Consider the following 225,981-nt stretch of genomic DNA (forward strand, 5'->3'; position numbering starts at 1 on the left):
GGTGAGATTCAAACCTATGACCTTTAAGTCCAAAGGCAGTAGCTGTAACCACTATACTACCAACAGTCCCTAAAGCTTGTATTCTGTCGAGAAATCCACTTTAGTGATTTAGTCAGGGCTATGTATCACTGGAGAAATACATCCCCTAAATGAACAAATGTTCATGTTTTATTTTTTATTTCCTATACTATCAGTGATTGACGTGACTGTGCAGTCCATGTGTTGTAGGCACCCAGCTGTCGAGCACAGCAGCCTAGCCGACGCAGCAGCAGGGCCTACGCCTGTGTAATCAGCTGCTGCGTTGTACTCGCCAGTCACCGCAATGTACATATACTGTTCGTGCCTCGCGGGAGAGTGCGGCATCGCCTCCATATAATGAGACTTTTCACAAACGTCCTGGATACTGGCTTTCTTCTGGGAGGCTGAGTAGTGGAGTTCAGGTAGACTTGTTCAGGTGCTGGAATGAAGGCCATGCCTCCGGGATTTATTTGAGGTGGTATACTGAGGACATCTTTTCTGTGTGCTGCATTATAAATATTTTGATTACTCAGTAATCCTTCATCTTACGAACACAAATGGAACCAGAAGTTCGTTTATTTTTTAGTGTGCTCAACCCTTCACCTATTCTTATTCATTTATTCATTATTTTAACTGTATTTTACAGAATTTTTCTTTTTTCACGATTATTTCAGGAAAACAGTTTTTCAAAAAAATGATTTCTTTTCATTGATTTTTATTTTCATTACATTTCAATAGGTTTTCTTTGTCGTTACAGTTTATCACAGTCATCCTTTGTGAAAATGTCCCAGAAAGATGTTTTGAAAAGCTTCCTCGGCCTTCTGGGTCTGAAACTTTTTGAAGTTTACATTTGCAACAGAGGCACAGGTAGTGATCTATTTTTCCACTTTATCCTGTTGAAATAATACCAGTGTAGAATAATAATACAGGGTATTCTATTTTTTAGGCTGCATTTTTATTACTTTTGGGGGGTGCGGTGGGTTGGACCACAATCCTGCTCTCCGGTGGGTCTGGGGTTCGAGTCCTGCTTGGGGTGCCTTGCGATGGACTGGCGTCCCGTCCTGGGTGTGTCCCCTCCCCCTCCGGCCTTATGCCCTGTGTTCCCGGGTAGGCTCCGGTTCCCCCGTGACCCTGTATGGGACAAGCGGTTCTGAAAATGTGTGTGTGTGTGTGTATTATTGCTTTTACTTTCATTTCTAAATCTATTGTCTTCTGCTTTTCCCTTTTCAGCATCGTCAAAACAATTACTTTTTGACTTGCTAGCCACTGTAAATAAAAAAGTAACTTGAACGGAATCAGAAATTAAGTTTTGTGAACAAAAAATAGTGGCTGCTGGACACCCAAACGCTGACCGAGACCTAAACAATGAGAAATACGGTGCCTTAGCAGCGTGACCAGCCACTGTTATCATACATCAGATGGATTTGTCTTAGTTAGATGTTTTGACCAAAAAACTCAAAAATAATACAATAAGGTTAATGGGATGGCCATTGTTAGTCCAGAACTACCTGTATTTAAGCTATATGAATGTGTAACAGTGTTTTTGCCATTTACAGTTCAGCATTTCCCTGGATTTTGAAGACTTATCCGCCACGGTCGCCGTTATGGTATCATAGAGTCTGCTTCACGCAGCCTAAACCGATGCACGCATCCTGAATGCCACTGGAGTGGGTGTTACTGATGCTATGTGATTATGATGCATCAGCAGTCCGCGTTCCTGCCCCCACCCCCACGCAGCAGGGCAGACTCCCACAGGATGTGGCCTATTCAGCTCTGACTCCTTAATGCCATGCTACACTGGAATTACATATCCACGCCGGCTTACTACAGCTCGGCGGCAAAGGCACCGCTGGTTTCTGTCCGGGTGCGTTTAATCCTCTGAGTTCCATCTCAGTCAGAGGCCCTGTGGGGTATGAGACTGATTACCTTGCAGCTGACTCCTGACCCCACTTAATTGCTGTTACTCCCGTTAAGAGCGAGCGGCTCTTTGAGCCGTAATGGCTGATTCCTGCTGTGTGCGGATGGATCGCCGCATCCCACAGGGCCGCTGTGCTGTGCTGCTGATTGTGGGTTGCCATCAGTCTCGGACCTGCAACACGGGAGGTATGCCAGTTTCAGTTCTGCATGTTGGAGGGAGAATCCCATGGGTTGCCTCTTGAGAAACTGCCACTATGTTCTGTCATTTGGTGTGATGGCAGTGATTTTAGTAATGGGGACAGCAGGTGTAGGGGCTAAGAGCTGCCCCCTTCCACTTAAAGGGCTTAGGTTCGAATCCCACCGCGTGCCGTAGTACCCTTCATGAGGGTACTTACCCTGAATTGCTCCAGAAAAAAATTGTCCTGCTCCTATGAATGAGCAAATAATTGTAAGTAGCTTAACACTGGAAATTGCTTTTGGACTGAATTGTCAGCAAAAAAGTATATAAACCGCACTGTGAAGGGCTTTAAAAAACCTTTAATTCATCTTTAGGGAAAAAAAATTGGAAGCACATTTAATGGTTGCTTCACTCATGGGGGGGCAGAGTGGTGTGGCAGGTTTGTACAGTGCCTGTGGTGTGGCAAGTCTGGGGTTTGAGCCCTGCTTAGGGCGCCTTGCGACAGACGGGCGTCCTGCTCTGGGTATGTGCCCTTGGCCTTGCGCCCTGTGTTGCTGGGTAAGGCTCGGGACAAGTGGTTGTTGATGTTAGTTTGCTCACCGGTTAAAATCTAACATGTACAAAAACTTTACTATACTTCTACAGAGTGGCACAGCAAGTAGCACTGCTGTCTCACAGCACCTGGGTTGTGTGAGAGGATGTGGGTTTGATCCCCACTCAGTCTGTGTGGAGTTGACATGTTCATCCTGTGCCTGCATGGGTTTCCTCTGGCTGCTCCAGTTTCCTCCCAAAGACATGCTGTTCAGGTTCACCCACTGATGTGTGGATGAGGGACCCAGTGTAAGTAGTGTATCTAGCAGTGTAAGTCACCTTGGTGAACAAGGTGTGTGGGCTGATAACACTACATAGAGTTCATTGGAAGTCGCCTTGGAAAAAAGCATCTGCTAAATAAATAAATGTACTATGTCAGTTACAGCATCCAGAAAAAGACTGGATGTAGCATATAAATGCAACATGACCAGCAGTGTGTTCAGCACCTGGTCCAAACTGTGCCCATTGAGTTGATGTCACAGGATACAATCACACTTTAAATAACTTGCTCTTGGCGACATACCAGGGGGGTACAACGGAAAAGCTTCTGCATACTAAACAACAACACCCCCGACATTCAGTCAATGCACAGCAGCAGTGTCTTTTTAGGACTTCTTCCTTGCCTTTCTGTAGTCAATTTACACCCAGCTGTTTTAATCCAGTTGGATATACATATTTATGGCCATCTGGCCGACGAGAAAACAAAAGGATATGGAATCCTTGAAAAAAAATTCATTGGTTTCCAACCTGAGTGGTCTGGATGAATCCTCATTTTCACATTTTCTGAGATTTTTTTTTTTTTTTTTGCTGAATTTCAGCACACTACCCTGCAGACTATGAAGAGTTCTGATTTGTTCAGAGGTCCATCCCTTGCCTCTGTAAATGGCTTTCACTTTCACTAAATGTGAAGTCCTGTCAAAAAAGTGATGTTGAAACAGAATTGGCGTAGCCTCAGCCTGCCCCAGGAGCATGGCTGGAAATACAGTCCTCTTTGCACGTGTGTTAGCAACAGCTTCTTAAAAGCAAAGCACTGATCGTCTGGTTTACTGCATTAGTCTGGTCTCAATAGACCTCAATGGAAGTCGAATACTATAGCTGCTTGGTATTCCATCTAAGAGATGGATGCAGAGCCACCAGCAGCAAGAGATTATCCCAACATTAACTAGCACTCTTATTTAAATTTACAGTCAACCACTTTCTTAGAAGGCAAGTCGTTCCTGTCGTTCCCTTTGCAATGTGAATTCTCATAAACCTAAAATGGAATTACCATTAGTTTGAAAGGTAAAAATGTGTACATTCCTTAGACCCAGTTATTCTAAAATATCAAATGCCATAAAAATTGAGGGAATAACTTTAATAGGTCACATTCATTATCAGAACTTAACCAGGCCATTTTCCTTCATTAATTACTCTACTGTATGGTAATGTTGTATGGCTGTCTTCCTTCACCTCTTGCATTGGAAAAATGTAGCATATACTTAACAAGCCATATATAGCCTACGTACGTTACTTGATGTCTGTGCATTGATTCAACCTTTAATGCAAACAAAAAGAAAAAGAGAAAAGAAATCAATGAAAACAAAGCAAATGAAGTGACCCTCACTGAGCAAGTTGACATTGTTTGGATCAGTCCAAATACTGTAATGATTATTGAGATTGTAACAGGGGAAAGTAACCTACAAGATCTAACGGACGTTCCAACTCAACCCAGGGCTCCTCAGTAAAACTATAAGTGCAAAGTAGACCACATGGTGGCGGTGTTCTTATGCCACAAAATCCTAACTTGGTATTAAAAATGCAAAAAAAATTTCTCGTAAGCCAAACGAGTATTACATGAAACTCATAAAGCTGAACTCTTGTAACCCAAATGAGGGTAACTCAGGGTATCTATGACTCTCCTTAAAGTTTCTGCCAATTAAAGGGTTGGATATTCCACTGGAGCAGTTCTGGTGGGGTAGTATGTCCAGTGGTAGAGTACTAAAGCAGTGCCCACTTGGGGTTGGAATTAGCAGCCTTCTGATTTCCACCTCAAACCATGAAGTGCTATTCTACATTCTGCTCCAATGGGGGTGCTGTTTTTTCCACTGGTGTAAGAGTTTCAGGAGGTGAAATGAGGCCTGTTTCTGTCCTCTGGACGTGGGCCTCATTAGGATAGGCTCTTCAATGTGATGAAACAAAATGCAAAACGACTTTAATGAACCAGACGACACAGAGCGCTCCCCCTTTGCTGTCGGCAGCAGTACACGACGAGAGCTTGAGCTGTAATGAGAAATCAAAAGGTAACCAGCGGCGGCGATAAATCTGCCGGCAGATGCTTCGGGGTAACGGCCTTCCAAGATTGCAAAGGGGGGAACGTCTCGCTCTCTCTATTCTTCTAATAATTGCCTCAACTCTGCGAAACGCGTCCATCAGGCTCCCATGAGAACGTGAAGGATGGGCAACCCGCACGTGCCGTAATGAGCTTTTTGATTAAGAACAAAAAGTGAGCTGGAGGGAGAGCACATGTGTCGCACTGGAGCCATGTCTCTCACCTGCCCCATGCCTCACTGTGAAGAAGGATGACTCTTGCAGCCCCCTTGACCGTGGAACCTGAGGAGTTTTGCATTATTGCCTCCTTATCCATGGGCTGGGCTGAGCTGGGCAGATGTTCTACTGTCAAAAGGCAAACGGACCCCATGGAGACAGGTAAGGAGAATGATAAAGCTAGTGCCCATGTGTCTCCTGGGGTCTAGGGCAAAGAGTTTTGGGGCTTTACATTAACAAAGTTCCACAGTTTTATTCTATCTAGTGTGTTTAAATGCATATTTAACTGAAATCGGTGAAAGAGCAATCTGTGTCATTTGTTTCCAAATAGAAGTTATTTTAAATTGACTACAAGTGCATCATGACTGTTGGTTGTGTCTGGTAAATTGTTGGCTGGTTAGTTGTTTTATAGAAATGGTTTTCTCCCACGTTCTAAATGCACGCATTTCACATAAACTGGTGATGCTAAGTTGCCCATGGTGTGTGTGCATGGCTACCCTGCTATGGACTGGTGTGCCATGCAGCCTTGTGCCCAATGATGCTGGGATGGTTTCTCACCAGGAAAAGTGGTGTAAGTGTGTGTTACATGTTTTATCGTTTCATATGGTTTCTTCCCAGAAAAAATTTCTAAAAACATTACTTTATATGAGCTAGTGCAGCATAGTGGTTAGAGCTGCTGCCTTTGGTGCGAGAGGTTCAGACCTCACCTCTAGCTGTAGTACCCTTGAGCAAGGTATACTATTTGCCAGCTATGTAAATAACTGGAGGTAATTTAACATTGTAAGTCGCTTTAGAGAAAAGTGTCAGCTAAATACATAAATGCAAAAATTCACTTTTTTGTTTATCATGTGTGCAAAGCTTTTCTGAATCACGCACAATTGTAGTAAGAGACCTAGGCCTGTACATCAGCTCACTCGGTGGCAAAAACCTTCTTTTCTCCATCTCTGCACCCATAGACCACTCATGTTTATATAGCAGTGTTTTTAGAAACTTTTATTCCAAAGTGTACAACAGGAATAGTTTTAATAAACCAATTAATTTTATTTCTTTTTTTTTAAATGTTTTAACCTACGGGGGTGCGGTGGCGCAGTGGGTTGAACCACAGTCCTGCTCTCCGGTGGATCTGGGGTTCGAGTCCCGCTTGGGGTGCCTTGCGACGGACTGGCGTCCCGTCCTGGGTGTGTCCCCTCCCCCTCCGGCCTTACGCCCTGTGTTGCCGGGTTAGGCTCCGGTTACCCGTGACCCCGTATGGGACAAGCGGTTCAGAAAATGTGTGTGTGTTTTAACCTTTTTTTCTACTAGAGAAATAACATAAGTAATAATAAATAAATGCATATTTTTTAAGGGGGTGCGGTGGCGCAGTGGGTTGGACCGCAGTCCTGCTGTCCGGTGGGTCTGGGGTTCGAGTCCTGCTTGGGGTGCCTTGCGACGGACTGGCGTCCCGTCCTGGGTGTGTCCCCTCCCCCTCCGGCCTTACGCCCTGTGTTGCTGGGTAGGCTCCGGTTCCCCCGTGACCCCGTATGGGACAAGCGGCTCTGAGAATGTGTGTGTGTGTGTGTGTGTGTGTGTGTGTGTGTGTGTGTGTGTGTGTGTGTGTGTGTGTGTGTGTGCATATTTTTTAATGTTTCTTTTGTATGTAGAATTTCTTTTTTTACTTGGTCTACAGGGTAGCTGCGAGCTATCAAATGAACTTTTATTTTTCGCACCGCGGGCCGTGCATGGAACTCCTGCAAACATGAAGGGTCTTGTGTAATTATTCTATCGGATCTATAAAGGGAAGGGTTAGGTAGAGCGCTGTTGGAGACTATGGTGGGCAGAGAGAGTAAAAGCAGAGTAAAAGCAGCTTAATTTCCAGCCTTGGTGCTTCTCCTTTTCCTCAACCCGAAATCCCAGTCACGGTTGGTTCACAGGCCAATTTCTCCAAAGTGCTGCACACTAATACCCACCATCCCTTGGGCACAGGGAGGCGAATGCATTGCTCTCTGCCTCGCCTCATTACCAGCTGAGGACAGCTGCCGTTACTCGTAGCTGCCGTGTTTGGCTGTCTCAACACAACACTCCCAAAGTTGCCAGCCGGGGGTGTGGGGGTCAAGAAGTACATTTGCGTTTATTTATTCTTTGGACACTCTTCGTCAATCAGCTCACCATGTTAAGATGCTTGCAATGATTCACTCAGTTATACAGCTGGGTCATTTTTTACTGTATCAGTTCAGGGTAAGTACTTTGATCAAGGGTACTACAACAGCTTAGATTCAAACCTGGGTCCTTCCAGTTAAGGGTGTCAGCTCTAACCACAACATTATATACTTTGCCAGCCCTCCGTTCACATAGTTCACGAGTGTGGTAGTGAAAATCAAGAGAATGCACTGCCAACTGAACGGTTGGATTAAGATGTGGCAATGGGTTCAACATGCATGTCATATCCACTATTGGACAGATGCTGAATTGAGATTTGAGAGCTTGACTCCACGTTCAGCATCCAGTTAGCCTGGGAGCTCACCTGCACAGCCAGCTCCTGTCCTCATCTCCTACACCCGCTCCAGAGGGGTGAGGGCTGCTCTCAACCCTCATCTACCACACTCACCAGCTGGCGATCGCAAAGCCTTACATCATCACTCACCCGTTTTCTCTTTCACTGTAGCACGTGCCCCTCTTTCTCGCTCTCTCGTTCTCTCCCAGTGGCACAAAGTAAGTGGACCATCTCACTGGTGCAGGATTTCAAAGAAACGGGCATTAGCCTCAGGAACATGTGGTCAGAAAGCTTTTTTTGTGTGACAGTGCCAGATGTGCACAGTTGTTGAACGGCACACATCTAATTCCAGCGTTGCTGTCGGCTGGAAAATGGACCTCGGCCCCGGCTGTGACACTAAGGCACTGTTTGCTTCTCACTGCAACCTGCAGGGGGCAGTATGAACAATCCGTCCGCAGTTGGAAATGGAGTCACTGCCTGTTAGATATGCAGTACGTGTGTATAGACATAACGCACACACATCCAAACAGTATACAGACTCACATGAACATATGGAAATAATACTGAGACTAAACAGCTTAGGTAAACAGAGTTCATAGATGGATAGAAACAGGATTGATAATTAATATTACTGTTAATAATAATGATAATAACAATAATAACATGGGGGTATATCAGATAGATAGATAGATAGATAGATAGATAGATAGAGAGCGAGTGAAACATGGTTTCATTCTTTTTCTTAGTAAAGAGCCTCTGAAGAGTGATTTTCCAGCGAGGGGTTCACTGGAGAGGAGATGATACCCATCTGCGGAAAGAAGGCCGCCCCTTGTGTCATTAACCACTCCACTGCACTAACATCTTTAATTAACGCCAGTCTGGTGCTGATTACATGTTTTCAGGATGTTGCCCTGTCTCTGAGTCAGATTTGCTCACACTTGACTGCTTCTTCATGCTCGCACCCAGGGAACCAGTACAAGGGGGATAGGCAGCGCCCTTTAACTATGTGATCAAATCCCCAGCTGAAGCAATATTTTTAATTCCTCTTCCGCTCTACAAACCGTTACCTCAACAGCCGTGATCAGCTGCTGTTTGACTGCGACCTTCACTCAGATCTTGAATTCCGAAGGCAGCTCGGAGCCAGCAATGCCACCGTCTCCCTGCACCAGCTTGGACAGGAGTTCCAGCTGCCAGAATTCACCAAGAGTACTGGTTGTAAATTATCGAGAAGATTGGTGGTCTTCGTAGCTCGGGTTGTTGATTGAGGTATTCAGCAGTTCGCCGAGCTTGGCATTTAGATTGCAAACGTTTCATCACCAGTCGAGGTGACATCATCAGTGCACAAATTGGCAAACTTGTGATGTCACCTCAACTGGTGATGAAACGTTTGCAATCTAAATGCCAAGCTCGGCGAACTGCTGAATACCTCAGTATTGGTTGTATTCTTGTTCTGGTGAAATAGCTGGTTTTAAGCAGAGCTTAAAGTCATTTTCCTTGGCATACACCACACAGCCTTGTCCCTGTTCTCAGACACACCATAAGACTCTGCAATCTTACAACATCTTTCCAGCATCAACTTGCTGTGATGCAATGGAATTTTGCTTCTCATCCACAGTTCTGCACGATGGTGACTCAGAGGAAAGGAGCTGTGGAGAAGGCTATCACACAGATGCAGGGTAGCAGGGCAGGTGCAGTCTAGGGGTGACGCACTCTTGCATAGAACAGTATTGACCTGTACGAGGGGAATGATTGTGAAGTGAGACTTAATTTATAGTCTGTCATCACTACAGCCAGTGGATGAGAAGTACATTCAATAACACACACACTGTCTGAGACCACTTGTCCCAAGTGGGGTCATGGCAAACCAGAGCCTAACCTGGCAACACAGGGCACAAGGCTAGAGGGGGAGGGGACACACCCAGGGCAGGACATCAGTGCATCACAGGCCACCCCAAGCAGGACTCAATCCTTAGACCCACCAGAGAGCAGGACTTGGCCAAGCCTGCTGTGCCACCACACCTCCCATGCACAATAACACACACTTTCCGAACCGCTTGTCCCGTGTGGGGGTCGCAGGGAGCCGGAGCCTAGCCCGGCAACTCAGGGCATAAGGCCAGAGGGGGAGGGGGGACACCCAGGACAGGGCACCAGTCCATCGCAAGGCACCCCAAGCAGGACTCAAACCCCAGACCCACCGGAGAGCAGGACCCAGTTCAACCCACTGTGCCACCACACCCCCTTCGTGCACAATAGCACTGGTTTTAATTATTTGACTGTTTGTTGAATGAATCATGTGATTTAAACTCCATTAAACTAGATGTTTTGATTTGTATTTTCCAAGGAATGCTTTCAATGATTAAACATTGAGTAAACACTTTTATATTTTCTATTTACCTTGTAAAATGCAAAAAAAATTATGATTTCATCATTTCAGTTAATGAGAATGAATTCCTACCCAATCATTCATATCCATTTAAATTATTTAAATTGTAACAATTTATCAATCATTTCTTTAAGTTAGAAGAGCTGGTAGTGTAATGGGTAGTGCTGTTGCCTTTAGACCTAGAGGTCACAGTTTTGAATCCTACCTCTGGCTGTAGTACCACTGAGCAAGGCACTTGCTCTTAATTGTTCCAGTACCATTACCCAAACAGCTAGATAGACTAGCTTTATAAGTCCTTTTGGAGAAAACTGTCAGCTAAATAAATGTAAATTCAGAATAGCTCAGTCTGTGTGGAGTCTGCACGTTCTTCACGTGTTCATGTTCATTTCCTCCAAGTGCTCCAACTTCCAAGATCTTAAACTGCCCATAGTGTGTAATTGTGTGTGTGATTGCCATGTGATGGGCTGGTGTCCCATCCAGGGTGTTCACTCACCCTACACCCTGTGCTTCCAAGATAGGTTCCAGACCTATGCAGTGGACAAGCATTTATTGAAAAGGTGAAATGAAAAACTCTAATTTATGAATTTCATATAAAGTTAACAAATTATTAAAAATGGAAAAAATGCCATTATATTCCCATTACAAAATCTATTTAATGCAATTGGAAATTATAGTTATTCATAAGTCATTAAATTTAACATAGTTTTAATCATGCAATAAAGTCAATGAATATTTCTGTGAAGGTTAATTAACTGTAAGGACAATGTGAACTACACGTGTAACTAAAGGAAGATGTTTCCCTTCAGGGTTAAAGTAAGCCAAGTGTGCCCTTCCCGATATCACTCCATCTGATACTGGCCAAATATATTCATACGTACAAGGAATGTAATGTTGTGGATGGACGTGCAGTCACATTTAACACAAAAGAACACAAAAGAATTGCATTGTGCAACAGCAAAGTAACAAAATTTAAAGTAATAAATTTTGAAGACAATCCAGTAAAGACTATACAAATAGCACAATTACTCACGGGGGTGTAAATGAGCATATCTAAAATGTATGAGAATGTAAGTAGTAGTAGCAGCAGCAGGAATAAATAATAATGAATCGGTATAAAAAGGGAAACATGAATTCTTTACTTTCAGATATATACTATATTAGTAGTGCAAAGTTTTAATGAGTACTGAACTAATTAGTACTGATCTAATTATTATACTTTCTGGTAATTATTGTTATGATATTTTCTGGTCCCTGTAATGTTTGACCGTTTAGTTAACAAAAAAAATCAACGTACATATCGGGGCCTTGGGTCCTCTACTGAATAATTCTGGTTAGAAGCATTCTCATGTTCTAAGGACCCACCAGGTGGCTCCATGTTTGACAGTCATCAGGGAGAAGGTCATACCATGCCCCCCATAATTTCACCCCTCTGCTGGATGGTTGTCAGCTCAAACTGGGCCTTAGCCACTCTTGCAGGCTTCTGTGTCACAGAATAAAGTAGCTGAAGGCACCTAAGGCTCTCTCTTCGGCCAGCACCATGAGACGGGTGTCAATAATACAACATACGTAACATCACACTGCAATGTGACCAGAAACACTGAGGACTCAGCCATGGGTACAGCCCATCGTGTCCTTTCCATTCACATTCATACATCCACCACATCCACATCCTGAGAGCCGTGATGGCTATCATCTCCTCCAGCTCTTCAACCCATGGCTCATGACCTCATGGCTTATGCAGCTCCAGAAGGAAAGTAAATCAAGCTAAATGTCTTCTACTCATGCACTGTGTAGAATTTACATAGCCTCCGTCACATTATCAGGGAAAAACAGGAAACCTAGGGTGACCTCTCTCCTATATCTCAGATACGGACATCAGTCTTGTCTTCATTATTGTTACCATTTGGTTGCTCCTATTTCATATAGCAACAACACAATAATGATAATGAAGAAAGAAATGGAGTGAGTGCATGAAAAATCACACTCAGTGGACAAACTACTGTCAACACTATGGATACAACTGGAGGACAGGATATTCTGGAGGTTCTCTATCAATGAGGTTGCCAAAAGTCGAAATCAACTTGACTGTTAACATACCAATTTGTTGTTCAGCTGAGACATATACCTAAAGGAACGCTATGTTTTTGCCCTTTACTCTTGCTGCAGATTTTCACATTGTAAAGTACCTTGCTCAATGTTCCTTTTCACAACTGTGCTCCCTGATGCCTCATATAATGACAAAATAAAACTGACTCCATTTGCCAAATGAAAATGTAGCGGCATACATTTTCTACTGAAAAACACGTTTAAGAATTCTATCGGTGCAGTGCCATGTAACCTTTTAAATTTTTGTTTTTATGCTTTACACTTGCATTTCATTAAAATGGAATTCTTCCACCTTCTATGTTCCCTCTGGTTCCAGGTGGGTGCCAGGTTTGGCCATGTGCCATGACTCCTGACATAACATCATCAGGGACATGGCTCATTTGTGTCCATTAGCGAATCTGGCGACCCGATGGCTCGTAATAACTTAATTGGTTTAATGGCAAAAACGGCAGTTTATAGGATTAATTAAAGGATTGGGTTTCACACTGAATTAGCCGAAAGGGGAACCAGGAGAGCAGCCAGAGCTTAGATAAATAAACTTATTGGCAACAGCATAGGGGCCAGAAGTGCAGAGTGGCAGTCGAGGAAGAGAGCGCATCTGGGGGAAGTGTGTGTCTCCTTGGCTGGACCTTCCCACCCCGAGAGCATCTGGCACGGCAGAAACATGCAGCACGACACAAACGTGCAACACAGCAAATATGCAAATGTTCGGGTGCAAATATGACAGTTCTCAATGACACTGGCTGATATGAATAAATACTTAGACACTTCACAATTTCTGAATCAGCTGTATAGCCCAAATGAAGAAAAATCTGGATATATATTTGACAGATATTGTTTAAAAAGGCAGGCATCACAAGAAATACTATTTGTTACTCTCTTTTAAATAAGACTTGTGATAAGTCTACAGGCAAGTATATATAAAAGGCGTGTCAGAACACCTCGCCTTTAACACGACTATGGATTGATCCCAAATCTATATTTTCCAGTGATTAAGTCCTGTGGTGAGCAAAGCCAGCTGAGTTGTTCAATTTCACAGTACATCAAAAAAGTTAAGATGCTTCATTTATTGCTAAGGGTTCCACTTACTTTAAGTAGCATGTTTACACCTTATGATAACACTTCCTAAGCACAGGGAGACCACAAAAAACATTCTGAGGGATGCTGCAAAGTATGCTAAGGGATAATGTGACAATATTATTTGACAGTATAGCGAAATAAACTTAGTTATGGGTGAATTATTAGATATATTAAAGATAAGTGACCTAGAAGGCACACAGAGGGGTATGTTAAGAGATAAAATCCAGGATCTGATTCAGTGTAGCCAGTTTCCAAAAGACACATAATTGGAGCATACACCCATACAGCATCCATCTATAATCTTTACAGAGAGGGCTTTCATATTTTTCAGATAAGCCCATTGTAAAGAGATTATTGTTACTTGTTCCTTATCAGAGACTGCTTTTGAAATAATATTATGTTGCTTCTCTAAGAAGCTTCATTAACTGAGGTCAAGAAAGAGACCAGCATTTCCCTGAGCATCTACTAACCTCCACATTCATCCATCCCCATAATCCGAAAAAACAAAGAAAGAGAGAGGCACCAACGGACGCAGAACCTTCATCATTCAAAGATGTTCTCATAAACATTTAACTCCTTGCATGTTTGTTTGCTTTTTTCTCTCGTATATGGGAATCTGTAGCAAATGGAGGCGCTCAGCAGGCCTCCAAAAATGCCATCAGATGTGAGCTCTGGAACTGCACAGCTGAAGGTACGAGGGAGGCGCTTGTTTGCTGTACGAACATTAACTCCACATCTCCTCTTTCCATATCACAGGGGAATGGGGGGTGGAGAGGCACCTCAAACCTTATTTCCAAAGCAGTGAGGCAGTAACCAAATTAGTCAAGACTATCCACCCCTGGAAGACGAGGGGCTCGGCTTTGTCATCAAGGAACGCTGCGCTGTACTTCTACAATGATTGACCGTGCAATCTTGTTAAACAGCCAAAGAGGCTTTCCACTTAAGACGGACACCTCCGTGCAATTTGTGCAATGCAAATTCTACATCAGTAATGCAAAAAAAAAGGTGCCTCCTAAAGCCAGTCATTTCGAACTGGCTTTTAAGCTGTTTATCATGGCTTGAGATAATTCTTTTTTTTTTTACCATGCATATTCCAAGGAAAGAGGAAGTGCTCGTAATTGTTGACACATTCCTGTGCCTCTGCAGGTTAAATGTCAGCATAGTTGAGTTTTATGGCATATTGTTTGCCGTGATAAGCAAGGCATATTAACCTTGTCTTCATGTCACCTGTCTGCAGCATAGCAAGAAAACAATATCAATACAATTTGAAGCAAGATCTATCACGACATTTGTCACAGATTACTTTGTCATGGGCCTCAGTTTAAGGTAATTCAACAATGCAGTGAGATTTGCCAAAATGTGTTTGTATGCTGCCTTAAATGATTAAACTTCGTTTTTTTATAGCAAGTGCTGATGAATTACCTTTTATGTTCATATTTTCCGTTTTCCATCTAGCACCAGGGAAAGGGTATATGCATTATGACAGGTGTTCTTCTCACACCTTGCATTTGAGCTTTGAATACAGGTCTCATGGAGTTGTTTGACATTGCAGTAATAATTCAAATTGGATACTTCACATTTCATTATCATTATTCTTCATTCTCCTCTGTGTCAGCATTAAGATGCCATTGCAAATGCATGTCAGAAACTACATACTTCTTTGAGTATGAGGCATTTCAATACCTGTATCATTGTTTACCCGACAATACAAAACAATCCAGAAAAAATTCTATTAATGTTTGAGTACAGTTTTAAAGATTTCAGCTCATATATTATTTATCAGACCTTCTCACACAACTGAAGACAACGTAGGGACATAGGGAGCCAAGCAACATCTGTAAACATATGCTCATGTCATGTGAACATTTGCATTCATTTTTTTTTCATTAGCTGTTATTTAGCTTCTTCCTTTGTCAAGATTACTTACAGACCTGGGAGAGCCAAATGTTTTCTGAAGAATTTCTGCAGACAACATAATATGAGATTAATTCAGCTTCCACCTCATTAAGACCTTCTGTCTTGTCCTGAGTGAGCATGGGGACATGGGGTCAAAATGGACCATTTTGAAAACCTCAGCTGTGGATCCAGCTTTTAAAGGTTTTAGTCTAAAGGGTAGTTGGTGCCTCCCACAGTGGCTACAATAGAACCTGGGGATGGACACCTGTGGTGAGAAAAGTTATTGTAGGCAGTGCTTTAGGTGGATCTTCTGTTTTGGCTGAGACGGTCAAAAGCTTGGGTATGAGAGTCTATGGAGAAAACCTGTTAGGTGGCCTCATAGCTCTTCTGGCCAACCATCTGGTTACTTTGAAGAGTAAGGCACCCAAGCTGTGTAAAGAAAGGGTGCAAAAATGTTAACTTCTCCTGAGGTGACTGATTATCAGTGAAAGGAACACTTTAAAGAACTTCTAAACCCATTGGACATGCCCTTCTATCAGGAGGCAGTGTTTGATACAGGGATAGAAGTGAAAGACGCAAGGTTTCTATGCAAAATTACTGGGCTCACTGTTCATGTCACCATGAGGAGTTTGGCAATCTGGGGTACCCTTGAAATAGAGTTTCTGCTTCTACAGATCAAGAGCAGTCAGTTCAGTTGGTTTTGGCATCTTGTAAGAATGTCTCCTGATCATTTCTCACTGATGTTATACCAGCCATGTCCCAGTGAGAATAGATGCCTGGGAAGCCCCAGGACACATTGGAGAGATTAAATTAGATGGCCTGGGTTGAGATTGCATCTCTCAGATGGCCTGGGAATGTGTGAGATTCCCCCAGGAGAAGCTGGAGACTGTAATAAAAAGGCAAAAGGTTTGGGCCTGCCTTCTCAACCTGATACCACCTTGATCCTCAAGTGGAAGGAGATCTTATTGTGTTGAATCTGTATAATTTGCTACTTGCAGGGATTTACAGAACCGATTGTGGAAGTTATTATTGAGACAACTCAGAGTAAGTACCTTTATCTAAGGTAGTGCAGTGGAAACAGGGATTTAAATGTACATCTTGTAATTTCAAGATGACAGCTCTAACCACTTCAATACTCACTGAAGCAACTTGCTAGTTAGTATATGCCACTGTATGTGGCACCCAATCCTATCCTAACCCCATCCTGCCTTTTTTGTGTGTCTTTGCTAACTGAGCAGACCAACCAATGTCAACAACCGCTTGTCCCGAGCAGGCTTGCGGCAAGCCAGAGCCTTGCCCACCAACACAGGGCACGGGCTAAAGGAGGAGGGGACACACCCAGAACAAAACACCAGTCTGTCATAAGACATACCGGGCAGGATTTGAACCCCAGACATACCACACAGCAGGCACCAGCCAAACCTGCCACAGCACAACAAAGTAGACCTCTGAGTAGTTTTTTTAGGTGAGGAAAAGGCCAAAGGATGAAACAAAACCACTGGTGCACTGTGTTCTTGGGCGACAGTTGCTTGGCAACCCAAAATGTAGCAGGTAATGAGTGAGGCCACAGTGGTGGTATGCAATGAATAATGTTTCTGCATTCCATCATCTACCCGCAAGGGGAGAAAGGGATTGAAGTGAGGCATTTCCCCAAGGTTTTCTTGTTGAGAGGAGGCTCAGTGTTGTCTTGCACATTTCAGCTTACTGCCCCCCAAGAGCCACCCCATCTACACCACCCTTCCCCTATAAATTGAGCTTTTTATTGGTGGTTGCATCAAGTTGAACTTTCATCCTCTCACCTCAACAACACATGTCCCCTGGTGTCCATGTGATCTTATGGTTTATGGATACTGTCATTTTGCCTCTGCTTTCCCATTTGGTCAATACCCTTGTTTCTCCTCTTTTTGGAAGTTGTAGTTCACTTCATTGTTGTTGCCCTCAGCACAGTGTTTTCACTCCACATTTCAGACTGAGAGCATGTTCTCTGTGGTACCGCCATTTTAAACGTAACCCTGCTCCTGCATGGACCACAGAGGTAGCTGCTGGAATTCTATTCTCATTCTTGTGTGAACTCTGACTCCACATGAACATGAGATTTGATAGCCCTTTGAGGCTGGATACCATGAACGGCTGTTGTAGTACCAAAAGAAATGTGTGGGTTATTTAGGCTTCCTGAAGAACATAGTTTCAGTGGTAGCACAGACAGAGAGATGGCCTGATTATGAGATGTTTGTATTCATTAGAGTTGCTCTGGCTCCATATTGGTGGACTTCTCAAGTTTTACCTCCACCAGTACGGTGTCACTGTTTTTCTTTTCCTCAACACCTGGCTAACTTTGGCCCCCTATGTGGGTGTTCTGCTGTTCAGGGACAAATGTTAGTCATCAGAGGTGCCAAGGCTGGCCAGCACAAACAAACTACACCAGTGATCCCACACTTTATGCCAGCACTGCGCTTATTTTGTTCACTCACGGCTCAGAGTTCAGAGCTGCAGGTTTCCCCCAGAGAAAAATCCATTTTCACATCAAATCAAGGACATGTGAAGGGATTTTGAAGACGTTAAGCTTATGATTTGACATGGATTTTTACATTTAGAGAAGATTAGTGGGTTAATGCAATAATCAATATACAACAAAAATGCTGTCCTGATACACCTCACAGGTGACAGCCTACAAGTTTTTTTTCTCTACACTCTTCAGATCTGTATGTGTATTTGCATATATTTGCATTGAAACAAATGCAGGAGGAGATGGGAAGGCATGATATTTCTCTTGCAGCTTTTTGTGTTCTGGTTGTAGTCACACAAACGATGAAACAACGTGCCATCAATAAAAGTTTGTTAGAATTTATCCTACCAAGAGCAGAACAAAATTTAAAATGGTATGTTAATCACTGTGAACGTGCTATGAAGTGTGCATCTTTGTAATGTTATGAATGCATGTATGTATCTGCATGTGTCTGTGTGTATGCTGTAGGAGAGTGAATCCATAGTTGTGAGTTCAATACGTGTGTGAATGGATGCATATCAGAACTTACAGTATGCAGTGTGAGTTTGTGAATGCATGTGGATGTACGTCTGCATGCTCTGCCGTGCACGTCCATAAGGATAATAACCACTGGAAAAAGTAATTGTGTTTGTTTCCACTTCGTAAAGCCTGTTTTAAGGGCTCTTTCAGACTTAAAGATTGTAGAAGTGCAAAAAAGTTTATTTTATTTATGAACTTTCATGGGGTAAAGTTGGGAATTGTGGCAAAAAAACTGCATGAAATTCTAATAATAATCAGAATTGAAATGTATCCACTTGTGACTTTGTGTGTGTCCACAGCCAGATTTTAGTGTTCATAGAGCTCTAGGCACTTTCGCTCTAAAATGTGCAAAAGAGGGGTAAACACCAGCTGAATTACACCAATTGACGTACCCTTACTTCAAACTGTTGTAATGCTAAACTGTGCCAGTGATGGAGAAGCCAAAGAAGGAAACTTTCTTAGGAAATAACCAGAAATTCCAGAAATATGTTTTTGAAATGTCATTTTGAAGTTCAAGTTGCATTAAACTTCAGTAATTTTTCCTCACTTTTTCTGCTCTTTAAATTTTTTCCCTCCTTTATGCACCTCAAAATATTTTGTAGTCCCTAGGCACTGTGCATACAATGCCTAATGGGAAATCCAGCACTGCACGCACCTGTGTGTCAGGTCAACTGAAGGCGCCCAGACTGAAGAAAGGGATCACATCAGAATGAGAGAAACATGGTCCCTGGGGGTCCATGAATCAGCCCTCAACACATGAACTGTGGTCATACCTGGACTTAAGTAGTCCCAGCTGTGTGCTGTTGGCAGACCACAAGACTTACACACCACACAGCAAGAGCCGTTTCATTTCATTTCACTCCAACTCACATATCTCAGTCCCTGCAATTATGTCTATCTAGCGCTTCCTTCAGATCTCTCTGTGCCAATGCAAATGCAGACAGAAACCGCTTGTTACCATTACAGCACATTTTCACCATTGTAAGGGAGACAGGTCTTTTCCGAAAGCCTTCTCCACAAGTGACCCCTTCACAAATGTTTCTGCCTTGTGTTTGGCACCGCTCTCTCCTGTGTTGCTTGTGTCTTTCTGGTTTTTCCAGGTTCTTCCATGCCTGATTTCCTTATTTAGCCTTTTGTATTTGCGTGGCTTCGGGATGTTTTCCAACAAGTGACTCCATCTGTTAGCGGAAATAAGTGTACGACAGCAACGCTGGCTAGAGATGGCACTGTGGCAGGAAATCGTACTCACTGGAGGCGCCCGGCTTGATTCTACGCAGCAATTAATAGGCCGATTATACTCCATTTTCTCAGTTTCCTGGTAATGGCTACAAATGATGGCTAACGTTGTGTCGTGTGCCCTCCTATTCGAGCATCCAGCCGAGCATGGTCTTAGTCTCCATAGCAATTGCTCATCCAGGTCACTGTGGAAGCGTTCAAATGGGCATCTCCTGCAGGCGTGAGCAGGGTGGGGGGATGCTTGCCGCATGCTCGACGGGGAGTCAGCAGCAGCCCCATGTTCTCAATCAGCAGCATTGTAATTTACACTGGAGAATCCATTTCCTAATTACACAGCTACAAACAATAACAACAACAGGCACTGCAAGAGCCACCCAGAAACAACAGGGTGAATAGATGGAAATGGTAAATATATGTTTTCTACCTACTTTCCGAACAAAAAATTTTGTTTTGTTGCTCCCAGTATAGAATGATTCAGCATAAGGAATCCCATAACTTCTGTGCTCTGAACAGCTTCAGGTTCGGTGTCCCCCAGTTTTCACGGAATTCCCAGACACTTCATAGAACCAGAATGAGCTTCATCATGTGGGATGCCTTGCTGTACACTGACATCAGAGTGCTGATCATTGCAGCCAGTTGACCACAGACCCCTCCATGCTATAGTCTGGACATGATGACCTGATGGACATCACCTAGACAGGTAGCTTGAGGGGACTCATACTAGATGCTGGTTTACTGAAGACATCTGCTGGCAGTGTCACTCGTGCATCACCATCTGCAGAAAAAAATTACTGCTAATTTCTTACTTGAAAATCATAAATAAATCTGATACCACTACTTGGCCTCAGACCACTCTATTCCTCACAAGTATCGCATTTGGTTTGTGAGAAGAAGACAAAAAGAATGTTGTGAGATCATGTTAGTTGAGTATTTCACATAATCTGTATTAGCTAAGGAACACCTACAATGATTAAATGTCAAGTATGTATGTTTATTCTAAGCCTTGTAGAACACAAAATATTATTCACACACACACACACACACACACACACACACACACACACACACACATTTTCAGAACCGCTTGTCCCTTACGGGGTCACGGAGCCTACCCGGCAACACAGGGCGTAAGGCCGGAGGGGGAAGGGGACACACCCAGGACGGGACGCCAGTCCGCCGCAAGGCACCCCAAACGGGACTTGAACCCCAGACCCACCGGAGAGCAGGACTGCGGTCCAACCCACTGCGCCACTGCACCCCCTCGACAAAATATTATTCTTTTCAGTTAATTAGTGATTACAATGAATATTTTAACTCCTCTATCATTCCTGGGCTTGAAAAGATAAATCATTTAAATTAACCACATTTTAAAATTTTACAGCAGTTTATTATGTTACCACAGTAACATAAACCATTTTACAACAATGTCTATGTTCACTTATACCATAGTAACATTGGCCATTCAGACATACTGTTTAAATAGGCAATGTAATAATAGTACCGCTCACAGTCTCATTTTTATAAAAAATAAAGAATAATTCAGATTCAGGAAACATATCTTTTTGAGTACAAGTAAATAATAAAAGTTTCATGACTAAAAGTAGATTTAGTGGAGGAGTTAGACAATATTGCTAGCACCACATCAGTAAAGTCATGTTCGTTTTACTTTTTGGGATATAGCCCGAAACAAAACAAGAACGAGACAGGGTAATTCAAACAATTACCAAGTAAAAGTGTGAAGCTATTTGAAAGCATATTCCGAGAGGGATTTGCTGCTTGAAATTCTAATTTGTACATTAAACACCGCAAAAAGGAGAAACACATGCAACGTGCAGATCTTTTCTCATGCATCGCAGGTTTCTTGATTTAAGCCCTTGCTGCTCTCCCTCGAGCAGTGAGCCAGTCCTGCTGACGGTGTGTATGAGATTGTGAGAAGGCAGCAGTATATTCTCAAGGGCGTCTGAGGACATCAGTCACAGGCAGAGGGGTCGCGGCTTGTTTGCGATTTCTGACATGAAGTGTTATTTACCATGTTCTTCATTTATGCTGTACGCTTTGGTTCTGGTGAGGGAACCCTTGCGCAAGACATGATGTCAGCTTTCTGTGCTACTGTGACAAATTTACTGATTTGTGGGATAACAGGAGATTGACTCAGGATTTCTGGATCGCCTTTATTCTAGAACTCAAGCTGGGTGAGGAAGAATGGAATCAGAAGTGATCCGTCTCTGTCTCTTACTCCAGGGCAAATTCTTTCTCATTTTCAAGCAGAGACTTAAAGGGGGGAATTATGACAACTGGGTGTTTGTTAATAGTAACTAGGTGTATGTGTTAGAATGGAATGGTTACCAGCATGGTAACCAGGCCTACTGTAGGTCTTGGTATGGATATGTGTTATGCTCCATATATGACAATAATTATGTGTTATGCTCCATTGTGTATGTGTGTGTGTGTTGTGTCTTCCCATGTGCCACAGCTGCCGTGTTAGCATTGAATTACTGAGAATTGCTCTTTTACAGCACTGGTGGCAAAACTTAAAGAAAAGAGTCTGCACTCAATGTATAAATACACTGTAACAAGTCAGTCATTCAGGTCTTCAATCAACGCTCATTGTTTTTACTTTCTAAATGTCTGAACTGTTTATGTTTGTTGAATGTCTGAATCATATAAAGTGGACTCAGATTGAGAGTACGGCTGCATAGCTTTGAGGGAAAGGCTTTATGCGGTTTTACCACCCGCATGGACTGAAGGCCTCAGCATTTAAAAAAAAACTAAAAATGCCATTTATTTCAACTACAATGGTCTGTAACAGGATGTTTGCATCTGAAATTGAGCTAACAATTTTAATGAACTAAGGTGTCTTGGGGCATTTCATTGGAATGTGCACCATTTTCTTGGAGCAACCATGTGCTCAAGGCTGGAAAGTACAAATACCTGGGTGTCAGACCTTGTGGTGGGGGCTGGCAGCAGATTGTTTAGTTAGCTACCAAGGAGGAATCTCTTTCAGGCACAACAAGCAAGCCCTTGAGCAGTTTGGCCCAAAGCAGTCTGGAGAAGACATGTATGGGTGGTGTGGAAATGGACACACCCCAAAAGACTGCAGGCCTGTATGGAGGGCTGTGCTTAATACATAACTTATCTTTTCTCCAGAGCTACCTACAATTACTTACCCATTTATACAGCTGGGTGTTTTTACTTGAGCAAGTCAGAGTAAGTATGTTGCTCAAGGGTAGTACAGAAGAAGGTGGAATTCAAACCAGGGTCCATTCTATCTGCTATCCCCAATTATGAGAAAATATAATTTCCACTAAACCTAGTACATGCTGAAAACATTTGTATATTTAACAGTTATACTTATAGTTTATGGTGGGGTCTAAACTGACAGTTTAGGGACACTGATGGGACAGAGAACATGGTGCTGTAAGCAACAGCATGCTTTTCAGTTCCCCTGCCCTTACTCACAGCTGCAGGAGAAAAAACCAAGAGGCACCACCAAAATGGGCATAGATGTGCATGGAGATGTGAATGTAGTTTCCTTAGCTGATTCCACCCTCTGCTGCAGCTAACCACCAACTCCATATCCACCTTATGTAATGTTAATTAGGCTGTTCCAACTGTCCATATTAATATCAATGTGACTTGTCATTCAGTGGGTGAAGTTATCAACATTTAGCAAAATTAAGGTAATTTTTCCTTTCATGATTCACTATAATTCATGTTAAAAGTATGTAGGAGGTGAATGAAATATATTGCCTAGATCATATGTATATTTTATTCCCTTTATGGGTAATATGTAATCCTTCCTTTACATATGTTAAATCAAAACTTATTGCAGAGTCATAATATCTTTCAGGAATGTATTTTTTTATTCGAAGAAAAGAGAGTGGAATCTTTTCGCTAGCATTCCCGAGGCAAGTTGTACATTTTAATACTATTTTTTCAGATAACGATAGCCCAAAACGTCGTCCTAGAGGACACATTTAGTAGTGCTTCAGAGCTGCTCCACTTTGAAAAATGCATGATTAAAAATGAAAAAAAAAATTTGAATGAATCTCATTTAAATTTAAATCCGCTACAGTAAGAAGTTTGGCCTTGAGAGAGCGAAGCTGGGCAGGCAGTGGACTCCTCACCTCGTTGAGTTGTGGGCTGGGGTAGAGGCATGAAATGGACAAGGGGCTCTTGGCATGAAATTTTCCAAAAAGTCATCATATATTACTCAGAAAATTCCAAAGACAATTAACACACTTCTTCACCCTCTCAAACACTCGTTTATGTCCCATGGCCACAAGAGACAACTTCCAAATGCGCCGTTTGAAATGAAAACCATGTGGCCGTCCAAAGGTCAGAGTAAATGTTCTTGTAGTGTTAATTTAATTACACAGCTTTATTTTTACAGCGTTACCATTACGTGAGGTTTGCGTAAAGACAAAGACTAACAATTTTATAATTTCCTATAATCATGTATTCACTGTAAAACATGTAATTATATTTTCCAGACTGCAACTTAAATCATAGCTGACACATGGATTTACATTTAGCTGATGCTTTTCCCAAAAGCGATTTACAACATCCAGGCTATAATTATTGACCTGTTTATCCAGCCAGGTAATTTTACTGGAGCAATTTAAGTAAGTACCTTGCTCAAGGATACTGCAATTAGAAGTGGGGATCAAACCTGCAGCATCTGGGGCTAAAGGTAGTTGCACTCACCACTAGGTTACCAGGTGTCCCAGCTGTCAGTGAAAGGTGGACCTATGCTAGGATGGATGGGTAACCTGTTCAGGGCATGCTGACTTGTATCCTGGACTATTGAGACTGCATGCAAATTGCAGTGATTATATCTGTAGAAGCACTTATTAAAACTGAATGGATGGGTGGATGGATGGATGGATGGAGACCATACAGTAAGGACCGAGGAAATTATATTTATAAAAGTTAGTTCAATACATATACTTAATCCTCAACTTACAACATATTTGACCTCTTACAACCTTAAGTTGGAACAACTGTCCCATTAACCTCATTATAATATTTTTGAGTCCAAACATTTGATCATAACATTTTTGTAGAAGATGGCATATAATGACAATCGTTCCATCTGCTGTATGATAACATTGACTGCCAACATTGCCTTATCTGTTATTGTTTGGGTCTTAGTCTGTGTTTGGGTATCCAGCAATAACTGTGTATTTTTTACAAAACTTCTAATTTTTGATTTCATTCAGGTTGGTTTTCCTTTAAAATGGCTACGAAAGTGAGTGTTCTGGTGGTGCTGAAAAGAAAGAAGCAAAAGACAATAGATTCAGAAATGAAAATGGAAATATTAGCACAGCATGAAAAAATAATACTGCGCTTTATGTTATTATTATTATTATTCTATATCAGAATTGTTTTAGCATGAACAATGTGTGAAATTACTGAAAAACTATAACAAAAGCCTTTTATACACACACATAGTCTAAAACTGCAGGGCACAAGGCTGGAGGGGGTGGGGACACATCCAGGACAGGACGCCAGTCTGCCACAAGGCACCCAAGCGAGACTCGAACCCCAGACCTACCAGCAAGCAGGATGCGCCCTCCCTAAGGAGCATATATGCATGTTAATTGTTTATATTATTACAGTTCATATAACACAGTAAGAAAGGGATTTCCAACTACAACACAGCCAACACAATGAGATTGCCAGAACGGAACCCAGTAATAGAGGACTACCTGTATAAGAACACAATAAGGCGCACATTGATGTTCACATTACAATCACGTAACAATGTCCCAGCCTGTTTTTTTCTGTACTCTTCAAGAAGCCCTCATCCATTGTGTCTTCTAATTGCCATCTCAGGTGGGAAGGGGCGATGGTGAGCCAGCGACAGCACTGCACCTTGATCCATACATTTCCCCACTGACACCATCAATCCCACATTAACATTTCATATCTGCATGGGCCACCTCCGGTGCCCGCTTCCCAAAGGCCAGCTGGGATTAAAGTATCAAGACCAGCTTGTAGCGCCTTTCGACAGACGGCAGAGCAGCCTAAATCCCTGTCTGGGAATGATGCGGGGGTACCTTGCCATGCTAAGCTCCCATCAGTCTCACTTTCAAGCCCTCCTGTTGCCCAGAGGTCAGAGAAGACAGCATGTAATGGCACACGTAATTACTGGTGTCCTTGGCTAGAATCCCCCTTAATGAAACATAGTGAAGAAGTGTCTGAAGGAATGAGTGGGCTACACTAGCAAGCCTTGCCGTGCATTTGCTGTACACTGGAGTGAGAGTTTTCAGTGCCATTCTGTGTCTACCTTCAGAGGGTAGAAAGTAGACAGGCAGTGTCAAAAACACAAACTGCAGCACAAAACTGCCATCTGAAGATAAAGAAGAAAATTGTATGTGACGTTCCACATTTTCAACATGTAACTAAGTATAAAATGAGCTACAGCTTTCCTCTTCTTCCACAATATTCTGTTTAATGATTGCTTGGGTGGACCAGCATGGAGGTGCAGTGGGCAGCACTGCTGTCTCGCATCACCTGGGCTGTTGGAGCACTAATCCTGGTTTCTAATCCTGCCTAATCTGTGTGAAGGTTCTACGTTCTCCTTGTGTTTATGTGGGTTTCCTCCCACAGTCCTAAAGTTTGTTTTAGGTGACCTGGTGACTGCAAATCGCCCTTAGTATGTGTATATTTGTGTGCTTGCTCCGTGATGCGCTGGCATCTCCTTAGGAGTACTGTACCCTGACTAGAATAGCACCTTCTGGAATGCTTCTGGGATAGGCTCTGGACCAACATCACCCTGACTTGAGCAGTTTGTGATGATCACTTGGGCTTACACATGTTGTTGTAGAAGACGGCATGCAGCTAACATATAATAGAGTATACTTCAGAAATATAAACTGTAACTATGCCCTCAACACACTACAGACAGAGGTAATGAGAGTTTATCAACAGAGTCAAAAATAATGCTTCCTTAGCTGCATATAAAGTTGCCCAAACATGAATCCTGTCTAGCAGGAACTGCCAGAGGTGGCCATGTCCACACAGCATGCATCAGAAGATCTGCTTCTTTGTCGAAACCCAACACGTGCCCAAATGTTGACCACCGCTGGGATCCACCGCTTCACCCAAAAGCCCAACGTGACGAATGATTTAGCTGCCCAGTTCGTACAATTTCTGGGTTTTGTGACATTCGTATTTGTAAATAAAGCTCGGCTTTCAGCGAGATCTCTGCAGTTTAAATGGCCGACACTGATGCTGTAAAACATGGCAGCATACGCAGTCTGAGGGTAATTGCATCCCATTTGCTCAAGGTGTCAGCAGCCTGCCCTTATCTTAAAGAAGCAAATGGTGTAATTATGTTTCTAAAAATGACTACAGCACCACACGCATAGGTGGGCGCAAAGCCGTAGAGATTGTCTGGTTTTTAAGTTCCCGTCTCTGGATTCACCTCTATCTGCCTATTTAGCTCAAAATAGACTTTCCCCACGCTGCCATCCATTTCTGTTCACTTTACCGACCGCCGCAGTAATTACCAGACTGGAATTGATGACTATCAGTGGCAGAAAAGGATACCGATGCTGAAGCACGAGAAATTCAGTTCAGAGGTTTTCCAGATGTCCTTCAAGGGGGAAGCACTCCAGAAACAGCGTCCCTCCCATTGTGCGCATATACGACAGCATTTCGGACTTTGTCTTTCCTACGTGGCTTTTCCAGTCAGCACACTTTGGATTTTTCCTGGGCTTCTACCCTCATTCCTTCAACTCAAGCGCATAGGAGCCTGGGTCCATACGCTTGAGTGGACTCTACCCACAAGAACACTGTTACGCAAGTTCACTTAGCAAAGTACCCTTCACTGAGCACCAAATCATGTGTCTTTGTCATGTTTCTGCTGAAGGAATAAAACACTGGGATCTGAACTCGAGTTATAACAGTTATTATCTCCTTTGACATTCAGAGGTCTGACTGGACTACATTTTTATTAAATAAAAGAAAATAGTAATTTCATTGTTTAGTCAGGGCTTTTAACTAAACTGCTACTGAGTTTTGTTCACTTACAGATCTGAATATCTACTAGAGAAATTCAGAGCAGTTTTCTAGCTCAATGACACTACAGTAGGGTGCCAGTGTGACTTGAAGCAGCAACCTTTAAGTTGTATGTTGTTAATTTCCAGCATAAATGGCACCACCTAAGGTAATGAAGGATTTAAGTGGCTTGTTGCTTGGGACACTGCAGTGCAACAGGTGGCAACTTGGTAAACAACCAAGATCAAGACAAACGGAAGGTGCAAGAAATGAATGGGTGTGACTCATATAAAGTGACAGTTGGGAGATTTTCTTTGCTTGGGGTTGACTTCCCTTATGTGGAATTAAAGAGCATAACACGGAAGGTGGCCTAATGCATTACCATTACTATAAATGGAACATCACACATACACACCATTATCTGCCCCGTTCACCGTACTACCATTAACAAACACCTAGTTGCCGTGACGCCTCTATTTAAGCCCTTGTGTGCCAATGAGAAAGGACTAACCCTTTTGCGAGAGACACAGAAGGATCAGTTTTCATTCCTTTCTCACTGACATCTTCCTCAACATAAAAGTTCCAGAATGAAGACTTTTGAATCCACATAACCAGAACCAGTGGCCCTTTATTCCCCAAACCAGTAGATGTGTCACACTTTGCTAAAGTCCCAGACTACTGGTTCTTCTGAAATGCTTTCATGGCCATCGCATATCTGTGGTTCAGTCTTCACCTTGCATCTGCATACCAGTTGTGTGCTTCTCTGGTTACAAAGCCCTTCTTGCCTGACCTTGATCTGTGTTTTACGCTGGTTTGACTCTGCCTCTTGGTCCAGACCCGGTGCTTCATCACATGTTCTCCCATGTCTGATCTAACAAGAGCCAAGTCGTGGAAACTACTCTATCCAGAGGCTCAGGCAAAGGGAAAGTTTGGTTGTTGCAGACATAGCAATAGGCACCTAGAGGTCAGTGCACATCTTCTTGAAAACTAATTGCGTAAATGTGGCTTCAAATTAAACTCCCACACTAATTGTAGAAATCTGTGTGTTGGGTGCATGAGGGAAGAGCCAAGAATTTGGACAGTAATGGTATCCATTCCTATGGGCCGATCCACTTCTCACATGGCAGCAGGAGAATTCCAAGCACGTGGTTTTTATGTGGCACAAAACCATTAATCTGTGGCCCAGCCGGTGCCGCTGCCATGCAATAAATACCACCTGAGTGGAGATGCGTTCCGCCCCATTTCACACGCAATTTTGTGTCACAAATCGGCAGTTGCATTTCTTCTAAACAAGAGCGTTCCAGAGTGGGTGAGACTTACAGAGAGCCATGTCACCAGGGACCAGCCAGATGCTTTAAGCATGCTTCTGGGACCCTGCTCCTGTAGAGATGCTTGTGCTTGCTGGGCACTCTTCAGTACCCACACGGTGCCTCCCAGGCTAACAGATCAGCTGACATCAGGGTGAGGTCCAATGGGGTGGAGGAAGCAGGGTGGCACCTACAGAGAGCCTCCAGCTTTTCTGCTGGGGTGCTTCTAAGGCCTGGCATTAGTTTTACTGATATAAAAAGTGACTCCAGAAGTGCATATTTCTGGTCTCTGGATATGACTGTGCCACCCCCTTCCAGTTTCAAGGTCTCCACAGAACATGCTTCTCATGTCAGCCCTTCATTAAATAGTTTAGGGGCCTCCTGCAATTTCATTCAGAGGTCTGGAATGTACCGCCAAGGTCTCAATAAGATGATACTCTTGAATGCTTTGCTGTGAGAAAGAGGTCTCTGTTATTTTTTTAACAGTCAAACAAAACACGATGTTCACGTCCTTCTGTCAGTTGTGCATTTACAAAGGACAGGTTCTTATGTTTGTTGTATTTGCAATTACAAGATCCTTCGGAGAAACTGCTAAAGTTTTCTTGGGGCTGTTTAAACTTTTCCATGTTTTGGATTTCCTGCATATTCCCTCAAACTGAAAAAACCCCTCTGGGTCAGAATGCAGAGTAGCACATAGTACCTTACCCTGGCGGTCTTCCCTGTACAGTAATGTTTCTGCGTTCACAAATGCCCATTTCACTGGGCATGATCACATGCAGACGCACAAAATTGCCTGGACGCCTTTGTGCTCATTTGGACACTCCAAAGCCGAGAGACAATAATAAGAAGGTTGTCTCTCCAATTGTTGCAGACGTGCAGCTAATTAAAAGGAAATGCATTTGTCGTGGCCCCAGGGCAGATGGCTAGACAAAATGGCCTGAACAATTTTTTTTTTTTTTTTTTTTGCCACAGGTTTCAATTTTGATAAATGTTATATATGTGTGTATTATGTGTTATATATTTTTATAATAATATATAATATATAACGTATAATATAGAATAATTAAATTAAAAAACATATTTTTTTTTATTTAATAGAAATGTTAAAAAGACAGGTCTGTTTGTGCGAGCATTGGCTCTGTGGGCTCGTTGTGCCATATTGTGCCATGAGGGAGGGGGCTGCTCACGCACGCGAGGGATTCTGGATTTTGTCCTTCGTGCGGCAAAGCGGGAGTGTAAATTACTCTCCACTGTGAGCGCAAAGTACTTAATTGTTTTTGTTGTTGTTATTCACCGGATACTGACAGCTTGATCGTGGCACTGATGTGTTCAATGCCCTGCCATCTGCGGGCCACCCGCACTCCACAGTGTCGTTTTTCAACCTGTTTTTTTACCCTCCCTCTCCTTTTTTTTTCCTGACGATATTGTCGACAGACTTGTTATAAAAGTTGTGATGAGCAAAAGATGTGAGGTGCATATGCAGCCTGAACCCCGACTGTGTGGTGCCTCCAAGAAAGGGCACAGATATAACAAATAGCCCCAAAAAATGTGTCACCTGCTAGGCACAGTAAAGCTGTTTGCACTTGTCCACCCTTCCCCTGCACTCCTCCATTCCCAAACATGTGGGCATATCTTGTTCTTAGCAAAGTTCTCCACTCCAAGGGGTTCTGCTCCATCACGTTACCGCGCTCAGCCTTTCTCACACGGCTCCCGTTCGCCTGAGAGGCGCAAACGTTTCTCACAACAACAAAAGGACAAACACTTCCAAAGTGAATCCTGAATGAATGGGCATGTACAACAATCTGAGGATTTCGCTTTGTGTTTAGTCAGACAAAAGTCCCCACCTCAGCCGGAAATAACAAATAGAACGGAATAAAGAGGATGAATCAAATAATAGACTATATATGAGAATAAACGGAGTTTATATTAGCCTAGCGAGAGAAGGAAACACCTGACAGCTCCGTCAGAAACTGAGACCAGGAGCATTAATATGGTTCCAGCAGGTCAGTGTGGTTGACCCTCTGTTTCCTGGCTATTGTCAGCTCACTTCTCAGACTGGGCTCCAGGCAGAGTTTGCTATTATTTTGTCTAGGGCTTCGTCCCCACTCTCCCTCTGACAGCCCCCTCACCCGCTTTCCTTCCTCTCCTTCCGTCTGCCTTTTTGAAGCCGCGGGTTGCTGGTGTTGAGTGGCAGCGCTGATGTTCCTTATTGGGTGTCACCGAGGGGCGGGTCACACAGCCTCCGTGGGTGGGCCATTAAACAGGCCGACCACCTGTACCGTGGTGGCAGGTGGGGGTGGGGGCGGGAGGATGGGGGGCAGAGACTGACATTGAAAGCACCCGTCGCTCTATAATGAGTCGCCATTCAGCTGCCAGACGCTGACCCCCCCCCCCCCCATCCGGCCCCAGATGAAGCTGGGTGTCTGCAGCCCCCTGCCACTCTACGGCACCAGTGTCTTTGTGCTGCATCGCATGTGATGCCCACCACCCACTAGATCGCCAGCTTGCCCACCACCCTTACGTCGGACACTCTTAGAGGTGTGAGTACATCATGGATGAGCAAAGGAAACACCGATTATTTTCTCTCTCTTATTTTTCAGTTCCCTCAAAATACACATATGACCCCTGTGGTGTTTGTTTTTAGGGCAGCAGGTGGCGTACTGGCTAGAGCTGCTCCCTTAGGGGCTGCTGCCCTGATTCCCACCTCCTGTCTTTTGACTCGAATTGCTCCAGTAAAAATTACCAAGCTTTATAAATGGGTAAATCACTGTAAGTAGCTTAACACTGGAAGCTGCTTCGGGGGGAAGCGACAGCTAAACGAATAAACAGCCTCGTTCCACATGTATAACAGGGTCATGCTGTTGAGATGAAACTGTGATACCTGTTAGACGTTTTAAGATTGTACCCTTCTTGATCAATGGACCTGTTCTCTTCTTTCACGGTTTGCAATCATTGTGGAGACTCACATGGTCATGGGAGGGGGAAATAGGGTCGATGGACATGGAATGTGGACTGAGCTGAGAGGTAACCACGATCCCACGTGATGTTTTCAAGCGCGTGAAGAAAGAACACTGCCTTTGAACCGATCCAACCCGCTATGAAACTCATCACTTAGATCACCGTGAACATGAGCAGTCGGATCGCGAGGCGGCAAGTGCTCCGCATTAGTGGTCGACGGCCTTAATCTCTTCCTGTGTTTGGCTTGCATGCCAGACTGATAGCCCACAAGATCAGCTTTACGCTCGGCTTGCGTTCGCTCTGTCTGCTTCTAGCCCAGATACCCGCAACACACACTCGAGAATGTCTGAGATAAAAAATTCAGCCCCCCAGGTGGCAGGTTCCACATCCATGCAATTAAAGCGCCCTCGTGTTGACCTGAGCACCGTGCTGAACGCGTGGAAACTTCGCAAGGAATTCCTCCCCGCTGAGCGTTGATGCCTTCTGAGAGGCAGCTTCCCTCCCACCACAGGCTGGGAGCCGTCAGCCCTCTGCAACGGATGAGGCCACAAAGACGCACCGCGGTCCTCCAGAACGGAGAAGTGTCGGCGACATGACCAACGATCCAGCGGCTTTGTTTACCAAATAGGCAAGTGCTCGACGATGCGGATGACTTGTGCTGGCGCGCACAGTGGGCGATTTAAGCAGGAGTGTCCCTGGCACCTTCCCAGATCTTTAATGGAAGCATGTGATGGGAGAGCGAGCTGCTGAGTGATCGATTAGCATTCCTCGCTGAATCTTTGCATAACAATGCAGGCTGCAAATGGCCACGGGCACGACAGGGTGGATGAGGATGATATGGGGCAGCATGAGAGATACCCTGAGATGTCTCATCCAAGCCAATCCCCTAACTGGCAGTATCAAGGGCACAGTGGTCATTCATCTCTCCCAGAATCCTTTGCAACACTGCATGACTCAGTTGATCATGTGGGTGAATCCCAGACACAAAGACAATTTTGCATGCCAGTGATCTCCCCTATGCAGTTTACACCGAATTTGGTCATTAGTTTGATGGCCCAGTGCTGAACACAGTGTCAGTGGATGTATTCAGTATCTGTATTTATTTAGTTACATCTGGTATTCATACCTTTTGACTGAAATACCTCTGAAATGCCATCTCTTTTTATAGCAATTCTGCTTCCTGGAATTTCCTATTAATTAGCCTGTTATTCAGCCACAGATGATAATGGTCCTCCTCAGCAAAACTGTTTCATTGTGGTTTTTTACATTGGTTCAACATACTGAGCTGCGGCAGCAGTATGGCGCAGTGGTTACTACTTGAGCTGCACAGCTCCAGGGCTGTGGATGCAGATGTGGGTTCAAATTACAGTGTCTAGTTTGCATCTTCTACCTGTGCTGGCCTGGGTTTCCTCTGGGTGCTCTGGTTTCCTCCTACAGTCCAAAGAAATGTGTTTCAGGAGCAGAAGTGACTCTGGATTGCCCTGTGTGTGTGTGTGTGTGTGTGTGTGGCCAGTGGATAGATGTCCCATGCATGGTGTACCCTGCCTCATACCCTAGACTTCTGGTATAGAGTTTAGACCACCCCAACCCTCCACTGGACAAGCAGTTATTAATAATAGATGGAAGGACTGACCTCTCAGCAGTCTATTCCACATCCACACAATGGCTCCTATACACTGTATCCAGTATAAGTTAGACAGCTACTTTCAGACACATACACACACATCTCCGGTGAAGGACATCACAAGACAATATTCTTGTATGATCCCTGTTATTGGTTTAGCTCCAGTACTTGAAGATACCCCTGAGGGAAACCATTCTTTTAATTATGCATATCCAATGTTTATAAAATTGTACAGCCCCATAAAATTCCCTTATTTCTCCTATTTTGTAATTAATATATAAAATATGATCATTGCTAAATAGGTTTAGCTTCAAGCAGCGGACAAAGACATATGCTCTCTGCTTTCATTGCCACAGTGGTGATCTATGGTGCAGTCGTTTCCCACAATTACTTAGAAGAGCTTCTGGGGCTGACCTATTTGTCACAATGAACAACGTGCTGCAAAGTGAAACAGCGCTGCAGTTTGTAATCACACTAAGAGGATCGATTTCATTCACAATGATCTCTGAACTCAAAACACAAGGTCCAGTGGGTCTGGCAACGGTTGTGTGTCTGTGCTAAAGCAGCATCGTCGACTACTAGACAATGATGATCTGCACAGAGCCATCCCAAAGGTGAGGGCACTACCACCTTATGCCCAGCCCAGTGCAGACTGGCCATCAATATACTTTTGACAGATGGGAATTCAGGCTTCTCATTAACTGCAAAGTTTAACCCAAGTCATCAGATTGACCACTTCAGCTCAACATATCAACCAAGCTATGGTGATCATCTGTGAGGAGAACACTGCCACTTTATCACTGCAATCCAACCGAAATTTCCAGGTAAAACCATAATAGGGTCCTTTGCTGCAAGGTTAATTAGGCAGTCCACAGCTGATAAGAATTAAATATCATAATTTCATTATTAATTTGCTGTCTTATCTAAACGCCTTTATCTAAAAGGATTTACCGTTTTTGGACAGTTTATAGAGATAAGTATTTTTAGTGGAGCAAATCAGCGGGGCTTCGCTGAGTGGAGCTTGAACCAGTCATGTTGAAGATCCAAATCCGTGTTCTAAACTGCTCTGCTATGTGCTTCATTAAAACAGCAGGTCCCCTTAGGGGGTGTCGGCCAGTGCTGGAGCTATACCAATAATTGGTATGTTACAAAAAATTGTCTTGTGATGTCCTTCCCCAGAGATGCAGAATTTAGCTGTAAAACAAGACCAGTGTTAAGTGTGCAGTGGATATGTGGGACTGGAGTCACTTTGTGGATGTAGAACAGACAGCTCCCTTCTATTTCAGATCTATAATGGAGAGAAATGCTGGAAACTTCGGGTCTGTGGGGATATGGCACTTGTATAATCGTTCCGATGAAGCATGAGGGTGATCTAAGGATGGAAAGAGGTATATCTAGATATAGGATAACTCCTTGGGTCATAGTTGAGTTGCATTCTAAGCAGAAAAGTTGTATCCCTGTCCTAAATGGGTAAAATGTATAGACTCCTCTGACTCAAATGCCCCTTTCCCTCAGCTGTCCTGCACTCACAGACACAGAGGATGGTTTAATGTAGGTGCCTTCCTGCTAGTAGCGGTGCCTTTGGACGTGGTCCTACTTACAAACTAGATGGTTGTGTGTCCTTCTTATGAGTACTTTTTCCACTGACAGCCGCTGGTTCTTTTGCCACTCTGAATTATTTATGGCTCGGCGAGCAAGCAGCTAGACTGGGTTCATATCAGCATCGACTTCCTGCGAGTGACCAAAATTAAGGACCGAAAACCAGGAACTTTTCTAGGTCCGATCAAATACATCACATAATGTCACGTAATGATTTGAGAAATCATCCATCCGGAGCACGTTAAAATAAAGTGAACTTTACATCAGTGTGGGATACAGATTAGTCCCATGAGCAGGAGATCTGTAGATTAACTCTTACATGCGTGGAGCTAAATCACAGAAAGATGCAATTCTGTCAGTAGTGTTATTAAAGCCATACCAATGTTAAACTTCAAAGTTTGAAAATCAGAAGCAGGAATTTAGTTCTTTCTTTCATGGTCTAACCCTAATATTAATTCACTGAATGAAGATAATAATGTCTTGGAGATCAGTTCAGTGGTGCCAAGGGATTAAGAAAGGATGATGAACTCACTAGAATTAACACGCTGAATTACCAGCTGGTAATACAATCCAGTCAAGACCACTTCCAGATGAAACCAAAAGTCCATAGCATGAAGGTTAATTATGGAGTCCACCCTTGGTACGATTATATAGGAAACAGACTACAGTTCGACTCTGTGGGGGTTTACCTAAAGGATGCCCAGTCACAGTTACTTCGTAGCTTTGACGGTTACAACTTACTAATTCCATGTCTTTATTTCAAGAAGAAAAAAGTTTACCCTGACATTACATTTTTAAGAAGTCTGAGTGATTAAATTATATACTAACTTCATTACAAGATGATCACACTAGTGTAAGCAGGCAACATTTTTCATGAGTTTCAATCCTTTTTCAGAGGATTCTCCACATGACAGATATAATTATCATTTGACAGACATCTTGTGACATATTTAGGTATTTACTTACACGCATGTTCTCTTTTTTAAGAGGTGTGAAATTACATTTTAATAATTATTAATAATCATCACCATCATTAACGTAAACACAAGATAAACCTATTAGGCATGACTGTACAAAAACTAAAAGACAAGATACAACATAAAATCAATTATTGGTTAAAATAATTTATTTTAATCTATTTTTAAAAACTATTAAAAATTATAGGATTAAACTCCTAAGATCACGTGACAGCTACACATTTGTGAAAGGTCACTGAGTGACAGAAGAATGCCAAGGCTAAACAACCTCAGCGTGTCAGGAGAAGCTGGGGTCTGTACGGGGGGCCAGAAGGTCAGGAAACTGGGAGCAGATCTGAAGCTCCTTACACTCACACCGGGGACTCATGAAGATGCGGAGAGACAAAGAGACCTGAGGCAGAGACAGACTGATACGTTATGGACCTGTACTCAGGTAAGAGTCTTCAACTTGACCATTACCATTAAATGAAAGCCAAGTTTAGTTTGCAAAATCCTGGCGTTTGGTCAATGTTTTAAAAGTGGCTATATAAGCATACACACACAAAATTAAAGAGGCATTCAGAAACACTTTGAATGTCATTTCCTTTTATCAAAGCGTATTTAAAATTTATACGTCTCACACGTGGGTGCGACGTTAGTAAGACATGAAAAATGTATGAAAAAAATATTGTGCAGTTTTTATAGTTATTACTGAGGAATTGCACGTTTTTCACTTAAAGGCCACGTCTCCGTGCGGATTTTATAGACGTCGTAGATAATTTTATAAATCATAGCCAGATCTGCACATCTTTACACATACCAGCGCACAAATCGAAAAGGGAAACTCAAGGAAGCGGCGCCGCAAGGTCAAGGATTCTTCTGGTGAGCGGACGAGACTGCAGTTCCAGAATCGTACCCATAGGTGTCAGTGTTTTAACAGTTTTAATAGAAGCCCCTCAATTGCGGGCTCTCTAGAGCGCGGGTTCCAAGTTTCGCTACTGAATTCGCTAAATAAGCCTATTTCATACTGACAACAATTTGAAATAAATTCACGCATCCTGGAATGAGCGGAAAGGATAATGTAATATCCTTCTCTTAATTTTGCCTGACACCATACAGAAATATGTTATATTTGCATGATATGATTTCTTGAGAAAAAAAAAATTGTTATTAATATTAATAAGTTTAATGAAACTGTCACAAATCCTCAGTGAGAACAGGCAGAGTTTCTTCTAATTTAATTTATTGCATATAATAACCTCCCCTTTAAATGAAGCAGCTGCACTATGTCGCGTATTAACTAAAGGAAAAAATGAAAAGCGGCAAATAACTGGAGGTGAAATTAATCATGTTTGCGACGCGCGGTTATTTTTTTCTCAAACACAGAAGACTTATGTTCATAATATACTATTGTATGTTCCGCTTCGAGTAATTGTTTTTCAAACACTGATTTCAAAGTTATGTAGCTCTTTTATGCGGTAGGCTGGTTTTATTTTACCGTACCAATTTATTATTATTATTATTTATTATTTTATTCTTGTTGTATATAACTATTTCTGTTACTCTCTGTGTTCTTTTTTTACCCGATTTCATGCAGACATGATAGAATGCATTGTTAAATTTGTCTGCTGTGTACATAATTTCCCAGTATTCCTCATGCGAAATAATAATGGGAATATTGCATCTTCACATAAAATATGCTGTGTCCTATATGCCTATAGATATATAGCTTTTAAATACTTAAAATATAGTTTAGAAGCATTTTGCGCACCGTTAAGTCTTTATTATACACTTCCTAATTATACTCTACAACTAAGGGCTCTGAAGGGGCGGAGCGCACTGCGCTCGCACCGAAACGGTTAACCCTCGCGCCATGCAAATGAGCCCGCGTGCCCGGAGAGTACAGGGGGCGGGGGGTGGTGGTTGTGGTGGTTGGGGGGGGGGGTGCCGGGTTTAAACACCGTGGTCCGAGAGTAGTACAGTACGCGGACGGGACTGAGCGAGCGCCGTGTGCCACTGTAGAGGCTTTCAAGGGGAGGGCATGAACGCGCGCACACGTCTGCGGCGGACGCGCAGAGAGCGGACCATGGACAGTCACGGGAGGGACTCCGTGGGACACAACTGAAGGAATGCTCTCGTGAATGGACAGTGCCGGAGAAGTCCTCGCGTGTCGCGCGGGCTGAATCGCTGAGGGAGGGGGCGTGTGTGCGCATCCGCACCCGGCGGACGCGAGGCATCTCGCATCGGCTCGTGATCTCCACGAGGCGGCTTTTTCGACGGACCCCTTCGCGCGGATCGTGGAGGAGTACCTTTGCCGCGCGGCGTGCAGAGCAACCGACAGCGTCGCAGAGCCGAGCAGAGCCCAGCAGAGCCGAGCCGAGTCGAGCAGAGCCTCCTCGCGCTGGATCCAGTGTCGCCGAGCATCGCCGCGCTCCATGTGGATGTATTCTGTCAAAAACCGAGGTTCGAGAAGAAGGAGGACGGCGCCGGTGTGATCGCGTTCGAGTGATCAGAAAAGAGGCACAAAATAATAATACATCAGAACAGCCCCCTTGGTGCCAGAGAAGGTGAGTGGAATATAATAATTAGCATGGATCGCGCGATAAATGCAGCACGAGACACAATATCCTGCAAATGTTGTTGGTTTTTTTTTTTTTTTAATAAATCCCGTTGATTCAGATGAGCCGCAAACGCCACGCGCGCACACGTTCGCAATTGTAACAGTGCGCGCGAACAGCTGCTCTAAGTCAGTGCAGCTGACAGCAGGGCTGGTGTTTCCTCGTCAATTAGAACGGCGCGCACGCACGCGCGTGATGCGCCCGACGACTCTGAGCGCGAGCCCCCCTTGGCCACTGGACCTGGAGACAGTTGGGAACAGTGTGACGCGACGTGCTACAGTCCCGCGTGCCCTGCGCTGCTCGCTCTCACACTTTTCCCCCCCGATTCCAAATTTAAACAGGTGTGTGAGAGCGAGCGAGCGAGAGAGAGAGAGAGAGCCTCCGGTGTGTGTCTTTTGCCCTTCCTTCCTGGCCACGCTCTTTAGAGCTATTCAGCGCGCCTTTTCCCTGCTGACACGCGGGGGACGCGTCCACCTCAAATTATGTATCGGATCGGCTTCGTTAGTGATGCCACGGCACGCGTGCCGCCGCGATTCACGCATGATTTTTTTCATGGTGCGTGTGCGCTATTTGCGCACTATTGACCCAGCGCCTGGCCGATCTTCGCAGTCGCGCAACTTTTGGAGAGTCTCTGCTGAATCGGCTTTTTATATAATATTAAATATTATATAAATAATAATATATATATTATTTGTCGTCTTTCAGCCTGATTTCTGTCAACATTTCATTTCGGGTACCTGCCCACTGGTGGGGAATATAAGTTCTCCCCACACCCGAGAGTCTGGGTGCTGAAGAAAGTGGCAGCCGTTCAGGACACTTAAGATCCGATTTTTCTGTACATGTAAATGGTGGGTGGAGGATATAACCCCCCCAGTGCTGAAGCAATCCTAAAGTCTCACTCACTATGTGTGTGTGACCGAGCATTAATGATAATAATTATCACTGAGTACTTATGCTAAAATTTTTGGTCCCCCAACACCTGACAAATCCATATTCAGCTGAGTTTTTTTTCAGTCATGTCAGATTGGCACATGTGAACTATGCGCACACATAAATTATAATATAACTTCAGGGTCCTCGCCTGCCAGGTGATTACATTCAACAGCTGACACCTTTGGAGAATTATTGTGCACCTTCCACCCCCAATAACCGGCCCCTCACTGGTATCATCATTCTGTGCAGCGGACCACTGAAAATATCCCATCCAGCTCCTCGCATCTTGCTAGCAGGAATGCAAGATGTTCTTGTCAAGTGTATAAAATTCAGGGAACAGTTCCCTTCTCCTGCTCAAGGCACCGAACTACAGACACCCTCACAAATTTTTATTCCCTCTCACACTGAGCTCCATCAGTCACTCAGCCCTGCGCTGAAGTGAGCTCTGCGGAAAACAACACACAGCTGCTGTTTGAAGAAATAAATTGCCTAGATATGAACATTAAAATAATTTTCATCAGCTCTCAGTCGAGTGCTTATTAACTGCAGCTGACCCTGCAATCAAACCATTTTTCCTTTTTTTTTTGTGAGAACTTTTTTTTTTTTTTTTTGCTATAGAGTCAGAAGCTTGTGACCCTCTGACACCGTTATCCGTTATTTAAATAGTGTGCCACAAAGCCATCCAGCAGTTTGAGGCTTCGCAGCTTCCCGGATAGTGGAAATTACTGGGTAAGCAAGAACAAAAAGCACGTTTTGATTTAACTATCTCTCGGGAACAGATACTGATGGTCACTTTGTAATTAAAGAAAGTATTTATGCACAAGCTGCACTTTTTAGATAATCCTTGTTAATATAGATAGGTAATAAAGATAATGTCATTTAAAGCAATTTCTTGACCAAAGGCTGCCGCTCTGCCTGAACCAGGGAGATTTGAGAGATGTGCTAAAATGCACCGCGTGCCTACAAGGTGCTCTGCTTCTTGTGCTATTTTTTTTTTTTTTTGCCCAGGATGTGTGTTATGGGTTCGTTTAGACGCACCAATGGAGACAGTCAGGTACCCTTATCAAAAATGCACCATGTGCTCTTAAATTTGAGGAGACATGTATGCGCAGTCCTGGGATGTGGGTGTGATCCCATTCTCTCTTTAAAAGCAGGGGGAAGCAGTGGTTAAAGCTGTCTCCTTGCAGCGAATGGACCCAAGTTCAAATTCCCCCTTCTGCTGTAGTACCCTTGATGAAGGCACTTACCATGAATTGCTCGGGTTAAAAAAAAAAGTGCCAGCCTGTAAAATTGGGTAAATCATTGCAAGCGGCATAACATTGTTAGTCCCTTTGGGGAAAGGCATCGGATAAATGAATACATGTAAATGGAAGCCTTCTCGCTTATTTCTACACATCTGAGCTGTTTTGAGAAAGACGCGGCTCCTCGTCTGAGTGCCCTATGGTATGGAGAGCGGGGTTGCCCTCGGCGCCGCAGCTTCTGCGCGCCGTGAAACTTGCACTCTTTGTGGAAAGCAAAAAGCGGGCACTAAGGGTGTCATCTTCACAGGCCGCTTGATCAATAGGGGCGAGTTCCCAAAGCCACCTCTCGACTCATCATCGGTGGAGCATCAAAGCCTGCTGATAGTGTCAGTAGGAGCACGTTTCATTTGGGGGGCTCAGCAGCGCTGGGCAATGGGGTTGGGGGGCGGGGGGGGATGTTCATCCTGCTCTTTGTTTTCCTCTCGCATTAATGCGAAACAAATGAGCCTTGGCTTCCCCTGGCGCTCGCAGCACGCACCCTTATCGTGCCAGACAGTCAGAGCTGCTTTCATTCGCATGGTCACCGTGGCGCTGGAGGAAGCCTTTATCTCACCCAGCCCTGATCTCAAACTATCGATTTGCTCGTATCACTTGGGCTTGTCGGCCGGTGCCTTGCGAGCAAACGGGCAGTATTGCATGTTTAACAGCAGTTTGTTGGCTTTTCTCGGTTTTCACCCGAGTGCTGTTTGTTGTCGAGAGTGCATTAAGTGGGAGTCTTAATGAAATAACAGTCATTTTGCGGTGCAGCGTCTGGTTTCCACGGGTGGACGAGCCAAGCTGCATATGGGTTCTTCTAAAGTGCTCTAATGCCCAGCTCGCAGAAGGGATTCACGTAAATCTAGTGGAGATGTTGCCTTTACATTTTTAAAAGGCAGTTTTTTGACAGTGACTAAAGTGACTTTTAAAGTGACAGTGACCTTTTGTTTTATTAATTGTTTTTATTTTCCGATTGATTCCTAAAGCGACCTTCCTGGTCGCCTCACGTACCACAACGCTGTTTTGGTCATCCTGGTTTTGGAGCCGTGGCCCAGAAGACAACCGCAGCAACAAAAGCGTTCATAAGGCAGCCCCAGGATCCAAAGTGGGTCCCAGCCATGGGGACGTAACAGCTCGAGCGTGCCCCCTACCGTCAAACCACTTGGCCTTCATGATTTAGGTCACGGCACCCCGACAACTAAGGGCGATATGAATGGACCGCGCAACAAAAAGTACACCCCTCCTGCCAAAGGCGAGGGTTAGTAGAGCTCTGCGGCGGGAGGTGGAGAAGGCGGTGGGGTACCGGGCGCACACCGGCAATGCTTTGTAACCGGCGTCTGCCTGGCACACAGTGCTCCGAGGCTGCCTTCCTTCGGCAGCGCCCACCCCCCTCGCAGCCGAGCGGGCCTACTCAACTTGAGAGGTTCTGACAAGTCACCGTGCACGCGGACAGAATCCTTGACCTATTTTCCAGCGAACGAGCAGTACGAACACATTCAGAGGCTCGGCGGCGAGTGAGCGACACCACTGGGCCCCCCCCCCCCCACATCACCACTAGCGCCACCCTTTTGCCCCTGCAGGCCAGTGTCCATGGTGCGTTGACTGACTCGTCCCTTGTGGATATAGGTCTTCCCTCCCTTCCTGCTCAAGTGCGCAGCCCCAGTGTGTTTGTTTTAACGCAGTCGCTCCCTCCTCCTCCCTCCCTCCCTGGCCTCGCCACGCTGTTTATTGTAACCCCCTCGACTGCGCAGCTGTCACTACAGCGATCGGCCTTGTCCGGGCACGTGTCGATCCGCAGAGCATGTTGTGTGATCGTAGGTGTGCGTGTACATGACCTCACTGTGCCATCGCGTTTCAGGGTTACGCCACTACCTCTCGGAAGTGGAAATGTATAGTAATCCCCCCGTTTTCTGTCCGAATTGTTCCTCCATCTGGGGACCCTTGACGCCCGTCTCTCTGAGCTGCAGGTGAGCATCGTCAAGCTCCCACCATCATTCCATGTTTGGACCCTCTAATGCACCGTTGCCCTGTGGCTTTTGTCGTCCCGTCCTTTTACGGTATGTCCTGAAACAGGCAGCTGGTTAGAGTTACATTGCTTATGCGCACATGCAAATTGACCAGATTCTACCCTGAACGGAGGACAGTGGGCACTGTAATGCAATAGCGCCCTATGTTAAACACAATCACCCTGGCGTTGTTTTGGGGTGGCGGCTTTGCTCATCTCCACGGCAGCATCTGCTGCTATACCCCATTTTAGTACCTTCTGTTACCTCAAGGTTCTGGTCAGCGGAGACTTATATATCTGCTGAGGTTCTGTCTTTTTTATTATACGTCCGGAAACAGGCAGTTGCTTTCATTTACGTTGCATATGTGCATATGCATATGAACCTCATTGAACCCTTAGTAGATGCTGGTGGATGTTTTCATGTTTACAATCCACCATATAGCAAAAATGTGTATAAAAAACAAACAATGGGTTAAAGAAGTTGCCAGTGTTACTGATTTAGAACTACCACCAGTTTAAAGAAATCTAAAGAGGTATTTTCCTGTGGCTGCAGGGTGGCAGTCAGCCGTGTCCCTATGGTGTTCATCGTCCTGAGTGGCTGTGCATGTCGTCACTCAAACTTACAGTAACTGACCCCATCGCCGATGCTGAACTGACTGCTGGACTGACGGGTACAGGTCGATGTGGTGTTGAGCCAGGGCTTCGCTTCTGTGAGAGCCATGCGGAAGCACAGAGGGTGAAAATCAATGCTCTGGCTCTAAATTACATTTTCCAATATATCCCGAGACACCGTAATGCGCCAACGGCCGGGACCGCTGGCACGCGCTGATCAGTCGGCCGCAGCCTGGCTGCTTTTCTCCCTGTTCCCCCCGATGGTTTTCTGTCCTGGGCAGTTTTGTCGTGCCGTATGAAAGAATCCCTTTTCCCGCTGCGCCTGTCCGAGTGCTGGCACTGGGCGGGCTGGATGGGACCGCTGCTGAAGGAAGTGTTCAGCAAGGCTCCAGTCAGTCTCCGCAGAGAGAACAGGCGGTGCTGCTGGGGGAGCTGAGGGGGCCCATTAATGCATTCTCTTTGCCAGGAGAGCGCTTCCAGACCTCACGCTTCCCTCCCAGGCCCCTGCAGTACCAACCTTGCAACCCTTTTCCCCCTGCCGTCCCTTTCCCTAGGTGCCAGGCAGCTCGCTGGAATACGGCCACTTTTGAATTCGGTAAACCGGTGCCTCATTTCCACCACGGAGGTGCAAACGTCACAGAATCCAGGAGGCGCCCCGATGCTTGATGATCTTTATTAAGACGTTAATGGAACTGCACTCACGACGCATCTCCGTCTATCCGTCTCCCTCGTCGTGGCCATTCTTTGGCTCCCTGAACCCGCCGTCGGTCGCCACCCCCACCCTCGTGCCTGGCCACCCACTCTCTTCATCGGACGCTTCCCATCACAAGCCGAGTTACACTCTGCCGCCTTGAACGGAATTGCTCCATCTCAGTGATAAGAATAATAATTACAGGAGCTAAGCTGCTGGAATAACAAATTGTGGCGGTCACTTGTAAACCGTGCCGCGGCACTGAGTTGGCTAGGCTTCGCTGAGAGAGAGAGGTGCCGGCCGGGCGGAGCGTCACTAATCCACCCCCACCCCCCTTGCAGACAAGGATCTAAATGTGAGTTTGAATAACTGCTCCAAGAGTCAGTATCCCCGTACTTCCCTTTGTGTCCACGAGAAACAGTTGGGCGACTGAACCCCTCGGTTACACGGCGAGCTCTGACGGCATCTGTGCCTTTCACGGCACAGCAAATCGGACACCGCAGCCGAAAAGAGAGGAGGCGACAGAAAACAGTTAGTGTTTACATTAAAATGGCCCGACTCTCCGCTTTCTTAGAAAATCTCTTCATGCTGCCCCCTGTATCTCTTTCCTTTCAGCTTTTGTAACACTCCTTTGAATTAAAGTCAGTTAACCCTGGGAGCATCAATAATCAATTAGCCTGTGTCATGGGAGGATGTGTGTTATTGTTCAGCGTGGAGGCTCACAATAACTGAGCAACAAAGGACAGCAGGAGGGAGGGGGTATAAGCCCCCCCCCCCGCCCCCCAAAAGGCACAGGGGCAGCTGTTTGTGGCAGACAAACTTGCACGTGAAGCGGAGGCATAAGTGTCTGTTTGTGTGTGTGTGTGCCAGTGTGCGTAGGGTTGGTAGAAGGGTTAGCGGGGTGAGCATCAGCACCCTGCCCCGTGCTGAGGAGTCCTGTGCCAGTCCTGAGCCGCAGTGCCCCCTGGTGACGTGAGACGCCAGGCCTGCTGCTGTCGCCATGGTTACCACAAGGGTATAGGACTGCAAGTGCGTGTGAGCCCATGGGAGACTTAGAGCCGAACCAGTGGCCATTATCAATCCAACCGCAATCAGAGTTAGAGGGAACTTTTCCTATTCAAATTTTCTGGTTTCTTCTTAGTCTTCTCTGATATATCTATTTTTTTTTTTTTTTGGTTACAATCTGTGTCTAGTTTTAAAGGAGGTTAAAGAATAAATTAACACTGGGGAAACTGCTTAGTATTATACAGTTGTGCACAGATTCAAAGGCTGGAGTTTTATTGCATATAGCTTTTCTTGGTGAGCTGGTGTTATTGCTGTTAAAAATGTAGACGTGTGTTTGCAACACATTGTTATTCCGGAGCCTGGCTTTGCTTGCAGATGAGTTCTAAGGGTAAAAAGCACCTTGGCATGTCCCCACCTGAATCAGGAGCTCAGCTTTGTTACAGTTCTCAAGCAAGCCATGCCTTACCTGCATTTACACCCCCACGTACCTTGTGTCACACCCAGCAGGCAGCAACGTCGGTGTAAACCCCCGCTTTGGCCCAGAAGAGACACAAGCCTGAGACACGGAGTCATTCCTGGACAAAATAGCAACTATACCACAAACTGGAAAAAATTCAAATAAGCAGCCACAAACGAGATAAACACTTCTCACGGAACAGACCAAAACAAATTTTGCCAGAGGTGTGATGAAAGTCCTCAAAATGGAAGGCGTAGTACAGATACACAGTTGTTATCTGAGCATGCTGGCAGGGGACAGAGCGGTGTATGAGTGTCGGTGGAGAGGGTATTATTGCCACTTTACTGCGGTGGGGAAATGAGTTTCTTGATGAGTTCGTTTAGAAAGCGTTGTGTTATTACCAGGACCGCCGATGGTGTCGGGCTCCCTGGTACAAGTCATGACCATGTTTCTAACAACCAAGTTGGAGACAAGTCCAGACTGAATTTTCTTTGACCTGGGATGCAGAATACCCTCCATCTCAACAAGTTGGAATGCCCCCCCCCCGTACTGCTGCTGGTACATTTGTCTGCTAATACATGTTTGTAATACACAGCCAATAAATTAGAAAGTTGGAGCGCCCCCAGGAATTCATCTTAGGATGATGGCATATTCATTGCGAGATGGTGTAATAATGTTACCCCAGTGAGGCTCCCTTGTGGAGTCCTTTGTCATAAGCCTGATAACTCCTCATAATTTACATTACATTTTTTTTTCATTTAGCCAATGTTTTTCTCCAAAGCAACTTAGTGTTACATACTTCCCAATGATTTACCTGTTAATATAGCTGGATAATTTTTATTTCAGCAATACAGGGTAAGTACCTTAGGCTCAAGTGTACCACAATAGAAAATTGGATTCAAACCTTGGTCTGAGTCCAAAGAAACAAGCTTTAGCCACTGTGCTACCCGCTGCCCCTTATAATCAGTAATATAAGATAATCATCATTTCAACACTGAGCTGTATCTTTAAGGACCCTGTTTTATTTATCAGTTCCAGAGATTGTGTAGCCATTGTATTTGTGTACAGTAAATGTTGTTTTTCTGGGCTGTGTCAGCATGCTCACATACTACCACAATGTACTGCAAAAAGAACCATTGTGATGCATGACTAGGCAAACAATAGTTGTTTATAAGAGCACTGGATGAATGTGTACTTTCTCGATCGGTAAATAGCGATTGAGTGGTTTTGAGGGGGCAAAGTTTCAGTTCTTAGTTGCAGGTAGCCATGGAAAGCCTCAAAGAAATGTATGAATTTTATTATTCGTTGCTGAAGACGAAAAAATTTCCTTTTGGTTTCTGGTAGAAAAATGATCCATGGCAGCAGCATCTCCCCTCATCCTCCCATGTTTGCGGCAAAGCAGGCACAATTAAGAGATGCAAGCGCACGCATCACACCGCAGAAATAGAGAATCAAATGGTGACATTGCATATAATTTACAGACGAACAGCAATGTAGGTCAGCGGCGCTTCTGTTCTTTGGCATTTAAGTGGAACGGCGAGCAAAGTGGAGACGGGATCTGAGACAATTATGAGGAGTGCAGTGGCATAGAAGCTTGCAGCCCTGTACCGAAGATCACTGCGCTGTCCAGAAAGACGTTGATTAAACATGACTGGTCCGACGCCGTCACCTCGGATGGAGAGGGGGGATTAGGGGGAAGGAGGGGGCAAGAATGTTGGTAGTCAAATGCCTAAGAATGGGGACCTCATCATCTCTTAATCTGTGCAGCTGTAAGGCATACGTTGAAAAAGATTCTGGTCACACGGGTTCTTGCATTTTGGTTGCCTTCCTTTCGGCCTCTGCGGTGCACCGCTCAAAGTTAGCTGTGCAGCTCATTGTTCCAGTCAGTATGCAGGAAATGATCTGTTCTGGTTTCATATCGCTGTTTGTTTTGGAAGGCGTGAGTGGGGCAAAACAGCTGAGTCGAGTGACACCAGAGCTTTCAAGCAGCATTTCCATTACTGGCCTCTTGGAAGCCATTTAAACGGGTGTTTGTTGTTTCTGCAGTGGGGGGAAGCAGCACCCCCACAAGTGGATTCAGGGCATTTTTTCAGTGGATGCCCCCAAAGTATTTGGCCTGAATAGAGGCAGTGTGTAGATCGGCGTGGCCGCGCTGGCTGCTGAGCTGCGAATGAATGGCTTCACGTTTTGCTGGCCCTTGACATCTACTCCACAAGAATAACCCTTTTCCATAAACAAAACCACCCACCCAGGAGAATAGCATGTTTGGTTCTACCTGTTTGGGGGTGCAGGGTAAAAGCATGGTTCTACATGTTTGTCAGTATAGGTGCGGTATGTTACCAAACACACACGTTGATTGAAACTGCTTGTCCTAAGTGGGGTCGCGGCAAACCGGAGCCTAACCCGGCAACACGGGGCACAAAGCTGGAGGGGGAGGGGACACACCCAGGACAAGGTGCTAGTCCGTCACAAGGCACTCCAACCGGGACTTGAACCCCAGACCCACCAGAGAGCAGGACCCAGTCAAACCTACTGCGCCCCCCTATGTTACAAAACCCTTTTTGGAAAACTTTGTCTCAGCAAGGAATATGTGGAGTACGTGAAGGAAACTCCACCTTCAGCAGAGACAGTGAAGCATACATTCGCTCTTGTTTGTTTTCCCTGTTGTACACATGTGAGCCAAGCATTTGGAAGATGACAGTCAGCAGCTTGCAGTGCTCAGAGTACCCCTCCTTGCTCCTCCCTCGTTCCCACAGCTTTTTCTCCTGTTTGTTTGAAAGGGTGGAGGACCGAGAGAGACAGGGCCTGGGAGGAGACATCCTGGAGAGACATGTTCTATGTATCATCAACACCTGTTGGTGGTCCAAGCCACGTGCCTTTCAGTGCAAGTTCCGCTCTTTTCTGTAGGTACATGACACCTTGTCAAGAAGAATACCTTGTGCAGTCTAGCTGTTACAGTCACCGTATTTAATGAAATATAATACGTTAAACACTGCACATGAAACGAATTACTTCAGCAACAAGTAGCATTTGAAATGGTAAAACATTTTACACCCTTTACTCTGGATGCACATGCTATGACATACCACTGCCAAATAAGAACCTGTTTTACCGTGTGGCCTTTAATTTCTGTTTGACCTCTTCAGGTCATGCAGTGATAATGGCTATTGGCTACTGGTCAAGAAGCATCACGGAAACCACAGATCTCCATAAAGTCCAAGAATCCACAAATTAGGTCATGTAGGCAGGTTTATGACACAGCAGTGAGATCCGTGGTCATGAGCAACACATGGATGCTTGTTCCATAGGTTTCATGTTACCCCTCAGCAGCAGCCCTTACACGTGCATTTTGCAAAATCCCCAGATCATGAGGAACCATGGAGGCTCACTCCTTCTCAATGCTATGCATATTTACACATATGCATTTAGCAGACACTTTTCTCCAAAGTGGTGTACAGTGATTATTAACTAGTGTTTCACTGACACTTTCAACCACAGCGCCCTAGTGCTGGATATATGGCATTAATCTCACTACAATCATTCACTCATTTTTACAGCAGAGCAATGCAGTACACATGTGTACACAGAGGAAGGAGGAGGCTAAGGAAATGACACACACCACTGGCAATTTAGGGCTAATAATTAACCTGAGACACATGGTTTTGGACTGTGGGGAAAAAATCCACAGCAATACAAGCAGAACATGTAAACTCCATGCGGACTGAGCGGCGATCAAACGTATGTACAGTCATACAGTCCCAACTTTGTGAGGCACCCGTGCTACCCGCTGTGCCACCTTCCCTGCATTCCTCATTTAAAAAGAGGGATAATTTGGTAAAAAAGAGAAGCGTCGTAGATCTCGCTCATGCGCAGCAAGGAGGGAAGTGGATAGAATGATCTGTGAAGGTCACGTGTGTGTATATCCACTGGTATGATGTACCAAGCCAGGAACCAGCAGAGGGAGGAGGAAAAGGCTCCTGGAACATCTGCCCTGTCAGTGTCTTCAGTGGACTAAGACTTGTGGCAGGCCTTAGTGTCAGAGGTGTAGATCAAATGACCCTCACTCAGTGCTCACAAGGTGATAAAAGAGCATGCCAGGGGGCTAAAGGGGCACAGGAAAAGGCAAACTGAGGCTTGCCATTGTTCTTTGTGACATTCACTCAACTAGGAAGGGAGGAAGCATTGGAGAGCGTAGATTTCACATCCGCTATTGTGGGAAGTTCAGCGGACAGGGAACCCAAGGCCCGCTTGCCGTTCTCACGCTGTAGAGCGAAGGAGTCCCGGCTTCACACAGCAGCGTCTGGCACCTTGCCTGCAGCAGCGCTGGAAAGGAAGGTGGCACCTGCAGGGACTTCGGGGGACCCTACATGCCCTGAAATAACAGCTGAGCACGTTCATACTGCTAGGATAGTATCTGCAGATCTGAACAAGACAAACTGTAGAGCTTAAAATTTGTCTTTTAACGTAGGCTTTTGCTTGGTTGCAATGTGCTTTGCTCAGTTTGTTTGTCCTCGTGCTTTATTCTATGCAACTATGTTTCCCATTCACATAAAACTGAAAACGCAGCCTGTGTGTCTCTTCTAGACACATGAACATGGAGCATTTTATTTTTTTGACTCTCCCTTGGCTACTCACGATCATGACTGAGATCCCCCTGTATTATTGTTTAGTCTCAGTGTCAGTCTTGTTGTGTTCATGTCATCGGGTTACTGCGAAGAGTCACCAAGTCGACAGCTGGCCAACAAACACACTTTCATTCCCCAATCATTCCCTAGACGGAACAGACCACAGTACGGCGTTGTGGTTGAATCTCTTTCCTGAATGGTGATCCCTCTTGCCTGGGCCATCACATTTGGGTAACTCCTCCCCTTCAGCCTCACTCAACACCCCTCGTTGTTCTTCCAGATCTCACTGTCACTCTGGGTGCTTGATGGATCCCCAGGCCGCCGTAGTGAGAGTCAGTTGGAACAGTTGCTAATTTCAGTCACCTTGCACGCACACAGTTGTGTTTTATCAGACACAATGGCAGAAAAAAACATAAGACAAAAAAAAACGCTTCTCACCATTCAAATCAATCCCCCTCTGTGGATAGGGAGGCTTTTTGTGGGGCCAAAGCAAGACCTTGAATTAAGTGATTGCTCAGGAATGAGGCTACTCCCATTTACTACTGGCCTAGACCCCTGGCCCTGAGGCCATGTCCCCGTGGAAACAGTAAAGTCGCTAAAAGTCGACCCTATCCTTAGCCACTTCTGCACTAGACCCTCATATCAAGAGGAATCCTCAGTAGTGGCCACAAGGACACAAGTACATTTACATTTATTCATTTAGCAAACACTTTTCTAGAAAGCACCATCCAGTGAATGCTATGTAGTTTTTAACTGACATCTTTTTCGCTAGGCTGACTAACAATGTTTGATATATGTACTAGAATGAACTAATTAGAGTGAAGCACTCATCTGTATCAGAGCAACACACACTATGGGATGTAGATTCACCTATTCACTTGAAACAGATGTCCTTGGACTGCGGGAGGAAACTCATGCAAAAACAGGGAGAACATGCAAACTCCACACAGGCTGAGTGGGGACTGAACCCACATCCTCTAACACCATCCACAGCATTACTCGCTGCACCACCTTGCCAGCTCAGTAGAATGGTTCTTGTGCCCAGTGTAAGCTTAATCAGATCTAAAGTGACACTGGTGGTCTGGATTTCTAGGGTTGGTAGACATCTCCATACCCATCCCCACTCTTGCTTATTGCTGTCTTGTAAGTGGGAGTTGCAGTGTACCAACCTGCAGTGGCTTGACATGCCCTGCTTTGTGTATGCCTGTTCAAATTACACAGTGTCCCCAAGGCAGAGAGGGTCTCTCTGAGGCTCCACAGGTATAATGAAGAAGGGGGTGTAAGCTGAAGGTGGGGGCACATGGGATTTATGACAGGGATTTGCTGCCATAATCCTCAATGACAAGTTTCATTTGTTGTTTATTTAAAGCAATCCTCATCCTTACTGTCAGTGACACCAATCCGTTCCTTGCTTTACGAAGGGTGGCTGCGAAAAGGCACGGAAGACCGGTGCTGTCGGCCTGAACGAAGGCAGCTCTTCCAGGATGTCGGCTCACAGGAAGTCCTGTCCTTTAACCTGCTCCTGGCAGACATTCTTTCTTTGGCTGATTCACTCAAACAGGCATCCTGCTTCCCTGGTCCCCAGGCACCCATACGTCACAGCCAGGCACAGGCACAGGTGCAGCACCTCCGCACAGGTGGCCCGCTGCTGGCACAGCGTTCCCACTATTAGCTGTGGCACAGTAGGTCAGTGACACCGCATTGTCCTAGACAGCAGTTGTTCACACATTGAGAGACTAAAAGCTCTGACAGTGGAGTATTTCACTCAGCTGTGAGTAAATGGGATGCAGCACACATTCCAGTTCTGTGTTTGTCTACTGACTAGGTTGCTCATTAGAGCTGCTATCAGAACTACTGATGGTCTTCTAAGCGCTCAAGAAGTGTCTCAAATCTCATCTCTTTCACATCCATTTCCCTCCCTAACTCCTGACGCATTTGGAAGTTTGTCCTTCAGCATCGGCTCTGTTTCATTTACCTATTTTCCCATTTGTATGTTAACAGCTACTGGAGTAGGTGCACTATGAGAATGGCTGTATTGAGTGAATAAGCTTTGCTTTAACAGTGTTACGTTCGTATCTAAGCTCTCTGTTTTTTGGCGACGTGAACTTTTGTTCTTTCTGAGCTGTGCATCATTTTGGGCGCATCTGCCAAATGGATAAATGGACATTAAAATGTTCAAATTTCAACGAGTAACAACAGCCATAAAATTATCAACCCCTCAGAACAGCTGAATCCCTTCCAGAATTCAAGAAGGCTCCCAAAACTCATTTCTTTAAGATCTATTTCCCTCCCAAGCTCCTGAAACCTTTACACGTTAGTCCTTCACCGCCTGCTACATTTTCCACCAATTTTTTTATTTGTATTAAACATATATGTAGTGGAATATGTGCACTGTGAAAAGGGCTGTATCGAGCTAATAAGCTGTGCTTCAGTAACCATGTGTACTTATCGAAGCCCTGTCTGTTGTGAAATTTACTTTTATTCACTCTGAACTCTACATTGCGTTGAAGGAAAGCATCTGCCAGATGGATAAATATCAACGTCTAGTGGGTCAGTCAGGGTAGTGATCAGCTGAATATGGCCACTCTGGGCCTTCCAGACCCTGGAGATTCATTACAGAAGTTGAAGAGCTGTCATATGCAGTCTCGTGATAGTCGCACCAGGCCTACTGAAAAAATAGCAGATACCCAAACACAACAAAAGATGTACGTCAGCAAAGATGAATACGGTTTATTTAGCGGCCGTGCTAAATAAAGACGGCAGGCGTTTCCTCGCTGCTCTTCATTCAGTCAGCAGCAGCACCCTCCGACATGCTTGTTTTTTCACCCTTACCCTTCTGACCCACTTATGTCGCAGCCGCATAGTAAACAAATCTGCTAATTGACTTGATTTATTTATTCGGAAACCGGGTTCCTCTGGCGTCGTCGTGCGCCTTTCAGAGCCCATGGCTTAACATTAAAGCGCACACGTCGCATTTATTCCTCGCACCCAAAGCTTGCCGTCCCCACTCGAGTTAATAAGCTCTCGTCCCCGCGCCGCCTGGCTTGTGGATGCCTTGCGTCACTCGGCTTTACGGCCACCGTAAAGGATGCAGATTCGATTTCAGCTGAGCGGCTGTAAATCTTCAGTGACTAATACAGCTTAACCCTCCGTCCCCCCACCCGCGCGCTATTGTTACCTCTCATCTTGCCAGATATTGGGCTAAGTAACAAGCCACACACTTGATTCTGCTGTGCTTTATGACGTCTGATGAAATTACGGGGCTGCGCTGTCGACTCTGTATGAGAGAAAGTGGAAGGGCTCTCGAGCAGCCGCACGGCACTGGAGCCGCTCCCCCGGCTGTAATGGGTTGCAGTCTAGTTAAAAGCGCCTTTAAATGGCTTTATAATGCAGCTGTGAGTGCTGGTCTGAGGAAGCAGAGGTTCTAACAGTGAAGACAAAGTGCAGTTTAATGCAGTTCCTGTGCGATCCCATTGCAAGGTGCCTTCGGGACGATAGGCCCAGATGTCTGGCGAAAGATCTCCGACTCCTTCCTCGGACTTTTCTTGCTGGTATGCGTTTTTCCAGAACCTTTTTCCCTCGGCTTGTTTCTGTCAAAAACCCTGAAATTCAGATTCAACGCTTGGCCATGATCTTCTGACCTTACGGTTAAGGTTAGAATCCGAAAATTTCAATTCATTGACCCAAGGTCACGTGGATCTGAAGTTGGATTCCAGTAGGGCTGGAATCTGTAAGTATGACTGTTTGGAGAAGGTGCTCACAGTCATCCTGCTGAAGAATATCTCAACACAGACAATTAAAAGGAATTATTTTTCATTCCAACTTTGTTTATATGTTACACTCGCACTGCTTGGGGTGCTCTGCGGCGGACTGGCGTCCCGTCCTGGGTGTGTCCCCCTCCCCCTCTGGCCTTGCGCCCTTTGTTGGCTGGTTAGGCTCCTGCTCGCCGCAACCCCACTTAAGACAAGCGGCTTCAGTCAATGTGTGTGTGTGTGTGTGTGTGTGTGTGTGTGTGTGTGTGTGTGTGTGTTTGTGGTTTTCATGCTGTTGCAACACGAAGATGCCATTTCTCAGAATTAACCCCAACCTGTTTTAAATTGGTTTGTTTACATTCTTACGTTGGGACAAAAGTTAAAACACTTAATACTTCATAGAACTGTGCCACATGCTGTAACGTTTTCCTCATATTTTGTCTCATTACAACATGGCCCTTCTTTTAAAAAGGGTCTAAAGCACAGGTTTTCAACTTTTTTTCAAACCGCTTTAAGAGTCTGATGAAAGCAAACACCCTTCTTAGAGAACATTACATAAATAAAGACAGAGAAAATGTACAGAATTCATTTTGCTGAATTTTGATTGCCTTCATTTTGTCACAGATAGTAGTGCTACAGTAATGTTTATTCTTACCTATATTTACCGGGAAGTATTCTACTAGCAGCCCCTGGTAGCATAGTGGTTAGAGCTGCTGCCTTTAGACTTGACTAAGAGTGTAGGTTCAAATCTTACCTGTGGCTGTAGTACCCTGGGCCCTACTCCATGGCTCCAGTAAAAATTACCCAGCTGTGTAAATGGGTAAATAATTGTAAGCAGATTAATATTGTATGTTGCTTTGGAGAAAAGCACTAGGTAAATGAATAAATGTAATTTAGTTGGGGTTGCCTTCAAACAAGCCTGTTCTTCATAGCCACTCTCTAGTTCATCTATGGACTCCACATTAAGATACCCTGTCTGGGTGTATTAGGGTTGCTAGGAGGATAGGGAAGTGTGTTTAAAGGCACCAGAAAAGGCTACTTGAGCTCAGATAATAGTAACAAGCACCAGATATCCTCAGTCAATAGTGACCCCAAGCATGATTATCATATGTTACCACTGACCCCTCTTGCGGTCTCGCTGGTGATATCAGCTAAATTGTGACCACACGCATTCCTGGAGTCCCCAGAAGGGTCGGGTATGTTCCTCTGTGTATTGCTTGCAATGTGTGTACTTAAGCATGATGAACTTAATAAGGAAGGACAGGCATCACAGCATGAGTCGGAGGTAAATAATAGAGGCAAATAATAAAGAGGATCAAAACAGGCCCTGTTCTTGGAGTTAATTATAAACCGCCGTTATAGTGAAGCAACTGGCAGCAGCAGACACTCGTAATGGAACAGACATGTGAGAGAATCAGCCTAACGTGTCTCGACTGCAAGAGAGCTGTTCCTGGCTTTGCTCACGGTCCGCGTGGAGAGTGATGTAACCGGTGGCCTGGCGGTGACCTGCGAAGCAGCTGACTAAGAACCAAGTCAGACCTGGGGGCATTTTTATGTTTCTATGCATTGCAGGATGGTCTGTCTTGCTGACTGTCCTGCCCCCCCCCCCACCCCCTGACCCCACATCCATGGCACAGCCAGCTGTAATTCTGCAGCGAAGGGGCAGCCCGTGTGAAAGTGCCCCATGTGAAAGTAAAGGTGTTTACAGGAGCTCCAATCCTAAGACCTAGACATCCCTGCCGAGAGCAATTCATGCCTGCGGAATGCACCTGTCGGAGCAGATGATTAAACCTGTGGGAACGCTGCGTAGACTGCAAGAGACATGACTGCATGGCCTAGACACAAATATCTACACCGAAGCAGGAATGGAACAGGCCTGGTCTTAGTCCATAAGCTTTTTAATCCTGTTATTCACAGTAGGTTACACTTGGAAGGGTTGAATAATAGCAGGTTTCAATGCTATCACTAAATAAGCAAATTGCATTTGGAAACTTAGTCTGGCTGTGATTGAAATAAAACTGTGGCCGAGATGGAAACAGCCAATACTGGTGAAATGCATCAGCAGACCCCCAGAGGAGGGTCTTGTTATCAGTGTTGTCTCGAGTGTCAGTCTGAAGGTCAAGGAGCCCTAATGGCCACCATCGACTCTCGGCCACAGAGCAGCCGATTAGCTGGCAGGATTAATTGGATTCTCACCTTAATTGATTTCCACATGATGAGCAACCCATGGCTGGTGTTACGGGAGAGCAGAAGTGAGGAAGAGGGCGGTCAACACTGGTAACGGCCTCATCTCTGGGCTTGGATGGGGGAAGAGTGAGGGACACGGACAGTATGGAAAGCAAGGGGTGTGTGAGAGCTGCAATCTTCGGACTCGGGTTTGAATCCCACCTCCTCTTCTAGTAACCTTCATTAAGGTACTTACACTGAGTTGATACAGTAAAAACTACCCATGTGTTCAAATGGGTAAATCACTCTAAACAGCTTAACATTGTCATTTGCTTTAAAGAAAGACATCACCATAGTGATTAAGTGTAAATCTAATGTGTGGTGGGTACTGCTGGAGACATAGCAGTAGGGTCCGACTCAAGAGACGCGATCAACGACGGTGTCAGGAATCCATCCCATAGTCGCTCCATGCAATCCTGGGTGCGGTATTTCTGTGAGAAGAGCACCGGGCCGCTTCTGCTGTATCTCTCTGAAACCTGTATTGCAAAAACACAGGGGATTACGATTCCATTTGTGCTTTAATTTCCCCGAAACACTTAGTTATGTAACAGTGCAGGATTTAAGGGCTGATGTTATTTTGAGCTGCTCAGAAACGTAACGTGTGGCAGCGCTGGGCTCATTGTGAGGTGAAAGTAAAGCAAACGTGTTTAGTTAAAGTGAAACCAAATACAAGTGAAAAGCTGTTGTTCACTCCCCTCATATTTCCCTCAGTGTGTCACAGTCCCCTTCTGTCTGCACACCCCCCCCTTCTCAGTTCTTCTTCTCGGACCGTCTTGACAAACGTGATTATGCATCATGTCCGGTTGCCTGTTCAGGGCCTGCTTTGCTACCCTGCTGAGGGGCTGTTGCACAGTTGGAGCAGTGAAAGGGGGCTTCTTTCATCACTCGCTCCATCTTCCCACAGTCCCATCAGATACTCAGCAGCAGGTGGTGTCGTGGTTAGAGCTGCCGTCTTGCGCTCAAAGGACCCAGCTTTGAATCCCACCTCTAGCTGCAGTACCTTTGATCAATGTGTTTACCCTGAATTGACGACAGTAAAAATTATCCAGCTGCATAAATGAGTAAGTCGGTGTCAATTAATTTTGGAGAAAAGCAAACTGAATACATCGTCATCATCTGAAACCGCTTGTCCCATACGGGGTCGCGGGGAACCGGAGCCTGACCCGGTAGCACAGGGCGTAGGGCTCGGGGTGGGGGGACACACACCCAGGTTGGGACGCCAGTCCATCGCAAGGCTCCCCAAGCGGGACTCAAACCCCAGACCCACCAGAAGGCAGGACCTGGTCCAACCTACTGCACCACTGCACCCCCCGCCCGCAAACAGAATATGAGTAAATAATAATAATGTTGCACAGTAGACCCTGGCCCTTAAGCTGAGCCACCTTCACAGGTGGTTTTCACTGAGCTCCAATATCAAGCAAACATCTGAGGAGCCAGTCAGGGAGACCTATGGTTTCTGTTTGGTCTGATAAGTGAGCACCCAAAAGATCTTCCCTGGAACTGATGATCACGCTCTCCGCTTGATCTGCACCTGGGGGTTTTGCTCAGCTTTGGCTCGACTGCTGGCCCTCCCTGCACCTCACGTATGACTCTGTTTGTACCAGCCAACTGTCATGTTTGCACCCACACAAAGTCTTGGGACAGCAGGCAGCACAGTGGTTAGAGTAGCTGCCTTACACTGGAAGGACCAGGGTCTGAACCCTACCTCCTGCTGTAGCACCTCAAGATACTTACCCCAAATTGCTCCAGTAAAAATTACTCAGCTGTATAAATGGCTAAATAGTTCTAGATAACTTAACACTAAGTTACTATGGAGAAGAGCATCAGCTAAATGAATAAATGTAAATGTCAGGGAGGGAATGAGTTGGGAGGGGGCTGCTCAGTCTCCCCGTATGTACCACTATCACAGTCTCTGCAGAGTGCGGGAACCGCGGTCCCTCATACCAGCTCAAGGTGGACTCCTGCGATAGAAGTAAACAGAGGTTTGCTTTACTGCCTTGCCGTTGTCTGCATCTTTTTCTTTTATTTAAGTCCAAAATTGGCTATATCTTCACATGCTCATAAAACTAATTGGTACCAGTCGGACTGCTATTAATGGGATTTCATTTACGACAATAAATGCAGTATAAAATAGATATTTTTCTTTTGGTCCATTTTTTCACAGCTCTAATGTATAATCTTTATCGTAAGAACAGTGTCTGGAAGTGAACGCAAGTCGCCAGTTAAACTCACTTGATTTCATTTATTTTTCCTGACAACAAAATGAATAATTTACTATACTTGCAGCCCTTGCTTTATTCAGCAGACTGGATTTGGTTTAAGGTGCAAATTTGGCACGAGGGGAAATTTGTTTTTTAAATGAGAAAGATATGCTAATCAGTTTTCCTTTTTCACAGACACCTGGACCTCTGTCCTCTGAAACTCCCAAGACAATGCCCTGGTTCCCAATGCTTAAAAAAAACTAACTATAATGCTATAGAAAACCAAAGAAATATTCAGTTTGTTTTCAAAGATTACTTGCGGAAGATTGGTTGTTGTTTATTTTAAAGGAAAATAATGCTCAGAGGATGCGTCCCAGCTGGATTGAATACGATTACGTTTAACTGAAGAAATGGGATGTAATGGTTTGTGGATCTCGCAGTCTAATTTATTTTGCCCAACTCTTGTTTTCTTTAGGAAATGCTTCTGCATTCCTCCCGCAACCCTGGCTGCTGCTCTCGCTCTTAAGTGGCACAAAATCACGCGGCATTCACCATAAGCAGTCGTTAAGCATTTTCATCTTTCATCATTTCAGCCTGTGTCGCGTGCTGTTTCTGAGAGCGCCGTGCAATATTAATCTTGCCATTTTACAGAGGAAACGATTATGCTGGAGGCAGACGTCACTGAGTAAAGAGGTCCTGAGCGATAAAGGATGTCAACCGTCACTCAGCTGCTAATTCGGCACAGTTAGCACGGCCCTCAGACGGTATACATGTGTTTATTTCCCCTTCGTCAGCACAGGTTCCCCTGTATTCTGCCATTACGCATGACTCATGTTTATGGAAATAACTATAATTCATGTCTGTCAAGCACCTGAATGACCATTCCACTGACAGCCAAGTCACAGGTAGGACAAAGAATACCAGCAGGACAGCTGGGGAGTAAAAGTAAAGGACCAGGAAAGGAGATGTGAAGGAGGCAAAGAGTATGTATTGTGGATAATACCAGATCAGAATGTTAATCCTTTTCTCATCTTCCCCCTAGATGAAACTGGACTGAAAATAAGCATAGCAAAGTCTTCTGTGTTTAATCAATACTGATTCACATGGAACCGGGCTGTGAAATAGGACGCTTGTCTCAAGCCGTTGGTGTCTCGTGTCTTCGGTGAATGGATGATGATCAGATGTGCGGAGCTGGACTTTGTTGTGAGATTTCAGTGACAATTCTCATGGCTGCTGACCGTTGTGTTGACTCAGGCTCTACTTTCATGGTGTACAAAAATGTTGTAGGGCTAGTTGCTCGTTCTGCCATGCGTACGCATGTTTACTTCCTTGTGAGACACTGAAATTGTGGGTCAATGAGGTCGATCTGCAGTCTAAATGGCTCCACTGGTTTTGCCACCTGATGTACGTTTTGCTGGGGTCATCCTGCCTTTTTATTATGAGACTATTAAATTTATAACCTGGGCTCAGCTATGATTCATAAGTAAAGAGCATTTTCTTTACGGGGTGGGGTTTATGTTTGCAAAAGATATAGAGGAGCACTCTGATTGGCTGGGATTAGTGAATGATGGTAGAAAGGGGATGGACTGAACCCTTAGCATCTGTGTCGCAGCAAAGGATCCAGAACTGCCAGAACGCTCAAAAACGGTTGCATAAGAAATCCTCTGGGGGAAAAAAAAGCATGTGTAAGAAATGTATGACTGAAAATTGTAGGCCTGTGTAATCCCCTGTGATTCAAGTGAGGATTTGTTTATCGTGTTAAATTCACATTTTTTTGACGTTGCTTTAAGCGTAGCTGGCGTCATCCCTGAAATTAAATAAATGAAGCCACCGCACTGTGATATTTCCAAAAATTAACAAAGCACTTCAAATTTCTACAGAGAGACAAATAGCTACAGGCATGGTTTGTCCAAGATATGGGCTTCGTTTCCAAGGACTCGCAATATCCTTCTTCTCACTTTGGACGAAATGAAATTTTTGCGGTTTCTTTTTTCTCTGCACAGTGATGCAAGAATATTTTACTTCGGGGGTGGGGGGAAAGAGTGCCAGTGAGGTGGTTGTCCTCTTCAACTTTCAACATGTCATTTAACGGTGACCAAGTAGAAATGTTGTGTCTTAAACAAACCGCACAGAGGGGCAGCTCGGAGGAGGGCGGCACTGCCGTGGCAGACAGCACTCATGCGGAGACAAAAGGCATTATAAATATCACTAGGCCGCACAGAAAGCCTTTCATTATCTTCTCGCAGGATGTCACTTAAGGAATAAAGACTAATTGACTATCACCCTTCAGCTAATCATTTTATTTTCCTTTGGTTGCTTCATACTAAATCATCCACTATTTTAAAATGTGGCTCCTATCAAAGACGGGGAAAGACCACTGCCGCTCTGGTAGCAATATCCTCTGTTGCTCTGTAATCCTTCGTTTGACATACTTGTTGCTGTAGTAATTTTGTGTCATTATTGTTTTGTTTGTGAGCAGATGCTTTCATTCAAAGCAACTTACAACTTTATAGCTGGGTACTTTGCAGAGGCAGTTCGCATTGTGAATGCTGCTACTTGAGCAGGTCCCCTGCTGGGATTTGAACCGGCAGCCTCGCAGCTTAAAAGTGTGTTAACCTGCCTACTGCCCATTTTCCCTATATCCTCCAAGCTTGGCACCTTGATAACCTCAGCAGATCCTCATTGTATTTAACCATTAGTATTTCACGCTTTGGATTAATCTTCCCAGAAATAACGGATCAATTTGAGGCATGAAATTCCGATGTGTTGAACTTTTTTCTTTATCTCTTACCACAACAATTAATGGGATTTAACGGCCTAACTGGATTGTGGTTTGTATTCTTTATCTCCTGGAATACAATCTCTGTAAATATGAATTTTGAGGCGATCAGACTAAAGGAGCTTATGGAAAGAATGTGAGGATCTGTGGAAAACCTGCCGTCACGCCTTGCCGGAGCTGGGGTTCCAGGGCCGTGCCTTCAAGAGAGCACGTTTCAGAGTTGCCGAACCTTGGAGTACGCCAAGGGGCTGTCCGCTTGTAGGCGTTTATATGGCTTTTGGAGTCCTCTGGGAGCTCCTATTGTTCCAGCACCGGGGCTCCTACTATGCTGTGGCTTCTTTCCCAGCCTGGCAACGCGGCCATCCTGTGTCTGGGATTAACCCCCACTGCCCGACTGCCCGACTGCCCAACCACCCGCTCTCGGCACAGCGGTTGTCCAGCAGCCCGTGGTCACGGCAGGCACCCAGACTGCAGGGGCCCCTTTTGAGACCGGCTTGGCCTCTTCTGTTTTGTCCATGTGTTCCTGACACACTAAGGACAAGCCCTGTGCTCTAGCGTTCATTTGAGGGGGGGGGGACCTTAAAAAAGATGTTTTTGTACTGTGGTCACAGCTGTGGTTCAGACTGGAACAGGACTTGTTTTTTTGCCCCTCACAACGAAGAGTGCTCTCCACCGACGAGCACTGAGTATCCAAGATGGATTTAAAAAGTGGAAGTTATGATTAAACTGAATGCGAACACTGAATTTGGGAGATAGTAAGCCTATGCGCCTCGGTGGGTTTGCTCACCTTCATATCTGCATGGCTTTTGTGGGTCTTGGCCTGACCGCTCCCCTGGTCAACATAGTGTTGCCATGGCATTCTTGGAACATTCATGCAGCTCTCTACTTTTCTGTGCCACCAGACAGCGAATGAGAGGCAGATGGTACTGGGACAGGCACTGGAAGGGACCCAGGGTGCACCATCCCCAGCAGGGCTCTAGCTGCTTACAAAACACAAAGCTTATCCCCTGACCTGCATTCTCTAAGTACCAGGCCGTCTCTGGATAGGGTGAAAGTAGAAGCGTGAGGGTGCCTTGCTGCTGAACTGATGCGGTTCAATGTTTATTCATTCGAGCTATTTATTCATTTAGCTAATATTTTTCTCCAACTTGACACGCAATGTTAATACACTTGCATTGAATGATACAGCTAGGAAATGTTTACCAGAACAATCCAGAGCGAGTACCTCGCTCAAGGGTACTACAGCAGGATGTGGGAATAAAACCTGGGTCAGTCAAGTGCAAGGTAGCAGCTTTAACCTCTTGCCGTCCCTTGGAAATTATTTCAATCCCCTCTGTCTCAGATGTACTGAGGTAGTTCTTTCAGCATCACTGTGCCTACAAGTTAAGTCAAAGAGAGGCTTTATTGTCATTTCAACCATATACAGCTAGTACAGTACACCGTGAAACTGAAACAATTACTTATAAAGAAATTTAAAAGTAAAAGTAGGAGCAGTTATGCGCCTAATCAAAGAAACGTTTCTAAGGACAGCTGTTTTAAGAAGCATGTCTACTGAAAACAAATGCATCATTCCCTCTCTCAATTTTAGGTAAAGCAGAGCTGAAGGTACAGGGTGGAGAGCATGTACTGAAGGAGAAACCTGCACTTGTGCAAAAAAATACTATCCGTACCATGCTATTCTGAAAAGTTTGGCTGCCCAGTTCGGATATACTGCCACTGGGTACCAATGGCTTGCAATCAGACAATGCTTTCACTTGCGGGTCTGATGCCTCATGATTATTTCTGACTCCAGGCTGAAAAGACCTTTTTCAAGCAAGGAATCAGTCCTAATCTCCCATTCATGTAACGCGGCAATGGGACAATGAAGAAGGACAGGGGTGTCAGGCTTTCCAAGGGGCGAAAAGGGCTGTACCGCTAACCTTTGAAGACTCATTTATTCACTGCGTCCTGTCACAGCTTTAGCGCAGCTGCCTCCTACTCCGCAGAAAGAGAGAAATATGTATACAGAGAGATGACTACGACTCCCCGGAAGGGGTGGGGTGGGGGGGGGCTGGAAGAGGGTGTTAAAAAGGCCCTAAGGGGCTGGAGGATTAGAGCAAAAGAAAGCTGGCTCAGCAGGAGCCCAGGGCCTCCTGGGTGCTCCTCCTTGTGTTGCGAGCAGTAGAAAACACAGTTTGAGGTAAGGGCTGGAGAGTGGGGCTAGGTCAAGTACTCATTTTACAGCCACATTAACATCCCAAGCTCCAGTCTTCTCCTCTGCCCAATGCAAGAGCTGGTCCTTCTTCTTTTACTGCCTTAGCCAATCAATATCCCTTAACACGGAACTCTCAGAGTTGTCAAAGCAGCTCCTGGTCAGCTGATTTTGCCTCCACTACAGTGAGATAAACTTGAGTAAAAGCTGAGACAATAAGAGCTCTTTTCCGGCAAAGTGCACTATGGCGGTCTTGAAGTGTTTCACTGTACTTCAGAAACCTGTGATATCAAGGGACCTTCTCCAGATTTACCGTGACCCTTTGCCCAGAAAGATTAACTGCAGATCACAAGCAGCTTTACTAACTTGTTTTCCCCACAGCTCGGAACATGCAAATACACACCTGAAATGAGGTATGCCTATTTTAGCTGCGTCCAGGCCCCTTGACTTACCCTGCTATTGCTAGGCTCACTTCCACCCCAGTCTGATAATTACCCTTGCTGGATCCAGGTGTCTAATGACACGAGACATTTTTGGGGCACCTTTGTCATTGTCTTCACTTCATGACCCAAGCACGGAAAGGGGAATGAAAATTCAAATTTTCATGCAAAATCTTGATAACATCAGAGCACAAAGGAAGAACCACAAGTGGAAAGAATAAAAACAAAAGGTCCACATCCCTAATGGTGTCCTCACTCGTATAGAATTGATTGCTCCATTGCCAGTATCTTATTCCTGTAGGATCTGACCCTAAGAAGGAGAGAGAAATTGAAATGTGAGCATACTGAGACCCCCTTGAATGGGTCTTAAAAGAGCGCAGCTGCGGAGTGGCATGGGGATATGTGCCCCAATTTGTTCTCACTTGGTACCGGTAATAAGATCCAGGCCTTCCCAGCAGCAGCGCAGAAAATTAACTCCCGGGGATAAACTCTTGATACGGCCCCACTCTTGATTTATAGCAGGGGGGAAGAGAGATCTATGCGGCCTGGGCAAAGTGGAGTTACATAAATGGCATACTCTCCTTGATGTATGTTTTCATAGATAGATGGAGAAAGAGGTGGTGGAAGGGAGGACAGTTGAGGCTGATGGCTGCAGAAATGAAATGGGGCAGAGGACAGTGGTGCTTGTGTCGCTCCAGCAGACATAGGGCAAGGAGATCATCAAACAATCGCATACAGATACGCAGTCCTACGCGCACAAATTATTATTTCCGTGCACTTTTGCACTTCACTCATAAATCTTTTTTATGTAATATCACTGTAACCTTGGGCTGCACTTTTTGTCTTTCAGCAGTCTGAGCTCATCACTTGTTTCATCATGTACCTCTTTTTGTGTTGCTGAACATTTTCTTATGAAAATAGCTGTTTGTCAGTCTCCTCTTTAAATGCCTTTGCCTCCTCTTTTACAGTCTTTTGTCTCATGTCAGCTCCCAGCTTCTGTGGTGCAATGATTAATAAAGGACTGGTTTCAATGGCATCTTAAGGCATCTGGAGTGTGGTTCTTAGAAATCACTGTTGTCTCATTGGTAGGCAATAAAAAAACAAATGTGACTCAGGTCACACTCATTTCCTTCCTCGGTTCTTCACCATCCTGCATTGTTTCTCCTGGTCCACTGATGTCTTTGTAACTTGTTCATATACACACACTTAACACTTCCTCCCTTTGTCTTTGCTGCGATCCATCTCCATACGCTTATCTGAAGCCGAAGAGGAGGCGGAACTTGGTCAGAAGACCAAGCATCAGTCACGTGAATGGAGCCATTTTCTCTCGCCACTTCAAGCTGAGTTTTCCATGATGATTTCTGAGTCACTGCCGCTGACGCACTTTATGTTCTTGTCTCTCTTTCTCTTTTAGAAACATGTGAAGGACTTGGCAGGGGTACTAACTGCAAAAGAAACCTTTGAGAAAAGAGAGGGAGGTGTCCTCTTCCAAGTGCTTTACCCAACGCTTTTGTTTTATCCGTTGCTTCTGGCTGGACACATTGAAACATGGAGGGCAAGTCAGAGTCACGCAGAACTTTTGTAGTTAAGAGGTGGTGGTGGCTGTTGTTCCTGGCTTTCCTCTCTCCAAAAGTGGGCGGTGGCCAGCCCTTTATCAGCTTTCACCCTGAACGCCGGGAATGGGCCTTCAACCATCTCACCGTTCACCAGAAAACTGGGGCGCTCTACATTGGTGCTGTGAACCGGGTCTACAAGCTCTCAGGGAACCTGACACTGCTGGTATCCCATGACACAGGCCCCGAGGATGACAACAAGGCCTGCTACCCACCGCTGATCGTGCAGCCCTGCTCGGAGCCCCTTGTGTCCACGAACAATGTGAACAAGCTGCTGCTCATCGACTACTCGCAGAATCGGCTCCTGGCTTGTGGCAGCCTATACCAGGGTGTATGCAAGCTGCTGCGGCTGGATGACCTCTTCATCCTGGTGGAGCCCTCACACAAGAAGGAGCACTACCTCTCCAGTGTGAACGAGACAGGCACCATGTTTGGAGTGATTGTTCCCTCGCAGGGACAAGACGGCACGCTCTTCATCGGCACAGCAGTGGGTGGCAAGCAGGACTACTTCCCGACCATTTCGAGCCGCAAGCTACCCCGTGACCCCGAATCCTCGGCCATGTTGGACTACGAGCTCCACACTGACTTTGTCTCCTCGCTGGTGAAGATCCCATCGGACACACTGGCACTAGTCTCCCACTTCGACATCTACTATGTGTATGGCTTCGCCAGCGGGGCTTTTGTCTACTTCCTGACTGTCCAGCCGGAGACACCGGAGAACAACATGCCATCTGGCGGCTCACCTGGCGACCTCTTCTATACATCCCGCATCGTTCGCCTTTGTAAAGATGACCACAAGTTCCACTCTTACGTGTCCCTGCCAGTGGGCTGTGTGCGCAATGGGGTTGAGTATCGTCTCCTGCAGGCAGCCTACCTCGCTAAGCCCGGTCGGATACTCGCCGCTTCGCTCAACGTCAGCGCCCAGGATGACGTGCTCTTTGCCATCTTTGCCAAGGGTCAGAAGCAATACCACCGACCACCTGATGACTCGGTGCTGTGTGCTTTCACCATTAGGGACATCAATGCCCGCATCAAGGAGCGACTTCAGTCCTGCTACCAGGGCGAAGGCAACCTGGAGCTCAACTGGCTGCTGGGCAAGGATGTGCAGTGCACCAAGGCGGTAAGGGTCCCCGTCTATTCTGAGTTACAGGCAAGGAACTGCGGTACATACACAAACGGCACACACCATAGCAAGTCTTATCACATAACCGAGAATTGTTTTAGTGCAAATAGCGCTGGTGCTTCAAAAGCAATTAATGCTCATCAGTGTTCTCCGCAGGCACAGAATAAACACACATAATAAAAACCCTTTTTCTCCACAGACTCAGAACTGGCAAAATCAACCAATGTACAATTTAAATATGTATACTTAAAGCATTTTAAAGAGCCCCAACAGGCAAATTTCTACTCCTCTGTAGAATCTGTCACAGACTGACACACTATGTGTCGTGCTAACAGAGTGGGATGCCATGAATTCACCTTATACAGCACAGTATGACTTTGCAAGCTAACAAGGCCTTCACATATTAAGGAAAGTCAGAAGTGCGAGCATGCCAATATGAGTTTCAAGACTCAAACTGAGTTTTTCTTTGCACTCTGAGCTTGTTTTGGCATTAATTGTTTGTATATTTGAGTTGCTCAAGTGGCATGTTTTTGGTAGAATCGTGATTAAGTCGACTAGTGTAGATGATAAGGGAATTAGGTAGTATTATCTTTAGGTACAAAGACAAACCTCACCCAAAAAAGTGCGCTATTCAGAGGAACTATTTTGGACCTATTTGAACTAATAAGCCCGAGAATCAAGATAAAGGCTGTAAACTGTTTCACAGAATGTATTTCTTTGCTATCAATTCTTTCACACACTACACATAATTATGGCTAATTGGTTTGCAGTTCTAATGGGAAGCATAAAAAATCTGAGTGAATGAAAAGATATTCGCAAATTAGAGGAGGGATTTATTTTTCTTGGCAGCCGTCAAAGTGATAATATCCTTCTCCAACGCAATCCAAATAAACACAGTTCCCCCCTCGAGAGAGAGAGAGAGAGAGAGAGCAGTTATGTACCAGTGTTTCTGTGGAAAGGTGCCTTTTCACTACAAGACCACGTATCTGTAGCATCTCGTCAGTCATTCCCGTCTTGCGTTATTTTACCTGTGACTCGCCAGCCTGCGTTCTCTATTGTTCTTCAGTTACTCATCTGAATTTAAAGTGATTTGCAAGCACCAATCGCTGTGTGCCTGTCTATATGTGTGCCTGTGCGTTTCCTGCGTGCACCCGTGTCGTTTTGTCTCGTTCGCATCCGAAGCACGAGCGCGAGGCTGTGGGCGGAGCCCTCAATTCTAATGACGTACCCTTGGAGATCAGAGGCGCAGCTCTGCCTTTGTGCTAATCCCCACAGGGTGCTCCATTGACCCCCTTCATTAACGCCAGTAAATCAACCATTAGCAGCGTGTCAGAGGTGATCCTCGCTCGGTGAGAGACGTTGCGAGAACCCGCCGTCGTTCGCTCTCATTACTGCGCGGTCCCTCGGTGGGAAAGGCAGTGATCATGGGGTACGCTTTCTTAGAAGGGACCCAGAGAGGCCCTTAACCCTGTCAAGAGTCATTCACACTGGAGTTAGAGCACCAGAAACACTCTGCAGGACCCGGTGGACACATTCCAGTTTACAATATCTCATAATCTGGAAACATGGTTATAGTGTCTAGTTTTTCTTGCTTTTGTTCCTATAAAAAAGTAGGAGAATAAGCCTACAGATGTGCAGGAACGTATATGTGAACATACTTTTGAATTGTGCCGCTGTCTGTCAGGGTCAGTGTATTGCTTGTCGATCCTCGTGGGTTAATGAACATATCATATTCAATAATCGCAGATAGCAGCTCAGGGTCTGAACTCCTGCTAAAATCAATGAAACACAAAAACGGCAACGCTTTCTGTTGACGAAACACTTTTATCGCACAAAAAAAACCATTTTCTTTTTACGCATCCCCTTATGAAATGATTCCCTTGAGTGCGCGTGCGACGTTCGGCGGCTAAACTTATCAATTACTGAAAAATCAAAAGCTTCAGCTCCGGTAAACTTGAAAACGCAGGACTTCAAACTGGAGAGAGAGCGTTACGCACTGAGCACCACGCAGACGAGCGTTAGCAAGTGACGAGGTTTGTTTACTTTTTTTTTACTTTTTCCCCCTGACAGATTTTGGCTATTTTTGGCCACACCAGCTGTTTAGTGAATTTCCTCCCTCCGACACCGTGCTTCGGAGTCGAGCTTGAATGGCGGGGAGGCGCGGGACACCGAGTCTCCTTTCGTAGGCCTCGGTTTAATTACTGCCTTTGGTTGGAATCCAGCATTCTGTACAAACATTCCGCTCTTAACTCCACCGCGCTCTGCGACACGGCAGAACAGAAGCAACAAGGTTTACGGTGCTCCCTAAGCCCGGCTGCCGTTTGAAGGCAAACGCAGAGGGCCAATGATACCCCTTACCCTGGGTTTTTGTCCTGTATCATGACTTTCATCGTTTTCAGAAACCGTGGCCCGTGTTCTTTGTTCGCGGTTGGTATCCACCTTATGGGCCCGTGCGTGTTAAACCGGATGGTCCTCTACTGATTCGCCGCTGGATGTCCCTGTGGAAAAACCTGAGCTTCTGTCCGTGTGAATTTCTCCACGCGGTTTGCCTTGCGGCAGGTGTCGGGGTCAGACGTAAACATGTTTCTCGCTGATCTGTGATGTGCGAGCATAAAATGAGGTGTTCGTAATTTCTGTAGCGCAGAGTAGGGATGAAGGGTCTCCCTTGCTTTGAAATCAAAATTACGTTAAGAAATGGAGATATTTCTCATTGCAGGGAATTGCAGCTGCAATGCCAAATAAAAACATTAGGATCTCTTTAAAAAGTTAAATTTATTGTTACTTCTAGCAGGATATTAAAGTCATTTTATTAGTCTGACAAAAACTAAACTGGCTTCTCACTGTCTAGTGTTTGCAACAAACGAATTATGCTTTTTAATAAATTTATTACTACTATTATTATTGCTGCCACCGGGGCAGAGAGGTGGCATAATGAGTAGCACTGCTGTCTCACAAGGACATGGGTTCGATCCCCTCTCACTTTGTGTGGAGTTTGCATGTTGTCTGCATGGCTTTCCTCTAGGTGCTCTGGTTTCCTCCCACAGTCCAAAGATGTGTTGTACAGGTTCCCCATAGTGTGTGAGTGACACAGAGTGTATGTGTTCCACTGATGCATGGATGAGTGACCCAGTGTAAGTAGTGTATCTAGCAGTGTAAGTCACCTCGGTGAATAAGGTGTGTGTGGGCTCATAACACTACGTAGAGTTCATTGGAAGTCGCTTTGGAGAAAAGCATCTGCCAAAGAGAAAAATGTAAACTGAGCAGGGATCAAACTCATGTACCACTGTGCCACTTAGTTCATTAAGAAAAAGACAAAACTGCATTTTTCAGTAATGCTAGACACTTGTTGCCAGAATTGTCAGCAAACACAGACCGTTTTTGCTTTAGTTTGAAGTATGTCATTTGTTGATTTGCTCTTAAATGAATTTATTCCCTCCAAACTGAACACATTGAAGAATTTACACTTTTTGACTTTGAAACCTTCATTTATGTTCTTCGCTCTGCACTACACATTTCTGTCTGGTTTTATTTCCAAGGAAGAGATGCTGTTTATTTGCACAGGCATTGCTTGAACACAGCTCTTTGCACATTTCATAGCAGATTCTCCCTACATCAGCTTCCTAACTGCAACTTGATCCAATTTTCAATATTTCCCAAATCCTTGTGCGCATCCCCCAATTTGATTAAAGGCTTTGGCAGCACCGAAAGAACAGTGTTTTCACAGGACATACCAGCCTGAGTGGGATTTCGGTGGCTTGTCTTTGTGTCCCATTCTGGCTGGCCTGCTCTACAGAAAGATTTAATCTTGAATAATCTTACTATAAACACTGAGCAGAATGATCCAAGCTTTGGTTTTATTGATGGAGCTGCTCCGCTATCCGTATGCTATTCACATCGGAGGCGCAGAGCAGGTTGCGCACTAGTAAGGCTCTCTCCCAGACTCAGGGGATCACGGCATGGATGGACCCGATTAAACCCACTGTGGGGTTCTGCCATCTTAATCCGGTGAGCACAGAAGTTGAAACCTCCTCAAAACGTCCTTCGTCATCTGTATATTTCAGCCCCCAGAATAGCTTTAAATGTAATACATCACTTGCCCCCTCCTCGTAAAGAATAATAAAGAAGCCGGTCCCTGTTATATTTCCCATGCTATTCTGGGAGAGGAAAACAAAAGGAAATGCCACAAGAGGAAGTTCATACGTCCTGAAACATTAATGCCCCTCAACTTTATTGTTGTTTTTTTTTTTTTTTTTTCTCATGAAAAGCACAAGCGAGTTCTCTTTCCAGATCAATGAATCAGGGGTTATGGCTCGTAGTTTGATTGTGGCAATGATCTTGGCGTTTGAGCGTCAGCCCTTCGGTAGGTTGGCCAGGAGTTTTTGGGGCGGGGGGAGGCTGTCTCTACACCCTTACAACACTTGACACTTTGAGGCCATAGCCAGTCACTGACAGAGAGCAACTCCGATCTAAATGACTGGATCAGTCTCCTCATTCCCGAGCCCTTCTGAGCCTTGTTGCTCCATTTAGGCTCCATAGAAAGACAAATGACCATTAACTCCATTTGCTGGTGAAAATCTTGATTCGTGCCTCCGTGTTATCGCATCCGTTATATGGAGGAAGAGAAACGTTGGGCGTTCGTGGAAGCAGTTTGTCAGGATGTTTCTCACAGTGGTGCAACATGTTTGCCGGTGCCCCTCATTTTAATACTGTCCAAAATAAAACTGGGAATATGAAAAATCCCCTTGTAAGCGCCGAAAATAAAATTTGTTTGCGAAACACTCAACTTTTTTTTTTTTTTTTTACGGTGTCAACAGAAGGGATTTCACTTACAGAAAAAATTTCTTTTTTGGATGAAGGTGTTCATTTTTTATTAGAGCAAATTTTTCCGTCTTTTTTTTTTTTTCGTTCATTTACTATTTATTTTAATTATCAGTACTTTTCACAGAATGGACTAACATTTACTTTTTATTTGCAGTGAAAGCAGTAATGCCAAATGTTTTATGGAGACCTCTTCAGCATCTGCATAAGCAGTCAGACAGTAGGAATATATCACACATTTTAACACATTGCTTCGTCTGCTGAAATTGTTAAGCTTGTTTAGTCTGCTGCTGCTGGCAACCTGCTTTTACACCCCACTCTGTCAGAAAAATTGTGTTTGGCTAAAGATTATCCACATTTATGAAACAACAAGACTGTTATGATATCTGTTTAACTGTCATTTCCAAACACTCAGCCCCAGTAGATCATCTGCCATATGGACACATATATTACACACACATACACACCTTCGCAACCGAGAGTGCTAGTTGTAAACCTTGGTGGTTGGGACGCAGGTGAAGAAGATCACTGTGATTTCCCTTAGCGAGCCATGCCTCCCCCATCTCTCCACTTTCCATAGACTCTGGGGTTTGGGGTTTTGGGATATCTAGGATGGAGCAACTTCTCTCTGCAAACTACCCCACTGACTCGTTTCCCTGTTCTCTCTCCACAGCCCGTGCCCATCGATGATTCGTTTTGCGGCCTGGACATCAACCAGCCCTTGGGTGGCTCACAGCTAGTGACAGGCCACACTCTGTACACCGAGACCCGGGACCGCATGACCTCGGTGACCTCGTACATCTACAACAGCTATTGCGTCGCCTTTGTGGGCACTAAGAGCGGCCGCCTCAAAAAGGTGAGCTTGAGAAAAGTTTCCCTATGACAGTTCCTCTAATACCAGCAATGTAGTGAAGATGCCAGAACACACACATGTTGGATAGCTTGCATATCAATGTGTTCCAGAGGCTGGGGTTCACCAGTCACCATGAAAATGGGGCTTTTGAAGGGTCCCAAATGTGACATGGCTGTTTTCTTGGTATGATGTATGGTGGAACACAACATGTGTGTGGTGGGTTGACAGGGCTATGTGTTGATGGGTCGCATGGTGGTGTAGTGGGTAGCGCTAGTGACTCACAGCACCCGGGATGTATATGTAGACATGGGTTTGAGTCTGGCTCAGTCTGTGTGAAATTTTCGTGGTCACCGTGTCTTCGTGTGGATTTCAACAAGGTGCTCTGGTTTCCTTCCACAGTCTAAAGACAGGTGTTTCAGTTGAACCGGTGACTACAAATTGTCCGTAACGTGTGTGAGTTAGTGTGTTTGTGTTACTTGCTCTGCTGTACAGATGTGTGAATGACTGTAGAGAGTTCAGTGCAGTGTATCTAATGCTGTGAGTCACCTTTGATAAAGGTGTTAGATAAATACTAGTTAATAATCACTGTTAGTCGCTTTGCAGAAAGGCCTCTGCTAGACGAGTGCTTGTGGTCTGCTTGCTTCGGTCAAGCTGTTCTCAGCAGTGTGCGGCCGAGTGTATGTTCTGAAGCTCGCTGCTATAACAGCGGATAACCTTCTCAGCCCTATTAATTTCAGTGGCTTTTCAACAAGATTTACTATGACCAGAGAGAGCGTGAGCACCCAAAGCGTTCACGTTACCATCCATTCCTCCTGCTAGGGGTGATTCGTTTAAAGGTTAATGAGACTGACCACCCTATGGGTCCGCAGCTCACTGCACATCCACACGATTTGTTTGTGTGCTCATCCGTCCGGCTGATCGATGAATGAACGCAGGCGCCTCCTGCCCGTACCGCTCTCCATATCGTAGAACAGGCGCCACGTTTGATCGGTGGGCTCTGATGTGAGCCGGGGGCCGTGCCACCCTACCCCCACGCTCCGCCGTGGCCAAGGCAGCTGGGGCCGGCTGTTTCCCGCTCAGTACGGAGCCTTCGTTACCACGCCACACAGTTTGACTGCTGGTTCACAGGGGGCCCTGAGTGACGGCAGCTGTGCTGTGAGGACTTTCCTCTGGGTTTCCCTTTTGCCTCCCCTGGGAGAGGGGCGTAGAGGAAGAGGGGAAGGGAGGCGTTTGGTACTTCTATGGCGGCTGTTCTTATGACACTCAATTCATTAATAGTCCTTCCACAGCATGCAGACTTGGGGGCACATTTATTTATTTATTTCACAACACATGCGTATGGGGGCTTAAAGTGCTCCTAACTGTGTAATCCTCTTATTTGAATTACTTAAATTATTTATAACCTTTTTCTACATGGTTAAATTGAATGAGACAGACCCTCCCCCGCCCCGCCCCACCCCATCCCCCCCGACACACACACCCACCCACAGTAGCATTCTCCTGTGTTGAGGGATTCGAGGGACTCCCTGTCCCGCTGAGCCGGAAAAGCACATGGGACGGGAGGCCCATAGCCGGCGCTGATCCCGCAGTGGGAGGAGGAAGGACACAAGTGCAGAATGGGGGCTGGTGGGGCGGGGGGGTACAGTATAGCCAGGAAGGGGGCCGTGTGCCGACAGGCGTGGCGGTGTGGCCCCCCGAGCTCTCCGCCTGGGGACAAACCTCGACCAGCCAGGCGATGACTCCACGAGTCGCCGTGCCGACGGACCTGCCAAGCGCTCCCGAGCTTGGCCTGATCCTCGGCTCCCACTGTAGTGGGATGATAAGCCACTGCCAGCCCTCGGGCCCAGGAGGGGAGGGGGCAGAAGAGAAAAAAGCCCATGATATTTATTTTATTTTGGTGACTGAACGACAGAGCTGCATGACAGAGCTACTCTGCGGGGTTTGATGTGCTTTAGATGACACTACAGCAGAGGATGAACGACTTAGCCATGCTGCGTACATGCGGCCAGCCTACCCACCCCAACCAATGAGAGAGAAGGGCAGGCGGGGAGGAAGCAGCAGAGTCTACTGAAATGTGAATTTAGTGTAGTTCGAGTCGCCAGGCCGCCCGGCGCTGCTGCCTGTAATTGGATTGGCTCCATTCCCAAAGACCCCCCCATCCTGACCCCCCCCCCACTTTCTCACACGCTGCCTCTCTGTCCCCACAGAGCTGTTTCTGCTGCTATTTTACGGCTCTGGTAGAGCATGGAAAGGGAGGCTTATGTTTGCAGGTTCTGCTGCTCCCGACAGTTTTCCGGCACGTGACCGAGTCGCTGAAAAGAGACTGATGTGAGCGACAAGAGCCACGGCTGGGTAGAAGTGTCCTGAGTGGGGCGGGGAGGTGGGGGGTGAGCTGAACAGCTGTTTATAGCTGTAGATGTCAGGGAGTCGTCGTGAACGGCACTCACGCACTCATCCATCTCTAGAGAACACCATCCACGCTGTTTGGGGAATCAGGCAAAGGGGAACACTGACCTTCAGGTGCACCTCATAGAAACAAGGCTGCATTTCGCACATCTTTAGTAGTTTTTTCCCGTCAGCTTAAAATTTTTCAAGTTCAGAAAAGTCAATAAAAGCATATTTTTCATTTATCCATTCCACGAATACCTGTGCCACCACACTGCCCTTTCTAATGCATTTTATGAAATCTTACCCTGGGCAGCAGGTGGCATAGTGTTTAGAGTCAATGCCTTGCAGTCAGAGGACCCAGATTCGAATCCCCATTTCTGAAGTATTGCCCTTTATCAAGGCACTTTCCTTTAGTAGTACAAACTACCCAGCTCTCAATGGGTAAATCACTGTAAGTAGTTTAACGTACAAACCCTCCTTAGTAAGTTGCTTCCGAAAAATGCATCAGTTAAAATAAGAAATAATAGTTGTGTTTTTGTGAACCTCAATTTTGTCACTGCTTGGCAGTACTATGTTGTAACCGGTTAAGGGCCTGCACCATTGACTGTTCATGTTTGAACATTAGATCAGTGACTAATGCCACATTTGTATTGACTGATTTTTAGCTGGGAGATAAATCTGAATGTGGGATGAGAATTTGCAAGTAGGCCACACAAACTGTACACAGGGCACGGTGTGGATCCAGGCAGGATGCTGTTGCCGGAGAACTGGCTGTGTCCAAATGCTCATCGGGTATCCGGTGCGAAATGTAATCATCCAGCACTGCAAGCCAAACTTGTGGCGTGGTTAGGTGGAGGAGGGGAACAAATGAAGCAGGAACCATCCTGGGGAATCGCTTTGATTCTGTGGTGGTGGGGAAGCCACATATAAAATGAGATGTAAAAAGTCGCTGCTCTGCAAGGAACAGAGCGGCGCTTTATGTCATTTATTCATGTGGCAGACACTTTTCTCCAAACCCACATGCAACTCTGAGAAAACAGAAGTGAAAAGTGAATTTGGCCAATGCCACAGTTCATGCTCACGTACATTACACTAACTGCAGTATATGGAATTGATAAGTTGTGTTTTTGTTTCTTATTTCATTAACGGCTAAGTAGTCAAGGTTTATGATAGATCGGGACCTGAAACAAATGTGCTTTAAGACGCTTCTCGAATTTTGAGAGGGATTCAGCAGTCTTGAGTGACAGAAGGAGCTCTTTCCAGCGTATTGCAGCCAGAAGTGAGAACCTTTAGGCTTTTGATTTTCGGACCTCTTGTGCAAGGGACCACCAAACAGTCAGGCAGAGGAGTGTAGAAGTCTGACTGGGACATAGTGAGTGATTAGATCCTGTAGATATTGGGGAACAGATCTCTTGCTGGTCTTGTAGACTCTAAGAAGAGTCGTCAACTTGACACGAGCAGCAACAGGAGGCCAATGGTGAGAGCTCTGGAGTTGAGATACATGGGAATGTTTAGGAAGGTCAATATCTCAGCAGCAGCATTCTGTAAGTTCTCTAAGGGGCATTTCTGGAATTGAGGGTTGGGATGGTGTTGAGCAAAAGTGTTTTCAGAGACTAACTAGTTATGACATGGGTCAAAGGTCAAGACAAGACACACTTGCTTATAAGTTGCCACAGCTGACCAGCACCCCCTTTTCACTCTTTCCAGGGCATGTACTGGGGACAGCTGGTAGCGGAGTGGTTAGACCTGCTGCCTTTTTATCTGAAGGTCGCAGGTTTGATCCCCATCTCCGGCTGTAGTACCCTTAAGCAAGGTACTTACCGTAAAATTCCTCCAGTAACATTACACAGCTGTGCAAATGGGCAAACGATTGTGAGCTTGTAATAACTGTAACCGTAACATTGTAAGTTGGGTTGGAGAAAAGCATGAGCAAAACAAATAAATTTAGTTTGAGTGCCTTTTGTTCTAGCACCTGACAGAAGTGTGTTTCATGTCTCCAGACAAAATTGGACTTGCCTGTAAGATTAGCAGAAAAAAAGAACCGTAAATCAAGCTGTTTACAACCCTTGGTTAATTGATTCCTTTCATTGTGCTCTCATAAATAATCATAATTTCGTCCAAAGAGTTACTTGGCACCGAGACTGAGGGCACTTGAGAGACAGGTTCAGGTGCACCCCTTTGATTTTTGAGCAACAGCATATGGTTAATTTGACAACTGTGGCCCAGCGAGCTGGTTAATGTTGTAGTCAGGTCCCGCTCATTTGGCTGCTGACATTGTTGCCCTGACAGGAGGCCCAAGCTGATCCCACAACATGAGTACCCAGCCAGGTCAGGGTTGCATGAGGGAATAGAGAGGATGAGGAGGACAGCTGCTCCTCGTCTCCATCTCCATCTCTGCATTTTCTCCTCCAAGCCTCCATCCCCCATCTGTGGCCAGATCTACCCCAGGCTGCTATTTTTGTAGGGATTACCCCAGGAAAAGCAGCACTGTGACCCCTGTGCACCATTTCAGGGGGGCGCACACTCCCCCACTCTTAACCTCAATGATCAGGTGCTCTTATCGGATGGCCTATGCTCCTCTGAAACCTCGACCACTATTTGCTACTGGGGACCCCTGGAGGGCCTTGTAATAGGGGCAATGAAGGTCCTCATGAGGATAACATGAGGGATAAGGAAAAACTCAGCGTCTCACTCCCCACAAAACACTCCCACTTCCACTACCACAGCCGGGCCTGCCGGAAGCCACAGTCCAACCAACTCGCGAGATGGTGCTCCTAGCAACAGCTGAGGCTCATGGCAACAAGAGAAAAGAGTGGTCCTGTTCCCCGTGGGGAATACCCAGCTCCAAACAGAGCCGAGTCTGTCCCACAACCTGTCCTGCAGCCACAGAGGCGGGGGCAGCCAAAAGGTGCCCAGACAAACACACACACACACATGCATACACACAGTAACCCCTCCACTTGATATCTACAAATGATGATTATTAAGAGATTTTTAAAAAAAAAAAAATGTATTGGAATGCCAGGAAGTCCTTCAATACTGGACATTATTCTGCAAGAAAAATTAGTAGTAGTACAAAAGAATGCTGATAACAAAAAGGCATAGTAGCTGGTCCATGATTTGTTAACCAGAAACAATTTGTGTGAAAATTAGTTTTACGTGGAGAACAAGGTACTCGAGTCACACAGAGACACACACACACGGTGCACAACCGTTTTCTTACAGCAGACGGGACGTGTCTTTTCCGACCTGTTAATAAAGCCAGACCAAAGGCAGGTATAGTGTTAGTTATGCTGTTTGATGCGCATTTCTCCAATGCAACATACTTAGTGTTTTACCCATTTTTACTGCTGGGTAATTTTTACTGTAACAGTTCTCGGGGTACTACAGCGGGATGTAAGATTCGAAGCTGGATCCTGAGAGTGCAGGAGAGACTTCTGTCCCAGTGTGGAGACGCTGTGCACTTCCAGTAGCAGACTTGCCCTGGCGGAGCATGTCTGTCAGTAGACTCCGAATCTTACACTGCCAACGGTGCATGTTTTTGGCCAGATGGCCATCCAGTCGTTCGCCAGCTCAGAATGGTGGCTCTGATTATTGGTGTTTTGTCAAGTGCAGAAATGGCCCCTCTGTGGTATGCCAAAATTTAAAAAAGAAAAGGATTACAGTGATCCCTTCTAGTGTGGCCAATATTAAACTGCTTTATTGTTACATCTTTGCCCTGAAGAATTTCTGCAAAAAATTATTTGCATTGTTTTACTTACTTACTCACACAGTGAATATTGCTCGCTCGCAGTTTCCCATCCTGTAATTAATTTTAACATTAGTTCTCAACTCAACACACACGCGCTGTCTGGAACCGCTCGTCCCAGATGGGGTTGTGGCGAGCCAGAGTCTGACCCGGCAACACAAGGCGCAAGGCTGGAGGGGAGGGGGACACTCAGGACGGGACGCCAGTCCGTCACAAGGCACCCCAAGCAGGACTCGAACCCCAGATCTGCCAGAGAGCAGGACCTGGTCCAACCCACTGCGCCACCACACGCCCCTGCCGGGAAACTCCGATCACGTTTTTTTTTTTTTTTTTTTTTTTTTTTTCCCCTGAAATATAATTCTATTTTCTCTTCTTCCAATGTTATCCAGGATCCTGTGTTTTCGATGGAAGAAGCAAAATAATTTTGTTAATCTATTTCAGTACAAGGACAGATCTGAAATTACTATGTGTGTGAAAAGCAATGGCGGCTCTGAAAAAGAGCTATGAATCTAAAATGACTGCTGCCAGTATTGCAGTGCCAGCCACTCTCCCAGTGAGATTGCGAGCAATCTTCCTAATCATGTTACACTTGGCAATTCAGCCTCAATTTGCCTGCTGGCAATAACTGTGAGCGACATTTTGCTCGGTGAATGTTTCAGCAGAACAAACTTCGTCCTTGTACCCCGTTTTTTTTCCCGCTGCTTGCCGTCTATCGGCGGAGGTGTGTGGGGAGAGGAGACGGGGATGGGGCGCGATTGAAGAGGAGCCAAGCCACGCTCATGGGGACGTTTCTTCAGTCGCTGTCCGCTTCTGACCGTCAGTTTTAATCCACAACTGCTCTCTAGGTTTGCCCAACACACAGGTCAAGGTCTGATCGTCTGGTACCCTCGAATCTCCTTCAGTGGCGCGGTGTGGCTGCGAGTGCAAGGGGGCCCCAAAGTGGAGAGGGACTGGTGTTGTGTGTGCTTGCTGATAAGCTCCTCCGTCTGATCCGGCCCCCTCTGGAAACGGCTCATCGTCCCTTTCCGCAGGACACCCTCTGCTTGACCTTCTCGGAGGACGGCTTCCGCTTGACCCACCGGCACTCGCTATTTGACCCCTTTTATTGGACAAGGAGGTGGCAGGCTTCAAAGCACCCAATTCCTCCCTCCCCAACTGGGGCTTTTGGGAGCTTTGAGTAGAATCCGCCAGCGCCTGAGACCTTGGCCGTCCACCCTGCCGTTGTTCCATCACAAGCCTTCTTCCCTCCCCCACCCACCATCACTCCTCCAAGGGCCTGGTGGAGGCCAGCTGTCTACTTGCTGTTGTTCCACACAGCCTTCTCTGTCCTCCCCCAGCGCAGTGGACACACAGCCATGATCTTATTGGGGATGCAAACAGCCCCCTCTGTCTTCCTCCCTCTGCTGTTCACTGGCTTTGGTCCCCTGTTCTGTATTCACACTTAGAAGCACAGATGTAAATGCATTTGTTAAAAAAAAAAGAAAACAGTTTCAGTGCTTCTCATATCTTATGCAAGCGCTTTGACCCGTTTAGCATGCACCCCCCACACACAAATGTGTGTACGCACAACCCCCCACACACCCACAAACGTGTTTATATTTATATCCGATATCACGGTTAACCATCTTGTTCTTTTCCCAAAGCGAGCCCTCGGAGCAGCACGCCTTGGACATGTATCCGTGTCTGTGCGTGAGAATATCATGTTACACCTTGGGCACATGTTATAATTAGACTCAACTTTATAAGGTAAATTAATTAACCTACTGCTGATGAGTGCAAATTTCCCCACTAATTGAGCTAGATGTGAAGGTAGCGGCACGAACCCGCAATGCGAAATGTGTCACGAAGGTGTAAGTGTCGGGACTTCCCGGGCTTCGCTATGATGCGTGTGGGGATGGATGGTGATGTGGGAATGGCCCTCCTTCTGGCACTCGATCCTGCGGCTCTTGCTTCCGTTGATGGCAGCGTTACTGGAATTGATGGGGTGGGGATAGGGGGAGACCACTTCAAACAGGATTTGCGGTCCAGATCCTCGTCTTCCCTCTAATGCATCTGAAGGCCAAACGTTGAGCGAGTGAGGAAAACCAGTCGCCGTCGTCATATTGCGAACAGACGGCCGCTTCTTCGGTACGGTTCGATGCGGTTGGTTCAAAAGCGAAAGGGCCGAGGAGCCCTGTGGCTGTGGCGAGTCTGTGACACTCAAAGAGAGGTTTGTTCTACAGGAAGCAGCTCTGCTTCACGCCACTAGGATAGGGGTAATGGGGCGGTACCCACACTTTGCTCCTTTCTCTTAATATTCTATCAGCCGAATGTCACACAAATGCAGCATGAGCACCAGGCGCCGGTCGGGACGTCTAGCTTCCACGTATCGGTGTTCCAAAGTTCCGCCTCTCTCCCGCTCCCCTCCTCTAGCAATATGCCCATACATGTGCCATGGGGGGGAGCCGCTGGAATTCATCAAAATTCTTATCAGGAGCTGCTTTGCTCCCGCTGATCGGTGTCTCTGTTGTCGTGCTGCGAAGCACCCGTCATCCTTTGCTTTTTTTTCATCGCCCAGACTCCCGAGTCCCCGCAGCTCAAAGCAGCCTGACAAAAGAGACAGGCGAATAGCGAAGAATAAACACACAGAGACTTGTGTCCTTTGGTCCCACACTGGAAATAGAGGCAGTTCCAGTTTGCATTAGACTTTTCTGCATAGCGATCTGTGTGTACCGCAGTTTGCTCCGAGTTACGCACAGGGCCTTTTGCTCCTTGACTTTGCTGAAAAGCAGAAGGAGAGATGAAAAAAGCCTGTGGATCCGGTTTCACAGACTGGTGTCGTGGCTCAGAGTGGGCAGTGGGCCCAGTGCCAGGTTATATCGATTTGCTCTGCAGAGCCCTCGATCGGGTCGGATAACTGTGACTACCCAATTCATTATGGCATGGCTTCGGGATGGGGGTGGGGGGATTAGATAAGAAAAGGAAGCAGCAGAAAGGAAAACATCTGGATTTGTCAGAAAAGTGTTTCCGACTTAGAGGAGATGTTACTGTACACATTCATACGCCCCGTGGGTACTTTTCCAACTTGTCAGCTCACATCCGTTTTTGTGATGTGTTTATTCATTTATGTACTCATTTGTATTTTTGTTTGTACACATTCTGCGACAGAGGAAGCCCCGACTGCGGAGGCACACTGCTCAGGAGCCCGTATAACCCGGTGTGCCCCTTCAGATTTTCCTGGGTAAAACTTAAAACGCCATCGTGCGTTTATTTCCGTAAAGAGTCTCCCGACTCTCGGAGTCTTGTTGTTTCCCTCCTGTTTTCCTTTTCAAGCTGCGGAGCCAAAGCAATGAGGATGCCTAGATGAAGTGTCCGCCAGGCCGTAAGCACACAAACGCAGAGTCAGAAGTATTTCTTTTTGAAGGCAGTCAAACAAAAGAGTAATATTGTTGTGTGTTGGCAAGAGCGGATAGTGGTGCGCAGCTTTCAAAGCTCTTTTCATTCCGGCGCTTCAAATAGATGGCAGCTCAACTTCCTTGGCCATTAAAAGTACCACCATACTTATATGTATGCACTATATTTAAAGTGTTTTACACCCATTGCATGCATATTCCATCTGTCTCTCTCTCTCTCGTTCATTTGGTGAACGTGTCAAACTTGTGGTCCACGGCGTGACGAGCGGCACAGAGAAGAAACTCTGACAGCGAGCCACATCCCCATCAAAGACTGCACCCTCTCAGTTAGCAGGAGTTCTCCATTTCCAGACTCACGCATAGACCTATCCTCACTAACACGTCCGCTTACAAAAAAGCCAGTGTTATCGGAGACGTGTCGGGACTTCTGAGTGCATTCGGTCGACTTTGTGCCTCTTCTGGCTCCGTTAGCTCTGTTAGTCAACCCTGAGCTCTGCTTGTGCAGTGAACTTACACTCAGCATCTCTCACGGCTGGCCAGCCCGCATCTCCTGGAAGATTTGCTCACGAGAGAACTGACTTTAAACAGAGAACATTGGCAATTTAAGTGAAGATTGGTCGCTGATTTTTAGATTAATGCTGAGCTTGGCAGTTTTGCTCTAAATGTTGTTACCTATCAAGGGAGTATATATGATCCTCAACTGCTATTACCGTATCTGTAGGAACACCAGACCAAGCAAGCTTGGTCGCGTGATATCAGGTATCCTTTCCACAACTGTCCTTACTAATAATGCAAGTAAGCACTAGTACTAAAGCACCGTGACAGCGATACATTTACATTTACATTTCACATGCTTTTCTACAAAGTGACTACTACTTACCCATTTATAGAGGTGGATATTTTTTTAGGAACAATTTTCCTTGATTAAGAGTCCTGTAGCAAGAGGCGGGATTCAAACATAGGTCTGAAGGAAGAGGCTCTAACTACTTCACTACCAGCAACTCCAAGAGTACAAGGTAAGCACCAAAGACCAACTGGACAAAAAAGGGTACATTTTTTCTACACCAACCATTTAATTCACCCTGATGCCTTTAAATGTCTTGTAATAATGTTTCTAGTCAGAGCGTCTGGGAAAAGCCATTACTTAACTCACAGCTCCGCTGCTTCCTGGTTCCCTTGTCCACCTCGGCAAGAGAAATGTGATGACGGGCAGCAGACATGCCTGTTTTCCCTGTCTCTCTAGCGCAGCTGTCTGCTGGATGAGCACACATCAGCTTTTAATGGGAAGTGACAGCCTGTCCTGACTTCCCCTGCCCTACCTTTCTTCCAGCCGCCTTTGTTTTACCGGCGGACACTGCAGTAAACAGTGTTACGGAGCCCCGGAGCCTGACTCTCTGCCCGCTGCCGGCAACCCCTAGCCGCTGTGCACAAAACCACCATGTGCATTTCCCCAAAGGGGTGGTGGAGAGCAACCAAATGCCCCGACCCTACCCTTACGCAGCCTCATGATCGGTCTCTGCTCCAAGTCGTGATCCTGAGAGCTGCGGTAGCGTTGAGGCCGGGCCATCACCATTACAGTGTCGCTGGGGTCAGGGCGGAAGGAGGTCAGGTCATGAACCCTTGAGACAGCAGCAGCAGCGGCTCTAGGGTGTATTATCACTGGGTGATGAATATACATCATCAAGGCACAGTTTCCAGTTTAGGAACCGCCTCAAGAAAAACCATGTTGTTATTTAAAGCACCACAGCAATTTGGACACAATTATTAAGCAAGTTGCACAGATGGCGCACGGTAGCGGAATGTCACCCTTCTATTATTACGACTGCGTTTGGGAAGTTGGAAATGATTATTTAACCGTGTAAGCCCTTCATGATTTAAGAGGAGGTTGTGGGGAAAGCTGTCTCGGTGTGTCCGTCACGCTCCGGAACACTTCCCGCAATCGAGTACCTTGCGCTGTGGCTGTCAGCCCGGATTAGGTCAGTGACCCGAGAGGTTTTCTCGGGGAAACGGCGGGTTGTTCCTTGATACCGTGGCTGCAGCAACATGGCCGATACGACTGCTGAAAGGGAGGGAGCCTTAGCTGAGCGTGCAGTGACAGCCAAAGTGAGTGCAGAAGCCGTATAATGGCTGTAATACATTTTTTAGGTTTGGTTGTAGGGCCCGCTGCTGGCTCAGCAGAGCCTCGGGGGATGTGCTGTCCCTCTTGTCACCTGTCTACTCGTCTCCTAATGGAGGCAAACAAGCTGGCTCACCTGAGGACAGGTAGCTAGTGCTGCCAGGCGCTTCATCCCCTCCAGCTCCTTGGGCGCTTTTGGGTGTCTGTGCCTGAAAACTGACAGACATGCGCCAGGCATCCCTCCACGGCCCTCCTGGTCCTGACTCTTATTACCACTGAGATAGAGTCACAACGACAGGGTGTGTGTGTGTGTGTGTGTGTGTGTGTGTGTGTGTGTGTGTGTGTGTGTGAGAGGATGGTTTGTATCTGTTTCTGTGACAGACACATCTCAGATCAACTTGTCTTTTTGACAGTCTCTGTGCCCCTTGCATCCCCAAGCGTTGCTATGGGTCTCCACAGTGCTGGTCTACCTTAATTCCTCTCCAGAAATAACCAGCAGGTATGGTGGGTAGTGCTTGGGGCACAGGGATAAGGTGTGGTTGTCCCTGTTCCTGCTGCCACTTCTTGGAAATGGGGTTGTGTAATCACCCGGGGTCAACACTGCCGCTTGAGTGGGTGAGCTATGCCACGCGCCGGTTCCCTGTACAACTGTGGATTTACCCTCATCTGGGGAATCCTGGGCCAGATGCCACTGGGAGGGCAGAACCTCACATGACAGAGCAGACAGGCTGCAAATTGGTTTTATAATGGGAAACGTACAGGAGGGAACAGGTGTGTGTGTGTGTGTGTGTGTGTGTGTGTGTGTGTGTGTGTGTGTGTGTGTGTGTGCGTAATGGTGAGTCCTATGGAGTTTGTGACTATTCAGTGCTCTCCCTTGAAATATGCTGAACCTCTGCAATCATCCTGAACTCTACGTATAGACTGACCTTGTACAAACAGCGCAGCCTATGTTGATGTGTTAAAAAAATGCTTCTTGCAAAGGAGATGGAGTCGAGATGAAAGAGCTGAACGGCGCTGAAACCGATCCAATACAGCAGCCCAGGCTACGCCGTTGAGCTGCAGTGCTATGTTGAGCTGCGTGTAGATGTGATGTGGAGGGTGGGGAGCTGGGATTCACCCCGCTGAAACGGGATGCACTCGTACTCTAGTACAGGAACGTGGCTGCGGTTAAACAGACAAGGCGAGCAAAGTGCAGGTGATGAGATTAATGGCAGTCGGTCGTCTCGGCTTTCGCTGTCGGAGGAGGCACGTGTCCCGCGACGTGCGCACCGCCTGCTCCCTTTGCTCCTTCCTCTCTGACTGGAAAGAGGAAACTGGAATTATCAATAGGCTCCCCAGCAAAATCTCTTTTTTTTGAAATCCGAGGCAATCTGAAGTTTGTTTGGCTGCCTTTGGCATTGTTTTGAAGAAAGTTACCGTTTCTCAGGAATATCCCACTATTTCTTCTTGGTAAATGAAACCAAGTCAGAGGTTTTTGCCGCTGGGGCTGCATACAGCGGAGGTCATTAGACAGTCGCAGGCAAGGGCACCCCAGCTCTGTCCGCTGGTGACAGAAAAATAATAATTTAGACCTCAGGGGTTTGCAACAGAGTAATGTGTGTTGTGATTTAGCTGCTGCACGGTTGTGCCAGATGCTGATTTTCATGTCGTGTGACAGAAAGGAAATTGTTTCTGCTCCCTGACTGTAATGGAAAGACAGCGTACTCCTTCACAGAACATGGGAATGATTTGGGGGGAAAAAAAATGAGGAAGGAAAGAACATGGTGTTACCAGGGATCTTCCTCTCGGTGCTACTTCGCTGCCAGAGGAAGCCATCGTCCCGAAGGCAGCCTGCCGGATGCCCCCATCCGCGTTCCTGCTTCGTTGTCGAGTTTTCCAAGATGATTTTGCCATTTTGAATAGCATCGAGGGCAGGATTTGGGTTTGCTCCTCTACCAGAAGCGAAGACAGCATCACTTTGTGGCCTTGCTTGCAGGGACCAGCCTTTCTCATTCAGCCAGACCAGACGTGCGACCGAGACGAGGCTGGGCAGTCTCAGACAGTCGAATAAAAACCACTTCCACTGTGGAAAACAAAAGACCCAACAAAAATAAAAACAGCCTTAGTGCAGAGACAAAAACAGACAGCTGTGGTATTCTCTAACAGGTCCATTAATTTTTTCATGCGCTCTCTCTCTATCGTGTGCGGCCTGTTCCTCATTACATTTTGATGTCTCCACAAGGGCTCTTTCCCCTGAGCCAAATATGCAAAGCACCGACTTTCCTCTGTGTGTGTGGTTTGGTTTATTGTTGGGAGCCTGTTTCTAATTATGTCCATCTCCTCAACTTTCCCCCTCTGGGGTCCTTCAGAAAAGGCTTGCAGCGAAAGCCAAAACTCAACCAATCCGCAGATTGGAAGCCCTCGTTCTCCCCCTTCGATTGTTTCAAGGGGTTGCCAATGCTGCCCGGATTCCCGATCCCAGGGGCCGACAGGAATGTTGCTGAGAAAAGTCTTATTTGAAAAGCTGCCCCGCGGGGCCCCGAACACCCCCATTAACCTGTCACACTTCTGTGTCTGAAAAAGGGAACCGTGCCAATCGGAGAGAACCAAACCGCCATGCGAGGGCGAGCGACTGCAAACTTTTCCCTCCGCCTTGCGGGGGGTGCTGAGCAAACCGGCTCCGCCGCCGGGCGGCCTCACGTGACGTCTTCGGAGTGCCGAGCTGGCCCTGGAGCGGCAGCTGACCTTCCGCAGAACTTGCCCAGTGAGGTTCCTGCATGTGTTGACTTGGCTGTGGTTTTCGCGGCTTGGAATGTCGAGTGAGCGTTGCACGTCCTCAAGAGCCGCCCCTGCTGGGCTCCTGTATGAGTCACCGTTTATGTGTTGCGGATCGTGTGCTGTGCGCAGTAAGGCGGTCTTTACGGACCAGCTAATAGTGCAGTAATGCCGTATCCATTCAGAACACATTGCCTTTTTTAGGCTTATAGAGTATTTACCTTGCTTTGACATGGCCCACAGCGCAAGGCTACTGTTGTACCGAGTGTAGGTTTATGTAATGTGAAATGATCTGTTGCTGTTGATTGTAAAAATAAACGCATAACCGCTCTGCATTTGTCGGCGGAACCATAAATCCCCTTATGGGCCGTGAAGCACCAGCCCTGAGGATTGGCAGTGCTATTCCGTCCCCACCCGCCGCACGCCCTGTGGGGTCCCACCGCTTTCATGGTACTTTCAGGGAGCCGAGAGGGAGACGACACACTCCGTCACCCGCTTCGTTATCAGCCCTCGCCAAAAAGTGAGGACCCGTCCGAAAAAAAGCGGAGGGGGTGCTGGGGGGTGCGAGTCGAAAGATTTGTCGCTTTAATTTCAGACTCGGTGCTTTCCGCAGCGCCGACCTCTTTGTTGTGCTGTGCCTGAGGCAGCGCTCTCCGCACACGCGCGCACACACACACACACACACACACACACACACACACACACACACACACACACACACTAGTGCCCGCGACCCATTGAGGCCTGTTACACTCCAGCAGGGCGGCACACACAAGACCTCCCCCCTACCCCGAGCCCCCAGCCCTGGCTCTCTTTTTCTCTACCTCTCCCTTTCATATTCTCTCCCTCTCTTTGTCTCCTCTCCTCTTTGTCTCCTGGTCTCTCCTCTTTGTTTTTCCACCCTTCAGCTTTAAAAAATATTAGCATACCGCTGTCATAAAGAGGCTCACTTCACAATTAATGGGTTTTTAATGGTCCCAGCCTCTGTGCGCATTGTGCACCTTGGCTTTTTAACTTAATCCGAGGGGGCAGCCATATGGGCAGCAGGCCGCCCTGCATCCGAAGGGACAGGGACCATGCAGTGCAGGGCTTGGCTCAAGAAACTTTTATTTGTTAGGAGACCCAAAGGCCTGGCTACCCAAGGCGCGTGGTGTCTTCCCCAAGAGCATTGATTCTCTGTGGAGACTGAGCTTAAGGAGAACAGCCTAAGGGGAGTCTGGTGGTATTCTGTCTTCCACGGGCACCTTTGTTTGTTTCGTAAAGCACGCTGTTACCATATACAGCTCAGCGCACAACGGTCCACTTCCACAAAGGAGGTGAAACTGACGCTTAACGGGCCGCTCATGTGTCCGCCAAATGTTGGCGAGCCTGTTGCACGGCATTTTCTGCGGTACACAAAGTGGCACATCAGTATCATATTTGTCATTAGCCGTTGTATTCAAAATTTATATGAGGCTGAAATGTCACAGAACTGCTTGCGTGCACTAAATTGCAAATGCCAGCGCAGGTCACTTGCGGCATGTTAGCTTGCGGTAATTACAGCCGAAAGTTTCAATGGAAAGTGAAAACCCCGAAGAGCTCGGGTGGTTCGACAAGCGCAACAGCAGGCTGAAAACAGCTGGCAGAGGGTTAACAAATGGATCCTCAGCAATCAGCACCCTTGTGGAAAATAGCCAAAAAACCTCTTTACTCATTATTGCACTTGTCAGTGTAGAAAGATTAAGTGCAACTAAAGAGCTGTTAATTTTATCTGTTTTTCTTTTTTTGTGGCTTCATCCTGGTAAAGCACTGTACCACTGGAGGCTGCTGCCAAAGGTGGACTCTGCGTGTTCTGCCCCCGAGGTGAGCTGGGGCAGAAAGTGCTGAGGTGCAGGGATCTGATGTTTAGTGTTCGGCTGACAGTTGCCCACAGCGAACCCAACCCCTACGCTGGCTCTGTTCTCGTACCCCAGCTTGTAAGTACGTGTGACATTTGGAGACGGCTGAGATACGGCTAAGTTTGGGCTTTTAGTGAAAAGAATGGGGGGGAAAAAAAAATACATATATTTTGATTTCATTACAGCCTGAGGGAGCTGTGGGGAGAGATTTAGGTATTTTGTTCTCAGCAAAGAATCCTGCTTCAGGGAAAGAGAATGTTATTTCATTAATTTGCTTATTTATTTTTTAACATTTTGTTCACATTGCACAGAGGGACCCGAGTTAAGCAACGGGACAACACGGAGAAACCGTTCAGTCATGTTGGCTGTGTTCCTGTGGCGCTTTTCATTCAAGGAAGCAGATTTGACTCAGACGATCTTCGACCTCTGTGCAGACTGTACCTGTACACCATGGAAATCGTATGCATCACAGAAGCAGGGACGGCATTCGTAGGGACTAACAAGCCGAAAGAATCCAAGGACTAATCCGAAACGGATACCCTACAAAGCGCCGTAAAGAAAACGAGCCGTTGGAGCGCATTTCTGTTTGGATAGATGTGTTTGCTCAGAAGGTGTGATCTCACCGTACCTTTACACCTACGGCTTCTCTGGCCATCCGGTCCATTGGAACCGTTCCTCTAAAAGTTTGTTCAGAGTCTTTGTTTGGCCTTGTGGTGGTGATGATAAGGAACGGAAGGGGGGTCTCAGAATAGTGCTCAAGCCTTGGTTCGTACTGGACCACGTCGCCTTACAACCTAATTAGGCGTTATAGGGAGTTGTCTGAAGACACACACAGACTTTATTCTCACTTATTGCCAATTATGACTCTGCTGTTGACAGGAAAGGGATGGAGAGGTCACAAGACTTTTTTTTCATCCCTGTTCCATTCATGGCTCATTTCTCTATTGTTTTTTCCTGCAGTGAGTAATTTTGCGGCGGCAAAGCCTACTCCCCTGTCTGGCCTCATTTTGGACCTCTGGCTGTATTTTGGTTCTGTTCTTTCTGTTCAACCCTCTGCTCTTTTTCCAATGTGCTGTTGTGCTGGAATGCATCCTGTTTACACTGTTAATGTACTCTCGAAGTACCCTCTGACTGAAATAATAGCGTGCTCTTCAAATCATGACTCAGGGCAAACTGTGAGGATCATCTGCGTCTGCCTTTTAAGCAGGTATCAGATAGCATCACAGGTTCCCACAAGAATGGGGGGAAAACAACCGTACCCTTTCTCGCAGCAATCTGCGGAAAGGGTTACGCTCTTTGCTGTTACACTGACTAGCACGTGTAGCTACGTGTCGAGGCTTGAATGCTTCAGATATCCAAAGAAGTTATTAAAATATTTCACCCCGTGACCCAGCCATTCCCTCCCACTGAAATGAGTCATTTTCGATGAAGACCATCGTGTTTTTATCGTCCGGGATCCGGTGTCCAGGAAGGAACTCTTGCTCCCACTTTGGTTCACGGTGTACATAAGTTCCAGAGGGAGTCGATGTGCCAACTGCCTCACGATTGGCTGTTTCGTGATTAGCAAGTACCCGATTGGCTGGTTCCTCTTTGGCCGGTCCCCGATTGGTCGCTACTCGCGCTCCGGCCTGCTAAGAGAAAGAAGGGTGGAATTGTAGTGGTGCCAGTACTAGGACTTGAGCCAATACCGTTCACACAAGTCATGGAGGAAAAGCCTCATTGAGGCAGGGGGCTCGTCTGAGTGCGTCCGAAGGGTCTCTGCGTGGGAACGCTGGGAAGAGGGGGGCTGCCGTCAGCTGTCGCGAAAACGTTGGATTCGACGGCATCGCTCTGCCGCTGTGATGGATGTGTTGATTTAGGATTTAACTGAATAGAAGGCCTGCGGGTTTTGCTCACCTTTTTCTCCATGAATGTATGCATTTCATCCCAAGATCTTTAGCTCCGCATTCCTGGCAACAACAGACTGCTTTTTAAGGCGACCTTGTTAGTTTAGCCTCAGGACATTTTTTTTTTTTTTGATTTTTGGCGTCTCTCTCCTTTCTGTAATGATAGCCTTTGATTTCCAGTTTGTGTGTTGTGCACAATTTTGCGGTCTCCTCTGTGATGCTAGCATCGTGCCTGCTCCAGATCAAGCTCCGTGGGTTCATTTTGTCCCCTGTGGTTTATTAGCATTGCTGGGGTGAGGTGAGGTGAGAGACAGTTGCACGGGGGTGGGGGATGCATGATGGCGTGTTTAGATTGGCACTGCAAAGACTACATCGCTCTGCTTCATTCATCCTCTTCACAGCCTCATTCTGCTCTTGCGCAAATGTATTTAACATGTGCTGAAGCGGATTAAGATCTGGCCACACCGGGCACCTCCGGCGCACGTTGTCACAGATCTGTCAAGTCTTCTGTCAGACTGGGGGACGTGGAGTCGTACCCCGCTGTGAGAGCTCACTGCGGGCTAGGGCGTGTTTTTGTTTCTTTTTTTAAATTCTAACACTGGTAGAGATCTTTCCCTCGGGCCATTCTAGGAACCACTCCCAGTTCTCCCACTTTTTATCTTGATTCATGGGACAGTGCTTTCGGAAATGGACTGTTGACCAGTAGGTTGTGAGCTGAAATCCCAGACGGAGCGCTGTTATTGCGCTGTTGCTGTTTTTCATTGCCGTTACCTGCACGATTCGACGCCTCTCAGACACCGTTACATGGCAATTGGCTTTATTGAGGCAAATGGGATACTAATGGCAAAGGGGTGTGCGGCAAGTAGTGCTGTTGCCTCACAGCAGCTGGGTGGTGTGAGAGGACGTGGGTTCAATTCCCGTTCGGTCTGTGTGGAGTTTCCGTGACCATGTGGATTTTCGCTGCATTCTCTGGTTTCCTCCAGCAGTCCAAAGACATGCCTTTCAGGGGGATTTGAGACTCTAAATTGCGTGTTCCTGTGTGTTGTTCTGTTATATAAATGAATGATTGACTGTAGGTAGTATATTTTACCGTATCTAGCACTGCAAGTGACCTTGAGTGACAATGTGTAAAAATAAATACTACGTAGTGCTCATTGTAAGTCACTTTGGACAAAAGCATCTCCTCAACAAATGAAGGTAACTGAACGGAATGGCCACCAAATAGGTGAGCACCTGCCGTAAGACTCAACAAAATGACCCCCTGACTTCCGTGAGTCACAGCAGGTGCAAGTTCAAAACACCGTCAAGGTCCAGTGTGCTACGGCAACATCGGTTTCTGCAATGTTTAGGGGCCGTCGCAAGAACGTTGTGTGTCAGCTGGGATTACTTCTGCTCCCCATGTGGAAATGGATTAATGAGGCCAGGGATCAGACCAGACTATGGCTGACGGCTCCTCAATTAAAACCAGAACAATAACAAGGCGGGGCGACGGCTGTGATTGTTTAACGAGTGTTCGGACAAAGCATGGCGCTAATCGGGCGGCACTGATGGGACTAAAGTGGGGGGTATTTGACCAGAAGGGGGAAGCTGCCATCCCTCCAATGTGGGCTGTGGGTGTGTGTACGGGTATAGGAGAAATCGAGTTCTGACCTAAAAACTTCATCTCAGCAGGAGCTGTCTTCCTTCTGTCAAGGGATAAGAAATATGAGAAGGTAGCAGGTTGGCATAGGAGCATTGCTTTGTTGTCATAAAGAATGGCGTTGCACGCAGGTGTGGATGGGTGGCGTCACGGTGCATTAGCGGGCAGGTGATTGATTTGTCCCGGTGATGATCGATTGGGGAGCTCCCATTCCCTCCTGGGCCCTCACCGAGACGGCGCAGCAATCGAGTGTGATAATTCACCACGGTAACGGCGGGCCAGCTGGACCGCACACGTTCTCCGCACCCCACCCCCATGCCCCCAGCCGAGGCGTGCGCTCCGGGTGGGTTGTCAGCTGGGCCTGTTCCCCACAGCCACCCCCCTCCTCCCACTCCAGCCGGTTAGTTCCGCCCCAGCGCTGCCTGCTTCCTTGCCCCTTCACTGGAGATTAGTGTTATTGAATTATGGAACGGGAACCGCCCTCCTTCTCCCCAAACGCTCTGCTAGTACTCCCCCAAAGCCGTGCGACCGTGAGCAGTCATTGAGACTGCGATGGGTGATGGAGGGCGGACAGAAAGAGGGAACCGGTGCCCCTTTATTTCTTATGGTTTTGCAGTGGGGGGTCTTTTGAAAGTGTGTGTGTGTGTGTGTGTGTGTGTGTGTGTGTGTGTGGCACTTTAGCTGCTGTGTCACCGTGTGTTCCCAAATAGCATTTGCATGTAACGATGGAGAGGCCGGGTTCAGGAAGGAGGGAGGCTGTAATGCTTTTCCTCCGGTCCAGCAGATATGTCCCACACACAGAAGGGACATTGGTTGTTTTGGATGTACAAGGAGATCACAGTTGGGCTCAGGGAGCAGAAATACCCAGGGAAACCGAGGGAGACAACCAGTCTTGACCCAGGATAGCTGCAGCAGTCATTGGTCAACCTGTAACACACTGGGTCACAGCAGCTCACACGGCCAATGGGAAGAGTGTGGACAGGGGGTGATAATGTGACCAGAAAGCAAACTCATTTTTCGACAGTGCCACGAGTCTGGACCACTGATCCACCTGGCTGGCACTACCCAGCAGGGATCAGACCTGGAGGAACCCCCAGATGCACTGGTCCAATTAAAATCTCAGAGCCAGACTCCTGTCTCTATCTGATCCTTGGTAATAATCCCACATGGGGCACTGAGTTCCAGAGACATAAATAATGTAGGCAGAAGGGCAGAGGCCATCCTAACACCAGGAAAGGCAGGTCAATCCCATCTCCATCACTCCCAAGGATGACAATCCTGAAGAAGCACAGCTTTGATAGGACCAGAAATATTGGTCTTAAACTCTTTTAGACTTCTGTCAGCCAGATGTTCACTGTTTTAAGAGAACTGGTTTACCATCAGAACTAAACCTTCATTCAATATGCAGATTTATTTGGGATTAATAAAGATTATCTATCTATCTATCTATCTATCTATCTATCCTCACAGTTCTCAGTATGAGGTTATACGCAGGAAATGGCCTTGTCCTGCCACTGGCTTGGGGAAAGCATATTGTGCGGTGACTATCAATGCTGAGCCCATGTGTCTACACCCAAACGCTAAGCCGACAGAACCAAGATGCCCTTTGCCAACATTGCAGCTCGGGTGACGCTTCCTTCTGCTGGGAGGGCCATTCTTCACTCTAGTAGGCATTGTGATCTTTGGGCCAAGATAGTCGGGGGGGCTTGGATTCCTCACACCACGAGACTTAACTGAGCAACACAGCCTGCCTCTCTTGAAGACTAAGAAGGTCAGAGAATCAAATAAGGTTTTTGTTAGACACATGAATCCCCATATATATTGTCACACATCTTTTTTGTCCAATGTTATGTACGTGCACTCCAATCAGTCCTTATGCCCCATCACAGTGGGGATGCATATGTGCTCCACGCAACTGATCCCCATGGTCAAAGAAAGAAGTTTAACAGAAATTATGCAAAAAAATCAGTGATGAGTTGTATGAAAGGATTTGAATATAGATCAGCACTGAGAGACGGCTGGTCTGTATTAAGGGGTCACGGTGAATTAAGGGGTCACACACTCTCTGCTGGTTCTTTCCTTATCTTTACAATACTTTGCTCTTAGCAGCGAGAGAGTCGCATCTCAAAGTTTCCCCACAACACCCTGACCCCACCATGACACTCTTCCCCCATGCCTCTCGTAAGGCGCCTGCACCCTGTCCATCTCTGTAGCCAGCTGTGCTTAGATTACATGTTCTCGTACACTTCCCTTTAAGTAATTGTACTGCTTGTATAGTGCAGTATTTACTGTATGTGTTTTATGTTTTTCTATTTGTGTTATTTTACGATTGCTAACCTATTAGATATTGCCCTTTGTGTTGATTGTCTCTGAAAAGTCATCTACTATGTCAGACTCCTTGTCTGTGGAAATGTACTTTGCCAACAAAGGCTTGTCACCGAGGTTTCACGGGATACACATGGTACACAGGGTAGGCTGTCTCTGTGCTTTCCATCATACCTCTCCAATGTTCTCCACCCATACTCTACCAGAAAGGAGTAGCCGTGGGATCCCACCAGAACCCCCTTGCGACTTCTGCACTCCACAGGAAATTATGTGGCCATATGTTTTGCCGTAAATTTTACCTGCATTTTAGACACAGTTTTCTGACAACTTACTTGTGTAACAGTATTAGCTGAGGTTTGAGCCCTGCTTGGGGTGACTTGAGACGGACTGGCATCCCGTCCTGGATGTGTCCCCCTCCCCATTCAGCCCTGCACCCCGTGTTGCTGGGTTAGGCTCTGGCTTGCCACAACCCCGCCCGGGGACAAGTGGTTGTTGACACTGGATGGATGGAAGTTCTTGTGCAATTTTACCTTTGTTCATTTACCTGACAGTTTTCACCAAAGCAACCCTTAATGTTAAATCACCTACATTACCCAGATAGTTTTTACTGTATCACTTCAGGGTAATAACCTTGACAAAGGGTAGTACAGCAAGAGGTGGGATTCAAACTTGCAACCAATGAGTGCAAAGGAGGCAATGTAACCACTACACTACCTGCTGCCCTCTTTTTGTTAGCATAAAAAGTAAAATTATTATCCTTAGTAATATTATTACTGTAACAGTAAAAGTCAAACTGTTTTTGATTAAGGTAAAATGTTGTTTTGCTTTCTAATGGCAGAATGTATTTGGCAAGAAATTCATACATTTTCCCTGTAAGGGAAATGTTTATGAGGGGAAGTGCTCTAGAGGTAAGGGCCCAGTGTTATGTTTAAGAAATTAATGGTTTGGAACTGTTAGCGAACACCCTTCCACCGCCATCCCCTTCCCCCAGACACAGAGACTTATCTGGGGTCTGTGAACAAAAGGAGAGTGATCAAAATCGGTGGTCGAATCCCACTTCCACCACCTTCCATGGCTGCTCCGGGCTGGAAACCTCTGCTTCTGTGTGTGCGTTGGGGGGGGGGGGGGGGCAAGATACGAGAAACCAGAATTCTTTTTGGGGAAAACAGTGTGCACTTGGCGCAAGTTCAGGCGACTCCATGGAGTCTGTGGTCAACCAGTGTAAAAACACGGCTGGACTGGTGGGGGCTGGAAATAGATGTGCCCCCGTAAGCATAGTGCACTGGTTTCACTCTCAGCTGTGCAAACAGTGCGACCTACCTGTGTGGCACACGTAGGGCAAGTCTGGGGTCGGACCCTCATCCCTGCCTTACTTCCAGAATTCTCTGCAGGCTGCTGCTGAGGTTCGTTTTCGTTTTTAGTCATTGTTTCTGTTTCCCTCAGGAAGTCCCCAGATGTAAAACGGGAGAACGAAAGAGCACCAATACTTACGGCAGGGCATAATTTCACAGGGACCGATGCGGCTGGGGCCGAGAGAGCCCAGAAACCACATGGTTTCGCTGCGCCAGAATGAGACATGAGCTCATAGAGGAAGTACAGGGAGAGGACACAGCTCACAATGCAGGTGATGAACCCGAGACAAACCGAAGCTGGAATATAACCGTCTCCACTGCTGAACGTGTCCAGTAGTCATGTAAGTGGTCACGTGGAGGACCTCTTTCAAAAGATACCTTTCCTTCTGTACAGGCTTGGAGGAAGCAAGTGAGCAGACAACACTAGGGGTCATCCCCCCCACACACACATACACATACACACCCGAAGGGCACTGACAGATGAGGTTAGTGGTGCAGCGCTTCCTACCCATCCTATGATCTGCCGACCATGCACCAATCGGGCAGCCCAGCAGGGCTCCCTGGCCCCGCCCCTGGAGTGTACATGCGCCGCCCCTGAGCGCTGACCGGCACTAATGTCCTAATGGCGCTGCCCTACATATCTGGTGCGATGGTGTCTGTTGGCGAAAGCCCAGTACGCTCATATCCCGCGATCCAAAGGGAGGTGCGGGGAGGGGTAAGCAGAGAAGGGGGCTCAAAGAAGAAAGACGACAGCCTGCCAGAGGACTCGGAATCGGCATCAATCCCCTTCTGTTCTCTCTGTGTCCCTGTGTCGCCGTCTTTGTTAATGAACCCCACAGACCCCTGCCGATGCTCCCCTTCTGCTTCCTCTATCCCCCCCTTGATCAGCCCTCCCCTCTCCCTCCGGGGCCCCGTGACACAGCTTTTCCCCCGTCACGCCGCGGTCTATTTGGGACGGCCAGGGCGCTAATGAGGGGCCGCAAAGCACAAGCGACAGGGCGACGGATCGTCATGTGGGGAGCACCGTCTGTGCATATGCGTATCATCTGTCCGTGCACCCAGGAGTAACAGCACTGATGGACGGCATGGGGGGCACATTTTTACCCCTCCTGCTGCGTACTCCCGATGAACGTACTCGCCATGAATTGACACAGTAAGAATACCCTGCTGTACACACACACTGTCTGAACCACTTGTCCCATACGGGGTCACGGGGAGTCGGAGCCCAACCCGGCAACACAGGGAGCAAGGCTGGAGGGGGAGGGGACACACCTAGGACGGGACGCCAGTCCGTCGCAAGGCACCCCAAGCGGGACTCGAACCCCAGTACCCTGCTGTATAAATGGGTAAACTGGTGTAAAGTCTATTGCTTACCATCGTAAGGGCAAAGGTGTTAGAGAAATGAATATGTTTAAATGTAAGTGGGAATCTGAATATGACAACATGGAGTAGCCCTTAGCCACTCCACCACACCTCAACCATTATGGCCATTTTTACATTTTTTATTTTTGGTGATAAAAACGAGCAGTTCATCTGTAAGGAATGCTGAGAGAGTCTGTATGAATGCTCTATGGATGCCCACAGGCTTGGCAGTGGCACATCATAAAGGTCTGCTAGGTGTGTGATTTTGGGTAAGGAGCTGATGAACCCTGGCAGTGGATGTCCAGGTCTGGCAGCCCGCCTCATGTCCGCTCACTCTCACAGTCCAAGCATTTCCTTCTTACCCCAGCTCTCCAGCTCGCTCTCTCTCTTTCACTCACACACATGCGTGCACACTTGCTCTCTCTTGTTCTTAATCTAGTCTTGTTTTAAATATGTACTGAATGAAATACATGGCGAAGCCCCATCCTGGTGCAGGAGCTGTGTCCAAGCGCCCTTAAGAACTCAGTTACACTCTTGTTTCAAGGAACCAGAACTGAGGTTCTACATCACTCCCCCGCCGTCCCGGTGGAGTCGAGCCAGAAGAGAGAGCAGAAGGGAAAGTGATGCACACCACACTGCCGTCACCGTCCCATGATACTGCATCCCCAGACCAGCGTGTGATTATGGAAAGCTTGTTTATTTATTCATAACTGGCCCCTTCACCGCCACCCTGCACGCACCCCCAGTCCCCCTCCCCCCCCCCCCACATGCTGCACCTCAATAAATGTATAACGGCTAGCCAGCATTAGCCTTTGATGGAAGTGCATATTGAGCTACAGTGAGACGGCGGAGACGTGGAAGCAGTTAATTGAATTTATTGTCCTGTTGCCCCCCCAACACCCGCGCCTGTCACAGGCTGTTTGTCGAGCGTTCGAAACGCGCCATCTCTCCCCTCCTTTTCAAAAGGCCTCATTCTTCGTGGGGCCATGATATGTTAATTTTGTGCTTTTCCAACCTTTTTTTGTTTTTGTGTGCACATTTGACTGTTCATTTCCCAGTATAATAATCCTGTGATAATCTACGTGTATATTCTCCTCCAGCTGAATTCAGCTGGGTATATGAGTGTGTGTGTGCGCGTGTGTGTGCGAGTTCCCCCTATATTCTTAAGGGAAATGGAGCAGGCGAACCCGCAGCTGATAATATACACAGCTGACATTTAAAGTGGCGTGCGCTCGTGTCATTGTATTAGCATGCTTTATAGAGCAGTAATACTTGTTTCAGGAGAGAAAGAAGCATTAAATCGGGTAATAAGATTGATGTCATGCCTGAGCTGCCTTTCTCTGGAAAGCTCTCATCTGTGATTGGGGAGTAGCCCAGGTCGCCGACGCACTCTGGGGGGACAGGAGACCGCCATCTGGAAGAGCATGCAGGCACATGCATGCTCACACAGGCACGGACCGCACTCACACATGCACGCGCACACATGTGCCCCTATGTAAGTACAGGCACACACTCAGTACACACAGTTAGGGTCAGACACTGGTGTTCATAGTGGTTGGAATCAATCACAAGCATGAATGAAAGCAGTAATGGTCTCAGATGGGAACAGAGCTCACACTGTATGACTGTGTGATATACGCACACACACACACACACACACACCACATGCACGCACGTGCAATTATTCTCTCCACCTGACATCCGAGGCGCTGCAGATGCTTTTTGCGTGCGTCAGCATTTTGAGGCTCCTGACGTGAGGCTCCTGTACACGCACAGTGAATTATGTGCCTGCTCTGGAGGCGCAGAGGGAGGACAAAGCACAGCCGCTGTCACAGGTCCCAGGGGTGTGCGCCTCGGCGGCCCGCTGCGCTGGAAGGCTGACCGGCCGTCCTTGAAAAGCCTCCATGCGAGGAAGAAATGCTGCACGCCAGCGCATCGCGGTGTTTAAATATTGACAGCGAGTGACGAAGTGGTTAGAATTGCCACCTCGTACCTGAAAGACCTGGGTTTGAATCCACCCTTCTGCTGCTTTACGCTTGATCAAGGCACTCACCCTGAATTGATATGGTGGAATTCCCTGCTGTAAAAATTGGTAAATCACTGCAAGTCACTAACAGAAAGTGCTCAGCCATGTGCAGGTCCTTTCTGTCCGGCTTGTAGGACACCGACAGATGAGCAGCGAGTGGGTTTCGGCTCACTTTAGGTCGAGAAGCGCACAGCTCGCCCACATGTCCCCACGCGCCCCCATTGATCCTGCCCGTTCCCTCAAAAGGAAGCCGTAAAAGAGTCCTGGTCCAGAGAACTCCTGCATGCTGTAGGGAGCAGCGATGCCCAGGAAGTGTAATGTATTGCTTGCTAGCATGTGGCCAGGGTATCCCAGCATTCTTAGTGCTTTTGATTAAAGGGCTAAGCAGGAGACAGGAGCCAGACTGAGTTTGGGTTTGAAGCTCAGAAGCCAGGGCAGTAGCAGGAGTCTTGAAGCACTGTCATTATCTCATCCCCCGGTGAAGAGGCAATGTCATCCTGACTGGTTAAAGCATTTATTCCCAGTTGTGTTTGTGTGTATCACCCTGTGCACTAGGCCACTCTGCCATCACTGGGGGTCTCTTAGTGGGCCCAGCTGGCCAGTGCCCCTTGAATAGCACAGTGCCAGTGCTGTGTTCCAACACAGCCTTTGATGTCGCAACGTGTGTCTGTACTTGGGGGGAGGGACATGTGTGTGTTCAGTCAGGGTCGGCCTGTGTCATGTCTAACCAGCACCAAGTCTAGCCCCTTTCCAAGGATCATGGCTTAATTAATTAAAGGGTCATTTGCATAACAAGTGACATTAGATCACCTCCCGAAAATGCTGAGATCGTGCTGCTGAAAATGTTTCTATCCAGTGTTTACAGAAGCAGGGAGTTTGATGGGAGGAGGAAAGCAAAGAGCACAACTGCTGTGTGTACAAGCGGGGAATTTGAGGCAGCCAGTTAATGACACACTCGTGTGGTAGCTTTGTCATATCTACTCAAGTGCCATTGTCTTAGAAGTTATTCTGGTTTCGCTCTAACTCTGTAATTTCATTTGAGAGCTGTTTTTTGTCCCCTTTCTGATTCATTAAACCATGCCAAGTTTTGCGCAGTTTGTTTTTAGCATGTTGGGGTTTGTTTGTTGTTTACTGTATTGTTGCATGAAGCCCTTCCAGCGGCGTGACGTTCGAGTCGTCGTGCTCCGATGTCCCTGACCGTTGTAAAAGTACTTCCTCTGGTCATGAGAAAAGTAGCACAGCTCAACTACTGTACATCTAGATGACCCTTCAGCAGTCTCAACTTCTCAAGCTTCGGCAGCTTCATGTCTTACTGTAGTGACTCAGAGTCCCATTGGTGAGGTGTGTTGGCAAGTTTGGATGGGACGCTTCACCTCTACTCACTTCCGTTATGTTACCATTTCAGCTGAAAACTGAAAACCCCCTGAAAGGGCACTAGGAGCCAGGTCGAGTCCCTACGTTCCTAGACCTCGTGACCAGGGCAGTCCCCTGTGGGTGTCAGTGGGAGTCTTCAGGGACCTGGGAACCCCTTTCTAGGCTCTGTGGGAAGTCCCCCCCTCCTAGAATACAGCTGCTCCTGCTCAATTTCCCACATGAGCCTCCACTGACAGGCCTCATCCAACCCAGGGCTATCAGATGACCTGGAAAGCATCTTGGTTGAGCTCCTCGTCTCAACCCAAGGTTTTAAAAAAGGTTTCTTTTTGATTTGTGGATGCACTTAAACTCAGCCGACAAAGCTAACCATCCATCAGACCCAGCCTGGTGGCAACAAAAGCCTTTTCTTAAATGGAACTCCTTCATCGACTGAGACCCTGTGCTGGTGCAGTTCCAGCAACATCAGCAGTGATGGGAGTAGACGGGTCCGGTGCTGTTGTGGTCCTGTACATCAGGTTACAGTCCAACAGGTCCCCTAACGACGACGACGACAATGATGATGATGATGATGATGATGATGGTGGTGATGATGACAGTGACGATGATGACAACGATGAGGATGACAATTTCTAAAAGGCTCAGCCCAGTGAACAATGAAACACCAGCACAGCCGCTAACAAGATTACACCATTGAACAAAATCAAAAGCCATGTAATTGTATGGAAGTGAGCAGGCACTTTAGCTCAGATGAAAATCTCATTAGGAAGACGGTCGCGGTTAGGCAGTAGACATTAGAGCTGGCCTCCGATTACACCCTGAGTGGTTAAGGGGAGAACAGGGTTTCCACCATAACATCTTGGCCTAGGGTGCACAGGGGTGTGGTGGCGCAGCAGGCTTGCCCTCTCCCTACTCTGTGGTGGGTCTGGGCTTTGAATCTTGCTTGGGGTGCCTTGTGATAGACTGGCGTTCCACCCCGGGGGTGTCCTCTCCCCCTCCAGCCCTATGGCCTGCGTTGCCTTGTTAGGCTCCGGCTCGGTGCAACCCCCGCTCAGGACAAACGGCTACAGTCAGTGTGTGTGTGCATCTTGGCCTTGATTTCCTTTTCTGCATAGATATATTTTGGTTCACTCCTAGATTAATCCAAACACAATTACAACACCACAGCAATTTTTTGACCATGGATCAAGCACAAGTCCACAGAAAACCGAATCATAACACAAGTCCTTAAATTCTCCATGTTACAGTGGTTTAACACTAATAGTTATATAATAAATGGAAGTATATGTATATACAACAGAAGTGAGTTGAGGCAAAGCACCCAGTCCAAACTTACTGACATTAAATATAAGTGTGTGTGTGTGTGTGTGTGTGTGTGTGTGTGTGCGCGCGCATCTATTATAAGCATGGTACTCACCTTCCACTATTTATATGACTTAATCAAGAAAGTGCACTATTGGATGCATTACACAGAGCAATGTCAATGTTACATGGGCAAGTGTGGGACAAGAAGCTCAAAACCAGGCAGTATGGTGTGTCCACAGATTTTTTTACATTTAATTTTATGAACAGCAATGAGTCACAGCAACATAAAGACAAAAACACTGTGAAACTGGAAATATACCTACATAAATAAAACAAGGGCAAAAGGTTATATTTCATAGGTATAATCATGTAGCGCTACCTAATAGAGTCCAGAGAGGTGTATACATTCCAGAATTCCTCTGAATTGTCAGGCAAATCAAATGTTAATTTTTCTAGTGGAAGAAAGCTGGACGTTTTGGTCATTCACTTATTTACAGGAGGAACTTCAGGTGTAGACTATAAAATTAAAACACATTCCTTTGCCAGATATGAAAGAGTAATCAGCCAACATTCCATAACGTCATCAAAAAAATGCTGTGATTCTTCTTCTTTCCTACTTGTTGTTGTTCCTGATCTTCTTCTGTCTATTGACTTTACTCTTGGAGTAAAGCGACACACACTGTAGTCAGCCAGTACATTCCCAGTATGTAAAACCCACTCAGCCATCGCTCATTCCTACTCCCATCCACATCCTTCTTCAGCATTGGTCTCTCTCACTCTTTAAATTTACATCACTGCCTTTGGGGTATGTACCAAAACAATTCCGGCTAGAGCACAGCCCCCCCCGACAGTACTTTCTTTCTAGATACTCTTTTCTTCATTTCATTTCCACTGCAAGCACTCGCCTCTTTGGGGAAAATGTTGCCCTCGGTAGCGAAGACGTTTGAAGTTCTTCTGATAAGGTGGTTGTAATTATTAGCCCGTCGATGCTCACCCGGGCACTAGTTCTGAAGGTTTCTTCACTCGCCATCGATCGCGTTTTATTTTGAACTTATTCATCCATTTGATCCTGCAGACATCATTCAATGTTTCAGATTTAGTTTTTCCATATAAACATTTATTTGTTATTTCTGATCTAGTTGCTTTTCGCTCATCTTTCATTTGGTTGATTATTCGGCATAAAAAGGGCGATTGGTTTTTTTTTTATTTTTAAAATCGCAGCCTGGTTGTTGAGAGTTAAACTCCAGTAAACTGATATTGTTGTTTTAATGCTGATTGTGGACAAAAAAGGACTGCTACAGTTTTCTCTGTGATTACTTGGTCATTTTGTGAGGTGGTGAACCCCACTGGCGAATAATCCACAACAGGGAATACACATCGGAGAACATCAGGAGAGGTGGCGGTCAAACCGTCACACCGTCATTATTGTTTTACAGTTGAAATTTCTTACTATTCGAGACTAATTTTTTCCAATTTCAGCACATTAACTTTGAACAGCAGTGTGTAAATTTTTTTTTTTTTTTTGCAAACAGCAAATGTCTTCAAGTCATTACACTGATACCAGTGATCATTTCAGTGAAACTCAATGAACTCATTCCCAGGTCTATGATGGTCCTGGAGTAAGTTAAGTAAGGTCTAAAGTCAGTTTTTCAAAACTAGTAATTTTCCTGTAAGAAGTGAAAGAGAATGGCCTCCCGCCCTTCCCCCAGCATCTCCGTTTCCCACCGTGTTCATTTTCTCCTAGCTCACTTGGTCACTGTCCACCACGCTGGCCCCCTTTCAGCCTTTTATGCTAAATATAGGCGACTCATTGCGGTGCTCCGCTGAACGTTACTGTTTGGTGCAATTACGGTTATTTCTGGTCTAATTTCACCCAGTAGTCCCGATCCAAACTCTGGTTTCTATTAAAGAAGAGTTTGGAAAAGTAGCTGACTCCACAGTGCTTGGCTTTCCAGGGGAATTCTGTCCATTTCTGTGGGAACTTTGGATTCAGATGAGGTAGGGGGCTCAAAGCAACGGGAGAGTGTGTCCTACTATTGGTGTTAGGGTTCCAATGGGCAGTTGTGAGATTCAGCTGTCTGCCCTAGAGATCCCCTGGCAGCGATTGGTATTCTGATGACTGTTGGCCACTCGGTGGCCTGCTGGGTTCTTTCACTTCACAGGAGACATCTCTCCATCACAGGCAGCTGTTTCCCAGAGCGCTGTATGGCACTGTATGGCACTGCGACAGGCCCAGTTCATGGGAGGTGGTGCACAAAGCAAGCCAGGAAGAGGATGTAACATCTTCAACATCCTCCAGAGGAGAGAAGAGTAGCAACAAGACGATGCAAATCGAAACCCCAACAGACGCAAAGGCACTCTTCCGCGGTTCCTTACTGACCGTTATCTTTTAAGGGGATAATTTAAGGGGCGGGGGGTGTTACAACAGTCCTGGCACAGCTGGAGTCTCAGCGGGGGGGCTTCTCCGCTAGGAGCCACAGAGGTCGCCTCCTGTGTCTGTGAGCCTTTTCCTTTGTGGCGGCAGGGGGTGCGCGGAGCTGTTTGTGTGCATGCTGGTGGGGGGGTCTACAAACCATTGGAGAGATGGAACGGTTTGCAAGTGTCGGTAAACAGTTAAAAGTAACGGCCGCAGCGCTGTCGCCGGGAATTGGAAGTGACAAGTCGAAAATAGAACACAGTGGCCTCCAGGTAGCGGCTTTAATTAGAGATGCAGCATTTTTAATTGAATGTGCATGATAGCTTCACGTGGCACGCAAAGCTCGGCCGCGCTCAATTCCAAGCATTCGGACGGACATTGACTGGCCGGACATTGATTGACATTGACATTCATGGGAGGCGGTACTTATCGGTTATTGGGTTGTCGGGGTGTAACTAATTACTGCACTGTACATCTCTTGGAGCAGCTTATTTTTGTGTTTACAGGAATTAATCTTTTTATAATGGCTGGCGTTCAATTACCTACTGATAGCATTGCCTGCTGATTATTGATGGGGTGCTGTACCTTCGCTGCAGCACAGTGCTTTGCAATCAGGACACACCATACCATAAGTGCGGCGAGCAGTGGGCTCGTGTTTGCAAGGCGGAGAGAGCACAACCAATCTGCCCTTGTTGATTCCCATTGAGCTTCGCAGACGTTTGCCATGAGTACTGTGCTGCAGAGAGGTAGCGCGAGGGGCAGTAGGGGGCGACGTGGCGCATGGCATAGGACGAGGCCCTGTAGACGCCTGCTGGCTATGCTGGTGTACCACAGAAGGTAAAAGAGAGGTGCGGGTGAAAAAACAGTTCTCCATGCTGCTGACACTGGAGTTCTTCAGGCTGACGGGAGTGATGGATTAGGTGTGTTACTGAAGAGGAGTGTGTCTCCTGAGGTGGGGGGGGGGCTCAGATACCAGACCCCCTCAAATGAAAACGCAACACGTCAAGGAGGAGGTTCAGGCTGCTTCGCTCAGAGAAACCAGGGCCTCCTGTTTGACCATCCTTTTACCGTTGTGCCGAGGAGAACATCGATCTGCAGCACAGCTGGGGGATAGAATGGTTCAGAGGGGCCGGCAGGCACGTGGGCAGGCTGCCGCTTAGTGGGAGCTGACAGTGGGTTCAAATCCCACAGTTCTGGCCAATTATGCCTGCAAATACCAAGAATTCAACACAGCGATGCTCTGTCAGACACTTTCAGTATACAGAAAAACATCACAACACACACCACAACACCAAAATGGTAGGTAACTATAAAAGAACAATTTTTTAAGGAAGTGCAAAAATGTACAAAAAAACGTGAACAGCAGAGAACAACTTCTTGTTGGGGTGTGTGTGTGAGAATATCTTAAGTAATACAGGCATAGAGATGGAAATATTGGCAGGATTAAACATAAATTGGCAAAGCGGCATTAAATTAGTTCATGGCTGGATGCTGACAGCAATATTTTAATGTCCGTTCAAGAGTAATATGGACTTTGATGTGAGGTTGATAAGGGACGCTGCATGAAGGGGAATAAAAAGAAAAAAAAAAAATTAAAAATTGTTTGGGTCCTTATGGCCGAGCAGTGTTTCCCAGAAGAAAGTGTGTAGAAGATGTCATCGGGGTGGGACAAGTCAACAATGATCTTGCCATCCTCTTTCTGGGAGTGGAATAAATACAGATTAATTAGATAATCGAATGCACTTTTTTGATGAGGTTATCGTTTGTCCTGCTGTGTACCTGTCAGTGCTGTACACAGGGACCACCTCTCGTAGATGTTCACTAGATATGATCCCCCTGTGGAGAAGAGCTGGTTCGGCACAGCGACCATATCATTTAGTTCTTCTGGGGATGCATGTGATCTCAATCCCCCCGAGCAACTCCACATAAGCCCTAAGATGACCTTCATCTCCCAGATGATCTCTTCTTTCTCACCTTTGCCTTTCTGAGTTCACCACCCCCTCCAATACACACCCACCCTAGGTTCATTTTTAACGTTTAGTTATTAACTTTTTTCAACTGCTTTAAACTGCAAAGGCCCCAGGATATTTTTCCAGATGTCAGAAGGACAGAGGACATATCTTTGCCCACTGGAGTAGATGCATTATACAGTATCTGTATTACTCCCGTTTTCAGAAAGAGCCTCATGGTGTGCTGCTTGGCCGGTATGATTTCATGCAAAACTACAGAAGAAAGGCCCTTCGGTGCCGCACTGTCCAGCCCCATCGTCACTTATTAATAGTTAACCAAAAATGTGCATAAATGGAATAACAACAGCAAGTCCACTGTTGTTATTACTACTACTAGGAGTTGTGTGAAGTGGCCCAGTAGAGCAAGTTGGCCTGGGGTTCCTCTGTCTTTCCAGGCAGCATTCTTTGACTAGTCTGCCATTCACAGATTCACTGTGCTTTTCTTCCAGCCAGGTTTAGATCTTCTACCTCATGCCCGTGCCATGATCCAGTCCCTAGCAGGATCTCCCAAGGACATGAACACTGCTCTTAATCTTTGGTGTAGTCAAACTTCAAACATCGTTTTTTTTATTTGCTTGTTTGAGGGGTCTTCACAAATGCATGCATCAAAGTGCCCCCACCAGGGGTTTGTGGGACTCCAAAAAAGCCTGATAATCTTGAACTCACCATGGAGGCTCAGGGTAACAGTGAAAGTGTTTTTTCTTTTTTTTTTTTTTTTTTTTTTTTTTTTTTTTTTTTTTCCGGGACAAAGTATTTATACAGGAGATTGGGGCAGCGCTCACAATCTTCCCCATGTTCACACGCTCATCAGTCTGTTATGGTGCTCACTGCCGAGGCATCTGGGCACGGTGCGCGCTGCCAGCTGCGTTACTTCTGCCCCAGTTCCCCGATCCTCCCCCCCTAAAGTTGTGCTCAACAACAGCTCATTCCACAGCACCGGCTCAGGTGGAGCCACACTCCGCGAAACCCCAGCTGAAACCGAGTTGACACTTCATCTCTGGGGAACATCAGTAGCGGAAGCCAACACGTTGACCCGACACTCTTGTTCATGCTGCCTCAGCATCATCTTTCACCTTAACCCTTGGCTTGGTCTGTCTGTTGGGATCCCACCAGAACAGCAGGAAGATAAAGGTGTTGGACCAGCAAAGAACGACTCCCAAGGAAGACTTAGCTAAAGGCTCAGCTGTTGTTCTTGCTGAAGGGAAGGTATCTGAGTTGATGATACACCAGGTCAGTCTTTTCCTTTCGTCAGTCCAGACCTCTTGGATCACCACCCACACCCACATAGGTTCATAGGGTGCTGCTGTGTGGGCACTCTTGACGCCCACCCATCAAAAGCCACGCATGCCAGATCACTCAGTGTTGGTGATGGGCCTCGGTGGACTGAAAGCGGTGTGCGGTGGGTCGGCAATAATGCCATTTCCATTATCTTTCCCTAACTCTCTCTGCTACTGTGGAGAGAAGGAGAGGGGGAGGGTAAGGAGGGAGGTGATTCATTTTTTATCTGTGTGCGCGTGGCCTTCTGGAGGAATAAATTAACCTGAATGGGGATCTTTATTGTTTAATCGTCTCACGATGCTGAGTTGCCAAGGTTAAAGGGGCACTTTTAACCTTCCTGCGGGTCATCGCAGAAGACAACAAGATGGGAGGGGAGAGATTGCGGGCCTCTGGCAACTGTGAAGGGGAGGGGTATTAAGTATAGCGATCGGGCAAAATTGATGGGGGCGAGGTCTTTAAATCCTCTCTGAGGGGACACAGGTCAGCCTAGGTCTGTTCAGACACCCTTGGCAGTCTGGATTCCAGATTCATATCTGAATCAGATGAGCTGCACCACTCCATAAGGAAGCTCATTGTTGGGTAGTTGACCCATGTGAACACGCCCTCCGGCGGATGGAGACTAACACACTGAGGACGAGTGCGAAGTGAATACAGTAATGGCCTGGGTTATGTTTTACATCTGAATGTGTGGGTTGCTGGCATCTGGGTGGACATGTTTACTTTTATTCCCTATTCTCCAGCAGAATGTCACAGATAAGATGAAGCGATCTCATCCCCAAGCCAGCCTTAGGTCCTGTAGCTCCCATTCTTCATTCCACATGATCTTCATGCATACGCATGTGCTGTTGAACAGACACACACTTTGTGTAGAGATCAGTGGATACGGTAGGGCTGGTATCCACGTGTATGTATGTGATTGTGTGTATGTGTTGTGCCCTATGTAGCCGAACCAGGACATTGACAGAGGCTTTTACGTCTGTGTGCAGCCGAGGGGCCTGCATTTCCAGGGTGCTGTTGCATCCTATCTTCCATCAAATTCTGCAGTACTGTGGGACTGTAGGCAGAGAAAAACACCCCAAGGCTGTGTTTGGGTTCTGCTTGTAGGTGTAACAGCACTTTTCACAGTTAAACTCAGGCTTGTCTGGGTAGAAGAAATAGTTTAGTTTGATAGAGGGTTGTTGTTGCCATAGAAACCAGTGGTGCATCCAACTGACCATGTGTTCTGACCTGTGCTTCCCTTCTGTCCCCTTCAGATCCGGGTGGATGGCCCCCCTCATGGTGGAGTGCAGTACGAGACGGTGCAGGTTATCCAGGACGGGAGCCCCATTCTCCGTGACATGGCCTTCTCGCTGGACGGCAGGTTCCTCTACGCCATGTCCGAGAAACAGGTGAGCAGCAGATTTCCAATGCCTCTCAACAGTGGACAAGCTGATTGTATGCAAGAGCGCTTTGGGGTGAAGGAAGCAAACAAGGGCAGGGTAAAGAGAGGCGGTACCGGACAGGGTGAAAAGGACAGCTGGAGATGGAAGGAGTAGGAGTGCGGGGTCACTGAGTTGTCTGCATCACGAGGCCATCTCTGTCAAACAGGCACAGCTGTGGGACAAAGGAGACGAGGCAGAACCGTGTCCTGCCAAATGATAAACGACCGGCCTTCCTTTTATACCCCTTCTCCTGCTCCTTTTTACAGCACTCTGGTGTGCTGAGCAGAGAGGCTATACTATCACATGAGGGTGAACCCTAATCAAATTGGAGGTTTGACTGGGGGAGGGGGCCTGGACTTGAGCTTACTCTCAGTGCATTATAAGGGTTAGTGACAGACAGGATAGTGAGGACTGATGTAGACCCAGAACAGGTGCAACTTCTGTCTCCTAATTCCTGCTGCTCAAAGCTGGGTTCATTACTAGATATTACATAGGATCAGAACAAGCATAACCCAAAAGAAGGGGCTACCAAAGACATCTCTGTGGGGTATAGTCACTTCTAAGAAGGAACTTTCAGTGGGAAGTGAACCACTGTGACTTTATATTTATTTTTTTGGTTCGCACTTTTCTCTAAAGCAACTTAACGTGCTGGGATACTTATAATTATTTACACATTTGTACTCCTGGGTAATTTTTAGTGTATCAACTCAAGGTAACTCTCTTGCTCAAGAGTTCTACAGCAGGATGTAGGATTTGAACGTTGTTTGTTTGAGAGCAAGGCGGCAGCTCTAACTATTATATCACATTGGTCTAGAGCGTAGACCCTGGGGCGATTGCTCGGGTGTTTAGAAGGAGTGCGTGTCTCTCCGATGGCCACCTATGAGCTTGAGACAGGATGGAGGAGCATTGAGGGAGACGATCTGCACTCAGCACCAGGACAGCACTAGGATTCGGGGCAGCTGAACATGCAGCTGAAATGTCTGTTATCTCTGGCTTGGTGGGGGGTTTGGAGTAGGGGTCGGGGTCGTTGACTGGGGCAGGTGCCGCTCCGGCACTTTGTCTGTCGTATCTGGTAATCAATCTGGAGAGATGTTTACAGAGCTTGAGCACCCAGATCGGATCAGAGGGGAGCCATCCGCTCTGTAAACAATCGTTTAAACAATTATAATGGTTCATCAGCAACAACTGCATTAGAAGAACATTTCTCTTGTTCTCTTTGCATTTGGAGCTGTTTTCAAAGGGCCAACAGTACAGACCAGCAGAGTATCAACAGCACCAAGTACTGACCAGTAGAGTATTAACAGTACCGAACAATGTGATACTAATAGTATTGACCAGTGTAATATCAACAAAACTAACCAGTGCGCATTCACAGGGCTGAAAGACGTATAAACAGTACTGACCAGTATGATCGGAGAGAACGCCATTGACCAGTGTAATGCCAGCATGACTCAAGAACATATATCAGCAGTACTGACCAGTTTAACAGCAACACTACTGACCAGTACAATACTGTACCAACAGCACTAACCAGTAAAAAAACCAACAGTATTGACAAGAATAATGACAATGTTGTGGAAAAGTTCACAAGAAATCCTGACCAGTTAAATTGCAATACAAATGGCCAGCATAACAGCAGCGGTGGAAACCGATGTAGTGCCAGCAGTACTGACCTGTATGGTACTAATAGTACTGACCAGTAAAATACTAACATCACTGACCAGTGCAGTACCGATATATCTGACTGGACCACCAGCAATGTAGAGTATGATATCAACGCTACTGACCAGTGCAACATCTACACTACTGGCTAGAATAATGCTAGCAGTACTCACCAATGTAACATCATGAGTACCTTCTAACACTACAGACAATATAACAGCTAGAGCACTAACCAGTGCCATACCAACAGAACTGAAAAACATAATGTTGGCAGTAATGACCAGTATACTATAGTACCAACCAGTACAGTAGCAACAGCACTCACTAGTACAGTACCGACGCTGCTTACGATTGCAGTATCAACACAACTAATGAGTATAATGCCAGTATTACTAACCAGTATAGTACCAGCAATACTGACCAGTATAATACTAAAACAATGCCAGAACAGGTTTTTGGTTCTCTATAAATCTGATCCAAAGGAGGGGGTGCACAGGTTTCTGCAAGATTCTCAGGAACAGCCCTGCCGTTTCTGGCCCTGCCCCACCTGACAGAGATAGAAACATCATGGAGGAATGGGGCAATTATATGGGCAAAATGCTGCCATTTGCCCATTTGCTGTTGGTGCCAGAAAGCACAGGAGCGCAGCGGTGGCTTTCGACAGAACAAAGGAGAAATGATGGCAGATGATGGAGCGGCAAGCGGCACACCGACAGATCCGGCGTTGACTACGCTTCCCTCTCAGCATAACAATGAGGCCCTCTGTCTCGCGCCGGGGGGGGGGGGGGAGGGAGAGGGGAACCAGGGTTCTGTCAGCATGCCGCCATAAGGGAGGCCACTGTTGACAGGCCTGGGTTTGAGACAGGTGTCCATGTTGCATGGGTGCACATCCTTTCCAATAAGGTGGTGAACGCAAACCCACAGAGCAAATCGGCCTGTTCATATAAACACACGGTGTCCACATGGCACTCATGGGTCGCCCTCATCCTCTCTTGTTCCACTAGGTTACCATACCACGGTATTGATCCCGTAGAGCAAACCCACTTTAATAGACACATTCCTCACAGCCCCTTTTCTCTCTGCTCCATGTCCTATCAATTAAAATGGTCAATTCTAATACCTTGTTCTGGTGATTTAATGGCAATAACACCCACCACGTTAATGATCTGGAAAGATCTGTTCGGTTTTGATGTGTACCTCCAGAGCTGACAACGGCTCGGTGGATCCATTTTTTCAGGAGCACTACTCTGCCGTAATTCTTTGCACAAATATGCTGTCAAAAAATGGAACAGTTTAGCACAAATGCTAATAGAGCATGAGAGGAAATTCAAATCGTCACTTTTGATTTTTTTTTTTTTCTTGCGCTGACACCTTTTCCCGGCTCAAGAAACACTCATTTTGCGTGTTTTGCAACTAATTCAAGGTCAGCGAAGGAGCATCACAATGTCTCCTAATGCTTAAAAAGGAAGCAGTCTAATATTGTGTTGGTGGTAAAGCATATGTTTCTTGTTTCTTTCAATGTATATAATCATAAATATATTTATCGTTTCAGAGATGTTGATGTTTGGCGGCAGAAAGTGGGATAGTGATTATAATCGCCACCGTTAGACACAAAGGACCCAAAGCAGGGTACTCGCCCTAAATGTAAAAAATGCCCAGGTGTGTAATTTGGCAAATGATGTTAAATAGGCTGACTTTTTAAGTTATCTTGGTGACAAGCATCTGATAAATAGAAATGTTAATACACAGAGTGACCACTTCATTTGGCGCAGCTTCCCTTTCTATGAAAAAGACTCCTCGGTCCATGACAGCATGTGTTCCGACTCGGTTATTTAAATTAAGTGGGCAGGTGCCTCGGGATGCGTGTATGTAATTCGGAGGATGTTTGTTCTAGAGAAGAGACTCAAGCGATTAAGAGGGTGTCGGAAGCTATAATCCTGCCTGAGTTTTCACACACGACTGTGTCCATGGTCCACCTCCATTACATTAATATTGCAGTAACTAGTAGCAATAAATGAAAAATAACTAAAACAGATGTTCCCTTTACTCAATGAGTCACTTTGCATACAACTGAAGAAGAAAAAACATTTCCTAGTCAGGATGTTTCAGTTACAGTTGGTGTTATGCTTTCTAGATCATTCTATCAGTCTTCTCATAGATACTTTGTATAAGCCTCAAACATGTACAGTAAATGTCAGGAAATTCTCAGTGAATCACACTATCCATGGGTTTCAGTGAGGGTCATTCTGTATTATTTATGGTGACATCATTGACTGTTTCTCGTTGTTTGCAAATCCCGCAATGAACTAAAAGGACGGACTGAGATGTGTGCACGTGTGCGTCTGGGTGCGAGTCCCTTATTTAAGAGAATTCGTGATATAAGAAAACCTACATTGATGAGGGCACAGGTAGCACAGGAGGTCAGTGTGACTTTGGCCATTCAGCTGCATGCTCATGTGCTGCAGGTTATGATGTGACAGTATCTGTAGCAGCGGACCTCCCAGGGAATGCAGAACAAAAACCATTGGAGTCGCGAAGGAATATACTGCAAGCCACATATAAAATGAGTCACGTCGCTGTTGGTCTGCGCTGAACTCGGCCCCAACCACTCCCCATGCAAACCTCCCCCTCCTGGCTCTAGCCAGGTTCCATCTGACCTCAGTTATGACCCGGCTCTGAAAATACAAGTCACGAGAATGTGGAACAGGAGGAAAAGTGACCATGAGCGGATGGTTTTTGTAGTTGGAGCTGCTCTGCTGGTGAGCAAGGTGTAGCCATGACCGCTTGCAGTGCGCACACACATACACACACGCTCTGCTGCTCATTCAGCCCATCACTGCACTCCTGTACTTTCAACATCACAGCCAATTTGGATATAAATGAATGGTGATGTGAAATGGTGTCTTTTTTCGTTTTCTCAGATACCTTGCGCAGGTACATTGAAAACCCCTGAATGGTGAAGAGGACACGATCTAACTTCATATACTTCCATGTTCTTGAATTGCACTAGTTAAACCTTGGCTGTGGCTTAACAGCCCCAGTATACAGGAAGCAGACACTTAATTTGTCAGGCAAATTCAGCAGACCTAGGGCTTAATGCGTTTCAACTTGTTTTACAAGTCCTAACGTTTAAAGTGATGCAAGTCAGCCCTCCGTATCAAGCAATTTCAAACCACAGATACTGTATGGGAATGAAAAACAAGAGCATAATGGATGGTTCTTTAATGAGCCTTGTATGACTCTGCGTGTGTGGAGAGAAAAGGCCGATGGGCTGGATTTGGCCATATGTCCTCCAGTGGAGCATCCAGGAAGGGGTGCGGTGGCGCAGTGGGTTGGACCGGGTCCTCCTCCCCAGTGGGTCTACGGTTTGAGTCCCGCTTGGTGTGCCTTGCGACGGACTGGCGTCCCGTCCTGGGTGTGTCCCCTCCCCCTCCGGCCTTACGCCCTGTGTTGCCGGGTAAGCTCCGGTTCCCCGCGACCCCCTATGGGACAAGCGGTTCAGAAAGTGTGTGTGTGTGTGTGTGTGTGTGTGTGTGTGTGTGTGTGTGTGGAGCATCCAGGATGGCAGCATTAAGGTTAGAAGGCCTTGTGGAGTACAGGCCACTCATGATTGGAGATTAAGGTCTCTGCTAAAATAGATAAAAATTCCCAATGTGGCAGATGACCCATTTAGGTCAGAATGGCTTAAAAAAGTTTTAATTTTAGTATGGAGATCACGGATCCTTTTAGACTTGACCTGAGACTCCGCTGTCGCTGTGGTCAAGCTCAGTGGAGCTCTTTGATGAGACACATTGAATTACCATTGAATATCTTGATCTAAAAGGTGGGATACTCAACCATTCATCGACAGACATTCAGTAAAGCAGTCCATATGCTGTGTGTGAGCTCCACAGTGAAGGCGATGGGTTCTGAAGGGTGAGGGAGTATTGCCAGCCCACTCAAGGACCTCCTCATCCAAACCCCACAACAAGAGTTGCCTGGCTCCTGGAAAGCTACTCTTTTCCAGGCTGGTTCCTTAAATCCGACACCGATTAGACTGGCCAGCTACATGACCCAGCAATCCACCACACTTTGGGAGCTGACGGGAACGGGAAATTGACTGAGTAGAAGGATGTGATTAATGATAAGAAAGCCGCATTAACATTCTCTTAACAGCAATCGCTCCATGTTGTGTGGATGAGAGCCCTGTTAAAAGAATTCATTATGTACACTCCGTCTACCGTACCCCCCCCCACTGAACTCCCTGGAAGTAGGACCCAGAGTAAGTAGTCCACTGTGTGGACCCTGTTCTTTAGGAGTCTAGAAGAACAATGACGTGCGCGGTGGTAAGCTAGTGAGGTGGCACACTGGGTGTGGAACAATGTCTAGAAGAGGGGAAGTCCTCCATATGGATGGATTCCCTGGTTTGCCTCCAGCCAACTGAGCACACATGTAAAGGGGCCCTCACTGAGAAGACATTCTGAGAATGAGGCCATTTTGTGACACCCCCCCCCCCCCCCGGATGCCCCGCTGGGGGGCAGCTGTTTGAGCCCAAGGAACAGAACAAGAATAGGGTTTTGACCCCTAACCCAACCTCTTCTAGTCCCACACCGATCACTGTCACAGGGACAGGGTCATACAAAAGGCCCGATTAACTCCACTCGCTACGGTAAAGGTGTTCAAACAATCAAATGCCTGCCTTTGGATTTCAAGCCTCATGTGTGAGCGGCCTAGTTGAATTCCTCCTTCTACTGATGTGACATTAACTAGCAGGACTCTTTCTGAATAGGGGCTCCGCTGTGGCAAATACTGTTCGTTTGCCATATGCCTTCTTCTCATTGTAACTTTACACATTTTTGAATATAAAGCAGCTTGTCACACCAGCAGATGTCACTTTCAGGCACCCATAGACGCAAAAATCTCCCGTGAAGAGTGTGAGTGAACACCTCGCAGTTTGGAGACAATTGTGAACCAAACGAGTGAAGCGAGAGGGAGTGCAGAAGCGCCCAACATCATGGGCTATGGTCGGCAGACTCACGTAAAACACATATCGCCCGTGTTCAGACACGCGATGCCGCATTTGCTGATTCAAATGGATGATAGTTCATCCCCAGCCACGTTATGAAAGCATTTCTTGGCCCATCAGTCAGACACGATGAAACAAACAGCTGTATTGCAGTTTTAACAGCTTAAGTCATCTGTTATCTGATTGCTCTACGTGCAGGTCAACCTATCTTGAGCAGGGTGAGAAGATGGCGTATCAATCCCTGTGATATTTTCCTTTTTAGGTGCCCTGTCTGCACCACAAGTGTCTTTCTGACAGCTTCACTTGATATTGACACCTGGACAAATCAGGATAAATGACCCTGTCGATACGGACAGCGTCCGTTATTGATGAAGCCATTTAGCTTTTCATTCCGCCGAAACCGGTTTTGCTCTCCCCGTCGTCTCATTGTGCCAGCAAAGCAGGCATAGGTTATGCTGCATCACCTGCCAGTGTGGACTTTCAGAGTTGGGGGGCAAAGGTTAACCCAATCTGGGTGGATGAGAGGTCAGGGGCGACAAGCTATGGGTGCCACCCGGTCAGGGAGTGTCAGCCAAGAAGACAAACAATTGTTTTTTGACGGAGATAGAAGAGGTTCTTTGATGCCCTCTGAACTATGGCAGAAGTCTCACACCCACCAGATTTCTAATGAATGAAAGATGAGGAAGCTCAGTGTTAACCGGTTAACAAAGAAAGCGCAGAGAGGCGGTGTTAATTGACTTAAGCTAGGATTACTGCTAATCAGGGTTTGTGCCCTGGAACTATTGTCCAGTCCCAACCTCATTATTTGATAGCACACATCCTGCTATTCCTCTTACTGTTATTAATTAATAAAACGTGTTTAAAAAAAGTGTCCCACCCACTTGACCTTATTAGTCCCACCCGCACCCTTTTCTTCTGCTCTCCAAATTAAGGCGTTGTTTCAAAATGTCTGTGGCTTTTTATACCCAACACCATGAAGCAAGTCGACGCATTTTCGTTCTTGTTAGTAAACATCTGTAAAGCGTTCCGCCTTTGACAGCAAGCTGGGTATAGATTTATCAGACAGCCTGGCGTCTCAGAGTTATTAATGAGGACGAGTGGCGATGCTGTTGTCTATATCTGTAGACGCTCACTGGTGTCTCCTGTTCCCCTGAGATGAGTTGCTCTACATCCTATACTGCTCAACCTCAACACTTCCCCTCGCAGACCGTGATCCCAGATACCCTGCAGGCTATGTTGCTGAGCGCAATTGAACAAAGATCTCCATGCCGTACTTCACCACACACACGCTTGTCCCAAGCAGGGGTCGTGGCAAACCAGAGTCTAACCCAGCAACAGAGGGAGAAAGGCTGAAAGGAGAGGAGACACACCCCGGATGGCACGCCAGTCCACCGCAAGGCACCCCAAGCAGGACTCAAACCCCAGACCTGCCACACAGCAGACCCCAGCCAAACCCACTGTGCCACCACACCCCTGCACCCCTGCACCCCATACTCCACCAGAGACCCATAAATTACATTGGACATCATCCGTACATACCCATGGTCCATTTTATCAGTGACGGCTTTGGCCGCTTCTGAACAGTTGAGTTATGTTGACACCATCCCTCCTACCACTTTGCTTTTTTTTCAGCAACTCTTTTCACCTTCTGAACCTTGCGAAAATGGAAGAGAACACATTGTGTGCACTTACGCAAATTCTTTGAAACAACGAGACCCTGACAGACATTTTTTAAAAAAATATTCTTGGATGTACCCCTTATTTTAGCTCCGCTCACCGATTTAATGCGATGTAACCTTAGAGGGGGTTTACTTTGCCTCGAGACGTTATTACCGCCTGTTAAATTGGAGACATTACAGAAAAGATAGGTGCTGCGAGAAAACAGCAGGTGCAGTGGAAATACTCCGGGACGTCAGCAGCCATCATAGTTGTCAGTACGTGACTGTATAATGTCGCACCCTTTTGTGCGTGTTTGTCAGCACCCATAGAATTCCCTGACATCCATCTCTGCTCTAATAGAGGGGCTTCACTCCCCTAATTGCAGGCTTTAATTACAATAATTATTTACATGCCTAATTACACCAAAAAAGGAGTCTATCAGAGCCATGACTTCAGGATTGAAGAATCGAATTTTGGCGTGTATGGAGGGAAGGTGAGTGTGGTGCAGAGTCTGAGTACCAGCATCCTCTCTATAGCTACTGGAGAAAATCAGGGCGAGGATTAAGATGTCAAAATCCAAAGCAGCCTTTTCATCAAGATTCTCAAAGTTTTGTCCATACTGGCTTTTACCTTTACTTGTGGGGGAAGAATCATTTCAATCGTTGGCATAATGGGAGGCGTGTCTCCCCACTATTAGCATATAACTCCATTGAGTACTATTGAATGAATCAGTGAAACTTAATCCCAGAGGGAAATTCACTTTGGTTGCAGCGGCATACAATGTACAACAACAGGGGTGCCACAGTGGCACAGCGAGTAGCGCTGCTGTCTCACAGTCTGTGTGGAGTTTGCATGTTCCCCCATGTCTGTGTGGGTTTTTCCGGGTGCTCCGGTTTCCTCCCACAGTCCAAAGGCATGGTGTTCCGGTTCACCCATAGTGTGTGAGTAACACAGAAAGAGTGTTCCACTGATGTATGGATGAGTGACCCATTGTAAGTAGTGTATCTATAGTGTAAAGCACCTTGTGAATAAGTTGTGTGGGCTGATAACACCACATAGAGTTCATTAGAAGATGATCTGGAGAAAAGTGCATGCTAAGTAAGTAAATGTAACCCCCCCCCCCCCCCCATTGGGTCTATGCCTTGGACAGTAAATTGACAACGTGGAGTTTGGGATGCACCTACCATTGAATTCTCTACTCCTGCCGTCCTTGTGAACTCTTGGCTTTGCAGTCACTGGCATGCATATGTCTGACTGCAGATGATTCTGGCTTGTTAGGTTGCAAGGGTTTGATTAACCTAGCTGTGTCACAATCATTCATGTGTGTTTAAGTTCATGCCATTTAATGTCCATGGTGATGTTTGGAATGGAGGGGTAGAGCTGTCATTTTTCATTGGAGGGTCTCTTCACTTGTCCTTGCTTCCCGTCTCCTGCTCCTCTCTCCAATGGAGGCTCTTGGCATTTCTTCGTAGGGTTTTCCACTCCTGATCGTGGCTCTGCTCTCACTCTGGTGTTTTGAAGGAGAACAGACAGGGATTCCCTGGTCCCCTGTGTGAGGATACCTCCAGCCCTGTCAAATAGAAAGGGGAAACAGTCATGATTTCATGTGCTGCTCAATTTTGAATCATATAAAGGGAATTTAAAAAGCCACTCCATCAGAAGCTAGACAGCCATCTTTGGATGCCATGGTGCTCAGACATGCATCCTGTCCTTTTCCACAGTGATGAGTGGGCAGATGGTGGACTTGTATATTTGTCCAATGTAAATCAGGCCTTCTGGTGCCCTGTTCAGTGTGTGCACACGCAGTGGGGTGCACTGATCGTAATAATGGAATGAACTAGGGCTGCCTGAGTAGGGTGCAGGTGATGGATGCCACTCCTGAGACCTGGGCTTGAATGCGGGGCTGGGGTGTGGCCCTGCTCTAATAGCAGAATCAGAGAAGACAAATGTACATGATACGCCTCAGACGCCATATGTGGATAAGAACACAATTAGGGAGGGGAAAAAATGAGACACTCGCCATTTAAAAAAACATTTTTTTTTTTTTTTTTTATTCAAGGAACAATGGGCAGCAGTGCCTTGTAGAGATGTGGTAGTCAATATTGCAGCTGTCTGTAAAGCAGCTGTGGAGTTGTGTTTTAATGCAGATCACAGGACTTGGGCTGGAGCTCAGCAGGATGTCTGCTGCCAGGAGGGTTTGGTCGATAAGTTTGCAAGGCTAATTTAACCATTTCCACAAATTTCAAAGCAGCTTTATAATAATGGATTTTAAAAAAATTATTCAGAATTTATAATTTTCCAAGCTTAGGCTTTGAGCTGCAGCAAAATGCAGCAAAACGGTCACTTAGGTGTGACTGAGGCACAACGGATGATCCGCAAACTTCATTATTCTGTTCCCTTTCTCTATGTCCTTATCAAAGGGGCAATGGATGGACTAGGTGGCAAGACTGAAATGTGCAGCACACTTTGCACTGAGGATCACTGTTGTTAAAGACAGATCCACATCCCTCATCCAAAGGGCCTGGCTGCAGTTTCTACATAAACTGGTCCCTTGTCACAAATTGGGGGTGCGGTTGATCAAATTCTGCCCCACCTTTGCCCAGCAGGATGACTATTCCCCCTGGGAATCTGTTACGTGTGGTCACTGACCGCTCCAGAATAAGCACGTAGGGGGCACTTAAAGCAAGGGTTAATTGGCAACAGAGTAAAAATGGAGCCCCTCCTGCATCCGCCTCCATGCCACCCCTCTTAGATGCAGCCAGAGTGCTTTCTGCAGTCACGCTGAGCCTTCCGCCTGCAAACCCTCTATCATCACCATGGGGTGCGGCCAAATCCAGAGACTATACTGGGAGGGGGGTCATCTCAGACAAAGGGCTGCCCCCGCGGTACGCACGCGAGCACACCTCGTCTGACTCGCATCTACAAATGAAGCACTCCACCAGCCCTGTTACAACCCCCCGTGCCCCTCGGTGGAGCGGCTCATAGGCCCACCCCTTCCCCTCCTCTCGATCAAAGCACATTCATTTTCATTATTAACTTACCACACGCTGGCTTGTCAATCACACCCAGGGCTCTGCAGAGAACCTGCCTCCCCCATCCATCAACATGACTGGCAACCCTTGGTCATTCGGGAAGAAGTTGCCCCTCCAGTTTCATTCCTACGAGTGGTCACATTCATTTTACTAGTTTCATGGTCAAACTTATGAGTCATTATTATTCATTTACTGCTCAGATGACAGTTTCATCCAAAGTGACCAATCTATGACGACTGTCCCACTCTTACTAGAACAGTGATACCCAGCTGAGGAACTGTGTAGGCAAATGGCATTTTTGACCCATCTGCACAGCAATGTATTCTTACTGTATCTGTTCATAGTAAGCACCTTTATGAAGAGTATTTACAGCAGGATGGGGAGTCTGATGTAATAATTCATGTCCTTTACCTGAGCCTTACTCTGGTTATTTGCTGCCCTTCACGCATCCATCATCTCCAATTGGAGGAGTGATTTGAACCCCGGTCTGAGTTGTAGGATGCGCGTCGCACTGGGAGAACATGGTCCAGCCGGGCCGTCCAGGAACCTCTTTCCTTTTTGCTTTTATGTGACACCTTGAAGTGACAGACAGGCAAGCAGAGCCTTTGTTGTTTGGCCATTGTGCTTAATTACAGTCCTTCTTTTTACATTATGCATTTTTAATTTTTTCTTTTCTTCTGCACTGTCAGACACATCAGTGTCACAATGGCTGAGTGCAGTGTGTGTCTGAATCACACGCAGCTGTATCGTAGGTTCTTCTATTATCAAAATACAGCAAATGCTTCTTTTTTCTAACCCAACCCCCCCCCCCCCCCCCCCCCGACACCCAACGCCCGCTCGCTCGCCTTTCTCCTCTCTCATCAACAATGAACACAGTCCTGTTCATCCCCTAAATGCAAGTAGCAGGACAACAGCCATGTCAAGAACATCATTGGACAGAGCCACTCTCCTCGTTACTGACCTTTCCCAGAATGCCTTGCTACCTGTCCCATAAGCTGGGAGTAAAATGTGTCCCCCCAGCCTCATTCTGCACTGTCCCGCTGCCGTCCACCCCCGCTGTTTTTCTACACCTTCTAAATGTCACCAGCAGCTTCCAGTGCAGAACCTGCTGGTCTGCTACCAGTAGGCACCCAGTACATAATCCAGGCCCTTTAAACTCCTGCAGACCACTGCAAGCACATGGGAATCAATGTGTTTGCCAAGAACCCCTCACCTCTACCCACTCGTATGTTTCCACCTTCATGACCGTGGATGGCGTAAGGCACATTTGTTAGGGATTCACATTTGGATTCCAGTTTTACCCCATGTTCTATACAGGGAAAAAGTCGTCCTCAAGACCCCGAGTCCGTGAGCATCAAACACGGTGTGAGTTGCGGCAGAAGGTGGGAACTACTTGGGCTCAGTGGGTGTGGCAGGATGAAGGGGGTCAGCGGAAGGTTTGATTTGGAGAGACTCGCACCCTGGCCTCATCCGGAGAGGTGCAGATGTGAGTCTCTCTGTGAGGCCAGATGGCTCCCAGCAGGTCCAGGTTTCCATTTGTCCCATGCCTGTCCTGTGTCTGGCTGACACCTGCCTGCTACTTGTAGACAGCGACTTACAAAAACGTCACTGTTGGGCCCGTTCATATATCTTATAGTTTTGCTACAGCCCCGCAGGCTTGGTTGTTGGCTTTGCCCTCTCTGGACATGACCACCTTCGCTGCAGTGTGGAGTGCAGCAGGTCTGTGGCACAGATCACAAAAACCATCAGGAGGAGGACAGGAGCGCAAGGATGGGGCCAAGAGGTGTGGGAGCAGCTCATCTCCTCTCCATCCTGCCTCTGCTCTCTTGGAGATGCCAGGCTGCCTATCCATCAGCCGGGGTCCCCAGGAGGTGTGTCCCGCCCCTCCCGAGTCTTCCGCAGACACATATCTCAAGCGCTTTCCGTTATATTCCCCTCTCGCAGACAAAATGTTCAGCAGCCCATGTAAATAGATAAAGGTGAGGTTTTTTACAGCTGCCTTTTATGTCTAGTCACTTGTTCAAGGGCACGACAGCAGCGTCTCATCAGAGATTAGAAGCTCGCTGGGTTGTAGCTCCGGGATGGGGTGATAAAGAGGAGGCAGAGCACCGCACTCATGTGTAGCGTTTCTATGTGAGCTGGACTCCATCTAGCAGAGCCTCATAGATGAGCCGCACACCTTTGTGTCTGTGCAGGGTTGGTGTGTATCTCCATGTGTTAATGAGCTTCCCTTTCCGTGTGTGTGAGGGGTTCGTATATGTCTGCGTGTGTCTGAGATTCCCTCTTTGTGTGTACGCGCATTCCTTTCTGTGGGCTAGTGTGTGTGTGTATGAGTGTATGTTTGCGAGTTTCCCCCAGCCTGTGTGGGTGTGTGTGCGTGGGCTACACCGCTCAGTGGTCCTCGCACTCCTGCCGTCGCAGAAGCCTCCTCCACAGTACCCTTCTCACCTACCCCGCTGCCAGAAAAAGGGTTTCAGCCATCCATAATTAATATACTTCTATCTCTACACACTCCGCCGTCCGCTCCTTTCATCCTCTCCCTCCCAAATTCCTTTCTTTTCCTGCCTTTTTCAAATCCCCGCTTCACCAGCCCCCACTTCCCCAAAGACAGGTCCAAACACACACACACACACACACACACACACACAGAGACAAATACACATGTGATGCCTCCTCCCTCCCAGCTGCGTATGTGCGTCCCTCATGTTCCCCGAGAGGACAATACCTCCCTCCACAACCGGTCCGGCCCAGCCCACGCAGCAAACGCAGCCCCCGTCTGACAGCCCCAGCCCCAACCTCGTCCCCTTTCCCGGGCTCAGCTGCCTGCCTCTCCTGTCGGTTATTTACACATTCGGTTGGCAAGCAGCGTAGTGCACACATGTGGAAATCTAATGCTCCCTCGGCATGCATTTGTTTGTGTGTAATTAAGTCAGCCCTACAATGGTGCATGAGTGTGTGTGTGTATATGTGTGACAATGCACACTCCAGCCCATAAATAAAACGTGTTACAGCACACGCAGCGAGCGCTTCCTGGCCCGGAGCTGCCTGGGTGTTTCATGTGACTAAAGCCGTGAGCTCGGGGGATGAAGGGTCAGCGCTGCACACCTTATTTTAACCCGACAGCATTTGTTTAACACTTCTCCCAAGCACATTACAATTTCCAGCTACTTGCAATCATTTATCCATTTATACAAGAGAGTAATTCTGGGTAAGTAAGCTTAAGGGTATTACGGCACTAGGTAGGATTCAAACCAGTAAGCTTGGGTTCTGAACACAGGATCACTAACCACTGTGCTACCAGCTGCCTCCGTTCCTGTCACGGTCAGCAGTTAAGTGAACATGGGCTGATCTCTTCTTTTGCTGGAAAAAAAGGTTAAAGACTCCCGTTTCTCCGGCTGTGTAATTGCTCGCACTTCCACATGGGAGAGTTTTGTGGGGGTCGGGAGTTTTGTGCAGTCTTTCATGCCCTCTAATGGCTTGGTAATGTGCACTTCCCTTCCAGAATCAATCCCGTAATGGTCCAATGCATTGTGCTCCGCCTAGAGAGAGTCCTTCGACTCCCAGGGGACCTTGGGTAATCTGGGCTGGCAACATAAACATAAAACCTACTTACAAGATCAACTGCTTTGTAGGATGTGGCTCCGTTCCGATATTGATTGTTCCCGGCGTAACTGCCGGCGTCAGGCAGGATAGGGTGCCCCACACTTGTGGCTATATGGAGGAAAAGTGACGACATTGCGTACGTTGAGGAAACAGCATCCACCTTTGGTGCAAACTGTGACGGCTTTCTCCACCAAGCACTAGGGGAAGGGTCTGCAGCGCTGAGGGGAAGGAGAAGGTGACCAGGAGAGGATTGTGTCAAAGGGTGAAGAGGGGAAAGGAGAAAGAGAAGATGGCACTGAGCTGGGGCCCCTACTCATCTCCCCGGGCTCTTTCCAAAAAATATTTCAGTCACGGCCGTGACCGCATCCTTTATACTTGTAAACTCAGTCTGCACCAACTTGTACTCCAGGTCTGTGCTCATAACCACCACGCTCTGGCTGTTGACTCCACCCCTTTGCTTTGGCTCCTGCTGGCTGGGCTGATGGCCTGGTGTTTGTTGGCTAAAATGGCCCTCCAGCCTGGATCTCCTGGGTCGGACCAACAGGACTCCGATGGGGACAGACTGTCCCGCGGTATTGGTGGCATAGGGGGTTCACCCTTGTTCAGTGAACCATGCAGTAGTCATGCTAAACTCCCACATGGAGGCCCCTCCCTTAAAGAGATGGAAGATGTGAATGTTTGTGGGGGGGCGGGGGCACATGATCGATGCATTTAATTCCGGCGACGCGCTCGGCTCAGTGGCTCTCATTAGAAACGGACAGCAAAGGGGGCAGGTGGTGGTCCAGCCCAGCGGTGCCAGCTGTTTATGGCCTGCTACAGGCGGGCCGCCCTCGGGAGGCAGTGGCTCACCGGTTGCCTCGGCAACAGGGGGAAAACGTCTCGTCAGTGGGGCTTTTTTTTGTTGTGCTGAAAAGCAGCCTGTAGCCTGTCTACTGTTCCCCACATTGATCATGGGGATGACGGTGGTCTTGGGCGCTTTCAAAACCACTCCCCTAGCACTTAAATTGGACCCCATTCTTCAAGCTGTTGCTGTAGACCCGACACTTTTTTCAGGCCGGCAGGGAAAGAAAACACTGACACTCGTTCCTGATATAGAGGCAGAGGCCAGCACAGTGCTCTCCCTAGGCTCCGTTCCCTTTGTTTAGTGGGGATTTATCCCAGCATGCCGCCTGACTCTCATCAGTAACACAAACACACAGTTCTGTTGTACACCAATCCTTTAATAGCCAAATACTGCCCACAGGACTCTTCTCACAAAAGTTTTTGATTAAAACAAAGTTAATTAAAGCATCACGCTTGTACTTTGCTTTTATTACATTTATTGCAAATACAATCACTCCACGCACTGCCGTTTGTGCCGACACGGCTTGCTGTGGCGCCGTTGAGTGAGCCGACTGTGATTTTGTCCTCCTGCCTGCAACATGTGAGAACTTGCTTCATCCACAAGAGTGATGAGCAACGTGACAGAAATTTGGAGGTTATGACATGATTATGGGTGGTGTTCTAACTCCTTGACCTAGCTTTGCACGTTCATGTGTTTATTGAGCTGATGCCTCCTCCGAGCTATATGTTACAATTCATCTATTTCTACATCAGGGTCATTTTATTTTATCAGTTCAAGACATCAACATCTTGGTCAAAGACACTACAGCAGGAGGTGGGATTTGAACCTGAGTCCTTTGTGTGTCTCCTGGTGCCCCACCTGCTGCCCCGCTCCGCTACGGAGTATCGCCTTAGTTTCTCTAGTCTGACTTTTGTCCTGTTCTATGATGGTTGTGGCACTTTGGTCCCCACTCCCATGATGCCGATGGTGTCGGTTGCACTGAGTCGAGTCATATCGCAAGCAGGGCTCTCATGTTTTCTCAAGATTTGATGGAAAATAACATCTGCAGAATTCTACTAGGGTCCAACAGTGTACCTGCTTTTGGCATAGTTTCATTATTATTAACCCTTTTTTATACCATGATTTACTTTTAATTAGTTTGTCTTTAGCCTACTTTCTAATTTTTATACCATTTGCTATATTGTATCTATGTTTGTCTTCTTTTTTTTACTCTACTATATCTTACTTCTATACCTTGCTTCATCCTTGGTACCTTCCCTTTCTTTTGCTTGCCGTGAAGTTTATGTAATGTGTGGCACCTCTGCTCAGGAGGCCTTGGGTTATCTGTTTTATGGGCACAAGCAGAGTGCAGGTAATTGTAGGGCTATTTAAGGGGCAGTGGGGAGCCTGCAGGGGCGGCCAGGTGGCTGCCACACTGTGCCTCTGCATCCATGAGACCACGAGGGTGCTGTCCCTGCCTCCCAGCCCCAACCCCTGACCACCTCCCTCACCACCACCAACAGTGGCTAAAGGCCCAGCTCCACCTGCTCGGGTTTCACTTTCTCTCCATCAGTTTTTACCGACCTCCCTGTCCAAAACCTGCTACCACTGGCCCTGTCAGTATCGTAACAAATGGGCCTCACAGATCTTCAGCTGTCACACAGCCACGCACACACAGACACACACGTGTTGTAATAGCACGGGCTGCTCACGGTGGGAGAACAGAGCCATTGTGCTGCCTGCCTGTTGCTTTGAGTGGCTGCAGTGTGTGCCAGAGAACAGCTGCCCACCCCCACCCTCACCCCAAACACTCTCATCCCCTCTGCTTGCAGTTTGGTCATCGTCGCAGCGTCACCCGACACTTGAACCCTGCATTGCTTTGCCAGTTGTCCGTCGTTCATTTCTTCTCCCACGTGGCCCCCGGATGCATCTGTACCGTGTTACTGTGAAACGTTCCCGGTGTATCGGGTTCATGTTGCTGTGTGAGTGCAGATATGGTGATATGGGGCAGACATGTGAGAACCTCCCAGTGTCCTCCTCACTAGGGGTTGCTGTTCCTGATCCTCTTCCAGTTCTTCTTCCTGGTCTTCTTCCTGTTCATCCACCTTCATGCCGTTTTGCTCCTCTTCCTCCTTCCCTTTCTGTTATTTTGTCTTTCCCTCTTCATTTTCCTTCTTCTTTCTCCCCTTTTTGTTCATCTTCCCAGTACCTCTTTCATCTCCTCTTCCGGTTCACCTTCCTTCTCTTACTCTTCTTCTTCGTGGTCTTCTTCAGGCTCATTTACCTGCTTTTTTTTTTTCTACCTCGTCTGTCTTCTGTTCCTCTGTTCTTCCATCTCTTCCTTGTTCTTCTCGTCTTCATCTTCCCCTTTTTGCTTCTCTTGCTGCTCTTTCTTCTGTTCTTCTTTCTTCTTCCCTTCCCCTTCATCTTCCTTTTCTTCTTTCTCAACTTTCTGTTCATCTCCCACTTCATCCTACTCCTCTTCCTCCTTCCCTTTCTGTTATTTTGTCTTTCCCTCTTCATTTTCCTTCTTCTTTCTCCCCTTTTTGTTCATCTTTCTGTTCTCCATTTCCTTTCCGTCTTCTCATTTCATTTCCTGTTGCTCTCATGTTGCTGTTATGAATACCTTGTTTCTGACCAGTCCAGCATGAGCTCCAGGGGCCTGGGGGGCCTTTTACAAACAGCCACTTAACACCACCAATCCAGCACCTGCCCTCATAGCCAATACCTCTCACCCACCATGGCTGAGGAGCTGAGGGGCTGAATCTCACAGGAGCAAATGGCACATTGAGATTTCACCATTAATGTGCACTGTCTCTCACATACAGACACCAGACACATACCCAGGATAACATACACACACAAAAGACACACAGGCAAATGTACTGAAAGAGCACAGCACCATCCTTTCAGTTGCCCCCCAACCCCCAACCAGAGTCAATGTGGCTCTTTGTTGAGTGACACCCGCGAGGAGCTGAGACAGGTGGAAGACCGTGTGGCCGTGGGCTCTCCCGCCGGCCACCCAGCTGAAAGCGATAATGACATTTAACACACTGCTGTTGTGTGGAAACACTGGGGCCCGAGCAGCATCAAACGAGCACCTTGCTGTGTTTCATTCTTTGCCTTGATTTATGAGGGTTCAAGGTGGTCCGCGAAGGCTTCCCTCGTGCCCTATGGAGGACGTTAATAAAGGAAATTGGGGAGGAGCGATGGCAAATGGTCATGCCGCTGTGTCGCCGTTGCGTGGCTTGCAGAGCACCGGCTAGCCTGTGCATGATGCTTTGTGTGAAGATCAAGTGTGTGTGGAGTGTTCAGGAGGTGCATTCAGAAGGACCGAAGAAATGAAGCCCCAACCTAGCCCATTGGGTTGAAGGTTCTCCCCACCTGGCCACGCTACCAGTGGAACTCAGGACACTGCACACAACCAGCCAGAATGCTGGGTGATTGCTCAAAGCAACAACCGGTAACCTGCTTGCTTAGGGCTTGATGGGAAACATGGTTGGCGCACCATGTGGCGCTGACCCTCTACCCACCATCACATGGTGGAAAGTGGTATGTCATTATGAGTCATGAACATGTCAGTCACAAATAATGATCTTACTGCTTTGACATGAACAGAATTGTTATGGTCATAGCGGGAGGTGGCAACGCTGATGTGGGATGTTTTGTTTTTGTGTGTGTGTGTGTGTGTGTTTAACAATGAATACACAGCAGGGCAACTGAACGTGACTCTGCATGCTTTAAAAACAATGCATATGTGTGTGCACAAGTATGTCTATGTGTGTGGTAAGCTCATGCATCTCTGGGCAGGGGAATAATGCATTCAGAGCAGCTTCTGTTGTGACGGTTAGTCACCATCTTTTGTTTGAAGGAACCAGGTTCGAATCCCACTCCTGTTGTACTGCCCTTGATCAAGGTACTTGTCGTAAACTGTGCGAGTGTGTGTGTCTGTGTGTACGCAGTGCTTGTGCACACCGTATCGAGGTAGTGTCTCTCCACAATGGACCGTGGTGTAAAAGGTCTCTTCCTCCTCCAGTGAGCAGCTGCAGAAGCTCCTGTCGGCTCCATGCGCATGAGAAACCTTCGCATAAAAAGCACCAGTTGCTGCTGTTCTGTTGTGCAGTTGCACCCGTCTGTCATCCAGCCTGTCTATGAAAAGCATAGAACTTTTACTTCGCTTTTGCTTCATTTCGCTTCTACTCAGCCCTTGGGCACCGGCACAGAGGCCACCACGAGACAGTGGTTCTTTCTGAATACTCACATGATCTGCTCAGTTTGCATTTGTGCCCTTCTTCTAGTGTTCCTTACTTCTTTGTGAGTTCAATCTGTTGCTGAATCTTTTAAAAAATTTTTTTTTTTTTTTTTTTTCTCCAGCTGAGAGAAAAACATCAGTGCAGTTACTTATTAATATATTTGAACAAGTCTGGCACCAAGCAGTGATTGAAATTCATTGTACGCTTTGGGGGGAAAAAAACAAACGTCAATACCTTTTGAAAATTAATTTTTGAATACTCATTGATTTTTTTTTTTTTCTCTTGCCTCCGTACTATAAAGGATTTTGAAACATCAAATACATACAGACACACAGGCCTGCACAGAGCTGCTGCTTATATTTGAAGAATAACCCCAGGTGTTGTCAAACCCTCCCCTCCTCCTCTGTTTCTAGTGCCCTCTGCCCTGCACTGACCGCACCTTGCCGCTGCATTACAGGTGACCCAGGTCCCCGTGGAGGCGTGTGAGCAGTACGGGACATGCGGCGAGTGCCTGAGCTCAGGAGACCCCCACTGCGGCTGGTGTGTCCTGCACAACACGTGAGTCTGAGCCACGACCTCTCCAACACGCCGAGCAAGTGGCGAGCTGGGCTGGCATGGGAACCTGGGAACCTCCTGGAATACACTTTCTTCAAATCGTACCAATGATTTTGTCAGGACTAAGGTATAAATGTGTGCAGCTATTTTTGGTCGCTAAGCAACGGCGGCAGAAGGAGAGGCACATGGAGACCGCCTCATGATTGAACCAAGAGCCTGTCCCTCCGGGCTGCTGCGGTTCACGCAACCCGCAGGGTACCAGGCGAACAGGATCTCTGCGCAATCCAGACTTTGGCACGACGCGCAGAGCACGGAGGCAGAGGGCGCCCCCTGGCTGAGGGTCCCTGCAGCTCTGGCATAAAAGTAGCACCACTCTTCTGTGACACGGTGCAACTTGGGGAAAGAAAGTCATTAAAAAAAATATATGCGATGTGTCAGGTACCTCCTGATTGGCATCCAACCTCTTTGTGAAGCGATATAAATAGCACTGAATAGTGCGTATCACACAGGACGCGAGGGTAACGGCGCCAGAGCTCCGGCTGCATTCACCACACTTGTACGCACGCAACAGATGAGCGAGACAGCCCACTCGTCCAATGTGTAGGATAATGCCTCATTATCATAATGATGGCTGCTGGAAAGAGCACTTAAGGCAATTTCCATGGCTGTGAAGCCGGGACGGGGGGTTGCCTAGCTGCGAGGCAGGTTGGCATTTTGTTTTTTTAGTTTGTGAAGTGCCAGCTCCGGCCCCTGGTCCTCAGCAAAGCCCATGTCCACACAGCTGTTGGCCTGAAATCTAGTCTCACTGGTCAAGATCAAGGTGGTCAAAGGAAACGGGGCATGACATGCCTGTCTCAGAGTTGTTTGTGGAGCAAAGCTTTGAAGTTGCGGGTTTCACACATCTAGTGAGGAGTCTCTAGGGTTAAGGATTAGGGTTAAGGATATACATAAGGACATGGACTGGGTTCACCCTGTTGTTGCAGAAATAATTGTCCTATCTCTCTTCCTCTCCATTTTCAGACTTTCCCTACAAAATCCTGGCTGGAGCCTGGGTTCTATTAAGATGTGTTTCCCCCCCAAAGCCCCCCCCAAGCCCCCCCCAAGCCAGCACTGCCAGACACTCGAGATGGTTCGCTTGCCACGCGTAAACACGCCATCTTTGATCACCGACTCCCACCCCCAGCTGCCAGTGAGGGTTCAGCCTCCCCTTGCCGTCGAACCTGCCTCTCTTTACCCACTCTTTTCCCGCTCTTTTTTCTACCCTTTCTTTCCACAGCTATTGAAACTGTCTGCGCTAGGTAGATAATTAGTGACATGACAGCCTATTAGCCAGTCCACACCATCAGGACGGATGCTGAGTTCGGCCTCTCGTTCCGTCTCTCTCTCTCTCTCTCTCGCTCTTTGTCTCTCTCCCTCGCTCATTCTCTCCAGTGTGGCGTGATTCTCTAACCTCCTTTAATTACTAGCAGCTGTTCTGTAGCGAGTGAAAAGCGTAGAGAAGTGGGGAAGGGACAGTAAGACAGATAATGTGCATTTGTTGCTGTGCATCATGGGATTGTAGATGCGATGGAGAGAGTGTGCTATCCTCACTCTCCCACTGGGCCAAGCTTTCTACTGTCAGTGGCACCGGGGGTATGGCGAACCCGCCAGGGATCGCTTTAACCCTTGGACCACAAACCTTCCATTCCCTTTGCGGCCTCTCCCTGCACACAGGCTGCTCCCTAATCATATTAAACGAAGCTTTTCTGCCTCCCGGTTTATAAGACGGCTGATCTGCACTGCTTAGGGGGAGAGTTTGCTGTCAGATTTGCTGGGATTAGTCGTGAAATCGCATCGCTGCTGCCAAAGGAACTAAAGCCGTGGCTCGGGCCAACAGTGGTGCAGGATGGAAGGGGTCAGAGGTCAGTAGCAACCACTTGCTGGACTCATTGCTGCACAGGAGGAAAACACAACCAAAAGAACCACAGTATGCAATAACAGCAGGGAGGCGAGACAGGTCTGCAGTTACTTGGATGTTCTTCTGGGTTCTTCTTCGTCTCATTCATGCCTTCATGCTTCTCTCATGGAGAGATTTGGAGAGAGTTCGGCAGGACGGCTACACCTAGGTAGATTGACCGCTGTTCCACACTTTTTCCATTTGATGAGAATGGCTCTGACCGTGGTTTGATTGGGGTTCAGAACTTCAGGAACAACTGTTTGACCCTTGTCCAGATTGATAGGTTTTAGCAATTTTTCTGTGGAAGTCTTCAGAAACTCCCTTTGACTATAGCGTGATGTGTCTTTATGGATCTCTGTTTATCCAAATTTTGCTGGCAGAAAACTCTGTTGTAGAGGGCTGGCCGAATGAGGTCTGCATTCGAACAGGTAGCTATAATTACAGTCTTAATTAGGTCAATTAAAGTTAGTGGGTAATTACTTTTTCACACCTACGACTGCACATTTCATTATCGTCCACACCAAGGAAATAGCATAAAACAGTACCGGTCTCATCTTTTTCTCTCTGAGCCTCCATTCATTTGCTGCAAGAAGTGATAAAAGATCCGATCAAATTTAATATCAAAAAGCTGCGACGACAGAGAAAACCGGAAGGAGGGCAAACACTTCACAGCTTTGTATCTGTCCTGTTATGTCCAGTGCGTTTGGCTGTGGGCTGTTGCTGCGACCGAACCCGTCACCACTTCCTGCAGCTGTTCTTTTTGCCCGTTCGCTCACCCCAAAGTGAAGGCTTGGCCACCTGACTGACAGCTCTATCCACAAATCAATGTTGTTCGCTCAGATGCAGTCAGATCATTTGTCCCGAGCTTTGGAAAGGCTCCTCCAGCGATTCCATTACTGAGCTGTAAATCTCACATGGCGGGAGGAGCAGTTGGTGCCAGTCCTCACCTGTCCTTGCCACGTTCACTGCTCGTGCCCCCTCTGCAGTCCGTGCACGTCTCCATCGTGCGGCGTGAAGCGTACGATGGAATGAGGGTCTGGTGAAATGACAGTGGGTTCGTTTCAGAAGCAGACAGGCTCAGTTTTGTTCTTCACCATGCCCTTCAACCATTCTCCCCCATACCCTTATCACACCGGCATGGGGTTTGGCTCCAAATCCATCAACCCCACCCTCTCACCTGTAACCAGATATCGATCCACTGCATGAACGTCTGTCGATACTCATTGCTGACCCTCAGGGCCCCACGAATCGGACAGTATTAATGGCTCTGTTGGTGGTTTCATGCTGGGACAGGGCTGGAGCTGTCATCTTCAGCACAGTGCGCACATGCTGATTGTTGTTTTCACTGCACCAGCTGGGGTTTACAGGCTAATGCCTGCAACACGGGTAGCGCTTGTGCTTCACAGCTTCTGGGCTCTACGTCTGAATGCGTTTGAATCCAGTGCAGTCTGTGTGGAATTTGCCTGTTTCTCTCCATGTCTGCACACCAAAGGTATGTGTGTAAGAAAGCAATAGTAAACCACTTCTGTGTCTTTCCATCCCATGGAAACCGCACAGGTGGTTTCTTTGAGTCGGCTTGAACTCTTGTGTCATGTTCCGGTCATCTTTGACCCATTTAGATCTTTTACATGGATTTTACATACAAGTGGTGTAAATGAGGCCTGTTCACCATAAATTCCAGAAAGACACGTTGAACTCGTGCTAATGACTAGGAATTGAGATGGTTAAAATGTGAAACACAGCAGTAGGTGATAATCTATGTTTCATAATTGGGCTGTCTAATTTTGGATGGTTGTTCCGAAAATAGAAAGCTATCCAAAACACAGCACAAGGGTCAACTTTCCCTGTTCCAGTTTAGGTCCAGGGAAGGATTTTCTGCAAGACAGTGCGCAGTGCCAGTGTGTCCGTCTGTCACTGGGACCTGCCAAGAGAGCCCCTGGCCTCAGTTGACCTGTCTACTCTCTCTCGTATTCTGCCTCTCTGTCTCCCTCTGTCTCATGCTCTCCAAGCCTCTTCATGGTTTATTTTTCACAATATGAAACCACTTCTATGTCAGGCTGATCTGGGTAGCTCTCCCTGCTGTCCAGGGTGCAAGGTCATCCACTACAACAGTCCTACAGATCGCATGGTCCTTCCTGTCCATCCGTGACCTAGTCAGCAGCCTCAGGACGGAAAAAAGGGCCTCGTATCGACCGCACACTCTCTAAGATGTGAATCTCAAAACGCCCCACAAATGTGAGGTCTATTAAATGATACCTCAGAGCAAGTAAACAAGACAGGATATTGAATTATTTAGCTGTTTATCTGACATTTCTTAGCAAGAGCCACATCTGAAGTCCAGTACTTTAACCATGCACCCTACTTCCACATTTGAAAAGATACCTTGCTGAACTTTACGGTTTTCCTTTTTGCACTCAAATCAAGCAGTGGTCTGACTTTAAAAGCATTTAAGTGCATTTTGTACCCTAGGGGGTAGCTGATGCAGAGTATCTCACCAGACATCAGCTCCGTGTGTACCGCCTTGCAGAGCATAAACACTGCACTGTACAGGTAACATGAAGGGATACTGAGAAGATTTGTCTTCAGCCACATGCCCAGCTCTCTGGTGGCTACATAGAGGTGGAGAAGCAGCCCTACATCTCTTTCCTATCTGTGAGCACAGAATGGAGTGCTGGAGGTGCCATCACCTCTGTTGGACCCTCAGAAGCAAGGAGGAGGATGTACTCTAAATTAACTGCTGCCACCATCCCCCGACATCTCTATCATTTGCCAGTCAAGGGGATATGACTTGAGCCGATGACACTCTTGCCATCAACAGTTGGTGGTAGACCCAGGGGTTAACAAGATGCTGCCATGGTTACCAGCCGCTGTTCTCCTTCTGCACTCTCACACTCTCTCACACACACACACACATACATCTAATGGTTCGAGTCTCTGCTGGAGGGTTGGGATGTAAAGGGGCGAGCTGGTCGATCAGTGGGAACCAAGCGTATCACATAGAAAGGGGTTTTCTGCTCTCACCTCCACCACTGCCACCCACTTTAACATCTCTGTGACCTTTGCGTGGCCCTTGAGGGAATGTGTGAGAAATGTTCAGCAGGAATCCTCAGGTCCCACCCTGGGAAACATGGCCTGCGAGAGCCATCAGTACCATGGACAGCGCTCTCGGTTCAAGCAGTTGGGGAAATATTTTACTGTCATGCACAATTAAAAAGCCGATTGTGATGTTGGTTTATCTGTTTGTATTTCTGTGTTTGTGTTGGTTAGTGTGCAGATCCAACATAGTACTGGATGTAACAAATGATAGTATCGTCCCCCCTAGGAAGGTGAACAATGTCTGACCAAGATGGAAAAGAGACAGCCACCCGGGTTTGCCCAGCAGGCACTCCAGGAGAGACCTTGTGCAGGTCTGACTTGGGGGGGGCGCTGGGGGCAGCTGACAGTCTGTAACATGCATTTCAGCTAATGAAAGAGCAAAGAGGTGGCACTCTGACTACATATAGATAATGGCTGTCTCAGAGAACCATGGCAACCCAAAATAATCAATGCCGTTCCATTTTAGGCACTGTTTTGTCCTCCTAATAATCCATCAGGTTCCTTGACTTTCCTTAAAGAGTAGCGTCCCGTATGCAAAAGTGATTATACTCCGCAGCATCTAAAAGCACATTAAGTATCATCTTCTCTTCGAACAGATGTAAAAAGGACGTGCTAAATTGCTAGCCATCACAGTCTTTGTGAGAAGGATCCACCGGTGTGTCGGTAAAAGGATACAGTGATGCTGTGTGTGTGTGTGTGTGTCTATATGTGTGTATGGCTTTGTCTGCCACTTTCCCAGCTGCGCGCAGCATGCAACCAGGGTTCCTCATCTCATCTCATCTCGATGAGATCCATTCCAGCCCAGCCTCTGAACAAGCCTTTGACTGGCTAATTGCAAACCAAGCCCCACCCTTTCTCCCTGAAGAGTGGTCAGGACCAAGGACAAGGACCCGAGTGTAACAGAATGTAACCAAACACCCACACAGTGAAACCATGGCTGGGCAAGAGAACGAGAACAGACGACCAGACAAAGCACTAGTCATTGCCATCTCATAACTCCTAGGTGTCCTGATTTTGTTTTGTGATTATGGTAAACTAACTTTTCTATTCTCAAAATGTGTTCTATTTTTGTCAGTGTTTAATGTTACGATGATTGATTTAAAAACAGAATTAGTTCAACGTATTCTGAAATAGGGGGGGCGCAGTGGGTTGGACCTGGTCTTGCTCTTCAGTGGGTCTGGGGTTCGAGTCCCGCTTGGGGTGCCTTGCGGCGGACTGGCGTCCCGTCCTGGGTGTGTCCCCTCCCCCTCTGGCCTTACGCCCTGTGTTGCCGGGTAGGCTCCGGTTCCCCGCGATCCCGTATGGGACAAGCGGTTCAGAAAATGTGTGTGTGTGTGTGTGTGTGTATTCTGAAATAAGTCTACAACACAGCAAAGTGAAAAAAAATTGGACAGGTCTGAATATTTTCTGATGGCTCCATCTATCTCTCCAACAGGGTATTCTTACTGTATCAATTCATAGTAAGTACCTTGATCAAGGGTTCTTTATCAGGAGCAGGGATTCAAATCATATTTCCAAAGCAATGGTTCAACCAGTATCTGCTCCCCTGAATGATCATGTACATCATCACAGAACTATAGTATAACAAAGTGAACTTCACATCACGCTGTATATCTCAGTGGATGTCTAGTCCCGAGAGAATGGCTCCCATTTTTCAAAGCTCTCCAACTCTTGCCCTCAGGGGATCAACCTCAGGTTTAGCAGTTTCCGTGTACCTAATCTGGGGGGGGGGCTGTAATCCCTGGGAAATCCTCAGCATGACAGGGATGAGCCTGCCATCGCCCTGGTAGCAGGCTGCGGTTGATCCAACGCAGCACTCGGACCACGTGCTCTGCCAGCCTTCACATAAAGAGCCTGTGACATTTGTGTTAAATGTCTGCCTCTCCTTTTGTCACTCTCTTTCTCATTCAAGGGTCATCAGATGGAGACGTGGCCATTAAAGCTGGACTCTTGTGGGCGGACAGCTCTCTCACCTTGTCAACTTTTTCCACCTCCAGGTGTTCCAGGAAGGACCGCTGCGAGCGCGCGGATGAACCATTCCGATTTGCTGCCGCTCTCAGCCAGTGCGTGAAGGTGACGGTGTATCCCGCCAGCATCGCCGTGTCCGAGCCCAGCGTGCCGGTGAGTCCCCCCGCTGGCTCCCACCCACCTCCTTTATGTGCGACTCTTTGCTGCCTCCGTCCCCGCACACCTTGTCCTTTTTTTGCGTGTACTATACGAGTGAAAAGTTTGAACGCGCCGGGACAATATTTGTATGGGATGAAATGGACAGAAGAGCGAAAGCAAAGCCGCCCCCAAGTGCCCTACATCTCTTGAAACTGCTGCGGAAGAGCTGGGAAGACGTTACGGCTCATCTCCTGATCAGCATCGTTAACCGAGTGAATCATGAATACAAACTAGTTTCCAGCAGGTGCACTCAAACTTTTCACGGGAACTGTATGCGTGTAAGTTCGGCTGGCGTATGTCTGGGTGCGGGTGGGTGTGTTGCTGTCTATAGAAAGATCTGAGAAAGAGGCAGAGAATTACAGGACAGTCTCTCTAATCCTTGAGTTTTCTCACCTTGACCCATCAGCTTTCCCTCTTGTTAGTATTACCTTTCCGCATAACACATTTCTTCACTCTGCGTCAGCCTTTCCAGCCACCGTTCCTACACCGATCGCACCCAGGGTCCCCAGCAGGTGGATGTTGGTGGGCGGCACCCTTTGTCACGTGGACCGACAGCAGGGTCACCCGGCGCTCCTTGTGCTGTGATGGCAGACAGCGATCTCCATGACAACTGGCTCCAGGAGAGCAGACAAAACAATTAGCTTTATTGAAAACATTTGCCGTAATTAGAGCGAACCATTTGGATGCGCGTTACACAAACATGCACTGTGTCCCTGGTAAATGTTTGGTTTCCGGTGGAAAAAAGAGCAGCTTAGAACAAAAGGGCAGCATTGTTGGTTTTGGGTGAACAGCCTGCCTCCCTGAACTCGTACCACGGGGCACGTATGTATGCGTTCGTCTGTGTGCGTGTTTGTGTGTGTGTGCATAGCAAGATGAACATCTCATTCATGCCTCCAAACCTGTATAACCAAGGACCTTGCTAAAGAATGAACAGAAGATCTGGTTGTTACTGTGGCTAAAAACTTGTTTGAAAGATTTGCTGGTATAAAAGGAGGGAATTGAGGGAAGCTGATGTGTTGGCTGTGTGGTCATACGCAAGCACTTGCCAGCATCCAGGAGGAGCTCACGACACAAAAGGAAAGCTTCAAACGGGAGGGACAAAACAAAAGCAAATAAAACGGCCTCTCCGAAATGCTGCTGCAATAATTACCCAGAATCCTCTCCTTTGCCAGACAGTTGATTATGTAGCTCCTGCTCATTTATAGGCACCACTGCGAAGCTCTGTGCCCCTGTGTGCCACAGCTCCAGGGAACTCTTTGGAAAGACAGCCTGATGCTGTTTGTGCCATTTGTTGTGTTTGTGTCCATGTGTCTGAGCGGCCCGTTGAGTTCGAAGCTTGGAAAACACAACGAGGCCATGTTTATTTTTTTTTTTTTGTTGCACCACCTCCCTTAGGACCCCTAAATCAAAGACGCTTCAGAGAGGATTTCTTCTGTGTCTTACTAGCTAGGAGTGTATCGGGGGGGGGGCAGTAGTAGTTCCAGTCCCATCACTACCCAACAGTGTACATCTGCTCTCATCACTTACGTTGGCTGTATCCACACTCCACGTCTGATCTGTCCTTCCTACCTGCCCTGCCTACAGCTGCTACTGAAGGTGAGTGATGTGCCGGACCTGTCTGCAGGCATCACCTGCTCCTTCGGGAACCTTACAGAGGTGGAGGGTATTGTCAGCGGCAACCAGATCATGTGCGTGTCCCCTGCTGCTAAGGACGTCCCCATGATCCCCACCGATCAAGGTGAGACCCCTGGGGACACTACCAAACTGCAATGTATATTGAGTGTTAATGTTTCCAACTGGTTTTCTTGGACTAGAAAGGGAAGAAGACAGATGACGGAGGGATTTACAAGCCCTTTTAGTCTTAGTAAACAACCGAATATGGCTAGGCCACAGGTCCGGTGTCACTCTGAAGGCTATAACACTAAATCGAATCATCAGAGTTGGGGCTGAACAGTTAAAACTGTTCCACTGGTGATCACAGTGTTGTAGTGTCTGGTTGTAGCAAGACTGAGATGTTACCATATTAGTCTCTGCATACTGGCTCCACATTTTATGAAGACAATTTGACTGGAAGTCTCATTGTAATTGATTTTGATTGTAAATCCAAACACTACATCACAATAAATAATATAAATTAATAATACAGATGTGCCCGAGTTTATTCATGGACTAGCATCTGTATAAATCTCAGACAGAGCTATAAGAAATTTTTAGAAATTCCCACAGAACTTACCTTTTTCATCAGTTGCTCATCTTATGTGGGGGTCACTGTTTTCCACAGCCTATCTGGAAAAATACAGTGAGAGGCAATGAACACCATGGATAGGATGCCAGTCCAATGCAGAACTTTCATTTTGTTATCTTTCATCAAACTGAAACAACATATGCATCATATGTCAACATCTGGCCACTTTCAGATTGCTTTATTACCCATACAGTCAAAAAAGCATAATGGAGACTCACCTTCATTTATGCACTGGATTCTGTAAAAGTCTCAGATACAGCTAATAATAATAAAAAAACAACTTAATAAGATCAATAAATTAACTTAATAATTGTTTCGATTTCAAAGTTGTTTAAAACTTTGGGCTACATTAGTTAAAACTAGTTTAAAATCGCTAAAAATAAAACTGTCATCTCCACAAAGACCTGGCACTGGGGCTGTTTTTCACAGGTGTTTGTTAGGCACCCTTTTTCCCCACCCCTTTCCTTGGCTCCACGTTGCACAGTCCCCCAGTCCTAACAAGGCAACAGTCTGCTTCAGCACAAGGAGTTTGGTGTGTGGTCCTAGTGGTGGTAACGCTCATTACTTGTAATTGGGCTGCCCCGCTTCAGTAGCCGGCCAAGCTGCATTACTCACACATATTATTGCCCTTACAGGTGCCTAATGGGCTCCACCAGGTCAGGACTCACACATGAGCAGGCGATTTGCTTTAGTCTGAAGATGGAGAACAAACATTGTTTTTTTTTAGGCCCAAGGGCTGCCGGACGGGGTTAGGGTGTTTAGGACACAGCGTGCTGGGATCGTTGTGTGAGAGGCGGGTGAGACAATTATGCCTCCTTTTCCAGAACCTTCTGAAAGATGAAGTTCTGCTCTAAACATAGGTCCACATGGACCCGGTGCGCAAAGTCTCTCCACTTTCAGCCTCAGTCGTGCCTGATCTGCTTTAAAACTGAACTCTTGACTTGAAGGTTATGACTGTAAATTCCATATGGGGTAGTTCTGTACATTTTTTGCCCTGTTCAAAGGGATTCCTTTGAATTACTTTACTAAAAAAAATCAATAGCACAAATTTAATTTGGGATTGTGAGGCTGCCTCTCTAAAGCCCCCCCATAACACCACCTACTGTGGAGACACAGCTGCGGGGGGCATCCGATTCCCCTCTGACCCTATCTGCATACTAGAATCCCCTCCACTGTCGATCGTGGCCCCTGCCTTACCTTCAGTTTGAGAGAGTGGAAAACTGAAAGCAACATTTCAATTCAAATAAAGGAATAGATTTATCGTTCTGTGGAGATCACATGAGCAGGGCTCAGTCCCCCACCAAGTGATTGAGTGAATGCGTCAACAGGCTGCTCTGGCATCGCTGCTGCCAGTCTGAGGCCTGGTCCCCTTGACAGCAGAATCAGTTTGCACCTCAACCCAAAACACCAGGTTCCCCTTCTTTTGCAACGCAGACACGATAGATAGATAGATAGCACTATTAAGGCAAGATTAAGCTATGTTTTATTATTCATATGTTTAATCAATGCCTTTCACAACGTATGTATTTAAACACAGCTTGTATCGGCGGCACAAAGCATTTCTATCGGAACCTCTGCCTGAGGGTCAACCCTGTGCTGCTTTGCCAGTGTGACGACGCCTGCCAGGTCCAACGGGGCAGGTGGATGGGGCGTGGTGAACGGGATTCCTATGGGCTTCGGGCCAGACTCTGTTGGAGTCCAGCTTGGTTGTCCCCAGTCGGACTGGGCTACCCAGAGCGAGCTCTCCCCTCGACATCATCGTTGTACCAACAGAGAGAGACAGAATTAAAGCTGAGAGAAAAAAGAAGTCTCAGCACTTCAATTTACAACCCCCTTATAGAGTATGAACCCTTTTCAGTTTGCATTAATTTAAAACACTTACCAAATGCAGGGGAGCTGGGTTCAGCATTAACCCCTTGTGCATTTTCACATTTTAGATGCTGTTTCATAAAATATTTTTAGAGGCAGTAAGGTGTGTGCTGATTAGAGCTGTTGCCTTGAAGACTATAGATCCAGTAGTTTCCTTGAAAGTACCCACACTGAGTAGGATTACTCTGTTGTACAAATGGCTAAATCATTCTAAGTAGTTAAGTGTAGCCAACATGTTAGTCCTTTTGGACAAAGGTTTCAGCTACATAATAATAATAATAATAATAATAGGTTTGTATCCCAGCTCCTTCTGTAGTGCTTTTTGATCAAGGTACATACCCTCTGAATTTGCTCCAGTAAAAATTACCCAGCTGTGTAAATGGGTAAATAAGTAGGGACATTGTAAATTGCTTTGGAGAACTGCATCAGGCAAACTAATAATAAAAAATAAATGATAAAATAATAACAACAATAATAATAATAATAATAATAATAATAATAATAGTTTAGTGATGTTTTATGTGCAATATGAAGAGACGTATTATAATTACTGCGTCCGACTGATTTGTTGTCCATGACTGTTACTGTTACAGTGACGAAACACAGACACTGTATTTTTTGCATTTTTTTGTTGTTCTTGTTGTTGTTTACTGGTACTCCCGCATCGGCAATGCTGTCTCATGTCTTGCCAAGAATGCACCTTTGTGATGGGGGGTGGGGTGTGCAGGAATAGGTGGAGGTGGAGAGAGGATTGCCATCTGTACTCCACTGAAATCAGTGCGGTGCTTTGGAACGTGATGATGGCGGGCCGTGCTGTTGCCCCAACATGACACTGCGGGCGGCCCAGTGGTTGGCTTTGGCATGGGTGGAAGAGGCACAGCATGGCCAAAATGTAGGTTTCCCCATTTAATAACGTGTTTTTTGTCTCCGAAAACTCTCTGCTTTTGTCCCGATCCCAACCCCCTGGCAGACTGGTTCGGCGTCGAGCTGCGGCTGAACTCCAAGGAGACGGGCCAGATGCTGACGAGCACCGAAGTCAAGTTCTACAACTGCAGCGTGCATCAGCTGTGAGTGCCCTGTTGTCCTGACACCCCCCCCACCACCACCACCACCACTGCCCACTGCCCCTACACACGTGGAGAGATTTACCACACTGCCCGCCTCTGGCCTCTGGTGGTACAATCATTTACAGCAAAATCCAAGCTGCCAAATCACATGGACACGCAGCTGTAATTATGCGGGGAATTCTCACTTCTCGTAGCCCACTTTCCTTCGCTCTTTAATTATTGCCGTTACAAATTAAGTGTTCAAATTTGTGCATAATTGATAGGAAGAAATGTGTTTTTTTTTCCCCCCTAATGCAGCGATGTTGTGTCAACTCTGTGCCTCATTACAGTGGACATGAAGAGAAATCGTGCCCCCTAGGAAACTGGGACCACAGCAACAGTGTAGGGGGGGGGGCTCTGTGTGTCAGCCTGCTGTGTCACCCTGTGCCGCTGAGATGATCTCAGAGCTGTTGACACGTTGTGGGCCTCATATTATGCTTAATCACTGCATGGTAAAGGGGCAGCAGGTGGTATAGTGGTTAGAGCTATTGCCTTCCGCTTAAAGAAGTCAGGTTAGAATCCCACTCCCACCTTTTTGATTGAGGGACTAACATTGAATTGCTCCAGCAAAAATTACCCAGCTGTACCAATGGGTAAGTTGTGCTAAGTTGCTTTGGAGAAAAGCATCAGCTGAATGAATAAATAACTAACCAAACTAACTACGCAGCGCAAGACAATCCAGCTGGTGTACACGTGCCGCCGTAAGAATCGGCAGTGTGCTGCAGGCCTGGGAGGTGCGCGAACAGCAGGAGATGCCGTGTGTTCTGCCTCTGATTTGCAGTTGAGGGTTTTGTGCAATGATTCAGCTCCACTATTACGTTACGCGGTATTGTGCTCTGCCAAAGGCTGCTGGTGGTGAGCTCACTCCGCCGTCTTTCTGCCATCTTCCTATCTGCTGTGTCCCTCTGGGGGCCCTCTGTCTCTGTCCCTGCAGGTGATGGAGCCCGGAGAAATGCACCATGGCCCTTGTGTGTGTGTGTGTGTGTGTGTGTGTGTGTGTGTGTGTGTGTGTGTGTGTGTGTGTGTGTGTGTGTGTGTGAGAGACCCAAATGAATACAGAAGCAAGCCTGAAAATGACTAATAAAGTACCAGCCCGTGCATCTCGCACCCCCCTTCAACCCTCTTCCATGCAGGCCTGTCTTGTTCACCGCTGTCGCTCTCCTCGTTAAGTTCCTTGTCCAGCGTGACAGAGAGTGACTGGGAGGACAGTCTGTAAAAAAAATAGAATGTCCAGCTGCCAGGATGCTGACATCTCACTTGCTCGCTCCCCAGTCCCTAGATCCTTTAAACAATTTTGCGCATCTCCTCTGAAACCCCATCAGCACTGTGGTCCATTAAAGCCGAGTCAGGGGCGTCCAACGTGAAGCCTGGTTTTTTTCTGAACAGAAAAGGGAGGAACGTCGTAAATGCGCACACACTGGCCGAAGCCACTCGTCCCAAGCGGGGTCACGGCGAGCCAGAGCCTAACCCGGCAACACAGGGCGCAAGGCAGGAGGGGGGGTGGACACACCCAGGACGGGATGCCAGTCCATTGCAAGGCGCTGTGCCACCGAACCTCCCCCGCTGTAAACGGTACCCATCCATTCTGTATCAATAACAAGTTCAGCGTAGGGCTGCAGTGGTCCAGAGCTTATCCTGGAAGTCTACAGTATGAGACAGGCTACACCTAGGATGGGTACTGTAATGAATTCTGCATTCCTATCAGGGCCAGTGCTTCATTTTTGGCAAAACTCAGTCTGCAACTACCAAGAGTTCTATCTCTAAATTAATAATATATACATGCAATCATTTTATTTTAGATGTAGAAACATACAGATCATCCATCAATCCATTTTTATAAGCCACTTGTCCTCGTCAGGGTTGCAGGTATAAAGAGCTTGAAGAAGGCCAAATAAAAATGTATTTATAAACAAGTTATTTTCAATTTAATTATTTATAAAAAAACACAAATATGAACATTAAATGCAAAGAATACAAATTTCTACTTCAATCACTGAAAACAGACTGAAAACTAAAGTTATTTATATGTCTGAAGTTAATTAAGGGAATAAACAGATATAAACTTTACTGTGTGTATTTATTAGACCCACAGTTTGTATAAGTGGTTAATTTTCAACTTTCCAATAAAACTGTTTATTATGAAGCAACGATTTTTTATTCGTTTTATGCAAGATTACAATTTATTTTTCTATTTTCCTAGCAAAATTTGACACCCCCAGATTTCGGCGCCCCTCAGCAATTGCTTGTCTTTGCCTGCCATACAAGCGGCTGTGATCCCTACCCGTTCACAGCTCAACCCGCTGTGACCAAACCCCTTACCATCCTCGTCGTTGCTCCACACTGTGACGGGCCATACGTTCCTTTCACTGCTCGTCTCGTGGTGCCACCGAGTGCCGTGACGTACGATTGACGCGGAGCTGTGTTGGGGAGCTGCCCTGTGGCCGAGCAGCGGCCTATATCAGCAAAAATTAGTCTTCGTCCCAATGCTGTGACCTTTCTTTCTAAAGCTGCGCAGCGTGCTGACAGGGGGCTTCTGAGTGGCCTGAGTCATCACATCCACACTCACTCACGCTTGTATATACACACATAGTCGCACGCGTGCACGCACGCGCGCTCCGAGACCTTGCCGCTTCGTCGTCTTCACCTCTCAGCCACCCGCCCCACTCGTGCGTCAGGGTTCATCCCTGGGGGCCGTTTGCACAAGCGGTGCGACAAGGTTAAAGAGGTGTCTGCGCCATTGAGAGTCGGCGCACATCGTGCTTACCCAGCAACCCTCCCCAAGCATGTTCGCACCGCGGCGGCACCGACAGACGCCGAGACACGCCGTGCTCCGCCACCCTGTCATTATAGCGGCGCTGCGACAATGCCGAGCTAATGGTAATTGCGGTGTCGTGCTGCGCCACCCTTTCTACTCCCAGCTCCTATTTGTTTGCCTTTTTGCTGAAGACATCCCATGCCGCTCTAAGCGCCAAATGTGCCACGCTGCGTTTTCTGCGAAACATTGAGATAAAGAGCCTTCAGGAGGGTGGGAGATTTGACCCCTGAGCCAAGGCACTGGAACGACGTGCAGCGGCCTGCGAGACGAGAGGTCTGACGCCCTTCTATTTCCACCCACGCAGGTGTCTCTCCTGCGTGAACAGTGCCTTCCGCTGCCACTGGTGCAAGTATCGCAACCTGTGCACCCACGACCCCACCAGCTGTTCCTTCCAGGAGGGCCGAGTGAACGCCTCCGAGGTGGGCCGCTCCCCGGGGACCCGCAGACGGGTGCAGGAGACGCTCGCGCGCATTGACCTCTTCGCCGCTCTTGACGTTTGTACGGTTTTAAACTGCGGAGTTAAAGTTGACCCCTCTCTCCCAAAGTCGTCATCCTCACAGGAGAGGCTGACTCCCATTACCCGTTTAATTCGGGTGATTCGGGTTAGGGGCCAGTTACCTTTTCCACACCTATGAATGAACATTTCGTCATCTTGGACACGAAGGATGCGACACAGAAATAATAAAAGTGGTGTCGCTTCTTTTTCTCCTCCGGCTCCATTCCAAAATCTGATCAAATCCAACGTCAAAAAGCAGCCATAATGAGGAACTGGAAGAGGGGTTGCTTTTTCACAGCACCGTACATTGTTTATTTGAATAATCTGAGGCCTCTTACAGGCCAACATCAGTCCTCTTCACCATTCCTGTCTACGGTTAGATCTTTAGGATGAAGTTCTTTCTTGCTAAAGCTGTACGTTTCTCAAACACTAATGAGTTTCTGTCTTTGACCTTTGACCTCTGACCTCATGCCGCTCAGGACTGCCCCCAGCTGGTGCGCTCGGAGGAGATCCTAATCCCGGCAGGCGAGGTGAAGCCCATCACGTTGAAGGCACGGAACTTGCCCCAGCCACAGTCTGGCCAGCGGGGGTACGAGTGTGTGCTGAACATCCAGGGTGTGTCTCACCGCGTCACCGCCCTGCGCTTCAACAGCTCCAGTGTGCAGTGCCAGAACAGCTCGGTATGTCTCCCACACATACACACGCACAAATGTGAGACAGAGGTACATCAACAATGTCTTCAGGCAACTGCTTTTGTATAGAGATGACCAGCATCACCTCTATTCTCAATTCGGTGGAATACACCACCCCAGAAATCCCATGGGTGTCATCACCTTCCTCTGTAAATGTGTCCCCAAGTCTATCACTCACCTCCTCCTTCCTATCATCGTTCCCATCTCCACGATCCCAATGGAAGATCTCCCCAGGTCCCATGAGTCGGAAGTACATTATTATCAAATCCTCTCCGCTGGTGCTCACCGCCCACATGAGCGCCATCTCGCTCGGTCGGGCCGCTCCTCTCGCGGTCCTCGCCGCGAGGGCGGGAGTTGGGGGGGAGTTTAATTGCAATGCAGAGGTCTAGGCTGAGCCTGCCTGCATTAGCTGAGGGAGAGAGCAGAGGTGTTCCTCTAGCATGTCTCGGTCCTTATCTCTTCTTCTCTTATGTATCTACATTTCTCTCTTTCTTCACTGCATGTGTGTTGTATGTTGTATGCTGCTGTGACTGAGTGGTACTTTCCTGTAGCATTAATAAAGTTAGTTCATTTATTCATTCATTCATTCATTCATTCATTCGTCTCTTTCTCGCATGCCACAGTACCTGTACGAGGGGATGAAGATCAGCGAGCTGCCGGTGGACTTCTCAGTAGTCTGGAACGGCAATTTCATCATTGACAATCCAGAGAACATCCGAGGTACCCGTGGTGTGTGGGGGAGGGCGATGGGTGGGGGCGCGCCATCGAACCTCCGTGAGCCGCCCGAACCTTCCGCAGAGGCCGCAGCAGCATGCCGCCATTTATCGAGCGCCGCTGACAGACACCGCCCTCATTGTGCGTGCAGTCAGGCTTTTCCAACAGAAACTAATGAAAAAAGTAAAATCTTAAAACTATTCGTTTTCTCAGCCGTACTTTTTTGTAAATTCATCTGCCAGACAGATTGATAAATTGTGATATCGATGAAATAAAAGCCCCTGACCGTTGTGCCGGCGCGCCGGCAAAGGGGAGCGCGGTCCGGCAGACGCCATCCTTCGTCCGCAGTGCGGATCTTTTCAGACGTGACGCATACCTTCTTGTCACTCTGTGGGATCTAAGTGTCTCGGAGCCCCACTGTCCCTTTTGAGGGAACTGCAGTTAGACTGTGGGATCTCTGAGGTGAAACGACGCTCCATTCGTCTTGGTCTGGGCGATCGGGCCAGATCGATACCGGAAACCAAACGCAGCCTGCCTGGAGTCTGCGGGCGCCTCAAACTTTGCTCGGTGGAATTTACTCAGCCGCGAGCCTTTTTAATCAGTCAGACTATCGATGCGGAGTGGGCGGTGATATTTTTCTTTCCTTCAGGCCAAATTAAATGAGTAAAAGTAATAGCCAAGCTGATGATTAAAAGTAGGAGCAAAGCAGGCCCCTCCTCCTCTGACCTGCTTAAGGTAGTCGGGGTGAGTGCGGGAGGCGGGAGCCCCGGCACCGTGCGTACAGTTACAGGTGAATTGATTAATGTCGCTTTTCACTGAAACAATGTACGGCTCACAGTCACGGAAGTGGATTTCACCAACAGCTGGAGAGATGGAAAAGCAGACACATCATTCATAAAGTACAGTCAGTCCAATACCACTGTTTCTCTCAGCATACATTACACTAATAGCTCTCTATATAGAATTGATAGGGGGTTCATTTTTTTGAGAGCACAATGCTGTGAAAGTTTATGGAGCAGATAGGAGATCTAGAAAGAAGTGAGAGTGAAAGAGATGTGTTTTGAGACTCGTCTTGAATGTTGGGAGGGATTCAGTCACGCTGAGGGACAGTGGGAGCTCCTTCCACCCCATTGGAGACAGAATCGAGAAACTTCAGGATTTTGATTTTGGACCTCTCGTGTGTGAGACCACCAAGCGGCCAGAGGTGGAGTAGCGTGGCAGTCTGGTTCAGGTGTACTTCACATACTGACTGTCTGTTCTCCTACAGTGCACCTGTACAAGTGTGCAGCACAGCGGGACAGTTGTGGGATGTGCCTGAAGGCAGAGAGGAAGTTCCACTGTGGCTGGTGCAGCGGGGAGGGCCGCTGCACGCTGCGGCATCACTGCCCAGCGCCCACCCACGCTGGCCGATGGCTCGACCTCTCCAGCAGGAACGTCAAGTGCACCAACCCGCGCATCACCGAGGTGGGTTCTTGCCCAAATGTCACCAGAATGTCACCTCCCTGAGCGTGCCCTCTCTAGGCACCAACCAAACCACAGTACCGCATGGCAGAAAGTGCAGCAAGGGTCTCTGGCACAACGGCAGGAAAGGAGGGTGGGAAATAATGCGCTTTGATGTGGCTGTCTCAACGTCCAGAGCAGATGGCCGTCCCCCTGCCGCAATAGAGGTGTGGGCAAAGCAGGTATTCACTCCACTCGGTGTGGTATCTGCGCTTTCCTGTGCCACACCCAGTGGGTGTGAGGCAGCGAGAGGGTCGCCGGGACCTCAGCCTGGTGGATGCCCGCGGTGGTCAAGCTGCTCCATCGACACCCCTTTGCGTGGCAGCTGCTCTTTGTTTTGTGCGTGGAGAGACCATGCCTCGTGATGGTCAGCGGTCGGGCGGTTCTCGGCAAGGGGTCTCATGGCTCTCCGCTCCCACTGAAGCAAACCGACTACACTCTGCTGCCCTTGGTTTCCTTCTCTCTGTTGAGCGCAAAGCATCCTTACCCAACCATGTTCTCACCTCCCCCACTCCTTCTTGCACGGGCTTCCCGTCTTAAGGCTCGGCTGCTTTCCTCGCCAAGGTGGCGCAAGTCAAACGAAAACGTTGTATTTAATTATGTTTGGTAACGCACCAGTGCACTGTGCGTAAACCAGCCCCCCAAGCCCAGCACCGAGGCATCGATTCGTTTGGCCGCTCACGTCCCCGTGCCCCTCGATTTGCCCTTGTGCACAGAAGCCAATTAAAAACGAAAGTTAATGAGTTCCGCTAATTGATTTGCAGCACTGTTGTCTAAGCAGCCGGGCAGCACTCTGTGCCAAAGGTTAGATCCTTCACCGTCTGCCTCCTTCTCGCTCTCTCTCTCTCAGCACGGCTCTCGCTTTCCATCTCGCCTCTCTGTTTCTTTCGTTAACATTTTCGTGCTCCTATTGTGAATATGATCCTATTAAATTTTTTTCTCTAGTTGTGTTCAACAAGGCTCTGCGTGCACGGACAGGCACGCTACATGGGCCTGCCCCCAGAAACACCTCTGTCTTTGCTTTCATTACCACTCTATGTGAGTGTCTGTGCCTTTGCCTGTGTGTCTGTGTGCATGAACATCTCAGCAAGATGTTTCTTGGTCCATGTCTATGAACACGTTTACAGGTGTGCGTGTGCGTGTGTGTGTGTGTGTGTGTGTGTGTGTGTGTGTGTGTGTGTGTGTGTGTGCCCATGTGACCGATATGTACTTGGATGCACGAGGGAGGAAGAGTGGTGTAGATGAGATCCGTGTTAAATTTTGCAATTATTGTTTTTAATTTGCATTTATTTACTTAGCTTGCATGTCTTTTCAAAGCAATGTTACCGTGTCAAACTACTTACATTGATATAAAAAATTTACCCGTAACTTTTTTTACTGTCACAGTTTAGGGTAAGTTCCTTGATCAACGGTACTACAGGAGGAGATGAGGTTGAAACCTGGGTTCTTTGAGTGTACGGTGGTGGTTAACCACTACACTGCCTGCTGCTCCGTTCTAGAGATTACCTAAGAGACCGAATGTTGTGAGCTTTTAAAATTAAATTTCATTCACATTTTATAGTGTGTTACATTCCTGGGAAATCGAAGCCAATACATTTCTATAGTCCTTGGACCACAGATCAGATTAGAATAATTCTTATATCACTAATTGCTTTTGGGGGTGTGATGGCACGGTGGGTTTGGCCAGTGCCCGCTCTGTTGCTGGTCGGGGGTTCGAGCCCTGCTTGGGGTGCCTTGTGATGGACTGACGTCCCGTCCTGGGTGTGTCCCCTCCCCTCTAGCCTTGTGCCTTCTGTTGCCAGGTTAGGCTCCGGTTCGCCATGATCCTGCTTGGGACAAGCAGTTGTTGGCAATGACATGACAAATAGCTGTAAGTGCAGAACATAGACTCTTTGTGGATGCCTTTAATACAGACTTTAAAAAAATCAAGTGGAAATGATTGTCTTTTGCAAGTCAAAGTTAATTTGTATGTTTTTTGTCATTTAAATACACGACAATGAATAATTCATTGCTTGTCATCCATCAACGTAAGCAGCTTTGCATACATGCAGTTATTGAATTAGCCCGTGTATTTACAAAAGTACGTATGTGATGAATATTTAATGCTTCTGTTAAGTAACATTTTAGCCCCGCAAAATGAATGAATATTAAAGGTGTTTAGACCCCCTGATGTGAGAGGGCACTGCATGAAACAAGATCGCAAAGTAGCTGTGCAGTTAAACCTGCTGCATGTTGTCAGAGCTGTGCTTGTGGAGCTTCAGTGCCTGGTGACACCTTGTCAGGCTGTCCGATCACGTCCCTTGGGTTGCCACAGACATTGTTCACAGCTGTGGGCAGCAGGTAGTTTAGTGGTTACAATGGCTGTCTTCGGACTGGGAGGTTGCAGGTTTAGAGCCAACCTTCTGCTGCGGTACCCTTACGCATGGTGCTTCCCCTAAAATGTTCCTGTACAAATTGCTCATCTATATAAATGGATAAATCAGTTAATATTGTAAGTCACAGTGGAGAGAAACATAAGATAGATGATGAATAAATGTAAATGCAAGCTGTGGTCAGTTCTGGAGGGGATCTGAAGCACATTTTGAGGGATTGTGTCAGTGCTTATCTGAATCTGCTTCTGATAAGCTCCGCCCTATGCCTTTTCACCAAATGGGCTGTACCGTAGTATTCCTGGACAAAGATAAGACTTTGTCAACAATGATTTATGGATGCTGTGGACTACTGTGGATCCTCTAACAACTGCCAAAACATATGAAACAACAGATGCCGGTGCATGGTAGTGGTGTTTGTGTGCATTTCTTCAAAAAGGACTGGCTCTTCATGGCGTCCATCCGGCAAGGAAGACGATTTGCCGGTGAAGGGGCAGGTCGGGTAACTCCTTAGTAGCTGCACCCTTCCTTTGGAACAATACTTCATTTGCCTGTTAACATGCAGCTGTTGCACTTGTTTATCTAAATTTGGGCAGGGCATAACATAGCTGCTGCCTTTGGCCTTGAAGGTTGGAGGATCAATCCCATCCCTTAATTAACGTTTATACCCTGCATTGCCCAAAATTACCCAGCTGTGTAAATTGGTAAAAGCAGTGTCAGTAGCTTGTTGTCACTTTGGAGAAGGAGTCAGCTATATGAAAAAATGTAAACGTACAGCCTGCTGTTCATGAACTCCAACAGTGGACCTTGGTTGCATTGTCAGTCTTTTGGAAGAGGGAGCAGAGTGCTGTGAAAACTGTGAAGACTGTGGCGTGTTGGCTGAGGTCGGAGGTGTAATGAAAGCTTGAAGGCTTCGAGCACTGGAGTCCTGGAAGTCTGGTGCAGACCCAAAACCGCATCACCGCTGCACCCTCCCCAGCCGTGGCCCTGTTGTGGCAGTCTGTCCCAGGAGAACTGAATCCTTCCGTCCTTTGTCCTTCCGTCTTCTGGTCTCGCCCTATCTGAGCTGTGCTTCTCAGGCTTTGTTACCATGGCAGTGAGGGCAGGTGCCAATGGCACAGTGGCAGAGCCACGCGTGGGGAGCATATCGCAGGGTGAGGGGGAGACGGTTTTGGCACTGCAGTTAAAACGACAATGAATAAAACATGCGTCCCTGATAAAAGAGCCTCCTCGCCACTTTACAATGACAATCCCATCTGTGGTGGAAACAGAAGTCTGTTTATGGAATCAACTCCACAGCGCAGCCTTCAAAGAGGATGCCTCTCTCCTGCATCTAGCTCTTCTTCTTTTTTTCCTCCTTTCTTACCTCCTCTATGCTTTTTTGTTGCAAAATCAGGTATTTTCTCTTGCTGTCTTTCCCTCTTTGTCTCTCTCTCAGCCAGTGATGAGACATTAACTGTTGCATAGCTCTCGCTCTGTTTAACGAATATGCTTCCACCTGCACGCATCACTCATGTGACCTGTAAACATGAAAGCAGATGTAAACTGTAAAAATACCTCTTTACAAACATACTAGCAGTCATGCGAGCTTTAAATATGTTAGTAGAGATCCAAAGCAAACGCACTAATGGGTGTGAGCTGTAAACTTTCACGGTGTTCCCCCGGAGCGGATACGTCGGACCCAAGTTCGGAGAACAGGAAGCCTTCTCATGGGGCAATCCAAAAGACATGGTTGTGAAACAGGCAAAAGGTCACCGTTGTGCGAACGAAATCCGACGAGAGAATCCAAGAGTCGTAATCCAGTAGACAGGTGAGGAGTCGTGGTAAACCAAAAAGTCGTGGACGTGGAGCGGAGTGAGGAGCAGGATGAGGAGCAGGAACTAGGAATAAGGGAGGTCAGGAGATCGATAACAAGCAGCGCGAGTGAGTAGCAAGGCTGAAGAAGGTTCCGCAAATGTGCGTGTTCCGCGCTTTCCTTTTATATGTTCCTCCCCAGATGTGCTCCAGGTGCCCCTCATTGCGCTGAGGCGGAGGGCGTGACATAAACAGAGTTGCGGACATACTTTGTACACACGCGAGTAGAGGTGCGTTGTAAAGATGTTAGAAATTTATGGTGTAAAGTTTTTACAAGATATTTGAGCTGGAAGTATGCTTGCAGAAAGGAACATGCAAGTAGAGATGAGCTGTAAACATACTAGTAGAAGTGAGCTATACACATACTAATAGATTTCAGCTGTAAACATGGACATGAGGAGAAAATGTTAGACATTTGAGCTGTAAACTTGCTAACGGGCATGTGAGCTGTGAACATGCTAGCAGACGGGAACATGCCTGTAGGAGTGAGATGTAAACATGCAAGCTGAGTGCTGGAAGCAGGGAGTGTGGTTCTCCCCTAAATGAGCTCAAAGAGTACCAAGTCACTGATAACCCTTCAAACCGGAGGAATAGGACAGAAATTTTATTGGAGACGGATGAAAACCTTCCTGTCTGGTTCTGATTGGGCCAATTTTTTGCTCTTACCAGTCGGACTCCCATCAGGCTCCATGTGAACAACAGCAAAGTGCTATTGGGTTGATTACTTAGTAAATGGGCTGATGTGCCAGTAGCTACAATGCACTTTGTGTTATTTCACTTAATAGACATACAGTATGGATTCAGCAATGCCCCTATGTGGCCATTATAGCGAGTCCAAACCTGTTGGTTTTTTAAACTTGCTTTTGCTTCCTACTGGGTTGGGCCCAAGAGTGGAAGGACACTCTTAGTGCTCAGGTGGGATTTGTTTAATTTCAGCTGGGTTTGGGGCAGATTTTGCATTCAGATTGGGTTTGGAAGCAGGTTTCCTGCCATGACTCTATTCTACTTTAAAGTCTGAACAAGCTGCTGGAAGCTTGGTGCTCTGTGGCTGATACATATGAATGTGAGGGTTTCATCTATGCATGCAGAGCCTGTGCTACACATCATTTTCACTCCCCCGAAGCTATGGCAAATCTTTGTGGCTGCCGCTATTGGGACTGGCCACCAGTGGATCACAAGTGTTTTTCCACTATTATGTAACGTGAATAAATAAATACATGATGGCATTTGCAGGCTGCTGATCTGGTCCTCCCCAGGGGCAGTGTGATGGAATTCACAGCCCATGGATTATCTGCTATCGGAAAAGACTCCTTTCTGTTGATATTTCTTATGGATTAGGCTCAAAAGAAGAAAGTCTCTCTCAGCATTTCAACGTGGGTCATCTTTTTCATCGCGTTCCTCGTACTCGTTAACTGCAAGAAAACGGCCTGCCTACCTCACCCTTGAATATATCAATTTGGCCATTGTAAAAGGAGGCGGACATCTGAAAGGCACCCTGTTTTGAGGATGTTACCTCACGACTGGCAGTGTGAAAGAGCGAACTGGGAAATGTTAGCCCACTGTAAAAGGATTACACTGGCAGCTTTGAAGCCAGGGCAGCAGAGTGCTCACGTACAAAACAAGGCATCTCCCTTTTCCTCTCCACAAGCAGCTAAAACAACACTGTGCTCTGCTGTATGACATTGCCTGAGGGTGAGGCAACAGGAGCCCTTACACACACACACACACACACACACACACACACAAACTTATAAAGGGTGACCGCTTTTTGGCAGAACAGGCTGCTGGACTCAGAACATGAGAGGCGTGTAAAACATCTACAGGTTTGATGTTGTCCCGTAGCATTGTACTCTCTTTGCAGATGACATACAGTGTGTGGGTCAAGAAGACAGTGTTATTCCTTCAAAGGGAGGGCTGGAGGGGTTAAGGAGGGTTGGAAGGGTCCGGCAGACAGACCGAAGAAAATACAGTCATGCAAAGGTTAAATTCGTAATACACCGACCAGCAGAGGATTTTGTTCATAGTAATGTTGGAATTCTGTAATGTTTTGTACTTTCCTCTGTTTTATGTGCCATTAGGAGTTGTTGGTTGTCCACTGGGCATCGCCAAACTGACAGAAGGATGTTACCAGTGTGGGATGTGAACTCTGCCCACATCCACCCTGTCTTTACTTGCAGCTCCATGACCACTCTGCCGCCGGAGTGACCCCCGAGCGCTGTCATTATCTGCCGGTGCCTCATCATTCCCAAGTGGCACTTATATAATCAGCCCTAGTCTCCTCGCATCGACGCATCCGCCGTCTGACAGGGGATATATTTAGGCACGTGTCCTACCTCCTTGCATGCCCAGGCAGTGCTGAAAGATTCATGTTTTTCATTCCCGAGGCGCCACAGTGACACACTTATGCTGTGTGGAGAGCAATTAATGACCACTAAATCTATAGTACAACAGCAGGAATTCCCAATGGGTAGCAAGGTAGCTGTACGGAGCGGGGGGCTAAAGGATGCCCAGGTCACGAGTGCTCAAGTCCTCCCCTTCCGCTGGCAGAGTGTGGGCCGTGCAATGTGCTCTCCCGCCCCGTCTCGGCTCCTTAGCCTGGAGGCAAGCCAGGAGCCAGGCACCAGCAGGGTTTTACAGCACAGAAGGCACTGTGCCACCGGGAGCCAAGGTCTTGCTGGGCAGCCATATTGTACTTCATTACAAGGTGGGCAGTTGTGAGAGCTGCTACAGCCTCCTGTGAGATTTATCGTCCGTGTCAACAGCAAGCAGATCGGAGAAAGGCTCACATCCAGCAAAGGAAGAGGAGACTGATGGTTTGCGGAGGAGCTTTTTAATAACCACATATGTGTTTTTATTTATGCAGTATGTGATTTATCTGTGATGTTCATTCACATTGAATAAAACACCTTCACACCTTGTCACACATCACCAGGCTTGGGGCTGGCTAAGGTCCCGGTCTCTCTGTATCAGTAAAGTGCTGTAACCCAATGTGTTACAAGTGTTCTGGTTCGTGGGACAAGAGGACACTGACTTGGGATTTCTGGATTTGGTTGTCATTATTCTGGAACTGTCAAGCTGGCTTGGTCTTTGCTACATCTTTATCTCCTACTCCTTTCTCAGGTCCTTTTCACTGTCAAGCAAAGGCTTAAATCAAGGAGTCACAGCAAATAGGTGTTTGTTAATGATAAACAGATGTATCTGTTAGGACGGAATGATTACCAGCAAAGTAAGTTGCTGTAGATGTTGGTGTGTGTATGCAGGATGTCTATATATGATTATGGTAATGGGTAAAGTGGGATGTTCATGTCTACTCTGTATTCTCTTCTGCAGTTGGATGTTCATGTGTTCTGTATATGTGTGTGTCCTCTTCCCACGTGTCACACAGTGGTTGCTAAATTCATGGTCGCAACCCAATGAGGGTCACAATGGCGTTTTTGAGGATTGCGGACCAGTCCCAAGTAAAGGCACATTAGAGTGTTGTAAGAGGATTAATTTGCTGGTACAATGTGGAGTAATAATTTTTCAAATTAAAAACTCTTTGAAATTCATTGTGTGTTGAAAAATAACTTTGTAAAGCTACAGTATGAATAAACATGGTGTATCAACATGCTTAGTCACACGGCACGAACCAGCATTTACGGTCACCAGGCCAAGACAAAACTGCATGCAGAGTTGACACCAGACATGTCTGGAAAGCACAGCTATAAACTAACACAACTGCATTCTGTCACTCCCCGAATCTCCTTTTGCAGGTTACCCCCATTTCTGGGCCACCGGAGGGGGGCACCCGAGTGACCATCCATGGCATGAACCTGGGCCTGGCCTTCTCTGAGCTGGTGGGCAATGTGGAAGTGGCGGGGGTCCAGTGCACACCCATTGAGGATGGCTACATCATTGCGGAGCAGTACGTCAGACTGTGCGACAACATTCTCATCGTCAGTGTGCATGATGCAGTAATACATTGGCCAAAAATGCATGCTTTCCTGTTTACGTTGTAGAAATCGGTGGGATAGCATCCTTCTTCAAATATATGGAATGTTTTTATGTGTGCATATACATACATAATGTCCTAATAGTGCATCTGTTTGCACATATTTTTCCGCTAGTCCACCTATAAGTAATGCATAACATTGTACAACAATTGGCTGCTCCTGTGGGGCCTGCAGGAGTTTATTTTTTGAATGGCAGCCTGTGTGCTGGATGCTGCTTCCACTGTAACTGATGGGACATCTCTCCTGAAACCCTTCTCTGAAACAGGCCCCCTGATTTTGACTACGTTGAAAGAGAAAGCTGCCTTCCTTTTCAGTTTCCCACTCTCTGACACACTGCTTTAGTTAGTGAATAGAAGTGTGTGTATGTGTGTGTGTTTGTGTGAGATGCCTAGCTCCTCCTCCAGCAAAGCCTGCGGCTGGGTTTATTTCCAGGTTCTGTCCTGTCTGAAAAAGCCTTCCAGACTCCGCTGTGTTCATCCCCAGATGAAACCGGAGCAGATGTGTAGCACAGTGGCAGAATATCTCCCAGCCTGTGAGACTCTGTGTATGTGTGTTTAAAGTAGCGGATGGGAAAGGAGAGGTCACGTGATGTGCGTTTTTACGTAAAAGGAATGGAAATACGGATTTTTCTAGGATTTCCTCTCTGTTTGTTACATTTCTTGCCCATCTGATTCACTGTATTTGTGTTTTCTACAGAGTAGAGCTGAATAAGCATAAAGATTTCAATGACCTGTGGCAAGCACGTTAAAGGTGATAACCATTGTTCTGCAAGGAAGTGTATGGTGAACATCCCCCAGTTGCTTATGGTTGATTTCGTAAATTCATAAATATTAGTAACTGATTTGTTTATGTATGAAAGTATATCAGATTACTGAAACTGGTATTGAACTTAACTGTGCATCCCTTAAAAACAGCAGCATTGAGGACTTGACCACACAGTGGTGTTAAACTGGAGTAGAAGGTGGTGGTTCCAGTACATGACCTACAGCAGCAAATAAGTAGATAGATAGTTGGGCACACATGACATGTGGACAACGGCATGGACAGAACCATCAGCTTTCCTCAAAATAAGTACAATAAGAGTTTGTGCTTACATTTACAGTATATATAAATGTATTAAGTTGTGGAGGTTCCCTAACGTTGACTGGGGAACTATTGCACAGCCGCTATATCTGAAGGGTTTACTGCAAACCATTTATTTATTTATTTTCAGTATTAAAAGCAAGCCTACATCCTCTAATCAAAGAGAGCTTTCTGTCTTGTACATACTAATAAGGTTTGGTAAATAATTAGAGGCTAAAACCCCCAGAGCCTTGTAAGAAAGCAATAAGATTTTTAAGTCCACCCTAAACTTTATGGGGAGCCAGTGCAAGAACCTAAGAACTTGCATTATATGATCATACTTCTAGTTATAATCCTTGCAACAGCATTCTAGATTCATTGTATTATAACTTTGCAAGAGGGATGTTTGGCCTCTCTGTGTCCCCTCCCCCCCAAGCCTTGCGCCCTGTGTTGCTGGGTTAGGCTCTGGCTTGCCACAACCCTGCTCAGGACAAGCAGTTACAGCCAGTGTGTGTGTGTGTGTGTACGTACGTACGTACGTACGTACTCAAATGCAGGGAAATGTTGAGTGTTGCTGTATTAAAATGTATTGTGTGTATTATATATAAGGTATATTAAACTCTAGATTTGGGGCAAAAATTAAGCTTAAATTTCTAGCTGATTCTGAGAAGGTAGTTTAGCCATTTGGGTTAAAGGCTGATAAGAGTAACTCTTATCTGACATATTTCCTCCAAGCTATTGGACCTTTTTTTCATTAACTTCCCTAACTTCTCAAACAGATAGTTATCGTTCATTCTATTTTTAATCTCATGAAAACTGTTTGTTATAGTTTCCACAGACTCTGTAATTTGGCTCTGTTGATCAATAGATTTTTGTTTGATCACCCCAACAGTGCCTTTACATCTCACCTTGTGTCTCCCTTTTGGTAATATATAAAAAAAAGAACTGTATGTGTCCCAGCACTGAAACAACAGGTGGTGTAGTGATTACAGCTGCTGCATTTGGACCCAAAGGTAACAGGTTTAAATCCCAGCTACAGTACCCTTGAGCAATGTGCTGAACTGGCATTGCTCCAGTAAAATTACCCAGCTCTACAAATGGGTAAATAATTGCAGGTATCTTAACATTGTAAGATACTTTTAGAGGAAAGCATCAGCTGAATGTATTAATGTAAGACTGAATCCTGCAGAACCCCACATCTGGGGCAGTAGCTGGTGTGGGTTTGTAGTTTAAATGCCTTCTCCTGCTGTAGAATCATTGAGAATCATCGAGTATTCTGAATTACTCCTGTAAAAATTTTCCAGCTGTACAAATTGAAAAGAACTATGTATATAACCCTAACGTTGTAGGTTGCCTAGGGCAAAGGTGTGATAAAAATAATAGTTTAATAAGAGACTAATAATAGAGCATTGTTATAAGATTTGTACACACCCTGATTATTTAGGTAAGAAGCAAATTTAAGCATGGATCCAGGCAAGTCGACAAATGCTCCGAAATATATCGGACAGAAATAGGATCTATTGCGCAGAAAAGAGTACGAAGGTCTGTACACGTTGGTATAGCAGCATTTCCACCATCAAAATGTAGGCTTGGTTTTGCCGAGGACCCTTTGCCAAGCAACCAATCGGTGTGGTCTCAGCTGAGGGGCCGTGGCACCGCATGTCACAGCCCATATTTTTCAGGCACTGCAGAAGCACCTTGCCAGCAGGCTTGGCCCCCCACCCTGGCAGGACGGCGGCTGTGCTCCCAGTCTGCGGCCTGGCAGGACAACTATAATTGAAATGCGCTGCGCGGCTCTGGCTGCGGGGACAATTTGTTAGCCACGCGAGGCTCTGACAGCAGTTTAATCCGATTGGGACGCCGCTGGACTGAATTCATTTATATCACAGTGTAAAAAGTGTCAGAGGAAAATTAGAAAACTGGCTCGGGGCTCTGCCAGTGAAGTAAAAGAATCCTCCCCAAATTTTGGCTATGGCACGTTTTTTTTTTTCTTTTTTTTTTTTTTCTGGGGGGGTGGGTGTGATTTTCTTTTTTCTCTTTGCACATATCACTCTGGTTACATAATCTGCTGTTGGCTGAACCCTCTGGGGCTGGAAGCAGAGTTAAGTCCAGATTCCAGACGTTTCCTTCCCTAAGTTGACGCACTGACTCCAAAGGGAACTCTGGCTGCCGTCATTTCTGGCTCTGCCTGCTCTTCAAGTTCCGTTTCTTGAAGTGAATCAGAAGAAAGGAAAGTGGCCCAACAGTAGTAACAGCGGGTAGAAATACAGCGTTCCCGGGTTTGGCGTGATTAAACCCTACGACCACGCTGAGGGAATCTGCTGCAGCCTGCCCTGCTCGCTCTCAGCTTGCACCAGCCTTTGGAACGGCGACCATGGGAGACTCGTGGCCTCTAGACAGGAGGCTGCTGACACTGGCCTTGCGGTACCCCTTTCTCATCCCGATCCCCGTTGCCATATCAGATAGCATTAAACCCCCTCCAGAGACTTTGGCAAAGCATTTCACAAGCTGACCAGCATCAGATTCGGGCAGCCTGAAGATGCGAGTCTGGCGCTGAAACACTGAGGAGTACTCGCCTCCGAGCTGAAGACAACACGGCGGCAGTGCAGGTGTATTAGCCTGGCCCCTGTGAACGTGATTGCTTCTGCTCTGTATTACCCTCCGCAGGAGCCGATCGAAGCCTGCCTGCTTTATTGTTTCATTTGATGTGGTCTCCTGCCAAGGGAGTGACACCCGATCGCACTGTATGATAAAGCTGCATCGATCTGTCGGAGCAGTCTGCTCTGACTTAAGGTGGACGCGTTCTGGTGGCACTGGCTGTTCTCTGGGGTATGGCATTGTTGGGTTAGCCATTCAGGGAATGGGGTCCGGGGGGGAAGATGCTACTGCCGTGTTGAAAAACAGAGTGGAAGTTCTATCGGAGGAGATGGGCAGATTGAACAGCCCACAGTGGTGGGTGTGTGGGGCTGACTTAGTATCCTTCTTTACGACCAGATCACCCCTGACGACCGAAGGAGACCGCTAGATATTTGACGACAGCACGCTAATCACTTTAACGACTATTTTTGTGGATTCTGTCCACGTGTGAAAACTTTGAAGAGAGTTCAGATGTCGAGCAATGATTTGGGATAAACGTCTTCGTGTATGTCTGTGTGTCTTGACAGGATTGTGTGCGAGATGGATGCAACGCCCCACGGGAGCAAGCCTGGTCCGGTCAGGCTGTGCATCGGGGAGTGCAAACCAGAGCTGCGAACCCTCTCCGCCCAGCTGTACTCCTTCGTGGTGAGACTTCCTGCTGTGACAGACCCAAGGGAAACCTTCTGGTTTGATGCCCAGGGAATGTTGTTCCCCCTTATGTTTCTCAACTTGACTGAAGCTAAAGTAGCGCAGTTCACTGCTAGCGTGGTACTGTTTCAGTAACCCTGGGTGCATTGCACCTCATTGAGCACACTCGGGGGGGTCACCCCCGTGAAGGAACTTTACAAGTGCTTTGTGTTGTCTGCCTGCTTCTGATTCCCAACCGACAGCCAATAAATTAAGTTTTTATGGCCAATGCTGCATTTTATTGGGTTGTTCTGACAATAAAAAGGTGATTTTTATTGTGGTGGGTCATTAAACAAAGGAAGGCTCGTCAGTGTAATATAAAGAACCGAATAGTTATTAAGACAAGAAGCTCCCTGGTGAAGAGCTGGGGCAGCTGATCGCGTAGTGGTTAGAGCCGCTACTTTCGGAACCAAAGATTGCAGGTTTGAATCTCACTTCCGGCTGTAGTACATGTGAGCAAGAAACTTACCATAAATTGTCCCAGTAAAAAAATTACCCAGCTGTTCAAGTGCGTAAGCAGTTCTAGGTAGATTAACTTTTAGAGAAAAGCATGAGCTAAATTAATAAAAATAAGAGCTATCATAGGATTTTGGGACTTGGGAAGTTATGAATGGAATAATGAATAAGGTTGTTAGTCTAAGTTTACCCTTTTACATGCATAGAAGGTTTTTTCCTGGCTGAATTAAGCATATCAAACAAGTTGGGGAAAGATGTTAAACACTCTTACTTTTAGAAACCCTCTGCACCATTCAATTCCCTCAGCAGTTTTTTTTTTAGCATTAAAGCAGCGATTTTAAGGATTTTTGGGGAAATAATAGCATGAGGAACCGTATAACAGGCCGAAAAGTGGCCAGCCCTTGAACATCGAGGTAAACCTTTGAAAGATCTCTTAGGATTGCATCAAACTCCCTCCCACAGCCAGCCCATGTCCCCTCTGCAGCATGGCAGGCCAAAACGGGCCACCCTTCCAGACCTCATCATCACTTCTCAGTAAGCACACGGACTTTTTCGCTGCCAGAGTCAGCGTCGTGTGCGGTAATAGCCGTGCGCCGTCTACCTCGTTCAGGAGCCTTCTTTTCTGCAGCTCGGCAGATGAGTCACCATGCTCTCTCGCTTGATTAAGACTCAGTATTGGGCAAAGACAGACTCTACTTGCCACCTCCCCCACCTGTTTGTGTGTGAGGAGGACTCCCTCTACAGATGCCTTTCATTTGCTGCAGAGCCCATGATAACAGAGTGAGTGTAAATTGAATTGTGTGTGTGTGTGTCTGATACATCCCTCTTGCTGCACGGTGCCGTCTTCTTCGCTGTGCTCATCAATCCATCCGCTTCTCCACTGTCCCACGATGTGAAGCTCGTGGAACGCAGGTTGTTCCGAGATTCCTCTTTAAAGCGGTGTTAAACAGGGGTCCACAACACAGAAAACCCTGCCTGACATTTGTCCAATGGGGGGGTCTCTTCTGTGCTGCTGAATAAGCAGATGTGAACGCCAGCTGCGCAATGGGCTGTTGTGATTGTTGCATTTTCTCGGCTCTCGCCCTCCACCAGATGCCGTCCGTAGTGGGACTGTCCCCCAGTCGCGGCCCCGAGTCAGGAGGTACCAAGGTCACGATCCTCGGGGAGAACCTGGGTGCCGGGAGCAGCGTGTCCGTCCTTTTCGGCAACCAGAGCTGCGAGTTCTATGGGTGAGCAGAAGATGGGTTTTTAATGTTTCTGTTCTGTTCTGCTGCCTTGTGCAGCACGTCCCTCTGGGTTGGTCGCTATCAGACACCAGGTGGCACAGTGGCCACTGGCCACCAACGGTGCCTCAAATTGAAAAAGCAACACCCCTCCTCAAGAAGAAGTGCGGCACCTGTGTGGGACGGAGCGGGAAGTTTAGCCGAACAGGTGCAGAAAGTGGGCGAGGATGAGGACAGCTGAGGCCTTATTTCCAGAGCCGCAGGACAAGGCGGAGCACCGGCGTGGCGAGCAAGAGGAAAAGGGCACGAGAGCTCATTACGGCGCCGTCCATTCGCAGCGTGGGCCAAACACGGTTCCCTCACGTTTCCCAGTTGCTCGGGATTTGTAATTGTTGTAAAACATAATTAGTAGAGCAGAGGGCCAGTGAGGGTGTTGAATATGAATATGGCCTTTTCAGCGTGACTCTAATTGCTCTACTTCTTCCTACACACTCAAGCCCGGGGCACAGAGGTCATTCCGTTAAAACGTACACGTGTTCCGTGCTTTTTCGCTAGACAGCCGGGCCGCTGAAGGAAGCACTTCACCCGTTATTTACCCCGTTTTGTCCTTCTGCTCAGTCATCTTTTCCAGGAACTCTGCTCCCTCCCGCCGCACCGCATAAACACGGGTCTCCGGTGTCAGTAACTTTCTTAAATCCTAATAAGATTCCGACCACCTACTGCATCGAGCTGCTCTAATAATAGCTCTCAGACAACCTTGTTGCCGCTCAAGGTTGAAGTTGGGTGGCTAGCTGTGCCTTAGAAAGTCAATTTAGCCTTTTATATTTTTCCCCTCTCTCTCTTTCCTTCTCCTCAACTCGGTGCCCCCCCGCCTCCCCGCCCCACGCACTGTCTCTCTCAGATCTATTTAAAGATGAGCCGCCGCGTTCTCATTGTAATGCTGTAAGGTTGATGAGTCGAGGCAGCTTTAATGAGATATCGGCTAATTACAGCCTTCTTTTTCCAACACATTTGTGGCGGGGGAGGGAAGGGACGGTGGCGTAAGAGCAGCACCGGCCTGCACTCGGTGGGAGGATGGTAACTAGTGTGGTAACAAGTCTGCACGGGCCCCGGGATGAAGAGCAGGTGATTTGCGGGACAGTAAGGTGCAGGAGAAGGTGCAAGTGTGGGAGAGCTCACCTGAAGTGATCGTGATCCCTCCCCATGCAGGAGGACCATGACGGAGATTGTGTGTTACTCCGCCCCCTCTGTAACGGGCGTGGGCTCTGTACAGATCAGCGTCAGCGTGGACCGCGCTCGTGTGAAAGAGAGCCTGACTTTTGAGTACATCGACGACCCGACCGTGCAGCGCGTGGAGCCCGAGTGGAGCATCGCCAGGTAACCGGTTCTAACCGCACCTCCGACATACATCACGCTGGGACTAGTGGCTGATTGACACCGTGTGGTTTCGGTCAAGCAGAAGTCACTTTGTTTCACTGAACAGCAGAGTGCCCTTTTCTAATGATGTCATACTGTTGGGCATGAGTCATGTTCCACAGGCTGCCATTTGATTACTGTCACAGGTCTCTTCAGTACAAACATGTGATGAGGTGGGGCTCAGCACCAGATGGTTATGGAAGCGGTGGGCTGCTGCAGTGGAGGGGAGGGGAGGGGAGGGGAGGGGACGTCTGCTTTGTTTACTAAACTCCTCTTCTCCTCCACCGGGCAGGAGCGCTTTCACAGGCTGCGCTCCTCCTCGTTGGTGTCTCCCAGCCCTCTGTTTTATACAGTGCCTCAGAGCATCTCTCTCGGTGTGCCTCCCTCCGTGATCCAACATCCGTCATCCATCCACCTTCATCCATTCACTGTTATCCATCATCCCTACACCATCCCTTATCATTCCTCCATCGTCCTCTGATATTCATCCACTGATGTTACTCAACCCTTCATCCTTCTCTCATCCATCCGCCCTCCTCTGTCATCCATCTACCATCCTGCATCATCCCTTCATCATCCTAGATCCACTATTATCCATCATTCATCCCCCGCCATCCATTATCCCACTGCCTTACCCTGTCATCCATCCGTCATCCTCAGTCATCCATCCACCATTGTGCACCATCCCTCCATTATCCTACATCTTCCGTCCATCATCCTCCATCTGCTGTCGTCTAAAATCCACCAATCATTCTCCATCGCCCATTCGCCATCATCCGGCCTAAACTCGTCACTGTGGACGCTGAACCGAAGTGAACCAGAAGGAGAAAGCGCTCGCTAGGCTGTCCTTTGTCTCTCTTGCCTCGCTTGTTTGTGCTGAATATCATCGAACCAGATACAGCACAGGCACTGAATGTTAACCACCTCCACACCGCGAGCGCGTTTTCAAAAGAGGCCCGCTGCTTTCAATAGCAGCTACTGAAGCCAGTTAAAAGCATCTCTAATCGTTACCTTCTTTAAAAGCCTATTACCGCGTCTCCGAAAGCGTTGCCTCACAACTTTGAGACTTGCAGCATGGAGGTTTGGTTTTTTAGCTCTCACTTCACGTGGTGTCTTCAAATCCCAGAAACCAGTCGCCTGCCTAAGATTCCTCTTTGTTTTGTCTCCCCGGCAGCGGACACACCCCCTTGACGGTGACGGGGACCAACCTGGATGTGGTGCAGGAGCCTCGGATCAGGGTCAAATATGGTGGTCGTGAGTCCGTCAATGTGAGTGCTCCGGGCACCTGGTCGGTCCCCCGCCAGACTAATGGTGGCCTTTCTCATTTGGCCTTTATCGCCATATTATTGCAGTTAGCAGTGGCATGGTAATTCAGAGGACCCTGTAGGGAATATCTTCTACGATTTAACAATAAAACGGGACAGTAACTGCCATTAGCTTAACTTAGTCATAGTTGGGATCCATCCCAGAGCCCCATATATAGATCCTGGATAACTTATCTGATTCACTGATTGATCACACTGTAAAAAAAAAAAACCATGGCATTCTACCAAAAAAGCAGATCTTGCCTAACCTCCGACCTCCAGCCCCTGTCCGGTGCTCTTCGGTGATGAGCCACTCAGATCAGACTGCTGTTCATGTGATGAAGTTCCAGCCTCAGTACACAGTCTGGTTATATAGTAGAGAATCTAGAACCCCAAACTGTCCCACTGAGTAGTGAAGAGCTGACATGTGTTTCACAGGCACCATTTAATTGAATCGTTTTAGCCCAACCCAGTTATGGTTCCAGAGCAAGGAGTACTTTATTTTATTTATTTACTTTCAAGTTGCCTCTTTCTTGTCAGTTATTGTTTTGGTCGTCAGGTTGAATTAAAAATCACTGCGGCGGAGATTTAATGGAATTCCGGTTTGGGGAGGTTTGAGCTTGTTTCTTAATGGCTTTTAATGGAAGATTAACTTTTGTCAGAAGCCACAGTCAGCATAAAGAGGTGCAGAGTTATCAGGGCATGGGGGGGGGTGGGTGGCACACAGGCGGGAAATCGTTATAGATTGGATTTGCGCTCCAGTCCTGGGGGTCTCTGTTTAATTAATGGAATGTGTTTTTCTCTTCCTGGTCAGGGTGTTGGGGGGGGGGGGAGGGGTGAACAGGAGGTCCTGGCAGAAGCGCAGGTCAGGTATGATAGTGCTGGATAAGCATAGTGCTGTGAGTGACCTCAGACCCCTCACACTCTCTCGACACACACACAAATAGTCGCATACCGTGCATTCCCATTCCCTCCCACCAGTCCTTGTCATAAATGGATATTCTCCACAGGTTTCCACCAGGCTGATTCCTCCTGTTTGATCTCGCTCAGCAGAAACGGGGCTTTTAAGGACCATTTGTTCTGGAAGGTGACTTCCATCACTCACACTGCTGGCCTTCTGGCCAGACATGGGTCTTGCCTCTATTGGGCAGGAGCGGTTCCACTCTTGTCAAAGAGAGAGAGCCATGACCACTCACCTGCTCAAGCCCCATTTCACTTGCACACAACACTGTGTACACTAGAATCAGGTAGGCATTTGTGAAAGGGTGCCAACTGGGAATGCATATTTCCCATGTTAACCCGAAGAAGCCTCCCACAAGGTGTCTGAGCCCAATTCTGAGCTGTGACTCCTCGTCTCACGGGCATCATCGGAGCCTGAGTTCTCCATCTTCAGCACAACCTTACGCGGGCGAAAGCCCTGGCCGAGGGACCCATCGCCGAGGAAACTGTCACAGAGGGAGCCACCGCTGCCTTTGATCCCGCCAGACGGAGCCGTGTGAATTCTTATTAACTGCGGAGGCTACAATTACAGATCTCTTCATTCCCCCTTCGTTTCTGTCAGCAGAGGGAAGGCAGGCGGCAGAGCAGTCTGGCGATCACGCTGTGTGCTGCTGTCAAGTCTGCCTTCGAATTGTCACCTGCCTCCCCTGAAACAACCTCTCTTTCTCTCTCTTTCTCTCTCTCCCTGCCTCTCCCGTCTGCCCCGTACCTCTGCGACTCACACAGAGGCCATTTCCTTTGAGAACCACTCCCTGCTTGTTTCTGTTTCACAAAGAAACCTTAATCATAATCCCGATTACCTCATTCACAAAAAAAAATGGTGAGTGTACTCCCCTCCCTGACTGAGGAGGAAGACTCCCTTCTGTACAGCGTTCTTGAGTATTAAAAGGCTGTGATGTTGATGAGTTCGGGGATGTGCTGCTGTAATCCACCGATGCGATATAGGATGGTAGGAGGTGCTCTTTGCTCAGGCACAGGGGTGCAGCCCTCAAGGTCTGTGGGCAATCAGTGGCTACACTGTGCACAAGGACTCAAAATCACTCCAGAGTTCCCAAGAAGTACAGCAAAAGATCAAAGATGCATGTAATATGTATTGTGTATTCTTATTGATGATCCACATTTGCAGCACCTCTCCGTTTCAGGATGCAACAGAGATGTCTCAGCTGTGGATTAGTGCACCGTTTTCCAGCACGTGTAGCGTAAAGCGTAGCTTTTTGCAAAGTAATGCTCTCATGCTCTGCACCCACTGTGCCAGTACTACAAGGCTATAGTACATTACAAGTGTGGTAAGGTGGTCGAGGGATCAAGAAAGACACAAAAGCACAGTTTTGGCCAGATAGCTAGACTGAGGACTGGTGTCTGATCCAAAACTGGAGCAGCAGGCAATTTAGTGATCATCTTGTAATCGAGGGACCCTGGCTCAGGTTTATGCTCTTACTGTAGTCCCCTTGCTGCATGAATAACTGTGACCCTACGAAGAACCCATGAAAAAGAGACACAGACACATGCAATAACAAAATTCCAGGAGCAGAACCTACTGTGTAACTCCCAGATCTGAGGAAGCACAAACCAGCTAGCAACCAGCAGGTGGCGTAATGGTTGGAGGCAGTGCCTTCAGATCTGAAGGGACCACATTCAAATTCCACTCCAACTCTAGTGCCTTTGACCAGGGTACCCACCCTGAACTGATACAGTAAAAATTACCCTTCTGTACAAATGTATAAATCACTGTAAGTTGTGTTGAAGGATAACTTCAGCTGAATGAAGAACTGTAAATGGTTCAGGACTTTTCGAACAGGGCTTTTGTGCTGCCTTTAAACACAGGAAAGGTTTGAAGGCCTTTGAAGAACATAAACCTTCAAATCTGAGTTACCCATAGAGCACCGGCAGTCTTCCCTCTTGCTGTTTTAAGGCCCCTGTTAATGAAGCTCATGCAGCCACATCACCCTGGTCATCACTGTCCAAGGTGCTGAATGTGTTTTTCCAAAATGTCCGTAGCAGTTTCAAGAGCTAATATGTCACAGCGTGTATGTGAGCCTCTGTGTTTGTTTGAGCATATGTCTGCAAGAGCAATGTATCTCCATGCATCATTACACCTTGTGCCAGTATTGCCTGTCTGGGGTTCTTTTGATTACCCAGTGCTCACCACAGTCCTTGTGATCCTGCACAGTAGTATACCCTCAAATCAGTTCTTCTCCACAGATGTATCCTTTAGGCTTCAAAAAAACCCCTACATCTTAAACTCAACTTTTAAAGGAGAGCATTGATCGCTGTCTCGGAATGTGCGCTCTCCTGCTTTAGCCAGCAGGGATGATGCTCAGAGAGGAACTTGTGTAGCACAGGACAGCGGGGGACTGAGCGACCCTACAAATGGCCAATTCCCGCCCCCTTGCCCCTCCTGCAAAGCCACTCTAAGCAGGGCCTCTACTTCCCTACAGACAGCAGGTATTTGCTATAGAAGCAAAGAGATTTTTTCGTAGGATCAAACCTCGCTGGCACCATGAGATTAATAAAATGGGGGGGGAATCTTGACATGAGATGGCTCAACAAAGCGCTGTGAGGAATGAATTGTGAAATGTAACACACAACTGATCCGTGCCTTCGTTTGGTATTTCCACAGCATTAATCTTCCTGTCAGTGGCGCGCGCAAGCACATGCCGTAAAAATGTTATGGGATCGAGAGATATGTAAAGAAGGGGCGACATCAGAGGTACATAGTTATATCAATGTTTTAAAGGACCTTTCTTCCCTCTCGCGTGTGACGCCTTGCAGGCACTGTAATGCGTGATCTGGTTGGGAAGTGCACCGGGCCACCGAGGTGCAGTGCAGCACACGTGGCTCCTGCGCTGACAGCCGTAATGTGCGAATCATGTTTCGCTGCGAAAACACCCCCTCGGAGCGCTGCGGGGACGCAACCCTCCGAACACCCGAGTCTGCATGCAAGCCTCTCAATAATTCAGCCTGGTGTTTTTAATTGCGTTGGGACTCAGCAAAGATTTTCCTCAAAAAGCATGCTAGGAATGGAGAAGAGACGCCAGACGTGCTCGCTTTCGTCACCCCATGTCTCGCGAAGGGCCGAGTCGGGCCAGAGGGTCCAGCAGGGTAGAGAATGGCAGGGGAAAGGAGCTTTTCCAAATTAAAATGGATCAAATCTTATCTAATGTCGAACGTGCTTCAAGACAGATTCAACAGCCTCACAATCTTATTCATAGAATGACATCACAAAAAAAACACTCAAAGCCCAGAAGGTCCCACCAAAATGGTCCAGACTGGGGCTGCAATTGCTGAGATCAGCCTTGGGGGGTCATAGCGAGGTCTGAAAGTGGTCTCATCCCACTGCAGTGCAAAGGTCTCCTGCCTCGCCAAGCTGAGGGAATGTTTATCGCTAATTAAGTTAGTTCCCATGAGCAGCGAGAAGGGATGAAGCACAAGGGAATGTCCCAGTGCAGGCGAGCAGCAGAGCAATCAATTCCATCTCCCCACTGTCAGTGCTGCTCTCCAGGCTCCCGGGAGGGGTGCGAGTGGGCGTGGGGCTGGAGGAGGGGGGATCTCAGTGCTGATTCATAAATATTGTTATTTAGGAAAACAGCGCACGGGCGTGTGTGTGCCTGCTTCTTCATAACAATTGTAGCGGGACTATATGCATCCGCTGTGCACCCAGACCTGGCTTTGGGCTTAAAACAAACACGTCTTTCATCACCATGGTATCACTCACTGCTTTAATGGTGTTTTTTTTTTTTGAAAGAGAAAAATTGATTGTTGTCCCACAGGTATTGCGTTGCTCGTGTTTTACCTGCAGGGGGTTTCGTTCTGGTATGTGATGTCTGCACAAAGCCACTTGTTCCAGTGTGACCCCCATCTGCTTCTGCGTTACCATCCACCCGCACTCACCTCTGGTCCTTTTGCCTTCCAGGTGTGTAAAGTGTTGAACGCCACCACCATGAGCTGCTCCGCCCCCTCCCTGACGTCTGAATATACGCCTGGGCAGGACACGGTCAAGCATGTCGAAGAGTTCGGCTTCATCTTCAATAATGTGCAGGCCCTGCTCGTCTACAATAACACCAACTTCGTCTACTTCCCCAACCCCTACTTTGAGCCTCTGAGCACCTCTGGGGTGCTGGAGCAGAAGCCGGGATCCCCCATAATCCTCAAGGTAGGCCTCCCTCTCATGGGCAGCCCACTTTCATCTGCTCTTTGCAGGCCCCCCAAGTGTTAGTCTGCTCTTTTCTACCTGCGGGACTGAGTGTATTAAAGAAATACCCAAGATGATGTTTACTTGGTTGACTGGGTGAAGCATGGTTGAACGGTTAGAGCTGCCACCTTCCACTCAAAGAGCCCAGGTTTGAATCCTACCTGCTGCTGTAGTATCCTTTACTTAAACTGAATCGATACAGAATTGATACATAGTTAACCTACTGAAAGAACTGGTGAATCAGTTTAAGCTGCTTATCATCATAAGTCAATTTACTGAAAAGCATCAGCTAAATAAAGACAGGTTTCATTGTGACATCCTTGTGTGTAGGTTGAAATTCCCCATGTATGAACCCCAAGGATATATAAAGGACATGCATGAGTGCTGTATAATAGGGATTTGTTACATTTTTCTTTATTTTCACACACAATTTGTGTTACAATAAGACAAAAATATAACAGTAGTGGGGGGGGCGGTGGTGCAGCGGATTTGGCTGGGTCCTGCTCTCTGGTGGGTCTGGGGTTCGAGTCCCGCATGGGGTGCCTTGCGACAAACTGGCATCCCATCCTGGGTATGTCCCCTCCCCTCCAGCCTTGCGCCCTGTGTTGCCGGATTAGGCTCCGGTTCGCCGTGACCCCACTCGGGACCAGCGGTTTCAGACAGCGTGTGTGTATAACAGCAGCGTAAATTTGTGTACCTTTTCATGCCGCACCATTCTTATTTTCACTTTCATTTCCAAATCCGTTTTCTTTTTCTCCTTAGCACCTAGCCTTTTTAGCCATTTCAGTTAAAAAGAACTTGAAGGGAATTACAGATGAAAAAATTTGTAAACAAAACACCCAAGCACTGAATGAGAGCCAAACAATAAGAAATATGGTACCGTATGGCAGCACAAGCAGAGGATGTTATGATACAGCAGATGGAGTGGTTAGCATTAGATACTACAATGGAACTCAGGGATTCCAACATAATATAATAAGGTTAATGGGGTGACCATTTTAAATCTCGGTGGTCAAAAGTTGTGGATGCTGCAACTCAAGGACTACCTATAAATGTGAATGTAGTCACTATAATGTTATATTAATACTCATGGCTTGGATGATGCTTTTAACCGGAGCAACAGACAGGACATGAAGACGTACATGGTGATAGAAAGGTGGCGTAGTAAACGGTTCATGATGGCAATGTGTAACAGCACCTCCCTGTGGCTCTTCCCTCCCACCCCGCAGGGGAGAAACCTGGTTCCCCCAGCGCCAGGAGGTGTCAAGCTGAACTACACAGTGCTGATTGGAGAAACTCCCTGCTCTCTCACTGTCTCAGAGACCCAGTTGCTGTGTGAGCCACCCAACCTCACGGGGCAGTACAAAGTACTGGTGAGTCACGTGATGATGATGATGATCATCATCTCGAGCACTTCATCTTCTCCCCGAGACGGCGTGTGAGAGTTTTGACAGAACATCCAAATAGTGTGTGCGTCCGTGTGTATGTGTATATTCTGTGAGCTTACAGAGGAAGCAGCTGTGATATTGCATCAGTTATTACCCATGGCAGTTTCAGGAGGCTGGACACCATTGACATGTTGACACAGTATTAACTCCATCATTATTAACCCCCCCCCCCCCGCCCCCCCAGCCTGTACACCCCCCAGTGCTGCCTGCAGGACTCCTGGATGTGTGACAGCAATATCGGTGTGCTTCCATGCAGGTCCAGGTGGGCGGCCTGCATGTCTCCCCCGGGGCAGTGCACATCCTCTCAGATAGTCTGCTCACCTTGCCGGCCATCGTGAGCATCGCTGCCGGCGGCGGCCTGCTTCTGATCATCGTCATCCTCGTGCTCATCGCTTACAAGCGCAAGTCACGAGAGAACGATCTCACTCTGAAGCGTTTACAGATGCAGATGGACAACCTGGAGTCTCGCGTTGCCCTGGAGTGCAAGGAAGGTCAGTCCCACCAGGGTGGCTGCTGGTGAAAGAGGAAAATCCAGGTTCACACCAAAGCAATTTCCATGTGGCAGATGCTTTTCTCCAAAGTAACATGCAACTCACTTTGAATGAACTTGTTGTTTTTTGCCAGCATATATTTCACGGGCGGCTGTTTATAGAAGGAATAAGGAGTAATTTTTTAACCGATTTTGGTGTAGTGAAGATTTATGGAGCAGTTAGGAGATCGGGGAGAAGTGGGTCCGACAGAGATGTGTTTTGAGACTGTTCTTGAATGTTGAGAGGGATTCAGCAGCTCCGAGGAACAGAGGGAGCTCATTCCACCAGACTGAACCCAGAACTGAGAACCTTCAGGCTTTTGATTTGTGCATGGGACCACCAAGCAGCCAGAGTTGAAAGAGCGTGGCAGTCCAGCTGGGGTGTAGCGAGTGATTTAATGCTATAGTCCAGCACGCATTGGTTTGATAAACACCAGTGGTTCTGAGGGTAGGAAACAAAACTGGCAGCTTAGAAACAAAAGCTGTGAAGTTTCAAATCTTGTTGTGATGCGGCAAAGGTCAGCCATGCTAAACTGTGCAAGGAATGCAAAAGTACAAAACAGAGCTGCTGAGTATTGCGCTGGGCTCTAGTGCAGCTGCAATATGGGCACCGGGGCTGTTTTGGTGTGTTTCACAGCCCCCAAGGACCACCCTCTGACTGGCGCGGTAATGAAGTCCTCGGAGTAAACACAGAATGCATTCTGGCTGATGGAAGACGGTTCATTCTTATTCCAGGAAGCCATTCTTTTCAACCAGCAGCGTGTAGAGACAACGATGAGCACTCATCCTGCAGCCCTTTGCACGGGCCGGTGAGCGAGCTGCGCTCCGGTCTCCTCATGTTCATCATCTCAACGCAACGATCACCCCCCACCTCCCCAGCGAACTCTGACCTCCCTGCCTTTGGGAGTTTGGATTCACCCCTCTACGTTCCCTCTGCCATTGTGGTTTCGCAGAAGCCGATTAGTCTTCCGCAGAGAGTGGGACACAACTCTAGAACGGTCAAGTTTCCTACATCCCAGTGAATGTGACAGCTTGGACAAACAGGCGTCTTTGCGTCTTCTGGCTTTTCGCTCCAGTGTTTAGCATTTGAAGCAAGCCTGCTGACATGTCACGTCGAGCTAAATGTTTCAGATTGTTGCCGTGGCATACAGAATACATGGGACAGCCGGAAGTTTTGAAGCGAAGGGAAAAGCGTGAACCGTCTCGTAGATTCGTCACTTCACGATGTAGACCCAACCCAGTGGGATGAGCGGTGTGCTTGGCTGAGACCACATGTGGTTAACACTCACAGAACGGTATAAAGGAGCTCAGATTGCCAATAGCAGGTTCCATACGTGTCCTTCCTTTCGATTCCTCACATGCTGTCCGGCTCCATCCTCGGATTAGGGGCGCAGGCTTGACGTTGCCAGGACAACGAAAACACGTTTGCCCCTGACAGTTAGTCCTGCCTGACCTGCGCTGAATGCAGTCGTGTGCAGTAGGACCACACTGAATACAAATGGGTTGGAGGTCCTCCAAGGTGTTAACCGATCGCACCTATAAGAATGAGAACATACTGGCATGTGGAGGGGCTGCTTACGCCGGCCTTTGGTCCCGCTTTTCTCAACATTATTCCAGCAAACACATTCCCACACTACTCTGTGTTAATGATGCTTCATTATATAGCACCTTAAAACCACAATGCTGTGCAATACAGAATTGGGCACAGGGAGCCTACGGGTGGCGTCGCGAGGCCCTTCATGTTTAAGACATGAGCCCTGGGCAGGAGTGGCACCGGGGGCTCAAACTGGCAGAGCTACCTGGCAGTCTCCTGAGCGCACACTTCTGAGTTTAAGGGCGGTGCGGGAGGAGCGGGGCATTAGTGGTGTGATCCTTTGCAGCGAGGGGGCTCCTCGGGGCACAGCTGGGCTCAGCATCGGTCAGGACAGACCCAATTAGACAAATCTCACCTCTGGTCGAAACGGCAGGGGACAGTGGAGCAGAGGCAGAGCCAATTTACTGAGGCCTGAGTGTGTGTGTCTGTGTGTGTGTGTGTGTGTGTGTGTGTGAGATACAGAGAGACAGGAAGAGTTTTAAAAAAGAAAGCAAGGGGAGACACAGAATGGCAGAAATAAACACTGCAATAACAGAGCACATTATTACTCTGTTTTTATAATGCAGAGCTGTTAATCTGTAGAGTTCAGGGGAACAAGGATTACCCTGGTATAGGAATTTAAGATCTGAAACAAAATCCAGTTTGGGAGCAGTGCATCTGCACAGGCAATAACAAGAATTATTCTTCACAGCCAGAAAGTTTCTCAGACAGGAAAAGGCAACAGTGGGCTTTGGTGTTCTCACTAGCTTAATACCTTCTGTCATTCAGCACTATTACAATGCTGTTTGTCATTGTAGCTGCTGTAGCCCAGGACAGCTGTGCGAAATTGGATGCAACATATGAGACAGAAAAGACTGACATCCATGTATATTGGATTTAATAGAAGCAGTGGTACTGATGGATGCAGTAGAACCAGTGGAAGTGTCCCTGCTCTAGAATTCGTCGTCTCCCGGACAACAGCATAACCCACCAGTTACCTACACGCTGGCATATTGGGGGGGGGGCGGTAGTGTAGCCATTAGCAATCTCATCTGCAGTCTGGTGGTTGTTGGTTTTAAGACCCACTTCAGTGAGGTAGTTCCTGTGAAATTAGTACAGCAAGAATAGCATACTGTACAAATGGGTAAATTATTGTGATGCTATCTAGCACTGTGAGTCATCTTTGTCAAAATATAGTAGGTTAATAGTAATAATAATAATAATGAAACCAAATTTATAGATGGTCTATATTGACCCTCATTAGGAGAGGGTGGCAACGTGGTAAATACTGACCTTCTCGTCACATCCTGCGAAACAGAGAAATGAGAAGAACTTTCAAAGCAAATGGAGCCGCTAGTGTGTAATCATTGATTTCTCATATCAGTTTTAGCAGATCATACAACCGAGAACCTGCTGGACACAGGAGCACCTGAGTTTGAACAGCAAATATGTGCACAGCTGCTGGCAATCAAGTAATTTTTCAAGTGCAGCTAGTACACAGCAATAAAATAGTAACTTATTCACACATTGTCACAGTTTTTTTTTTTAATTAGAAATGGTTCAACTGGGGGGGCGCGGTGGCGCAGTGGGTTGGACCGGGTCCTGCTCTCCAGTGGGTCTGGGGTTCGAGTCCCGCTCGGGGTGCCTTGCGGCGGACTGGCATCCCATCCTGGGTGTGTCCTCTCCCCCTCCGGCCTTGCACCCTGTGTTACCGGGTAGGCTCCGGCTCCCCGCGACCCCGTATGGGACTAGCGGTTCCGAAAATGTGTGTGTGTGGTTCAACTGGGAAAGGTGTTGCTTCATATGGCTTTGACCACTGTTCAACCCACATTGTTTTTCATATAGTTGGGATTTACAGCAGTGGAATGTTACTCATTTTGTATTTTGGAGGGAAAGGTTTACCTCATTCCCTGTGATAGAACAGTGTCCTGTCCAGGATGTACCCTACCTAGCCTAGAGCCCTGTGCTTCCAAGATAGGCTCTGGGTTGCCATGGCTCTGCACTGGACAAGTGGTTATTGATAGTGAGTGAATAATTGGGCTTAGTGCAGATTCAGAGCTGATATCCAGCTGTTTGCATGGTGCTGCCTTACCTGTAGTGTGTAAACAAAGCAGCCGACTTGGATGGTCACAAGTTTGAATCTCACCTGTTGCTGTAGTACCTTAAATTGGTCAAGTAAAAAATTGCCCAGCGGCATAAATAGGTTAGTAACTGTAGAGTGCTCAACATTGCATGTCACTTTGCCTAAAAATGTCATCTAAACGAATAAACGGAAATAAATGTAAGACCACGTACTGCCTTGTGGGAGATAATTCTGCACCACCTTCCCCAAATGTACGTGCCTGTAACCTCAAACCTCCCCTTCCAGCATTTGCCGAGCTTCAGACAGACATCAACGAGCTCACCAGTGACCTCGACCGTGCTGGCATCCCTTACCTGGACTACCGCACCTACGCTATGCGGGTGCTCTTCCCAGGCATCGAGGACCACCCAGTGCTACGGGAGCTGGAGGTAAGCAGGGGAATACGGCCATGTGTGTTGGAGGGGTGTCCCTGCGGGGCATGCCGCATATGGAGACACATCCACTTTACACACCTGCAGTTTAGCTCCTGAGAATAGTGCAAAAATAACAGAGTGCCCGTGGGTGGGCAGGGACCAGGTCGGCACTCAACAGCTGTGGCCTTGAGCTCTAGAGATGGAGAGACAGCAAAGACATCCAATCCAGGAAAAAAGATGTCACACACTGCTGAAAACTGTACACCTCCAGCTCTGTGATACACGCACTCAATCACATAGGTTGTTGGGCATCGTATTCGTCAAAGGTCGGCCTTGCGACAGAATGTTTGGTGATTGAAGTCTCTCTGTAGCCTCTTATTTTATCAGTGGGAAAGAGACTGAACTTGCAGTTTTTCAGAGACGAGTTTTCAGTAAATTGTATTAAACTGTGTAAGTCATCTTACATTTACTCATTTAGTTGATGCATTTCTCCAAAGCTACTTACAACATCAAGCTAATTTTACTTACCCATTTATTCAGCTGGGTAATTTCACTGGAACAATCTAGAATAAGTACCTCATTCAAGAGTACTACAGCTGGAGGTACAATTTGAACCTGTGATCTTTGCACCCAAAGGCAGAACCTCTAACCATTACACCACCAGCTAGGGAAAAACGCATGTTAAGCGAGTGATGGCTAGTTACTAGTCAAGACACATTTTTAATTTTAAATAAAAATGTATCAGTTTTACCCACAGTGACGTTATTGCAGGGCCTGGGGGGAAATACTGTTTGTCGTACATCAATGTACTGCTGCAGAGTGTAGAACAGTGTTTAACATGGGCGATGGAAGTAATGGTGTATGCTAAAGTGTGCATAATCAGCCCCAGGGACAACATCTGCACCTTCTTTTTAAGGTCCTATATGACCCATGTATGATGCTACAGTCTGTTATAACTCAAGTCATGATATTTGTGTTATGGCGCCATGATCATGGCTCATTCTGCTGCCCCTCCTGCAGGTCTCTGGCAATGGGCAGCTGAACGTGGAGAAGGCTCTGAAGATGTTTGCCCAACTGGTAAACAACAAGGTGTTCCTGTTGACGTTCATCCGCACGCTGGAGATGCAGCGCTCCTTCTCAATGCGTGACCGCGGCAACGTGGCCTCCCTCATCATGACCGCGCTACAGGGTCGACTGGAGTATGCCACCGATGTGCTCAAGCAACTGCTCTCTGACCTCATCGAGAAGAACCTGGAGAGCAAGAACCACCCCAAGCTGCTGCTGCGCAGGTCCGTTCGTACCTCTGGGGAAGTGGGCGACAGCGGGGCTTGATGGGGGTGGACACTAGGGCGGTAGAGAACAAGGAGTGGAAATTAAGGAGTCAAACTAAATACAATAAACCACTATAAGCAGCCACTCTGTAAAATCCTGGATTGCACTTCACTCAGTCTGTTGTTGACCACAGAGGAGCTGAAGTTCCACCTGCTCTGACACTCTAAAGATGGTAGACAAAAGCTGGCATCATAAAGAGCACCTCAGTCGCATTGTGCGAAGATCACTTTGGCTGAAATGTCACTACCACCCAGAACACAAGGAAGTCTTATAGCAACCCTTGCACAGCTCTCTTCTTCTCCTGGCCCACGTTAGTGCCCTGACTCAGGCAAGATGGCAGGTCCTGGACTGGCAAGTGACTCATGTTCCTTAAGGCCCAGATTGCTCAATTCCCTTTTAGGTTAGAGGGTACCGCCACCTGCTCAGCCAATTATCAGCCTTTAACTGGCAATGTCATCACTAAGCTGAGATTCGCAAAGCACTGTGTATCCACAAGGGAGAGAATCGGGGTGCAAGAGAGACAGGCGGCGTGGCAGGGTGACAGAGTGAGAACGAGAGCTGAGCTTGTTCCAGTGATCAGCCTAGTACTGGCATTGTTTTAACCGGGAGCAGCCAGGTGATGTAATGCTTAGAGCTGTTGCCTTGCGCTCAAAGGACCTGGGTTTGAATCCCACCTCCTGCTGTAGTGCACTTATTCAAGGTACTTATACTGAGTTGATACAATAAAATTACCTAGTAGCATAAACGGGTAAATCGTTGTAAGTAGCTTTGCTGTTGAGAAAAGCATCAGGCAGCTGAATAAATTTAATTGTACAATTTTGTTTCAGCCGTGCACTCTTGGTAGGAGTATTCACTGGCAGTGTCAGGTTAACTAATCCTCTGTGTGCTGCTCATAAATCATTCAGTAGTCTCCATTTTCTGTAGACCAAGGTAGGAGGTAGGCACGCGGCACGGAAGTGGCCTTTTCCGACTGCTGATTTTTTTTTTTTACGGTTCGGAAATGTTAAACTCTTGTTGGTGAACGTGTGTTCTAAACCCCAACGCAGGCACTAAACCAAAGGCTTTTAATGACACCGCTAGTAATCAAGATTGTGCACTGTGATTTTTTTTTTTTTTTTTTTTCCCTCTCTGTTTTGCTTGGGGGTTCTCTGAGTGGGAATGTTAGTGAAGATGCTAATTAGCTACCCTGCACAGCGCTGCAACGGCACTCATTAATGGGCCTGATTGAGGACTGAGAGCGTATGGGCGGCACAGAAGCAGATCCTGGGTTGCACTGCTCCACACAGCACCATGTGACAGGGAGTCAGTCGCCATCCCCCTTTGCCATTACGCAGGCCGACAGCAGCGCGGCTCTGTATTCTCCCCAAGGCCCTCGGATCCCAGTGTCAACGCTCAGCGCTGCTTAGTTTTAGATGACATTAATTTTTAAGCATTAGGGATTATCGATTTGCCACGCTTTTTCTTTCTTTTTTTTCCTCCCCATTACTTATTCCTTCAAAAGCCGGTTAACACGTTGAACGCTGACTCCGAAATACAGCAAATCTTTCATCCCTCTGAATAAAATACCTAACGGAGATGGATTTTGATTCCAAACGAATTTGAATGGCTCTGTAACCTCAAGGCCTTCTTAGCGCATTAATTTAAACAAGTGAGAAATGCTGTCTGATTGTGTTTATCATACATCTGACTTGCATCCCTGACAGTGGAGGAAATGCATTAATGTTCTGATAGCAGCTCATCAATTAGCGCTTTAGAATAATGGGAAATGCACTCATCGCATCCTATAAATTCTCATAGCCATTTTTTAATGAGCAGCGTGTCAAATGGCTGTCCGTGCCCTGCGACTGTTCTTAATGGACCAGAAGACGCTCTTAAGGTGGCGTCGTGCCAGCAAGAACGCGTCCGCTGCTTTTCACACACGCAAGGGTGTTGGTTTGGATGCAGAAGGGTTTTGGTCTCTGCAGCAGGATGGTGATGCATTTAACATACAGGCATTTTGTTGACATCTTGGTCTAAAGCGATTAACAACGTTGGTTCGTATGCTATGTCATCTAAATTACTTACCAATGTATAATTTTCACCGTATAAGAATTGTCAAAAGGCACCTTCAACTCAATGTCAAAAATACATAAATAACGAGCTTGGGTGCTGGAATGCCAGTAATATGCAGTAAGTTAGAAAAATGATGGCGGCGCAGACTCAAGCTTAGTGAAACAAACAATTTGTACAGCATAGTTTTGGCTAGATGCCTTCCTCACCCTGCATATACATTTCATACAGAATGACATATATACAATGCACGGACCATGTGACAGGTTATACATCATTGTTGTTGGAGCAACAGCGGCAAGCAATGCTTAAATGGCAACCATAATACAAGGGTCACCACGATAATGAATAATAAAGGCTATAAGTACAAAATAATAGAAGAAGATAGGGACAACAATTAATAAAGGCAATAGTTAAAAAAAAAAAAAAAAAACAAAAAGAGCCAAAAAATGCATGATAAAATATTGACAAGAAGCCAAAAAATATAGAAGAGCCATTGGTGAGAGCTCCTCAGAAATGTTGACAAATCTGCTCTTAGACATAGTGTCTCGCTTATGGATGTGAAAGGAGTAGCTTCAGAAGGAACAGACGATGCCCGGACTCTGAAATATGGTTTGTTATGAATTATTACTCAGGAACGCCGTGCGATACACACTGACCTAGGTTACTGCGCAGAAACACACCGCGAAACGGAGCACCGAGAACTGTGAAACTCTTATGTGTCCCTCATCAATTTTAAAGGGGGAAATGCAAGTTCTGTTCTCCAGGGCAACCTCTCCATATGCGGCTGAGCTAATATTTGGAGCCGTGGTTCACACATTGCCCCCTTTACATTTTCCTAAATATTTTTGGTGGTTTTCGCCATCAAACTGATGTCGATCTTTCTTTTTGTGCTTATCCATTTAACTGATGCTCTTCTCCCAAGCAGCTTGAGCTGTCAGGTCATTTGCAATCACTTGCCCATTTAAATAGCTGGGAAATTTTAACTGTGTGAGTTCAGGCTAAGTGCTGTGCTTAGAGGTGCTACAGCAGGAGGTGGGATTCTGGACAGGGTCCTCCAAGTTGAAAGCAGCAGCGCGAACCACCACGCCATCTGCTGTTCCCTTTTTGTATATTTCAAATTCAGAAAGCTCATGAGCCACTGTTGGCTACAGAGACAATTCCCTGTGTCCTCCTCACTCTGAGCCCTTTATCGTAAGACGTGCTGTTGGGTATTAAAGATGAGGATATAAGGGGGTTGGGGAGAGAACATGGTGTCATCATAGAGTAGAGTCCGCAGAAGACTGGCCGTGCAGAGTTTCCACAAGAGGCTCTCCTGGCTCTGCTCACTTGCACGTGATTGTGGGTAATCTTCTTGAGAGGCATTTCTGGGTTATCGGTGAATTAGATATGCAGGAGACGTGTTCGCCGCAATTAACATTGCTTTCAACATTCTGTCCCTCTCTCTTTTCTTATCTCTCCATTCCTGCTTCTGTCCTTTGCTACCTATTCCTATCTTTCCCCATCTCATTTACCCCTTTTCTTCTTGCACTCTCTGCTTCTCAGCTGCCGGTGAGGTGTTAAAAAGCAGGCCAGAATAGCGAAGATACAAGTGCATTTAAGCCTAGATCAACATGCCCGTGATTTGGAAATCTGGATGTTGAGCGAGTTTGTGCTGGGGTTCCATTTGGAGGACAAAAATTCTAGCAAGAACTATACACTGGATACACTTTGGCTGTTAATGTAGAGTTAGTTAGGGATGCCGCATTCTACTTGAAGGATGTAGGTTTCAATCCCACCTCCTGTTGTAGTGCACAGTACTTAATCTGAATTGAGCGGTCAAAATTAGCCAGCTGTTTAATTTTGTAAATATCATTGTAAACCTCTTTGGAGAAAATCACCAGATAAGTGAATACATTTATTTAACATTTATTTAAAGTATAATTTAAAATCAAATTATTTATTGATTCAGATATGTAAGATTTTTGTTCACATTTATTTAGCTGATACGCAAGGGGACTTACGATGTTAGGTGTATTATACTAAGATGCCTACAGTGATTTACCCATTTATATGACAGGGTATTCCTACTGTATTAATTTGGTGACGAAGGGTGCCGCAGCAGGAACGGGATTCAAACCTTTGTCCTTTGATGAAGAAATGACGGCTCTCACCACTACACCACCTGTTGTCCAGAAAGTTATACCTGATATATGTACATATATGATTATTCAGAGAGAAAGCAAGTCCTGTTTAGGGAAATAAAAATTAAATATACTGTGATATATTCACAAAGAGAGGGTGGACATGCTTTGTGCAGTGCAGGATTTATACATTGCAGTCGTGTCCGGGCACCGCGTGAGGAACACCCATATCCCCTTCTTTGTTTCCAAGTGACGTTTGCCAGGAGCACCGTGACATCCGAGGGACAACGCTGCCAGAGATTCTTTACATCTTTACGGGTCGCTTTGGGGGACCCTGTCAGAACAGCCTTTTACCCTCTTTCCGTTGTGAAGCTCCAGCACCATCGAGACAGCGGTCCGTTATCCAACACGCCTTCGGGGGATGTCCGGGATGTAAACATGCAAACCCTGCTCCAGGAGGCCTCCCCGACGCTGATCCCCGTCGCACTTCTCGCACTTTAATTGGTGTGTGGAGCACCGGCTTGCGCGCTCTTCTCCAGCCCGTGTCCCACCGCGTGGCCGCCTCCTTTTGCTGGGTTTGTTTTATCTGTCGTTGCTGGTGAGACCCCCTGTCTCCACCCCCCTTCCTCTCATCCTTTTTCTCCTCTGTCGGAGCCAAGCGAGCGCCAAAATATAAGGACACCTTTGAGTGCTGCGCAAACAGACAGCCCCCTCCTCCTTTTTTATAATGAGATCTGAGCGTGCTCCTGAGACAGAGGCAGGGTGCATTGTGGGCCGGCCGTCGCCTGGCCAGAGCCGAGTGGAAGCTATGTGATGTGTTAAATTGATCCAGCGCTCCGGCAGCGCTTTCTCTCTCCCCCTCTCCATTTTGAAAGAGAACAGGGGCTAAAAATGGAACCATTCCATCGCCCAGGGCCTTTCGCTCTTATTTGTATTGCGTTTTTTTCTCTCTCTCTCTCAATGTTTTCTAATGAGATTTCCATCCATCCAGAGCGACGGGGAATGGGCTATTAGCAAGAATGTTGCTGTGTTTGCATTGCCCAACGTGAGGCATTCCTGCGCTTTTTAATCTGGCCCCTTCGACCTATTTACCAGTATGAAGAAAAATGTGTTCTTAATGCACTGTTGGATAATGAAACCCTGATGTTCATTAATGAAACTCAATTAAAAGTGTTGGGTACGATTTGGGCTGGGTATGGGGGGGGGTGACCCTAGGGGGTGGGGCTGTGGGCTGGAAACAAAGCGCTAGGCTTTTAGCGGCAGTCAGATGCAGGGAAATTAGTGTGCCCCAACATAGAGGTACACAAAGGGTTTTATTAAACTTCCTTCTTGGGGATCAGTTGAGTTTATTAAACTGCTTAATGGTCTCCATTAAGTGTCCACGCAGTCGCTCTTCATCAAGCGGGGCGGGTAATGGTGAGAACCTCACGGCATGGTGTCCCGACAGTCAGGTGCACGAAGTTAACACCGAACAGCTTGCGCGAAGCATGCTGCTCCATCCTTGGAGGGGCGAGTCTCATCGGTTGGCGGACGGGCTGGAGGGGAGGGGAGGGGAGGCACAAGGGGTTAGTTTCCAGGCTAGTGGCTTTGGTGGCCCCACCGCTACAGACAAAGTAGAAGGATCTCTTCTCTTTCCCTCTTCTGATGGAATGAACTTCAGATCACCTGTCACTGGGCTCCCCTCCTGACCAACCATTCTTTTTACAAATGAAGCACTTTAGCGTTCGAAGAGCGCTTTTACATTTACATTTATTAATTTAGGCAACACTTTTTTGACAGTAAGATACTTACACTGGTTTACCCATTTATATACTGTAGCTGAGTAATTTTTAGTGCATCAGGTAAAGTACCTTCATCAAGGGCACCATAGAAGGAGCTGGGATTGCGGCTTGATCCTTCGAGTCGAACCGTTGCGTCGCCTGCTGCCCCAGTTGTGAAGCAAGGCAAAAGTAAGAAGCATCGAACAGAAAATAAATGCCTCTCAATCTGATTTTTTTACATTTATGAAACAACCTTTCGTGTCAGATATGAACAGATTATGTCTTGATCACCACAATTATAACCCTAACGATGGTGACTCATGAAAGGGTGCGGCTGTAATCTTACCGGGCGTGTTTGCGCATTTCGCCGCGAAGATGTGAAGAGTGTGCGCTTGCTGTTTAATACCTGCTATGATGAGTGTCACACATAGCCTGCCTAATCCCTTTCCGCTCGGCTCCACGGCGCAGGTCGCCATCTCTCCCTCGTAATCACAGTCATTTCAGCTGCATTAAGAGGGTCATTTTCTCAGCCCACTGCCGAGTAAATTGCTGACGGGGCGCCCGTGGGCTCCTGAACCCCCGCCCAAGTAGCGAGCCAAGTTGGGTGACTCTGGAGACGGCTTACGCTGGGGAGACCAGGTGACAGGTGCCACGTCTCCACCCGCCCCCCATCCGGAGAGGGTCCTGCTCCTGAATACAGCACATGAGCAGTGTACCTCCAATCAAATCTATCCTCGTGCCCCTTGCTCTGTTTGAGGTGTGTTTGCGCGGCAAGCGAGCCCTTCGGAGCCGCCAGAGAGCCCCGAATGATGAAACGGATCCGCGTTGGTATTCGTCTCAGGCTCGGCCCAACCCGGCCCGGCCTCCCCAGCACCGGGGCAGCACTTTCATGTATTTTTCATGCTTGTTAACCACGCTGTCTGGGGTTAGCTTCTAACCCCCTCTGTTCGGGCCCTTCTTAAATAAACCTAGTGCTTTCTTCTTCATTCTCGCTTGTCTGAGATGTTTAACTGAAGGGTGGGTTTTGGGTTTGGGGGGGGCGTTGTGTGTACGCCACCACCTTCTGTGTGGAACATGAAAGGAGGTGAGGGTGTGTTTTTTTATTACTTTTGTTAGATTCCCTTTCTGGAGCGGGGCTCACTGTGAAGCTCTGTAAATGCATACAGGCACAATGCAGTCCCTTCTTCCCAGGTACCATGCAGGTACTGGTCAGTAGAGTACCAGCAAACTGTTGGAAACCCTTTGGACACACATTCAGATGATTCCAATACCACACCATAGTCGGTCAGAACTCCTGAATCCTAACGGGCAACGTTGTGATGACTGTTTGCAGCAAAGGACGATTTAGCGTGTCAACTTAAAGGGGATGTGCAGTTTTTATGGTGCTCTGACACATAGTCTAAGTTGCCTTCTCTGTAATTTTAGGACGGAATCTGTCGCCGAGAAGATGTTGACCAACTGGTTCGCCTTCCTACTCCATAAATTCCTCAAGGTAGGTGACATATGCAAGAAGGTTGCTTTGCTCGGCCGGTGCTCACTGTGGGCCTGCGGGGGAGTCTGTGTGAAAGATCTCAGAAACAGGGTGTGACTGTCAAACAAAATGATCGATCCCAAATCCCCAAAAGGTTCTACCGCGAGTTCCCATTTTAGCGTCAGGGTTGTGTGTGTGTGTGTGTGTATTGGAGGATTGTTTGTGTCTCATGCCTTTGCCCCCCTTTCGCAGGAATGCGCAGGGGAGCCCCTGTTCATGCTGTACTGCGCAATGAAGCAGCAGATGGAGAAGGGTCCCATCGACGCCATCACTGGAGAGGCTCGCTACTCCCTGAGTGAGGACAAGCTCATCCGCCAGCAGATCGACTACAAGACCCTGGTCAGTGCTGCAGCACACATTCACACTCACGGATGCACACACACAGACGTCAGACCCACAAAGACACACACGGGCAGACCCAACACATTCGAAGATGCAACGAGACGGTAATTCATCTTGGACAAAGGAGTCAGCTACATACGAGATAGTAATAATAATAATAATAGCTGTTTCTCAGTTATCTTATAATCATTTCACTCGTTTTGAATTGAGTCTCACCTGTTTTATAGACGTCTTTGTAAAACACTACTGTCCTCTGTCTCAGGTGTAAAGTGTGCCTGAAAGTTGAAAACGTTCTCGATATCAAGCGGTGTCACGTCGCAGAAAACACTGCATGAAAAACAATAATTCTGCTCAGCTTAGTTCAGGTTCCCCGTAAGAAGGAAAATATGCAGCGCTCTATGTTTTGCAGCCGTTTGCAGCTTGCTGTTATATTGGGCTTCAGTTTATCTCTCGTAAACACAAGGTAAACAGTTGTAATTCCCCAATGCATCATGAGAGAGGCAAGAATTAATGAAATAAAAGCAAACACAAAAAGCAAGGGAATTCTGACACACTTTTGCTCATACCTCGTGCTACCTGGCATCTGTCTTCTCTGTGCTTAAAAAGAAAAACAGCTGCAGTAGAGAACCTGAACCCAGTGGCACCGGCCTCCTGTAATGTTCTCTGTCCCCATAAGCACCGCACATGGGGAACAGCACAGAAAATCACAGCCGATACTGAGACTGCAGGGGTATGAATGCAAAACAAATCAGATGCTCTTCTCCATTAAGTTAAGCTCTTTATTCCCCCATCCTTTAGATGATGATACATGTCATGTTTTCAGAGGCTCCTCTGCATCTTTGGCTGCCTTCTTTCGGTCCTTATTAAACCATCAATATATTTGGACTCCAGCGCAAGTGCTTCAATAGGAATGGTGGTCATGGTTGGAAGCGGCTGGGTGGGAGGGGCAAGGAGAGAGGACAATGGTCCAATTGCACTGATGGGAAATTTGGCTCATTACTCGTCAATACCCCGCTAGAGTTGGAAATTGGTGTCCTACCGTAAGTGTGAAATTAGATTTTTTCGGAAGCGTGCTTGCACGGAAATAGCCTCTTAAAGCTGCCGTTTCGAGCAGATTTGGACGAGCAGTCATAACTGGAAACTTCTGACACCCTTCCATCTCCTGCTTTCACCCCCCCGCCCCCCCCAGATCCTGAACTGTGTGAACCCCGACAATGAGAACAGCCCAGAGATCCCTGTCAAGGTGCTCAACTGCGACACCATCACCCAGGTGAAGGAGAAGATCTTGGATGCCGTCTACAAGAACATGCCCTACTCCCAGAGGCCACGTGCCGTAGACATGGATTTGGGTGAGTCAAAAGCAACACACTCTGAACACTAACGGCCTTGATCCGCTCCCAGTTTTGCAGTTGGGCTCATGTTCCTGCTACAGTTAATCAGCAAACAGACTCGATGAACCTGGGCATTGGGTCTCTGACTGAGTGATCCAGGTTCATTCCAGCAGATGGGTCAACAGGTAGGATGGTGGAACATCATGTTCATCTTGTGCCCCGTCCCTCTGGTTCCTTGTGACACCACACTTTGTTTGCTGCTCTTCAAACAAATCACCAGTCAAACAATCAGGAAACAAGAACCAAACAGACCTCAACAACCCCCATCATCCACCCCATAGGCCAAGACTCACACATACTTGCCCCCTTCATCTTTAGTGCAGCATCCCCACTTGCACATGCTCTGAGCACGATAGGTGCTTTTTGTTTTGCTGTCGCCATGGAAACGGGTCTCAGCAAGAACCTCCCTGCTATGGTAGTGAAGTCCAGTCAACATGGAAAAATCAATGACCACTCACTCTGGAGGTTCATGTCGCCCTACCATCTTTCTCTCGACATCCTCATTATAATTTCATTACCCTCCTCAGGCTGCCTCCTCCATTTCTTTCCATAATACAGACATTGAATTGTTCTTTAAAGCATCTCAAATAAGCTCCAAAAAATCTACGCATGGCACCACTCATGGCACCATACAAACACCAGTCAGGTTGAGAAGAACAAAGGCACAGCCTATCTGGAAATTTCTCCTCTCGGGAGTTTAATTAAAATTCATGTTAGTCTTATCGATTTGCATATAAGGAGTTTGAGAGGTGTTTGCAGAACTTCCTCACTTAAAGAAATATGTTTGCTTATTCAGTACTTTAGTGACGGTTAACAGTTTGAAATTTTGACTGAAGTTTTCCCTGTGCTGTAGCTACTGTGGCAGTGCCCATCTCCCTCGACCTTTCTCATAGGCGTATGGTCAGCAAACAGCATGCGCTGATGCTTGATTACTGGGTTTTAATATACTGCCATGCAGGAAACATATAGGCTATGAGTCCAAGTGCTGGGTCCATCTGTGGCCAGGGTCTGATTCGGGTTTTTTTTTTGCTCGAACCCCAGAGTGGCGTCAGGGACGAATGGCACGTGTGGTATTACAGGACGAGGACATCACCACCAAGATTGAGAATGACTGGAAGAGGCTCAACACCCTCATGCACTACCAGGTGAGAGATGTTTCATCCACCTCATCCGCACCTCGGACAACTCCCACGTTCCTATTGTTCAAACCCACAGCTGCATGGGGATCATTCATTTCAAACATGCCAAGTATGCTGTGTACAGCGTTGCCAGCGGAGTCACTAGGGGGGTGCAGGGGATGCGGACTGCACCAGGTGACACCATCAGAGGGGGTGACACCAAAATGACTGTGTATAAAATTTTTGTGCAGTGTTTCAGCACAAATGTATTATTTTTTATAAAAAATATCCCTGTAGTTAGTTATAAGAGCAAAAACATTTTTCGGAAGCCCAGCTTACATGTATCACTATACCCACAAGCCTAAAACTATCCTACTTTACTTCTTGATCCTTCTCATTATTAACCAATTACAATGATGCTTCGAATCACATAGTTTCGTCTGCACGTGCTACAAGAATGTGCTGTTATTTTAGTTGCTGCTGGTGTTTTCATCATCACTGTTTTAGTCAAATTTTCTGGTGTTTTAGCCACAGTATTGTGATAGTATTTGTGAACCTATATTAATAATGTTAAACATAATTTTGATACAGTTCTTAAATGTTTTTACTCCAAATTCTATTGTTTTCGTACCAAATTTTCACCTTAACTACATGAAACTACGCGCATGTGGTCCCCGACTTCCGATTTTTTCGACTTTACTATGGTGAGCTGGCGATAGACATTCACTAGAAACCGTACTTCGAATTTTGAATTTTGATTTTTTTCCCGGGCAAGCGATATGCGGCGCGATACTCTCTTGCGATGCTAAGCAGCGGCAGCAATCCACATCTCCCAGTCTGCCTCGCAAAGGTGTGTATTACATGTATTAAATGCATTTTCGATTTACGATATTTTTGATTTATGATGGGTTTCCCAGAACGCAACCCCATTGTAAACCGGGGACCACCTGTAAATGCAAATACATTTAGGCTGTGCGTATGATATTGTAATTTAAAGGTGTGATTTTAATTTTGCTAGTTGTTTATGTCACTACTATTGCCATTACATTCAGTGATATAATACGGGAGTTACGATTTACAAGTAACATTAGTACAAACAGCTTTACTAAAGATGGTCTGGTCTGAGAGGGGGGTCAGTGCAGGAGTGACACCAACCCTAGTGATGCATCTGAGAATTGCAAACTCTGATTTCCTCAGCTGCTTTAACCACATGCTCCTCCTGAGGGTTCTGTCTATTTATGGTTATGGTTTTCATTGCAGTACCTAGCAGTCTCTCGTGATTAAAGTCAAAGTATTATTGATTGCGTGTGACTTACTTAATGTAAACACTAAATATGTTAATGGTAGAATCTTTAATTTAATTAACTCTCTCCTATCTGGGGATAGTCTGTGTGGCTCAGTAGAGCTTAAAATTTACAAACACAGCATATGGTATTCTTTTATTATGGAACTCTGCTGTGTGCTTCCTGACTGATGGCCCCATGTGATCCGACCATTTCTTACACTCCAAAACTCTGAGAGTATGATAGGCAGTGATTTTTATTTCTTTATTTTTTTTGTCTGCCGAACAAGAGTTGTGTAAAGTGACCTCCTTGGAGAGTTCAGTAAGACGGAAACTCTACAGAAGTTGGACCTGAGCAACCAGCAGTGACCCACGCCCACCCGGAATCCGTAATTGATCTCCCGCCATGAGCTAGACCTGTCCTTTACCTGTTATTGCAGCAATTAGCCGAGCCTCACTCCACCCTGAACCCCTCTCAGCCTCTCTGGGGGTTAGGAGTTTACCTGGCACTTCCTGCTCAGAGCTTCCCCACAACTGAGGAAGGTGGAGCTCATGAGGGGGTTGTTCTCAGAGCTTATGAATCATTCAGAAGTTCTGGTGGCCAGCAGCTCTCTCATACTCAGTTGGAGGACCCTCTGCCCACTGTCTGATTCTTTGAGCTGCGAACAGAGGTTGGGAGGGTGATTGGCGTGCAGGCAAAAGGCCAGGGTCACCCCATCTCCCCTCAGTTGACCCCACCCATACATACTGCATAGTGCTTCTCCTCGCCTTGCAGTCCCCCAGCTGGTCTCTGTGGTAATTCCTCAACAGGAAACACAACACGTCTTCAATTATCCATATCTGTGTTTGTGTGTTTTTTTTTTTTTTTTTTTTTTAAATCTGTTTTTTCTGTCTGCACTTCTCGTTGTCTGGCTCACGAGCCAGGGGAGCTGCTTTAGGGTAGAAATGCCTGAGTGGTCGTTTCATTCGACAGCAGATCTGAGGTGTAATATTGATTGGCAATATGAGAGCCTCTGTGCCGTGATCCGTGTTCTGTATGGTTATAACACGATACCAGACCACAGGGTTGTGGTGGCTGGAAGGGCGCTTGAGGCATGGGGGTGGCACGTTGATAAGAGTGTTCGGAAGCTGTTAGGGTAAGAGAAAGGGAGCTTGTAGGTGGCAGCCAACCAATTCATGAGCGTCAATCGGCGCATCAGTCTACGAAACCACATCCTGCTGGCACACTAGCTGGTCACCATCCAAAGGCAGAAGAGCAACAAACAGCTCAGCACCAAAAATCGCTGTCACCGGGAGAAAGGTGCCGGAGCAGAGTAAGCACCAAGGAAACCGAGGGAGGGAGACTGAAATATGCAGAGTTAATGGCGAAAACCGAAAGGTGCCCTGTGACTGTGAATTCTCACCTGCAGGAGACCGGTAGCGCACTGCATGGCATTAAAATTTATACTTTTCCCAACTACTGTGGCAGCCATCTTATTTATTCTCTCGACCATAATAAAAAATGACGTGTTGTATAGATATGCTAATTTCCACCCTTTTTCCCCAAAAAACATAACTGGACCATTGGTGCATGAGCATTATATCTTAATTCAATCACTTTTGCGATACAGCCCAATGATTGAATGAATCTCTAAAGACATTAATCCTGGTCAGTGGAATAAAGATATGAAATATTGAGTGTTGTACCTGGACCGATTTTATCTCCCTGTGTTGATTAGTCTCTTGACTTGTCAAGGATTCTTTCATCTGCCCAGCTCTTTTTCTATGCCCTCCTTGTACTGCCCCCCCCCCCCCCAGCACCTCCCCCCTCACCTTACTTTGTTATCTCCGGAGGTGAGGCTGTTAACCTTGTAGCCAATGAATGGCATTATGGACGGATCCGGGACCATCTCTGGGGGCCTCCATGGGCCCAGATGTTAGATTCAATGAATTTACAATTTCAAGGCTTGAGTGGTATGGGAGATAGGCAAAGCAGATTAGAAATTTAAATAAAGTATGTGTACGCACATGTGTAGTAGGTAGGGTCTGCAAGGTAAGACCACTGGTCCAGTGAGATGAGTAGATGTGTCCTGCCCATTGACTGCCAGCTGGAGAGAAAGGCACTGCTGGTGAAGACTAACAAACGTATCATCTTGAATGTATTATAGAGCAGGTACCAGAATAAATTTTTATTGCACATTGTAAATGCAACAGTGATAACAACTGGACTGGAGGGTTTTAGCACACACCATCGGGGTCTAGACATAGGCAAGAAGGAATTGTCTGTCTTTGGGCCTTTGTATGACAGTGTTCAACTCACATCCAAGTGGGTGAGTGATAAAAGCATGTAAAGAAAGCTGAACTTCCCAGGTTGGAGGTCAGAGGTCAGAGCTGTACTTTGGGGGTGGGGCTGGTGATGGACAGTGCTAAGATTGCATTTCAATGACTCTACTTTTCTTCCAGTTTCAAAGTTTGAAGTAAGAAGTTCTGCACTCTGTAGAGCTACAACAGGGTCAACCGTTCTGTAAATTTATTGCACACAGCCTGGGACCAGAAAACCTTTTCCTGCTGATAAGCAATTAGTATGAATGTGTATTTATGGAAAACTTATGTAAAAAATACCTTTTTTAGTCTTTCAGTTACAAAAACCAGGAAAAAGAAACAGAGCAGAGATGTACTGCTTAGTCTTTAACTACAGAAATATAGCTACACAGTAGCTCGATGAGATGAGCGGACTTTGGATGGATAACAGAGGAACACAAAGGTATACAAGGTTAGGTAAACATTTTTCTGTAGCCTACAACTGCTCAATTACCATAATATAAACTGCTTCTGAAGAACACAGCCACACGACAGCGACAAACTAATTATTGTTATGCATAGCTCTTTGTGTAATTGTTCAGTCTAACATTGTTCAGACATGCAAAACAAGTACTTCATGAAATAAGCAGTCCTTGGTGTCTCTAAATAACCCTTCTGCATATTTGCCTGGCCATGTGTTAACAAGAGCTGTTGGTTAAGGGTTATTTTATGGGAGTCTGGTTGCTAGGGTTGGAACACCAGTTGCTAAGGGTCTTTCACAGTGCAAGAGTGTCTCATACCACTTCTCAACACGTACTACAGCTTTCACTGCAGCTTCCACAGCGGGCGTCAGATCCCGCCAAATTAACACAGCTTTCTGTCCTAGCGCTTGCGGAACTACGCCACTGGGTGCCCGGGAGCATTTGCAGCGCTCAACCTTGATAGCCATCAGCATCCCAAAGATCTGGAGCATTATCTCAAGCAGAGCCAGGCCTTACCCACACTTTGTGTGGATTATTCTGGAAGGGCACATGCACCTGTGTTAGTCATTAGAAATCTTTATTCTTGCACCTGCCTCCCTTTCAGGTGGAGCCTTGCAAGGAGGATGAAAGGAGTGGGGATACAGATGGAGGAGGGCAGGTTGAGCTCAGAAGGCGGTACATAGTCCTTCTCTAGATTTACCGTAGGCTTCATGTTCTCAAGCCTTGTGCAGGCCATAAACATCTCAGAGTGGAGAGTGGTGGGTGTATGGAAGACAGATTTTCAGGTGTCTCCCTGGGGCAGCCATTACTACCCAAGATCCCAGTCAGGCAGAGCTGCTACCCATGTAATGAAATGACTCTGGGGGTCTTTGGCACTCATCTGAAGGTTTTACAGGAAAGGAGGGCCCTTCTTTTGAAGAGCAAGGTTGACAGACCAGTTGCTGAGGATACTTGACAAGACATCTTTGAACACATCTGCATCTTTTCTGCACGCCTTCACACACAGCACGGCCTTACATGCTCCATGCCTCCTGCTCTTGGGTAAAACTCTGGTCTCGAATGCGTTGCGGGAGTTTAGGAGCTCTAACTCTGCAGTGTGCTGTCCTCACGAGAGCTGCTGCGCACAGAGCGTAAAAGCTGTTGTGTGTATGTCTTTGCACTCCACTCAGCATTGGCCCCAACAATCTGTTTTTGCAGGAGATTGTAATGGTGGAGGGCGAGACAGAGAGTCATTTTAAAAACGCATTTACTCAGGCACGGCTTTAAAAACACACGCAGAGTCGCACCATCGGATTAGCATTTCTCTGTTCTGCCAGTTGTCTGCATTAATACGGCGATGCGCTATGGCCTTTGTACCGCTGGTACCGCGTACCCTCGGCAGAGCAACCCCAGGGAGGAAAATAGATAGTGCTGGCAGAGCTTGGATTAAATGTGGAGGGAAACTAAATGCCGAGATGGTGAAAGGAGGAAAGGAACCATTCATAATATTAATGTTGAATTTTTTTTTTTTTTTGGAAAAATGCAAACCCAGGGTGTCGAGGTTCATTAAGCAGAGCGAGAGCAGGGATGGAGCGGGGACAGAAGCGCAGCAGGATGCTTTTTGGGGAGGTTCTGTTTTCATGTGAGGATCTCGGGTTAATTTTATTCCTTTTTTGGAGGTTTGAAAATGACCTCCCCCTGACATACGTACACACATCTCCTGCTCTTTCTTCCGCCCCCACCCTTCTCCCCTCTCAGCTGGTATAGATCACTAAGGGAGATCAGAGAGCCTGAAAATTGCCTGAAAGAAGCAGATGCAATAAAGCAGAAATGGAGGGTTGGTGCTTAAACAGCGAGAAGCCTCAGCCCGTTGCTCCTCTGTGGAGGAGTCGCAATCTCAGAGCCGGCAACCAGACAGTAGGACATCAGTGGCATGCGGCAGACGCTCCAATGGGAGGCCCCCCACCTAGAGCATTTCTCTCCGGTTCTGCTGCCATCCCCCAAAAGGCCTACTTGTTTCTGCAACAGTTCCAGAGTGGTGAGAATGACAATGAGCAGCAGCTGACTGGCGGGGCCCCAAACAGACGCTCAATGTAATGCCTTTGTGAGAGACAAACCAAAGAGTCTCAGAATGAACCATCTGTTAAGGGGAGAGCACTTCTCAGAGTATTTGAGGGCGCTGTTTAGAGGTGCAGGCAGTGATTATGATTCTCTTGCAAAAGGGTATCGGGTGAGAGGTGAAATCATCATCATCATCATCATATCCTGTTTATTACTTATGTCAGGGCCAGGATGATGGCCATGTTACTGCATCCTACTTGGCTTTATATTATTACCATTATCATTATTACTGCTAGTTGTGGTTCAATACCCTGCAGTTGTAATGTAGCAGAACAACCACTGAAACCAGCTTAAACCAGAAATCTCAAAGCTAACAATTTTATGTCCTTAACCATAATGCTACCCAATTTACATCTATATATTCATATTTCTCTAGCCGTGCTTCCTAAACCTTTGAGTACGTGAGCTAGAGAAGATGATGGTGAAATGCCCTAAGGCAGCAACTCGCCTATTAGCATGACAGGAGAGCAGTAGTGACAACCATTTGCCCCTTTTTCTTATCCCTGGACTCCCACAGGTGTCAGACCGATGCGTGGTGGCGCTGGTGCCCAAGCAGACATCTTCCTACAACATCCCCCCATCGGCCAGCATCTCCCGCACTTCCATCAGCAGATATGGTGAGTCTCCTCCCTTTGAAGGATAGAACTTGGAAATGCATGATCTGAACCATTCCCTGCCAGTTCCTCTTCCATCTCAGACTGACACAAGGTCAGTGTGCTCTTGGCTCCTTATCTCAGTCTCTTATATGCCAGGAACATCTTTAGTATGAGGTTTTATGCCATCATGAATCGTAGGGGTTTGGAACAATCTCCTGAATATATACATTGTATAAATGCATCAGTTGCTAGGGATCTTTTTTTAATCCTAGTTATCTTTGGTCTCATTGTGATGTACTGCATACCTTGTCTGAATGATGTTTCATGTCATATTCTGTGTTCACTTTGTCTCATGTACCTCTGTGGGAATTCACTCTCCCTTAGTTCAGGGCTACTGGTAGAAGGATGTGGGTTTCTGCAATAAGAACTCGATGTGAGTCTGTTCTTCCCCCAAGGGGTCCAGCGTCATGGTTGACCATGGTGACCTGTTTGTTTTTGTTTTTTACTTATTTTTTTGTCCCCAGCACTGGTGAAAGCTTTCTTTTTCCTCCTCCATGCTGTTCATGCATAGGGTTGATTGTCAGAGCCGGATTGTAATGGGCAGTTTCTGTAAAAGGCTAAATCTGTAATGGGCTCATCTTATAACAAGCTGATACTATAATGACCTGATAGTTTAACTTGCTGATGCTGAAATGAGCTGTTGTCATAATAAGCTGTCACAGTAATGAGCTGTTACTGTAATGACCTGACACTGTAACGAACTGATGTTATAATGACCTGTGACTGTAACAAGTTGACACTGTAATGAAATGATGCTGTCATGACCTGTGACTGTAACGAGCTGACACTGTAAAAAATCTGGTACTGTTACAAGCTGACACCACCTAGCTGATGCTGTAACAACTAGTTTATGTAATGAGTTGTCACCTTAACAAGCTGTTGGTGTAATAAGCTGATGCAGTAATGACTTGTAACGCTCTACACTGTGATGGACTGACACGGCAGCGAGCTGATGCTGTCAGGGAATAACACTATAATGGCCTGATTCTGTAACGAGCTGTCACTATAACATCCTGACATGACAACAGTTTGTTGTAACAGGCTGTCACTATATCAGCCTCGATCTGTAACGAGCTGTTACTGTAATGTGCTGTCATTGTACTGAGGTAACCCTGTAACAAGATAATCCTATAATGGGCTGTCACTGTAACAAGATGATCCTGTAAAACGAGCTGTCAGTGTAACGAAGTGATCTGGCAACTGGCTGTCAGTGTAACAAGGTAATCCTGTAACAAGCTGTCACTGTACTGCGATGATTGTGTAACGAGCCATCAGTGTAACAAGATTATGCGGTTACGGGTTGTCGCTGGGAGCTGGGGCAGTAATACATGCTATTTCCCTCCTTAAGGAACACCCATTGAGTGCTCCACAGGCCTCCCATCTGCTCCGGCTCATTCCCATCCGGCCTGGCTGAAGGCAGCCTTTGCTGCTAATTATTTGTTGCCAATTGTACTTCACACCAGCACAAGCTGTTGAAAGATCACTGCCATCCTGCCACAGTCTCAGGACGGTGCACGTCTGCAAACTGGCACGTGCCTGGGAAAAATAACCACAGACAGACTTGTTGCCCGTGCTCAACCCCAGGCGGCACTTCTTGCGAGAGAAGTGGTCCAACATAGCAGAAATCGATTTTTGTTGATTTCCTTATTTAGATCCATTCATTGTAATCAATGCTCACCACAAAAGAAATATAAGCTTGTCGATGATTCTCTTAAAGTGTTTCTCCAACCCTTCCTGAAGCATGTGAAGGCCTGTGACGATGTCATAACCGCTCAGGTGATTGGCCAAGAATGGCTGAGGTACATGTGGATACCCTGCAGACCAGTCCACACTGGCTCGATATGTGATGCTTAGATTCATTTCAGCAAATGGGTGCCTTTATCTACACCTCTTCATCTGTCTTGAACTGCACTTTTGTTTACTGAGTCATATGCTGGTTTAAAAAATTCTGAATTAATAAATGTAATGCAGTGCGTTGCTTTGGTTAGACTCGGCCACACTGGCAGACAGAAAACAGGCATCGCATTCAGAGCTGTAGAAATAGAGCTAACTGAGCCAGTTGCGGAGGAGGCAAGGGGCCAGTGACAGGTCGGTGGCTTAAGCTGGATTTCCAGCCCAAATCTCCCCAGCCCTCCTCCACTACTTCAAGCTCATTTCCCTGGAGCCCGGCCCCTGATTTGGTCGCCTTTGAAAATCCCCGCGAAAGCAGCCAGTCGCCGGTGCATGCATGCTATTCCCACCCCACTAGTACCTTTGAAGCCAGGTGAGACCGTGCCTCCCTGATCCCCGCTCCCACGAGCACTCTCCAGCTCCAAGAAACACAAACTAATTGGCGAGAGCAAGGAGCAGCTCCATTTTCTTAGGAAGACTCCTTCTTCTCATCCTGGCAGAGGGCTAGAGGAGGCGGAGGAGAAGTACTCACTTATTATGGACCTTTTGATGTATTGGTTAGGGCTGCAACGGAGATGCTTTACATGTTGGCTGCACAATGGTGCCTGGAAAAAGGCATTTATTCATTCTTTTGAAAGCAGATGAGCAGAGACACATTTCAATCTGCGTGAGGGATGGTAGGGAGTGCGCTCTCGACAGAGAGCAGAGGGCCCGGCTGCCATTGATTTGGGTTTAATGAAATATTTGCAAAGTGCCTGAGTCTTTTCCATCCATCTTGTGAAAGGCGCCCTGGAACTCGCGGGGCTTGACTCAGTAGGATGGTGGTACGTTTCTTTTTTCACAACCTCATCACAGCCTCCTAACATAACCATTATCAACCTCTGCAGTTTAGTTATGTGGTGCGGCTAATTTGGAATAATTCCCCGTTCGGTAGGCCACATTAGAGGAGGAGGCCAGGGGCCACAGTTTTGAAATAAGCTCCTGAGGATTGAATGTAATATGATGTGTGACTCTGTGCAGCAACAGGCTACTTCCATGTGTGAGGCACTAGGGGTCTTCTGAGACACTTTTGTTTCCAGTGGTTGGGTATCTTGAGAATTTCCCCTCTCTTGGCTCCTTGTAAACTCCTGCCACTCTTTTTCAACCCTGACAGATTCCTCCTTCCGGTACACAGGCAGCCCCGACAGCCTGCGCTCCCGCGCTCCCATGATCACACCTGACCTGGAGAGTGGAGTGAAGGTCTGGCACCTGGTCAAGAACCACGAGCATGGTGACCAGAAGGAAGGTGACCGTGGAAGCAAGATGGTGTCAGAGATATACCTGACCCGCTTGCTGGCCACCAAGGTAATGATGCAGTACTGTTCCTGACTGACATGAGTTAAGAGATGTTTCTTTATGGCATTGTGAGTAAATCAGTTGAGAGGGACAAATGATGCACTCAACTTGTATAGAAATATAGAAATAAAGAAATAAAGGGCTTGGGTGCTTAAAACCTCCTGTTGTATGTAAGATTTTGGCGTAATGACAGGAGAGCACACTCAAGCTTACCAAAAGATGTTTTATTTTTTGGGAACAGACGTGTTTTCGCAGGAAGTCTTCGTCAGCGAGTTAATAAAAGGGCTGTGATGTCGTGAGCTCTAAACTGTGCCATCTAGACCCAGTGGTATGATCGCTTGGTCTGTGTTTTGTGTACGTCCTGACTGACCATGTCGGTCTTCACCCTGCCCCCAGGGCACACTGCAGAAGTTTGTGGACGACCTGTTTGAGACACTCTTCAGCACGGTTCATCGAGGTAGTGCTCTCCCTCTCGCTATCAAGTACATGTTTGATTTCCTGGATGAGCAGGCCGACCGACATGGCATCCATGACATGGATGTGCGTCACACATGGAAGAGCAACTGGTAAGCACCTGTGTGCCCCACCTCTCCCCCTCTGGCATTGAGAACTCACACATGTCACTTTAAGAGTTCAGTAGACATTTTCAGGCTGTTTTTCTGGATCAGTATAACACCCATAGATATTAAAATATCTCCTTTTGCAAAATGAATTACTAATCATTACTAAACTGCCCAGAGTGACTTTTTTGGTACTTCCTTGTTCATACTAATGCTTTGTAGTGACAGCATGACGGCATCAGTGCCAGGTCTTTACCGTGTAATGAGAAGTCTGTTACTTTACACATTATCTTGGCCTGACAGTGTTGATGCCAGACTGACACAGTGCCCAATGACAAACAAGGATGTTTCGGACATCTGTCTTTGTTTGATACCTGTCTCCATAGCCTCCCACTGCGCTTCTGGGTGAATGTGATCAAGAACCCGCAGTTTGTCTTCGACATCCACAAAAGCAGCATAACGGATGCCTGCCTGTCAGTAGTGGCCCAGACCTTCATGGACTCCTGCTCTACCTCAGAACACCGGTTGGGCAAGGACTCACCATCCAACAAACTGCTCTACGCTAAGGATATCCCGAACTACAAGAGCTGGGTGGAGAGGTGGGTCGCCCCCCTTCCCAACACAAGTCAGGAATCAAACGGGTTTGCTTGTCTTTGCGTGCCTTTGCGTGCATTTTTCCCACCCTTCCCCCAGTGTCGCGATCCAAAGACAAGAGCAAGACAAGTAAAAGAAAGCCTGTTCAAAGGCTTGTCACTGTGTGTGTGTTTTAAAAGCACACAGTTTGGGTTTCTTCCATCATTGCTGAGAGTGATTTCAGACATTGCTACGACGTACATTCCAAAGCCTTGCTGAACAAGCCATAAATAAGAGACAGACAGTTGTTTGGAAGGTCGCATTCTTGAGAGCTACTCCTGTCTCCTGTTTTATTTTTTTTTGTTATTGATCTTTCTTTTTCTTCGATCAGACTTGTAGACAGGTATCCTTTGCACCCTGTTTAAACCTTTATATGGGACTGAAGGAGATGTATACCGCAGGTCCACATGAGCCCATTTATAACATCACAAATTACATCCAACAACCCATTTTGAAATCTCTGTAATTGGGAGGCAGCAATTTGAATAGCTGGATTTAGCAGGCAGCCTCTTTTGAAATGACTGTAAAGAGTAGTTGTACCCGATTTGATGATGTGGACTTAAACTCAATGTCCTGTTCCCCCTTATACCCCAGGTACTATGCCGACATCAGTCGGCTGCCCGCCATCAGTGACCAGGACATGAATGCCTACCTGGCAGAGCAGGCCCGCCTGCACTCGAGCGAGTTCAACATGCTAAGTGCACTCAATGAGATATACTCCTATGTCAGCAAGTACAGCCAGGAGGTGAGAAACCGAACCACTGACCACTGAGCTATGACCTGCTAAATGTGTCTGGACAGAGCTTTGTTTGAAACTCCTTCTTGCACTACATACTATGGGGTATGCTGTGTTGTTATTTCCAAGGGCTGGTCATATGGCAGCTAAAGCTTCTTTAACAACTGCACAATAAACATAATTTTAATGGTAAGCAATATCTTTTTCAAAATAAATTAATGGTTAGCACTTTACTTGATCTGATTAATAACCTGAAAATGTTCTGTCAGATTAGTAAGCTTTGTAGTTTGGCATTTATCACAGTTGAGATAAAAACTGAAAGATTTTTCTGTTGTCTGCTGGCTGACAAAACATAAGATTAGGGAGGGCCTGGAGCTTGGGAACATAGTGCATGCATTGCAATGATAGCGAGATGGCTGTGGGCCAGTGGCACACTTCCCCTACAAACAAGTCCACTGCCAAACTGAGGTGGGATCAGTTTATGGCAGAGACACAGGATAGAGAGGGCTGCTGTAGGATGCCCTCCATGGGCCCAGTCCCATCCAGTTGACCTTTAAATTATATCACATGTGACATGCTGGGGGAAGCTTCTCACCTTTTACATAACAATACTCATGCACACCCACCACCTCCTCTTGCCACGTCATCAGTAGGTGAACCCTCTACCCCCGACAGTCCTCCAGTGCGCAATTTTGCGGAATAAGTGTGGCAGAGAGAACCCTGCACCCGAGCCCATAGGTAACAGGGTGAGGTGTTCAACCACAATGAGACCTTCCTTCTAATACCATCAGTGAATTCCATCAGAAAAGCATTCTGCGCACTCACTGTCTGCAGAGACACCATCAAGTTAACAACCGTCTTCGTCTTCCTTGACTGATGTCAGGATAAAGAACTTTCTATTGACTTTTTGACACCACCTATATTGATCTCATTTCTTTCTCTTGTTGTTTGATAGTCGCATGGTAAAAAAAGCACAAATGTGAGCGGAGATGTCACACAATCATAAAATCTAATACTTCAGACACAATATTAGAGAAGATAAAGGAGTCACAGCTTTCCCTTTGAACACGACTTGACAAATGTCACGGTTATATGAGAAACAAAGCCCGGATTGTGCGTCGGAGGTGCATTGCCACGGGCGTGACTTATCAATGTTGTGGCTGCCTCCTTGACACTGATTACATTTCCTTCTGTAACTGTACCTCCTCAAAACAGTGATCTTACCACATCAACCATCACGCTGAGGTCTGCGTATAGTGCCGTTTCTTATCGACACATAGCAGATGGTGATACGGAATCTGCCCAAGGGGGAGGGAGGGCAGGAGCTTTGCTTTCCCCTTTGTACTGCCTGTACACTGGACTTGACCGGGTGTGTGATTCTTGTCTCTCTCGGTAGATCACGACAGCACTGGAACAGGATGAGCAGGCCAGGAAGCAGCGGCTGGCATACAAGGTGGAGCAGCTGATCAGCGCCATGTCCTTAGAGAGCTGAGTTGAGCGTGGGGAAGAGGTCGTTGGACCACAGGAAGGAGAGGACTGGCCACCCTTGCCTGAGTCCCGGCAGGAAGCGTTGCCGGCTCATTTTTAATGAAAAACCTAACAATAACACTTTCTTTTTAAAGGGTGTCTCAGCCAGGCTGTGCAGCTGTCAGGTCATCGAGGCTTCGGGGACCAGGGGTGCATCATAGATTTGGCTTGGGGGTTACAAAATAGCTGACAGATGTTTTGAGAGGTACAGTGGCTTCTCTGCTACATGGATGTTTTGTTTACCAGACACCTTGGTACGTTGCCACGGTGATGGGAGGAGATTCAAGCTGTGATTGGACAGCCAGACCTGGAGACAACGGAGCCACACCTCAAAAGGAATGGGAGAGAGGACAGGGTTGGGGCGTCCTCACGTAGCCTCGTGTTCAGCTCCTGAGTTGCAGACACCAAGGGTGCTCCTGAATTTTATTTTTATATGTTTACATTTTATTTATCCCCCTGAGTTGGCTTTACAGTCTCCGTGACATGGACAGCTGTTGCTTTCTTACTTTGTCCTGTGCAGCCCTGTGCGTGCCAGTGCAGCGAGGAGACAGATGGGTATGTTGTGTACTCACGTCTCCTCATCTGCTCCCCATGCCGAACCACATTACTGCTTCCGAACTCACCATGAATCCACAAAGCCCTAACGGGAATGGGCCACAAGCCAAAAACTGTGTGAGAAGTGAGCAGTTGGGATACAAGGCTCTGAAAGTGGACCTGGAATGCAGGGCTGTGCAAGGTCCACGGTCTAGGGCTGCAGGAAGGACAGCGGTAAGGACTGGTAACCAACACCTACCTGGTTTTATACACCAGCTCCAAAAAGAGACCTTCCTCTGAACTGTAATGATACGTCTGTACGTTCCTATTTTAACTTATGTGTGAATGTACAAATATGGACAGTGTTCTTTTTTTATGTACAAACAAAATGTTACTGCTCTTTCTGTTTACAGAAGGAGCTGGGTGAAGTGTGGTCCATGGCATGGTAGAGACTGGAGTAGACATACTTTATTAGTAAGCTGCTTACACATTTACCTGCAACGTTTTACTTTGCCAAAATACATGGTGACTCTGCACAGGTACAGAGTCAAAGTAGAAACAGAACTGCAGCGGGGAGCGTGGGGCCACGTGTCCTTCCCCTGCCAACGTTCCCAGGAACAGCTTGTGAGAGACATGGGAGCGCTGTTCTGTAAACCACACACCATTCCCTGCCTCCTCCTTTCTGCTCAAAACTTGTTGGTTTACTGGTTTGCGTCTTTGTTTTTGTTTTAAAAAGTGCCAAGGGATCATGATTTGCTGCTGGTAAATGCTTGCTGACACTTCCCGTCCTCCAAAAGCGCTCTCTTCTTGGCGCCGACTTCAGGCCCAGTGGACCTCCTGCCAGTTTGTCAAGGTGCCAAAAAGATAATTTTCTGTATTAATTGATGTGTCAAAATGGTTAATGCTTTACGTAGGGACCAAATTCATCAAAGTCTGGGAGAAAAGGCTGAAAAGCGCTTGTGTGATGGCAAAGTCGATGAGCGACCCTGCTGTCATGTTTACCATGGTAATGTGCCACGAAGGAAGCTTGTAAAATATTTAGTTTTGTAGTACTAGGTTGTTTTCTTTTGGCAGAAAATACCCCAACTGCAAGCACGACTTGTAAAGGTCATAGATGTGAAGGGTAATGCATGGTACCAGGTGAGATTTCGTAAAACGTTCATGCCTCAGAGACGTAGTAACCACGGAAGCCAAGTATGTTCCAATGTACACTACATTCAGCAAGTGTCATCTTGTGTCCATGTTCCTGCATAGTACGATACACACTTCATTATTGTTTACATGAACAAGTACTTGAAAGAAGTAGGACTAAATTTGTGTACTGTTTTTTTTTTTTTTTTTTATGTGGTGTTTTTAAGGTGCAAGGTGCATTTCTTTTGGAGACCACCTGTTCTGCCTGATCAGATTTGCTTTATTGAGTATGACACTTAAAAAAACTCTCAAAAAAGACCTTCTGCAGCAATTAAGGAAGAGCTACAGTGGAGCAGTTGACGGGCCGGACGTTCGAGCCTGTCCCTCCATGTACGAAGAACATGTCTGGATGGAGAAGTGAGCGAGGGTGGGGCCCTCAGGCCTGGCTCCTGCTCTCACTTTGAAGCTGGACTTTTATCTTGGCTCTATCGTGTGATCATGACATAAAATAAAATTTAACAAAAAAAACTTAAAAAAAGAGGGAAAAGAGGATGCTGCATGCTAAATGGAGGATGGATTTTACTGGCGGTGGGAGAATGTCAGACCCACGAGCGCAGGGGACATGTTGAGAAAATGCTGCTGGACCTCCTTTTCTCTCACACAGAAAGACACGCAAATGCAGATTTTTCATTCATTAATTCTGAATTACAATATCACCAGCACGATCTCTCAATCTGCCATTCTGCTTTCTCCTTGTCTATGCGCTTCTTCTGAGACAGAGACACGTAAGAAATTCATACTTTAACTGCTCTGGGTCCTGCTTCTTCCATTTTCAACATGTTCCAAAGTTCGGTGTCTCCGCTCGATCATTTCTTAGCACTCTCAAACTTAAATGTAAACTCAAGGCTGAGGATCCCCTTATACATCCAAAGTAGTTAAGGTGATGTTTCCTTAATATCCAACTTGTTAAAAGGCCATTTCGGCAAAGAAATTAGCATCGAAGTATTATGGGGCAGGATGCGCGTTTAACGTGAAGAGCTGCATGGTTTGAAAAAAATGTCTTTCACTGTTTTTCATTCATTGAATAGGCTACTGTCTCAACCATCTGGGCAGAAAAAGCACTTCCATTTCCATGCAAGTGCTTCCCCTTAATTGGCTGTATTTATACGATAGTATGAATTAAAAGGGTTATGTCTTCCCTGTTCTGTCCTGTTCTTTGAGTTTTTAATCACTGCTGTCAGCACCTTGTTTTGAAGCAAATTTAATTTTTAGTGGAATTATTCTTTATTCTGGACATATTATATGCTTTGGGGTGATTCCTGTCTTGAGAAATGTCTTTTGCTGAAAAATGAAAAGGTTAATTCTAGTATTTGTTTTGTACTCCACAGCCCAGAATCTGATTTAAAAACCTTGCCATGTGAGACATTTTGAAGTGATCTAAAATCACATGGACGTTAAACCGTGAGCTCGATCGGTCATTGAAGGCATTTGGTGCACTTTTCAATTCTTGGCTTACATTTTGCTGTCAGTGGTCGGGAGCAATGTCATTCAAAAGACAAATCCGAACCGCATGGAAAAGACGTTCATTTTCACACTTCTTCCCTTTTCATGCTGCCGTGCAAGAGTGAAAACGCAACAGAGAGAAGTCTTTGACTGAAAGCTGTTTAAATTCCACAGAATAATAGATGTCCACTTCAAAAGTGACCATGTTACTGATTCCCCATTCATTGTAGACACTGGAGTCCTGTAATATAGAAAATAAAAATAATAATGACAATGATGATATAACAATGGCTGTCTGTTCTTGTTGTTTTATAAAAGTGTTGTGAAAATTGTAAGAAAGTTAAAGTATTTAAAGAAGTTGTTCTTTTTTAATTTTTTTCTTGGTTTTGTTATGATAATATATTATTGTGTACCTATTGTAAATATGAAGCACACCTATTTTGCAAGCCAAGGATTCACTTTGTACTGTTGTTATATATAAATAAACTCTACTGGTTAAAAAATACATGAGGGTAATGTGTCATGTGCTTGTCTTTCTTACGTTGTTGTTTTACAGGTGGAGGATTTTTCACACGGACAGCCAAACTAACTATATTTTAAAGTATGGCATCTGTCACACTACTAAAGAGTAAATATCACACCTGTTACTCCACTTTTGCAGTTATAACTAAATATCTCTTTTTGCAAAACTTTATCGTACATTTTGCATTTTTCAGTTTTCCAGTATGTACTCTAAACCCTTGATACGAGGTGCTCTAAAAATAACTCGTGTAATTCTGTTATTTCTACCTGTAGTTGAAGTCTCAGCAGCCAGAGTCTTTTTAAGATATTGTGGGTTTTCGAGGACCAGGTTCTCAGAGTTTTACAGACAGACAGCGGTGAACTGCTGATGCCACCTCTGTGCCGCATTTTTAACAGAGTTATGATGGTGAAACACGCTGCGTTTATTGTACACTTTTCTTCAGAGCATCTTACAATGTTAAACTATCTACAATGGTTTTAACAATCCACACAGCAAAGTAATGTTTACTGGAGTAATTCAGTATAGGTACCTTGTTCAAGTTAGGGGGTGCAGTGTCACAGTGGGTTGGTCCTGGTCTTGCTCTTTGGTAGGTTTGGGGTTTGAGTCCCGCTTGGGGCACCTTGTAATGGACTGGTGTCCTGTCCTGGGTGTGTCCCCTTCTGGCCTTATGCCCTGTGTGCCGGGTTAGGCTCCGGTGTTCCGTATGGGGCAAGTGGTTCGGATGGATGGACGGACCTTGTTCAAGAGTACTGAATGGACAGAACTCCAACCTGCCACTTTCAAGTCCAAAGGAATCAACTCTAACCATTATGCTACCTGCTGCCCCACAGTGCGCATGGGCTACTGCTATTTCATGAATCCTGTTTTACAAGTCCGTGCAGGAAAGAAAAATACTTTCTTTCGCTGGCTGTGGGTTGTGGTCTACTGGTTACACTTAGCTATAGACTAGCTTGTGATGTTTCCTCTCTGTCAGACTGGCCATTGACTCCATCACACAACACTTGCTAAAACCAATGTCAGTTGCTGTGATTTCACCTTAAGAATGGCCTTTACTATACTAATTTGTTAATTTATTTATACTAAGTTATTATTTACATATTTATACATTTATTTGATGCCTTTCTTGAAAATGATAAATGACAGTGGTATGTCTTCACCAAGTTACTTACCAAGATTTACCCATTCAAACAGGGTAATTTTTACTGAATCAGTTGAGAGTAACTGACTTGCTCAAGGGAAATTGATCTCAAGTCTGCTCCTCCAACTGCTGGGAAATGGCTCTAAAAACTACAAATGCTGTTCAACGTCTTACAGACTCAACTCCAAAGCATGCACACTTATTTTCATGGCACTTGTAACTTGGCAGTGACTTCAGGTAAAAAATTTAAGAAATGGCTCAGCCAGCCTGATGGAATCCCAGACCTTGCCTGAGGTGAGGTTGTCCTTCTGAACCTCTGGGAGCAAAAGGCAGCCCATTTATTTTGCATAATCCTGGATAATCTCTTGATGCCTTTTCAACCATCACTATTGGTGAATGCTCACGCTCTCCGGTTCCACCGTAACTAGATAACCGATGTCACTAATATTTAGAAGTGCTGTGATTTGTCTTCATGCAGAGCCATTTTACAGAAACAACACACACCCTGTGGTTAATCTTGTTTAAACTACATTAGAATGTCAATTGGCTAATGGGCACGTTGCCTTGGATAAAATGTTGCCTGAAGAAGGGTCTCCAGGGGGTATGCTGACAGGTCAGGAGAAAATTCTGCTTTTTTTTGGATAATGCAGCCACTCACCAGTCAGGATAACGAAATACATTTACTGTAGTTATGTGACTTAACTCTCCCATGACCTTCTCGGACTCAGCTGCAAATTTACTGCATTTTCTGAATTGTGCTAAATATTCCTTTAGATGCTTTTATTAAGTGGCATCAACAAATAAGGTTAGAGAACAGCTGTAAAGTACTTGTTGACTAAATAGGAGATAGATGTATGTAGCTTACAGTAAGTATTGAGTTCCAAATTCTCCCCTTGCACTGGTTGACCAGTGTCATTCAGTGTCATTCATTGCGTGCTCAACTTACACTGGTTATCCAGATGACAGTTCTAATGCCACTGATCATAGTGTATGCACTATTTATTTGTATCTTTTTCCAAAATCACTGAAATAAAATACAGTACTTAATAGGTGTTCAGCCCGACCAGACCTGTTGAACTAACCTTCCACGTCAATATTTAAGAAGATGGGCATGTAATAGTCCACCATAAATATTTGACTGTCTGCACTGCACTGATATTTGAAGAGCAGTGAAGCGCTGCCTCCGATCATGGCCACATGCGCACACACCAGATTGGCATTGACAACCAATTACAGAACGATTCATATATGCATGTCCTAAGTATTCTCTTCCACAAACCTTACATATGCCAAAGGTTCCACGAACAAACTAAGAGTTTCTGTCCCAGACTGCTTTATGTTTTATTGTTTTCTTTAGTGCTTGAATATGTATTTGTATTATTAGTGTGCATCTCTTTGGAGCAGAAATGCAAGGCTGTGCCGGTGTCACCAGTTTACAATGAGCAGGGAATGCTTTTAACTGAAGACTTGGGAAGTGGCCAACTGCCTGCTGTTAACTGAACTGAATAGAAGGTTAATGGGTGTAGTGTTTGAGTGCTGAGCATTTGTTGTATGTAAAGAATAGAGAAAACATAGGATGGATAGATAGATAGATAGATAGATAGATAGATAGATAGATAGATAGATGACTTTTCCAGAACGAGGCATATGGGGGTATAAGAGCTAGGCAGAAATCACACTCAAGCTTACTTTCATTGTACTCTTTTTCTTCTGACTGAAATCCCTGAATTACTTAATTGGACTCAGCAGGGAGATTTACTGATGCCGACCATTTAACTTTCCCACTCAAAGCTGAAATAATCACATTTTCCTGTCCTGTAATGAGTGTAATTTATGGACTTAATGACTACACACACAATAACCAATTGTATGGTTACATGGAATAAAAGTTAAAAACTGCCAGCTAAAGATGGAAACACAGGCATTTTTTAAACCAAAAGACCAGACAGAATTTTACATATATTGTAAATAAGTGTTCTATAAATGTAATATACAGTATAAGCAAAAGTGTTGTCTGTCTCTGTATCTAAGGAAAGTACGGTAAGGAAATACAGCTGCAGAAGTTTTTTTTTTTTAGTCTGCTTAAGCTCTTGATTTAGATTTCAATTATATGGATGTGACTGTACATACTTCATCTTTTCCAGAAACACCCAAATGAAATACAATGTTTAGTATATATATGGACAGAAGAACCTCACAGATAATAGAGTTTTTTGTGTAAACATGGATTCGTTTGAATTTTTACAGACCCTTCTGTAATAGAGGGACATGGTCCTGGTTTCCGTGAACTTCACCGGAAGCTGAAGCATTACATGTGTAAACCTGGCTCATTTGCGGGGGAAATGAGGAGTCGCCATTTTACATCTTTTATGACATTGAGCTTACTTTATTTTAATGCTGTGCGTCATCATGCAATAACAAAGTGAAATTCTTGCTTTTCTTGTTTTAACTCTTTGATCAGTTATGCAGTATTTTAATTTCTCTTTCCACACGTAAACCCCATTTTTTGTTCCTAATATTCTTTGTAAGGTTTGATTCTCCTCTGTCCATATTCAGATGGCTAAAAGGGAGAGAGGTTGGTTTCAACATTAAACTCCAAAAGGAAAAGATTGTTGTTGTCACCTGATTCTTTCTGGGAATTCTGGGGCATCACTGAGAATCCGCTACACCTGTCAAGCGGGGCCTGACCAGACACGGCTCTGCACATGAGAAGGGTCCATAAGAGACTGGCAGATCCACCGACGTGCTTGGACTCCACTGTAATATTTGTATTTACGGAAACAAGGTTACTTCAGTCCCCTTCCAGTCCCCAAAATGTGCAACCGTGCACAGCTGTTGCCCACATCAAACACCTGGGCCACCAGGGGCCACCAGGGGCCACCGGGGCCCTGCAATGGCATAAATTTTTGAGGAAAGCGCATAAAACAACATCCCGTTTGCTCCGCGTGGGATTTTTGTTATTTACAGATTAGATCCCAGAGTCAAAAAATGAAACTCGGAAAGCATGTCCACTTTTTTTTGATGTGTAACGTCAGTACAGCACAGTATAATTGCCCCATTCACTTAAAGGTTTCATAGCCGTCATTTCGCTAATCCCTACAGCCTTATCGAGGCAGGGCTTTGTAGGCCATGGTATTTCACATCCTCCCCTCTCAGTATTACGAGCAAGACAACTGATACAGCAAGAATTTCAGTGAAAACAGTTAATACTGTACTTCTGAGTGTGTATCGCTTCCGAATGAATGGTGCCAGAATGAATGTATGTGTGGGGATAAAACGCAACACTTTCTGTTCTGCCGAAGGTCATGGCTTTGACTCCGCTTCATTTTAAAGTCGAGCTAACAGAAGGCGCATGGAGCTCCAGAGCCCAGCCATCACCTTAGAGAACACCTGCTCGCCCCAAGTGACAAAAGCCGAGGGCAGCTGGTCAGCGGGCAGCACGACAGGCCTGTTGGAGGACAGACGCAACGTCCTTCGTGAGACACCTCCGAGAACTCGCATCCCTTACCTGTCAGATGGATCAGGGTTTCATCAGCCTCGCCGATGGGGCTATTTTTAGACCCCCCTCACCACCGCCACCCGCCTCGACCTGCTGCGGCTGCCATCCGCTTACTTTTCTCAGGTCGCCTCGCGCTTCTAAACAAGGCTGTCACAGGTGCACCTGTGAAACTGGGAAGGGCGCATGCCCTGGGAACGCCAGTGTGAATGGCACTCCTGCCACCACGTTTCACAGGTCAGGAGAGACAGGAACTGGTGCACCTGGGTTTGTGCACGAATGCACACGCTATGCTCGCAGATACTATACACACACATTCTAGGACTGGCCACCATGCGGTGTATGACTGAAGGAAGGAATAACCCCACGGTTTCACACTTAACTCCCACCGCTTCGCTTTTTCAAATCTGATGAACGTTGTATTTCCTCCAAGTTTTCATATGAGAGTTATACCACTGGGTGCACCCATCCTGGAGGCAAAGATCAGTGCTTTTGAAGAAGACACTTGCTTTCCATGGCCAGTTTCAATGGCAAATTTTCATTTATTACCCATCTGATGGCAGATTACCACAGTGCAGTTATGAGGAAATGATAACCATTTGGTGGTGGCTCTGAAAAACTGACATTGACTTATTTGGCACTAAAGGAAGGCAACAGAGGGGGTGTGGTGGTGCAGTGAGCTGGCCTGGGTCCTGCTCTCTGGTGGGTCTGGGGTTCGAATCCCACTTAGGGTGCCCTGCGATGGACTGGCATCCTGTCCTGGGTGTGTCCCCTCCCCCTCCAGCCTTACACCCTGTGTTGTCGGGTTAGGCTCTGACTCCCCATGGCCCCGGGTGGGACAAGCAGTTTCAGACGACGTGTGTGTGTGTGTGTGTGAGAGCCAACATAAATGCATGTAGTTCATGTCAAAATGACTTATCTGATGCATCAGGGTAAAAAAAAAATATGGAACTGTCTTTCTCTCATTTACACTGGTTGAGGAAGCTCTGTAGTGCTGGTAATTGGAGCTTTTTTTTATTGAAAGGGGGATCAAATGCTTCAAGACCTTTTCTACCATCTGCCTTTTCCATCTCTGCACTTCCGCCTGTTATCAGGTCCTGCATTCATTTCCACCGCAGGTGTTAATTACCCTCTCGCCTCACCAGTTGTGCCTCTGACACCCATCTTCAGCTAATAAAAATAATCACGGGCACTTTGATACATTTATTCTAGGAATGGGATGGGATACTGGACTGGGGTTCACTGAACTATTCAAAAACCTTTAACAGAAAGTTTTATTTGTCCCCCAGGGCTTTTCTTGTTAAATTACAACCCAAATTCTATTGCTGACGATGTTTTGGTTCGTACATTTACTATGAAGTGTTCATACATGGCAACAAAGTGCTTTTAGTGCTGTCGTCAAACCCGGAAGTTCCCTCTGTAAGCATGCGGAAGACGATGGAAGTGTTTAAATTTTTTCCTCTTGAAAAATTAACATGTGATTAGCATGAGAGTTCGAAAGAATTCTGGAATATATGGAGAGCCTTACCAGAGCACCACACGATAACACCTGTGACCTTCCTCCAACTTTTAACCAACTTTTTGACCTTCCACCGTTGCTGTGCGTATGTCAATATATGTGCAGCTCGTGTGCCACGACCCATTGTATTTCTTAAATCCAATGTTAAATAAACAAAACAACTACTTCACATTTGGGGGTGTGGTGGCGCAGTGGGTTGGACCGGGTCCTACTCTCCAGTGGGTCTGGGGTTCGAGTCCTGCTTGGGGTGCCTTGTGATGGACTGGTGTCCTGTCCTGGGTGTGTCCCCTCCCCCTCCAACCTTACACTCTGTGTTGCTGGGTAGGCTCTGGTTCCCTGTGACCCTGTATGGGACAAGCGGTTCTGAAAGTGTATATGTGTGTGTGTGTGTGTGTGTGTGTGTGTATGTACTTCACATTCTTCATGCCTTTTTTCAATTTGGCTCACTTAGACCCAAGCTGAACCTTGGCTGTTTTTTTTTTCTTTTTCTGGGAAAATGACAAAAGACAAGCTGCTTGGCTGCTGGAGGAAATAACGCGTGGACGTTACGAAGAAGAGCACTGGATCTGTCCGCATGTTCCTCATGAAATTCACTGCTGCGGAGCCACACTCGGAGCAGTGGATGAGCTCCAGAGTTTCAAATGAGCAACCCAGTAACTCCAGGAAACGTCTACATATCTCTTCATCCCACCAGAAAGTTCAGGTTTCTCTCTTTTTGGACGCACCCACTGTGTGCTTTATAGGGTGCACACCTGTGGTCAAACGTACCTGGTGTGCAACATGGCCTGGAATGAGAACCACAGCTCCCATTTTCTGAATGCAAGCTTGTGCTCCCCACTCTCCGGTAACAGCACACGATGCCTTCAAAACTCCCTGGTTGAGTTCTCAGACCTCCCGCACATCACCCATCAACTGCGACCTGTGCTCTTCCTTAGGCGTGTTCAAACGATTACCTATAAATGTGCCCAATTAGTTAATTCATGTCGATCTGGAAGAGGGGAGGAGGGGTTGCGGGTTCGAGTCAGGCACAATGCAAATGCAGATTTCCAGTGTCCCAGCGAGACCAAAGGCCCTTCTCGTCCCTCCTCCACTCCCGCTCTCCCTGGCTCTCTGCTCCCGTGGATCCATTGTCCAGCCGCGGACGTGCCCTGGGTTGCAAGGCTCTCGCTCTCAGCGCGGTTCTTTGAGAATTATTTAAGGCTGGAGTTACTGTGGCATGAATATTTGATGGCAAAGACCTCTGCGCCTCTTCGGGCCCAGAGCTCAGCACATCAGAGGAAACCTGTGGTGAAGAGCAGACACACACGCGCGCACACACACACACACACACACACACACACACACACACACACACACACACAGAGCACACCACACACTTAGAAGCAGACACCCTCACTTTTATTCCAGAGCAATGCAATACACATTTACATTTACATATACATTTATTCATTTAGTAGATGCTTTCATTTAAAGTGACATACAATGATCATTAACCAGTATTCATTTGACACCCTTAACCAAGGTGACTTCCCATATTGGATACACTATGGCAAACTCTGTAGTCGTTCACACATCTATACAGCAGAGCAGTGTAACACACATACTGTATATACACACGCAAACACACAGAAGCATTGTGAAAGACTACATAGAAAACTAGTGAGAGAAAAATACCGGTACCATTTAAGGTGTCCAGTTTCGCTTTTCACCTGCTACAGAGCATGTCTGACATGCTGAAAGAGGTCGAACTGTTGTCTTTCCGTCCCTATTCACGCCTCTTTCTCACCGCGGAGCGGCACAGGTAAGCCTGTGCCGTCCTCCGGGTTTGCAGCGTTAAAGCCCCGGTCCACAGCCCCCCCTCGACAAGGTCGGCCGCCTATCTTACGGCACTGTGTCTACTGTCTGAAACTGGACAACACACTTAACCTTATCTCAACGTGACACAACGGAGACACTCAGCCCGTCCACATCCGGGAAGACAGGAAAGACTGCGCAGGAGACAGGCACTGTTAACCGCTAGACCAAAACTCCACATGCGCTCACTCAACTTCTATATATTTGCATACGTTCATATTTATGCAATTTGGAGTCTTTTTCTCTAAAGTGACGTACAGCAATTGTTAACTAGTATTTATATAATACCTTCATCCAAGGTGACTTTCAGTCTTAGATACACTGCATTGAACTCCCTGCAGTCATTCACACATCTATAGGTACAGCAGAGAGATGTGACAGACACACACACACACACACTTCCTGTTCACATGAAACGCATGTTAGGAATGCGATAGGAAACCAGAATACATGGGGAAAAAACCACACAAACATGAGGAGAACACGCAAACTCTACACACACAAAGCTGGACTCGAACCCACATCCAAATGCTCAGCCCAGGCTGTGGGAGGCACTGCCGCTGAATGCAGTAATTGGACTATGTCAAGTCATGACAAAAACACCAGCAACAAGAAGGACGATGACAAGATGGGATGACACACCTTTTGGTGCTGGGGACTAGAAGTTGGGTTTTTGGGAAACGTGTCCTGTTTTTCCCACCAGGGGGCAAAAAGGAGCTGGCTGTCAGAGCCTTTGTGGATGACAATTCTTTTGTTAAAATACTCGACGCTGATGTTCTAGAAACTTCTTATCTGATACTGACATCTAGTGGCAAAATCAGATCTTATCACAATGAGCTAGGAGCTGTGGGGGAATAAGAGCAGCAGGCTTGGGTGTGTGGGGGGCAGGGTTCATGCTCCCCAGTGTTCAAGCAAGGTAATGTAACCTCTTAAGGGCAAGACACGACCCCCTATCAACTTAGGAGAACTCCTGTTACTGCAGTATGAAACATGGTAGATAATCACTTCCACTGCTATCATCATCACAATCTCCATAATCTCCATCATCTTTATTCTATTGTTTAGCTGAGTTCACCGAAAGGATTTTTTTTTTTTTTTTTTTACAGGTTTATACCAGTGGCTTTTTTTTGGACTCACCAAATTTACACAACCTTCAGCAGCAGGGCCCCCCAAGGACATTCAAATTGCGTGGTTGGATTCTTAACCACGACACCACCTAGTGTCCTTCTGCTCTTCCTGCAACACTAAGGAGAAGAGCACTGTTGATCGCTATACACAAAGTGACTGGTGACAACTGTGTAGAAAAGCGGAAAATCAACAAAATCAATAAGCACTGGCCAATTAGTTGTTTTCATGAGCACCACCCAGGTTAATGACCAGCATGCAACACCAATGCAACACCATAGTAACCAAACCTCTGCCAAAATGCCATCTTAGGTTTGCAGCATGCACCCAAAATCTGGCTCCCCTGCTGGTAATGTCCAGGTACAAAGAACCAGTAAGATTCGTTCTGAGAACCATTCCCATTACTAGAAAGGAGATTTTTGATTTTTAACCCCTTTACCATATTGTGTCCTTTTATTATGGGAGCTCAGGGCTAAAATTCAGCAGACACAGACAATTTTTCAGAGTGTTAATGAAGGTTGTTCTTAGTGGTAAGCTGGTGGAACCCTTCCCATCATCCCTTGCTGTGTTGTGCTATGTGCTGTTTTAATCATGCTTTCATGTTTGGTGTATTGTTTGTTACCCTTTTTTGTATTATGGATGGTTGAGTCATCAGCATGGCTGATTGTGTGCCTGTCTGCAGTTGCATCCTGTGTCGTCCACGGTTTTTTTTTTTCGGGGGAGGTATAACTTTGGGTTTGCGGATGTGCTGTAGTTGATGGTGCACAAATAAATTAATATAGAAAGACCAAAGCTGCCATATGTATATCCAAAATATTCAAAAGTTTTCTGCGCATGTCAAAAGTGTGCTTCTTTATCTGTTTCTGTGTGAGTGTACTGTGAACGACAAGAAAAATTCCTTGCTGTGAATAACACCGTAAGTCGCTTTGGAAAAAAGCTTCAGCTAAATTAATAAATGTGTGTGATTACAGCATGTGCTGTAAGTGGTATTGCGCATGTGTATCTGTGTACAGAGCCAGTGTGTTTGTGTATGCATGTGTGTACGGACATGAGTGTGACATCACTGAAGGAGAGTGGACAACTCTAAATGTGCAAATCTACACTGCCACAACCCCTGCAGAACCCGGGACCGTCATTTACACTTAGCACGGCAGCATTTTAACAAGTGACTCATCTGGCCCCACCCATACAAGCTGTGGCCAGACAGCCATCCTGCAGAGATGAACAAGCTCCTAACTTTTACTTTTACTTCACCCATGGTTTAAGACCATCTCCAAGACAGGCAAAGAGAGGTCCCTTGTTGCCCACCCAGTCAGGGGCCAGCTAGGGTTAGGCACATTTAACCCAGCAACCCTAGACAGAAAAGTGGAGTCAGTGGATTGCAGGGATTTGGGGAAACAAGAGCAGTGGGACATGGGACATGGGGAGCACAGTACGAGGAAGTTCTGGAGAGAGCATTAGATGGAGGAATCGAGGCACAGGGAGGTGGTGTGAGCAGTAAAGGTGTAGCCGGACATGTACAAGGTCCAGGGCTGGGTGAGTTTGGGGGACAGTGTGCAACTTAGAACTCAGTTGGAGACACGCATATGTTGTTTTCAGCTATTTAGTACCGCTGGCATTATTAATAATAGGAGTGAGCTCCCCTTGGAGAGCAGCGTTAAAGAGAAACATCTGTGGGGGGAGCTGGCAGGAAGGACAATTTCACACCATGGGGGAGAAGCAGTGGAAACAAGGCATGGATTTCAGCTTGCCTTCCTGCTTTCCTTGATTTCATTGCTCTTGTAGGTAACAGTTCACACTGATATCTGCTTGTGCAAAATTGAGTGACTCTTAGTAAAGTCGTTATCTTATACCTGATGAACAGGTGAGGGGAGGAAGAGTGACCAGCTGACCATTACAGAATCTGTCTGTTGAAAAATTTCTGTAATAACACTGTTACCATTGTTACCATGCTCTGGAGGGGGGCAGCCAGGTGGTCCTCGATGGGAAGATGATTTTTCTCCTGAAATCATGTTAAAAGTTTTTTTTTTTTTTTCCTTTCCTTTCTGCCTTCTATCACACAGTGGTGTTTAAATGAGCACCTTTGTTGTTATTACACGTTTTAACTGTAGCGTATCTGTGATTTTTTTTATTTGTATTCGGTGTTCCAAGCAGCCTCACAAAACTTCCTGGAATTAGTATTATACAAAAACTTAACTAAACTGAACTGAACTCAGCTGAATTGCATTGAATCGAATTGAATTGAACAGAATTCAGCTGAACTGAATGTCTTAATAGCAAACCTCAGACGAATCTGACAATTTGCTAGATAAGCCAGGCCAGCCAGGTCCCTTCACTCATCTACTTCAGCTCGCTTGGTGGTCCCGCGCACGAAAGGCAAAGCTCGGAGGTTCTCGGTTCTGGGTCCGTTGTAGTGAAATGACCTTCTCCTGAGACTCAGAACTCCGGAAACTCTGTCTGTTTTCAAGAAGGGTCTGAAAACCCACCTTTTCCAGATCTCTTTAGATCATCTGTGATGTAACTGTTCACGCATCGTAACTCCAGAAGCATCCCCAGATACAACCTTTATTCAGCCATTACTCTGGTATTGTACTGCTCATTTGTGTATCTTATAATATTTAAGAAAAATTTTTTAAGAAATTGGTGTGGGTATTGGGATTTGTCTGTGTCTTATGCACCTACTTATTTGAACGATTAACCTCGGTGTAGCAAGTGGTAGGGAACAAACTAGGTTTGCTTGAGACTTTCATGTCTGCAGCTATGTCTCCTTCTCTCAATATAATACATAAATTGTACTTTTGCTGAGATGTACGTTGCTTTGGACAAAAGCGTCTGCTAAATGAATAAATGTTAATGTAAATAATGAGTATTTTTATCTTAATATGCTAAATTGTGTATTTTTAGTCTTCTGAATTAGAGTTTAGGAATGGGCACAGTACATTGACACTGTGACAATTAAATGTCATCACGTCACCTTGATTAATCTTTCCTTTACACTTCTTGGAACATGTACAAGTCACCCTGCCTGTACTGTTTGAGAGAACAAGAGTGTAGTGAAATGGAGGGAGTTTATTTGATCATGTCGATGATGTCTGGTCACAGATAAGAATGGATGTATGAAGATGAGAGATGTGTCTGGTACATCTCAGCTACCCAACAGAATACATGATCTCTCCGTTGACCTCATACATTTAAAAACCTTTATTTCGTAAATAATTTAAAACCATCATGCCTAATGTCAACTCCATGTAATAAAATTTAAAAAAAAAAAATTTAATAAAACCGACAAACATAATGCACATGAAAAACCATACCTATGACTGATAATCCACCTCAGGGAGTTAGCTTTCCATCTTCCTGTTTTTGGTCTCCTGGTCCCGTTTAAGCAATGCCGCAGTGACATCATGTCCTCGGCCAGCACTTTAGTTTGCTCATCTGGGGACTGGGAGCTGCTCTTGAAATGGAAATAGCACTGCAGTGACATCATTGAATGGAGTGGAGGACCTGCATTTGTGCTAGTTTTTGGACTCAAGAGCAAAGTGGCCTGCTGTTGTACTCTTAAGTGGGTAGTTGAATAAATCAACAGTATTTGCTGCCCAATAAAATGATATCACTCAAAAACGCCATCACCATTGTCATCATCACTATGCCCTTAGCCTTGGGCACAGTTAGTATTTATTCACAGTCAGTGTAGGGTCCTTGTATTTCTTCAAGACATGCCCTGCAGCACGAGTTGGGCATTGTAAATGTCCTCTGCTCTCTTTTGACAGTCAGGGAGGGGCCAACCACTTCCACCGTTTTGGTTCCTGCCAGGAGTGAAGTCCACAGAGAGCTGCCATTTTGGGAAGGAGACAAACAGATTAAGCAAGTGTCCACATCACCACAACCCTCAGCAGAAGGGGAACCAGCAGCCAGCAGGTTTATAATTTGGTGGAGTCACTTTCCATGCCAGAGCCTTTGCATTGTACACCCCTGTTTCCTGCAACTGAGAGTGGGACAGGAAGAGGTGGTGGTGATGCAAGCAGAGGAGAATGCCAGGAAGTGGACGGGTGGGAAATTGATAGGACAGCACCGGCGGGCTGCACTCTACACTTTGAATGGGCAGCCTGTGAGACAACGGAAGGTCCTTCTCTAATGCTTCCTGGCTCCAGGGGTTGCCCACACCCTCACCTTAGTGGGCTCAGCATCTGGTTTCTTTCCAAGAATAGTCAAACAAGAATGTTTCACAGTTTTCCAGTGGCAGAGTGAAGGACCTTCCAGTTTGCGAACAACAGCCAGATGAACCCAAGAAGATGGGAAGTTTTCCTGGTTCATGGTTCCCGTTGCGTGGTAATAGTTTTCCTCTCACCATGCTTGTTTCTTCTTTTGAAATTGTAGCTGTGGCCTCTTTCAATAGCAAGGATTGGGAGTTGACCTGACACACCTCCATCTCCTCCGTGAAGATGAGAATGAGTCATGATTACAGTCCAGGGACTGAAGCGGCTCGCAGTCCTCATTCATGCCAGGTTCTTCCGACCTCGCTGTATTTTTAAGGGGCACTTTGGGCTCACCCACATGCTGCTTTTGACTCCTCCGAGGCGTGAAAATAGGTACATTTCTAAAGCCGGTGGGGTGTAGGTCTTTAACTGGGCCTCTTCGAGCGGTCTGTATCTGAAGATCACTGAACCTTAGACTAGCTTTTACCTTGGTTTATAAATGGTACTGAGCTAAAGGAGTGCAATCGTGTCACTGTGACCTTGCGCCATGGGGGCGATAGATTACAGCTCAGTGAGGATATCGCCATAATCCTAGAGCCCACATTGTGCCGAGTGTCCTGCAAATTGTACTTGTGTTTTTCTGCATACAAGAAAAATTTTAAACAAAAAAAGACTAAAAATATGGGCCAAAATCATAGCAATTATGGAGCAGTAATGGCAAGTATCTGAGACATGCTGTGAATCGCCCATTCAGCTAGGGCAGCAGCCACTGTCTTAATATAGCTGTCATATTTTGGGCATCATAGCAACTCATGTATCAGCGATGCCCCTCTTCTGTCCCATGCCAGGTGACCCCCTGAAAGACCCCATACAAAAAATAAACAAGGTCACATGGGTTACATACGCTTCTGCTGCCCCCAAGGGTCCTTGAGAAACAGAGCCTTTGTCCAGATTGGAACCCTACAGAGAACCTTGTTACCCCAGACTGCAGAGCTCACACTTCAGCTAGAGCAAGGAAAGTAAATCAAAGTGCTTTTTTCCCCACCTCGAACCCTTGCTGACAGCCTGGCTCTGTGCGGAGGAGAGGTTACACTTCTCTGTGGCAAATCAATTCCGGAAACATTAACAAAGAGCTCAGCGAGGGAATGGGGGAGAGGCAAAAAAAAAACCATTATCCGCCCTTGTTCAAAATTAAAAACATTTGTGTGTGTATGTGCGTGTGTGTATGTTTGTGTGCTTCAGTGATATTCCATGGTCTGCCCCACATGGCTCTACTGCCTCTGTCTTATCCTCATTGAGAGGCCTGTTTTGCTCTTTAAATGACTTGAATTCCCCAGTGGCGGGGCGCGGGGGTGTGGTGGCGCAGCGGGACTGGGGCTCGAGTCCTGCTTGGGGTGCCTTGCGACGAACTGGCGTCCAGTCCTGGGTGTGTCCCCTCCCCCTCCAACCCCATGCCCTGTGTTGCCGGGTTAGGTTCCAGTTCACCGCGACCCCGCTTGGGACAAGCGGTTTCAGTCAATGTGTGTGTGTGTGTGTGTGTGTGTGTGTGTGTGTGAGTGAGTTCCCCAGTGTTGGGTCCTGCCTCCTTTCTTCCAGGGAAGCACCTCTATCATAAAGAAAGTATCAGCATCACACACTCTTGTTTACACTAGTACTTCTCCAGCTGAAGCCTCTCAATAACTTCCTCTGTCAGTGTAAACTCCAGAGCAGCTGCATGTATCACACGACGGCACTATCAATATGCAGTCTTCAGCAGGACAAAACTATTATCTTTTCCAAAAATACACACTCCAACAGGCTTTTCTCGGTTCAAGATTTCACTGAAATATGAAACGTTTACGTTTTTATGGTTAATTCTCATTCATAAGGCTTTCAGCTTTACAATTATATCAGTTATATTTGTAAATATATTATATCATTTATCATTTAATGCAAGAGTTTCAAAGGAGGAGAAGATGAGAAAAAGACTCTGTTGCTAGTTCCAGTTAAAATGCTGCACTGCATCACAAGGTTTGTATAAACCTTTTATTTAAACCAGACTGAATTGCAAGTGTTAAAATATAGCCTGAGGTCTGGGTGTACATATTCTTGGCATTATGTTTTACTTACCTTTTTTAATAAAAGTTTCAGGACACTATAATCAATTCGCTATGTACAGAAGACAACTTACAACATGTAATGTGACATCAATCTTTTATGTCCCTAAAAATCTATTGCCAGGCTTGTCGTTGTTGTTCATCTTCCCAGTTTGATGATAACTGAAGAGTAATGATCTTCTGTAATCTGTTTTTTTTTCTCTTGAACTTTGCCACAGTGAGGATGAAGAGGGAGGAGTACCAGTTCTTCCCTTACACTAAGCCAATAGCAAGTCTAACCAGCTATGGTTTACCCTTCGGTTACCTTAATGGACTCTTATTTTTTTCATTTCATGTTGACTTTTGTTACTCTCCTTTGTTTTTTCTTACACTCAAATTTTACTGTCTTTTTTTTCCTTGATTTTATTGGTTTTATAAACAGCAGAGGGCCACAGCAGCATACAGAAATACTATTTTCAGCTCTTACAGTATTCACAACAAGGTTTCTTTTTGATTGTTCAGCCACTACCGATTCCTCATGTTTGCAGTCATATTCCAACATATTTAGATGCATCAGCCATGAATAAAATCATGAGCTTAATGTGGAGTTTCTGCAGTCTTTAGGTTGTAAATATCATTATCTATAGAGGTCAAGAAAACTGAACTCAACAACAGAAAAATAACTATACTTTAAGTTAATACTCCTTAGTCAAACTCAGGTCACTTTATGGTATTGTTCAGGGACGCTCAATTACTTGGCCAGTTGTGAGGGTTAGTTTTTAGTTTTGCGTTACATTTACATTTATTCATTTAGCTGATGCCTTTATTCAAGTTGTCTTAGTGTTATATCTGAATACAAACTTACTTGCAGTGATTTCCACTTATTCCTTTAGCAGATGCTTTTCTCATAAGCAACATACAAGTTAGAGTATACAAATGTGCATTTAATTAACATTTTTTTCATGCAGACATTACGCAATTAACTTCATATAGAAGTGGTAGGGCAGGCAAGTTTTTTATTTATTTATTCATTTATTTATTTATTTTTTACAGATCATGTACTGTGATTTTATGGAGCGAATAGGAAATAAGGAGAGAAGTGGAATCAGAAAGAAATGTGCTTTGTGGCCCTTCTTAAGTTTTGAGTGGGACTCAACAGTTCTCAGAGGGAGCTCTTTCCACCACACTAAAGCTAAAACCAAGGACATGTTAATATAGCTTTTATAACCTTCACTGGCACAATTCAGGACAATTACCTCGCCTAAGGCTAAAACAGTGGGAGGAGACAAAGAAACCTAAGTCCTTCCACTTCTAAGGTAGTAATGTTACAAAATGCATAGCAAAGAGAACAAGTAGAGTAGCATGGTGGGAGAGCAAGTAGTGCTTCTGTCTTACAGCGCTGGGGTGGTGCAAGAGGATATGGGTTTGATTCCCCCCCTCAGTTTGTGAGGAGTTCACATGTTCTTCCTGTGGGTACTCTGGTTTCCTCCCACAGTCCAAAGACATGCTGTTCATGTTCATCCATCATGTGTGAGTGACAGAGAGAGTGTGTTCTACGTATGGATGAGTGACCCATTTTATGTAGTGTATCTAGCAGTGTAAGTCACCTTGGTGAATAAGGTGTGTGGGCTGATTACACTACATAGAGTTCATTAGAGGTCACTTTGGAGAAAAGTGTCTGCTAAATAAATAAATGTAATGTAAATATTGAAAGCGATTCTTATCTTGAAACAGCACTATTCAAAGAATCATAATTTTTTGTCACTGCACACAGTATACGTTTTTATCTTTTTCGTACAGTTTGTAATAACTCAAGCTCCTCAAGCTACAGTTGAATTCTGTTTTAAAAGATAACACATGAACTACCAATGTCTTTTGATAACCCTAACTGAAAACTCAATGCAATATCTACTTCATTTTTTGGACCAAAGAAGTACAGGAAGTCTTCCCAAATAGCGTGTTTATTTTTTATAGGAGTGGAATGTACACACTGTTCGTATTTATTTTATTCACTGGGCTGGTGCCCGACTGAAGGGTTCATTTCAGCAACTGTTCTTTTGCTGCCTTTTTAGGGACACAGTGATTCACCCCAAGAGGAAAATTATTCCCAGTACCAGCAAGAGAGAAGTGAAAACAGACTGGTTACACAGCAAAAGCTGACACTTATTTCTCTGCCTTTTGGCAAAATTGGCAATGCATTTCATTTTGTATCAGTCCCCTTACCAACCTGTGCATTAGACAAAGTAAGTACAGAGAGACATGCAACATGTTGCATAATATTAACAATGATAAATGTTTAAAACACTGGGAAGTAGTAACAAATGCATTTGAGAAGAGAAAACTAAACTCCTGCTGCTAACAAAAGAGAAAAAAGGCACCTGGAGGTCCTGCTAATGTGGTGTACAGTTTCTGGAGTGGCCAGGTAGAACTTCAGTGGGACAGGCAACACAAGTAGCAAGGGCTTGCAGGTGTCAACCTGAAATGCCAGTGTGTAAGGGAGTTAGAGTGTTAAGATTCAATATATACAGTACATATATATATGGTTACTACACAAGAGACAGACTGAGTTATTATACAACTTTATTGGAGATGGTAGCATTGTGGCTGAAGCTGCTGCCATTGGATAGAAAGGTTGCAGGATTGAATCCCACCTCTGATTGTACTAACCCTAAATTGCTCCAGTAAAAATTAGCCAGTTGTATAAATGAGTAAGTAATTTTAGCTAGCTTAGTATTATAAGTTGTTTTGGAGAAAGCCATCAGCTAAATGAATAAATACATGTATTTCACTGAGTTCTTTGTACTTTGAGACTTGGAATGTGAGCTATTCAGCTTTACAATGATTTATCCCTTAATACAGCAGGGTATTCATATTGTATCACTTCAGGGTAACTATCATGATCAAGGAACCTACAGCAGTAGTGGGACTCAGACCAATTACCTTCCAGTTACAAGGAAACAACCATAACATTTGCATTTTTACAGATTTGGCAGACATTTTCTCCAAAGCGATATACAACTCAGTAAACAAAAGTGCATTTAGTAATTTTTATACACACCTGTCAGTTTTAAAAGGCAGCGTGTTTGTTTAATAGCACTGTTTTGCTAAGACACAAAATATGGGTTCAAAATGGGTCCAGCCGAGACTGTCTTTGAGGCTGAGTGAGGGAGTTTATTCCACCAAATCACATGGAAAACTAAAAACCTCCAGTCTTTCAATTTGAACACTTTGTGAGTGGAAGAAGAAGGTAGCCAGAGGTTCAGAGAACAGCATTCTTGCTAGGCTGTAGGGACTAATCAGATCCTGTAGGTATCCGGGTGCTAATCCTTGTACATAATGTCTTGCAGATCACAACCAGAGTCTTGAATTTGCTACAGGTGGCTACACGAAGTCAGAGGGGAAAGACGAGGGAAGGCACATTAGATGCTTTGGAAAGTCAAACACAAGTTGTACGGTAGTATTCTGAATCAGTTGAAAGGATTGATCGTAGAATTCAGAAGACTATTGTCACAAACATCAGGAGATACGCCCAGTAAGACTGCATTTGCTCCACTTTGGCTTCAACCGACCTCCCTCTACCACATCAAAGCAATCTGGAACCTCAAAGGTTAACTGGTGTATGTGGTCCTCATGGAATCTCACAAACTCCACACCTATGTTCATCTACATACACATCTGTGTCACTGATAACCTGACAGGAGGGCATTGCAATAGTTCAGCCAAAATGAAACCATATCCTCTATGAGTGTTTTGTGAGGCACAGGCTTATTCCTCAAATGCAATGGTTTTGCTTTTGGTGCAGTGGTTAGAACTGCTGCCTTTGGATCCAAAGGTTATGGGTTTGATCCCCACCTATGGCTGTAGCAACCTTAAGCAATGTACTTACCCTAAATTGCTCCAGTAAAATTCCCCAGCTGCATAAATGGGTAAATGATTGTAAACTTGCAATAATTGTAACCTTAACATTGTAAGTTGTGTTGGAGTAAAGCATCTGCTAAATGAATAAATGTAAATGTGTTACTGCTGTAGTATGCTGTGAGAACCATGACTTTCACTCAGGTGTTACTCCCAGGCTGCTTAGAAATGAAGGATCTCCATAGTGGAGAAGTTGCCTTGTAGGCAGTGATCTGTAATCCAGACAGAGATGTAAGAGACATGTGGCAATGTTTAAGGATGTATCAGTGTCCACTGAGGGGAAAATACTGAAAATCCAGAATGAAGCAGTGACTGACCCAAGGGAAGATCTCATAGATGAGAAGAGAAAGGGGCCCAGTAATGATCCCTGCAGAGCACACATTGAGATAGATTGAGGGCTGGGAATGGACCATGCCAAATAACCTGGTAGGATTCACACCACTTCAGTGAAGAGATCTTGATACAAAGCAGTTCCACAAAGGTAAAATGGATGGTACTAGGGCACTACCTGTTTTCACTAAAATGTATATCCAGTCTATTCTCTTTGGGTCATGCTTTCCATCTCGGCAACAAGGAACACCAGCTGCTGATCAGGGTCCAGACACATAAAAGGACAGCCCAGAGCTCAGAATGTTGCGGAACCACGTTCAGCCTTACTGCTTACCAGCGTTTCTCGCAGTGCCCTGTTTACCTTGCCTGACTTCTCCTGTCCTAGCTCCCGTTCCTCAACCCTCTTCCTCCTGATTCTCTTTGTCTTCCTCGTTTCCTTCTACCCATTGCCTGATCTTCCACTCACAGTTTTCGGATTCTCCTCGTAATGATGTCTGCTCCTCGGGGACCCTTGCTAGTTTCCTGACCACGACCTTCAGATCCTCCCATCACCTTGTGCGCCTCTGCGCTGCACTTGGGTCTGATGACCCACTTTCCGGACGGAAACATGACAGATGGTTCCGCCTCAAACACAGACTCAGCAGAGCAGGGACGCCACCGTACAGGAGACCACACTGGCAGCACGTGTGCAAACTCTACCTTATTGGCACGTTCCAGAACATCAGAAGTGCGCTGCAGAGGGAGGGGCTGAGTGCGCTGACCGTCCAGATCCCGGAAGGACCAGCTACCGCAGCTACCACCCTACCAGCATCGCCTCTTCAACACAACCACAGCCTGGAAGCTCCTTCCAGGTATGATGGCACCCCGTCTCGATGCACCAGCTTTTTGTTACAATGTTAACTCGTATTCGCCAGCATGTCTCATGTTTATCAGTATGACCAAAGTCGTATAACCTACCTGATCTCGCAACTGACAGGGCGAGCACTGGACTGGGCCACCGCTGCATGGGGAACCTGGTCCAACAGTTCTTATGAGGCATTCAAAACCCGCTTTCAAGCAGTTTTTGGCATTCCATGCACAGACCAGTTCGCCGATGAACACCTTTTGGGCCTGAAACAAAGCGACCGCTCCGTTGCAGACTATGCAGTGGAGTTCCGTACCCTGGCAGAACTCAGTGGCTGGGATGCAACCGCCCAGCTTGCCTGTTTTCGGTGCGAGCTAAACCCCAGGCTGAGTAAGGAGCTCGCTTTCTGGAGCGAAAGGTGGACTTTGGACTGGTTCATCGACACTGCA

General features: G+C 46.5%; 1 protein-coding gene across 1 annotated transcript; it reads left to right on the forward strand.

Annotated features, from left to right (window-relative positions):
• The first annotated feature begins 38,011 nt into the window (after positions 1–38,011).
• On the forward strand, positions 38,012–201,453 carry plxna2 (plexin A2). The gene is made up of 32 exons (XM_018760798.2): positions 38,012–38,441; positions 65,101–66,419; positions 71,914–72,096; positions 108,591–108,725; positions 129,253–129,353; positions 136,380–136,503; positions 138,133–138,286; positions 141,633–141,729; positions 144,888–145,002; positions 145,559–145,759; positions 146,395–146,491; positions 147,753–147,949; positions 155,961–156,112; positions 160,427–160,544; positions 162,135–162,271; positions 163,475–163,642; positions 164,856–164,949; positions 169,898–170,137; positions 171,406–171,549; positions 171,881–172,115; positions 176,095–176,237; positions 177,243–177,511; positions 184,912–184,978; positions 185,210–185,356; positions 186,549–186,708; positions 187,792–187,895; positions 194,530–194,629; positions 197,712–197,902; positions 198,290–198,459; positions 198,840–199,052; positions 199,681–199,831; positions 201,219–201,453. The coding sequence occupies exons 2-32, from the start codon at positions 65,235–65,237 to the stop codon at positions 201,312–201,314; spliced, it is 5,688 nt and encodes a 1,895-aa protein (XP_018616314.1). The 5' UTR covers positions 38,012–38,441; positions 65,101–65,234; the 3' UTR covers positions 201,315–201,453.
• The last annotated feature ends 24,528 nt before the right edge of the window (positions 201,454–225,981 follow it).

Source organism: Scleropages formosus, chromosome 19 (genome assembly GCF_900964775.1).
Source record: "Scleropages formosus chromosome 19, fSclFor1.1, whole genome shotgun sequence".
NCBI lineage: Eukaryota > Metazoa > Chordata > Actinopteri > Osteoglossiformes > Osteoglossidae > Scleropages > Scleropages formosus.

Excerpts from the sequence above, each read along its gene's own strand:
- plxna2 (XM_018760798.2), top strand. The coding sequence starts at position 65,235 with ATGGAGGGCAAGTCAGAGTCACGCAGAACTTTTGTAGTTAAGAGGTGG. Across the intron at positions 160,545-162,134 it reads CCCAGCTGTACTCCTTCGTG|ATGCCGTCCGTAGTGGGACT; the intron begins GTGAGACTTCCT and ends GCCCTCCACCAG. Across the intron at positions 177,512-184,911 it reads CCCAAGCTGCTGCTGCGCAG|GACGGAATCTGTCGCCGAGA; the intron begins GTCCGTTCGTAC and ends CTGTAATTTTAG.